At 41.6% G+C, this 285,153-nt stretch overlaps 6 protein-coding genes across 16 annotated transcripts; 4 read left to right on the top strand and 2 right to left on the bottom strand.

The window, feature by feature from the left end:
* The first annotated feature begins 7,515 nt into the window (after positions 1-7,515).
* Positions 7,516-16,666, top strand: C16H10orf99 (chromosome 16 C10orf99 homolog). The gene is made up of 3 exons (XM_036829637.1): positions 7,516-7,585; positions 9,301-9,390; positions 16,309-16,666. Exons 1-3 carry the CDS (start codon positions 7,516-7,518, stop codon positions 16,392-16,394), a joined length of 246 nt encoding a protein of 81 aa, XP_036685532.1. The 3' UTR covers positions 16,395-16,666.
* A 9,055-nt stretch (positions 16,667-25,721) lies between these two features.
* On the top strand, positions 25,722-46,666 carry CDHR1 (cadherin related family member 1). The gene is made up of 17 exons (XM_036829195.1): positions 25,722-25,886; positions 26,412-26,507; positions 27,271-27,416; positions 28,241-28,291; positions 29,467-29,556; positions 30,821-30,907; positions 32,632-32,748; positions 33,856-33,999; positions 35,801-35,879; positions 37,175-37,275; positions 39,856-40,059; positions 40,564-40,716; positions 42,331-42,495; positions 42,908-42,975; positions 43,522-43,750; positions 44,737-44,994; positions 45,720-46,666. Exons 1-17 carry the CDS (start codon positions 25,832-25,834, stop codon positions 46,275-46,277), a joined length of 2,601 nt encoding a protein of 866 aa, XP_036685090.1. The 5' UTR covers positions 25,722-25,831; the 3' UTR covers positions 46,278-46,666.
* A 6,944-nt stretch (positions 46,667-53,610) lies between these two features.
* Positions 53,611-57,658, bottom strand: LRIT2 (leucine rich repeat, Ig-like and transmembrane domains 2). The gene is made up of 3 exons (XM_036828079.1): positions 57,549-57,658; positions 56,469-57,250; positions 53,611-54,404 (listed from the first exon to the last, which is right to left on the bottom strand). Exons 1-3 carry the CDS (start codon positions 57,656-57,658, stop codon positions 53,611-53,613), a joined length of 1,686 nt encoding a protein of 561 aa, XP_036683974.1.
* A 6,684-nt stretch (positions 57,659-64,342) lies between these two features.
* Positions 64,343-73,499, bottom strand: LRIT1 (leucine rich repeat, Ig-like and transmembrane domains 1). The gene is made up of 4 exons (XM_036829524.1): positions 73,378-73,499; positions 69,394-69,860; positions 66,548-66,853; positions 64,343-65,316 (listed from the first exon to the last, which is right to left on the bottom strand). The coding sequence occupies exons 1-4, from the start codon at positions 73,497-73,499 to the stop codon at positions 64,343-64,345; spliced, it is 1,869 nt and encodes a 622-aa protein (XP_036685419.1).
* Positions 73,500-77,487: 3,988 nt separating this feature from the next.
* On the top strand, positions 77,488-87,103 carry RGR (retinal G protein coupled receptor). 3 transcript variants are annotated; one of them, XM_036829319.1, is made up of 7 exons: positions 77,488-77,597; positions 79,315-79,471; positions 80,578-80,699; positions 82,353-82,506; positions 83,923-84,040; positions 85,856-85,969; positions 86,435-87,103. In XM_036829319.1, exons 1-7 carry the CDS (start codon positions 77,519-77,521, stop codon positions 86,564-86,566), a joined length of 876 nt encoding a protein of 291 aa, XP_036685214.1. In that variant the 5' UTR covers positions 77,488-77,518; the 3' UTR covers positions 86,567-87,103. The 3 variants fall into 3 exon arrangements, with proteins under 3 accessions (XP_036685214.1, XP_036685213.1, XP_036685215.1); XM_036829318.1 differs by having other exon boundaries at positions 77,519-77,597; positions 79,315-79,468; positions 80,563-80,699; positions 86,435-86,566; XM_036829320.1 differs by lacking the exon at positions 85,856-85,969 and having other exon boundaries at positions 77,519-77,597; positions 86,435-86,566.
* Positions 87,104-122,935: 35,832 nt separating this feature from the next.
* CCSER2 (coiled-coil serine rich protein 2) lies at positions 122,936-277,186 on the top strand. 9 transcript variants are annotated; one of them, XM_036828100.1, is made up of 11 exons: positions 122,936-123,159; positions 158,779-160,234; positions 161,365-161,567; positions 191,726-191,816; positions 199,672-199,834; positions 212,754-212,949; positions 234,913-234,996; positions 241,081-241,167; positions 248,851-248,940; positions 260,263-260,347; positions 272,478-277,186. In XM_036828100.1, the coding sequence occupies exons 2-11, from the start codon at positions 158,818-158,820 to the stop codon at positions 272,570-272,572; spliced, it is 2,511 nt and encodes an 836-aa protein (XP_036683995.1). In that variant the 5' UTR covers positions 122,936-123,159; positions 158,779-158,817; the 3' UTR covers positions 272,573-277,186. The 9 variants fall into 9 exon arrangements, 8 of the variants coding, with proteins under 8 accessions (XP_036683995.1, XP_036683990.1, XP_036683992.1 ...); XM_036828097.1 differs by lacking the exon at positions 260,263-260,347 and adding an exon at positions 156,394-156,447 and having other exon boundaries at positions 122,945-123,159; XM_036828096.1 differs by lacking the exon at positions 260,263-260,347 and adding an exon at positions 146,054-146,094 and having other exon boundaries at positions 122,945-123,159.
* Positions 277,187-285,153: the final 7,967 nt, after the last annotated feature.

Here is a 285,153-nt window from a genome sequence, read left to right as displayed (position 1 = left end):
CTGATAATAGCTAATGTTGAACGGAAATGTTTGCATGTTGTGTGCTAAGCCCTTTGCATAATTATAACATTCCTTTGAGCTAAGCACTGCTGTCCCCATTTTGCAGAGGAGTAAACTGAAGCCCACAGGTTCAATCTTTGCACAAGGTCATATGGCTGGGAAGAGTAAAGTGGTAGAGTTGAACCTCCTAACCAGATATACTGGGAAGTTTGTGATGAATGCCATAGGGCTGAAATCCTGTTTGAGAATCAAAAGCACTATACAAATTAAATAGGCAGGTTGAGGTTTAGCTGAAAATACTTAGAACATTAGAATTTTAGTGTTTATCAAAAGGGATTGATCTTGTTGAAGGATAAATGGATGGTAATCATTTATATTTTACTTCCCCAGATCGTATAGAGTACCAGAAACTCCTTTTCTGTATTGGCCAGTCCACTTGAAGCTACAGATTAAACCATTTTTTAAGGTCGATGTAATCAGTAAGATGAAATTCTCCTTAAATGTACTCAACTTAGCTAGCACTCAAAATGGAAGCCATTTTTCAGGAGAAGATATGAAAGCTGTGATCTTGAGGACTTTGTCTTTTGTGAAACAGTTCAGGAAGGTGAAGAAAGTTCCCTCAGTATTAACACTTGAAAATAGCAAAAGGAGCATTTTGTGCCAGTAGCAAAGATGAAATCAGTGAAAAGCCTGATGGGGGAGAGAGGGTTATATGGACTGTTCTAGCGGTATCTCACAGGGCCACCACCAGTTAGCATGAGGGCAGGTCCAGCACAATCTGTTCCCTTCAGCCTCAGCATTCCATTCTACTTTGCTCATAGCTTGTATTGCTTCCTCACCTAAATGGAACATCAGCCCTCCTAACGGGCCTCCAACCTTCCACCTTCAGCTGAGAGGTTGCGTTGCAGCCTCATTGGATACAGTTAGAAGCCTTGGGGGGGTCCCTGTGGCTACACTCGGAAATACAGGATTGATATTTTATGGCAGGACCAACTTGACATTCATTCTCACAACTGGGCAAATTCAGAAAATTTTTAAATATTTAAAACAAATGCTTTCCACTAAGCACTTTTTAAAAGCTGCCTGATCACCTGTACGTGTGGTGTCAGGTGGCCATCATTCTTCCAGGCTAGCCTTCCATGTGCTTGGAACAGGTGGACTGCTCGCCTATGTGCCCCAGAGTAGTTTTACTTAGCATCGCAGAGCTTGGTGAAATGAGGTTCAAATGACGATCTCCTAGGAAGGGGGTCGTGTCTTTATTAGCTCATTAGTCATGCTACCTGTTCTAAGATGCAGTATTTTTCAGACTTCATTTCTGAAATGTGTGTTCCATTTCATGATTTTTTTCCACAAAACTAAACAGCGTATCTTTAAATCAGTGGCATCTTAGAATTGAAGAAATAATGGTATTTTTCAATGATTTGTTTTCCATTTCTAATAGTTCATTGTCCTGTAAGAACTGGTACCTGACGATTCAGAGAGAATCTTCTACAACCTAGCCCCACCCAGTTACGTACTTCATACAGGTTCAGTGGACTGATTTCCCAGCAATGCAGAATGACTCCCAAACAGGAATGCCAGTGGAGGTTGAGAGAGAAAGATTTCGTGGTTTGGCATGACCTGGCTGTTCATAAAAGGGATTAACGAGCTGGTTCAGTTCAGTACTCCTTGAAGGAATGAACTCTTAGCACCAACTGTGGGGAGAAACCAGGGTGAATGAGACCCTTTTTGCCCGGCTGTCACAGCCTGGCTGGGAGCTTGTCAGCTAGAAGACAGCATCAGATGGGCAGAGGCAGTGGGTGGTGGCCAGGAGAGATCTCACAGTGAGAGAGGGCCGTTGGCCCTGCTGACCTTTGAGCAGGGAATGCTGGAGACAGAAACCCTTACTGTTGGTGGGGAATTTTGCGCCTGAACACAACAGCATTTTTATTATTTTTTTTCTGTATAGTTGATTTATAATGTGTCACTTTGTACAGCAAAGTGACTCAGTTATACACCTATATACATTCTTTTTTTATATGCTTTTCCATTATGGTTTATCACAGGGTATTGAATATAATTCCCTGTGCTCTACATTAGGACCTTGTTGTTTATCCATTCTAAATGTAATAGTTTGCATCTACCAACCCCAAATTTCCAGTCCATCCTTTTCCTCCCCTCATAACAGCATTTATCTTTACAAGTCACTTTTTTTAAGAGATCAGGTCAAGAGATAGGCGCTCTATTTGGTACCATGTCGCTAAAATGTGAGAAACAGCAACAAATGACCCAAGGTAATTGTGAAGTGATTATTGAGAAACTACAAAAGCATTATCCAGACTACTCACTACAGGAGTTCAGAGAAAGGGGGCAGTTTCACTATGCTGAGTGCCCACAGGAACATAGGTGTCCTACACACACCAGCACAGAAAGGCTGGGGGCCGGAGGGGGCTCCCAGCTTTGGTGGGAAGGGGCATGTCTGGGGCAGCCTCCCCGCAAAGCATCATGGAAAGCATCCGGACCTACTTTGCAGAGAACCCAGCCTTCTCCGCCCGCAAACCAAATGTGTTTGTGACTCTACTTGTGTGCTCACAAATTATGTCACCCTTATACTGGGTGCCTCACAAAAGAAGCATGGTCACCTACCTCATTTAAGTAGAAGACACATTTAAAAAGAAGTTGGGGAGTTCCTTAGCGGTCCCGTGGTTAGGACTCCACATTTCCGCTGCAGGGGGCACGGGTTCGAACCCTGGTCAGGGTACTAAGATCCCTCATGCTGTTTGGCACGGCCAAAAAAAGAAAGAAAGAAAAAAAAGTTGGAGAAATTATGACAAGATTTTCACTCTTGTTATTTCTGAGTGACAGAAAAAATGGGCATTTGGAAGGGAAATGGGGAGTTCAGTATCTTTTTCAGTATATTATATCTGCCCCTAAGTAGTTTTTTAGAAAGGTAAGTCCATATGGAGAGAAAATACATTGAACACCTTAAAAGAAGCTTTTCAGATTTTAGGAACTTAGTGGGAAAGCAGAAACTCTCTCCACCCTGTGGCCTTTGGCACCATCTCACCTCGGAGTGGAATTGAACCCAGAGCCCTCAAGGCCTTTTAGCCATGATGTGCTGTGTCTGCAGTGACATCAGGGTTGAAGTTTAGCCCAGGATGGCAGGACTCTGTCGGCACCTTGCGCATCCACTTGGTGCTGGTGCTTCTAGGCGTGGGGCAAGAGTAAGGGAAGGGGACACCTCTCCTCTGGGAAGCCTGCTGCCAAACCTGCAAAGCACGCAACAGACACTGGCAAACAGGATCCATCCCAACCCCACCTGCCGTTCTCCAGCTCCGAACGCTGGCAAAAGCCGGAGACCTTGGCATCCTCCTTCCTCCCCATTGCCCAAGTCAGTGGCACTTGCTTTGCTGGTCCTCTCACCCTTCTCCATCAAAATCCACACGTGTGGGTGGGTCTGCTGTCAGTCCTTTAGACCTGAATTTCAGTGTTTATGTTTTCTTTGCCCCAAATCGTGGCAAGAAAAGACAATCATCGTTCCACGTTAAAGAAGCGTCATACATCCTTGAGCACAAGTGGGAAATTGGTATTTCTTGGAGACAGGTTATTGAAAAAGGGAGGGAAAGCTATGCACCCCACTGCTGGCAACTGACTGCCTAATATAACAAAAACTTCTTTTCATAGGGCACGATGCTTTAGCATTCACTTTCATCAAAGGGATCTCTTCCTCTCCAACTTCAGCTACTGTTTTACTGAGGAGCAGAGAAACTGAGGAACAGAGAAGTTGAGCAACTTGTCCAGGGTCACACAGCTAAATATTGCCACGTGTTCTACTGAGAACCTGCATCATGTGGCTATAGAGCTTGTGCTTTTCATGAGTGTAGGGAAGCAAGGGAGACAGAAATAGAAAGCAAGCATCCTGAGTCCCCTACTCCAGGCTAAAACCATGGGGTGGATGTGAAGGGGTGGAGGCAAAAGGCCAGGAACTCCAGAGAGAGAGCAGAAAGCCAAGGGACTATTCCCTTCAGGGACTCAGAGATGGTGGCTTCACAGGTGTTCCAGCACCAGCATGGAGTGGCCGCAGGATAGAACACAGTGCCTTCTAGTCTCCCCAGGTGGCTTTGTGGTGTGGAAGAGAAGGTCACATTGTGGCACATGCCCACGGAGGAGCCTGCAGGCCTGCTGGCAGCCACCATGGTGAGGCAGGGTAGCCCACACCAGTGGGGAGGCAGGCAAGAGTAACAGTGGGTGGATTCACAGCATCATTGAGAACCTAGGGGACCAGCAAGGGTGAAAGAGGAGGCAACAGACCCTGGATTTACCAGCCTTGACCCCAGCAGCGGGACACCCAGGGGCAGGTGAGATCCAGTGGGTTGGAGGCTTATGAGGAAGTTCAGATTAATTGTAAAAAATAGAAGCAGCTGTCAGGTTTTGGTACAATTTGAGGGTAGCGTGTAAGCTAAACTTCAGTGTTGTGGATTCTTTGCAACTACTCATGAGCTCTAATGGTACCACTGTCAGGAAAGAACCTCTGATTTGGAGGCAAACACACCTGATTCCAGGTGAGAAGTTGCCATAACATACTTAGGTGAAGGGAAACTTCCCTTTCCCTTGTTGTAAGATGGAAATGAAATGCCTGCATCCCTGGGGTGGGAGGAGAATTAAATGAGAAGACAACTGAAGGATCACACCAGATGCTGGCCCCTCCTCTATTATAAACTGATCTGCAATTTCCTGAGCAAATAAAGGATGGAGAGTCATTTCTGATCAATCACAGGGTCCATAAAACAGCCTTGAAGAAGAGCATGGTGGCCAAGAGTGAAGGAGGGACATGGGTCAAAATGCTCTAACCATAAAGGGCTCCAGGCATTTTCCTAATTGACCTTAGAAATCACAGATTTGACTTGAAAATTTTTTTCTTCCTTGTAAATTCCCCTGTGTGTTAGGTGTGTCTCTGGAGACTTTTTTCTCAGGAAGATTGCCAAGTGTTCTAAAATCATCTTTGGAGATGACTCAAAGCCTCAAACTTGATTATTTTTGTACCCAAACTGCATGTGCTTAAAACTAACAGGTGTTCCTGTTAAAATGCTTCTCATTTTCACCTCTCTCAGCTCAACATGAGATTTCAAATATTCTAAAGAGCCAGAGGTGTTTCTTCCTTTTTTAAAGTAAGAAGTTGACAGTTACCTTTGAAATGTTAAAAAAGCAGGTGAAAATCTGTGAACAGGGATTGTCTCTGGCGAGTGGAGTTTTGGATGGAACTTATACTTAATACCCTGTGTTATTCAAATTAATGCATCATAGATTGCTTCAGTAATTTTTTAGAAGCATTTAAAAAGCAGGTGGAATTCTGACATCTGAATCTGCTCTTCCCATTAAGCACATGGTCCTGGGAACACCTGCAAATCCGTGAGTTGCATGTGTGAGTGTGTAAGGAACAGACCCTTGAGATCACAAGTTCTTCCTGTTCTTAGCTGTTCAGTGCCCCCAAAAAAAGTTGTACTGAGAACCTAACATCTATTTCTGACTCTGTGGCTGAGTGGCTGAGGGTTCTGGGAAAATTACCCAAGTCCTGGCTTTGTTTGACTGTGGATCCAAACGAATTTCTCTCTTCACTAGCCTGGGAATCGCTCCTAATTTCTGCACCACTGCTAAGCAGGTAGAGTTCAGCTTGAATATCTGGCCCAATCCCTGCCCCCTCTGCCAAGTACCTCGTTCTTTTCCCCTCTGATGATGGCTTGCCAAAAGGAAAAAGGAACCATGTCAATACAAAGAGGACCTGTTACAGCAGGTAACGAGTAAGTGGCAGCCAAAGGTATGCTGTTGCCCAGAGAACTCAGTGGTGACACCCTAAATGACCCCAGAAAATAGTGGTAATAATCCTTGATGTGAGTCATGGTTGTGATCTCAGGAAGCATCTTTGGGAAAGTTTGCTGGGTTTAGGAACCTGTAACAAGCAATCTAAGAAAAAACAGCGTGAGGGCTGACAGATGGAGCTTCAAGACAAGCCCCATCCTCTTCCCGACCCTCCTTCCTACAATGGCCACCCCGCAAGCGTTTCCGGGGCCCCAGCTCTGGAGCTGTCCTTGGTAGACCCCTTGGGTCTTCCTGACCACACCCTCTGCCATGGCCACTGCCCGCTCACCACAGCGAACAGGATTCAGAATGCAGTCCGGAAACGGAATCAGGCCGGGGCTGGGCAGGTGACTAACATAGTATGACATTTGGTCCTTAAGCACAGTTGCCCCAACCAGTTTCTTTGTGTGGATTGGTTTTAAGGCTTTTGGGAACACATGAAAGCATACAGGCTGACTGTCAAAATATCCCCTGGCAAACAATTTGCTCACCAAGCTGTCTGAGCATGTGATCTATACTGAATCTCTAATCTCTAGCAAGAGAAGAGAGCCAATTCCGGGCAGTGGGGACTCTCTGAATTGACTGCCGGGAACCAGGTTGATCCTAAAGTGTTGAACCTGATACTATCCTCTTCCCACTTACCCTTCGAGGCTGGGAACCAGCTCTTTGGTTAGAAGGGCACACTTAGGAAGGGGAAGGACAAGATGGACATAATATCACAAGGGAAGATGCAAATTCTGTGTGTCTGCATGACTGCCTCCACCACGAGAAGCTCCCTGAGACCAGCCAGGCAGTGTCTTCTGTGTCCCTGGGGCCAGGCGCACAGCCTAGCCCATGGTGTGTGTCCAATGAATAAGGTGACTCCTGAGCCTCCTGCACCATCAGCCGACTTTCCCCCAGGCTTGCTGTTGTAGGATGTTCTCTTCCTCCACATCTTGGCTCGGGTTGATTCTGTACCTGACATGTCCTTTTGTTTCATCACCGTCTTAAATACCCATCAAGGTGCAGCCGCTGGTCTACCTCTTTTCCAGCCGTACAAGCATCTCCCATGTTGCTGGTGGCTCCTCCTGAACATGTCCTCGTTCAGGTTTGTGGGAAAGAGAGCGCTGTGCCCATTTCACAGACGGGAAGCAGATTCAAAGCTATTCAACGGCAAATTCAAGGACACACTGCGGTTATGTGGCCGAGCAAGGACTCAAACCCAGGTCCTCTGATTCCTAGCACTGTGTTCCCTATTTTTCATTCACTGCTCAAGACTCTTCCCTGAGGCTTTGCAAGGGGTTTTATGGGCCTCCCTGCCACATCTAAGGAATGAACAGGAAAATATGTATTTGATGGAATGAATACTGACACTAAAAGTTAATATTCAACCCTGGGAAGTGGCTCTTCCCTGCCAGGAGCTTTCTGAGGCCATTGTCGGGAGCTCCTTCCTGGGGCTGGGCATTTATAGCTTTCTGTTTTACAGTTCATGAAATGCTGTCAACTTCTCGAAAAGCTGAGTTTATTTTCCTCCTGGGAGGGGCTGACTCTACCCTTTATGAGAATTCCAAGGCTGCTGGTGCCCTGCCCACCAGGAAACACCTCTCTCTCTGCCACTCTATAAAGGTCCCCGGTGGCCCCAAGGGAGGACTTCTGCGGCACAGCGGCCTCCCCGGGACGTGCGGTTCCCACCCGGCCACCATGAGGTTTCTAGCCCTCGCCAGACTACTCTGCATCTTGCTTCTCTGCTTGTCCGTCTTCTCCGCAGAAGGTAGGACTCTCCCCGTCCCCCGCCCAGGGTGCTGGTCCCTGAACAGGGATTCCCATGTCTGGGAAGATTGGAATCAGGAAATGTTGGAGGGCAGGCCCTCACAGGCAGTCCTGGGCCCTGAAAGACGGGCTGTCACCCCTGAACCTGTACAGCACCTCTATCCACAGTGGCAGCACCGGGGGTGGCTCGGGAGTTTTAAACCCCTGCAATCTCCATCCACAGCCCCAGCTCCCCAGACACACACACACAAAAACTAAGTAAATGCAGTGTGCTTACCACTCGGACACACAACCTGCCAGCTAGATTGCTTCGTGCACCGAAGTCCTACCTTGCTGGAAGTTCTGGAGCCTCTCTATTACACGTGCATGAAGCTTGGACCACAGTCCATCTGTGTTGAGTGAATGAATAAATTAATTAGTAGACCATCTGAGTCTGAACACCCCCAAATCTCACGCACAAGAAACACCTGTGGCAGACAGATGGGATGAGAGTACGTGGTGGGGGCCATGTTCGTGTGCATTTGGAACTGGGGGAGAGAGCCCTTGCACCTCCATGGATATGAGTATTTAGCTCTTCTGTCTTTATCAATTCAGAGAGCTGAATATTTTGAGCTTTTGCTCTTGCCTAACCCTCTAAAAACTGCCTACTTTTTTTTGTTTGTTTGTTTTAGCAATTATGGTTATTTTAACATTTATTGGAGTTTGGGGATATAGAAATAAATATGGAGGGAAAAACACCCATAGTTTCATGACTCAAGAGTGGCCATGTTCAACATTTTGTTTATTTCTTTTCGGTATGCATACAAGCATCTTTGTAACTGAAAACTCTCTGCATGTTCAAACTTGTATCTCTTTTATTTATCACTATATTATTATAGTCACCAAAAATACTTATGATTGAAATCTGGAAGCATTTATACCAGAATGTCAACAGCAGCCATTATCTGTCTGCACGGTAGGATTATAGAAAGTATTTGTTTTCTAAAGTTTCTGCAGTGAACATTGCCACATATACAACATGGAAAACAGTGATTAGAGCTCCTCATAAACACGGTCCATAGCAATGCAATTTATCAGACCTCTTCTGTTGGAAAAGTTAGAGGTTGCCAGTGTTACCTTAATGACAATTCAATGAAGATGAATACCTTTCCTCATTCAGTTTCCTATCCATTTAGGAGTATCTCTAGCAGATTCCCCAAAGTGGTGTTATTTAACTAATATTTTTAGGTATAACCTGCCATCAAGTGAATGTGCTGTGATGAATTATTTTATGAATGTTTAGACATTCAAATGAGTCACAACTTTGCACTATTTTAAGTATATGGTAAAAAGCATGTGTATACCTAAAACATTTCCTAAGTTTAGGATTATTTTCTTAGATTACCAAAGGGAGAGAATTACTGTGTCAAAGGGCATAGACACTTCTCAGTGACAGTGCTGAACTGTTACTCGGACAGGGACATGAGGAAGACGTATTCTGGAGGCAGAGTACCTCCCCAAGCTGACTTTTTTATTTATGGAAAATAGATCACCTCAAGGCCCACTCTTCCCACGGGCCCTCCTGTAGCCTGGCCCATCCTGAGTTTCCTTGAATAAACATTCCTGAGCCCTCCGCCTTGGGAGTTGAAGTTCCCTCCTGTCACTCCTGCACAGACCCAGTCCCTGGCGTCCCCAAGCACGCTAAGAGAGGGTCTCTGTCCCTGTGTCCACCCTCAGGGAGAAGGCATCCGAGGCATCCTGCCAAGCCCGGGAAAGGCAAGCCCTGCTGTCCCCGAGTTCCTGGTCCTGACCTGATGACCCGGAAAGGTAAGCACCACGCACCTGCTCAGGTGTAAGGAGAAGCCCTGGGGAGGCCATGGGACAGGCCGTGTATGCACCCCCTGCCCCCCGTGCCTGGGGGACATCAGGCGCTTTTGTGGAAGGGCCACAAGCAGACGTGATCTCACCCTCACTGAGCTTCCCGTCTAGTGGGGGAAACTGACCCCCCCCAAAAGTCAACAATTAATCACCTTGAACTGAATACATTCCCGCAAGGGAAAGAACAGGATGCAATTAGAAAATGGGATGGGGAAGACCCTTACCCTGGGTGGGAGGCATCAAAGCAGGTGACATTTGTGCCACCTGAAGAAAGACAAGGAACTGGCACCAGGAGTGTGGAGGGGACAGGGCAGGCAGGGGAAGCAGCAGGCGAGCAGGCAGGAGATGGGCAAAAGGGAGGCCTGAAGACAGAGGCGGGGGGAGTCTGGAGGCAGTCATGGAAGCTACGAACTAAGGCAGGGCTGGCCTCGGGAGGGAGCTGGCACGTGAGGCGGGGTGACCAGAGGGGATGGGGCCCACAGGTCCAGGGAGTCCCAGAGCTGTGGGCAAGCAGCACCAGTCCAAGGCGCCAGGCTAGAGGCGCAGATCCAGGCTCCCTGCCAGGGCGAGGTCTCGAAGAACAAGGCTGCCCTCTCCTCCAAGGCCTGGAGGGGACTGGGGAGTGAGGGAGACGGGCCAGCTGAGGGCTGCAGGCACCCAGCTCCCCGGACTGGGGCACGAGGCCAGGGGCAGGCTGACACATGGGAGTTGCCTGACCCGGGGTGCAAGGTTAGGACGGCTGGACCTCGGCTGGCCTTTGGTAGGAGGGTCCTAGAGCCTGGGCCAGGCAGAGCCCCCATGGCAAAAGCCAGCCAGGCCTGACACAAACCCAGGGTTCCTGCCTGCCGCCCCTGCAGCCTAAGGCCCCCTCCCAGAAGTCTGAGAAGGCCCCAGCCCTGCTGGCTCCTCTGGGGCCGTGGCCCAGGGAGCCTGTGATCAGAGCCGAGCTCCCACACCCCTCCCAGCTACCGAGAGTCCTGTGCACCAAGCTGGGGGCGGGCGAGGGCCTGGGTGTGAAGCAGAGGGAGGGAGGCAGGCTGCCCGGCTCAGCCTCGGGCCACTTCTCTGGAGAAGCTGAGAGCCCCTCCTTTGAGGCTGGCCTCACATCCCGCTGGGGCCGGGTAAAAATAACCACTTCTCACACACTGAACCCGAGTGTGAGGCCCGGCCCGGGCTGGCTGACTGCAGCTCTGCTCTCCCCGGAGGCTCCAGCCTGGAGGAGGAGGTGTGTGAGTCCTTCCCCATGGGGAGGGGCAGGGTATGCTCAGACCCTGCAACCCCTCCCCAGGATGGGCTTGCTCAGAGGCCCTTGTCGATGAAGGTAATCAATAAACAATCAATAATAAGAATAGAAAGTAGTTTGATTTGAGCCAAACTGAGGACTGGCGCAGAAGCCCGCCTCCCAGATTACTCTGAGAAAATGTCGTGGAGAAGCAGGGTTTTCAGCACAGTTTTTTATCTTGTCAGAACAAAGAACATTAAACAAGTCAGGGTTGCATTTCTTCAAGGTTTCAAAAAAAAAAAAGAACAGACCAGCATGTACACAGCGACTCAGTATGACCTTGGCACCTGGGAAGGAATTCTAATCAAAGGAGTACCAGCGCTGGCATCCCAGGAAGAGGGGCGTTTAATCTATATTTTAAACATGGGCATTCTTTACTTCTGATCAATGTGCCCTTTTAATATTCAAAGCAGATGTACAATGTATGTTTGATAGGCCACACACAGGCTATTTTAGTTAGCATAAAATTCAAGTTAAGGGGCTTCCCTGGTGGCGCAGTGGTTAGGAATCCGCCTGCCAATGCAGAGGACACGGGTTCGTGCCCCGAGCCAGGAAGATCCCACATGCCGCGCAGCGGCTAGGCCCGTGAGCCACAACTACTGAGCCTGCGCGTCTGGAGCCTGTGCTCCTCAACAGGAGAGGCCGCGACAGTGAGAGGCCCGCGCACCGCGATGAAGAGTGGCCCCCGCTCGCCGCAACTGGAGAAAGCTCTCGCACAGAAATGAAGACCCAACACAGCCATAAATAAATAAATAAATATATTTAAAAAAAAATTCAAGTTAACTCATGTATAAGCCAGAATGACTTCGCTATTTCTCAATATGTGAAAAAAAATTTTTTTTTTGGCCACGCTGCACAGCTTGTGGGATCTCAGTCCCCCAGTCAGGGATTGAACCCAGACCACGACAGTGAAAGCCCAGAATCCTAACCACTAGGCCACCAGGGAACTCCCTGTGAAAATTTCTTTCATCACAATAAACATAAGAGAAGTTAAGGATGCATGGTGCGTGCGCACACACGCACAGACAAGCCCACACGGTTCATAGGAAACAGCTGGGTTAACTCCTTGTGCACAGCACAAGGGCAGCTCTTTTTTCAGTCACACAAGACTTTAGAATAATCTAAGTGCATGGCTCCCGTGCTGAGTCTGGATTTCTTTTAGTGTATATGTCTTCTAAATTCCATTGCAGGAATTTGCAAACAACTTAGAACAAGAAGAGCAAAAAACATTTTTACTAGGTCCCTATCCTGTGGTCTCATTTAAATCCTTGGAACTGCCCTGGGGAAGCATGGTCACCATTTTACAGATTGGGAAACTGAGGCTCAGAAAGACTCCGAGGCAGAGCCAGGAACTTGGATCTGTCTTCCTCCTTCCGCTGCAACAGTCTCCTCCAGAGAGAGAAGTTTCCAGCAACACGCTTATGAAGACATGCGCGTGCCCAAGGGAGACTGCATACTTTCTGGAAGGAAAGCTCCATCTGGGTTGGAATCTCAGCTCCACCACCGGCTAGCTGTGTGCCCTTGAGCAGGTACCCCAGCTCTGCTAAGCCTCAGTCTCCTCACCTGTGAAAGGGTATAATAATGGACTCTATATTTTCATAGAGTCTATTACCTCATTGTCCGTGGGGTCGTGACTATAAAGCCAGGCATTGGCCTGGCACCAGCTACTCCGTAAACTTGCCCTCCCGTGGCTGTGGAGGAAGTCTGAGCTCGCCCAGGCTTGGAGGTTCCAACCGCCGTCTTCCAGGGCTGACCCTGGGGCTCACTCAACGCTGTGGAATCAACAGCAGGGACACTGGGTGTGCCAGGCTCTGGGAATTCAGCCTCTCTATCCCAGTTCACTGACATAGGAGTGTCTGTGCATGTCTGTCGAAAGAAAAGGTAACCTGGGGCAGCCTGGAGGATGTCCCCGAGCTGACATCACCAGCTGTGACACACGAAGGACAATATCACCTACCCTCCAATCTAAGGCATCTTTCCTGAGCATGGCTTTTACCTATGTGCTCTTCTAGGACTGTGGCGGTGACAGGAAGCGGCAGGCACAGGACTCTGGGTCAATTTGACAAAACCATTGTCAAAAATCAATGTGCTGAGTGGCCAATTTGCTGAATTTACCACATTTACCAATTTACTAAAAAAGGGCTTTCTATAAAGCATTTGAAAAGTTTGTAGCAATCTATGTGGCAGCACTTTTAAAAGGAATGTTCAATTTGTTGATTCTGTTAGCACTTGAGGAGCCTCAGGTTTAGGCTGGGCTCAGACTGACAGCTGTCTAGACCCCACCAGCTGGGAAGTTCTGTGACCCTGGGGACTCTGTCAAGCTGCCCTCCATCCATGTGTTCTGAGGCTGTGAGTGAGAGGGAGCTCCTCGGGAAGGCTGGGGCAGCCTTGTGGGAGGGTCCCTCGAGTCTGAGAGTGTGCCTGCCTATCCCACAGACTTCCCGAGGCCTGAGAGCTCTGTGCCACCCTCCCTGCTTTGAAGCCCAGCAAAATGACTTGACCCATAGTGGGAGAGAGGGGCTGAAAGGGACACAGAGAGATTTCTTCCCCACCATGGGGTTGCCACTGTCTTCAGAAAGGAGCCCAGACTGCAGAGACAAAGGTTACCCACTGAGGACCAGGAGTGTGATGACTTGAGGATTTTGGCAACTTTGGGTGGTAGCAGGGTGGACACGAGGGCCTGAGTAAAATGGATGCAGGAAAGGAGGAGGTGGAGAGGGTGCCCGGCCCATACTGCCCAGTGGACCAATCAGAGGGGCTCAGATCAGCAGTCTTGCTCCTTGTGATTATACCTGTCAGCCACGGCTGCATAACAAAACACCTCCAACTTCAGTGGCCCAAAACAATAAGTAGTTATCATTTTCCATGTGTCTACAGGTCAGTTGAATGGTTCTTCTCGTCTTGGCTGGGCTCATTCATTCTTCCAAGGGTTGGATAGGCACTTCTGCTGAGCTTGGCTGGGCTCTCTCACATGTTTGGGGGTTGGTGGTCTGAAGCTAGGATGGTCTCAGTTGGGCAACTGGACTCTCTTCCACATGGTGTCTCATCCTCCAACAGGCAAACTCAGACTTGTCTACCTGGGGCTGCAGGGCTCCACCTATGTGAGTAGAAGTACCTAAGGCCTCTTCAGGCCTCAGAACTAGTCCACCTTCATCTCCACTGCATTCTCTTGGTCAAAGCAAGTCACCAGGCCAGATTCAAGGAGCAGGGAAATAGACCCCTTGTCATGATGAGAGAAGCTGCAAAGTCACGTTGCAAAGGGAGGGTGGAGAATTGCACCCATATTTGCAATCAGTTAACTGCAGTATTTATTGTAGGAGCCACAGGAGAGAATCTTGGGGCCTGAGGGTGGGGACAGGGGGTGGAGGGGAAACAGTAATCAGGAAATCATGGTTCTCCGTCAAAAATGCTGGTGGAAAACTCTCACAATATGATATTAATAGAAAGGAGTCGTTTACAGTGTATATTACTATGGTTATCACTATGGAAAGGCAAAAGCACTTTCAAATAGGAAGAAAAAGAGAAAATTACACCAATATTAGCACTTATTTATGATTAAGAGATGAAGCTATGGATGAATTATGATAATTAAATTTATTTTTCATATAGTTAGTGATTATATAGCAATTACTGTGCAGCACTTACATGTGCTAACTCATTTAACCCTCACAATAATCCTAAGAGTTAGATACTTTTGCTATCCTCATTTTTACAGATGATGTGCCAAAGCACAGAGAGGTTTAGTAACTTGTTGAAGGTCACCCAGCTAGGGTGGGTAAGTAGGTGGCAGAGCTGGGCTTTGAATCCAAATAATCTGGCTCCAGATTCTATGTTCTTAACTATCATACCACCTTGCATATAGTAATAATCCAGAAACGAGAACAGGAAAAAGAAGAATTTCATTACCATAATTTAATAACCCTCCTCATTCATTTGTGTTTCCTTTTTTTTACTACAAACATGCTTACTTATTTTTATTTTTATTGTACCTCATTTTTTAATTTTTAAAATTAACATTGCATTGTAAGCATTTTTCTTCGTGATGCTATATAGTCTTCATAATCACAGGGTTTTATCATTGTTAAACATTTCCATCATCACGAGGTACCATTTACTAATTAACAATTTCTCTACAATAGGATATTCAGATTGTTTCCAGAATTTTTTTGTGCTATTAAAAACAAAACTATGGGGACTTCCCTGGTGGCTCAGTGGTTAAGAATCCGCTTGCCAATGCAGGGGACACGGGTTCGAGCCCTTGTCTGGGAAGATCCCACATGCTGTGGAGCAGCTAAGTCCGTGCGCCACAACTACTGAGCCTGCGCTCTAGAGCCCACGAGCCACAACTACTGAGCCCTCGTGCCACAACTACTGAAGCCTACACACCTAGAGCTCGTGCTCCACAACAAGAGAAGCCACCGCAGTGAGAAGCCCACGCACCGCAACGAAGAGTAGCCCCCACTCACTGCAACTAGAGAAAGCCTGTGCACAGCAAAGACCCAGCGCAGCCTAAATAAATAAATAAATAAATAAATAAATAACAAAACTACGGAGCTTCCCTGGTGGCGCAGTGGTTAAGAATCCGCCTGCCAATGCAGGGGACACGGGTTCAAGCCCTGGTCCGGGAAGATCCCACATGCCGCAGAGCAACTAAGCCCGTGTGCCACAACTACCGAGCCTGCGAGCCACAATTACTGAAGCCTGTGCGCCTAGAGCCCGTGCTCTGCAACAAGAGAAGCCACCGTAACAAGAAGCCCGTGCACCGCAACGAAGAGTAGCCCTTGCTCACAGCAACTAAAGAAAGCCTGCGCGCAGCAACGAAGACCCAAGGCAGCCAAAAATAAATAAATAAATTAATTAATTACTTTAATAAAAACTATGGGAACTTCCCTGGCAGTCCAGTGGTTAAGATTTGGCCTTCCAATGCAGGGGGTGCCGGTTGGATCCCCGGTCAGGGAGCTAAGAAGCCACATGCCTCGTGGCCAAAAACCAAAACATAAAACAGAAGCCATATTGTAACAAATTCAATAAAAGACTTTAAAAATGGTCCACATCAAAAAAATTTTAAAAAAAAAAGACCTAGGAAGACTAGCTTAATGCATGCAGGTTTTTTTTTCCTTATGGATTATGCCTCCCATAAATGGGACTGGCCTGTCAGAAGATGAGACACATATTGCCTGAGACAGGGAGGAGACAGCCTGAGGGTCCAAGGGCCTGCAAGTAGGTGTGGGTGAACCCTCGCACCATCACCATCAGAAACAGGCCTTCCGGACCCCTCAACTTTAGTGGACTCTGCTCTTGACAGAGACAGTTGAACAGATAAACTACCTTCTCTCCATCTTCTGCCTGTAAATCAGATTACTCCCTGCTGGGATAGAAATAGCCTGGGCTGGTCATGTTTGCAATGAAAATCCCCCTCTGGGCCTCCAGGAAGGAGGGTAAGATCTGACTCTTGCTTTAATTTTTTTAAAAAAATCTTTGTATCTAAAAATTAATCTTAACTGTATTTTCCCCTCTCCCCCGCCTTGACTCTGTCTGCCTCTCTGCCTCTTGTCTGGTCTCGTCTGCCCACTGCTCCTTCCCAGGACACCATGTGAGAAGCTGCAGACCATGCAAGTTCAAGCCAAAGCCCCGCTCTTGGGTGGTGCCTGGGGCACTCCCACAGGTGTAGTGCTCCCCAAAACAGGCTCCATATAGCCGAGACCCTCATGCTCAGTGCCTTAGGCACCCAGAAGACTTAGGTTCCCCCAGGATGCTCCCCTCAAAGTTGGGGCTGACGACAAAGCCTCTGCCCATGAACCTGAGCCTTCTCTCTTAAAGACACAACATTTCTTGCCTGCCATGTTGCACTGTGCTCATGCTGCCTTTTAGAAAAGCCAGAACCAGAATCTTCTGAAAACCACAACATGGATTCAAAGGTCAAAGTTCTGGAATGCCTGTCTTGTTGTGTGGCCCTGGACAAGTAACTTAAACCCTCTGGGCTCATGCTGGCTTCAGAGATATAAAATCCAGCGAGACAAAACATACAAGGAAGGCATCAACGGGCTTCACTAACCCCTTTCAACCTTCATGGCAGCGAGCTGGGACGTTGGAGGGCTTCATGTCAGGCAGCAAAGGCCCTGGGAAAGTTTCAGAACTCCAGATCCTGGTCTCAATCATGCCACCAACCTTCAGAGTTATGGTGTTCCAGGTTCAGCCCACCTGGCCTCAGTCTTCACCTGGCCCCTTGAACGCTGATAGTCAAGACTCCACCGTGACCTGTGGCAGCTACAAATCTGGAGACTTCCCAGCCTGCCAGAGTGCAGGGTAACAGGAGCCCAAGAGCAGCCAACCAGCCACGCAGAGGTTCATCTGTCCTGAGATACACCTAAGCCCCACGTCCCATGGCTCCTGAAGGAACCCCTTCCTGACTTCCCGATGTGAATCTGCTGGAAAGAACGTTCAAAGAAACAAATTGTAAATAAATAAACAAAATGCATGGCACAGGGTTGCTTGAGAAAATTGGTGGTAGGGCCTGAGCCACAGCTTTCTACTAGAGGAAGCCCACACCCTGAGGTCTCTCCTGCAGGCCACACCTTCCTCACAGCACGCCCTAACCAGGAAAAGGGGGGAGTGAGGAATAGTGACAAGAGCAAGGGTCTTGGTGCAACACACCAGGACTCAAATCCCAGTCCTCCCCAGGATTTTCGTGTGACCTGGGCAAGTCAGTTCCCTTGTCTGTAAGATGGAGAGTCCAGGACCTATTCAGAGGGCTAACGTGAGGCTCCGGCAAGTAGACAGCTGTAAAATGCCCACAAGGGGCCTGGCACACAGAGGAGCTTGGTTCCGGGAAGCCCCTGCCTTCCCTGTCCCCGACCCTAGGGGAGTGTTTATGCCCAAGTGAACACAGAACTGCGGAGAGGAGGCTCAGGGGGAACAGATGGCCCAGGTCTAAGAGGCTTATCCCTCAGTAAATTCCTTCTAATCTGATTCTCCCGGCAAGGTGAGAAGGCCCTCCCCACGTCACCCCACAGGCACGTCTGAGAAGTCCAGGCCCACCAGGTGCGAGGCTGATAGGCAGAGCTTCCCTGGCCCTGGGCAATGGGGACAACGGTCCTAGGGCAAGCTCAAAGTCCCTACCTTGTTCTAGGACAGACCTTTGCCTTCCTTCCAGAAACTTCATTTGCGAGCTCATTCACTCACTCAGTCACCCATTCCTGGGGTAGGTAATGGTCAGACTGTGCTAGTTCTGAGGCTCAGAGGTGAGCAAATACGGTCCTTGAGGGCTGAGAAATCATCACTTCTCCACACACTTGTGAGGCAAGAACAGAGGACCAGGCATAGGAGTGGATGTGAAAAGAGGAGAGCTGACGCTTGCACTGAGTTATGGGAGAGTTCCAGCGGGAGAATGGGGGTGTGCGTGTGTGTTAGGGGGAAGCAGGGGTGAAGACTTGAGCATTTGAGAAGAATCTAGCAACTGGACAGCAAAATCGCGGGACAAAAGGGAAGTGGAGTTTTCAGTCTGGGGCCATGAGAGCGCCCAAACGTTCTCAGATTTTAGAGCTTATCCTGAGGACAATGGATAGCCAGAGCTGTGTGTGAGCAGGAGAGAATGCAGGTAGGAAGGACCATCAGGAGGAGATGGAAGGAGCTGGAACAAAGGCAGAACAGCAGGGAAGGGACAGAGGGGAGGGATTCCAGGGGCTTCTGAACAGCAGGGGAGCAGCCTTGAGGCTCGGTAACTGTATGCACTGGGGGCCAAGTCCACGGTGAACATTCCTGCGCTGTGTGGGACTCTCAGCAGGAGCTCTCTTGCAAGGTGAACCCCTCGCCGCACAGCAGTGGGGGAGCTGGCCATTCCAGATCCTCATCCCTCACCCATCTCCTCTCCGCTCCACCCCCCCACCCCACCCTACCCAAGAGAAGGTAAAGAAAACACTCACACGAAACGAAACACGTGCGCTCAAGAGTCAACAGGAGGAGCAATTCGAAGGTCATGTGTCCGGCCACCGAACCTTCCTTGTCCTCAGGAAAGCACAACCGCAGAAGCCTCGGCATCTTTGAGGGCGCACTAGGGTAGTCATTAAAGGTACACAAATAAAAGGAAGACACAACCTGGCCCTTGGGAGGACGCTGTCTCTGAGGGGCCGGAATGCAGTCCCCGCAGCTCTGAGCCACTGGCCTGGGGGAGGTGAGGGCCAGAGAGATACCAGCCTTGGGCCAGAGGGACAGTGACCCAAAGGGGCTTCCAGGGACACCAGCCCTCAGAGCAGCCCAGGCCAAAGGTGGGAGGCACAGAAAGGAGCTGAGGACCCTGCACCTGCCCGCCCACCCTGCCCCATCTGTCCTTCCTCTGAGGAGCGAGGGAAAGACTGAGACCAATTCCCAAGCAAACAGAGGTGCCCATGCAGAGCCGGACGCTGTCCAAATGCCAAACACTCTCCTTCCCACGCTCACCTGTGGGATGCCCTCTCCAGAACTTGTGACACGGGCTTTTAAACTTGATGGAAGAACTTAACCCTCAAAGGGTATTGTGTTGACAGGGAAAGTTTTACAAATAAGGCTATTCAAGGCTCACAGGGACCCTAAGAGTATACAAAGAAAACCCAGACATCTGGAAGTGACTTTATGTTATAAAACTGGAATTCTTCTGTTGCCTTAATTGACTCCTTGAAGAATCTAAACACACTGGCAGGTTACAGTAGTGTCACTAGAGAAAGTGTGCAGTCTCCATGGTAACTGAAGGGGCCCACACTCCCTGACTTGGTGGGACCCCTAGTGCAGTTGACAGAGCACAGGCTTCCCAGACAGACTTGGGTTCAGGTGATGGCTGACTGTATGACATCAGGGAGGTCAGACAACCTCTCAGAGTCTCAGGTTCCCCATCTGGAAAATGAGGCCAAGACTGCCTGTCACAGAGGGCTGTTAGGGAGAGGAAATGAGAAATGTCTGGCTCTGAAATAGAAGCCGAACTGTCATCCCAGATCTGTTTCCACCAAACTAAACGGATCCAGAACTCTCCCCATCTCCACCCCCGTTCAAGACTAGGTCCTCAGGTACAGAGTGAAGTAAGTCAGAAAGAGAAAAACAAATATCGTACATTAATGCATATATGTGGAACCTAGAAAAATGGTACAGATGAACCGGTTTGCATGGCAGAAATAGAGACACAGATGTAGAGAACAAACGTACGGACACCAAGGGGGTAAAGTGGCAGGTGGGGATGGTGGTGGTGTGATGAATTGGGAGATTGGGATTGACATATATACACTAATATGTATAAAATAGATAACTAATAAGAACCTGCTGTATAAAAAATAAATAAAATAAAATTCAAAATTTCAAAAAAAAATTACATGAATGAGCTCTGTAACATTCAGTAATTCTACACTGTTCTTTTATAACTTATATTTATGTTCCACTTCCCCATAAAATGTTATCCAAATGTAATACTTTTTGTGTTTGAAAAACATTTTATTGATCACATCTTTGCAATAAAATTATGTGTGTATTAAAGTAAAATTAAAAAAAAAAAAAAAAAGACTGGGTCCTCCGGGACCAGTTCCATCCCCAGCTATCACAGAACCTCCTGTTGGAAACCACATGCATTTTACAGCCCTGTGTGCCCACTCACACTGCTGACTCATCACTGAGCTTATCTCTGGGCCAACTGTCCAGGGTAAACCACTGTCTAGAGTCCCAGCTGGTTAATGTTCACGCAGGACCCCACGTGTGACTCCCTCCAACTGACTCCACAGCCACTTGCCCTGCAGTGGAAGCATCATAAAACTTCTAGGATATGGGTGTGTCTAGGTATCTAGTCTGGTTTCCCAAGTGGTGGTTGGACCTTGCCTGTTCATAAGCAGTCTGGTAACATGTGGCCAGGTCCAGAGGCAGGTGGCAGGCTTGTTATCAACAGCTCCATCACTGGAAGAGGTCTTTGGTTCATCTGCTGTTTAATCTGTCAAACTGCCCTGCCCCTCAGAATTTGCAAAGTATGAACCAGAGGGTGGAATTTATCAAATTACAAGATGTCAGACCTGAAAACGTCCTTTTCCACATCAAAATGCCACCATTTCGCTTGTTCAACTCAATGTTTAAATATGCTATAGATATGGACGCTTATACGTGTGCAGTAGTTCCCACCACTCCCTATTGCCTTTCCCTCAGCCACTTCACACTTTTCCACATCCTGCCTGGCTCAGCAGGCATTTCAGTGTATACCCTTTGGCTACTTCAGCCTATCCATTTATGGATGCATGGAGGGGGAGGGAGCATGTCAAAGGCCTGAAGAGGGTCAGTTGTTGACTAGGACCAGGAACCAAGACTTATGACACTGTCAGGTGTCTCTTCATTCATTCATTTATTCAGTCATCATTCAGCCAGTCAACAGCTGCTCATCAAGGATCTATTGTGGGACAGGACCTATGTGGATACTGAAGCAACCTATGCATGAAATATGGTCTCTCCCCTAAATGATTCAAAGCACTCTGGGGGAGACACCAAAGCAGACAGATTACAGCACTAAATTCTTTTAAGGGCCCTGTCAAGGTCCCAAGTAAGGACCAGTTCTGTCTGGGGACAGAAGCATACTAGTTTCTGGAGGAGAAGACATTCTTGGGAATGTCCCCTACCCAGGCTCAGCCATCTGGCAGGCTGAGATAGCAAAGGAGACTGCTATAGGGTGAAAATAGGCAACGCCAGGTCTGGAGCTTCTGCCCACCTGTGTGAATGCCACAGTGACCAAGAGCCAGCATTAAGACACAGGAATCCCAGCAAGTGGGTACTAGTTCCAGCTAGATGGAGACTGGGGGAATAGGTGGCAGCCCCAGATTCCTGCAGAGTCTCTCAGTTAGGGGAACAAGTCAGGCCTTAGACAGATAAGAGGAGGAATGCCATCCCCATGTCAAAGGACACTGAGGCAGCCACCTTACACCTGGCCTGGACACAGCAAGGGGACAGAGGGTGGCCACATTTCAGAGTAGATAATGTCCAGGACTCCTCAGCCCCGCAGAGCCCACTGCTGTAGGGAGGGACTCCCAAATTCCAGCCAGGTGGGTATACCTGACCCAGACCTGTAGAGGACAGTCCTCAGGACCTCACCTGGGCTGGGATAGGTGGAACCTCACAGTCGTGTTCAGAGAAGGTACATCCCCTGACCCTATGCCTTCATGCTCCGTACCAAATCCCATCCTGGACCACGGCTTCCCTGTCATGAGCAGTCATTTTGTTGGAACTTGGCAACTGAACAGAACAGTTCAGGATGCCAAGTTCCAGGGCAGACATTCGTCTGCCAGACGGTCTCATCCCAGACAGCTGGGGCAGTAGCAGGGTGCTGGAGACCAACACTTTCCCCCTCCTAGATCAAGGTCATTAGGAACATGAGCCCGAAAGCAGGCATCGGCTGCTCAGCAACAGAAGGAGCTGAGAGAGCGCCTTGCCCAACCTCTCCTAGTGCAGGTGCACACACGTGACCTGGGCATGCGTGTTTAAATGAGGAGATGTGAGCGATCCGCTGGGTGTGCACAAATGGGTCTGCAAATGGGACTAGAACTCGTGTGTTTTCGGGCAGCTGTGTGAATGTGTGTGCATGTATGTGGGCAAGGCACTGTGGGTTAGCACACTCAAATCAGATATGATCAAAGAGGTCACAAGAGCCTGGGGTGACATGCTGGCAGATGGGGCTAGAACACACATGCATGTCCAGTCTGGCAGCTGGCCCTTGAATTCCCACTTACTAACAGCGGGACCAGCTGTTTTACATCGACCTGAGGAAGAGCTGTCGGAACCTGACCTAGAGATGACCTGATTTGGTATTTCACAGCAGGTGCCATGGTGAGGAGGCCCAGGGGAGAGGGAGCTTGTCACCATGCAGGGATGATGGGCATGTGGAGGATAAGGTGACAGGTGTGCCCGAGACTGCCCAGGGTCTTTGAATGAGGGCCAAGCCCCATGTCTCATGGCAGGTGGGACTTTCCTTCCCAGCTATGAGAAACTGAGCCCTCCAGGCAGTTTCCAGACCCTCAGCACCACAAGGTCAAGATCAGGGTCCATGGTGAGAACCTCCATAAAGAGCTGCTGTTTTCCTAGGTTCTCAGGTGCTTTGTTTGAGGACAGGGGCCGGTCTAGAGTGACTAACTCATTCCCGTTTAAGTCAAACTTTAACGGTTTTAGCATTGAAAGTCCTGTATCCCTGGAAGTCCCCTCAGTCCCAGGCAAACCAGGCCGCTAGTCACTATAGCAGATCTGAACCTGTACAATTGAAGGGGGACAGAAGAATATAAACTACAAATACAAAATTAGGGCTCTGGAAGGACGTGTGAGCAAGGGGCTCAGCAGCTGAAGCTTCAGGAGCTTCACGGTCATCTTCCTCTGCCATGGAAAGAGTTTTAACTATTTTTACAGCCAGGCCAAACTGGGTGTGAATCCAGACTCTTTCCCTCACTGGCTGTGTGAGCCTGGGCAAGTGACTTACCCTTTCTGTGCTTTAACTTCTTCCTTTCGAAAGCAGGGACAATCACACCACACACACACACACACACACACACACACACGGCATGTGGGGTACTCCTTCTCTATCCCTCTCCAGTACAAGTCTGTTGACTGAGTGAACTGAGGAGAAAGAAGTCAAAAGCACCACAACCACTGGTGAGGAGATGGGCAGATGGGACACAGGGAGAGCTGGCTTTTCTCAGCACATTGACACTTGCCCCAGGAAACCCTGTCTGTGCCTCCAGCTCACTGGGTGATCTACAGAGAGCTGCAGCCTCCTCATCTCTGTGTAGAACATAGGGAATGCTTGCCTTAGCTTTGTCCCAGCATTTTGTAACACGAAAGATCAAGGAATGTCTGTGCAAGTTAAAGTGCATCTTTCCAGCAGACTCACAGATACGGAGAAAAAACTAGTGGTTACCAGTGGGGAGAGGGGAGGGGAGAGGGGCAATGTAGGAGTAGGGAATTAAGAGGTACAAACCAGGGATTCCCTGGTGGCGCAGTGGTTGAGAATCTGCCTGCTAATGCCAGGGGACATGGGTTCGAGCCCTGGTCTGGGAAGATCCCGCATGCTGCGGAGCAACTAGGCCTGTGAGCCACAACTACTGAGCCTGCGCGTCTGGAGCCTGTGCTCCGCAACAAGAGAGGCTGCGATAGTGAGAGGCCCGCGCGCTGCGATGAAGAGTGGCCCCCACTTGCCACAACTGGAGAAAGCCCTCGCACAGAAATGAAGACCCAACACAGCCAAAAATAAATTAATTAATTAATTAATTTTTTTAAAAGAAACAGTAAAAAAAAAATAAAGGGCTAACTGGCAAAAAATAAAAACAAAATTTTTAAAAAGAGGTACGAACTATTAGGTATGAAATAAGCTACAAGGATATATTATACAAGACAGGGAAAGTAGCTAATATTTTATAATAACTATAAATGGAGTATAACCTCTAAACATTTTGAATCACTGTATTGTACACCTGTAACTTATGTAATATTGTACATCAACTATACTTCAATAAATAAAATAAAATAAAAATAACTGTTATACCTTTTCAAAAAATAAATAAAGTGCACCTTTTCAGTGAAAGGGCCAAGCCCAAGGGGATTCAACATGAAGGGTTTTGGTTAATTGGGCCTGAAAATAACACTCTGGGACTGCTCATTCATCTTCTCCTTGGCCTGAATCCCTAACTCTTGCTAACAGTAGATGGAGGGGGACTGGCCCAGGGGATTGGGGATGCTCTACTCCTGTGAACGCCATTGGGGAGGAAATGTTGGGACCCCAGCCTCTCTGGGGAGCACACAAAGGGGTCTTCTCTGTCTGTGGCCACACCCTCCCAAGGGTATCCTTGAGAGTGACCAAGCTCGGGCCTGAAGTGTCCGCCCTGTACACCCTGTGAATATAAGGAGAACAGGCTGCTTCTTCAACCAGATGCTGGTGTCTGAGCAAGAAAGTGAAGGTCCAGCCCAGGGAAACTTATCAGCAACCAGGAAGGCTCCTGAGCTTAAGTGTTTCTCCCAGCTGTCAGCACCCAGGGCCCCCATAGCAGCGCCTTGCTTGCCTAAACGTCTTCCAGGGATGGGAAGCTCACCCCTCCTGGGACAGTCCATACCTGTGTTGGCCAGCTCTGTTAGCAAGTCTGTCCCATGATGGGGCTTGAATCTGCTTTCAAACAGTTCGCCCTTCCTTGCAAGGCTTGCGTGGGTCTGCTGCTTCTCCATGGTCACAACTGGGCACTGCAGATGGGGAGGGAGACTAGCCTGCTGCCTGGCAATCTCTGCCTTCCACCTTACTAGAGACTTGAAGGCCCTCTCTGCTGCCCAGCACACACGTGGACCCCCACTAGTGACCAGACTAGTAATCGGACCCTCTGGGAAAGCTAGCCTGGCCTGGGGGGCAGGACAGGAATGGGTTGAGATCTCAGAGAGGTGGTCCTGATAATCCCTCACCATCTGCCCCTTTCCCAACCGCAAATCTCACCCCCAAAGCCTTCAGGGACACATCCCTGGAATCTATTTGGATTTTTAAGGCCATGCCCTTCCCAAAGCCCACCCACCCCCTTTCTGCCCCGCCCTCATTTCTCCTAGAGACTAGTGGGAGGAATCCTTCTGCGCTGAGGTTGGGCCCTTTCCCTGCCGCTGTTTTACAGTCAGGCTCAAAGAGAGTGGCAAACTCCCTGACAGTCACAGAGGAAGTTCATAAGAAGGAAAAACTCCAGTGGAGCCCAGCCCTACCAGGATTTGCAGACCTGGAAAAAGTCCCAGTTTTCCAGTGCCCTGCGGCCCTGGGGTCCCCTTGGCTCCTGCGCTCCTGACCTGGGGGCAGAGGTCGCGGTAGCACAGAGGAATGCCCTCCCGCCCCCCACCCCCGCCCGCTGCTGGGAGCGGGTCCCCTCAGCTCTGCACCCACTAATTGGTCTCGTTGCGCTGCGGGCGGGAGCGCTCCAGCGGCGCCGATCCGAGCCGTGTCATCCGCTTAGCGCCCTGCGCACCATTCAGCGCTCCCGCCCCACGCCCGCCTCCCGCCGCCGCCCCCCACCGCCCCCGCCCGGCTCTGCACTTGTCGCGGGCCCAGGGCATGCTCCGTGCTCCGGTGCCCGGCCTCGGCTGCGGGGAGCAACAAGACCCGCCCGCGGAGACATGGGGCGCGGCCTGCGGGCCGTCCTGGCCCTGGGGCTGCTGCTCCTCCGCCTGGGTGAGTGGCCGCAGGCCCCGCGGGCCCCGGTAGGGACGAGGGATGGGTGCCGGCGCCCCCGGGGCGGACCCAGGGACAGTTCTGGACCGTTCATTTCCAGAGTGGGGCTCGGGATGGGGGACGGGGACAGGGACTGGGGAGGGGGGGTTCTCGCTGCTCTCCGCTTCTTCAGAAGCACGGTCGGAGGTTTGGCAGCTGCCCCGAGGGCTGTGGGAGGGTGTTGCCCCTCCCCGTGTGACCTTGGCCAGGGCACTGCCCCTCTCTGGGCGAGGTTTCCTAGTCTGCCCATTGATGGGGCTGAGACTGGCCGCTGCCTGAGTTCCAAACGGCCAGATGGTGCGTGTCCCTGACAACCCGAGCCCAGCCGGAGCCCACGGGAGGTGGTGGCCGAGGGCCCCAGTGGGCGCGCTGGGCTCCGGGAGGGGAGCACCCGCCTGCCCGCGGGTGGGCCAGACGCGCGACCACCCGGTGCGGAGCAGTCCCTGCGCGTGTCCGGGTGTCCTCTGTTCCGTGTTCTCTTCCTAGCCCAGGCCAACTTCGCCCCCTACTTTTTCGCCAACGGGGTGGGCAGCACCAACGGAAACATGGCCCTCTTCAGCCTCCCGGAGGACACTCCTGTGGGTGAGTACCCCCTGGCATCCACCCCACATAGGTCTCCCGGAGGGGCGGCCCACGTTCCCCTGGACATAGAGACCGAACCCGTGACTCCCAGGACACCCTGTTTGCGCTCTGAATTCCCCGGGGCAGTTGCAGGAAAGGAGGGCACGGCGGCCGTGGAGACCTAAGCTGTGCCAGTCCTGGAGACCCAGCCGCTGAGCCCAGAGACAGGGCCGGCCCCAGGGGCAGGCGGCAGTCCTCAGCACTGGGGCCTTTACCCACTGCTTGACCTTGAGCAAAGTACTAACGTCCCAGAGCCCCAGGGCTCTAGGCTTTAAAATGGCCCTAGAACAATGAACTCAGTGGGATCTGCAGGGAGAGTTGGAGCAGGAGAAGGAGGGAGATTCACACTTCCTCTCCATCACCTGGTCTGGGAACCCTGGGCAAAAGGACCACTGCAGTGTAAAAGAAGCACCTGCTCAGAATTCCCTGAATAATCCAAGCATGGGGAACAGTGCTGCACGTGGGTCACCCCTCCACCTTAAGGCTCCTCCCTTTTCCCTCATCCCCCATCCCCAGTCTTGGTTCCTGGGACAGGAGTCATTTCCAGGCAGAGACCCTAGAGTTAGACCCAGCAGCCCTGAAGCCCTCTGTAACCTGTATTCTAGATTACAATCTGTAAAGTGGCAGATACTAACAGCTGATAGTCGTGAAGAATAAAGAAAAAGAGTAGGAAGCAGCCAGCTGGGACGGGTCCAGCTGTGAGTGCTCAACTGTCTCTTTCCAGGCTCTCATGTGTACACCCTGAATGGAACAGACCCTGAGGGAGACCCCATCTCCTACCACATCAGCTTTGACCCCAGCACTAGAAGCGTCTTTTCGGTTGACCCCAATTTTGGAAACATAACCCTGATTGAAGAGCTGGACAGAGAGGTATGGGGACCTGCGAGGAACATTGCCTGCCAGGCATGAAGACAGACCTCTGTGGGTGGGAAGGTGCCCTAGAGAGGATCCTTGGAGAGGTCCCATAAATCACAGAAAACTCAGCCAGCAGATCAGGGCTGGAAAGACTGCTTTAGAAAGCGGGTCTGAGTTTGGTAAATCTCCTCCCCTCTGTGCCCTCTGAACCTGCGGGTGACAGGGCATGGGCTATGTTTCCCTTGTGAGATCCCACACCAGGCTGGTGGACCAGGTACCTGGACCTCAGCTGTGGGGTGCTGCCAGCTCTGATCCAATGGCAGACTCCACCAGTGCAGAGAAAGGAAAGGGTGGGTCCCAGAAACAGCTGTGGGGACACAGCAGAGGAGGTGCAACTGTTCTCCCCTCCCTGTCACCCTACGGGACCTGGGGAACCTCGACACTCACCATGTCAAGGGGAGGGCTTGAGACACCACAGACCTGGACCTCTGAGGAACTGTAGAGTATGGAGAGTCGAGGGAGAGAGAAGGGGCAAAAAGAGGAAAATTTTTAAATGGATTAAAAACCTCTTTCTGGGTCCTCCAGCACACTAGTTAGCATCTCTCCTCATTCTAACAGGGGTGCACTTTCGGTTGGCACCTCAACCCTCTGGGTTTCTGAGAACCTCTGATGGGCCAAGCCCCAAAATAAGGTCTCAAGCATGGCCAGAGGCAGCTTTCAGCCACTCCGCCCTGCTCCAGGGCTCCCTTGAAATGCCCAGGCCTCCTCTGATGCACCCAGCCTCCAGGGGTCCCTATGGTGCCTCAGACTCCTGGACACTTTGTCCTTGTGCTTCACAGAGGGAGGATGAGATTGAAGCCGTTATCAGCATTTCCGACGGCCTGAATCTGGTGAGTACACACTCCAGCCAGCCCCTGGCAACACGCAGGGCAGGGCTCCCAGCAAACCCAAGCTGAGGTCCAGCAAGATCTGCCCCAATATGCTCATAGGAGAGAGGGGAAGGAAGGGAGAGAGAGGGAAGAAAGCAAGACCTGTCAGCTGCACTTCTGACGGAGCACACCCACATTCCTCAAGCAGTATCTCCTCAAACCTGCTTGCCCATCCATCTCCTCCCACCTGGCTCTTGGCTCTGCCCCATCACCCAAGCTGAACACCTGGGCACCCGACCCCTCCTCCCTCTCCTCCTTCCCCACAGCTGCTGCTTTCGCCCAGCCCTCCTCACTGCTTCCCGGATAATCCTGGGGGCTCCCCTCCCTCCAAGGCTCCCCGACCTCAGTCCACATCTGGAGCCATCACTGTGCAGCACAGACCTGGCCACAGATCCCAGCTCAGAAAGCACTAGCGGCTGGCCCCCACTGCCCTCAGGGTGGAATCCAAGCTTCAGACTGCCATTCAGAGCACCATCAGCCTCACCCGCCTTCTCTCCCACATTCACCCTACCAGCCGTGTAGCCCTAAATCTGCTTATGCGCTCTGAACCCACGTATGTGCTTCACTCTGCCTTTGCCCGTGTTGCTGCTTCTTCCTGACACACCTTCCTCCTCTTTCCCTCTCACCTGACAAAGTGCTGCAGACCTTACTTCTCACACCTCTGTGAGGCCTCCCTGCTCTCATCCACCGCAGGCTGGGTCAGATGCCTCTTCTCTGGGCCTCTGGATGTAGCCACCTAAACTGGTGCCTTTGCCTAGACTGGGGCGCACCGTGCCCCCAGAGTCATGTGGTGCAGGCCCCAGCCCTCAGCACCCAGCCTGCTGTGGTTGTCGCCCTGAATGACATCATGACTGTTCTTTTATATGTTGCTCTTTGCCCACCACTCCACCCTGCAAAATTCACACCATCAGACTGTGTCTTCTGTCTCCAGCATGGAACACAGTGCTTGGCACCAAGTAGTTCCTTAACAGTATGTGCTGCATGAATGAATAAAAGAGGGAAGGAAGGAGGGAGGAAGGGGAAGGGAGGGGGAAAGAGGGGGCAGAGACATACACCTAGGGTGTTAGAGGCCATTGTCCCTTTATCACCCAGAAGGTCTCAATGCTCCAACACCTGTCCCCTTTGCCCCTTCTCAGGTGGCGGAAAAAGTCACTATCCTGGTGACTGATGCCAATGACGAGGCACCCAGGTTCATCCAGGAGCCCTACGTTGTCCAGGTTCCCGAGGTGAGCAAGGGGCCACCAGGCAGGGTCGATGCACTCCTGCCCCAGGCCTCTGGGCGGCCCTGTGACCTGGCCAAGGGGACCAGGCATTGGAGTGAAGAGCCCTCTCCGTCACTCACTACCCTCTGGAGACCCCTCCCCTCTGTGTCCTCCTGCCACCTCTGTTGCCACCCCCTCACATTTTTATTCCAAAGGAATGTTCATTGACCATTTTCCATTAGAATTATAATGCACTTTTTTTTTTTTTGCACCCTCACCCCCTGCAGTGAAAATGCTTAGTCCTAACCACTGGACCATCAGGGAATTCCCTATAATGTACTCTTATTGTGAAAATGTGAACTATACAGAAAAGTAGGGAAAAAAAGAGTTTCAGAAACCACCCTTAATCCCTCCAGCTTGAGGCAACGATGTTAAATTTGGGGGTATTTCCTCCTCATCATTTTCATGATCGTAGGTTCTTGCTTCCTCTTTGTTTTACATAGTTGTGACTATACTAAACATATGTTTTCTGTATTCTATTTTTCACTGAATTTATAACATAAGAATTTTCCTCAGTAATTGTAAAGTTGCGGTAACTAAGATTTTAATAGCTTTCCTTGAGTGCATATTCCAGCATGTACTGAACTGTTCCTTTATGTTTGGATATTAAAGATACTTTAAATTTTTGCCGTCATAAGAAACATCAAACAACAAACTCTGAGCATAAGAGTTCCTTTCTCTAATTGGAATGATTTGAAATTGCTGGGTCAAAGCATGGATGCCTGTGAGGTGTTGCCGAATTGATTTTCCAGAATGGCACCTGTTTGCCTTTCCCCTAGGATATGAGAAAGGGTTTCTCTCCTGGTTCCTGGCCGACACTGGCGATTCTGGGAGCTTTAAATGTCTGCTAATTCAGTAGGAGAAAGATATTTGCGCTGGCTCTAAACTGCACGTGTGTGATCCCTGGTGATACTGAATATGTCTGTGTTTGTTAACTGTTTACAGTCATTTCATATTTAAAGCCTTTGTCTATTTGGAGCTGTTCTCGGGGGAGGATATCTGTTTGTTCCTCCTTTCCTCTGCCCTTTCCTGACCCCGCTCTGACTCCAGTGTGTCTCCTCCTTCAAGGCCCCTCCTCCTACTGGATGCTCCCTGGGTCAGTCACCACCTTTCACCTCTTTTTCACCCCTCACTCCCCTGACTCCACCTTCCCGTGCCCCCAGACCCCAGTTCCCTGAGCATCTGTCACTGCCCCTGGGACTGACCTTCTGTGGCTGTGACCCCTCAGGACACACCTGCCGGGAGCAGTATCGCCAAGGTCCATGCAGTGGACAGGGACACAGGTTCTGGAGGGAGTGTCACCTACTTCCTGAAGGTAAGGTGGGGCACACAGGAAATAACCAGAGGCCTGGGCTAGCAGGGACACCTGGACAGCCCCCATCTCCATCACTAAAGCCCTTAGGTCAGTGCCTCAACTATTCCCAAAGATTGTCACAGGTGGTGCATCCCACCCAAAGAGGTCTCAGTAAATGCAGGCGTGGGATGAATAGGTGGGGACCTAAGACTGGCCTGAGAGGAAGCCATCTTCCCCTGACTGGCCCATCCTGGCTCCCTCTGAGTTGACCTGCCTCCCTCTCCCCAGGTCTCAGGACCCTCAGCTATCCCCGCACCAACCCCTCCCCCAGAAGATGGCCTGGGCACTTTGCACCCACACAAAGTAGAAGAAACCTGCCTGGGCCTAGAATTGTCAATAGGAACAAAGGCAGAAGGGGCAACTCTCAGAATGAGCAGAGCTGTGACACCTCCACCCGACCCTTGTCCATCCACCCGACCCTTGTCCATCCATCCGACCCTTGTCCATCCACCCGAGCCTTGTCCATCCACCCGAGCCTTGTCCATCCACCCGACCCTTGTCCATCCACCCTACCCTTGTCCATCCATCCCACCCTTGTCCATCCACCCGAGCCTTGTCCATCCACCCGACCCTTGTCCATCCATCCCACCCTTGTCCATCCACCCGAGCCTTGTCCATCCATCCCACCCTTGTCCATCCACCCGAGCCTTGTCCATCCACCCGAGCCTTGTCCATCCACCCGACCCTTGTCCATCCATCCCACCCTTGTCCATCCACCCTACCCTTGTCCATCCACCCCACCCTTGTCCATCCATCCCACCCTTGTCCATCCACCCGAGCCTTGTCCATCCACCCGACCCTTGTCCATCCACCCGACCCTTGTCCATCCATCCCACCCTGTCGAAGGCGGAGACCCCTCCCGCACCTCCTGCCTCACCCTGGGCTCCTCCGGAACCCACTGCCCTCCTTCCCACGGCTGCTGTTTCCGCAGCATCTTCTCCACTCTCCATGGTTAATCACTTGCTCTCACCATTTTCAAGGCAGTATAGCTCAGTGGCTAGAGACACAGGTTCTGGAGAAAGCCCCTGGGCTCCACGGGTTCTGGAAAGATTCCACCACTTCCCACGCATGGGGCTTCAATCATTGTATGACTTTCCCAGCTCAGTTTCCTCATGCGTAAAATGGGCAAGTTGAAAGCGCATCCTCATGGGATAGTTGTGAGGATTAAATACGTGTCAAGCTCCAACAACAGCTCCTGACACACAGTGACCCCTCTTCAGATTGAGGACTGTCTCCTGTCCCCACTTGACCTCCCCAACCCCCTACCCAGATGCTGCTGACTGACCCACAGTCACTTAATGGAGGGGTTGGAAGATCCTGAAGGTTCTCTCTGTCACTATGGCTTTCAGCCCTCACCTCCTCTAGGTTAGAGCACTCTGCTGACATTTCTGCCTGCTGGAAACTCCAGGCCAGAGCTTAGCCCTGAGCTGGGCCCCGTTGTTTTCTAGCTGAGCCGAGAAAAGAGCTGAGGCCCTGCTGGAAGGGAACGTCTTTGTTGGACTGAGGGAGAGGGAGGGGAAGCCCAGAGCCCTAGGAAGCGGGGGCCCCTTTGCACCTCAGCCCTGAGACCAGAGTTCGTGTGATGAAGGAAGGACGGTGAAGACCCCCATTCAGGAAGCAGAGCAGGCGATCCTGGGGCCACCCGGCTCCCTCCCCAAGGCCCAGCCTGCCCCTTGCTCTTACAGACTCCACACTCCACCAAGTTTTCTGTGGACCGCCACAGTGGTGTCCTGCGCCTCCAGGCTGGGGCCACCCTGGACTACGAGAAGGCCCAGGCCCACTTCATTGCTGTGGTTGCCAAGGTAACAGAGAGGGAGGAGTGGCAGCATCTGGGCTCTCCTCAGCCTCCGTCAGGGGAAGCGGCCCTTGGATTGGAGCAGCTAGGTTCTACAGTTGGGGAGCAGCTCGGGGCAGAAGGTACGATGGGGGAGGGGATAGGGGGGTGCAGCTGCTCGGAATCTCTATTGCGTGGAGCCTGCCCAGACATGGACATATTCTCCAGGGAGGCTGGTGTTTGTGAGCCGGAGAGGGCATATTCCCTCCTGGGAGAGGGCGTATGCCCCCTCAGGACTGACAGGCCTGGCTCTCCTCTGTAGGCCCAGGTGGCCGTGCCTGGAGACTCCTGGCCCTCACATCCGCACAGCCTGGCCTCTGGGCACCTCTGTTTCTCTGCCCGGGCTTGCTCATCCTCCTCTTCCTCTCTGTGTGACCAGTTACCCTCTCTGAGCCTCAGTTTTCCCATCTGCCCCCCCCCCCGAGACTTAACTAAATTCCTCATACTTCTAAAGTGTGTGACATGGGATCTGCAGCTCAGCAGGTACTCAGCCAAAGCGGCTGCTCTTTCCCGAGGGCAGGAAACCCCAGCCGTCCCTCTCAGCCCCCCATTTTCTTTTCCAGAGAGGCCCCTGCTGGTCACATATTGGCCACAGGCCATCCCCCTCAGTCTGCACCAGGAGGCTCGTGCTGGCCCTGCCTGCCAGTCACTCCACGAGGGCTGGCTTGGTGGGCGCACAGCTCCGTTATAGACGCTCAGGCGCGGGTCCACATCATGCTCTTAGCAGGCCCTCAGGAGTGTTTGAGGCTTGGCTCCTGGCTGGGAGAGGGGATTTGGCTCTGAACCCCTCCTCCTCTGCTACTGATCAGATATGATTTCCCTGGAGAGAAACCTAACCCTCTTTCCAAAGGAATGCTTATGAGCGCCTACTGCATACCAGGCACTGATTGAAGACCTTCATGCATCATCTCATTTAATTTTCCTAACACCTGTATTGAGGGCAAAATTATCTCCAGGTGACACAGAAGCAAACAGGAATCAGGGAGGGCAGCCAGTAAGTGACAGGAGCCAGATGCCATGGGAGTCTGCTCAACTCCAGAGCCCAACCTCTCTTCCCTCTCCGACCCTTCCCCAGGATGGCGGAGGGAGGCTGCGAGGGGCCAATGTGGCGCTCTCGGCCACCACCACGGTCACGGTCAACGTGGAGGACGTGCAGGACATGGCCCCTGTCTTCGTGGGCACGCCCTACTACGGCTATGTGTACGAGGACACCCTTCCGGTGGGTGGCTGCGCCCCTCAGCCCAGTGTCACCTCCGGACACCTCCTGCCCTGTCCTTTGCCCTGCCTGAGGATCCCCCTGCTGGATGGCTGGGCTCGACCCGGGGTCACACTCCTCGGCTCACGTGGAGGCCGGCTCTGGACCCGCTCAGACTCAGGCCACGAACAGGTCGTTTTGCATGGGGAAGTAGGCCCAGGAAGAAGCAGCTGCTCATGTGTGGAGCACCTACCTGGTGCCCAGGCTCTTCCAGGCATTTCTTCACTCAGTCAAGCTTATGCCAGCCCAGCTGCACATGTCAGCCCTTCAAAAGGGCTGAGAAGAGAGGCTGGGAAGAGAGCTGATGATTTGGTTTAGGTGGCCCTTTCCTCCACCTCGTACAGGAGGTGAGGTGCCTTTCGCTTCCCTCCCTCCAAGCCTGTAGCCTGGGGCCCCTCAAACCGGTAGTTCTCCCACAGTCTGCTGCTGAATCACCACAACCCTTGTCGGACATCACACGCGGGCCCAGCTGGAAGGCTTGCCTCAGCTTCCTCCCCCTTCAGTGCCGTCTCCGTCCCTCATCCCCACCCCTACCCCAGCCCCGCCACCCCCGTGTTTTGTGTTTTGGCCTCTCAGGTTCCAGTCCTGGGCCTGGCATCCAGGGGCTGGCCTCCCCTCCACCCAGGAGACCGCACCATCCTCTACTTAGCCCAGCCCTCTCGCCACTGCACCCTTTTCCTTCTGCCGGACACGCGCCCATGGGCCTAATGCCTCCTGCCCTTCTCAGCTCAGCCCAGGCACTGCTTTCGCCGACATCTTTGGTTGATGTCTGCTCCTATGCCAGGCACGCCCCTCCACGAGCACGCCCCTCCTTGGGGTGAACCCATTGCCCCCCAGCTAGACCTCCCGTGGCCACGGCTCAAGAACTCTCCGTGGAATGGAATTGCATTATCGATTTTCAGTTCCCCGGATTCTGATTATTCCCAACTTCAAAAAACAATGAAAACACTTACTGAGCACCACTCATGTGCTGGGCCCAAGCTAAGACGTCACCTTTTCAGATGCTGGCAGCCGAGTGGTGCAGAAGGGCACAGAGTGGGGGAGAGAGAAAGGCCGGGCTGCTCCCACGGGGGCCGCAGGTCAGAGCAGGGCGAGGCCCAGACGGTCCTGCTGAGGAGCTAAGGGGGAAGGAGGTGCCGGGGCGGGGGGGAGAGGACAGTCAGGAAGCTGCCATGAGGATGGATAGGCCTCCAGGGAGACGGGCCTGAGTAGGGAGACCAGGAGGGGGTGGCAGGCCAGGATCGAGCAGTGCTTGTCAGGTCGGGCAACTTCCCAAAGCCTTCGAACGGCCCCGCAGCGCCACAGGATAAAATCCTAGTTCCTGGACTTTGCATTGGACACCCTCTGCCTGGGCCCTCTCCCACCTCTCCTTTCAGGCACCTCTGAAGGCCGAAGATGGATGAGGCAACAGGGGTGAGGCTGGAGGGTGGGCAGTAGAGGCAAGGCCTGAGAGTGGTGTACGGGGAAAGAGGCAGTGTAAGAGGTGTGAAGACGAGGCCCATGCAGGAGGCCTGTGTACCCAGGGGGGCAGCCCATGTGCCAAGCCACGTGGGGGGCAAGCAGCGGGGCTCAGGCGCTCCCTCCAGCCCTGGAAGGCCAGGGGGCCACGAGCTCCCGGTAGAGCGAGGATAGGGTCACGCAGAGACCTGGCTCTTGAGTGTGGGCGGCACCTCCCCTCACCTCCCCGCTGTGGGGCAGCATCTGGGGAAGGGAGAGCCCCAGCATCCCCCATCGGCCTCAGGCAGCTGCTCCTGTTCCCCCCAAGGGCTCAGAGGTCCTGACGGTCATCGCCATGGATGGAGATCGCGGCAAACCCAACCGTGTTCTCTACAGCCTCGTGAACGGTGAGTCTGGGGCTCACTGCTGGGCTGCAGCTACAACTCGCTGGGTAACCAGAGTGAGATCCCCAACCTCTCTGGGTCCCAGTTTCCTCATCTATAGGCCAGAAGCACAAGATGCATGGAGAAGAGTGGCTGGGTCCCTGCAGGAGGCAGCACGTCTCCTTGGGCATCTGCTCTGGTCCCTGCTTCTCATTATGTCCAGCAACAGGGAGAGACGCATTGGGCAGGGAGGGGCTGGGGCGGGGGAGGGTGGATACTGAGAGCGGCACAGGTGGTGCCAATTCATGTTCCCACACGCTCCTGGGCATACCTCGTTAATGGGAAGGGGTGGCAAGATTTCTTATACTCTTTAAATTGCCATGTGTTTTTCTCATTCTTTTAAATGTTTTGGCCTAGAGCATACAGTTGAATTCAGTGAATTAATGCAGTGATGATTTTGCATGTCCCTAGTACTAGCCCTGTACATGGGTGAGAAAACTGAGGCTCAAAGAAGCTAAATTATCCCAAGTTCCCATTGGGTTTGAACCTAAGTCTGCTGGCTCTTTCCACAACTGGGCAGCAACTGGGCAGGAGGAGCCAGCCCTGGGGAGGGCTCTTCAGCCCTCAGTAGCTGGTCCCCTCCAGGGGACCACCACACCTCGTACCTGGTCCCAGACATGCACACGTCTCTGTGCTCTCACTCAGACACCATCACCTGACCCTGTCCCTGGGACATGCCTGGTACACACTCCCCTTCCAGCAGCTCACACACGTGCAAAAGTGCCCACTGTCACACACAGGCGTCTCTCCCCAGGCATGCAGACCTCTGGCTGCCTTCCCTCCCCTCCACCACTGCAATCCTTCAAACACCTACCAAGGGCCCACACCACACCATCTCCTCTCCTGTCTTCTTGCATCTCCCTCTACTCCTCCTCCTCCAGTCTTTTTCTTTCTTCCCTCCATTATTTTCTCTCCTTCTCTCCACCGCCCATCTCCCTCCCTCTATACCTCTTTATTTCTCTTTTCTCTTTCCATCACACACACACACACACACACACACACACACACACACACACACAAGAAGCAAAATACCAGAGCACCTGGGAACCAGAAAGTAGTGAGTTTGAGTCCCAGTTCTGCACTCACTGTGTAACCTTAGATCAGTTACTTAGCCCCTCTGAGACTCAGTTTCCTCATTGGAAAGACACAGATGATAATAGGGGAGACTTGAATGAGATAACGTGTGAGGAACGTATGGCGCCCTGCGCCACCGTGTGGCCTTGTTCAGAACTGCAGGGCACATCTCTCCTCTGTGACAGGCACGGATGGAGCCTTTGAAATTAATGAGACGTCTGGAGCTATCTCCATCACCCAGAGCCCTGCCCGGCTCCGGAGAGAGGTGTATGAGCTGCATGTACAGGTACCCTCCCACGAGCGTGGCCTTCCCCACCCTTCGGCCCTGGAAGGTTCCAAAGGTGATGAGACCTAGGCTGCCCCCTTATCCCCCGGGCCCGCAGGATCTAGGGAGGAAGGATCTAGATGTTGCTTCAAGGAGCACCTACAAGAGGTAGTACCTGGCGAGGGGAGCTGCGATGAGGCAGGAGAAGGAAGGATGGAAGAAGCGATGCCATGAACATGGGTAGGACCCAGCAAGTGGAGACTGGTGTTGGGGAGCACTGGTTAGGGTGGGGCAGGCGGAGGCATTGCAAAGCCAGGAAAGCCTAATGAGCCGAGGCTGGAGGTGAGAACACATGACGCAGCAGGGGGACAATGAGGAGTCAAGTGGAACTGGAGCCAGGAGTCCACAGGCAGCACGTAAAGGAGAGACGGTTGGACCCCAGGTGGTGCCGGAGGAGCAAAGGCCTTGAATACGAGGCATGGATTTTCCCTGCAACAGGGCCAGCTTTGCGGCCATGCAACCTGTGAGATTACACAGGAACCGCAATTAGAAGGGTCCCATGCTGGGCTTAACGCTCTGCTCTTGCTGTCTTGAAATTCTTAACCATTTTTTAACAAGGGGCCCCCTATTTTCATTTTTCACTAGGCCTGCAAACTACGTAGCTAGTCCTGCCCAAGAGCAGGGAAGAGCCACGGAAAGGTTTAAGCAGAATTAGAGTCTTGTTAAAAGCTCACTCTGACTGCTCACTAGACCAGTGGGATTCCCAAAATCAGAGAGCTTGGGAAAAAAAGATTTCCAGGACACACTCCTGAGGATGGGTATTTAGTATGTCTGGGGGAAACCCAGGATTCTGCATGTTTTGAGCTCCCAGGCGATTCTGGCACCAGTCTCAGCCTGGCATTTGAGAGCACTGGTCCCAACTTGGGTTTGGAGGGAAGTGGATGAGAGGTAGGGAAGCAAAGCCATCAGCCCAGGTGACAGATGCCGAGGGGCCGTGGGGATGAGCGGAGGCGGAATGGTAAAAATGGACAAACGGCAAACTGTGAAGGAGACAGGCTCCACAGAACGGGGCCGTGAGGGGTGGGGGAAAGGAGAGGAAGGGATGAATCCAGGGTGGTACCATGCCATCAGGAACACAGGTGAGGAGGCAAGTTGAGTAGGATGGGCATGAGGCATTTTGGTGCCTCGGGGACATTCAAGTTGAAACATCAAAACTTGAGGGTACAGGTTTGTACTTCAGGGCAGACAGCATCCACATACAGGTAGCTGTGAAAGGAGGGGCGGGCATGAGGCCACCCAGAGGAGGGCTGGGGGGAGAGAGGAGCCACCGGCTAAGAACGCCACTGCGGGAGCACCCCAGGATAAGAGTGAGGAAGACGGAGGAGCCAGGGAAGGAGAGACCAGGGGTCAAGTCCAACCTGCAAAGTGGAGCCACTTTAGCCAAGGGGACAGCACACTCAGGAGGGGGAGGGGGAGCGGGCAGTGCCACCTGCAGAATGGAAGTCAGTGTGAAGCATCTGAGTTGGGGACGGGCTGAGCATTGAATGGGAGGAAAGGGGGCAGAGGGCATAAGCTTCTACCAAAGAAGAGTTAGGAAGCAGCTAGTGTGTGGTGGAGTAGGGGCCAGGGAGGGCAATTTTAGGATAGGTAAGACCAGACATGCTTATAGGAAAGCGGAAGGAAGCCCTTGCAGGGCCTCATATGGTATTTGCCACCCGTCCCTGAGGTGCTTGTGGACTCTTGGCCCCGGCTTTGCAGCCTGTATTAGTCATCCACTGCTGCATCGCCACACCTCCCCTCCCTGCAGCCTCCCCCTGGACAAGTGGACACAAGTGCAGAACATGGTAAAGCTAGGGTTTGAACCCACGTCTGGCTGCAAGGAGAGGGCAGTGCGGTGAGGTGGAGAGAGCACTGCCTAAGGAATCAGACACATCTACCTTCTTCCTATTCCAGCTGTGTGACCCCAGGTGACTGCCTCACTCCTCTTGCCTCATCTGTAAAACAGGACTAGTAATAGCACTATACTAGTTTCCTATGACTGTTGTAACATATCACCACAAACTCAGTGTCTTAAGACAACACACATTTATATCTTGCAGCTTTTGTGAGTCAGGAGTACAGGGTCAGCTTAGCTGGGTCCTCAGTTTCAAGGTCTCTCACGTAGCTGCCAACAAATTTTCAGCCAGGACTGGGTTCTCACCTGAAGGCCCAACTGGAGAAGGATTAGCTTCCAAGTTCACATGGTTATTGGCAGGATTTAGTACCTTGTGGGCTGTCAGACTAAGAACCTCTGTTCCTTGCCGGCTGTTGGCTAGACATCACCCTTAGTTCCTAGGAACACAGGCTTCTTCAGCACAGCTGTTTGCTTCATCCAAGCCAGCAAAAGAGTCTGCTAGAAGATAGAAGTCATGACCTAATCTAATCACTAAGTGAGATCTCATCACCTCTGCCATATTCTTTCAGTTTGAAGCAGGTCACTAGGCCAGGCCACACTGAAAAAGAGGAGATTACATAAAGGCATGAACACCAGGAGGCAGGGATCATTGGGGCCATCTTGGAATCAGCCTGCCACACAGCCATAGCCACCTGTCCCCACCCCAGGTGACTGAGGTCAGCTCTGCAGGGACCCCAGCTGCCCAGGCCATGGCCCCTGTCACCATCCGGATCGTGAACCTCAACAACCATCCACCGACATTCTATGGAGAGAGTGGACCCCAGAACAGATTTCAGCTGTCCATGTATGAGCACCCGCCCCAGGGGGAGATCCTGCGGGGCCTCAAGATCACTGTCAATGACTCAGACCAGGTATGCGGTCCTGCCCTCTACCCTGTCTTCCTGCAAACCACATGGGACCAAGTCCCAAAGCTGAGCCTGCATGAGCCTTTCCTGCTGATGTCACAGAGGCCTGGAGAGTCACAAAATGAATGAAGCAAGAGTGGGTAACCAAGAGAGAGAGGAGGGAGGGTAGATAATCAAAGACTAGCTGCTTGGCCTAAAGATATTCACAATCAATTAAAAAGAAAAAGCCAGTCAAATAAAAGCACCTCTGCGTCTGACCCTCCAGACATCGCAAATGTGGCCTTTTGCCTCCTGTGCCCGGCTCAGGGCTAGGCTTTCTGTGCTTGTTTCCTTGCTTAGTCTTCATAGTCTGCTCAACCTTTCTGATTCTTGATCACCTCCCCTATAGAAAGAAGTAATAATACTCACCTCCTGGGGTCAAGGGCACGTGAAGGTTCCTTGCATAGCGCGACTAATGAGTTTCTATTCTCATTCATCTTCCCTGTTTCCTTTCTCCAAACTGTTGCCCAGGGAGCCAATGCCAAATTCAACCTGCGGCTGGTGGGACCCGGGGGCATCTTCCGAGTGGTCCCCCAGACGGTCCTGAATGAAGCCCAAGTCACGATCATTGTAGAGAACTCAGCTGCCATTGACTTTGAAAAGTTCAAAGTGTTAACCTTCAAGGTAGGTGATGCTTTGCACTACCCTGAATGGGGGGGTCGCAGCAGCACCTAGATTCATTCCTAAGGGGTCCCTTGTCACACCCTGCCCCTCCTGGCCCTAGTCCTTTCCTCTCAGTTTCTCTGCCCCTCCTGCTGATTTGAGGAGCAGGTGGAAAGGGAGAAGAAGAATCACGATACAAGAACCTTCTCCTACTGCTCCCACAGCCTCACTGAGCTCCCGCTTCCAAATTGCGACTATCCCCAGGAATGCAAGGAGGGGGGTCCAAAGAAAAACTACCAATACAATGTGCCATGTGAATAGATTGAGAGAAGAAAACTATCTGATCCTCAGGATAGATGTTTTCTCATACACATTTGACATATGTCATCTATTCTGTTAAAAACTTTAGCAGAAGATGAAAAATATACTCCTTTGTACTTGTAATTATTTAAAATGATAAACATGTATAAATAATGCATATTATACATAAATATATAATTTATATTAATAAAAAGGAAAAATACTTTGTTGATATTATTTAAATTGTTTTAATTATTTATGATTACAAATGCATAGACACCGATAGCTAGCATCATGCTTAAAAGTGAAATTCTACACAACATTGTAAATCAACTATACTTCAATCAATCAGTCAATCGATAAAAGTGAAATTCTAAAAGCATTCTGTGAAGTCAGGAACAAAACGTGGATAACGGCTCTCACCACTATTCTTTAACACTATTCCTAGAATAACATTATTCCTGGATAAAGGAAACAAAAGGTACAAACATTAGAAAGGAAGAGATAAAAATTATCATTATTATTATCATCATTATTTTAGATGATGTGATTGTTTGCTTAGAAAAATCTAAAAGAAATGATCGAAAAACTGTTAGACACAGCAAAGTTGCTAACATGATTGATTATAAAGGTAATACACAAAATCTAATAGTTTTCCTATGTACAAAATCTAGCAATGAGAATAATGGAATAAGAGATCACTTTTACAATTACAACTAATAGATAAAATTTCTAGGAATTACCATAACAGGAAATATGCAGCATCTAAATGACAAAAAAATGCACAAATTTAACAAAAGGACGTAAAGAATGCAAGAAATATAAAGACACACCCTGTTTAAAAATGCAAATTCTCATCAGTTAATAAAGAATCACACCACCTCAATTAAGTCTTACCCAGAATTTCCTTAGGGGAGGAGGGAGGGGGCTTGACACAATTATACTGGTTTTTATCTGGAGAAATAAACCTGAATAGTCAGGATATTCAGGAAAAAAGAGTATGAGGCAGGAACTTGCTCTAACAGATATTAAAGTATATTATGAAGCAAAATAGTTTTTTAAATGGAAGTTTTAAAAAAAGGAATATGCAAATCAATGGAGCAAAAGAAATTGGTCCCAATGCAAATGGCAACCGTAAGGACACGGGCATTGCAGTCAGTGGGGAGGGAAATGATGTGTGCCTTAGGGGTGCCCCCTGCAGGTGGGGGCAGGCATAGCTGGCTGGCAACCGAGAAAACGGCAGAGAAGGCAGGGATGATACTGAGACGGGAAGTGGCAGGCTCTCTGCAGAGCAACTGCCACCCAGACAAGTCCTCCTTTTCCTTCCTTCCCCAGCTCCTGGCCATCGAAGTGAACACCCCAGAGAAGTTCAGCTCCACAGCGGACATCATGATCCAGCTCCTGGACACCAATGACAATGTCCCCAAGTTCACCTCCCACTACTACATTGCCAGGATCCCCGAGAATGCCCCAGGGGGCTCCAACGTGTTGGCTGTCACAGTGGGTTGGGGCTGACCCAGGGACTGGGGGTGAAGGGGGCCTTGTGAAGTCAGACAAACTGGGGCTCCAGTTTGAATCGCGAAGCCCACACTTACTGGCTGTGTTCTTAGTCAAGCTACCTGCCCTCTCTGAGCCTCAGTTTCTTCTATACAGTGGGAATAACAGCACCTCACAGGACTATAATGAGGACATATAATGAGAAATATAAGGCCTTCCAGATCTGGTTCCTCCAATACTTGAGATCTCCTGGGGCGAAATTAGGGCTCCAGAGCAGGGCTCCAGAGCATGCCTCCAGATCAGTTTCTCCCCAGCTGGGCAGACCCCCCAAATCCTTGTTTTGCCATTGAAAGCAAGAGCTGCCAACATGCCCTGACAAAGGGGCAGGGGCCACTGGGAGCTTTCTCTCTTCCAGGCCGTCGATCCAGACACAGGTCCCTGGGGTGAAGTCAAATACTCCATCTATGGATCCGGGGCAGACCTGTGAGTAGATCCAGAATCCCGGACAGGACCTCATGCAAGGGATTTGGGAGGCTGAGGGTGGAGGAGGATCTGTGCTAAAGGCGGGAAGAACAGGACCTGGGTCGGGGAGGCGAGCCTGGGGGCAAGGAATGGAGGGGAGCTGTAGAGAGCCTGAGGTAGAGATGTGGGGACCCACCAGGTGAGGTGAGTCTGCAAGAAGAAGGGACAGCATTACGGCCTGGAGCTGGGGCTCGTGGCCTTGGGGGCCAGGCAAGCAGTGCTGGGCTAGGAAGGGGCAGATCGTGGGAGGAGAGGGAAGGGCTATGACTCAGGTTAAGTTCTACATTGATAGACTGCTAAGTAGGTGGGTGGTCCTGCTTCCCTGCGTCAGACTGCGAGGATGCGGAGAGGAGCAGGCGGGATGCCTTGGGGAGGCTGCCTGATGCATTACCGCCCCTGCCTGTAGGCGGCTCCTTACTGCAGGCACGTGTGCACCTCTGTGAGTGTACACGCGTGTACGTGAGTGTGCTTGTGCACACCCTCGCCTGCGCTCTCTGTGCCCGACAGCTTCCTGATCCACCCATCCTCTGGGATCATCTACACCCAGCCCTGGGCCAACCTGGACGCCGAGGGCACTGCCAGGTACAACTTCTATGTGAAGGCGGAGGACATGGAGGGCAGGTACAGCCTAGCCGAGGTGTTCGTCACGCTGCTGGATGTCAATGACCACTACCCCCAGTTTGGAAAGAGCGTCCAGGAGAAGACAATGGTGCTGGGGACCCCAGTGAAAATTGAGGTGGGCTTCGAAGGTAGCTGAGCTCCCCTAAAAATCTTGTTCCTGCAACTGCAAGCGGCACTGTAGCATAAGAATTTCTTTTAAAATATATTGGATTCCTGACATAAGCAAGGGTTTTCTTGCTTTTTTTTTAAATGCACAATCTATTTGTTTATTTATTTATTTATTTATTTTTGGCTGTGTTGGGTCTTCGTTTCTGTGCGAGGGCTTTCTCTAGTTGCGGCAAGCGGGGGCCACTCTTCATCGCGGTGCGCGGGCCTCTCACTATCGCAGCCTCTCTTGTTGCGGAGCACAGGCTCCAGACGCACAGGCTCAGTAGTTGTGGCTCACGGGCCTAGTTGCTCCGCGGCATGTGGGATCTTCCCAGACCAGGGCCCGAACCCGTGTCCCCTGCATTGGCAGGCAGATTCTCAACCACTGCGCCACCAGGGAAGCCCTAAGCAAGGGTTTTTAAGGTACTTTATATACCCTCATCCCCACCTCAACCCAGAAGTAACCTCTGAGAAAGAAGATATTTTTGCCACTTTACACATAAAAAAAATTAAGGCTCAGGCAGGTTGCACGTTTGGCTTGCCTGAGTTCACACAGCTGGTCTGCCTGCTTTCACAGCACTGCTTTCCCCGCTGCACTGCCTTCCCGATACGGAAAAAGCATGAACCCTGGAACCCAACAGACTTGACTCTGGATCCCAGCTCCCCTCCTTCTACCTCTCCATCCTTAGACAAGTCACTCAGCCTCCAGGCTTTTGTTTTTTGACAATACGGACTGCCTAGACTTGTTCTGAGAATGAATTGCTACAACACACATAGAGAGCCAAGCACAGACCCACCCTGGCTCATTCAATTCCCCTCCCAGCTCCATTCACTCAAATAGGATTAGGACCACTTCCCTTCAGCCCAGCCAGCTCTATATGACGTGTTGGTTTAGCCAGGGTACGCAAGTATCGCCCTCGAAGCCCAGCTCTGTCTGTCCCTCTCTGTGCACAGGCCACAGACCAGGACGCAGAGGAGCCCAACAACCTGGTGGACTATTCCATCACCCACGCAGAGCCAGCCAATGTGTTCGACATCGATGCACACACGGGGGAGATCCGGCTCAAGAACTCCATCCACTCCCTGGATGCCCTGCACAACGTCACACCCAGCGGGGACCACACGTGGTCCCTAGAGGTGCAGGCCAAGGACCGCGGCTCCCCATCCTTCAGCACCACGGCCTTACTCAAGATTGACATCGTAGACACTGAGGTGGGTACGGAGCCCTGATCTGGGGGGTGGGGGGGAGGGTCAGAGGGCCAGCTCAGGCCTTGCTGCAACATGGCCAGAGGGAGAGAGACCACCTTCCTCCAAAGACGCCTGCCCAATGCTCTCGAAGACCACCTGTGCCATCAAACACACAGGCTTTGAAATCAGGTCGAAATCCTAGTCTCAACACTTTGTAATGGTGTGACTTTGGACTTTGCTAAGCCTCCACTCCCTTTCTGTAAAATGGGACTAATGATGCCTCCTTCACATGGGTGTTGAAAGGCAGAAGTAAAATCATTATGTGTAGTTCTCAGCTCAGGGTCTGGCAGGAAGTCATCACTTAAGAGGTTCCTAAGGCACTTGGGCAAACGTGACACACACTCCCCCCAATCAGAGGAAAGCAGTAGCAGCTAATGCAGGAGTTCTTCATCCAGAAGAGGTGCTTGCATCGTGCTCTCTCTGTGTGCTTGCATCGTGCTCTCTCTGTGTGCATTTTTCTGCAGAGGTGCATGCATCGAGCTCTCTCTGTGTGCATTTTTCTGCAGAGTGCATGCATTGTGTTTTCTCTGTGTGCATTTTTCTGCAATGAAGCCCATAGTGCTCATCAGATTCTCCAAGAGATGCCTGACCCCAGAAAGCTTAAAAACCATCAGGCCTAAGGGAGCTTACAGCCCCTGCTCTGTCCTCCGGGGACGAGGCAGGAGCAGCCGAATGCATCTTTCTTCCAGATGCTGTCCCGAAACCCCATGGCTGCCTTCCTGATGCAGACCAAAGACAACCCCATGAAGGCCGTGGGTGTGCTGGCCGGCATCATGGCCATTATTGTGGCCATAACCGTCCTCATCTCCACCGCCACCTTCTGGCGCAACAAGAAGTCCAACAAGGTCCTGCCGGTGCGGCGTGTGCTCCGCAAGCGGCCCAGCCCCGCACCCAGCACCAGCCGCATCGAGTGGCTCAAGTTCAGAAGGACCAAGGCCGTTGACAAGTTTGTGCTCAGAGAGGATCCTCCCAATGAGAACTGCAACAACAACAGCCTGGGGAGCGCACCGCCCCCCAAAGCCCCCGCTCCCCCTCCACCACCCAGCATGGCACCCAGCATGGGACCAGCCCACTGGATGGTGCCTACAGTCTCTGGCTCACTCGCCCCTCAGCAACCCCATCCATCACCCAAACCCAAGGCCTTGGCAAAACCCAAGGCTGTGGGAAGACCCGTCCAGTCAGCTCTGGTCTCTGAGCTCAGGCAAAAGTTTGAGAAGAAGAATGTGCATAACAAGGCTTACTTCTAGAACATGTCCTGTGGTCCCTGTCTCCCAACCCAATTGCCCAGCTGCTTGGGCCATACTGCCCAGCTCTGCTCCTTAGGGTCACCCCTGTTTTGTACAATGGTGTAACCCCCATATCCAGGGCTCTGGACAGTGCCTTGGGCAAGGAATTTATTTCTCTGGTTATGGATGCAACTGGCAAATACTTTCCCATCACCCAGGTCCTCGGCACAGCTTCAATGCTCCCTGTTCTGCAGAGGCTGGGAGTTGACGAGGAGCCAGATCTATGTCTTCTATTCACCAACCCCAGACCTCACAGTGTCTCTTGGGTCCCGCTGGGGCCCCAGCTTTCTCAGTCCAGGAGCAGGGCCCTGGCCACATGTGACAAGGTCGACTAGAACCTGGATCCTGAAGTCTTCAGCTAAATGCAGGAGCAGAAAAAGGAGGTTCAATGCTGACTAAGGTTGAGGGTCAGCAAACCTTGCAGGCTGTAGGAGACCAAATGCAGCAGGGGAGGGCAAAGGTGCACTGAACACTCGCGCTGACTGTGGGCCTGTGCCTAAAAGCCATTGCAAGGTGGAGGATGGTGTGGGCCCCTGGAGGACTGTGGGCCCCTGCTCTGCCCACATGGGCCTGCCCTGGTCCCAGAAATAGCTGGAGCCACGCTGGTAGCCCTAGAGATATCCGGAAGAGCATCAAGTCCCCTTAGGAGCTGTCCCACCAGAAGTCCTTGAAGAGACAGTGCAGGGCTGAGATCTGGGGAGACTTCCATTTTTATCCGGCTCTTCTGCTCACGTGCTATAACCTTGGGAAAGCTGCTTAAGCTTCCTGCTCATCCTCCTTCTCATCTGGAAAATGAAGAAAGTGAGTCTGCCTCCTTCATGCATCTGGGGCGAGGATCAAAACAAATAGTAGCGACAGGGGCTTTAGCCAAGTGCAAAGCAGCGCAAACGTAAAGTATTTTTCCGCAGCCCAGTTCTCTGGGGTGCAGCTCTTCCACAAAGTATTGGGAGCCCCTCAGCTATTCTTCCAAGCACCCCCAGGGGGCACTGTGCTGGGTGAGGGCGCTGCCACTGATCCACCGCAGCCCGAGCTGGGTGATGGCATAGCTTCCCTTCCATGTCTCCTCCCTCCCCACCCCGCACCCCCCAACTACATCCCCCGTGCAGCCCAGGCCAGCCATTGTCAGAGAGGACCAGAGCTGGGCAGCACATCCAGCCAAGGCTCCGTTTTGCCAAGATGACGAAAATGAGTTCCCTAGAGGAGTGATTGCCAGAGGCCACATAGCAGTTTGGCAGCAGGGACCTGGTTTGAGGGCTCCCGGCCCCCAGCAGAGATGACATGCAGGCCTCTATTAATGCAAAGAAGTTCCGTCTGACTTTAAGGAAATCTGCCAAGAGGAAATCTAAATGTGTGCCCAGAGAGAGAAATGGAACAATTCTTTGCGTTTCACTCCGCTCACTAATAACCTCTCTAGAATATGTCCGTGATTTTATTTAAACAGATTACATGCACATGTGGTTTTCTTGATTTTTGAGTTGGTGTTTGAAGGTGTTACTCAGATGTGCCGGTGTGCAGGCTCCTTGCCAGGGTTTCTGCAGTCCACAACCCAAGCTGTATTAAAGGGTTGGGCTCTAACAAGCCCGGAGCCCAGACTGAACGAACAGGTACAGGTTTCAGGACAGGGCTGTGCTGGATCATGTTTGCCCTCCATAGGCAATGCAGCATCCTTACAACTTGCATGCAGTCAACGTCTTTTGTAAATGGTAAATAAAATCTGTTAACCAAAAGCCAAGCTGACCTCTGGCTGCCTGCTTAACATCAGTGCTAGCTGACTTGTAGAGACCGATTGTCCTGAGAGCCAAGCTCAGCCTGCCGCCTGGCTCCTTTGGTGGATCAATCCCCCGACCCCCAGATCCGACTGTGGGAGGCTGCAAAATTTTGTCCAAATTGCCGCGCATACATCTGTAACAGCAGCACGTTTGTGGGGCTTGTCTACCCGAGTGTGGCTTATCAGAGCCTGGATGAGCAGGACAAGCCTCAGCAGGGCTGCTTGGGGAGGGATGGGATCTGGAGCTAAAATTAATCATCTCCCAGCCCAGCCCAGCGAGGGCAGGAATTGGGAGGCCTGGTATAGACATGAAAGCCCAGGAAGCAGTGCTGTCTCTGGGACATGAAGGCCCCTGGGTTGGAAGCTCAGGCCAGTATCAAGGCCCAGGGGTGGGGAATGGGGGCTCCAGGACAAGCCCAGGAACTTGAACCAAAGCAGAGGCAATCTTGGAAACTGGGCATGTGAGCAACTCTTGTGCTGGGAAGCATGGGGAAAGTGCCTAGTTGCCAGCACAAGCCATATTGAGAAAGAGGAGGAGGATATGGCTAACACCAAGGGACCAGCAAATGTGGTGGCACTGGAGGAGACCCTCTGGACAGTGGGAGTGAGGCCAGGCCAAGTGCCACTGCATTAGGGAACAGTGTGGGCCAAGGGACTGCCTGCCCAGTCACACTAGGACAGGCACAATGTTAGACCTCAAGGTAAGGAGCTGGGAGGCAGGGGTAACAGATTGGGTGGGCTCTACCGCTCCTGGGCCCTAAGGATAGATGGACAACCAACCGATGTGACTCCAAGAAGTCTGTAGAACAGTGTGTGCTTTTTTCCTGTGGTTGAGCTCAGACTTTCTAATTATATGAAATAACATCGTGCTCGGGAATTCCCTGGCAGTCCAGTAGTTAGGACTCCGTGCTCCCACTGCAGGGGGCATGGGTTCGATACCTGGCTGGGGAACTAAGATCCCACAAGCTGCGTGGTGTGGCCGAGAAAACAAAACAAAAAACAAACATTGCCCTTTACAGTCTGACAGCCCTGGGTCTGAATCCTGGTTCTGCCACCTAAGTGTGACTTGGGACAAGACACCAAGCATCCCTGGGGCTCACTTTCCTCACCAGTACAGGATGCAAAAAATCACTGCTATGAGGATGACAAGAGCTAATCTATGCAAAGCACCTGCCACCAGCTTTGTTTCTGCTGATACAAGCTCAGGAGACAGGCGCTACTCTTAGTTGTACACGAGGGCATTTGAGGACGGCTGATGGTCCCCATGCTAGAGCATCATACCCTGAGGAAAGGATTTCTTCTGCTCATCCTTACCTCCAGGATATTTCCACCCTCTGATAGGAGAAGAGAGGAGAGTGGAACAGGAGGCAAGTGGGGGAGGGCGGGGCAGACATCACAACATCTGTGACCTTTGCAGCCCTACAGATTGCGTTTGAGCATCTACGCTCCCAGGGAGTTAGGAACCAATGAGACTGCCCCTCAGAGGACCCATGGGACTCTGTACTGAACAGCTGTCCCCCAGAGTCCAGCTGGCGAAGTTTGGCAAGAGCTGGGCAGGAGCCAGAGTCTCCTGGTTCTCTGACGACCGGACTTTTTTTTTTTTAATTAATTTTTATTGAAGTATAGTTGATTTACAAAGTCATGTTAGTTTCTGCTGTACAGCAAAGTGAATCAGTTATATGTATACATATATCCACTCTTTTTTAGATTCTTTTCCCATAGGTCATTACACAGTATTGAGTAGAGTTCCCTGTGCTATACAGTAGGTTCTTATTAGTTATCTATTTTATATATAGTAGTGTGTACATGTCAATCCCAATCTCCCAGTTTATCCCTCCCCACCATGAGGACTGGAAGCTTTGAGAAAATCCTGGGTCAGCTCACCCAGCATGGATGTTGGCATCTGTTGGCAAGCAGGAATACTTCCCTGACAGTCTTCAAGGGCCCCGAGCATGGGAGGACGGGCAGAGAGAATGGGGAGGATGCCATGTGAGGACTAAGGCTGCTGACTGGCATGTGGACACAGGGAGGACCCCTTAGGAGAGTCACAGAAATAACTGGGTGACGGGGCAGTGCAGAAGGTCTTAGTTTCTGGGACTTCCCTGGTGGTCCCGTGGTTAAGAATCCGCCTTCCAATGCAGGGGATGTGGGTTCGATCCCTTGTCGGGGAACTAAGATGACACATGCCTCAGGGCAACTAAGCCCGTGAGCCACAACTACTGAGCCTGCTGCCACGACTAAAACCCAACTCAGCCAAAAATAAAATAAATAAAATTTTTTAAAAAACAGAAAGTCTTAGTTTCTAGATTGAAGTGGGTAAGGCTTAAGCAACCATAATTTGATCAATAAAGTAAGTGACCTTATTTTGTAGCAATGGGCTGGTGATATTGGTGACATTATAAAATTGTACAAATGGACCTCTTTGGCTGAGTGAGGGCCAGTCATTTATTTATTAATCAATAATTTACTCAATCATTCTTTCAATAACACAATTTCTGAGTATATCATCTGTGTCAGGCCCTCCTGTAGGTGTTAGGGACACAGGCTCTAACAAGCAAGAAGAAAAGAGAAAAGGACAAAACACCTCTCTCAAGTTGCTAATAACAGATGCCTAGGACTAGCAATGGCTTCATTCTAAAAGCAAGTAGCCCTGCTTACAAATGTCTCCTGTATCAAAGGCACTTATCTTAAAAAGTCATGGTCTAAGCTCTAAACAGATTCCCAAGAGCATGACAACTGAATCCAAAACTATAGCATATTTGAAACATTATTTATACAGAACAGAACATTAATTAAGCATTAATTAAACAGAATGTGAAGGACATTAGCATAGATACCCTGTCTTTATATGTATATATACATATATGTATGTATTTCTACATAGACACACATATGTAATCCTAATAAGATCTGCTGTTCCAAATGACCAGTCTGTCTGCTGAGTCACATTCAGAGAAAACACACATGGACATGGATGCCTTAAATGGTGATACTTATTGAGGGCCTACTATGTGCCAGGCATTGTTCTGAGATCTTCACATGTAAAAATTCGTACAAGCATCAGGACAACCTTATGCGGTAGGTACTATTATTATCCTCATTTTACAGATGATGAAATTAAGGCTCAGGGAAACAGAGTCACAAAGCCAGTAAGAAGCAAAGCCAAAAGTTAAGCCCAGGAAACTGGGCTCCAGAGTCTGTGCTATTACCCCTACCATCATATTGCCTAATCGATCTAATGTGCATCTTTAGCATTTTTTAAGGGGCAGTCTAAGGGTCTTAAAATATCAGATTCTCAGAAATCCTCTCTAGATTATGTTCCCTCTCCCTACATTTCCATGTCACAGACGCAGCTGAACACTGCCCCTGCTCGGGACGTGCTCCTGACTCTCCCTGCTACCCACACTCCTCTTCCACAGCCCCTTCCCTCCTCCTGTCCCTCTGCCCACACCCACCGCGAAGCTTGCTTTGCCCGAAGTGGAGGCCAAAGCATCCACTCCTGCCTTCAAGGTAGCCCCAGGCCACTTCACGATGGTTGCACCCCCTCAGGACCCATGGACAGCCTTTGATCCTATGAAAGGAGTACGCAGAGGCCAATGGAAGTACGTTCTTACCCTGCTCCGACCACGTTTTCTCAAAATTTATCATGGGAAATCTCTCATAAAAAAATTCTCTTCTACGTTACATATACATGTGTGTTATTTGTGCACATACGTATATATAACTATATATATGTACATTTAGTTCAAAAATGCATGTTCTTTGGTGTGACAGTGGAATCGTGGTCGTGTCTTTTTGAAACTTCTTTATCTGTTTGGAGATAGAACTAAAATATTCACAGGTAAGTTTTGTATTTACCATAAATACTCCAGTTTAAAAAACCTGTTGAGAGCAAGGACTAGATGAAGTCAGAGTGGAAAATGTTAAAAAAAAAAAAATTATGGAAGCTGACTGAAGAGAAAAACAAGATTTTCTCTACTTTTGGTGTGACTGAAATTTTCCATAAAAAAGCTTCTGGTGCTCAGAAAAAAATAAATGAGGAGAACTTGAAGAAGTGAGGTAACAATTGGTCTGAGTATGACAGCTGTCTTCAATTTTTTAAAATTCATCATAAGCAACACTGATTATCAACACAGTCCAGGTATTGGATGAGCCCAGCAGCTACAGCAAGAAAGATCAGTCTCTGCCCCAAAGGGCTTGCAAGCAACAAAAATATTGCATATCCTGTTCCACTCATTATTTCTTTTTCCTAGACATGTAAAGTCAAGGAAGGCTACTTGGAGGACGTGATACTTGAGATGGGTCTGGAAGGATGAGTAGGAATTGGTAAGGAAGGTGGGAAGGAGGGAGAAAATATTTCTGGGGATGTCACAAGGTCAGCTCACACTTGAGTCTTCAGAGCGTTTCCCTGTGGCCAGTGGGAGAAGCTGTGAGGACACAGATGTCGGTTTAAATCCTGGGAAAGACCTTCACTAGCAGGGCTGCGTGGAGGGAGAGTGAGCCGTCCCTGAGGTTCAGGGGGACCCCCCCCCCTACTCCACGTGAGCCCAGTAAGAGGAAACAACCACCTCTCAGGGGTTTAATAGGAGAGCCTGGAACATTAACTGGGGAAGGGAGTGTGGATTATATCCTTATTCATAGAAAAACATTTGTCACACTCAGCACTGCAATACTAGGGACACAGGGCTGAAAAAATAAGCCTTAATCTCACCATCGCATGAAACTAGGTGGGAATCAGGACTGTGTAGCCTCCTCTTTGTAATAAGTATAAGAGCAATTATAATAATTATAGTTGTATGATTTTATATAAATTCTTTTCTTTCCAAATAGGGCTCCTGTGACCCTGCTTTCCATCACTGGACCATGAGCCCTGGGCTGCCGCCAGTCCCCTGTTCCTCACTGCTGACGGCACCAGGCTCTCAGGAGCACCGAGGACTGCTCACAGGGACACAGACACCCACAAATGGAGACTCACATGACCCGCCAGGCTCTCATCACCCCAAAAGGCAGCTTTTTTAGAACATCAAACTTATGTGATCTCAGTTGGGAGTTTGCTGTTAAAAGGAAGAATAATACTTTTTGAACAACCGGAGACACAAGAGACTTCAAAGCGAACATTTAAAGGAAACAGTGGAACTAGCACCTCTTTTGGGTGGTGCCTCCTGCCTACTAGTTGGGAGACATTGGTCAAGTCAGTAACTTTCTGGGCTTCTGTTTCTTCACCTGTAACAAAGGCTAGAATCCTACCTTTCTGCTGGAGGAGAACACATGTGAAATGTGTTATATGTAAATGTTCCATGTAAACATGTAAATGTTATAGGGTTATATATTTAGAAAATAACATTTATTAATTTCGAGTCACCATGGATAACTGGACAAAGGTCCATTGGCACCAGTTCTGTGAAGATAAGAATTGTGTCTCCTGGATCATTGTGTCAAGTTCAGAGCCTGGAACTGAGTAGCTGCTCAATAAATACTAGTTGACTAAATGGATCGAGCCAAGTTGAGCTGCCACAGAGAATTAATTTAGGGGCTGGAGGCCCACACCATTCCTCCTGGGCCACTATCTCCCTCTCCATCTCTCTCCTCGTCCCCCTCCCCCTCAGCATCTCTGTGCCCCAGGCCGTCTTCACAGACAGCTGTGTGGTCTCCGTAGGAGACATCCCTGTGCTCTGGGACTGCCAGGGGGCACCTGGGGGCTTTCCTGCGATGAGGACAGCAGCGCAGGCCCCGCTCCCTGCAGCTGCAGGGAGCCTGGACTGCCCAGACATAGGCGCCCACAGGCACTGCGAGCAGCACGGCGCACAGGATCACCGTGGTGTGCAGGAGGCGCTCCCGTCCCTCCAGCCCGCCGTGGTCTCGGCCCGTCACAAAGACCACACACCGGCCCTGGCGTGGGGGCCGGCGCCCCAGGCTAAGGCAGACCTCATATTTTGTGCCAGGGAGAAGATCATCCACCAAGTATGTGCTGATTCCCGGGCCGACATGAACGACCTCCTTCCTGAGGGCTTCATCCGACCCAATGTAGAGGGTGAACCACTTCTCAGGGATGTCGGCTGCCACAAACCATTCCAGCACGATCCCACGCACTGTCTGCTTAACCACCCGCAGGTCAATGTAGGCATTGCCCTCCGACGTGGAGAAAAGAGGATGGAGTGTGGGCAGGGCCTGGGCGGGCTGGACGTGGAGGGAGATGACACAGGTGCTCCTGCCAATGGAGTTGGAGGCTACACAGATGTAACTGCCCCTGTCGACCAGGTGGGCAGCAGGTATGACCAGCTCCGACAGAGCAGCATCTTCTGCAGTAGATGAGGTCAACACTGGGTAGAGAGACAGCAAAACAGCTCAGGTAGACATTTCTCTGATAGACAGTCAGCTGGAGAGTGTCCAGCAATGCCAGTTTTTTGTTAAAAGGTGGTGGCGACCATTTATTAAGTATGTACTAGGTGCCAGGTGTTGCCTCTCAGCAATCCTGTAAAGTAAGCACCCAATTTTTACACGTGGGAAGTTGGGGACTAGAGTGATTAAGCAACTTGCCTATAGTGAGAATCGTTCAGGGGTGTCGATTGATCTGGAACCTAGTTCTTCTGTCTATGAAGACCACACTCTTTTAACTTCACTAGGCCCTCCCACCAAATGACCTTAGCCTTGCTGAGCTAACACGTGGTTTCCAGGAGATCTCTAACAACAGTGTGATTGTACAATACTGTGAGCTTCAGGAAGTGCCTTTTTACCTCCCGGATGGAGAGTGGCTCAGAGCCTGGAGCCAAATGCCTGGATTCTATCCATTACTAAATATATGGTCTTGGATGAGTTGCTTAGATTCTCTTGGCCTCAATTTCCTCATCAGTAAAATGGGATGATAACAGTATTTACTCCGTAAGTTTGATAGTAAGTGCTCAATAAGTGTTAGCTGTTATTATTACTGAGAGAATGGATCTAACATGGTACCAAAGAGAATGATAATAGAACATCACAAAAGATAACATCTGGATGCATCTCATCATTCTCAAAGAGGCTACGACAACAGACCCTATGTTTCTCCTTCATTGGTATTTAACCTCAAGCTAATAAGATGTAATCAAATGATAGGAAAAAGTCAAAATTTCAGCTAATTAAGTATTTTTTAATCATCCAGAGGTTTGTCACCATATATAACAAATATCTGGGTGACTGATTGTACTTCTCAAGTTTCACTTAGATATTTCTAGTTGTCTTCTAGATAGCGTCAAGATACTTCTCAAAAGGCTATCCCTGGCTTTGTGATGTACCCCAACGCTGAAGGGTGGCATTAAAGGTGATTTCAGCTGAGGTGTGATAGCAGAGCATGAGCTTCAGGAAATGAGAGGCAGGTTAGAATCCCAGCGGTGGGGCCCACGAAGGTCACTCCCTCTCCCTGCGTCCCAGTGTGGCAACTTCAAGCCAATAAGGTCTGATCAACACAGCGGTAGGAAGTGTAAAATTCAGTCAATATCTAGGACTTCCCAACCTTGCCTGGTAAGAGTTAGCTGGGGGGTAGGCAATGGCAGAGGGAGGAAACACTTGTTAAAATACATTCTCTCAGGCCCTCCCCTGGACTAACTGAATCAAATGTCCAGGGAGATGCCTGAAAATTTTATTTGAAACAAGCACCCCAGGTGAGTCTGCTCAGACAAGTTTAAGAAATAAGTAATAGGTAATCTCTAGAATCGGTTCTAGTCAGAAAGTCTATGATTTAAAAATACACAGTACGGTGTTTTGCATCTAGAAGGCTTTCAAAGAATATATGTGTTCATATACAATTCTATAATATTTATATCAATACAATATGTTAAGTCAATTCATATATATTAACATCTTACCTCCTATCAAGATCTGTAAGCAACAAATATACAAATATATATATGCAACAAATATGTATGTAATATATATATTTACATCTTACTTCCTATAGAGACCTGTATGCAAAAATATATAAATAAATATGTATTATACATATATGTGTGTAACAAATATATATTATATCGATAGATAGATCTGTATGCAACAAATATATAAATATATGTTATATGGAGTACATATATTTACATCTTATACCCTATAGAGATCTGTACGCAACCATGTAAAATAATGTCAATAGGGAGTTCCCTGGTGGCCTCGTGGTTAGGATTCTGGGCTTTCACTGAGTCACATGACCAAATAATAATAATAATAATAAAATAATGCCAATAGTGGAACACTGTCTCGGAATTTTTTCTGTCGTGGTGAGTATAATTCAGGTCTGTCCCAGTCTTACCTGCACCCCTCCTTCATGATTGAGCCAGTTTAGAACTTCTCTATTGAGGGCAGGGTTGCTGCAGACCTCCCCAACCCCCCAGATACGTGGAGAGGGTGCATGCACTTACCATCAAATTCCCTCCACGTGCTCAGGGGATAAGTCCAGGCAATAGTTGGTGAGGGGCTAGCCTGTACCAAGCATCGCAGGGTCACATTCTGTCCCACCCGGATGCTGACATTGGCACTGGGGGTTGAGATCTGCGGCTTCATGCAAGCGCTGAGCTCTGTTTCGTGAAAAAGCTGCCCTGCCTTGGAGAGAGGACCTCGACACATGAGGTAGGGATTCACCAGGACTACTGGAAGACTGATGGACTTTACAAACTGGACAAGTCCCCTTAGGCGACAGTCACATAACCAGGGGTTGTCGTGCAGCGCCAGCACCATGCTGGAGAGAATCTCAGCCCCACAGCCAGGCTGCCGGTGTTTCTGGTAGGCTGGCCAGTTCAAGAAGACACTCTTGGCTACAACTGTAAGCCTATTGGAGGATAGGTCAAGGTAGGTCAGGTTGACCAAGAACTGAAGAGCCAGTTCAGGGAGTGCATCAATCCTGTTGTGTTTGAGGTCCAAGACCCGCAGGAGCGGGGTGGCACGGAACGCTGTCCACGGTACTGAACGGAGTTTGTTCCCCTCCAGTCTCAGCTCTTTCAGTTCTGACAGGTGCTCCAGGGCTCCTAGGTGGATCACAGTGACATTGTTAAAATTGAGCCAAAGGTACTCCAAGGTGCTCATGTTGATGAAAGACCCGTGGGGCAGTTCAAATAAGGGTGAATTTTCAATTCTCACTTGCTTGAACTCTTCAGGAAGTTTCCTTGGGATCTTTCCCAAAGTGATAGACATGCACTGCAGAGTCCTGTACAAAAAACCAGAACAGCTTTGAGATGTACATCAGGAAATTGGGAAGTGGGATCAGGCTTATCCTGGCATTAGACATATGAATTAGAAGGAAAAAAATACAATTCTCTTGAAATACAAGAGTTAGACCCATTTTGGTAAAAGTGCACAGTTTATCAAAGTTCAGCACCAAGTAGAGGGAGTCTCACAGAGATTTTGCTGATTTCCTGCCAAATCTTGGCCTGCTCCCACTTCACATCATCCCCGAAGAAAGCCCATCCCCTACAAGCTTCTAGGATCTTGCTAGCCCAGCGCACCTGCCAAAACTCTCCTCTGAGCAGGTACATCCTGGCGGACAGGATGGCTGAGCTGCATGTGAATCCAGAAAGACCAGAGCTAGCAAGAAATAGTGAGAAACTGAAGCCATATTCTTCTGTAAGAAACTACCTTATGAGTTTTTGAATAAGTATAGTCCAAGCTTCCGAGTGGCAAATCCTATTATTGGTAATCCATAATGATGTAGGTCAGCACAGCAGCAGCAAAGCCCCTGGATGCTCTGAGGTCTGTTATGGCCCAGATCACAAGCTCAGTAAGAACCCAGAAGAGGGAGCTATGTCTCTTCACTAAAGTCAGAAGATTCACCCTTTTTCTGGTTCTTGAGTCCAGAGAGCAAACTATAAGCCAGATGTCCAATTCAGTCCTGATACTGCCTCCCCTCAGTCTCATAAAAAAGGATCTGAGAAACAAGCAGGTAATGCTATCCTGAGCACTATGGTTCAGGAGATTTGGCCAGAATCCATCTAATACTTCATCAATCACAATTGGCTTCTGAAACCTAGAATTTTCAACCAGTCTCTAAAAGTGAATGCAGATAATGGTTAACAAAGTAATTCTGCAACCACTCCTATCAGTGGTAATCTCCCCAGCACCTCGTGTGGTGGATTCATTTTTCTTCTGCGTTAAGACAGCTGCACCTGCTGCTTGGATGACCAGAGTCAGAGAAGCATCACGGTACAGAGGTTAAACCACAGGATTGTGTTTTCTGATTAAATCAAAGCATGTTTCTTATCCTGGATCACATAATTTATCCTGAATGCTGTGTATTTCACATGTTATAAATCTTCCCTGAACGCTGTGTAGTTCATATGTTAAATTTTTTTAAGTGAGATAATACCTGGTTTTGTATACTTGATCTGCCATTCTTCATTCATTCAACAAATATATATTGGTCATCTGCTCTAAGCCACACCTTTGCTAGGTGCAAGGAAGTCCATGGTGAGCAAGACTGTTATAGATCCGGTCCCATGGGGTCTTCTATCTAGCTTATACTTCCTAGTCTTGAGATCTTTGGAAAGTCAGTTTCTCCTGCGCAAAGTGAGAAAATTAATGAATTCTTTATAGTGTTTCTAGGAAATACTAATATTATGCAAAATAAAGGACCTAACATAGAGTAGGTGCCCAATAAAGTTTAATTCATCTCCCACACCAACAGACTCTGGAAGAGAGTCTGCTTTCCATTACTTGGGGTACTTTCTGATGACTATTGAAATTCCATGGGTTCCCCTAAGATTCATGATATACATTATATCCTATAAAAGACCTCAGGGAAGAAAATCCGCTTAGTAGCTAACCAGTGAGAGGGGAAATGGGTCACCAACTAAGCTGATTACACCCCAGGCTTTCCATCCAAGCCAGATATATTTGCTGGAGTTTCCAGACAGTCTAACTCTACAATCTGGCTAGATCTCTGGACTTCCTCTCAAAGTGAAAATTTAAAAAGCAAGGAGAGTACAATGAGCACAGAGCTGTGGCAGATGTGGAGAGGTGCTGTCTAGACATCCTTCAAGGAATGAGTCAATGCTCAACTCCAAGGAGTGCTTGCACAAGGTCATGCCCTTCCCCAGGCAGCCCCATGCAGAGACTGAGGGTGGTGAGGGCACAGGGCCCTAGCCAGTCTGGCCTGATGGGGGCAACTCTGATGGGTGATTCTCATTCCAGAGTTCCTTACCAAGTTGGCCAAAATTTTACCAGGCTTGCTTTGTGGGAAAATGTGATTCAATCCATGGGTATCACAAATGACTAGTGAGTTCTTTTCTCACCCCAAAATAGAAAGGCCTAAAGAGCCCTACATCCCCACAGTTTCTTCTCTGTTCACCCCATCTCGCCTCTTTAAATGAATCCAGCTCAACTCAACCTTCCAGTGGTCTGCCGGAAACTTGAGAAGGACACCCACTGGTATGTCATCTCTGGAATCACCCAGGTCACTTCTGCACTGCTCCTTCTTCTCTCCTGACTCCCTCATCCTCTGGTTTCCTTATTTTGTATATAGGCATAGGGAGTAGCTGTGCTGTCGGTTAAAACAGGAGACGAGAACAATTAAAGTTAGCTTGGCTCGTGTCATTTATCTTAAACAACTAATGGTTAAGTGGTGTCCCTAAACTCAAGAGACTTAACAACAAAGGGAAGGAAGGAAGGAATCTGAGAATATTATAGCCCCATCTCCCTTCTGTAAGGATGCTTTTAGGAGCTTGGCTCTTAGGATTTTTAGTAGAGACAGCGTCTTGGGGGAGGAGTTACTCTGCGTTTGTGAAATAATTAGATAAAAATGGCTTCTGAGAGGCTTGTCTTAGATTTCCTATCTATTCAACTGGAAAACGCCCCCTTCCCCCCATCCCCCAATATGATCGGAACTTTGGGAGAGCTCAGACAGAGAACTAGGCAACCTACCAGGAAGCAGATAGGCTGTCCTTCCTCTTTCTCAAGCTGGTGTTTTTCCTTCACTCCTCCACCTGCCCCAACCATGTCTCAGATGGTCCTCTTGGCTCCCCATGCTCTGTGGCATGCCTGTGATAGACACACGGAGGACTACATCCCCAAGCCCCCTTGAAACAGGTGGGCTATGTGACCAATATTCAGGCTAATGAAATGTTGGACGAAATAATGTTTTAAAAGCCCCTACGTGATTCTCCAGGTTCTCTTTTCCGTTGTTGCAGCAACTGTTGACATTCCAGGTGGTGAAGTCTCCATCAGCCTGGGTCCCTGAGTGAAGAAAACAGCAGAGCCCTCCCCCCATCCTCATTTCCCACTCACTCAAGTAGACTCTGTGAGAGCAGGAATAAATGTTTCTTTGTTAAGCCACTGAAATCTGAGAATTGTTAGCACAGCATAAGCCTAACCAATCCTGACTGCAATGCCCATACAGTAAAATATGCTCAAGTACTTGTAAATTGATTTTTGTCTCTCCTGGATTATATGATAGTTAAAACAAAAGTTTCTAGCTCTAGTCCTCTAAATGCACTGCTCACTGAGCCCCTTGACTAACAGCCTAGTTTTAATAGCCACATCCACTTTCCAGGATAAAATTTCTGTTGTCTGCCTTTTGGTTCTCTGTAAGTTTACACGTCTACATCAAGTGACGACAGACATACCCTCTGCCTAGGTCAGGAGGTCAGGAGGAATATAACCATGTTGCAGTCAAAAAAAAAAAAAAGGGCTTCCCTGGTGGCGCAGTGGTTGAGAATCTGCCTGCTAATGCAGGGAACACGGGTTCGAGCCCTGGTCTGGGAGGATCCCACATGCCGCGGAGCGGCTGGGCCCGTGAGCCACAATTGCTGAGCCTGCGTGTCTGGAGCCTGTGCTCCGCAGCAAGAGAGGCCGCGATGGTGAGAGGCCCGCGCACAGCAATGAAGAGTGGCCCCCACTTGCCACAACTGGTGAAAGCCCTCGCACAGAAACAAAGACCCAACACAGCCATAAATAAATAAATAAATAAATAAATTTTAAAAAAAAAAGGAAGTTTAAAAAAAAAAAAAAAAGACACGTTGGAGATGTCATGATTCCAACCAACCTCCAAACAAGGCTTCCAAGGGCCACGTGCTGTGGGATCACCCTAGTGCAGGCTGGTCTTCAGCACTTGAGAGACTAGAAATTCTTTTATTTATTTATTTATTTATGGCTGTGTTGGGTCTTCATTGCTGCCCGCTGGCTTTCTCTAGCTGCAGTGAGTGGGGGCTACTCTTCCTTGTGGTGTGCGTGCTTCTCATTGCAGTGGCTTCTCTTGTTGTGGAGCATGGGGTCTAGGTGTGCGGGCTTCAGTAGTTGTGGCATGAGGACTCAGTAGTTGTGGCTCCCGGGCTCTAGAGCGCAGGCTCAGTAGTTGTGGTACACGGGCTTAGTTGCTCCGTGGCATGTGGGATCTTCCTGGACCAGGGCTCGAACCCGTGTCCCCTGCACTGGCAGGTGGATTCTTAACCACTGTGCCACCAGGGAAGTCCTAGAAATTCTTTTCCCAGGATTTTAAGAAGACATTAGGTTTCCAGGGACTGACTCATACTAACCAGATTCATATACCAACAGACTAATATATAAATAGGACGTCATTTTATTTTTTACAATGTGAATTTGTTTTTTCCAGTGACTTGAATATTCATGAGCACAATCCAGGATGATTCTTCTCTACAAGAGCAAACCAGGGAAGACAGAATACACAAAGAAAGGCTGACATATGGGTATTTGGAGGCTGACCATTTTGGGGGCTATTCCCTTCAGACCACCAAGGTAGGTCTTCATGAATCATTGGAAAGTTGAAACTTTCTTTCTCTCTCTCTTTCACACACACACACACACACACACACGATACTGGATAAATACTAACACATTCTTGCTTTCAAGTTCCTGATTTTTCTTCAAACAGGGTTCAATAAAACTGACTGCATGTTAGTTGGGTCAATAATTGTTCAATCTCGATTGGCTTAGCCAATCATTTGGAGAAAACATCTTTATCATTTCAACAAATGGCTGCTTTCATCCACTGCACTTATATTTGTTCTGATTTGGGGAGTGTCTGTCAGTCTCATATACCAAACAATCAGAGTTGAGTCTTAAGTCTCACAAGGCATAGCAGAAATGCCTTTACAAATCTAGATCAGGGGTTGGCAAACTACAGCCTGGGAGCCAAATCCAGCCTGCCACCTGTTTTTGTAAATAACATTTTATTTGAACTCATCCATGCTCATTAACTTACATATTGTCTGGGATTGCTTTCACACTACATCAGCAGAGTTGAGTAGTAGTAATGGAGCCTAAAGTATCTCCTATCTGGCTTTCTTTATAGAAAAACAGAAGTTTGCTGACCTATGATGTAGACAGTGGCTTTGTCATTTTCCAACCAAATAATTTCTCTAACCAATAGCAACAGCCCCCAAGTTAAAGTCAGATGTACCCTACAGGTGATGGGCAGGAAATAGCCATGTATGGAAATCCCACATTCACATGCACTGGTGCTCTCATGGTTCTGATCCCAGGTTTCAGTAGCTCAAAAAAATCAATTTCCATAGTAAAACTGCTGTGGGTCACACTGCAGAGATCAATACTGAACAAAGACCCTCAGCCTGGCCGGAACATTATCAAAGACACGGATCCTCCAAGAAAATCCATCACTGTGCTCTATAAATTATTCAGCTCTCTGGGTTTCAGTTTTCTTGTCTGTAAAATCAAATAGCCCAGCCTTCAAAACAGGTCATTGTGAAGATCAAAATGAGAGAAAACAAGAAAAAAAGTTGTAAGGTCATCTGTTGTAAGGTCTTTCGTAAATGTGAGAGGAAGTACAGTAACTTTAGACATCACTGCATCACACTGGTTTTTATATTTAGCAAAGAGTCAAGACAACATGGGGTCTCTTAGGTGATACTAGCAAGATAGCTTTTTTGCATCAGTCACTGTCCTCACATTTCCTCAGTTGTTACCCAAAGGCCTTGGCACCAAACAGCCTGGATGCTGCCTTCATTAGAAGCCACTCCTTCCGACAAGACAGAACATTGGCCCTTCTGCTGGGAACGCTTGTCTTCTCCTATGTGCAGAGATGACATCTCAGAGGTTTCCCAGCTTTAAGCAAACTGAACAGGATTCCTCCTTTGAAGTGGCTTACTGAGTGACCCAGAAGGCTCTGAGACACCCTCAGGAACCCAGGTAAGTTTCAGTTAGAATCACAAATGCTGCTACACGGGGACAGAGGTGGGCTGTGTGCCAGACAGCGTTGAGTGTACTGTGCCACCTGCCACGGAGGGTCTCTCAGATCCCTCCAGCCTGACATTCTGAGAGTATATGAGCAGTAGTCTCCTGGGCATCATCTAAACCTCTAGAATTTACTGAAAATCAAATGATTATCTCTAGGCAGAATGGCACCCGGAGAAAAAAATGTTAGAACCCATGTGTCCACAGTGAGGGTCTCTGTGGAGACCCTCATGTGTATGTATGTGGCTGTACAAATGTGGCAAATGGATAAAGAGATTATGTGTGAGTGCCTACGAGTTAGCATAAATGGAATCAAGACGCAGTATAGGAAAGTAGCAAGGACTATCAACCCTGGAATCAAGTGCATGGTCCAAATTCTAGAGCTGCCACTTCCTAGCTGTGTACTTGTGGGCAACATAGATTAGATCACTGCTCAGCAAAATATGTCCTGCCCTACCATGGGAGAATTGTCCTTTCCTGCCCTGTTTAAAGTTTAGTTTTGGCCATGAGACTTGCTTTGGCAGGTAGAATATGGGCAGAAATGGCAGTGTTAAGGAGTTTAAGTGGCATCACATGTTTTTGCTCATTTCTCTGATATCATCTGACATCTCCATGAAAGAAGCCTGCCCCAGGTAGCCACTGGCTCTCCATCCTGAGCCCCAAGTAGGACACACAGAGCAGAGTCACCACAGTCAACCCACTGACCTATGTGGATTGTGTGAAAATAAGTGCTTGTTGCTGTATACCACTGCAATTTTGCCTTTATTTGTTACACAGCAAAAACTGACTGATACAGGCAAGTTACTTACTCACCCTGTTCCTTCTCCAGGTAAGCGGGGAGAAGAGTGGTGCCTGCTGCAAAGTGTTGTCATAAGAATTCAATGAGTTAATGTATATAAAGCACTTAGAACACTTTCTGGCACATAGTAAGTGCTTATATAAGTGTTAGCTGTTGTTGTTGTGTGTGAATGTATGAGTAAGCAGATACCCAAGTAGGTAAGAGTGGGTGAGCATGGACTCAGGTGTCAGAGTGAGCATGTGGGAGGCAAAGAGGAAGAGTGGTCAGGAGCAGGCGTGTAGGCATCTTTGTGCACGGCCCTCAGCAGAAGTACTCGTTGATCCGTCTGCCCACCCTGACGCCCAAGGCCTGAGAGTCCAGGCTGGAGTGGGCAGAGAGGAGCCTGTCGGCTTCACTGAGGCTGTGCTGGGACAGCTCCTCTGAGCCGTCCTCACTGTGGCCCAGTCGCTCCAGGTTGACGTAGGCACCTGTGGCCTCGGCGGAGCCCCTGGTGTGGCACTTGCGCCAGCGGCTCTGGAGAGCACCGCAGCAGACGAGCAGCGTGAGGGGCAGGGCGATGATGGCGGCCACACTGATCACCACCACGTTGATGAGCCACTGAGTGGCTTCAGCATCCACCACCTCGTCAGTGGAGAAGATGACACACTGCTCCTTCCGGGGCACCAGGCCCTGCACGCAGACACACGCCACGTACTTGATCTTGGGCACCAGCCCATGGATGGTGACGCTGGTCTTCCCAGGCTGCACAACCACCCGCCGCATGTCGCGCTGCCCAAAGACCGCGTAGAGGACGCTGAAGGAAGTTGTGTTCCCAGCCTGGGGGGCCTTCCACACCAATGTCACGCTCTGGTAAGTGTCCCCCACCACCTTGAGAGAGCTCACCCTTTGGGCCTCCTGGGGTCCTGCCTGCACATCCAAGTGCTCTCCTGGGGCCCGCATGTGGAAGGGGTGGAGGATCAGTTGCTCCTTCGTGTTGGGCACAGGGGGCCGAGTGGCTGGGACAGCAGGCTCGGGGATGTGGGGGACATGCCTGGCCACCATCTTGTTGTATGCAGCTGCTTTTGCCCCCTCACCTGTCCTTGCCCACAGTACCGCTGGGCCCCCACTGTGTTCCGTGGATGTCTGGGGCTCAGAGACGACCAGGGAGATAAGAGTCTCCGAGGCTCCCAGGAAGTTCTTGGCCTGGCAGATGTAGTCTCCAGAGTCAAGGTGGGACACAGCAGGCAGGCCCAGCAGAGTCCAGCTCGTGCCGTCACTGGAGACTTCCTGGTGCACTGCGGGGAAGAGGCATGTGTGGGAGAATGAACGGGCCCGTTTGCCCCAAGCTTCCTTCCAGGGCCGAGTTCACAGCCCCTGGACTGTGTACATTCTGCCAAACACCCTGCTATCCCGAGAACAGACTGGGCGTCACTGAACTTTTCTTAGATTAGCCATGGGGATAGATATCACCTGGGCTCAAATTTGGGGAGACACAGGCTGAGGCAGAGTCTAAGAATGACCAGCCTTCTAAATCTGAGATGCTCCAACTGTGTCTTTCAAGGGCCTGAGTTCTGCAGAGCTGACCCCTCAGGGGTGGCAGGCTGATGCTTTGGGAGTATGGTGGGTTGGGTGAACCTGAGGCGGAGGCCCAGCTGGAAGTGCTCTGCACACCCCTGCCTGGCCCCACTGCCACTTCAATCACAGCATCTCCAACTTTCTGTATTACATTAGTGGAGCTCCTTACACAATTTTGTTTGTACACTGATTTCAAGCCCACAGTCCTAGAGCAACGCTTGCCAATGTAGTTGGGGGAAACACAGAAACTGGGAGGGATGGGAGGTGTTCTGGTCAGGTGCCAAGAAATTATTCCTCCTTCACCCTCTTTCTGCGTGTAGGTAGGCTGTGACTCCTGCAAACTGCGCCCCCCTCCCCGCAAGTGCCAGGGATGGACCACCTCTGTCTACACAGCAAAAAGGGCACAGGCAGTTCCTCCTTGTACGAGCTGTGTGATGCAGACCAAACATTTAGCCTCAGTTTACTTATACCCCAAATAGAAGGATAATCAGTTTGTTCTTTAAAGTTCAGTGACACCTTGTACGTAATACATTTAACACATGAAGCGCTCAATAGATGGTAACTCCCAGCATTAATTACTCCTAGTGATGCTGGCTTCATATTTACAACTTGGAACCTTACTATCAATATTAAATACACTAAGAGAGCATCTTCTACCAAAAAGCCAGTGTTTTGCTCCTCTCAGGCTGGGCCCCAAGTCTCTGATAGAGTGGCTGGTGGAATATGACAGGACAGGTTGCGATCCATTGTTATTACTGAAGCCACTGTCCCCATGCCCAGCCTCTGGGAGGAGTCACCCAAATCCACTCAGATAGGATGGGAGTAAAGAGACTTGCTTAGCTTACCTCCCTCTCCTTGGCACACCTGAAGCCCCATTCCCCCCTCATGTGGGATGATGACCCACCCGCCCCAGTTTGGATCTCAGCACAGCCGTCCCCGGAGCTCACACACCTGTGCCGTTGAGTGGGTGCCCGTTGGCCCTACTCCAGCTCATTTCTGGCCCAGGGACCCCGGAGGCCCCACAGCGTAGCAATACTGCACTGCCCAAGGGGGAGCTGACGCTGGCCGCCCCCGGACGGATCTCCGGACTCTGGCACTTCCTCAGTTCCAGCTGGCTGAAGGCCACTCCGGCCAGGCTGCGGGGGCTGGCACACCTCAGCCTGGCCTCTATGAAGGCCAGGTTTGGGGCCCAGCCTTCCAGGAGACGGACCAGGTCATAGAGTCGGCAGTCACACACCCAGGGGTTGTCCTGCAGCCCTGCAGGGGTGAAAGGCAGGGCAGGAGGTGAGCCCTAGATATTCAGATCCCCAGGCCCAGCCCCCCTTCTCCCTCAGGGAGGACAAGGCACGTTGTGAGCTCAGGGTCAGCAGAACTGGCCTCCAGACCCAGCTCCTTGCTTCACTACAACCTTAAGCCTGGTTCCTCATCTAGAGTGACAGCATCACTCCCCTTTCTGGGTGGCTATAAGCATAAATAAAGATAAGTGATATTAAGTACTGGGTAAGCCATACAGCATGCCGACAAAATTCGCAGTTACTGCTGCCACTCTTGGACTGATCCTCTCAGGCTACCGGCCAGGCAGTGGGTATTTCTGCAATAACTGCAATATGCCAGAATCCATCCATTTCTAGAAATGCTTCATGACCCCGACCCACCCCCCTTTTTTTTTTTTTTTTGGCCTCGCCTTGCAGCTTGCAGGATCTTAGTTCCCTGACCAGGGATCGAACCCAGGCCCCCTGCAGTGGAAGCCTGGAGTCCTAACCACTGGACCTCCAGGGAATTCCTGACCCCTGCCCTCCCAGTATAAGTGGCACTTTCAGCATCACCCCAGCAAAGAGTGTGGCTGTTCTGAGCCATGGTCCCTTTGACACAGGCTCAAAAAGACAAGAGTGAAGATGACAGGAAATCAAATCTTATGTTATATTCCCAGCCCTCTTTACTTTAAAATTGAACACTTTTATAGAGCTGAAAGCAGGTCACTGCAGCTACCCTGTCAAAGAAACTTCAACATATAGAGAGATATTGTAGGCCCTCAATTCTAAGACACAGTTCCTTTTCATATGTTTGCATTTCTAAATACAAAATGAATGCATTTAATGTGATGTCCTTTCTATCCTCCACAGATTGTTATTAAATTTGATAGCATCTAATCAATAGCATATTTTATATTTACATACATGTATTTGATATATTTGGAAACGGAAATGTCAAGGGTTGGGGAAGGTGGATTCAGACCTGCTTGTATATCCATGACTCTCGGGTCTTTTAGAGCACTAGCTGGGAAGGCGCCAGCTCCTCTCCTACTCCCCACCTCCATCCCATCCAGGTGACTGCTACCTTGTGTCACTGGTTAAATGCATTTCATGATGCATCTGCACCCCAAGAGTCATCACTGCCCAGCTCTGGTGGTGAGCTATCTGACTTCACACAGAATCCCCAAAGAATTAACGCAAATGGCAAAGTTAAAGGACGATGAAACTTTCACCAGTCAGACTGGCAAAAGTTAAACATTCTGACCACTTTAATTGTTAGCTTCCTGAGGGACTAGATGTTCATCCATCTTGTTCACTGCTGTATCCGCAGCACCTAGAATGGAGCCCACACATTGGCTGGCATTCAGATAAGCTTGCAGAGTGGACACAAGCACGGATGGTCGTGCACACTACTGGTGGGGGGTAAGAACTGGCACTTTAGAGACTATGATTCATATGAAAACATCCAACGTGCACATTCCATGACCCAGCAGTTCCACTTCTCAGTTCCTACTCTAGAGAAACATTTGTCTCGGTGCACGAGGATGCATTGTCAAGAATGTTCTCTGTGGCATCACAGGTGTTAACAAAATAATGGAAACAATTTAAAGGCCCATAAAAGGAGGAATGGCTAAATAAACTGTAGTATAACTGTATGATGGAATATTATGCCAGAGTTTTAAAAAATGAAGTTGATCCTTTTGTAGTAACTTACAAAGATCGCCAAGACATATTGTGGGGCAAAAAAAGTGCTAGTTGATACATATGATATGATGAAATTTTGTGCAAAACACACAGCTAAAATTTCTATGTGCATGTATGTTTGTATATGCATGTGTATGTAAATGTAAACGATAGGGAACATGCAAATAAACATAACAGTGGCTACCTTTTAGGAGGGGGAGAAGGAATTATAATCAGAAGAGGGCATAAAATATAAATATATATATAGGACATTCAAAGTTGATTTTCAAATAAACAATGCCTTTCCATGTAAGTACTACCCTATACAATGTCCTTTATCAGGTGAGAAAGTCTGCAGGGTGGACGGAGCTGGAATGGGCTTTGCTGTTCCCTGCCCCACATCCAGGAAGTGAGGGATCTAAATATTCCCTCCTTGAGAGACTCTCCCAAGCCTCAGGGCAGGAACTGCCCCAAACTGCTCTAAGATTGCTCCAGCCCCCAGGGCTGGACCTCACATGAGCCAAGGCATGCTCCAGGGACACCTGCCAGGAGGCCTCTCTTCTGACACTGCCCACCCACTCCCCATCACCACTTTCTGCCAGGGCCTCACCATGATTCCCAACCCCTCATGGGACAGGGAAAAGGGGCAGAGCTGAGGTCTGAACTGCAGCAGTCTGGCTGGGCGCTTGAGCTCCTAAACCTACCCACCAATGTGTGCCTCTCATTCAATCTTTACTCAAATCCAGAAGGCAAGTGTGATTTTCCAGGTAAAGAACTGAGACTCAGAGAGGCTTTAATAAACTTGCCTAAGACCCCCAAGTCTCACTAAAGTGGTTCCAAGTGAAGGATGCCATCTCTTACCTAGGACCAGCTTGGCGTGGTGGCCGGGAAGGAAGGGTCCCGTCTGCAGGCGAGTCCAAGTGGCGAGCAACTCCTCGGGCAGCCTCAGCAGCTGGTTGCTGGAGAGGTCAAGGAAGGTGAGGTTCCCCAAGAAGCGCGCGGCCTCCGGGGGTACAGCCGAGAGGCGGTTGGCCTGCAGGTCCAGAAGCCGCAGCTTGGGGGCGTCCCTGAGCGCCGCCCAGGGGAAGGTGGCCAGGCGGTTCCCGGGCATGCGCAGCTCGCGCAGGCGGCGCAGGCCCCTCAGCATCAGAGCGTTGAGCTCGCAGAGCGCGTTGTAGGGCAGCCACAGCTGTTCCAGGCGGCCCAGCGGCTTGAAGGCCTCCCCGGGCACCCTGCGAATGGCCGTCCGCTCCAGGCGCAGGCTGGAGGTGTCCAGAGGGACAGATGCTGGGGGCAGGGTCATGTCAGGGTCGTTGCACACCACTGTCCTGCTTACAGAAATGGGAGTATTTGAGCAAAGGTCCTGTGGGGTCGGAGATTCCCCCTTAATTTACCTCCTTTCAAGAGACCCCCTGGTGCGCACGGCCTCATAGGACACCAAACCCAGACTGCGGTGTGCCCTGGAGGTGGGCTAGTAACAAGATTCCTTCTGTTTTCTCTTTGGGAGCTTCTTGCTTGCAGAGCCTCTCACAAGTGTCCCAGGAGGGCCGTTTGGTCTCGGTCACTGGCCTGAAGGACCTCAAGCTTGAACTACTATGTCCCCTTACAGCCTACACCACCTGCAGTGCACTAAGAATGAATAGTATTTATAAATCCTGAGATCATTTTGTGCACTGCAGCATTGCATCTATGAGTTAAAAGGGTTCCTTTGTTAAATTATAGCTCAGTTTTTGTGACTGCTTTGGCTATTCTTCATTTAAAATATATATATATATAGCAATGGCATCAGAACTGGAAGCCACACACGGGATGCCTCGAGCCTCTCCTGACACTGAGGGACCATGAGATGATCAAGGTGTTTAAAAGCTGGAATTTTGCAGCCCCACAGCTGGATTCACCTCTGGGCTCTTTGCTTGCTGGCTGTGTATCCTTGAGTCTATTATGTAACCTCTATTTTCTTCAGTTTCCCCAGAATAGTAGACTCCACCTCACAGGGTGGTTTGGGGGTTTAAATGAGTTCATGTGTGTACCAGCTCTGCATACCTGTCACCTGTAGGAGCCCAATTGCTCTTGACCACTGTTGTAAGTTTCTGCATCCCAGCACTGCAAGTACATCAGGTCAGTCCTACCAGCTCCTTCCAATGCTCCTTCTGCCCAAACAGTGACTTCTTAAACCTCATTCTATTAAGTTTGACACTAAAGCAGATAGAGAGATAACAGGAGGCAGTGCCCGCCCTCGAGGAACCGACAATGCAGGACTGTATTAAATGCTATCACTGAGAGTAGCACACACACATACGGTAAAAAGGGAAAGATTCTCAAGAGAACAAAACTTTGAGTCTGGGCGTGAGGGACCCAGCCCTTGTGCAGCCCCAGTTTCATCTGGAGGATGTTTCTCCTCGCACTGAAGGAGGTGGGGTGGGAGTGAGGTGGGGATATTGTTTAGCTTTGCTAAGAGAGGTTGTTCTCTTGTAAGGTCATAACGCATTGCTCATATCATTCTTCCTGGCACCATACACACACACACACACACACACACACACACACACACACACACACGCTCCACCAGCATCCCTCAGCTTAACTTGCATGCAGTACTCAAAGTCAGCTGGGCTTGGCTTGTTTTTGTCAATGGTGCCCACAAAAGGCCCAGTTACTTCCGCCCACTCGTATTCATTCTTTAGATATACATGGAACCCCTACTGAGTGACAGAAGAATATCAGACTCACAGCCCCTGTCCCCATACAGCTTATAATCCAGCAAAGGAAGAAAAAGCATTGGAGGCAACGATACCTTCAGTGATAATGGAAGCTTGGGTGTTGCAGGGAGGAAGGTCTGGATGTAGGTGGGAGGAAGGGAGTGAAAACATGTGCTGGAAGGGGGAGAAAAAGGTCAATGGAGGGATCAAAGAAACCGATAAGAGCCAGCACAGGCCAACCGCACAGCTCCTGGTGGGGCAAACCAGGCATGAAGGACAAGGGGACACATCTCTCCAGGTGCCCAGACTCACCCCCCCGCCCCAGGAAACCCCAGGACCCACAAGTACACACACTCTGTTCATGATAGGGGAGCGTGGAGCACAGGCAGGTCCATCAGGTGCTCAGATGTAAGGGCTGGGGCCTCCAAGAGACCCTGGTTAAAGATGGGGTGAGGAAGGTGTCTGAGACACAAAAGGAGACTCGGTCTGACTGCACAACCTGTGCCCTTGGCCACTGGGGATCTCAGGTTTCCCAACAGCCTTTCATGGCCTCATTCCCCTCATTCCTCACACTCCATGCAGGTGGGCCGGTGCCTATCAGCTGTGGGACTTCTGGGCAGGTAGAACTGATGGTGAGAGCTCTGGCTTCAGAGGAGGCGTAACCACTAGCTGATGTTAGGGGCCCTGGAAACTGCCCTTGGAATTTCATTTTCCATCCTAAAGTCAACCTGCTCTCAGAAGCCCTCCCTGGTCCCTGCCCACGGCAGCATCACCAGGTAAGAAGAGTTCGTGAAATGGAACTGAAGTTCTGGGTTCCAGGACCAGCTCTGCCACGGATGCTGTGTGACTTTGAGCCCTGTGCTCTCTGTAGGTTGTAAGGGAGGCTCTTTGTCACCCTGGTTCACACTGTCCTCGGCCATGGGCTATTCCTGGCCTATTCACGGCTTAGCCCTGGCTTCCCTTGGGGAGAAGATCCTTACCTCTGATGACCCATATGAGTTGGAGCATCACAGATTTGGGCCAAAAATGGAGCTCTTCCTGTTCTTCAGACCACATGGGGGATCCTTTCTTGGGGGTGCCTCACCTTTCTCTACCTCCCCTCACACCCAATCAGCCTGACACCCATCGCTAAGATCGTTGAAAGAGTCGCACTGATAACATTGCTGTCCTGATCAGAAGCCATCAGTGGCTCCCCAGCAGCCGTCTAAGACAGGGGAGAAAGGGAGGATGAAACTCCAGAAGGTTGGAAAGATGGTAGGAAAGACCCTAAACCAGGGACTGAAATCTTTGAGTAAGTTGGGAAATGCAGTGGTCATTAACGGATGCGCTGAAGAGGTCAGAGAAAAGAGAGTTTAAAGACTGCCAAAGAGAGATAGGGAATGAGCCATGGGGGAAGAGCAAGGGTCCACAAACCACGGGAGCCTTGGGAACGTCCCAGGGAGAGGAGGAGGAGAGGATGGAGGTGCTCTCAGGGCTCAGATGGGGGATAAGGAAAGTCAAAGAAGAGGCTGAGGATGGAGGGGCCCTTGCTTGCAATGGAGTGGGCACTCCTAGCCTTTCTGAGAGCCCATCGAAAGGGGTCAAGGCTGAGGCTCCTGAGGGCTGGACCAGAGGAGACCCAAAGTGGTAAGAGCATGAGGAATCGGGTGGTCCCATCATGGGTGGGGCGGTAAGAAATACCTGGGATATGATTGGGTACCCCCAGGAGGTGGGGCAAGAGAATGGAAGAGTCCTGGGAAAGAAGGGGCTGGGGAGATAGAGGATGGTAGGGGGCAGGAGGGAAGGAGAGGAAAAGAAAGAGGTAAGGGGGAGACTTCCTGTGCCCTTAAAGAGGGTTCCACTCACAGGATCCTGGAAGAAGACTCAGGAAGGATTTCTGGAGCTGGCACACCTGTGCCCCACCCCTGCCTCATGTATAAAGGTACCTGGTACTTCCACTCCACCCCCGAGGCAGAGCCACACCCTGCTGACTGGAAGAAAATGCAGCCCAGACAAGCCCCACGAGACCCTTGGGTCTTGAGGGCCAGGGAGATGGAGGTTTCACCCCGCCACGGTCCTAGGGCCATGCATCCAACCCCTCCCAGCCCAGCCTAGCTCGTGGAGCCTTGGAGGCTGGGCAACCCACCCCGCACACCTGGTGCCATACCTGGCTTTGCTGCCATCGCCCAGGATGTGGAGGCTGCAGCTGCACTGAGAAGGGCAGGCGCCCCAGGCCTGCGGGGGCCCTCCGAGGGCCAGGAGCCAGAGAATGCCCGCCACCACCCTCATGGCTCCTGGCTCCTCTGTAGCCCGGGCAGAGGCCTGTCCCTGACTGCCCTGTCCTGCCGGCCCAGCAAACCCAGCAGCTGCCCACCGGCTCATCGGCTGCCCACACCCCCAACTGAAGCCATCGGATAATCACGGACAGGCTGGGGATTAGGGAGGGGAGCCCTGGCCACAGCACTCAGCGGCTTATTGCTTCCTGGAATCACCCAGTCCTGCAGATGGGGGTGGGGATCCCCTTCCAGAGCCACAGCCTCAGGCCCAGAGCACGCAGGGCACGGCAGGAAGTGGGCAGCCACCCAGGGGCAAGCGGCTGCTGGACTGCCCTACGCCGGCCAGGCTGCGGCTGCACAGACCCCACAGGGTGCCTGGGCTCAAAAGAGATGAAGACAGAACGCTGGCCTCCAATAAGGGCCACTGGAAATTCTCTCCAGGGACGCTGTCTTATAGTGAAAAGGCGTTGGGATGAAGGCGGTGGAGGCATCAGAAGGAGCCCAAGCGCTGGGCCAGGCCAGCTGGGTTCAAATCCCAGCTCTTCCATTGGCAGGCTGTGACGTCGGATAAGTCACACGGTCTCTCGTGGCCTCTGTGTCCTCATCTGCCAAGGGGAAGTGATGTTACTCTACTCGGGGTGTTTATGAAAATTAAGCAACCCAAGTTTCTCAGACCTTGACAGCCTGTGGGAACAGAAGCTTTCTTGGGAGTAGTAAGTACCCAGTTCCACGGGCACTTCCAAGTACCTGCTCACAGAGGAGCTGGGAAGATTCAGCTATTTGGGGTCAACCGCAGAGGTGTCTCCCATGGACTCAGGAAGGCTCCCAGCCCGCCGGGCAAACAGCTGCCTCCTGGGGTACCCTGTGGCACCAAGTCTCAGATCACTGCCATCTGAGCCTTCAGAGCATTACCACCAATGCCAAAGGCATGAGGGGTCTTGGCCTGAGGGCAGAGCGTGCCCCTCCCCTCAAGTTATCTCACCCCAAGGAGGGTCTCAGAGCAGGATCTCCCAGAGCTTTTTTTTTTTTTTTTTTTAATTTATTTATTTATTTTTGGCTGTGTTAGGTCTTTGTTTCTGTGCGAGGGCTTTCTCTAGTTGCGGCGAGTGGGGGCCACTCTTCATCGTGGTGTGCGGGCCTCTCACTATCGCGGCCTCTCTTGTTGCGGAGCACAGGCTCTAGACGCGCAGGCTCAGTAGTTGTGGCTCACGGGCCTAGTTGCTCCGCAGCATGTGGGATCTTCCCAGACCAGGGCTCGAACCCGTGTCCCCTGCATTGGCAGGCAGATTCTCAACCACTGCGCCACCAGGGAAGCCCTCCCAGAGCTTTTAGAGGAGCTAAAAGCTTCTGTCGGTTTTTACTGATTGTCCCCTACCACCAACCTCATCCCACCATAGACACCACCTTTCACTCATTTATTCTTCATGTTTGACTCCAAGGCTTTGCTCTTTGGCCCGGCAAACCCTACCTGGCTCCTATGGCTTTTCCAGAAGGTTCCTCAGCCCATGCACCTAGACAAACCTACACCAGTGAGGTGTGACCAAGGCAGATACCTGGGGCCCCGGTATACACACAAAATACCTGTGCCAGGCCTGTTTGGACAATATTGGCTTTCAGGAAATATTGGTTCCCATTCCTTCCTCTCTTCCAATTCAGCCAATGTGATTTTCTCAGTGCTTCCCACCTGTACCTCCTCCTCCCCAAACCAGAAAGCCAGCCCTGCCCATTCCCACCTCTCTGACTTTTTCTCCTTCTTTTGGCCGTGCCGCATGGCATGTGGGATCTTAGCTCCCCGACCAGGGATCGAACCCGTGCCCGCCTGCAGTGGAAGCACGTAGTCCTAACCACTGGACCACCAGGGACTTCCTGCTGGCTTTTCCTCCTTCTGTTGGGGATGCAACAACCCTGCTCTCTTTTGCCAGCCTAAATTCTATCCTTGGTTCCTGGTCCTGTCCTGCTTTCTCTTCTCCCTTGAAGTCTTTTGCGATCTTGCAGGCATGAACAAAAAAACCTGACATATGTTGCTGGTTACAGTAATGCAAGATGGAAATCAGGAAAGGCAGGGAACACTCTGTGGTAACTGGGTTATCAAGGAAGGCTTCCAGGAACACGTGGACAGTCAGCTCAGCCCTGAGGGGTGGTTAGGCTTGGATAAAAGTGGGGGCCAGCAAGAGGAAGGGCACGGGAAATGAACATTTACAGAATAAAATGAGCTGCTTAACCAGGAGCCCAGGCAGTAGGAAACTGGGCTTCTGTTCCAGCTCCATCCGTGAATCACTGCATGACCTCAGGCCAATTCTTTACTGCTTTGAGCCTCAGTTTCTTTGTGTGAAAGGAAAAGGATGATGGTATCTAATTTATGCAGTTGTGGTAAGAGTCATCATAAGATCATTTAGCACAGTGCCTAGCCCTTAGCGAGCACTCAATAAACATTAGCTGTATTACTGGTAGTGTAATAAGGAAGAACAAACCTGACTCCATATTAGATCTGTTTCTTTAACTTTGTTATTCTATTGCTTTGGCTTAGAGTTAAGAATGTTGCCTATAGCCTGAAATATACAGAATAGCCCATTCTCAAAGCTCTGATCTTTAAGAGTATAACACTTTTCCATTCATAAAGAGAGAAAAAGTTGCAGAAAGAGAATAACATTTGTCTTGTTGAAGGTTTACAAGATGGAATGCTGCAAGAACAAAGGATCTGACACCAAGAAGTCTGCAACAGCCAACCATGCCCCTCCCTCACCTTGCCTTTAAAAATGCTTTGCTGAAACCCTTCGGGGAGTTTGGGTTTTTTCGGGCACAAGCCACTCCTTCTCCTTGCATGGCCTGCGATAAACCTTTCTCTGCTCCAAACTGACGTTTACTGTTTGTTTAGTCTCACTGTGCATGGGGCACATGAGCTTGTGTTCAGTAATGGTAGCACTCTGAGCCTTGGTTTCTTTACCTGAAAATGAATTAAGTTGTTCTGGATTAGTGTTTCTTTTTTTTTCCTTTTCTTTTTTTCTTTTTTCTTTCTTTTTGTTTTTAGTTGCGCTGTGCAGCTTGTCGGATCTTAGTTCCCCGACTAGGCCTTGGCAGTGAAAGCAAAGAATCCTAACCACTGGACCCCCAGAGAATTCCCAGGAATAGTGTTTCTTGATGTAACTGTCACTATAAGCCAGTGTGTAACTTGTAGCAGGCCCTCATTTATAGAAGGCACAGCTCTTAGTGGGTCATGGGCCACTTACAAGAAGACAGAAGCCCCTCTGTCTCAAGCCAGTGCCTTGGGAGATGCTTATGCTTGCATAGCTTAAGTGCTCTATGGGAGACAGGAAATGCAGCCCCAAAGGCTATATCCACCATGTATTCTTCTGACCAACACTCACACAGGCCACGGGCAAAGATGCTTACTTTGCAAAAGAGGCAACTGAGATGACCCCAGTGGTCCCGCCCCAGGGACATAGCTAGTTAATGGTTAATTCAGAACCAGAACCAGTCTCTAGTCCCAGTTGGAGCTCTTTCTATGACAGCAAATGACTTCCCAACCAGCATTCTTTCCCCATCGCTTGTGGGAACACACATGAGCAGGTGGACACACACACACATACGTGCACACACACGCACACAGGTGCTAGGCTTGTCAGCACCTGAAAACATGGAAGGGCCTGGCTCCTAACCCGTTCTCAGGCTCAGCTGCAGCTCACATCCCCCCTTCTGCTCCCCGTCCCTCCCTTCGTTATGCAACTCTCTTCTAATTTAGCTTTCAGCTATACACCATTTGGATTCCAGGTCCTTAATCCGATGGAGCTGAAATGAATGAGGCAGGACTCCGTGCTGGCTTCACAAAGGCGGCACTGTCTAGCTGGTGAATGGGTCCCTTCTGCCCGGGCCAAGAGGACGATTTGGAGAGGCCAGGGAAGGCAGCAAAAAGGAGCTCAATGTCTAGCATAATAACCTGCATGTGCCAGCACGTGGAATGGCCCTTTATAACAGAGGGGCCTGGGTTGGGGGAGCCAGAAAAGAGCTGGGTCAGCTGGGAGAAAGGCAGAGAGAATGGCAGAGTCCGGGACCCTGCCCACTGGCTTCGGGGAGCTGGAGGTCCTGGCAGTGGGAACGGTGCTGCTGGTGGAAGGTGAGCCAGGCAGGAGCCGGGGTGGAGCAGGAACTCAGCGGGGTCCCAGAACCCAGGCCGCAGCTGCAAAGCTGGCAAGGAGAGGTCCCCAAACCCTACTCCTCTGTGCCCGGACCCCTGGGCTCTTCTGATGGCTGCACCTGCGGGGTGCAGCACGCAGGCTGGGAAGCCAAGAGAGAGAAGCTGGTCAAGGGTCAGGGAGGGAGGAGCTTTGAGAAGGGGACGTCTGCCCAGGGCATGACCAAGAACCAGGGCTTTTCATGTCTCTGCAGCCAAGAGAAAGTTGAATCCACTCCCTGGAAGTCCTGCTAAGAATCTCATATAAGATCAGGCCCCTGGTAGGCTCTGGAGGCAGACAGCTCTGCCACTTGCTGTCTGTGTCACTGAAACCAAGACACTTGAGGTCTCTGACCCTCGGTGCCCTGACGTGCCAAGTGGGTGGTGGTAAAGGTTAGATGGGATCAGGGCATAAAGTGCTAGCCTAGATAGACACCCAGGGTTTTCAGTTCATTCATTCCCTTCCTCTCCAGCCCCACATTACTTGCACCATCTCCATTCCCTTGGCCCTAAGCTCTTCTGCTCTAGGGGTGACCTGGGTCCATGAGGTGCCAGCTTCAATCCAGAGTCCCTAAGATGCTCATTGAGGCCAGAGCTGGGCCGGTAGACCCTGGAGTTGGGCCAGCCCAAGACTAGGTTGGTGGGGGATGCAGCCCTTGTTGAAAGCAGATCCAGAGAAATAATCAACACATTTTCTCACCCAACAAGAACTGACAGTGGAGAGGGAGCCACAGCCACTAGGCTGGTCCCAGAGACCCTGGATGTCATCGTCTGGTGGCCGAAGCCCCTTTTCCTCTCCACTGGGAACCCAACAATCTAGCATCCCTCTAGGTCCTCAAACATGCCTTGAAAGTTTACAATTTTATGTTTTTGCACGTGCTGTTCCCTCTTTTTAGAATGCTCTTCCACACCCTGTCCTCCTAGTGAACGCTCACAGTTTGAATGCAGGATCCTTTCCCATTCCTCTTTAGATGGGAGAAGCCCAGGTTCAGGGAGCATAAGGGGCAGCAAATGAGTGATAAAGCCGAAATTCAAGGTCAGGTCTGTCTACCACTGGAGACCACTCCCTTCAAGCTCAGCTCACTGCCTGGTGTCCTGGGAAGCTCCCAGTTCTACGTTGCCACCCCTTATCCAACGCTCTCCCTGACGTTGTTCCAGAGCCCTTGGAGAAGGCATTTTGGAATTTGAAAAACCTGATTTCCAGTCCCAGCTCCGCCACTTACTAGCTGCACACTTAGGGCAAGCTGGCCAGCATCTCCGAGCCTCGGCCTCTCTGCTGTAAGTGGGGAGGACGGTGTCCAGGTGAAGACTCAATGGGAAGATCCACATAAAGTGCTCAACACCCTGCCGGGCACGTGATAAGTGCTCAGTGGCTGTCCATGGCTGTGATTGTTCTGGCACAAACCGTGCTGCACTTTATCGGATTTCTTCCTTGTCCGTCTTCCCATCAGACTGTGCGTTGGTAGAGGGCAGGGAGTACATCTCGTGGCTTTCGGTACCTGAGGGCCAGCCCACTGTGTAGGAGCTTGGTGAGCTGCACTGAGATGGATGCTGAGTGTTTCGGGGGGGTGCTGCTGAGGCCCCATCCACCCCACGGCCCCTCATTCTGAGCCCAGGAGGGCCTCTCCAGCCCCGGTGCCAGCTCTCCCCTTCCTTTCAGCTCTCTCCGGCCTCGGCCTCAATAGCCTGACCATCCTCTGTTTCTGCAAGAACCCAGAGCTGCGGACTCCCAGCCACCTGCTGGTGCTGAGCCTGGCGCTGTCGGACAGTGGGATTAGCCTGAATGCCCTCATTGCAGCCACGTCCAGCCTCCTCCGGTACCTGCCCCCTCCCCAGTCCCTGGGCTCTGGGGCCTGACCTCTGGGTACTGGGCAGCAACCCAGAGACATTCTGCCCACCTGTAGAAGACTATAGAGGAGACGGTGGGCAGACTGAACTAGGTTAAATCCGAATTCCAGACTATCCCTGTAGAGCCCCAGCCGATTTCTGGAACACAGGAATTGCTCGGACCTGACCATCAGAGCTGGCTGACTGCAGGGATTAAGAGCATGGGCTCTGCAACCAGGCTGCCTAGGTTGGATTCCTGACTTAATTATTTCTATCTCTCGGCTTCTTCTGTAAATTGCATATGATTACCTAACTCATATGGTTGTTGGAAGTATTGACTTATTATTTGTAAATAACATAAAACAATGCTTGGCACCTAGGAAGCCTTAAATAAGTGTTTGTGAAAGCAAACAGGATTTTGACAAGTGTCTAAGACCTTATGTGCAAACCAGGGTCTTCCAAAGTGGCCTCAGAAGGTGTTTACCGGATTGTTTTCTTAAGCAGATGGAACATTCCTGTGAAAGCTAGAGCCCCGCCCCCCCCGCCCCCACCCCCGCCCCCACCCCCGGCCCTCCTATGAACACTCAGGGCTGACCAGTCTGTAGGGTCTGAATCAGTGAGGATTCCTTGCCTTGTTCTCCTTCTACCCTTTCCCAGGGCTGGGGAGGGACAACTGAAGCTTCCACCTTGCTTGGCCCATGAGGCTGGGAGTTGGGAGGCCTGGGATCTACCCTCTGGCTTTGTCTTCATCTGCTGTGTGACATTGGCTCAGTACCTTTTCCCCTCTGAGCCTCAGGCACAAGCTCTCCTCCCAAACAGGTTGTTCCATTTCCTGTGATGCAGGCCTCTGATCACCAGGGAGACCCTTCGGTCCAGCAGAGGTGCGGTGAAGGACCCTGAGCCTGAAGAGTCGGCATCAGGCTCCACCCCTTCACCCAGTGGCTCGATCTCTAAGGCCCCAGTTTCCTCATAGGAAAAACAGATCCTAAAGCCCTTTTCTAAGGAGCTGAAAGTGCCTTCCAAGCTGCTGCTGAGCAGGTGAGGGAGGAAGACAGGGACGGGGGGAGGGGTCACTGGTGCCCCGTGTCTCCCACAGGCGCTGGCCCTATGGCTCAGAAGGCTGCCAGGCTCACGGCTTCCAGGGCTTTGCAACAGCGTTGGCCAGCATCTGCAGCAGCGCAGCCATCGCCTGGGGGCGCTATCACCACTACTGCACCCGTACGTCTGTCTTCGGGTTCCCACAGTGGAGGGACATCCACATACTGAGGGTGATCAGGGAGAAGGTCTGCTCAGTGTTTCCCAGTTCAGGGAAGTGTGGGTGGGTGTAGGTGCCCATGAGCGTGGGGTGTGGGCACTCAGGAAAGGAGGTGGGGGGGAGAGTGCAGGAGAGGTGTTGAGGCACATGCTGGGAAGGCTGCCTGTGCCCTCACTACAGCCTCAGGCAAGTCAGAGGTCCTCTCTGAACTTAGTCTCCTCCTCTGCAGGATGATTTTTATAACCTACCTCACAGTTTTATTTTGAAAATCAAATGAGATCCTGGATACAGAAAATGCCCTTGAAGACAGGCACAGTTGGGAGGCAGAGAGGTGGCATGTGTGCGTGTGTGTGTGTGTGTGTGTGTGTGTGTGTAAAACTGGGCATGTGCCTTCACACCCCACACTTCCATGGAGCCTCTGTCATGCGAAGGCTTCATGAAAATGAGTCTAGCTCTAGAATTTCCAAGCTGTATTGTCAAATTCCATCTTCATAATTATCCATATCAGTGTACCACCTGCTCTGTTATTCTTTTTTTCTTAAAAGTGACCCATTTTTAAAAGTTTAAACACCTGCTTTAGTCTCATTCTAAAAAAATCTGTGAAATCACAACTTTAATGTCCTCATAATTTTAATACACATTAAAGTAAAAAACATGTTCACCCCTAGACCATTTAGAATAACACTGACCACAGAGATACATAAACATGTATCTGGGGGGCCGTGGCTCAGTTACCACTCACAGCAAACCCCCAGCTTGCAGACTGGGAAGCAGAGGCTCAGAGAAGTTGAGTAGCTTGCCCCGAGTCACACAGCTATAGGGGCAGAGCTGGGATTGGGCATGGCCTGGATGCCTCCAGAGGGAGTCTCTCCCTTTGTCTCCTGGGCTCTGAGTCCTGGAGCTGTGGATTTGCCTGGCACAGAGGCTACCCTGGGGTCCATAGCTAGCATGACCTCAAGACCTGAGCATTTCCCCTTTGGAATCGCAGATCTGCCCTGGCCACAGACACACATGGCCCCCTGCCCTCCACAAAGTCACATGCCTCTGTCCAGGGCAAAACAAAAAAAGGCTTTGTTCTTATCCTAACTCCTATCTGAGCCCCTCCCACCCCATCTGACCTTGGAGCTCCTCTCTCAACACTTCTACCCCAGCCCTGTCCCCAGAGCTCCCTCAGACCATCACGCATGCGTGCACACACACACACACACGCACTCTCGCATGTGCACACATGAATGCACACCTTCTCATGGCAACAGGCTCTCGGCCTTAATATAGAGCAGTTAATCCCTATCCCACGGGTCTCTGGATCAAAGCCCTTCCCATGCTGGAGGGCACAGGGGAGCAGCATGAAAACAGGGAAGAGGGAAGGGGGGGGTGTTATCATAAAAATTATCTGTTTTATTCTTCATAACAACCGTCTGAAGCAGGGAGTATCATTCCCATTTTGTGGAGGAGACAACTGAGGCTCAGAGAAACTCTTAATTGCCTGAGGCACTACGCTATTAAGCATCAGAGCCAGCAGTTAGGGACATTCTGCATGACTGTAGAGTCCATTATTTTTCACTCTGCCAAGCTATCTCCACCTCTCAGCCATCCTCCTCCTGTGTCGCACGCAGGCAGCCGACTGGATTGGAACACGGCCGTCTCCTTGGTTTTCTTTGTGTGGCTGTCTTCTGCCTTCTGGGCGGCACTGCCCCTCCTGGGCTGGGGACACTATGACTATGAGCCGCTGGGGACATGCTGCACCCTGGACTATTCCAGGGGGGACAGGTGAGGTGAGGGGAGCGGCTTCGAGGCTCCTTTCCATGGGAGTCTTGGCTTTGAGTCTGTAGGACAGCAGTGTCAGCTGAAAATCCAAACGGGGACATGTCAGCATTTGCCAGACAATCTCAACTCCCTAGTCATGATACCCACTAAGGAAAGCCCATTCCAAAGACTGGACAAGTGATGGGAATGTTATGCAAATTGGGGTGCAGAGTTGGGCCCCAGAAGGGGTCCTATCCGGGGAGCTATTGGCCTGTGTCGGTTATAACATTCACTGAGCCCCATGACCCCTTTGCCACCTTCAGGACAGTCAGATGTCCCAGCTCTGACTTACCAACTTCTACAGGGAGCCACATCCTTGGTTTGATAGCGTCAAAGAATGTTAAGGTCTTTGCATTGGAAGGGACCTCCTTGGCATAGAGTTCAGTTCTCTGAATTCCCCGAGCATCTGCTGTGAGTCAAGTCCTGGGCCAAGCCCTGGAGAGACAAGAATAAATGCATGATGGAGTCTACCATTGTGGAGCACACGTCTAGTATACTGCCAGGTCGACCTGGCTCTGGGGAGTCCGGAGCTCCCTCTAGGGGCTGCCTTGGGGAGGGACCACATGGGCTTCAGCCCCCCTTTTGCTTCCACTAGAGCCACATTGCATTCATCTGCTTTACATGTTTATTCATGTTTACTCATAAAGCACCTGCATTGATGACCCGCTTCCCTGGTCAGACCCACTGGAGAACCCTGGGTCTTGTCTAATGCCCTTCAGGGCATTCCCTGCAGGTATTTCCCCAGCTGGTGTCCAGTCCTCCTGGCAGCCCTCTTCCCACCCCTCCTTAGTGGACAGCACCCAGGTGACATGGTCTCCCCTTCATGGAATGGCAGCCTACCTCCCTGTGACTCCCACCTGCTTCTGGGCAGCCCTCTTGCCTCCCCATGACCACTACCTGGGACCCCAGGCTCTTCTCTGGTCCCTTCAATGATTTCTTCAGTGATACAATGTCCAGTCTCATCCACAGGGTCCTTCCAAATCCCTGTGCCAGGAACACTCCTTGGATGATCCTTCCTCCTGGTCCACTGACATCTCCATTTGGTAAACACGTTTCCCAAACTAAAGTGTCCCGTTCTCTATGCTTGGGGCACAGACAGAGAGCAAGGCTGAGCACTTGAACCGCCCAAGAGCAAGTTAAAGGAGGACTATCACTCATTCCAGCTCCCTGGCTCCTAAAGGCAGGTTCCAGGAGGACCTAGTAGCTCTCTGGTCCCGAGGGGAGTTCAGCTGGGACCTGGGAGCACCCACACTCTGAATACGCATCTGATGGGAGCAGTTCCCTGCACCTGACTGTCTAGAGCAAAGTCTGGTGGGCTTTCTAGGGTAGCTGATCGTCTCTGAGAGGCAATCCTGACTCCTCCATCCCCTCTGTCTGCAGAAACTTCACCAGCTTCCTCTTCACCATGGCCTTCTTCAACTTCCTCCTGCCCCTCTTCATCACAGTCATATCCTATCGGCTCATGGAGCAGAAACTTGGGAAGACTGGCCGTCCTCCGGTAAGGATCAACACCTAGAGCAGGAGAAATCTCTCTGTCCCTCTCAGGGACACCAGGGAACATGAATGATGTGACAGCCATCAGGGGTTCTCTGTGTTTTCAACGATCAGGAAAGAAATCCAGCTTTCATACATTGAGCATGGGGTGTTAGGGCAGAAACGCACCTTCCCCATTGCTGGGGATCACCAAGACCTGGGAGGAAGGGTCAGAACTGTTCAGACTTACCCAGACCCCAGAACTCTGAGAGCCAGGGTGCCCTACTGGACACCATCCTCGCTGTTACACTTGCTTCTTTCCAAGAATGTGAGGGTTGGCACAAAATTACATGCATTTTAAATGCTACTTTTAAATTGCTTCAAGATGTTTCATTTAATCACAGGCACAGGCTATTACCCACAACATAAAACCACACCTGAAAGCACATTTGTCCAAGAAAAACAATGCTTCAAAATAAGCCCTCCTGGTCATTTCTCAATTTCTGTGTTAATATTCTCTTGCCACGATTTTCTTTTAACTTTATCAACTGACCAGTCTCTAGCAGATGAGTCATAAGAAGTACCAAAAATTCAAAAACAAAAACAAAACAAAACAAAAAACCCAGGTACTAATGTTACTTTATGTGCCTTATGTCATTTCATTTTTGCACCCACTCCCCAAGGAAGGAAGGTTTTACTGTCCCTATGTCACAGATTAGAAATTTGAGGCTGAAAGGGGTTATTAGCTAAACAACTCAAAAGCCATGCAATTAATAATAGCAGAGTTGGATCAAACCCAGGTCTGGGACTCCACCACTCAAGTGGGCAATCGTAGTGCATAAAAGAAACACTCTCTTTGTTGAGAAACTTCATCTGCCACTTTTTTTTTTTCTGTGAATTGGAAAAACACTGTACAAATCGATTTTAGCTGTGGACCCAGGTTCCCCTGGTCACAGAAGTCGGGCGAGGGCTGTGCCGGTGGTTTCCTGCTCATCACCGCCTCCACGGTTGTCCTCCGCGCTCTGCCCTCCCCTAGCCCTGCCTGGGTGCTCAAAGTCGCCCCATTTTATTGGAGGTTCAATCGGCCAGGAGACAAGGCTGTCACACGGATTTTTCCGGGTTGACTTTAAACCATCCGTTTCAGTAACATCAGCAGAGGTCGCCACGCGTTGTCCCAGGGACCACGGCTGCGAGCTTAAGTCACCTTCTTTGTTAAAAGGCGACATGGTCAATAAGAAAATAGGCACTGATTTTTAGCGTCAGAATTTTAACCTCTGAGTGTATGTGGGGAGCTGGAATTTATCAAGCTCCGTCCTGAAATTAGAGCGCAAGTCGTGCGCCCTCCTGTGGCCACAGGTGGTACCACATCGCCTGCTGCTTGATTCTATCTCACAGGGCGGAAAGCGGCCCCTTTGAACCCAGGACTGGTTGACCTGCAAGTTGGCTGCAGCTACTGATGGCCAGCTGGTTCTGGGGCTGAGTTGTGAGGGCAGCTCAGCCTGGGGACCCTTACGCACACATTCACACTCACAGAGCCCCTGGTTTCTCAGAGCACAGACCAGGAAGGAAGCTCATTATCCACCCCAGTCCCGGCCTCCAGGCAAGTCAGGCATTATCAGGCCACTTTACAGACAAGGCAGCTGAGGTCAAGTAAGCTTGAACGGGAGGCCTAGGGTCAGGCATCTTAAAGCGAAGAGAGATTCATCTGGTCCCAGGTTCCTCCACAGGCTCAGCATCTTCCCACAGCCCTGCCGAGTGCCGACCTGGTTCCTGGACCTCACGGGGCTGCCGACCACTTGGAGCAAGTCGATGCCTCCCTCCTTTACCCATGTCTCCCCAGGTGAACACCGTTCTGCCAGCCAGGACGCTGCTGCTCGGCTGGGGCCCCTACGCTCTCCTATATCTCTACGCAGCCGTTGCGGATGTGACCTCCATCTCCCCCAAGCTGCAAATGGTACAGACACCGCCAGTACCCAAAGCTCTCCCCATCTTTGTGCCTCTGTTTCACCCCATCTCTCTTTCTGGCTTTATGGCCTCCAAGATAAGCTCTCTCTTTCTCTTTTCCTTTGAACACTCATAACTCACTGGGTATTAGCTTGTCCCCTGGTCACGCAGGGCCGCTGCTTGACATGGCCTAGGCCTCATGTGAGATGACAGGGACAGCCAGCCAGATGGTGACACGTACACTCTGGGACCAGGGGCTGAGATTGGTGCCCAGAGGACTGTGATTCCATGCATCATCCACCAACGTATGTCATAGTCAGAGAAGGCTTAGAGGTTGCAGAATCACGCTAAGGACAGATGCTTGGCGGCTGGGGGGGATGTCGGGGTGAGCATGGGGGACTGCAGTCACCAGCTTGGACCAGAGAGAGGAACAGAGGCTCTGAAACTTCTCTCCTGGACTCTTCTGTCACAACAGGTGCCCGCTCTCATTGCCAAGGCTGTGCCCACGGTCAACGCCATCAACTATGCTCTGGGCAGTGAGATGGTGCACAGGGGAATCTGGCAGTGCCTCTCGCCGCAGAAAAGAGAGCGGGACCGAGAGCAGTGAGCCTCTTCAGGGCGCTGCTCAGACCCAGGCCCACCCTGGCCACCCTGGACTGCGCCCCTCGCAGGAGGCTGCCCGGGAGTCCAGTCCAGCAGCCTCAGGAGCCAAGCTCCAGACACCCACCCACCATCCCCGATGGCCCTGTTGAGCCTGGCCCGAGGCTGGGCACAGGGGACTCAGAGAGAAACCAGGCTGCGTGGAAGGAGCCGGGACTTTGGAGCCAGACAGACCTGAGTGTTGGTCATAGTGGTCCCCACGGAGGCTGAGAGATCTTGGGAAAGCCATGCTCTCTGAACTCAGCTTCCTGACCCCTAACATAAGGATGTTCATATGGACCTCCGGTCTGTCGTGAGACTTGAACATGATAGTGTGTACTCGCCACGCACATAGAAGCTGCTGCTCATTAGAACAGCTGTTAGGACTCAGAAACTTGCATAGAAAGGGGTGAAAGCCCCAGGTTTGTTTGTGGGAGCTCAACCCAGGCTGCCAGCGTTCAAATACCACTTATTAAATCGTGATCTTTGCAGGTGACTTACTCTTTCTGGGTATTTGTTTCCCAACTTGTGAGGTGTGACGACAGTAATGGTGACTTGACTCTGCAGAAAGGCCCAGAATGTTACCAGGCACATGCGAATTGCTCACTGAGAGTAGCCGCCAGCACCCGCCAGTCAAGACAGCTAGCTGTACGTTGCTTAGTTGCCGACATTTAAAAAATCAGGACACTTTATTTAGAACTCCAGACATCTGAAGTTGAGGCCCCACCAGCCCCAGACGAGGCTCCATGGTGACAGTTTGAGGCTAGGGGTGGCTCTGCCCTTTGCCCAGGGCACATGCTCTCCCATCTGCTACAGCTCGTGTGTTCCCTGCAGAGCCCGCGGGCATCTGAGTTTGAGACACTAATGCTGGGGTCCCCATCCCTGGATGTCCCTCTGCTCCTCCCACAGAGCCAGCGCTTCAGGGACAAGGCACAGCAGGTGCACAGGCCTGGGTGGGACCCGTGGCCCTAGAGGGAAATGGAGATGGGTGGAGGGTGACTGAGGGCTCTTCAGAAGGTCTGATGATGGAGGGACAGCTGCCCCAGGCACCGCGGAGGCAGGAAGTCTGAAAGCCAATCCCGTGGAGCTGAGGGGAGGAGGGGCCAAGACGGGGGTGGGCGTGGGGTGGCCAGGAGAACAGCATCTGGGGTCCCTGCAGACCAGGACCTGCCTCTTGGTTTTGCAGATGCAGAAAATCAGGCCACAGAAACATCTAACTCCCAAGAAGTCTGCCCAAAGCAGAGGCCATTTCAGTCATTTTGCAAAACCTTGTGGGGTGGGGAGGGGAACGCAGCCTTCACACAGCACTGTTTCCTAGACCGTGCCCTGTGCCAGGCACTGTGGAGGCCGAGATGCCACTCGGCCTCACTCCAGAGTCCACGCAGTGTCCTTGTCTTCGGCCCTGGAGTGGGGATGGGGTGGGGAAACCTGGGACCTGAGCCGGGCTCACACACAGACGGAGTGGGTCACCAGGAAAGCGATGGAGTCTGCGGCCCAGAGATGCTGACTCTGCCTCCACAGCCTGTGGACCTTTCAATGGTCTTTATTGGGGACCCGCCCTTTACGTCCCCATTAGAAACACTATATTCTTAAGGAGGGATGAGGAAACACATTGAGAAGAGGAGAGATGAGCCCCAGACTCCAAGAGAGAAGGGCTGGAAGGTTAGATGAGGCCGAAGACACCCAGCAAGAGTGGCCCATGTCCCCAAACAGATCAAGCCCCCGCTGGTGCTCAGAGAGGAAGGGAGGAAGGCAGGTTGGCCGGATGAGGCCAAGGACAGCGTTAGCTTGAGCCCTGTATCCCCAAGTCTGTCTGGAGAGGGGAAGGTGGGCTTGGAGCATCTCCACCCTGGGCTGGGTCGGCAGGAGATGGGAGGGGCTGACAGCACCCGGTGGGGAGCGACCAGAGCCCCACCTGAAGCTGTTTGTTCAGAAGCCCCAAGTCCACCCACCCATACCCCTGCATCTCACTCAGGGAATGGGTTTAGGGAGCCTCATCAAGGTGCCACTTCTGCAGAACCGCGGGATTGTGTAAAGCCCAATTTAAAAGGCACAAAATTTGTTTCCTAAGAGTGCCTACATTCTAAGGTCCATTGATTTCAGAGTTTATTTAAGCTCTTATTAAAAGAAGTATAAGTACAGTAGAATAATATCCCCCATTCCTCCCCCCCCCCCCCGCCATCTTCTTTCTGGGAAAGATGACTCTGCCTATTGACAAATGGACTTGAATTAAGGTTACAAGTAAAGTAGCAAGTTGTCTCTGAGGTAAAGGAATGTACAATCCCTGGTCTCCTCCCCAAGATCCCCACTGGGACAATTTTCCTGGGAAGAGGAGGGACTGTGTGCCTGATTGATTAGAAAAAAAGGAAACTAATTATGGCCTAAACTACGTCTATATTTTCTATTAAAAGTAACAGGATTTTACAAATTTTCTACATTCAATAGCAAGGTAGTAGACCTAATTTATTTATATCTTTCCCCTTGCCATGAAATTGAAAGGATTTCTGCTGTTTTCCCTGTTAGAGACACTCCTAATTCAATTTGTTCAAATACAAGCTCATTCTCCCTCCAACAAAACTGTCTCCTGGATTATTTTTCCCATCTCAGTAATATCATTACTATTTGTCCTGTCATATAAGCTAAATGAAGAGAGAAGAAAGGGGGGAAAAGCAACAGTGTGCTAGGCAGAAGTCCTTACCTGGAAGATAAGGATGACGCAGTGCCTAGTTTCTACCACAGGGTGGCAGTGCTAACTCAATGATAAATTAATTCAACCTGGGTCTCCAGTCCCAGAGGTGTATTTTGAAGAGCCTGGAGGTTCCTCACAAGGCTACTGGGGTGAATTATAGATTCCTGCAGGATCCCGGACAAGCTTTCTTTTCCGCTCTTGCTACAGAAACCTGATGTCTAGTTGTTTTCCACTCCAAATAATGATGTGTGTGATTCCACATCTCTCCTTGAAGGGCACAGAATTGTATGCCCACTGTCCAGAGGACTCCCAGAGGGCCCTATACAGCTCCCCTTTTCTCTGCCTACAGAACAGTCATTGAAAGTTCAGCCAGATGTAAACCTCCAAAGTCTTTCCATGCATAGGATGTGGTTAGGAGGTCTGGTCTGGCTTTTGCCTCTGTCTAATCATGAGAAGTTGGGGCAGTCCCTGAATTTTTCTGACTTGGATTATTCACCTGGAAAGTGGAGGTGAGAGCACCTTATGCTGATATTGCATGTGGGAACACACAGTAAACTATGGGATGTGGGACATAAGGGCATTGCAACGACAGTACCCAGAGAGGCAGCCCGAGCCTCAGCAGAAGTGCAGTAAATGGCTTTTGGTGATGGTAACGTTTCTAAGGTAACGAGCCCTGGAAAAGCCCTGGGTGAAGGCCAAAATCACAATCCCTAAATCTTCCTGTCCTCTTGGTTGAGGTAACTCGCTGCTCCCCTCCTAAGCTGCTCCCTGGCCCTGACTCCACACATCCCTGCAGCTGCTGCTACAATGGCCTCCACTGTCTCCCTGCAAGGCCTGCTCTGCCCAGCTGCCCTTCCTTTCGCAGCTGTCAAAACACATGCAAGTCCTTTGCCGTCTAGGTATGAGGCAGTGTGGCAGCTTGGAAAGCACTTAGGTGTGGGTATTGGAAAGACCTGGCATGAATCCAGGATTGGCCTTTTGTTTAATGTGTGACCAAGTTTGAGCAAGTTTCTTATCTCTGAGTTTGTTCTGCTCCCACCAAAATGGCATCATTAGGGTGGCATATTTTAAAGCACATAGTGCGTAGTGGGTGTTCAATAAATATTAGAGTCCCACCTTATCGACTATTCCTTGCTATCCCCTGATTTTTACTATTACTCACTCAAGAAAGGGGCGTACAGGAAAATTATGATGACTGAGTGACAATTATATGCAACATGTGTCACATCTACAACCTCGTTTAATTCCCCACAACATCCTCAAAAACATATTCTCAAACTTGTCTGCACCTTTGAATCATCTTGGGGCCTGGCCATTCAAAGTGGCCCCTGGACCAGAAGCATCTGAGTGCTTGTTAGATATGTAGATTCCCAGGCCCCAACCCCAGACCTCCCGAATCCAAATATGCTTTTTAAATGACCCCCAGGTCATTTGTGTGCATCTTAAAGCTTGAAAAGCACAGCGGAGCTTTACAGACTATAAAGTCTGGGTCCCTCCCACAGAAACTCTGATGTAATTGGTCTGAAGTGCTGGCTGGGCTTGAGGCTTTTAAAAGCTCCCAGATGATTCCATTGTGCAGCCAGGATTAAGAACCATTGATTAGGAGTCGGGGTTATGGACACTCATTCTGTGAAGAGTGATTTAGCTGAGATTTACTCTGAGTCATCTCTGAGGCTATTCTTTGCTGTTTTATATGAATATATTATATATCTATATCCACACACACATATTCATACACATTTCTCTCTAGAAGTCTATTTCTTTCTTTTTTTTTTATATTTTATTTATTTATTTATTTTTGGCTGCGTTGGGTCTTCGTTGCTACGCACAGGTCTTTCTCTAGTTGCGGCAAGTGGGGGCTACTCTTTGTTGCAGTGTGCATGGGCTTCTCACTGCAGTGGCTTCTCTTGTTGCGGAGCATGGGCTCTACGTGTGTGGGCTTCAGTAGTTGTGGCGTGCGGGGTCAGTAGTTGTGGCTCACAGGCTCTAGAGTGCAGGCTCAGTAGTTGTGGCACACGGGCTTAGTTGCTCCACGGCATGTGGGATCGTCCCGGACCAGGGCTCGAACCCGTGTCCCCTGCATTGGCAGGCGGATTCTTAACCACTGCGCCACCAGGGAAGCCCTAGAAGTCTATTTCTTTGTTACTCACCCCCATCTAGTCCTATGGCTTGCTCTCATCTTTCTCTTACTAATTCCCCATATCCCAAAGATCATGGACCCAGCAGTAGAGTTTCAGCCTAAGGCTTTTTGTTTTATCACCATGATATCATTTACAAGAGAACAGGGTCAGGTCTTGTAACTGATGGAGAGACAAAGGCATAAAGAGGTTAAACATACTCCTCAAGGCCATACAGTACGTGGGGAAACATGACTCCTGACTCCCAGCCCAGATTTTTGGGTATCAGTGCTGGCCATTCAGATGCAGGAGGTAGAGAGCCGGGCTTCTCAAGCCATCAGGTGCACACGAATCATTGTTAAGTGCACATTCTGATTCAGTAAGCCTCAAGTGGGGCTGAGATTCCGCATTTCTAACAAGCTCCCAAGTGAAGCCAATGAGGCTGAAGCTGTAGTGTGTTTGGCCAGGGCATCACACTATGATCCCTGGTCCCCGTTGCCTGGCTCTCCCTTCCCAGCAGCTGACCGGGGTGTTCTTTCAGTCTCCCTCACTTGCCAGATGTTTCAAACCAAAATTTCAAGGTGCGTCATCAGGCTGTGGAGATCGGCTGACCTCCATGCCATAACTCAGCCTACCACTGGGTGGCGCTCTGGGAACACCTCCCTACAGGATTTCATATTGCTCAGCTGCTCTTGGATGTTCGTGAAACAAATATTTATTTAGCCTAATTTTATCAGAACACCGTTTAAACAAGACAGTCAAGGTCCTCACTTGCAGTTTACAGTCTGAGACAATAAACAAGTGTATAAAATAGATCCTTATGAACTGTGCTGTGCAAGGAGATAAATAAGGGCTAAGATGGGAAGTGACTGGGAGAGGTGGTGAGGAAAGACAGCTCTGAGGTGGTGTCCAGTGAGCATTTGGAAACATGAGCAGGAGCTAAAGGGAGTTGCCCTGGGCAGGGCCACATCACATGGCATCCTCTAGGTGTGGGACAGAGTCACAAACTCCCAGCCTTAGCACAGTCTCTCTTGACAGCCCAGGAATTAGCATGAGGAAAGGAGTGCTCTAGGATTCTGATGAGAAGTTTAGGGCCTGTGATTCTCCAAAATAAATAAAGCCATGAGCATCAGTATTCTGCTACTAGGGGAATAAATGGAGGATCTTAGTGAACATGTGGATTGGGAAAAATTAGAATTAAAAACATTTTTCAAGTCTTTTATTTCTGTGATCCTTAGAACAAACGAAAGCGGAAAACAGGAAGGGGATTTGGAGTCCCATTTTTTGATGAAAAACTGAGATTCACACAGGTTAACTGATGACACCAGAGCCTGCATTTGAACCCCTTCCTCTTAATTCTAAATTAAGCCTCCAAACCCTGCAGATCCAAATACCTATGGCCAGATAAACTATTCTTGGAAAACATATACATGACTCAAGACAGCACGTGCTCGAATGTTTTTTTAGGTGCTTTGGGAGGTGACTTAACAGGGTGGCAGCAGGTAAGGTGGAAAGAAGCCCTGGGCTCCCAGTCAGAACAACACCCACCTTGGGGTTCCAGCTTTGCTGCTCCCTTCCTGTCTGACCTTGGGTGGGTCACTAAATTTTTCTGGTCTGTATTTTCATCTAATAAGGGGTTTGGATTATATCCATTGTTTTCAAAGTTTAAAAAAATGGAAGTTTTTGTTTTTGTTTGTTTGTTTGTTTGAGAAAAGCCATACCAGGATGTAAATAAATTAGAGGGATCCCCTGTCCTCTTCTCCAAGAACCATCATCCTGGAAGGTCTGATGACCTCTCTGCTTTGCTTTCTAGGAGTCTGTGGGTTGCTTCCCTTTCTAGGTAAGTCCTGAGGTTTCCTACCTGCCCCCAGCTTTAAAGCCTCCAGTGCCCCAGGAAAGCTGCCTCAGAGTCCCTGTCTTCACACCTGGCAGCCCCACAAGGCAGCAGGTGCCCTCTGTTCACAGCTCTGTCAGGGCATGAGCCCCATGGATGAAGCATCTTGGTTGTTCTGCCTGCCTGGGTTTCAAAGAAGGCCTTTGTGGACGCTCAGGCATCAGAGAGCTAAAGACACTATTATTCATCTGTTGCTGTTGGCAGGTGCATTTGCCAAACCTTTGCTTAATTTAAACAGGAAATGATTAAAGGGCTCCCTGGAGCTAGGAAAGGCAGGAAGAATGAACACTCGTAATTATGAGCAGCAATGCCTGACACCGTGCTTTGTGTCATCTCATCTAATCCTCTGAACCATACTAGGATCACAATATTATGATATTGTATTATTTTCCACATTGCATATATGTGAAAACTGAGGCTCTAAATGATTATAAAAACTGCCTTAGGACACTATTAACAAGTGACACAATTGGGATAGAAACCCTCACAATTATCTAGATACCAATGCAAGAATAGTTTTTCTAAGATTCTCTAGGATTAAGAAATAAAGCCATAGCATCGCAAGATAGCACAATAACTTGTCCTCAGTGGTTACTTCTTTGGAGTTCAATCACTCATTCCTTCAATAACAGCCTGCTATTTACCAAGCACCTGACTTGGTTCTGGAGGTGAAGATAAGAGGTGAATAAGACATAATCCTTTCACTCTAGGAGTTCACAGCCTAGCAGGAAAATAAAGTCATACATTATTATTTGTTACAAGTGCTATAATAGAAGTTGATTCAAAATACCATGGGGTGTCAGCAGGAATGATGGAACAATATATATCTCAACCATATAGCTCAGTTTTAGGGTGTGTAAATTGAAAGTGCTACAGGAGCTCAGAGGAAAGTTAAAAGCTACAGGGGCGGGCTTCCCTGGTGGCGCAGTGGTTGAGAATCTGCCTGCCAATGCAGAGAATACGGGTTCGAGCCCTGGTCTGGGAAGATCCCACATGCCGCGGAGCAACTGGGCCCGTGAGCCACAATTACTGAGCCTGCACGTCTGGAGCCTGTGCTCCGCAACAAGAGAGGCCGCCATAGTGAGAGGCCCGTGCACCGCGATGAAGAATGGCCCCCACTTGCCACAACTAGAGAAAGCCCTCACACAGAAACAAAGACCCAACACAGCCATAAAAATAAATAAATAAATAAACCCAAAGTTTAAAAAAAAAAAAAAAAAAAAAGCTACAGGGGCATCCAAGAAGGCTTCCCTGAGGAGGTGATATAAGTTCTTCTCTTCCTAGCTCTCAAGTCTCTGAAATACAGTTGGCTCACAATCACTTTCCAAAGCAATGTCTCACCAGAGCACTAAGGTCCCACTTCACAAGCTGATGTTTCTTCCTAGTGCCTTCCTTTCCTCTATACAGGCTTTACATTACATTGACAAAATCCTCCTAGCTCTATTTGTCCATCCTTTCTTCAGTGGAAGTTTCTTCTACATCTGAATATATTTTTTCATAGTCATTTTAAAATCAATGTCTAATAGACATCTTGCATGAGAATTTTCACATCTTCCACATGTTTAAGGCTGGAGCACGGTGGGAGAGAGACAGCCCATGGGAATGAAAGGGAAGGGGCATGCTAGGGGCTGAATGTCCGGGTGTAAGGGGCATTATCTAGTGACTTCTAGCATGGTTTTGCCATGCACTATGCTTGCACCACGGTTGCATGCCATAAAAGCAATGCTGATAAGGAAACCACAGCCCAATGCCAGGATCCATTAGGTTGTGTATTGATCAGAAAGGGAACAGAGTACAGAACAACAAACAGTGGTGGAAGCATCCAAGGGGCACCGTTGATGGAGGATAGATTTGGCGATGGGCTGGGAGGAGCGGAGTCCTAACTCTAGGTCCTAGAGGAAGGAGCGTTCATCTTTAGCACAGGAATTGCCTGTTCTCCACTCCCCCACCCCACCACTCTATGGACCTTAACATCACTGAGGTTTGAGAAAGTCATACCCTTTTAGTTGGGGTGTTTTTGAGATGAGAAAGGACATGTTGCTCTAAGGCCATTGGAGTTGAAATAATAAATGTAAGGAAAGGAATGATACAAGCTGAGGCAGGAGGCACTGGCCAGACCACACAGGTCAGTTTAAAGATTTTAGACTTTACACTAAGTGTAATTGGAAGGCATAGAAGGAGATTAAGCATAGGTCAATATAATCCAATTTATATTTTGACATGCTGGCACAAAGAACGGTCTTTGTTAGGAAGAGTGGAGGCAGGGGACCAGTTAAAGTCTATTTATGGACATCCAGGGAAAATATGGTGGTAACTTGGACTGTGATGATGGCAGTGGAAGTGGAGGAAAGGACTGGAAAGTGGCTGAGTTTACGGGGAAGATTATGAGTTCAGCCTGGGATTGTTGTTGTTGGAATAACCGTGTGATGCCAAGTGGAGATGAAGAGAGGGTGATTGAATATAAGAGAAGTCTGGATGGGGATGTAGATGTGCAAGTCTTTGCTACAGAGTTGATAACTAAAGCTGTAGTCCGAGATGAGATTGCCCAGGGAAAGATTATACATGGAGAGGAAAAAAGAGCCTCCACCGAGCCTTGAGGAACCCCAAGATATTTAATGGCCTGATGCAGGAGGAAAAGTCTTGAAAGGAGATGGAGAATGAATATCCAGAGTAATGGGGGAAAAAACCCTGGAGTGGGGGGTGTCCAGAAGTAGAGGGAAGTGAGTGTGTCGAGAAGGAAAGCAAGGTCAAGTCAAGTAAGAATGGGAAAATGTACATTGGATTTGGTGACTTGGTGGCCATTATTGACCTGAGCAAGAACTGTCTCAGTGAAGGGAAGAGAATGGAAGCCAGAGTGGAAATACAGGAGATTATTCCAAGAATTTTAACTGTGAGGTGAAAAAGAGAAATAAGGTAATATGGGGGAGAAAGGGAAGTCTGTGAACTCTAATTTAAGAAGGACGAGATATGAGTAAGCTTAAATGTTAATGGGAAAGCTCTATTGAGAAGGAACAATTGTACATATGGGAGAGAGAAGCAATAATTCATAGTGTAAGGTTCTTTTTTTTAAAATTTTTTTTAAAAAGAGGCTATCACTTTAATTATTTATGTTTGTTCTGGTATGCACAGAATCAAAGTTTCTCCTTTTTCTATGGCACAAAGACAATGATTTAGTTGAGCTGATTACAGTGTAAGCCAAAGGAAAAAGTTATCAAAATCCTTTTAAATACTTGATTTAACTGCAGGACAGAACCTGCTTAAGAATAAATTTTACAAAAAAAAAAAAAAGAATAAATTTTACAAGCCTTTTGAAAGCTGAGGTTTTATTAAGTCCATGAGATTTTATTAAGTCCATTAAAATATCATTCCTTTTTATGGCAACATATGAGATGTGATTTTAAGTGTCTTCACTTCTAAACACGTTTTCCTCAACTTTTAGGTATACAATGTCTTCATGTTGAAAATGAAGCTATCACAACTTCCTAATTTGGAGGAGCATTTCACATTTTCTTTTCTGTATAAATGTTATCTTTCTATACATCCACATAGTGTAGGGTTCTGAGAAGAGGAAGAACATAGGACCTAACACAAGAGAAGAGAAGGAGAGGAGGGAGGGAGATTTGGATGTTTGTGGGTATACTGGCAGAATTTTAAGGAAATTCCCATTTGATGACTTCAATTTTCTTTGTGAAAGAGGAAGTCTGCTATTAGCAAGGGAAGAAGTGAGAAGGTCAGTAAGATTGGGAAGAATGATAAGAATGAAGAAGGTTTAAAATAAAAGTTGAATTTCACTGAAGAGGATTACAAATAAACACATGAAAAGATGCTCAACATCATTAGGCATTAGGGAAATGCAAATTAAAACCAGGAGAGAACTCCTGTTTTCAGGAAATTGGAATAGACGTGCGATTCCTTATTCTTCTTGCCAAGTATAACTAAAAACCCTAGACAGGATATATAAAGCAAACATAAGAAAATGGCTGAAAGATGGAGAGGAGGAAGCCTGCCTAGAGACCTCAGGACCGAGAAATGACACAGCGGTTTGCTCCCTGGGTTTTGTTTTTGCATCCAGTACCACAGATTTGAAGCTGAGGAAGCCAGCCTCCCAGTCATGACAATCAGTGAAGAAAAAATAGAGCCCCAATAAAAACCTGCTCTCTCTAGCCAAATCAACAGGAAAGGTGCAGCCTGGCAAGACAGAAAACATTTAGCCAATAACCACCCCAATTTAATTAAATACCACGGGAAAATGTTATTTCAACACGTAAATTTGACAACTTAAATTTTATCGATTCCTTAAAAGCGCAAACTACCACAACACATCCAATATGAAACAGATCTTTTGAATAGCCCTATAACTATGAGGGAAATTGAATTTATACTTTAAAAATTCCGAGAAATATCTCCAGATCCAGAGAATTCTACCAAATGTTTAAAGAAGAACTAACACAAATTCTATGCAATCTCTTCCATACGGTAGAAGAGGAGGAAAGGCTTCTCAATTTATTTTATGAAGCTATCATTACCCTGATACCAAAACCAGACAAAGACAGGAAAACTACAGATCAATATACCTCATGAATATAGATGCAAAAGCCCTTAACAGAATATCAGCAAATAGAAATCAAAAATACTTAAAAACAATTATAAGTAAAAACAAGATCAGAAGAATCTATTCCCAGGGATACAAGGCTGGTTCAATACGGGAAAATCTATCAATGTAATTGTGGACAAAGAATGTCACCTGCCATTTCAGTAAACAAAGAGTGTTGCCTGCTCTTCCAATAAACCACAGATGTTGCCTGCCATCAAGCCGTCAGCCACTGCAGCTGCCACCTGCCCACGGGGCACCCTGAGGGGAATTCAAGATAGAGAAAAACAGGATACTGGCCCTAAATAGTGAAGATGCATATCTAAGGAATAATTTCAAGATGCCCAGATTCTTGCATATTCCCATACGTAGAAAAGCACCAAAATCATTAACTTGGGATGTCTGGTTTTTGTGATTAGCAGTCTTTAGATGTTCAACTACAAGTTGTTGTTGTTTTGTTTTTCATCAAAAACTCCTCTATATCCTTGCTCCTCCCTTATCTCTTTGGAACAGTTCTTGAGAGCTATCTGAGAGGCTGTCTCTCAGGCTGTGGTCCACAGGAAGGTCCCTGAATAAAACATAACTCGGAATTTTTAGGTTTTGCATTTTTCTTCAGTCGATATAATCCACCATATTAACAGACTAAAAGAATAAAAATCACATGATTGTATCAATAGATGTAGAAAACACATTTGATAAAGTTCAACACCGTATTATTCATAATAAAAATTCTCAGAAAAATAGGATAAAGTTATTTAAGTCAGACAAAGAAAGACAAACACTCTTCCTTAACTTGATAAAGAGCATCTACAAAAACTTACAGCTAACATTATATTTAAAGGTGAAAAACTGAGTGTTTCTCCCTAAGATCAGGAGCAAAACAAGGACGACCGCTTTCATACGTCCTATTCAATATAGTCCTAGAAGTTCTAGCCAATATAATCAAGGCAAGAAAAGGAAATAAACAGCATAGAGTTTGGAAAGGAAGAAATAAAACTGCCTCTATTTGCAGATGACAAGATTGTCTATGTAGAAAATCCCAGCAAATATACAAATAAACTCCTAGAACTAATAAGTGAGTTCAGCAAGGTCACAGAATAAAAGAAAAACATACAAAAATCAACTGTAGTTCTATATGCTAACAACTAACATGTGGAAACTGAAATTAAAATACAATACCATTTACAATTGCTCAAAGACAATGAAATACTTAGGTGTAAATCTAAGAAGACATATATAGGACTTGTGCGCTGAAAACTATGCAATGCTGATGAAAGAAATCAAAGGCCTAAATAAATGGAGAGACACATCATGTTTGTGAATTGGAAGACTCAACACAGTAAAGATGGTAATTCTCTCCAAACTGATGTAAAAGTATAACGCAACTCCTATTAAAATCCTAGCAACAATTTTTGTAGATACAGATTTTTAAAAATGTTATATAGAAAGGCAAAGAAACTTAAATATCCTAAAATTTATTAAAAGGAAGAATAAACTGGGAGGAATCCATCTACTCGATTCCAATACTTATTATAAAACTACATAACCAAGACTATGTAGTATTGGCAGAAATATAGTCACATAGATCAGTGGAACAGAATGGATAACGCAGAAAAAGACCCACCCTAATATGCCCAACTAATTTTTGAGGAAGGTGCAGAAGCAACTCAATGGAGGAAGGGTAAGCTTTTCAACAAATTGTGCAATGCAAGTCCATAGGCATAAACAAACAAACAAATAAATGAACGAAAATTAACTTGACCTAAGTCTCACACTTTAGGCAAAAATTAACTCAACATGGATCATGGGCATTAATATAAAATGCAAAACTATAAAACATTTAGGAAAAAAATTTAGGGAAAAAATTCACAGGATATAGAGCCAGCCAAAGTGTTTTTAGACCTGACACCAAAAGGACGATTCATAACAGGTAAATCTGGTAAATTAGACTTTATCAAAATTTAAAACTTTTGAAAGCAACTGTACTCCAATAAAAATTAATTTAAAAAATTAAGGGCTTCCCTGGTGGCGCAGTGGTGGAGAATCTGCCTGCCAATGCAGGGGACACGGGTTCGAGCCCTGGTCTGGGAAGATCCCACATGCCACGGAGCAACTAGGCCCGTGAGCCACAACTACTGAGCCTGCGCGTCTGGAGCCTGTGCTCCGCAACGGGAGAGGCCGCGACAGTGAGAGGCCCGCGCACCGCGATGAAGAGCGGTCCCCGCTTGCCGCAACTGGAGAAAGCCCTCGCACAGAAACGAAGACCCAACACAGCCAAAAATAAATAAATAAATAAATAAATTTATTAAAAAAAAAAAAATTAAAAACTTTTGCTCTGCAAAAGACCCTCTTGTTAAAATGCCTCTAAGAGTTACTTTGACAAGAACACATTTAATAGTTTCTATGAGGAAAAAAGGAAACCTCACTTCAGTTCAATAGAGATTTTTATTTGGGACCCTTTCAAAACAACCAATTATTACTGTCTCTACGATATTGCCATCCAGCCCCCATCCCTCACTACTGTCTTCATGGTAATTAGAAGGTATTCATTCATCCTGTGCCTTGCTGAAGTCCAGATACTACTGTCTAAAGCAGTTCTTTAATCTGCCTATCTAGTGATCCCACCACAAATGGTTCTATTGAGTCTGGCACGCCTCGTGCGTGGTGTGATTTTCTACACAGTACACTCATTGTAGGTGAATGGGACAAATGATCTGATTAATAAAGAAAGCTACATTCAAAGCATTTTGCCCCAGACCCAGTAATCTCCATTAGAAGGAAAATACACTTTCTATTTGAGAATCCTCGGATTTAAGTCTTCCATTTGGAGGTTGGAGAGAATAAAGAAGGGAATCTGTGGCATCTACTTCATTCAAATCTTTTTACAAGGTGAAGATTTATTAACTATTTGTTGTTTGGAACTCTTCATTTTAAAGTTCTCAGTGAAAGCAGTCTGTGATGACAGAATCTTCTTACCTCAGAATTCATGTGTGCCCTTTATATTATCAAGGAATCAAATGTTAATAATCATAAATACTTTGTTATAGAAACTACTTTCACCCCTCTTGCCTTCATTGTACACTGCTCTGAAAATATTTCAAATTCTTCCAAAGATAACTGTCTTGGGAGTAGTCACGGAACATTCTTCTTCAACCTGCTTATTAAACCAGCAAGCAACAGCTTTGGGATTATGCACCTGTGATCAGGCCAAATGTGGTAGGAACATTATTTACCCCTGTCTCCTCAGGGATGAAAAAACTCTGCACTGCACATCAGCCTCATTTTTTTCCCCTTACTCTCTGCCCAGAAATCCAGCCCCACCCCATGAAAAGGCTGTCTATTCAATCAGAGAGACACAAAGTTGGCTTGTGCAAACTAGGCCTGAAAGACACAAGAGCAATTTATTCCGGTTAATAAGCTGGGAGAAAACATGTAGAGGCCAATTGTACGGTGGGCACAAGAAGGGTTTCTTGTCTGACCAGTGTATAATGTTGTGGCAGACACTGTTATTTGTTTGCTTACCCAATAGCCACCTCCCACCCGCCTTCTTTATTACTTAGAAAAAAACTATCTGCTACAGATATCAGGCAGGTGGCCATGGGATTTAGGAAGGAATGATTTGCTATCAGCCCTGACAGATGAACAAATTACAATTTCTCTATACAAATGTTGGGAGCCAGCTTTGAGATGGTCAAATGATGCTCACGTCCTGGCCTTCATGCCCTTGTGCAGTTGTCTCCTACAGTGAATAGGGCTGATGTGTGAGCAACAGGATATTGTGGAAATGGCAGGGAACACTGGCTAGCAGAGCTGAGGACCCCTAGGAATAAAAAGTCTCTTAAAAGAAAATGAAACAAAACCTGAATCAGCTGAGGCCTTCTGGCCTCATGTGAGCTGCCTTTGGACCCACATAACCTTTTTAAATGGGAGGAAGAAAAGAGTGGATACTGGTAGAATGTGTACTCTGTGTTTATCACTGGACTAGGTACTTTATAAAAATTGTTTTATTTGGTTCTCACACACTATATGTCAGCAAATGTGTCGGCGTTTCCCTAACGATGAAGGACCCAAGACACTGAGAATTTAAGCAACTGGCGGAAGGTCACCTAGCTAATCAGCAGTGGGGAAAGAATTTCATTCCAGGTCTCTCTCAGTCCAAAGCTCCAGCTCCTTACACTCTGGATGCTGCTATTTCCAAAAAGTCAACAACACAGTGGACTCTTGACCTATCTAAGAAGAACTAAAGAGCATTTGGATTAGGTAATAAATAATGTGGATTATTTATTATCGTAGTGCTCTGCTTGAAGTCAGGGGATACTGCTCCCTCTACATCCCTTCTTCAGCTTTCAGGGGAGCTCCTCTCGGTGCTGGAAAGAGCCTGCAAATAGCTTCACTCCTACTCAGTGGGAGAAAGTGAGGTCATTCCTGAAAACATGGGCTGGCAATGCCCTGGGACAGTGACTTAAGTCAAAGAGGGCCAATGCTTGACAGCAACCAAGGGATTTCCTGGTGTGTGGTTAGGTCCCAGGGAACAGAAAAGGCTTCACACACTAAGACCAGGACCCCATCTTGAAGGCATGCCTGAGATGTGGTCAGTTCAACAAACACCACACTATGGGATAAACATTTTATGGTAAGGTAATAACATGGTGGTTAAGTGCCACCTCAGGTTGTCTGCATTCACATTGTTTCCACTAGCTGTGTAATTTGGGGTGCATTTATTTAACCCCATAAGCCTCAGTTTTCCCATCTGTTAAATGGGGATAATAAGGTTGATTTTATGCAATTATGTATGTCATATGCTTGACCTACGGAAAGTATTCAATCAACTTTACCTATTTTTATTAACACCATTACTCTGCAGTGATGCATGTCACTGAAGGAAAAGGCAGAGTTTCAATAATAAAAGGGAGAAGGTCCTTAGCATGTCTCCATATTCCTTGAAGCAGAGCTGGAAAGACAAGATGGGCTTGGCCTCACTTCCCTCCCAGGCCCTCCCTGTTGGACTGTCATTCCTCTGCACACATTCCTCTACAGAAGCAGCCCCACCCATCTCCTGAACCATTCCCAACCAGGACAGGAGGACGTCATGGCCTCAACCCACTAGCTGCACCACAGTTGAGCCTCTTGTCAGGTGCCCACTGAATCCCAGGCCACCCCTTCTCCTGTCCTTGTCCATCTGACCTGACTTCTGACTGGTTTTCTCTGCTGGACACTTGTCTGGGGCTGTATCTCCACATGGATCTTGTGGTCCCCTGCCCAGAGGTTGGGGGGAAGAGGCTCCCACGCCCTAAGACGACAGCTGAGCTCAGTCCTCTGTGAGTGCCGCCTGTCAGAAGAATAATGGCACTGTGTTTAATGTGCCAGCTGTCACTGTGACCCCATCACCCAGATGAGCACGTGCCATGCACCTGTGGATCACCAGCTGCTTTGTCGAGAGGTTCTCCCATCCTATGATGACCTAATCAGCTTCCCAATCTTCCCCAAAATATGATATCGCTGAGGTCCCTGTGGATCTTGCAGATAAACTCACAAAGGACATCCTATACACAAGACAAGCTGCTTATAATTAAACAGTCTTGCTCTTCGGTTCCTGGGCCCTACTTCACAACAGATGGCAGCCAGCTGTCTGGTTTACCCACTTAGGCAAAGGGATTCAGAAGTTTTCCCATCCATTAAAGCTACCACCTTCCATTCTGAACCACACCCCTTAGTGGATGCACTGAAACACAGTCTCTCCCCTCCACCTGCTTGCTGTAACCCAGGGAAGCCCATGGGTTGTTCTTGATTTCAGTATTTCTGATTGCTATAGGAACAGGGGAAATAGCAGCCACATGAGAAACTGAGTTTGACTCTGTAATATTATAAAATTCTTATAATAACTGGTTTTAGGCTTAGGGTCTGTATTGTTAGAAAGAGATGATTCAGTGGATGCTTGTTAAAAATGGCAAGACAGAGTTTATTCAAGACTATTGCAACAGAAGAGAGACCAAACTCAACTCTGAATACAAACAGAAGGAGAGCGTAGGAGGAACTTGGTTAGGTATCAAGAGTTGGGAGGAAGAAGAACTGGATTAGCCCTTGATAAAAGGTGGAGGAAGAAGAGTTTGATTGGAAATCAAAAGGTGGTTGGGAGAGATTCTTCATAAACTGGCTTAGCAGGATTATTTGGTAAAATTAGGCTCAGCAGGTCAAGGATGAGACCTAGTCAAGAAGATCAAGGGGGGAGTCTTTGTCAGTATCAGTCAGAATCCTTTGTCAGTATCGGAACCATCAGGATATATGTATATGGAGAAGGGGTGGGGAGGGGTGGGAGGGAGGGAGAGAGGAAAGGAAGGAAGAAAGGAGAGAGACAGAGATTTATTTTAAGGAGTTGACTCATGTAATTATGGAGGCTGGCCAGTTTGAAATCCATAAAGTAGGCCAGCCGGCAGGAAACCCAGGCTGAATTTCTATGATACAGTCTTGAGGCAGAATGTCTTCTCTGGGAAACCTCAGTTTTTTGTTTTTTGTTTTTTGTTTTGTTTGGCTCTTAAGCCTTTTAATGGATAGAATGAGAACCACCCACATTATGGAGGGTACTCTGCTTTTTAAAAAGTCAACTGATTGTAAATGTTAATCACATCTGTAAAATACCATCCGTCACAGCAACATCTAGACTAGCATTTGATCAGAAGACTGCCACCATAGTTGAACCACGCTGACATAAAATTAACCATCACAAGGTTCAAAGAAAATATGTGGAAGTCCAGCTGGGCATGTCCAGTGCCCCTTTGACTTCTGAGGGGCACTCACCAGCCTCCTGATCCTATTTTCAGAGAAGATGATACAGAAGACCCCTCCCCTGTACAATGCTCCTCTTTATAGCCTAGAGATTAAAATGAGGTAGAAAATATTTGTGCCTTTACCTCAAGTGGACATTCTTTATCCAGAAACCCACTGTTCCAGGAACATCTGCCTCCCTCAGACTCTGACTGTTGAGCAAGGGTGTTCTGAGGCGTTTCATACAAGATGCATTGCCAAGGAGAGGGAAAAATTAGTCACCTGAACCTGAAAGTAGGGTCTCAGTCCCGGAGATGCTGAGGCTTGGCAAAAATGCTAAGAACACTGATATACGCACCACAGTGTTATTTGGAGCTAAGAGCAAGGAAGGATTAAGCCACAAACCTAAAAATCAGAGATGATTGAAGTGGAAAATCTCACTTCCCATATATGTTGTTGTCTTCTGACTCTCAAAAATGAGCTTTTAGGGGCTTCCCTGGTGGCGCAGTGGTTGAGAGTCTGCCTGCCAATGCAGGGGACACGGGTTCGAGCCCTGGTCTGGGAAGATCCCACATGCCACGGAGCAACTGGGCCCGTGATCCACAACTACTGAGCCTGCGTGTCTGGAGCATGTGCTCCGCAACAAGAGAGGCCGCGATAGTGAGAGGCCCGCGCACTGCGATGAAGAGTGGCCCCCGCTTGCCACAACTAGAGAAAGCCCTAGCACAGAAACAAAGACCCAACACAGTCAAAAATAAATAAATAAATACATCATTAAATGTTAAAATGATAATATTAAAAAAAAATGAGCTTTTAGATTTGGCAAGGCAGGAAAAATCACACAGATAGAAATGGCCACCATCCTCTCCCCAAATAGGAACTTGTCACAGAGCATCTTACTGCTTTGCTGAATCTTCATAACCGTACTCCACGGAGTGAGAGCCAAGCTGCTCAGAACCGAGTTCCCACTGCCAGCTGATGCCGCTGCTTCACCAAGCACCTCAGCTTCACTGGGACTGGCTGGGCCTCCTTTCATAGGGAGTCCCTCTTGTCCAAGACCGTGGGTGGTCTTCAAACAAGCAAGGGAGTGAATAGAGTTTTCCTACTTTCTGTGATGGATTTTCTTGGTGTGATTATAAAGTAGGGTGCTTGCCTTTAAAAGGACAGCTCCCTTGATTTTACTTACTACATCCCGTTCTCCCAGAACTTAGACATTAACGGCTGGGCTGAGAGACAAAGCTGAGAGATGCCAGGTCTGGCTCCTTCCTGATAACCAAGCTCCTGATTGGATCAGGCTCAACCTGCGGGAATTCCTCCCCTCTCATTCACTCACGAGTGCATTTTAGAAATGTACTTTGAGTGCCTGCGCACCAGGCACTGCTCTGGGTGCTGGGAATTCAGCAGTGACCACACAGCCTCTGCCATCCTGAAGTGCCCCTTCTTGCAAAAAGACCTCTGCTCCCATCACCCCAGTGGTCAGATGTGTCCCAGTGGTCAGATGTGTCCAAATAGGCCTGCTTCCAGTTCAGACTCATGATGGGCTCTCTTACCCCTGCTATGTTACGTATATTTTTTAAAAATATTTTTAAACATTTGTTAAATAGCACTTGCTGGTAAATATTTCTTTAAAATAGGAAAACGCAGAAAAGTTTAAAAAAGAAAAGTAATCATTTTTACATCCATACCCATTGATAACAATTGTTAATATATTGGTATATTTCCTTCCAGTTTTTTTCCCCAATGTATATAAAATTGGAAACATACTACACATCCTGGTAATGGGAAGAATTGGCCATTATCTCCGTTTCCTCCAGAAGGACTTGGGAGATCAAAGGCCCTTGGCTGAGAATGAAGTGAAGGCATTGTTAGAAGCGTCATTTCACAGCCCCTCTCGGGGTAACCAAGGGAGCCTCCTCTGAGGCATAATGTGGCTCCTTTATTTTTCAGGCCAGCCTTAAGGAGAGGCAGGAAATAAACCAGACACGACATAGCTTAACAATGCAGCGCACTGACTCCCAGGAAATAGGGAGGTGCCCTCAAATTATGGGGCTGCTCAGGGAAGAACTCCCTTCTCATTGCGGGTTTGGACACTGACTCTGACGACTAGCATTGCTGTCTGTCCTTGGGACACATGGGTGTTGATGCTGGCTTTAGCAGGTGCATCATTTGAAGAAGCTGGATGTAACAGGTGCATTCCCTGGTAGAAATGTGGCAAAGGAAAGCCGATCTGATGCCAGCATCCACCTCGACCATTGATATCTGACAGCCAAAGCCCCTCCCGGGCCCAGGATGTGCAGGGGACTAGATTATGGGGTGGGAGTTCCCCCATCATTCTTCCAAAGCCCAGTGGATCACAGACTCAGGCTTGGGGAAAGGCACTGGCGCCTTATAAAGCGGTGGGTGTTGGGATGAGGGTTGTGTTGCTCAAAAGTTGGGTGGAGGTTTATTTATTTTTTTAAATTTTATTTATTTATTTATTTATTTATTTATTTATTTATGGCTCTGTTGGGTCTTCGTTTCTGTGCGAGGGCTTTCTCTAGTTGCGGCAAGTGGGGGCCACTCTTCATCGTGGTGCGCGGGCCTCTCACTGTCGCGGCCTCTCTTGTTGCGGAGCACATGCTCCAGACGCGCAGGCTCAGTAGTTGTGGCTCACGGGCCTAGTCGCTCCACGGCATGTGGGATCTTCCCAGACCAGGGCTCGAACCCGTGTGCCCTGCATTGGCAGGCAGATTCTCAACCACTGCGCCACCAGGGAAGCCCTGGGTGGAGGTTTAAAGAAAGAGGCATCACCACAGTGGGGCAGGTGTGAGCGGGGGCCTAGTGCCAAATTAGGACCTGGGTCATGCCCTGAGGGGCTCCCCCATGAGGAGCTCATCTCTTTCGTACTGTTTCTTTGGATTCTGGGGAGAAATGGTAATTACCACCCTCAATGTGACAAATCCTTTTCCTCCACTGACCTAATCAAAACCCCTGAATGACATCAGGGCAGCAGGTCCAGGTCAGAGTAGACAGACAGATGCCACTGAGAGGGGCTCTGTCTTCTGGAGAAAAAGGAGATAACTCCATACCTGAGACCGCGGAAGCCTTGTTTTTGTGGTTAGTGTTTAATGGAAGAGAAGAAAGAATGTGAGGACTTCAGGAAAGAAAGACACAAAGAAAGAAAATGTACTCGTAATACTCTCCCCAGATCCACAGAGAGCATTGTCAACGTGGACATAATAAGGTAGCCTTTGTTTATTGATTTAACCAAAATAGCAACGGAGCTATATTGGGAGAATGGAAGAAGGAGAAGGTGATGTAAGAAGGCTAAATCATGATCTAAAGGAAGTAAAGAGAGAATGTCTAAAATTAATAAATTATGATTGAAAGTGCTCATCCAGGGAGCTGGGGTGTGGTCAGAGGTGGTGCAAGATATTGCTTTATCATCCTCCTCTTCTCCTCCTCTTAGTTCTCTTAGCCATGTTTGTGTATAACTTTTACCAAAAAATTTAAATCTATGAAATTATTTGGGAAGTGGAAGTATGCCTGTTTACATGGCTGGTATACGGAGGGGGGGTCTTGGGGACTACAGGAGGGTAGTGGAGGAGAAGGGCCTCCTGCATGACCCCCGCCCCCCCCCCCATGTCTGTGCTGTGTTGGCGGACGAGCAGCAGCCAGCCATTCAACAGGTGGTGTCCGGGGAGCAGCTCTAATGCCGAGGACGCCCTGCAAGGACCCCTCCTGAGAGACACAGGTTAGACCTTCTCTCTACTTGTGTAAGTAAGAGGAAGCTGGCATTGAAAGGGGAAGTCGAGGTTGACACTGATGTTTCACATATCTCTGTGTCTTGCTTTTTACACTTACGGGCATTTTGTGTGTGTGTGTGCAATATATACATCCTTTGGAAATTTGGTCAAAATGATATCTAGTCTCATGTCGTGACAATCCCATGTTAGTGGGAAAGCCAAAAACAACACTGCTGGTTAAGAGTGCAGGTGTACCAGTCTCATCCTCTGGGCTGGAACCCTGACTCTGCCACCTGACACAGCTTCAGTTTCTACCTCTGTAAAATGACCTACTTCCCAGAGCAGTTGTGAGATTTAAATAAATGGATACATGCAAAGTGCTTAAAACAGCATCTGTTACATAGGAAGCACTCAATAAACTGTAGCTATTCCTTTTTTTAAAATTTAGCCATCCTCATTTTTAAATTTAAGGTTTCTTTTTCTTAAAGCTCACTTTGATAAACATCCTTGTACAATTTTTTTTGTGAAACAGTAATACAAATAATTTATATTTATTATAGAAAAAATAGACAATGCAGATGAGAAAAAAAAAAAGAAAGAAAAGAAAAGCTGCTTGCAGTATTACTCCTCAAAGACAACCACAATATATTTGATGTATATATTTCAAGTTTTTATTTCCTATATGTGTGTATGTACACATACACACACATACACACACACACTTTACAAAATGAATCTTGTGATACTGTTTTACAATTTTCTTTCTACCAGTTAAGAATAATCATGAACACTTGTCAGGAAAAAAAGGCAACAACATAATTTTTAGTGGCTGCCTAGTATTCCTTTGCATGTTTGTATCATTCTTTATTAGCACCCATTGCCAATTACAAACAGCATTTTATTATTCAAATTGTGCGTATGTGGTGGGGTAAAAAGTTATGCACAGTCTCCTCTGGTGCAAAAGCGTACAGCTTTAAATTTTCTCTGTAATTATCACAAGGTATTCTCTATCAGGTGGTGTAATGACAAAAATTTAGACTTGCCATTTAAAAGTGTGCTATCTCTTCTCTTATTAGAGATAAATTGCCTGTCAATATTTAGTCTCCTTCTTCTGAAATTGGTATCTGGATTGACAGGTGCACAGTGTGTGTAGGAATGAGGGGGCAGGTCCTGGGGCAGAGCTTGGAGCTGTGTACTCTGGTCATGGGGTGTAGCATGAAGTCTCTGGGGGCCCCTTTCTACCAACTGAGCCCTTGACCCCTGAATCCTGCAAACCCTCTTGAGTCTAGACACTTTCTCCATCAGTCCCCTGGCCAGTCTGTCTTCACCAGTGCTTTTCAATCTTTGGCACACAAAGCAATCACCTGGAGAGCCTGTCAAAAGAGATTCCTGGGCACCACACCCACAGATTCTGATTACAGGTCTGAGATAGGGCTGTGAGAGTTTGCATTTCTAATGAGCTCCCAGGAAAGGCAGGTCCAAAGACCATACTTTGTGCAGCCCTGGTCCACGTCTCCACTAGAGTCTCTGCTTTGGGGTCACTTTGCTCTCACCAAGGTGGTCCTATGCTGGCTCATTGGTTCTCAACTCAGCTGCCTACCCCACATGTTATTGGGAACTTAGGAGAATTTCTGGATTCTTGTATTTCACAAAAGAAACAGGGGTGGGTGCTGGGGAAGTGCTTCCTCTAGCTCTCCCTTGGATGAACATTCCATGCTGCCTCCTCTCCCCTAAAATGAGGTGGGAGTTCCCTGTGAGAAGCATCCTTCCAAAGTACCAAATGGGAAGAGAAACACAAGCTCCCTTTGCTTTAGGCTTCGATCTGAAGAGGCAGTTCTTCCATTTTAACACTAGGACCAAATGTGGGGAGGGGTAAACACAAGGACACTGGCACCTGACATCATTTGTATCTCTTTCTCTCCTCTCCTTTCCTCCCAGAGCCAAAAAGACTTTCTTTCATTGCCCACTTTGTCTGAAAATCACTTTTCCATTGTTAATGTCTCCTTCTTCCTGTCGTGGACATTTGGCCGCCTTCCCTGGCATTCCCATAATGGCAGAATGGCTTCTGGGGAACATGATTGAGAGAATATTAAAAAATACATGGCTTAATGTTTTCAAAAGATTGTCTCTGATACATTCAGTAATTGTGTTATCTTTTTTTCTTTGTTACATTTGCCAGACATTTGTCTATTTGTTTATGCTTTTTTATTTGGTTTGATTTATTAACTATATTTTTTTCCTATTTTCACATCCAATAATATTGTTACCTTTATGACATTCTTCAGTTTTAGATTTTTTTCTAACATCTTGAACAGAAAGCTTAGTTTATTAATTTTCATCATCTTGAACTTTAAAAGTATCAATATATTTCACAATCACATGCTGTAAGTAGGTAATTTTACATAAATGGGATCATGTCACACATGGACACCTTCTGTGCCACCCTCAGTTACATCATCCCTTTTGTATCAGCACCGCCCCTTGCCATTTTCTTCTTATATAATAGAACATTAGAGGCTAGAAATTTATTTCTTTAAATGCTTTGGCTGTATCCTATTAGTTCGACATGTAGGATTCTCACTGTCTTTAAATTTCTATAGACATTAAAATCCTGCTATAGGTTGCCTCATAGATAATGTGAATTTAGACATACTAGATCTAAATTTACTGAGATCAGTGCTTAGTTCCTCCCCTCCTCTGAGCCCTCTTCTTCCTTTCTTTTTTTTTTTTTTAATTTATTTATTTATTTTTGGCTGCGTTGGGTCTTTGTTGCTGCGCGTGGGCTTCCTCTAGTTGCAGAGAGCGGGGGCTACTGTTCGTTGCAGTGAGCGGGCTTCTCACTATGGTGGCTTCTCTTGTTGTGGAGCACAGGCTCTAGGCGAGCAGGCTCAGTAGTTGTGGCACGCGGGCTCAGTAGTTGTGGCACACGGGCTTAATTGCTCCGCAGCATGTGGGATCTTCCCGGGCCAGGGATCGAACCCGTGTCCCCTGCTTTGGCAGGCGGATTCTTAACCAATGCACCACCAGGGAAGTTCTCTTCTTCCTTTTCAAATGGGGTCAGCTAAAATTCTTATCCTCCTCACAGGAAGGGGTATCTTAGAAGATGTGAGATTGGGCAATGGAGTGAAGAGAATATGGCCTCCAATTTCCTGGGATTCTCCTGGCCCATTGGCCCCAGGTCAGTTGGAAAACACCAGGTAAGAGATCCTGGGACTGCTGTTCATGTCCTGGATGTAATCAGCCACAGAACTCAAATGCATTCCTCTGAATATTTAGGTTGGGGCGGCCATCGGCTAGCAGGTAGCACCAAATGCAGCCAGATTCTGGATGGATTTGGGGAAATCCCAGCTACAAAGACGTGACCCTCATCTTTTCATCTCATTAAACCTGCAGTAACATAAACCTGTGCATTTTACAAAATTGAATTTTTTGGACTCTTCTAAGTGGATTATGGTGGGGTTTTACTGTGGGATGTGTGAACAAAGAACAGAGAGCGTCACTCATCACCCAGTTATACAAGGGTTAAATCGAAACCCATGCGGTTGCCCACTAACAGGACACCCTGAGTGGGATTCAGGATGAAAAACAGGATGAGGCACTCTGTGCTTTGAATAAATGGGCCCCTATATTCCTAGAGAGTGAGAAGTCTATCTCAGGAAGAATTTCAATGACCCTAGATTCTTGCATCTTCCCACATACATTAAAAAAAACACTAAAATCATTAACTTGAGACATCTGTTCTTTGTGATTAGCAGTCATCTTTTACCATGATGTATACTTGAATATATGTATTTCCTAGCCAAAAAAAATCATATACAAGCTGGCTCCTCTCCTACCTCAGAGCTGAATGAGTGGCTGTCTCCAGGGCTATAGTCTTCAGTAAGACCCTGAATAAAACTTAAATTCACAACTCTTATGTTGTGTTTTTCTTTAAGTAAACAGATGAAATATACTTGAGTCTGTTCCTACCTCCCTAGACCATGAACACCCAGCGCCAGAGAATGGCTCCCTGCCCCTGATGTTCACTCACCCACTGCCCTCCTTCCAGCTCACATCACCCTGTGGTCCTGGCGCCAGGCTTTTCTGCATTTCTGCACCCTTGGCTCCTAATCCTGTCTGCCATTTCCTCCCTCAAGCCTTCTTACTCCAACCAATGATTCTGGTACTCTCCTTTTTGATTGCGTTTTAAAATGATTATTATTGTTATTATTTGAATTTATTTCCTATACTGCATAGGTATTTCCTTCATATGGTACAGCATTGAAAAGCTACACAGGAGTCTACAGTGGAAATAAAGTCTCCTTTCATTCCACATCTCTTAGTAACAGAATCCCCCTTTGTGAAAGCAACCACTGTTAGAAGTTTCTTGAGTATCTTCTGAGAGATGGCCTTTGAAACTACAAATATTTGTGTATATACACCTATTTCCTTTTCCCTAAACAAGTTGTGGCACATTATACATATACCTCACACCTGGCTTTTTCCCCTTGACATCGTGACTTAAAGGGAGTTCCATTCCAGCACATGGAGACCTGCGTGTTGTTGTTAATGCCATTACATTTCTTGGGCCTTGACTTTTGGAAAAATGTCTTGGGTCATTCTGAGAACCCCCAAAGCTGCCTTCTACTCCCCACACTGCAGCTTCCAGTAAGAGGTACCCCGTTCAGTCCACCCCACCCTCAGGGACTGGTACCATCCCTGCCTCTCTCCCAGGCTTTCCTGCCAATGATGGAGAGGAACGAGCCAGTTCTAGCCACAGCACTTTATTTCTCTCACAGAACAGCTGAGCTGAAAAGGGAAATGGCTCTTTCTGGAAGGGAGTCTGTGGACCTTCAACAATGACATGCTGATGCCTGGCAAGGAGCCCAGAGTCACAAAACCTCCCCAGCCATAGCGGGCAAATGGCATTCATACGGGAGGGCAAGGCTCAGCAATATCAAATCAGCAATCCTTTCTTCTTTATCTGCATGTTTATCTTGTAAGATAAACAAGGGGTCACTTTCCACGAGGAACAGTCAGCATCCTTCTCAGGGCCCAGGGCGGCAGGATATCTCAATTTCTTTATTCCTTGATCATGCAGGTTATTGTATTATCACTTTTAAAAAGTTAGCCTTTTTCTCCCCAATTCAACAAATATTTTTGAATACCAGCTACGTTACAGGTTGTATTCTAGGTACCAAGAATATAACCGGGGCTTCCCTGGTGGCGCAGTGGTTGAGAATCTGCCTGCTAATGCAGGGGACACGGGTTCGAGCCCTGGTCTGGGAAGATCCCACATGCCACGGAGCCGTACTGGAAGGTCCCTATTCTCAGTCCAGTTGTTTTTTGTTTGTTTGTTTTGTTTTTTTAATTCTCCAATCTTCCCTCTTACATGCTCTAAAACCTGTTGGCTGTTTCTTGTATAATATTGATATGTTCATTGTAGAGTAATTTCACGGGAAGGATAAAAAACTTTGCTCAATTTCCTGCTTGCTTTTGGTTCCTATTCCTTTCTCCAGACATGTCCACAGATCAGGTGTGTCAAGCAGAGTCTCCCGGCTTCCGTGGCTGAATGCCCTGGTGCTCAGGATAATGCAAAGGAGGGAATGGAAGGGAGAAGGAATCAGATACTGCACTGAAGTTGTCCGTGGTAGAAACTGCCTCTAATATACATTCTCCTTTTCTTCATAGGCATAGATTTTTATATCTGGGCACAGAACTGTAGAGAGGAAAGAACACATTTGCCAGCCTCCCTACAACTAGGTGAGGCCATGAACTAAAGTTTGGCTGAGGAAATATAAGAGGAAGCGTCCTGTGGCCACTTTCAGGAACCTACCTTAAAAGACTGCTGGAGCATGCCTTTTGCCCTTTCTTCATTCCTTTCTCCAGCCTACGGCTTAGAACACAGTTGTTGACTTAGACCTTGAAGACGAGAGCCACATCCTAGGGATGGTAGAGGAACTTCAAGAGAAACTGATGGCGCCAAGCCCCATAACGATACTGGACTACGTACACCTTGACTTTTCCTTGAAGGAGAGAAGAAATTCTGGTGTAGTTGTAACCTCTGTCAGGTTGAATTTTGCTGATTTTTTTCCCCATCCCTACCTACGTCATAAACTACCATCCACTCAGAATTCTGAAGAAATATATTTTCATGTTTATTTTAAAATCTCTGCTATTAGTAATGGCAAGGGTTAATTTATAAATGTTGATTTAAAAGCTATCAGTCATTCTCAGCCCCAGCCTTTCCAACCTACACAGTAAATTTTTCAGCTTGAAACCTCAGTCCTACTCAGTGGGTGAGCCTGAGAAGGGGGTATGGAGTGTGCATGTGGAGCAGGGCAGCGGGTATAGAGGAGTTTGGAATTGTTCTTTCAGGAGGTTGGATTCCAATATGCCCAGGCTACCCACATGGTACTCTACACACCTGTGTGTTCAGCCCAACATCCGCCTGACCCTTAGTGTCTTGCTTCTCCATCATGAGCAGGTCATTCACTCCTCAAGGGTGCACATCCTCTTTTATGTCTGTTAGAAGAACTGGCTACTCGTTGGTGGCCTAGGATGGGAATCCTCTCCATGATTAGTCCCAAGTACCAGGGAAATTGGCAGCAGAATTGGCATAGGAGCCAGTTGGGAAGAAGTGAAAAAGGCAGCCCATGGGTCATTAAGCAGATGGTTTCCTATCACTGGCACCACTATTGGCCGATGGTGCATGGGCACATGGAAGTCCTCTCTACAATGTCCTCAGTGACCTGAGCCTTGGGATCACCCATCATCCCTTTTCTTCCTGGCCCATTGTTGAGCCAATTGCCCAGGATCACAGACAGATTTCAGAGGCTCTGTGGTGTTTGCAGGAGCCAAGGTGAGGCCAAGTCATCCAGAGAGAGCTACTGAGCCCTGAACAAATCAAGAGGACTATATCTCCCTCTACCTTACTTGGAGTCTTCCACTTGGAAGGTTAAACAAGGGACATTGCTCCAGTGACTACAGAAGGCAGGAGACAGCATCTTTGAGGACCCCAACTCTTCCCCAGCACCATAAGGTCTTAAAAGCTATAGCCCTTCCCATCCCCCATAAATTCAGACACCTTCTTAGAGAGAGAAGCAGGGAACAGATGAAGCCATAGAGATATCGGGTCTTTTTACCAGGAAATAATCAAAGACTTCTTAAAAGGTATTGTTTAAAAGATCAGCTATGTCCAAGTTTTAAGCAGATTGATATATATTTTTCCAAAACCCAGCAGAGAAGGAGTCAGGAGAAAAGTCAGATTAGTTATAGTCAAATAAAGGAATTTAAATTTCTCTGCTGTTATGGGCTAAATTGTGTCCCCCCAAAATTCATATGCTGAAGTCCTAACCCCGTGTACTGAGTGTATTTGGAGGTAGAGTCTTTAAAGTGGTAATTAAGGTAAAATGAAGTCATTAGTGTGGGCCCTAATTCAACATGCTGGTTTCCTTGTAAGAAGAGATTAGGGCATAGACACAGAGGGACACAGGGATCAGACGGCCATCTACAGGCCAAGTTGAGAGGCCTCAGAAGAAACCAACACTGCCGACACCTTGATCTTGGACTTCCAGCCTCCAGAAGTTGAGAAAAAATTTTCTGTTGTTTAAGCCACTCAGTCTTTGGTACTTTGTTATGGCAGCCATAGCAAACTAATATATCTGCATATCTGAATAATAGTGTAAATAAATTTACATCCCCATTACGACTTTAATTTTTACATGAATTGAAGTGTGTTGTAATAATATCTAATTATTTAGCACCTCCTCTGTGCCAGGCATTACTCTAAGGGCTTACATATATTAATTCATCTTATTCTTATAAGAACCTCATTTATTCTCCATTTACAGATATGAACACTGAGGAACAGAGAAAGTAACTTCTAAAGCCTCACAAAGCATCAGTGGCACGTGGCAGAGCCAGGATTCAGAGCTAGACAGTTAGGCTCCAGAGTTACATGCTCCACCAGCACAGGGAAACTTGGTTTTTCACTTAAATATAATACTTCCTGGCAGTTGTCCATGTCAGTACATGTTTGTTTAAAGAGTCACATGGAATTATAGTTTTATTCCAGGGTATGAAAACTAAACCTGCATTGATGCCTTTGCTGCTTTAGCTAGTAGCCTTCTGACCATCCTCAGGAACAGTGACTCATCCAGAAAGAATTAAGGCATTTCCTCTCACCCCCAAGGAGGAGAGTGGCCATTGTGTTTCTAAGGATTGGTGGGCCCTCCTTCATTTAGTAGAGCTCCTTTTTGAGAAGCTTTGCCTGAAAGGAATTTAAGCCATATTATGACAGAAAAGAAGTAAAATGAGAGTTTGTAGGAGAGGTACTAGGTGGATTTGGAGCTGGCACCCTAAGAAATGCCTGGGAGCAGGGGACAGGAAGAAGTCTTTTGAAAGGTCTTGGGGTCCAGTAACTGGCCCATACTTGTGTGGTCCCATCTGTGGTATATAGTCTGGAAAGGGTCAAGTCTAACACCAGTGGGGGCAGAGGACTGTAGGGAGTTCTGTTGGAGTGGCCAGGGTGGATGTCAGACTAGAGGAGGACTGTCCTACACTAGAAGCAACCAGCCAGGGCAGGCTGCACAGTGGGGAGAGGAAACTGTGGGAGTGGGCACTTGCCCTAGATGCTGCCTGCCCAGCCTCCTGGGAAAGCCTATGAAATCCATGTCCCCTAGTGAATCATCTGCTAGTGAGGGGCTTCCTCTTTTTACCCCAGGAACTTGGCACACCTTCAGGAGATCTCACTAAATTATTTAATCTCCTGTTCTCAATCTCTTTTTCCGTTTTCATCAATTTCTGGGAGAGTTCCTCAACTTTATTTTCTATCCCTTCTATTGAGTTTTTTCGTTGTTGCTTCATCTTTTTCATTTCCAAAGGCTCTTGAACAGTGTTTTCAGAACATTTTTTATGACATCTATTCTTGTTTCATGGATGCAAGGATATTTCTTATTTCTTTCATATTTCCTTAAACACATTATTTATACTTTTTTTGTGAGGCAAGTGAATGGGGGGTAGTTTTCTTTTCCCTGCAGAGTTTCTGGTTCCTTTCAGGTCTATTTGTTTGGGTCTCTGTCTTCTGCATTAGAGGTTGTCTTCTAGTGTGCTGCAATTTTGGTTTCCTGTTCATTGTTAAGCAGGAAGGGGGAACTAAGGAATCCTATAAAACTATATTGGATTCTGTACCTATAGAAAAGAAAATATACCTTTTTTTGAAGTGCACGTGGAAAATTCATGAAAATTAACGAAATATTAGGTTGCCAAGAAAATCTCAAGAAATCCCAAAGAATAGAAATATACAAATAACATTCTCTGATCATAATGCAATAAAACTTTTAGAAATTAGTGACAGAATTTCTTAAAAATGTAAAATTTCCTTTTTCCTGGTAAGTTAAAAAAACTACTAAACACCTATTGGATTAAAGGGAAAATAAAAAAATAAGATTGCAGAATTTCTTGAAAATAATAATAATGAAAACATGACATAGAATCTCTGTGATACCACTAAGGCAGTTATCACAGGAAAACTTATAGCTTTAAACACCTGGTGCAATAGAAATAAAAACATCAATATAAATGAATTTAGCATCCAAAATGGAAAGCTAGGAAAAAAGTAACTAAAAGAAAGGAGAAGGAAACTAATAAAGATCAAATTATAAATAATGACTTGGAAAACAGAAAAGAGTAGAACTAATAAATCCAAAAGTTGGTTATTTGAAAAGCACAACAAAATACACAAACAATTAGCTAACTTAAGCCTTAAAAAGGGAGAAATCACAAATGTAAGAGGGAAATTGCATAAAAGGGGGTAAATCACTACCTAACTTATGCTTTAAAAAGAAAGAAATCACAAAAATAAAAGGGAAATAGCATAAAAACAGAGAAAACAATTTTTAAGAAGAAAGTATTTTGTGCAACTCTGCAAATAAATATGAAAACTTAGAAGAAATGGGTATGTTTTCAGGCAAACAGAAGTTGCCAAAATTGATCCTAATAGAGACAGAAAGTCTAAACAAACTAATTGTTATAAAAGAAATGAAAAGGCTAAAGAGTTATTGCACAAAATAATACACAAAGAATCACCAAGCCAAATGGTTTCACAACGAAATTCCACATAATCTTTAAAGGTCAGATAATTTCATTGTTACTTAAACTATATATAATATTAGGTCAGATAATTTCATTGTTACTTAAACTATATATAATATTAATCTCTAAACCTGATGAAGATTATCAGGTTTTTATTCCGATACATTTCAACTCATTTAGGATAAATTCCAAAGATTTTTATTCCATCTGTAAATCTTTTTTTTTCTTTGGCCGTGCCGTGCTGCATGTGGATCTTAGTTCCCTGACCAGGGATCGAACCCGCGCCCCCCCCCCCACCCCGTACTGGAAGCACAGTCTTAACCACTGGACTGCCAGGGAAGTCCCAAAGATTTTTATTCCAATAAAAGGAGACCACAGACTATTCTCAATTAAGAATTTCCTTATCTATTCATCCATGTCTTGGCTCTTGTGAATTATGCTGTGATTAACACTGAGGAAGAGATATAGCTTCAAGTTAGTGCTTTACTTTCCTTCAAATATATACCCAGAAGTGGGATTGCTGTGTCATATGGTAGTGCTATTTTTAATTTTTTGAGGAACCTCTGTAGTGTTTTCCATACTGGCTGTACCAATTTACACTCCCAACAATACTGCACAGGTGTTCTCTTTTCTCCACATCCTTGCCAGCATTTTTTATCTCTTGTTGTTTTTTGTTTTTTTTTTTTTTATAATAGCCATTCTAAGAGGTATGAGGTGATCTCTCTCTCTCTCTCCCTTTTTTTTTTTTAACATTTTTAAAAAAGAAATTTATTTAATCAAAAAACCAAAAACAATTCACCCGTTTCTCCCACCCTTCCACACCCCCGCCTCTGGCACCCACCAATCTGTCTGTTCTCTGTATCTAGGAGCTTGAGCTTGTTTTTTCTTTTTTTTTCCAGATTCCATGTATAAGAGAAATAATACAGTATTTGTCTTTCTCTGTCTTACTTATTTCACTTCATGTAATGCCTTCGAGGTCCATTCACATTGTCACAAATGGCAAGATTTCATTTTTTTTCATCTCTGAATAATATTCCATTGTATATATACCAAATCTTCTTTATCCATTCATCTGTCAATAACACAGCTGTTTCCATATCTTGGGTATTGTAAATAATGCTGCACTGAACACAGGAGTTCATGTATCTTTTTGAGTTAGTGTTTTGATTTTCTTCAGATGAAAATAGAAGTAGAATCAGAAGTAGAATTCAGAAGTAGAATCGTGGGATCATTTGGTAGTTCTATTTTTAATTTTTTGAGGAAACTTCATACTGTTTTCATAGTGGCTGCATCAATTTACATTCCCACCAACAGTGCACAAGGGTTCCCTTTTCACCACATCCTCACCAACATGTATTTCTAGTCTTTTCGATGATAACCATTCTAACAAGTGTGAAGTGATATCTCATTGTGGTTTTGATGTGCATTTCACTGATGATTAGTGATGTTGAGCATCTTTTTAAAGATAATAAATGTGTATTACAGTATTTAAGCAATAAATAAATAAATAAATACAGAAGTCCCTAGGAATATTAACTCCAAACTAGTAAAACATGTTAAGATGTCTATAAACTTAAGAAAATACACTGAAATATTACTATGATTGTATTAAGTGTGTTTGAGAATTGTGAGAAGTCTTTTCCTTGTTTTACCTATTATGATCCTATTGTAGATACTTTTTTAATCTAATAAACATGCATAGTAAAAATGTATAAATATGCTTGCTGACTCTTCTCTAGACTCATTCCCATACAGACATTTGTAAGGCAGACACCTCTTCCCCCAAACATTCTGTGCTATCATACCGTTTTTCTTAATAAGCAAGTCCAGACTGCGATCCAAAAGATCATCTGATTCCCTATTTCTGTGCCCTGACACCACTGGGCCCATCCCAAAAAACACAGGGAAGGTTTGTCAAACTACCAACGTTCCCACCACAGCATTTTGTACATCTGCCCCTGACTCTTCATCTTCTGTTCTACTTGCCTGCTCGTGGGGCTGGGGTTATACCCTGGCCTTCTCAGTTGTTCTCTGCTGCCTAGCCTGTGTTGAAGGCTGCCACAGTTGGGTTACTTATCCACATAACACATGACACTTAAACCTTTGTCTCCCATCAGTCATTCATGGGTTTCTGGGAGATGGTCATCTCCTACCTGATTAGGATGATTGTAGCATAGATTGTTGAAGAGGTAGTTTAGTGCAATGGTTCTTAAGGTGTGGTCCCTGGGCATTATTCCTCCCAGGAACTTATTAGAACTACAAATTTTGGGGTACCACCCAGGCCTTCTGAATCAGAAACTCTGGGGGTGGTGCCCAGCAAGCTACAGTTTGCTAAGCTCCCCAGGTAATTCTAACTAAAATTTGTGAACCACTGCTCATCTTGATCTGCCCTCTCACCTTTAACCTCAGTCATAAGCAGGCTTCAGACTCTCAGAGGTCAGACTTCTAAGGATATATATAATATGTATATACAATATATTTATATTTAATATTAAAAGCTTTTCTATATATAGCTTGATATGCCTGATAGAACTAATGTGACATGATAACAACCAACTAAATGAGGAAATTGGGATAAAGACTAAACAGCAATAAGAAAAATTAGATGAAGTTGGGAAATATTCATACACAGCAAGCCCCCAGTAACCTTTGCAGAGGAAGAAGGGAAAGGTGACAGTATTTAAGAGCTGCTAAAGAAAAGAGAAAACATAATCACCTCAAGTCTTTAGAGAATCACAAGATAGCAACCTAGCAGTTTGGAGAAGCATAGCTCTTTCTGGTTTTTGGAACAGAGATGTTCCTTTCCTAGATCCTCATATGCAGACTATCGAGTATGTAGCATCTTCCCCAATTCCCACATACAAGCTGTTAGGAGACATTTCTTTTCTTTTTTTTTTAAAATTAATTAAATAATTTATTTATTTTTGGCTGCGTTGGGTCTTTGCTGCTGCACGTGGGTTTTCTCTGGTTGCGTCAAGTGGGGGCTACTCTTTGTTGCGGTGCGCGGGCTTCTCATTGTGGTGGCTTCTCTTGTTGCAGAGCATGGGCTCTAGGCGCGCTGGCTTCAGTAGTTGCAGCAGGCGGGCTCAGTAGTTGTGGCTCGCGGGCTCTACAGCACAGGCTCAGTCGTTGTGGCGCACGGGCTTAGTTGCTCCGCAGCATGTGGGATCTTCCTGGACCAGGGCTTGAACCCGCGTCCTCTGCATTGGCAGGCAGATTCTTAACCACTGCGCCACCAGGGAAGCTCGAGGAGACATTTCTTGTACCACCTCTCAATTTAGCTGATGGCATAAACCCCAAAGAGCATGTTAGTAACTGCATTTCTTGAAGGATGTTCTTGAGGGGTGTGTTCAAGTGTTCAGTCTGGTGTTTGCCTAATGACCTGACTTAATCCAAAGATAAATCGTGGAGTATTTAGTTCTAGTCTTTCTCTACATTTTAAACATACATCTTATCATCCAAGAAATTCAATCTTTAACTTTATGGGTTGATTTTAAACATGACACTATTTTCCAAATATAAAAGTATATTATTAAGAGAAGTCTGGTTCTACAAATCAGGTATGCCCCCTCATATCAGTCTGGTAATTTCCACTCCCTTTCCTCTTGGAGTATCACTGATCTGGAGGCATGAAAGAAATGGGTATTTCTCAAGAAATCCTCAAAGTTATTTACTGCAGTGGAGGTGTTGATAAGCGTGGCCCACAAGGATTTCAGGTAAGTCTATTGCCAGACAGGGGAACCTCCAGGGCTTTTACATCCAGCTAGACCAGGGAGGCCTCCAGGGGCAAGGGCACTCAACAAGCCAAGCCATCAAGGAAGAAAGGAGAGGAAGAGAAGGCCTATGGCTGATGGAAGTCCCAGAGGGCAGGAGGACCTGGCTTCCGGCAAAAGAAACCCAGATTGATTATGTCATGAAGCTGTTTCCACTCTCAGCACTCCGGTGTGCCTATTTCTTCCCCTCAGTCTCAGTAAGATCCGGCAGAGTGTTGGTTCTGGCATTACCCAGAGCAAGCACCGGAGGGCAGAAAACCGGGATGGACCTGAAAACACAAAATGTTAGACCTGTCCACTTCACCGAAATGTGGGAGAGGAGCCCATGTCAGTCCCAAAACTCAGACTACTCCTAACTTTTCGGGGTCAGGAGGTTTAGTTGACAGGTTTGACCGCGGTCAAGAGGCAAATGTTGGTCCAGGAGGCCGGCTATAGGTGGGTCAGCCACCAGGCTGGCGTCACAAGTTGGGCGCAGGAAAGGCCTGAGTCAGGGGGCAGAGAGGCAAAGTCAGTGGAAGGGGGCGGGTCCTGAAGTGGGGGCGTAACCTGGGAATGGCTGGCGAGAGGGCGGGGGCGGTGCCAGAAATGGGCCGAAGCCGGAGTCAGGCGGCGGGGGCGGACCCAAAGGCGGTGCCTAACCTCGTGAGGCTCGCGCCTGCGCAGGGCGTCCCGGGGGGGCGGGTTTGCGCGCGCGCGGTTCGCGGGCCCCGGAGGGCGGAGTCCAGGCGGGCGCCGGCTGAGGGAGGGGGTGCGGTGGCTCTGGAGTCCAGCGCTCCCTGAGGCCGTGGACGTGATGCTGGCTGCTGTGGGTCGGGCGGCTGGGCCAGCGGGGATGTGACGGGCGGCCCCTCGCCTCACCTGCCGTCCTTTGGCCTGCAGGTCGCTGGGCGACCCGCAGCCGGGCCGCGGCTGAGGAGGCAGCGCGACCTCCGCACGGTGAGAGCCGGGGTCGGGGCGGGAGCAGGGGCCGGAGTCGGGGCGGGGCGAGCGCCCGCGGCAGCCCTGGGCAGGGGGCGCGGTCCGGGGCCCAGGTCCGGGCGCCCGGGATAGGGCCGTGGCGTCCTCCGGCCTCCTGCCCTCCGGAGCGACCCTCTGGAGTCTCCGCGAGCCGCCTGAGGCCAGGCAGGCGTGGAGCGGGGAGGTCGGACGCCCCTCGCCCCTGGGGCTGTGACAGGCATATCGGGGCCCGTGGGCCGCTGCGGCTGCGGCCCTCTCTCTCTCAAGGAGAAATCAGGGCGAGGCTGAGATATCCAGTGATTTCAGAGCCAGGATGCTAGTGAGGGATGATAGGGAAAGTACCAAGTACCGGGATGCCCCGAATGACTGTGGGTTTTTTTTTTTTTAATTTTAATTACTGGGCCCAAACAAAGACACACCCTAAACACATCCTGAGAGAAAACTTTGGTGGACCACACCGTTGCCATAGGTTCAGATGCTTCTTCTCTCTCCTTTTTAGGCATCTGCTGTTTTTATACATATATATATATATTTTTTTTTTAATGCACCTACTTTTTTTTGTCAGGCAAAAGGAGAATGACTCCTTTGAGGGATCATCTGACGGCTAAGCTTGAGTTTGAATTTCAATAATTGCAAATTCATCTTTGTGGGCTACCCAGCCAGTTAGGCTTGCTGTTCCTAGACTAGGCCTGAACAGCGTGGAAATTACTGATGCAGGGACCCTTCGTAGTCCCAAATTGGAATGTCTGTGTTTCACTCCCATTGGTGAGATAAATGGAGCTTAGGCTTACCAAAGTAACCTTTTGAAAGGCATTTCTTTTCTCCCTTTTTTTCCTGAGCATTAAAATATTAATGGAACCTATTAATTTTGCCAGTTTTTTTTTTTTTTTTCTTAAGCATCATCTTTTAGACTAGTTTTAAAGAGAGTTTGGTTGTGGCACCTCTTCTTCAACCAAAAGGCATTTAAGATACTCACCTTCTGCAAAAGATAGTCACAAAAAAACATGTCTTATCTGTAATCAATATATGTATTATAAGGATTTAAACATTCCTGAATGTTTTGCCTGAAGTCAGTCTTAGATGTTATTACTGTTTGCCTCTCTTAATTTATTACTTAGTATCTTTATTATTTTCTTATTTGCTTGTTTTCTTTAGTGTTCTCAACAACACTGATGTCAAATAATCTTTAGGTAAACACACACTTTCTTGAACCCTTTAGCTGTAATTCATACTGTTTTACTTCAGTGTTGTATTAATACGCCATAGTAAGAAACTGCTAGAAGCCATCCTGAACAGCAGGAACTCTCCATTTAAAAAAACACAACAAGGCAATTTATTGTACCTTTTCACATCCAGACCTGCATTCTCCGTTTGTTGTCTTCACTCAACTTTGATTGGGGAAGAAGGGGGGACTTTGATTTCATGTTTAAAAGTCCGGCAGTGACTCTTCATAATCTGTATTTGATAAAAAGTCAGAGTCCTTCACGATTTCTCGTACTTGTCTTTGTTTCTCATTTCATCTTCTACCATCTTGCCTGCCCTCTCTGAACAAAGACTACTTAGAGTTCTCTGAAGATGTCATCTTCCTTTGTGGTTTTACACTGTTGCCTCTATTGAGAATTCTCCATCTAGTAAACAACTTGCCCTTCAAGATCTGACCAAATTATCACCTCTGAATCTTGTCCAGACATCTCACTTATCTTCACTGATCCATTAGTACATTGTACATTCTGCAGTTAGTATTTGTCAGTTGGTAGTTAATGATTTGTTAATATGTCTGTGTCCACCAGACTTTTGGGCTTCTTAAGGGAAGGGACCTTTGCAACTCTAACACATGCTGTTTTATGGCACAGGTGCTTACAAACTGTTTACTGAATGAACTTTTGAGGAATGCTCCTAATCTTGAATATAGTTTATAGGTAAAGTATGTTAACTACCTCTTTCCATGTTAGAAAACTTAGAAGAGGTGACTGCACAAGGTACTTTAAAATTTCCAAGAATAAAGTCAAAATTGTTGTTGCTGGTTAGGAATGAAACCCCACTTATGACAGAAAAAAACCAATATGTTTTATGACAGAAGAATAAAAAGAATATGGCCAGTAAGTATTGCTGTTTCTTTAATTTAGGACTTTAAGACAAAGAAATTTGCCCAAGGTCATGCAGGTAGAAGGGGACAGAGCTGGGATACAATCCAGGTCTTTTGACCATCTGTGTCCTTGCCCCCAGTTTCCTACTTCTAAGTCTTGTTTTATAATCAGACTGGGAGGTTTTGAGAGAGTTGGACGTATATTGGTTAAGGGGGTCTATTAGTAGAAAACTGAACTTGAAAGAATTCATGGATTATTTGTTTCAACTTTAAAAATTTTACCCATTAAACGACTGAAACCCCGAAGGGCAAGAAACTTACTTGAAGTTTCTCAGAGTCGCTTGTATCCCACATCTCCTGATGTCACACTTGTGTATTTTTCATTATTGCATGGTGCTTTGGGGGAAAATGAGGAAGTTGTCAATTTTCAGAGGGAGAGCAAATCAGCTTCCACTTTCAATCTCTTTGGCTGCTTAGCTGCCTGCTGCTTCTAGGGTCTTAGAGCCCTTGAAGCTAAGAAACATGATGATTCATTTGAGGATATAGGAGAAACCTAACCTCCACTATTCATTCGTCTGGGGTTTTTGACCTCATTGCTGGGCAGAGTGCCCCATAATAAGTGGCTTCTGCTCACCATATGGAGACCCCCACATACAGTTACATTTTGATGGTAAAATGAGATTTAATAAAATAAGGTTACAGCTGGCTAATAGCATGGCTAAAATTACATGTATGGCTAGTCTGTATGTGAGAAGAGCCTATCTGATTACTTCTATGTGATAGGTTTCTTGGAAAAGAAAAATTGTGGTTTTATGCCTTTGAAAAGTTAGTTTTGAAATGTGTACTTCCTATGGGAGGCCCGATCAATTCCAACAGACAACTTAATGGTCAAAGAAATAAGGAAAAAAAAATAAACTTAAAATATTCTTTTATTCATTTCTCATCATATATACATGATTTTGTACTGTAATCATAGCATAAATATAGTTCAGTATTTGCCTTCATATTTAATGTTTTCTTACTGCTATAGTTTTTATATATTTAAATTATTATACAGTTTTACAGTGAGTTGATTTATTTACTTATTTATAAGGACATCTATGCTGCTTCCCGTTTTTCATGGGATGCAGTTAACATGGAGATGTCCTTTGTTTTGCTTCTTTCCTTTAGGCTAAAGCCCCAGCAGGGGGAATTATAAGGTCAAAAGGTATGAAGGTGTTTGTCACTTTTGAAAACTATTGCTAGGTTTGTTTCTGAAAGGTAGTATTTTTTTTTTTTACTGCTTCCAGCAGTTTGGTTGACCAGTTTTATCTTTTACTTTTACAGGCTTTTGTTTTTAACTTTTTTTTTTTTTTCAAATGGGTATAAGGGTACCTGCTGTCTAAGATCACTATTCACAACAGAAAAGGAAGTGCAGTATTTCTCTCATTTTATTTTCTCCTTTGTATGAATTGTTTGTCCTTTGCCCATAAATTTACTGGACTCTTCTTACCAATTTTCATTAGTACCTAGCATCATAAATATATTATTCTCTTGAAATATGTTTGTGATCTGTTTTATTTTTGTTATTTTTATTGTTGTAGACTTTGCAGTTTAAAAATTATTAAAATCATTGACAACAACAACAAAAAAAACCAAAAAAAAATCATTGACAAAATTTTTTGTGTGTGATTTCATCTTTTGATTGTGAGGTCTAAGAACAAATGTCACTCTACCATCTGATGCATATTTTTATTTTCTTAAGCTACTACAGTTCTTTTTGTTATATGTATATATCTTTAACAATATATGCAATTGAGATTGCATTTAATTTTTGTGGATTTTATACTATAGAGAATCACGTTCGTATAAATATCTAAGTGAGTTTCCATTGGTAAACTGCTTCCTGCCTTTTTTCTTCTTGAACTTGAATAGGAAACAAAACGAAACTAACCTAGTTTTTTTTTATAAATGGGTACTTGTTTTTTAATAAATTATAGTAAATTTAGGCAAAAGTTTCATGAAAGCAGTTTTTGGTTAATTGAAGTTTTTGTTGTTTCCGGATTAACTAGAAGATCATTTCTGATTTAACTTTTATTGTTAATCATTCTAAAATGTACGAAAATAAAACCTTGGTTATCTTCTTCCTTTGGGAGTAAGACATTCTAGATAGATGAGACAACCCTGGTGTAGTAATTAACATTGACTGAGTGCTGGGTACTTTGCTGGTACTTGGATAGAATTTCTTACTTAATCCTCATAACAACCCTAAGATGTAGGTTCTTTTCATATCCTCATTTTGCAAATGAGAAAGAGGTAAGGTGACCCGCCAAAGGTAACACAGCTAGGAAGCATCGGAACTAGAACTCAAACAGCCTGCTTTTAAAGGGCTCTATTTGAAAAGTATATTATATTACCTTATTTTCTCTGCTAAGGATTTGAATTTTATCTCTTAGGTACTGGAAAAATATTAGATGTTTCAAAGCAAGGGGATGATATAGTATGTTATATCTTTTAGGGAGATGGCTGTTGTGGCATAGTGGAAATATATTGAATTGTGTTTCTGATAGGAAGTGGTTGAAATAGGTCGAATGAGAAATGAAGCCTAAACTGCAAGTTGGAAGTGGAGATCAGGGGTATTATGGAAAGCTATGGGGCTTAGTAACTGATAAGAGAGTGGGAAGCTGGAGTGTTGATTTGGACGTTATTGAGTGGGGTAATGACAGATGAATATGCGCTCACAGCACTTTGTTATATTTCTTTCATAGCATTGACTGTGATTTATTGTACGTAACTTAGTGACACATCGACCTCCCCCACTGGGTTATGTACTTGTCAAGGACAGGGACTGAGTAGAAAGCACGAGCTGATACAGGATGAGCTAATTCAGGAAGATGACAAGAGACTGAACTGGGGGTAGGAGACACCAAATCACCAAAATCAAAAAGTGGCTGGAGGAAGAGAAGCTCTAGAGAGTGACAGTTGTCAGGGAGAAGGGGGAAGAGCCATCAGTGCAGGATTAGAAGAGGAGCCTTAAGGAGAGGGAAGTATTAGCACAGAAGTAAACACGGAATGCCACCTCACGCTACAAACAGTTTTGGTTCGTGTGCCCTACTGTGATTTGCTGATGGCCAGTGGCTGTATGGCGTTAAATCGTCTTTCCTTTGTTACTGACCTCCCCCCCCCACCCCCACCCCCCCCATCCCCCCATTTCTCATAGTATCCTGTGCCCTCTTTTAGCTTCTACCATCTTCTTGCTACAGGGGCTGTTGCTGGGGCGTGACTCAGCCTATAGAGAGCAACGAATCAGAACGCTCCTTTTTAAGTGAATTGACCAATCAAGAGTAGGATAGGTGTAATCTCTGAGTTTTTAGCTCTTCTCTGCTGAGTTGATCGCCTTTGAATGCCCCCCAAGTTACCTCTCTGACTTCTAATTGGTTATTTTGAGATTTGGAGCCATTGGGAAGCCAGAGAATTCTTAAAGCCTGCATCCATGAAAGTGAAAGATTTTCACCTTTCCCATGTTGATCAGTAAGTTAGTTTGAAAATATTTAGATCATCTTTGAGGATTGTTGATCTTAAAAATGCCCCAGGACCATCATTCCAAATAATTAAGAATCTCTCTTCTCTTTGTATAGTTCTGTCATTATCTAAGGTGTGGGAATTTGTTTTAAATTTTAAATTTCCTCGGTCAGTTCGTAACTTCATGTCTGTTTTTCCAAGAGTCACTTAGAAAAGGAATTTGGGCATGATTTCTTCTGCTACCTTTTGCTTCAGAGCATCGTTATCCTTCACTGTCTGTGTTGTCCTTCCTTGTATTCATCTGCCCAGTTTCTTCTGTACTTGCTAAGTAGAATAGGAAGGGGGAAAAGAGAAAAAACATGGGTAATTATTCCTCTCCCCCGCTTTTCCATGGTTGTTACCACTCTTCCCTCCCCCATTACTGCTCTCAGCTGTCCATTTTGGCATGGTCTCCTGCCCCATCTCTTCAATTCTATGTATGGTAATGGCAGATGCAAGACAGCTCTTTAGCTGAGGAATGCTGGATTTCTCAGGGTTTTGGTTCTTCTGTGATCTCTGTTTTGGTGTCATATTGAAGAGCCCAGGTGACATCTTGTATCTTAACAGATGCTTTCTATTCCCTGGCAATCTACCTCTCTGTAAAATGGGAAAAAATAAATCCAGGTCCTGTTTCTTTGAATTCTCTCTCTCTCTCTCTCTCTCTCTCCCTCCCTCTCCCCCTCTACCCCCCCACCCCCCTCCCCCCATATCAAGATACCACAATCTCTTGATGACAGATACCCTAGTGCATACACTAGAGAAAATGAAGATAGGCAGACACCAGAAGGTACTTTGAGTTGTTGTTGTCATTACATTAATGATATTTGGTTGCAGCCTGAGTGCTTTGGGGAAATTTGAGAGCTTTCTCTGACCATTATGTCTTGGCAGCCAGTGTTAGGGTTGGGAGTTACAATTTTCTCAGAAGACCATACCTTAGAAAAGCAGGGACTATTCATAACAGCTATTTAAGTGTGTAGAATGGGTCTGGTAATATTTTGGTCTAACTTGGTAGGCCAGCTTACAGGAAACATATCCAGGTGGTATTTCTTTACAGGGAATAGGGAGGCAGGGATGGCCATTTCTTCTTCTTTCTTTTATTTTTATTTAAACATTTTATCTCAAGCTTACTTTCTTTATTTTAAGATAGTCTGGACTTGTCAGCCCTTATTTATTATTGGCATCAGCTAGACTTGTAGACTTGGCCATTGTTGTGGCCACTTTTGCAGTTGACGTTTTTTTCACTACTTGAGGATTTCTACACTGTAAGTTTCCTCAACCCAGGCTTTGAGACCAGATCCTGAATCTGGATTTTCCTCATTCATGCCATCTTTCCATTCAACAAATACCAGCTGGGCACTTGCTAGTAATGGTGCAGTGAAGAAAACACATTTTCTGACCTTGTGGAACTTATATTCTAATAATAAGATACAGAAAATAAGTATGTATGCAATATGTCAGCTATTATACTGCTGTGGAAAAAAACAAAGCAGAGGGCTTCCCTGGTGGCGCATTAGTTAAGAATCTGCCTGCCAGTGCAGGGGACACGGGTTCGAGCCCTGGTCTGGGAAGATCCCACATACCGCGGAGCAGCTAAGCCCGTGAGCCACACCTACTGAGCCTGCGCGTCTGGAGCCTGTGCTCCGCAACGGGAGAGGCCGCGATAGTGAGAGGCCCGCGCACCGCGATGAAGAGTGGCCCCCGCTCGCCGCAGCTGGAGAAAGCCCTCCCACAGAAACGAAGACCCAACACAGCCAAAAATAAATAAATAAATTAATAAATTAAAAACCAACAAAACAGAATAAGGTGGAAAGAACACACAGGGGGAATGCTGCAGTGATCAGTGGTGAGCAGAGATGTGGAAGAAGTGAGGTTGTGATCTAATTTGTACAGATATTAGGGGAGAGCATTTGAGGAAGATGGAATAAGAGTGCAGGTGTCTACTGTCTGAAGCATGCTTGTCCTGTTTGAGGAGTGATAAGTAGATCATTGGAGGCCTTGTGAGGAATGATTGGTGGAAGATGAGGCCAGAGAGGTGGGTGAGGGGGCCGAAGGGATGGTAGTGGGAGTGCAAAATAGATCATATATGGCCTTACAGGCCAGTAGAACTTCTTGGCTTTTACCCTGAAAGTGGGAAGCCATTGATGGATTTTGACTTGTTTTAAATAGACCTTTCCACTGCTGTGTAGAGAATGTCATAGGCGGGGCATAATGAGATAATTCAGCAGGCTCCAGCAATAATGCCAGGTGGGAGATGATGGTGATTTTAGGCAGGGTTAGGAGAAGTGCTCACAGTACATTTTGAAGGCAGAGCCAACAGAATTTGATGGTGGATTGGATGTGGGTTGTAGGTTTTGACCTGAACAACTGAAAGAATGGAGTTGCCGTTTACCGGGATGGGGAAGACTGCAGGAGAAGCAGGTTTTAGGGGGAACTAATGCCTTCAATTTTGGATATGTTAGCAGTCCAAGGGGAGATACTGCCTAGACAGCTGGGTATACATGAGTCTGCATTTCACTTCAGAGGAGGGGCTAAGGATATAAATTTCCAGTCATTGGCATAGAGATAGTATTTAATACCATTAGAACTGATTAAGATAATCTAGGAAGTGAGTGTGACTGCAGAAGTCAGAAACTTTGCCTTGGGGTCCTCTAATGAGAGAGAGGGACCTGGAGAGAGAGTTAGTGCTAGAGCTAAAAAATGAGAGTAAGAAGCACCCTCCAAAGGAGGAAAATTAAGAATGAGTGGTTATCTCTGAAGCCAAGTGAAATGTTTTAAGAAGGGGGAAGTGAGTGATCAGTTGTGTTGGCTGCAGTTAGATCGAGGACTAAGATGTGACTTAGATTTAACAATATGAAAATCATTGGTGGGAATTCCTTGGAGGTCCAGTGGTTAGGACTCCGCGCTTCCACTCACTGCAGGGGGCATGGGTTCGATCCCTGGTCAGGGAACGAGGATCCCTCATTCCTCGTGGTGCAACCAAAAAATAGAAAAAAAGGAACATCATTGGTGACCTTAAGTTGTTCATGGTGGATTAATGGAGATGAAAACTTGATTGGAGAGGGTTTAAGAGGGACCTGTAGGAGAGAAATTGGAGACAGCCAGTTTTTTCAAGGAGTTTCAACTGAAACTGAGGAAAAACAGGGTGATAGCTGGAGGGGATGTGGAGTCAAGGAATTTTAATTTTTTTAAAAGATGGGTGCTTTTCTAGTATATTTGTAGCCGATGGAATGACCCAGTAGAGAGAAAAAAAATTACAGGAGCTATTTCTTTGAAAAATAAATGAAATTAATTTTATCCTTATCTGTGACCCTAAGGTCTGTCATTATCATATATGTGTCCTTATGTACTGACCTATTTTTTTTTCAAATGAAGACAGTGGCTAGTGGAGATAGGTATTAAAGAACATCCCTTCCCCCCAATTTGGTGAATTTTCATCAGTTCAAAACTGTAGTTTTTATATGTGGGTAACAAAATTTTTAATGAATTATTAGGAATCTGTTAAATAATCTTTGTTGTTGTTATTGACCAGTTTTTCTCTGGTAAGTTTTATCATAATGTTAACTGATTATCATTCTCAGTAGTTTTGCACAGTGCTAGTAGCCATGTGGTAGGTTCTAAATTTGGATTTGGTAATCTCTGCCTGCTATGGTAGTTTTATTATGAAGTACCTTTTTTAAAAAGAAAAAAAATGTTTTTAAATAAAAAAAACCTTTTAAATTAAAGTATAGATGAAGTACTTTTAAGGGGAAAATTTGGTGGCCACTCTTTTTCCCTTTTTTTTTTTTAATGTCCCTGATAGTACTTTTACTGTAATTGCTTCTGATTATTGAGTTGTTATCGGAGATGAGTTCGGAAACTCATGGTTCAAAGCCCATATTACAGTTACAGCACTTTATGTGCCTCTTTCTGTGGTTCATTTATGTTTGAGTAGGTAGTTGTCAATATTTAGTGCTGGAGCATTATTGCAATTGCTTCTTAATCTTCTTGTTCAGTTTTCCTCGAGATTTTCTTCCCTTAGCCACTGCTATTGACTTTTGGATTTCTGAAACAAGTTTTGTTATTGCTTAAAAATCTTCTGTGGCTCTGCCCTGTTTTTGCTTTTCCATCTCCTGCCTGCACTTGCACTCTGCTTTAGGGGATTTGCAGTGCTCCTTAGGGCATTCTAATGCACATCTGATGTTTCTTACCACAGGACTATAGGATAAGGGTCAAATTCCTTATCAGTGTACAGAAAGTCTTCCATGAGCTGTGCCATGACATCTCTGTCATGTTTCCATGAAGATGAGACACTCTTTTTGACATCTCCATGCTTTTGCACATACTATTCCTTTTGTTCCAGAATACCATTCAGCTTCTTAGCTATCTTGTTAAATCACTTCATCTTTTAAAAAGCCCAACATAGGTGTCTCCTCTTCCAGGACAGCTTCTAGGTCTATTTTCATCATGCCTCCTCTACCCATCCTCCATTATATTCTCTGTTCTGTGTTACCTGTGTTTCTTTACATTTTTCAGTGACTTTGTTGTAGTATTTGCTGTATGTTACTTTATTTGCTTTGTGTCTGGTCCCCCTTGTCCCAATGCAAACTGATAGTCACTCAATAAATATTTTTGAATGAATGAATAAATAAAGCAAGTAATTATTTAGTATTGACCCCGTTTTTTTTTAACAAATTTATTTTATTTATTTATTTTTAGCTGTGTTGGGTCTTCGTTGCTGCGGGCGGGCTTTCTCTATGCTGCGCGTGGGCTTTAGTTGTGGTGAGTGGGCGCTACTCTTTGCTGCGGTGCATGGGCTTCTTACTGCAGTTGCTTCTCTTGTTACGGAGCATGGGCTCTAGGTTTGTGGGCTCAGTAGTTGTGGCTGTCGGGCTCTAGAGCACAGGCTCAGTAGTTGTGGCGCACGGGCTTAGTTGCTCTGTGGCATGTGGGATCTTCCCAGACCAGGGCTCGAACCCGTGTCCCCTGCATTGGCAGGAGGATTTTTAACCACTCTACCGCCAGGGAAGCCCTATTGACCCAGTTTTGATTGACCTATTTGGTTGGGCTTTTACATCAATTTAATTTTTACAGAATATGCAAGTAAGCAATTCAGATAGCATTCTTAAAGATAGAGTCATACCCCCAAAGTGTCTTAGGAAATTGGTATTTTGTTAAATATTTGTTCTTATGAGCAAATAATAAGATTTGTTGATGATTTCATGATGTATCTCAAAATTCTCTTTTTTGTTTGAATATCTGAATGCAGTTTACCCTTGAACAACACAAGTTTGAACTGCATGGGTCCATTTATGTGTGGAATTTTTTCAAGAGTAGATACTATAGTACTACAGGATCTTAGCTGGTGAGATCTGTGATGCAGAGGGACCAAGTATAGGGAGAACTTACTGTAAGTTGTACTTAGATTTTTGGCTGCGTGGAGGATTGGCACCCCTAATCCATATGTTTTTTTTTTCTTCTGTGGTTTCATTTTTTGCCGTTTGATATTTCTATTTGAATGTTGTCCTTAGACACTTCTCATCCTAAACATATTTTAAACTCATTCCCTAAACTTGATCTTAACTTCTCCATTAGTGTTTTCTATATTACCGTCTTGTAGTCACTTAGGTTTCTCTGCAGTAACTTTAAGTCCCACTTCTATATTTTATCATTACTGAGTTCTATTGTAATTCAACAAAATTTTTTTTGCCTCTTCCTGTTTTCCTGTTTTGTTAGTTCTAGTAATGAGAGGCCGAATAAGAGAGGGTTCCAGTCCACAAATGATTATGATGCAATGTGATGAGTACAATAATATGATTATTTTAAAAAATTTATTTTATTTATTTTGTTTCTGGCTGCGTTGGGTCTTCGTTGCTGTGCGCGGGCCTTCTCTAGTTGCGGTGAGCGGGGGCTACTCTTCGTTGCAGTGCACGAGCTTCTTATTGTGGTGGCTTCTCTTGTTGCAGAGCACGGGCTCTAGGCATGCGGGCTTCAGTAGTTGCAATCAGCGGCCTCAGTAGTTGTGGCTCGCGGGCTCTAGAGTGCAGGTTCAGTAGTTGTGGCGCACGGGCTCAGCTGCTTCGCAGCATGTGGGATCTTCCCAGACCAGGGCTTGAACCCGTGTCCCCTGCATTGGTGGATGGACTCCCAACCACTGTGCCACCAGGGAAGCCCTATGATTATTATTATACTCCAGTCCACAGATGATTATGGTGCAATGTGATGAGTATAATAATATAGTAATAGTGGAATATCTAGGGCACCCTGGGATTAGAGAATATCTCTCCTTCATGTATCTCTTAATTCTTACTTTGTCTACTGCCAGCCTCTTTCAGGCCCTCATTACTATGTTTAGATAATTTTAAGACTGCTTAATAGCTTGTAACTCTCTTGTCATTCCAGTTCATCATGAATGTTGTCACCAGGGTAGTTGTTTCAAAAAGAAAAAAGAAAAACTACTTGTCTTTCTTCTTCCTCACAGAATAAGATCTAAAATAGAATAAAATCTTGAATGCAAAGTCTTTGGCCCAGACTTCCTTTCTTGTCTTCTGCTACATGAACTTTCCATTCCAGCAAAACTCTTCTACATTCTGTTCCAAATACACTTTGCCAAATACACTTCACACTCCTTTTTTGTTTCCTTCTCCCAACAGTTTTTTTATTACTCTTGCTTCCTCTACTTGTTGAAATTGTATTAACCTTGGACATAGTTCCTAATTGTTAAATCCTGAGTGAACCATTTAGCTGATCGTGCCCATGTTCTTGACACCCTCTTTTTCTTGGCTTCCATGATATCACTCTCTCCTGTTTCTCTTTCTTACCTATTCTTTCTCAGCTATCATTACTAACTCCTGTCCCTTAATGTTCATGTTTTCCAAGGTTTCAGCCTGACTTTTTTTTCTTCATTGTTATGCTTTCTTGAACACATTATTTTTTGTTATCTCATATCTGTGTTCTTTTATTCACCCTAGTTTCTCTCTTGAGCATTCCAATCCTTAAGTTTGCTATTTAGAATGCCTACCTGATAGTTCAGCAGAAAACCTGAAATATAAAACATCAAAAATTAGTACGTGGTCTTCTCCAGACTTATATATTCACTTCATTTCCTGCCATGGTTAGTGATGCTTCCCGTCACTCAGTTACCCAAATTATGAACCTGAGAATCATCTTGACTTCTGTTCATTTTCCTTTGCCTGTCAAGTTCTGCTGATGGAGCTTTTCCTTCTCCATTCCCCTTATTGTTTCCTTGGGCCAGGCTCTAATATCCTGAGTAGACCATTGTAAAAAAACCCTTTGGAAGTAATTCTTCTGCTTGGTCCTGGATATTCTACAGGAAATGCATATTGGTTGTATCCAGTAGGAATGTCAAAGGCAAAATAATTTTGGATCTGCCACCCTAGAATAGTGCTTGAACCATTAAAGGTCAATTTCCTAAATATCTCTGTTAGGTGATATTGTTAAGAATTAGTTTATGCTTTTTACAAGAAATTTGCTTAGGAGTTAAGAATATGATTTGTAAGGATTAGTGGGGAAAAGCAAGAAAAGATACATGGATAAGTCCCAGAAGTGCTCTTATAGGACACTCTCTTAATGAGCTAGAAAAGAGATTAAAACTTTGAAAGTAACACTCGGTGCTTTGTGTCCAAATGCCAGTTAAAGAGCAATTAAGTATAAACCCTGCTTTCCACTTACACCAAACCACCCAAGGATCTGTGACCATACTACTATCTTTCAGGACTCCTTACCAGTCTTGGTACCATACTACCCCCTTGGCTCAAAATGCCCACTCACCCACCTTGGTCCACCTTGGGAACTCTCTCTGAAGACTTTTTCCTTTCTTAGCTTAACCCTTAAGCAGGAAGATCTTGAGGCTGTGAATAGATGAAAATAGGAGCTTTAGTGTGGGGAATTGTAAGCTAATATATTTGAGTAGTACCTTGAAGAGATGCTGTTTAACTGCCAGTTAATACCCAGAAGAGACTCCTGATATCATTGTTGCATGTTCCTGGAAGATGCGGGCCTAATATGCTGATGCTGCAGATGTGGTAACATAATCCCTGTATCTCTACATCATCAAATATGATTCATAAGCACAAGTCGTTTAGTATTGAGTCGCCATTTTCTGAACCCAGATATAGTCATAGAAGAGCTCTTTAGTGTTTCTTGAATTTTGTCTTGGTTTGCTAACAGATTTTGTAAAATTTTGTAGAATTTGTCTTGCTTGTTACATTTAAAGAAGTCCAAATTTGCAGAAGAAAGTATTTTAAAATTTGATCCTTTATATTCTGGATGATTTACCACATATTTCAAAATAATTGGATTTTACATGTTGTGAATATTTTGCAAAAGTATTAAGTGTATTTTTATTAGCCTTTGCTGTTGCTGCATTGTTGATCTTTATTTACTTTTCTGATAAATGTAGAGTTTATGAGGCTGGCACTATATCTCACCTGGAAATTACCTTGGAAAATCTATTTGAGCATTCTGTATTGTAGCATTTTGAAGTTTAGAGTGGAGTGTGTGTATCATTTTGGCTTATATTGTTCTGCCTAGGGACCTCCCTTGTGGAGGAGGTAAGAAAGAAAGGAAAAAGTCTTCAGAGAGAGTTCCCAAGGAGGACGAAGGTGGGTGAGTGGGCATTTTGAGCCATGGGGGTAGTATGGTACCAAGACTGGTAAGGAGTCCTGAAAGATCATAGTATGGTCACAGATCTTTGGGTGGTTTAATGTAAGTGGAAGGCAGGGTTTATTGGGTAGTTGTGGGAGAGAGCTGCTGCAAAGGAGTAAAAGCCAGATTTTGAAGGCTTTTGTAATCTTAGCTGCATTTTCTTACTGTCTGTGTGGCTATGGACAGATCATGTGATTTTTCCAAGTTTCATTTTGCTTAAATCTGGAAAATAAGAATAATGAAAATATCTACAGTGTAGGATTGTTGTGAGATTTAAATGAGGTAATGCAGGTACCTGGCATACAACTTCTCAGCAGCTGTCACCTGCTGTTGTTAGTACTGTTTTAAGGTGTTTGTGATCAGATTTATGATTTTAAATACCAACTCTGGGAAAACTATAGGGATGAATTGAAGGGGAAGAAACTGAAGGTAGGGAATTAAGGAGATTTATGCTAGAATACTGTCTCTAGATGGTAGGATTCTAGATTAAGAAATGAGGTAGTGTTGGAGAACACAGGACAGAGTTGAGAATTATTACAAATTGACATGTGCATTGTATTCCATGAGTTGGAGAGATCTAAAGGAAACTAGGAGAATAGACAGCCATCATATAGACAGAGTACCTAGCTGAGTAGGAACCATTGTATTCTCCTACTCATAATAAGAGAGTGCAGAAGAGGATGGTTAGAAGCAAGTACTTGTCATTGCCAAGGAACTAATGACTGAGCTGGGTTGCCTACTGTTCCCCAGATGGGACTGGAGGGTTTGGGCAACTCTGGATGAGTCCAGAGCAGTAACTTTGGGCAGCACACGGCGATTATATGCCAAGTGTCGGGAAACTCTCATGAGTGGAGGAGAGAAATGACGTAGACCACAAGTAGACCTTAAGCAGTAACAGGCATGAAATAGAGAAAGAGGTAGTTCCTAAGGGGTTGGAAGGACAAACTGACAGTGTTGTGATATATTTGGATTTTCTAAGTACTAAAAGAGGATCAAGCCCCACTAAGGACTCACCTAAGTTTTGTGAATTTTACAAGCCCAGAAGTATCCTTCAAGCATTTCGTATTTTAACATTTGATAGTGAGACATTTTGCAGTATTACCATATAGTCATTTTGGGTAAAGATGTATTTCTGCTTTATAGTTTTGTTTTTGAAGTACTTTATGTGTATTCTCGTTTAATCATATTGTGTCTGGTAAGTTTAATTGTAGTATTTGAAAACTACCTTTCACAGTAAAATGATTAGTTTTTAATTTGTTTACTAAGTTGCTTATTCTTACCTGACATAATTTTACTTAAAGTTTCTTTCATAATAGAGAACAAAGTTCTGTCTAGAATATTATGATATGTATTTTCTTGTCACTGAAGCATTCCTTGCGTTGTACTGACCAGTTGCCAGCATAGGTTAAATATAACTGTACTTTGATTTTAAGGTGTGGTTTGTACTCAGGCCTCAGCCTTTAACTTTTTTCAGTCATAGTTTGTGAAATTATTAATTATTTGTTATTGAAGTAGTTAATGAAATTATTATTTGTGTTACTGAAGTAAACACGATTTGGGGATTGTGCATAGTGTTATTAATATTTTAAGTTCTTTATCAGCAACCCCTAGTTACTGTGTCTCGTTTGCTATGGAATTAGAGGAAGACTCTTTCTACATACTGCTATGTCCAAGGTAAAGAAAAAAACCAAAACACCTTTTTACTAGAATTGTAGTCATAACACATTTAGATTCTTCAGTAACTTTTATTTCTTCCCTCAGCTTTTACTGAGTGGTTTTTCCTACATCTTTAAGAATTAAAAAACCCCAAATATGTTGTGGTCCTTGTTTTTAAGGAGCTTCCAGTCTAGTAGAGAAAGCAGAACACATGTAGACATGATTTAAAAAATAAAATAGTGTGATAATTGCTGTACTTAGAGAGGTATGGGAATGTTTAGGAGGAACACTTAATCCAGGTGGAGAACACATGAACATGCTGATTCTACAGTGAGGTTTATTGCTGTATGTTACATGAAAAGAGAAGATACAGAAGCAAAGAGCTGTCATCTAGCAGCCTGATATAGATCAGGACATAGGACATAGAACATTCCAGAGAGCAGAAATATAGATATTGTACTTCATGTGAGATTGCAGATTGCAAAAAAGCCTGTTCTAGTCCTCACCTCTTGTCATGCCATATCTCTGTAGAGCTGTTGTGTATGTTTCTTGTCTCACTGATGGAGACACTACTCTGGATAATGGAAAAGACAAGGTGGCTTGTTGGGGGGAAATACAGATGAGATGGGTTGAAAAGAATTGGAAATATTTAGCATGAATAAGAAAAATCTAGGACTGAATGCTTAAAATTTTTTTTTTTAATTTGGAAATTATTTCATACTCAGAAAAGTTACAAGAATATGAGTAGTACAAAGACTGAGTAGTCTTTATTCAGATTCACCTGTTGTTAATATTTTATGCTATTTGCTTATCATTTGCTCTGTCACATATGTACATATATATGTATATGTATACATATGTCTGGATACAGGTATATGTTCTTGCATGTGCCCACATGTGCGAAGCATTTGAGAATAAGTTGCATACATCATGATACTTTACCCCTAAATACTGTGACATGTACTTCCTAAGAATAGGGGTTTTTTAAAAAATGTATATTACTCAACCATAAAAAGGAACGAAATTGGGTCATTTGTTGAGACGTGGATGGATCTAGAGTCTGTCATACAGAGTGAAGTAAGTCAGAAAGAGAAAAACAAATATCGTATATTAACGCATATATGTTGAACCTAGAAAAATGGTACAGATGAACCGGTTTGCAGGGCAGAAATTGAGACACAGATGTAGAGAACAAACGTATGGACACCAAGGGGGAAAAGCGGCGGGGGGGTGGTGGTGGTGGTGTGATGAATTGGGAGATTGGGATTGACATATATACTGATGTGTATAAAATGGATGACTAATAAGAACCTGCTGTATAAAAAAATAAATAAAATAAAATTCAAGAATTCAAAAAAAAATGTAACCATGGTACAAACTACTTCACTGAATTTAACATTGATAAAATAATTAAATCTACCATTTGTAATCCAATTTTAAAAAAATTGACCAAGTCTCTTTTATAGCATTAATCCACTTCCACAGACTGCCTTTTAAAGAGCAAAGAATGAATCATGAGAGATTTTTGGTAGCATCATGGAGACTTAAAAGTTAGATTCCCCTTTTATTCCATATCTGTCTTTCCCCCAGTCTTTGCATCTCAGAAAATGGCAGCACCATTAGTTGTTGCATTTAACCTATCATCAAGTGCTATAGCTCCTATCTCCCCCATTCACCTTGAACTCCTTTATTCCTTTCTGTCCATCTACTTCAACCTGCCTATCCGTCATTTCTCATCTGGATTCCTCCCTACCTAGCTTCTTAACTGATTTCCCTGCTTCCATGTTTTCTCCCTTCCAATTCATTCTCCACATAACAGCTGGAATAATGTTTTAGGAATGAAAATCAGATTGTGTCACTCTCTTGCTTATAACCTTCAGTGGCTTTTCATTGCACCAGAGTGCTAGCTCCTCTTAGGTACAACCTAGATATTATCCTTCTGAGATGGCTTCCTCGATGCCCAGTCTGCTGTTTTCTCCTATAGCATTTCATTGTTTTCCTTCATAGGATTTAGGATTCATAATTATTCGTTTACTTGTGTGTTTTTGTTTTTTTCTTTTTCTCTGTTTCCTACACTAGACTGTAATTGCAAAAAACATAGGGGTCATGTCTGTTCTGTCAACTTTTGTATACCTAGCACCTAGCATATTGCTAGGATCATAGCAGGCCATTAATAAATATTTGAATACACTAGTAAAAGGAAACCTGGGAGGTTATCTAGTTCTACTGCCCACCCAGTATGAGTCTGCACTATCTCTGGCAAGTGATTATCTAGCTTGTTTTTGAATGCTTTCAGAGATGGACAGCTTAGTGTTTTATGTAGTAGCCCATTACCTTGTTGAGTAAATTCTGACAGTTTGAAAAGTTTTCATTATTTTGGGCTGAAAATACATTTCTGTTATTTCCATCCATTGATCCTAGTTCTGCCTCTTCTTGACACCTTAAGCTACTTGACAGCAATAATAATATATTCTCATGGTCTTGCTAGGCTAAAACATTTGTAAATACTTTGCTTTTCATCATGTAAGATGGTTCTTCACCCGTACCCCAGGGTTACCCTAAAAGTGGTATATTGAAAGATAATGATGTTCATAATTGGTCCAGTAATTTGTGGTAAATTAATTTATAGCATACAAATTCAGTGTAATATATTGTAGCCATTAAAATAACAACTATAACTATAGAAATGTGGGAAATACTTATAAAATAATGATATTTAAAAAGTAGAGTATTGCATCTAGATATTTATCATAGCCAACTTTGGTGTGTAGATGTAATTGAGAAGGGAAATAAAGTAATGAGAACAGTTGTGTTAGGGTAGTGGATTATAGGAAGAAGTTTTTGAATAAAAACTAGCAATAGTTTATAGTAATAGTTTAATAAGAAAGGAGAAAATGTACTGCTCATAATGTCATTCCAACGAGCCTTAAGTGAGACTGCAGTAATCTGCATTAACTCCTGATTTACGTGGTGCATTTCTTTTAGTGTAGTCTAAGATTGCCTGTGTGTGGCCTTATCACACTGTTAACCCTTTTGAGCTCATCAACTAAAATTGCTAAAGTTAAACTAAGGCCCCAAATTTATTTCCTTGAGATTTAAAAACATTTTAATTTTTCTGCAGTAATGTATCAAATTGGCTTAGAGACCTGAAATAGACTGAATGACTTGAGGGATTGTTTAGGGTATTCTTTCCTGTCTAAATTATTTCTTGAAGGTACCAAAACCTTAGACTGCTGGTATATTATTTGAATGTTTTCTACCAATACTACAATTCCTACTATCCTGAAATAGGTTACTATTTTAATATTTTCAATTAAAACTAATAATTAAGTGGTAATTATAACTAAAGTTTAGAAAGTTTTTTTCTGAGAAAAAGCTTACTTATATACTATAGCATATTTAAAAGCAAACTTAAAAATAACTCCATACTTTGTTTTTACAGAGAAATGTCTTTAGAATTGAATTATAGTAATTTCTAAACTTAAAGGTGTTTATTTAATACTTGGAAAGCTATTCTCTCATAAAACCATTATTTTATGTTTGTCAACCCAAAATAATAGACAGTAACACAATTGGATATTAGTAATTAAATCCAGAATATAAAATTGATTGAAATTATGCTTTTTAATTGATATGTGAAGAAAATCAAGTTTTATGAGATGAACATTAAGGAGATAGGTGGACATTTAAAAAGAATGAGGGGCTTGAGAGTAGGATTTCTGTGTTACTGTTCTTTGTATCTAGTAATTTGCTGTAAATGGTTGAGTGAATTCTGAAGGAATTTCTAGGTAAGAATTTCTAGAAGTTTCTAGAATTTCTAGGTTTCTTTTCTGTGTTAGAAAAGCTGACTCTGTGGTCAGCAGACTCTGAATGGAAATTCTCTTAACTTCTCTGGACTCAATTTCCTATATGATCTGTAATTTCCCAATTCCAAAGTTCTGGTTTATTAAATTTAAAGTACACTGTATGACAGAGTGGCATTTTTAAGGATATAGAGATTGTTAATAGCACTTTTATTTATTATATCTAATTTTACTTTAAAATATTTTTCATGATAAGAAGCCATTTTTAACTGTTTATCTAATTTTCAAGGTTTATCTGTCTTCCTCAGGCATGTTTTGTGATTTATAAGTGGAGTGAAAATAAACAAGAGGACTTTTTTTTTTTTTTTTTTTGGTTGCACTGGGTCTTCGTTTCCGCACGCGGGCTTTCTCTAGTTGTGTCAAATGGGGGCTACTCTTCATTGCGGTGCGCAGGCTTCTCACTGCGGTGGCTTCTCTTGTTGTGGAGTATGGGCTCTAGGCGGCGCGGGCTTCAGTACTTGTGGCTCATGGGCTCTAGAGAGCAGGCTCAGTAGTTGTGACACACGGGCTTAGTTGCTCCGCGGCATGTGGGATCTTCCCGGACCAGGGCTCGAACCCGTGTCCCCCGCATTGGCAGGTGGATTCTTAACCACTGTGCCACCAGGGAAGTCCCAACAAGAGGATTTTTTGTTTTTTTTCTCTGAAGTAGTAACTGGGCAAGAATTTGAAAAGACAGAAGGAGAGATGGGTAAATACTTGGTTTTTAAGTTTGTGTATAAGACTGTGCTGTCCATTATGGTAGCCTCTAGCCATGTGTAGCTTTTAAATTTAAATGAGTTAAAAGTAAATAAAAATAAAAATTTATTTCCTTAGCCACCATAGTCATATTCTAAGGCTCAAGAGCCACTTGTGGTTAGTGGCTACTGTATTGGACAGGGCAGGTATAGAACATTTCAGTTATTGTAGAAAATTTTATGGATAGTGCTAGAATAAGAGATTGTATGGAATGGGATTACTCATGAGAGTGGAGACAGACAAAATGGTGACTTGTGTGCACACATTCCTTTTAAGGCTAAAGAGGCTAAATCTTGAAGGTGGGGTGAGGGAGAGGAGGTGTGTGAACAGGGCCCCAAAGACATACAATTCTTTACACTGGCCATCAGGTGACAGTGTCTACTCAGGTCTGGGGAAAGGGGAAGAATGAGGGGAGCAGTCCTATGGATGAGTGGCAGCCAGTGTGCAGGGTTTTTTTTATATATGCAAAAGTTTGTCGGTAGGGTCTTTACATTTTAAACGTTTCTTAGATGTTGCAATAAAATGTTTTATCCTTGTGTATTTTAAAACTTATAATCAGAACATTTTACACGCTGCACGCACATATATACACATAACTGAAACTAAAGTGTCATGAAGTACTTTCACTATGCATGATGCCTTCTGATATTTTCTGTTCTCTTCTATTCTTATTGCTGTATATGTAACAAAGGTATTGATTCATTATTAAGTAGGGAAAAACTGCTTTAGGATATTACTACAATAAATCTAGTTTCCAAAATATAATATAAAAATGACTCAGTGAAATGTTGCAAGATTAATTTTAAAAATCCAACTGAACATTATAAAAACTGCTGAAACTGTAACTGTCTTAGGTTCTACACTGGTTTTCCTTATACGAAACACAAAGGCAAAAATGTTTACATAAAAGAATTACATTTTATAGTACTGTTTCAGGTTTGAAAAAACATTGCAGGCAAGTTTATAACTCTAAGTCCACTGAATGTGACATGCCTCGTTTCTTTGGTCTGACAAGTAAGACCATTACTACACACAAATGGAATCACTTACTTCACATGAAAAGACTGAGTCTGTCACCATTTTACTGTCTTTAATCTACCTTAATCTTTCATCCGCGGCTTGATAATACAATTCGGATAAAGCCTTTTGAGGTTATCTGCATCTTCTGTCCTCCTTTGCTGGCATTTTCTCTCACAGTGGTCCTTTCCATTATTATTTAGTAATTCACCCCAAATAATATAATTATTTTTCACCTTCAGACAGTTTTGATTTTGATTTCTCAGTTACATCAATCAGAATTTCCCCTTGCTGTTTTTCTTCTTCAATCAATGCCTACATGTATTTGTGTACTCTTCCAACATCTCTTTGCCTTCTATTTGTTCTCTAATAAGTTTTAGATTTCCCTGAACTTCACCTGCTACGTCTTTGCAAAAATGTCTTCCTTCATCTGTCGTCTTGTCTCACTAAAAATTTCCCAGTTGTCATTTTATAGCTTCGTTTTTCCTTATTTGTTCCATAACTTCCTTTTAATGATGAAGCTGACAGTATCTCTCCTTTTACTTAGGATTTCTTTCCCAAACTGCTTTTAGAACTTCTGTCTGCATCATCTGAATCAGACAGTTCTACTTCCAGTGTTCTTATGTCATCTTCCTGTTTAGAGAATTGCTTTTCATTTTCCTTTTGTTGATTTCTTAGCCGCCTCTAATTCCTTTAGGTGATAAGAAGTATCTTTGACTCAATGTACAAGAGACTTCCGTTCTTTTTCTGGCTGCAGTAGTTGTCTGATTTGCATTCCTTGTTCCATTTTCTTGGCTTTAGCTATGTTTGCATAAAGAGTTATTTTAAGATACAGTTCCTACCCATGTTATAATTCATTGTTAAAAAGTGAATTTTTTTCTTACTGTGATATTCTTGAAAAAAACTGCAATTTGAATATTATTTATTTTCAGTTCTTCAGAAAGCTCTAGTAACTGTTGTCTCCCCCTGTGGCTACATTTTTTTCTCTTATTGGAGTTAAATTGAGCATCTTTTTCAGCTTTCTATTTTCAATCCCTGACCCTTTTCATCATATTCTTCTGTTTCCCTGAAGTGCTGATTTCTTCAAAAAAAATAGATTATTCTTTGGGTTTGTTTCATTGAAATTGACTTTACTGTTACTTTGAATAATTCTTAAACATTTTCTCTTATCTATTCTGTACAACTTTTACATTTAAAGAAGAAGAAACAGATTTTCTGATTTGTGCTCCATGAATAAGTTTTTGAATATATTTCCCTGTTAAATTTGATTGATTCCTTCCCCATCCATTACAAAACTAAACAAACACATCCGTTACATATGCTTTTCTTGCAGTTCGCCCAGGATGTTGGCCATGTCGTCCAGCACTAGAGAAGGTATTGGGAAAAGAGTGGAGTAGTCCATTCTATTCTAGTCTTTTCATTTACAACAAAACTTGCTTGTCATAAACCAATACATTGATGTCATGATCAGCAGTTTGAAAAACACAGTATATTGCATCTTAGCTTAGAGAAAATGAATTGGAGAGAGGCTATATAGAGTAATGGTTAAATTTGAATCCTGGCCCCACCACTTAGTAGCTGTGTGGTCTTGGGAAAACTACCTAACCCCTCTGTGTTTACTTTCTTCCTTTGTAAAATGATTACATTTACTTCATAAAGTAGTTGTGAAGGTTAATAAATATGAAACCCTTAGAACATTGCCTAACACATAGTAAGAGCTATAAGAGTGTTAGCTGCTGTTGTTCCTGCTGTTACTACTACTACCACTACTATCACTACCCATCATATTGAGTGCTACTGACTTGGGTTCAGTAGTCTTGGTTCTTTATTATCTATGTGAACTTGGACAAGTTACTTAACGTCTGAAGAAAACTGAGTTTCTTCACCTCTGAAATGGTAATAAATGTACCTGTCGTGTGTTGTAATGAGGTTAAGATATGGTAATTCTTATAAACTGATGAGCACAGTGCCATACATATACTGTTCTTGATAAAAATTAGCTGTTATCATTAAGGCCCCTCACAGTCATGTTGTCCTCTTTTGTTTTCAGTAGGGACAATTAGGTTTTTCCACCCTCCTGGTCCCATAGGAAGGAGACTTTCTAGCCAGGTCATTGGAAACACTGCAGAGCCTGCCTTCCACAGGTGTTCTGTCTCTTGGGATATTGCCCTGAGTCAGTCCCACAACATCATTCACTTGTATGCGCTGATGTCTGTTATGCGCCAGGCTCTGTGCTAGATGATGAGAATTTTAAAAATGAGTCTTTTAATTAAGCTATTGAGTAAATATTACAGACATTTTCATTACACTTATATTTCTGAAATTATTTGTATTGCCCACGTTCTCAATAATCTTGCTGGTTGAGTTTGCTCATAACATCTAATAAGACCTAGTCCCTGTCTTCTACAGCCCTGTTCAGCTGCAAGCACAATTCCCACATCATGCAGGTTTAGCCAGTCCCGACTAAGGTGGGTGAGTGGAGCCTGCAGTAGTGTCCAGTGTTCCCAGGGCTAGAGCCCTGAGCAATGTGCCTGTCAAGCTACCACCTTCTTCGTGACTCAGCTGTAAATCAGAATGTCTGCCTTGTTTTCCTGTCTAGCATTCCAGGTCTCATTATGGGACTGGAAGCCCATCTTCATCTTATATCCTGTGGTATCTTGCTCTAGCTATTGTTCCCACCATTTTCTTATTTTTAATCTTCTGTTTTAGCTCTTTCTCTGCATCTTAGAAAAGAGAGCACAAAATTAGAAAAAACCAAAACTACTGCCTTTATATCCTCTCAAGTTATTGCCTTTTTCTTTCTAGGCTTTGAAAGAATGGGTTACGTTTCCTGACTCGATTTCTTTACCTTTTTTTTACTCTTGAACTCTGTGTAGTTTTCTGTGCCTCATCTTGTCTCCTGAAACTCCTCTGGCACAGGTGACCAAATTTGCAAACTACCAAGGGTGATCATTCTTTTCAGTCTTTAGTTTTTCTTTGCTTATCTGTGGAATTTGACACTACTGTCTGTTATCATTTTCAAATTCTCTTCCAATTCTTTTCTTTCCTTTTGGATTGTGCATTCTCAGCCGCCTTTGTTGCTTTTTTTCCCTTCTGTCCATTCCTTAAATGTTTGTGATCCCCTGGATCTCCTTAGCCTTTCTTTCCTTTTTCTACATCTTCCCCAGATGACCTCACCTGTTTCTGGTGGAACATTTGACTGTTATCTTTGTACTGACAGTTCCCCAATCATCTCCCATTCAGATCTTTCCCTTGCATTTCAGACTCCTTTACATGGCTTGTAAACACCCCCACCTGCACCCTCTGTAGGTACCTCAAAGTTACCTCAAAGTCAGCTTGACATGCTAAGTTCACGATCTCTTTCCCCAGACATAATGTTTGCCCTCAATTAAAGGCACCACCCTCTGTCCAGTCAGGCCTGGAATCATGAACCCTTTCTCCTCTCTACATCTAATGAGTCAAATCAGTTATCCATTTCCATCTCCTACACCTAGTCAGTCAGTCAATTATTCATCCATTTATTCATTAAATATTGTGCTCTCATTTTGTGTCTACTGTTATGATGAAATTCTCAAGATTCAGTATTGCTGATATCTTTTGTATTTGTATCTTTTCTCTAACCTTTTTGCTATAATCCTTGCCATCATTTTCATGTTAAAACCTCTTAAGCTATCTACCTTTCTTCCTCTGGTCCATCCTTCATACTGAAATCAGAGTCAGTTTTCAAAATTCAGGTCAGGTCATTGTTTTCTGACTTAAAACCCTTTGGCTTCCTTACTGCCTGTAGTAAAGTTCAAATTTCTTAGTATGGTATTTAAGGCCTTTCTCAGGCTGTATTTTTTCCATTGAACTTCTCTTGTTTCCTGCAGCATTTCTTTGAACCCTGTTCACTACCCTTATTTAATTAATACCAGTTTCCTGAATGTGCCATGCTGGTTCTGTGCTTTTGTTTATACTCTTTACTTAGGCTGTATTGCTTCTCACATTGTCTTTATTATTATTTACTATTTATCATTTGGACCCAACTTAAGCATTGGCTTCCTCTATGAAGCCATTTATGAAATCCCCTTCTCCCATTAAGCACTTTCTTCTTTGTGCCCTCATGTACTACCCCATATACTCTCCTATAGCAATTATAGCACTTCATTGCCCTTTTCTTGTCTATATGTCTTTTTCTCCGTATTGGAGTGTCTGTTGTATCCACATCCTCTAGCACAGAGCCTGATTTGTAATAAATCTTTCAATAAATGTCTTCAAAAAGGCTTTCAATACATGTTTGATTACTGAATTAATGTATTCTAAGTCATGACCATGATGAAAACATTCCTTCCTTTGCCAGATCATAAGCTTCTCCTGGCAGGCATTGTATCTTACCTTGTTTATTTTTTAGGATCTTGTCTCATAGATGCTTAATAAAAAAATGTTCTAGTAATCTGAGGTGGAGGTATGCAGTGAATTAAGTGGGGCTTCCCTGCAGAGGAAGAAGTTGAATTGTGATAGACCTAAGCACAATAAGATTGCTCTTATAGTCAGTGGTCCTTATGCCTTACATCATGATCAACTTACAGATGCAAATATTGTACCTAACTTTAATCACTCTGATTTTTATAAAATCAATAAGATTCTCAGTGCCAATAACTCTGGGGACTGATTAAATGCTGTTAACTAGTTTAAGGATTTTTACTTTTTAAAAATGTTAAAATATGAGTATCCTAGTTCTATTAAAAGTTGCAGAGTAATTATCTAAAATACTTTGTATTTAAATCACACAAAGAACATATAAAGAACACAGTCAGACTGAGATTGTGTCATGTCCCATTTCTTTTGTAATTTATTTTTTTAAAATGTTTTATGCCAAAAGTTGTAGGTTTCTTGGAAAAAACTTGGAGTTAGGTGCCATGGGTATGAATAGGGAATGAGATTCCAAGTTAGAATAAATTCTTAAGCAAGAAAGCTACCAGGGAGGAGATTAGCTTTTTCATTGGATTTAATAACCCAGTGTGGTTTGTGGAGGGGTGGGAAAAAAATCAGTATCATGAATTTGGGTACCTGTTTTACCTAGGAAAATAGGAGTTTATAAACAGAAGCTTGTACTTGTGCCAGGCTGTGTTATGCTTTATACATATAAATGCTTATATTGCTTTTTAAAAAAATTTATTTAATTTATTTATTTTTGGCTGCATTGGGTCTTCGTTGCTGCACGCGGGTTTTCTCTAGATGTGGCAAGTGGGGGCTACTCTTCATTGTGGTGCATGGGCTTCTCATTGCGGTGGCTTCTCTTGTTGCAGAGCACGGGCTCTAGGCACGCGGGCTCAGTAGTTGTGGCACGCGGGCTCAGTAGTTGCGGCTCACGGGCTCTAGAGCGCAGGCTCAGTAGTTGTGGTGCATGGGCTTAGTTGCTCTGTGGCATGTGGGATCTTCCCGGACCAGGGCTCAAACCTGTGTCCCCTGCATTGGCAGGCGGATTCTCAACCACTGCGCCATCAGGGAAGCCCTAAATGCTTATATTGTTGATTTGAGGTAAAACTAACAAAATTTTCAGAAAATCACTGTTAAGGGATATGCTTTTCTTGCTTTCAACCTGCATTTATAAAATGCCAATTATGTGCGAGCCTATGTCCTAGGGCCACAGTGAGGAAACAGAAGAGTGAAAGGCATAGTTTGTATTCTCAAAGAACTTGGTTTCCAGTGAAGGGAACATAAACCTGGAGTGGTCTGAGGAACGCTTCTTGGCTTGTTGACAAGAAATAGGAGTCCACATTCATTTGAATGCCCTACGCAGTTATTGAGTTTTACCTGAACTAAATAATAAAATTTGGAGAGAGAGCTTTTGTGGTTGCCCAGGGGAGCTTCCAGTTCTTCTTTAGCTGCTAGTATTCTCTTTGTTCCTTAAATTAAAGTTTCAGGAAGTAATATACTTTGAATCTGCATTTAATAACATCATTTAATGTTCCTAAACCACAAATTCATTTTGAGACTAACTTTCACAAGTTGCTTTGATCCCCATCTGCCTGAGTAAAAAATTGTAGCTAGAGGACAAAAAGGTCAGCTTGATTAAAAAAAATAATAATAATGGGGTATTTGGGTTGAGCTCGGTGTGCACTCTTTAAAACCATGAAGAATCTGGAATGAAGTTGTATTGTTTTAAACTTTTACTTTTGAAGGTGTTATTTTTACTTATTTAATTGCTATAATCAAGGCTTTGAATCAACTTGACATAGGTGACAGCCAGAAAAAACATGGGAGAAGAGGATATGAGGGAAATGGTTGGGTAACACAAGATAAAAAAAAAAAATTTTTTTTTTTTAAATTGAATGTAGTTATCTGAATGAGAAAGCAAGTTTCAAGAAGTGACTGGTAGGGGCATGTAGTCATCAGCATTGTTGTTCAGTTAACTGCTCTTGGACTCAGTAGTGAATTTATGCCTATGTAAAATCCCTAAAATGTATGCATTTCATACCTTCTAAAAAGCTATTTGAAAAACTAAAAAAAAAGAATATGAGTGGGTGGTTCCTCAGATGATAAGGTAATTGATATGAAAGGAATTTGAAAAAGAGAAAGCTCTTACTTGTTCCTTTGCAAAAACTTCTTTAATCAATTCCTAGGTTCTTTGCAGTCTTCATGCTTCTCTAACCTTAGCTATCCAGTTCCTTCCTTCACTGTTGTCCCTAGCTATCAGTAAACTTCTCAGAATATTTCATTCCTTTGTCAGGAAGGCAGTCTGCATGGATCCTGGAATCAGGTAGAGTTGAACCTGAATTCTCTTAAGTAATTTATGAACTTGTGACTTTGGACAAGTGTTTTAGCCTTTCTGAATCTTGGTTTATCTGTTTAAAATAGAATGAAATCTACCACCTTATAATATTAGGAAGATTAAACAATTAACAGGGACAAAGTGGTAAGGATGTTACCTGTTACATAAGTGCTCAGTAATATTTGCTCCTTCTTTTCCCTTCTTATCCAATTGTGGATTCCTTTTAAAAGCAAAAAACTTTGATTTATAATTTTTTAAAAAAAATTATAAGTAGTTTTGAAAATTCTTTCAAATGTGAACTACCATACTTTAAATGTGCTATACTTAAAAAAATTATTCTTACAGAAAGTAACTCAAAATCTCAGATATTTCCAGGCCCTGTACCAGGTATTATTCTTAGTTCAGCATTAAACTAAAGCTCACAGACAATGTTAAAGTATTTCAGAGAAGATTATATCATTAGATGATGTAGTCAACATGTACTTTTTCAGACTTATGACTGCATTTTTTAGTTGCTTAACCGACTGCATATCAGGTAAAGTGTAGCAAAGACAGCACAGCTACTAAAATGAAGCAGATTCACAATGTCTGTTTTATTTCAGTTCAGAGTTATAAATAAGTATAGGAGAAAGTTTCATGATATTTAAAGACAGAAGGTAGCTCGTCAACAAATGAAGTGACAATATTCATAACATAAGCAAATATGGAAACTTTATAGAGTTGAGCTGTCAGATTAGCTTAGTTTTAAGACCACAGTCCAAGATGATTGATATCAATTATGTTGCAGTTATTTGTGCACTTAGGAATCAGTAAATAATTTTGATAGGAAATAGTACATTCAGGTTCTACTCTTTTTTCCCCCCCATGTGATAGCACCCTAAACATTTTGTAGTAACAGTATGTCTTTCTTGTGGGCTTATCTTGTGCCTCTAAGTTATTAATACTTAAGATGTTCTTGGGGGATAACATATATTACCCCCATTTCAGACAGTCAAGTAGAAGCATAGAGAAGTGAAAGAATAGAGTGTTCCATTCTCAGTCTACTTGTGACTGGCAGGGAAATGTTAAAGCCTTTCTGACTCACAGATGACTCACCAGAGGACAGAATCTTTAATGTGTGTTATTTAATGATTTGCAGAATGACCCTTATGTCTAATATCATTACCAGTTTTCTTATGGTCACCCTGAAAGTATTTGTAGGTGTGGAGTATGTTTTGTGGTAAAGGTCATTATCAGAAAATGAGGGTGGCAGTCATCTGGCATGGATATGCTGTCCCTTTTCCTGCTCGTGGCAGATAATTGCTGTTAGATCAAGATTCTTTACTGCAGAGTCTAGATTTAACCTGGAGTCCTCAACGTATTGCTCAAGGCCGCTACTACCAATCAGTCACAGGCCCACAAAATGAAATTACTTTTCAGTCTTGGCTTACTATTTATTAAATTAATTTGCACTAAGATTATGAGTTTACTTAAAAGTTGAGGATCTATCATATTTGTGATCCTATGGCAGGCACAGTTTATGCTCTCATACTTTCTTATGGGCCAAATAAACATGCACACAATTATAAGACAGGCTCAGCTCTATTATTGGTGTGAAGGGAATAGAGAAGGATGCAAAATTAATTTTAACTGGAAAGGTTTGTGAGTGTAATGATTTTGAACTTGGAGGGTAGGATCTTCAAGGTGGTCTTTACAACTTTAGCAAAGGCATAGAAGGTGCAAAATATAGGATGGATTTTGGGGAATGATAGACAATGTATCTTGCCTAGAATGTATAGTACTGCAGTGATAGGGTAGAAGCAAATAGAGAAGCTTGATCTCTGTACAGTGGGTTTTGGATTTTATTTTGTTGTTCCTGGGCCACACGTGGTTTTTAATCTATAGAATGACATGATCAGATCTGTGCTTTGAGAGAATAACAGTTTTGACAGTTTGAATAGAAGTGGAGTCGGAATCTTGATAACGTAGGAAGCCTTTTTAGTAATGCAGAAAGAGATGAGGGTAAGAACTAGAATTGTGGAATGGATATGGTGAATTTAGAATAAAATTTTAAAGATAAAATTGATAAGTGAAACATTAAATTGAGGTTGAAGTCTGGAGAAATTGAAATGGTAATTTATGAAAAAATAATGTCTTTTGACTAAAAAAATCCTTTTTTGTATTTTATCCAAACTTCTATTTTTATGTCTTTTATTTTGTGTAATATTAAACTTAATTTTAAATAATTTTTTGGTAAGATTAAACTGTTTAAGAGTCTTGTTTGATACTGAATAAATTTTTAAAATTTTTTAAATGCAGTTTTTTAGTTAACATGTTTTAAATGGCAAAAATATGGGCATATTTAAAGTATTTAAACAATAACGATTTAAAGGTGAAAAGAAGTCTTCTTTTCACCTAATTCTCACTTCCCTAATGGTAATCACTATTAACAGTTTGTGTGTTTAAATATATAGGTGCACGCACATCTCTATGTGATATCTTCTGTCTGTCTGTCTGTTTATCTATCTGGCATGTTACTTTTATAAAAATGGAATCTAGTGTACAATTTCTCAAAGTAGCAAAAACAAACATGTTCATTTACATGTCCCAAAGAGAGTCTTTCTGTAGCACACAATAACAAGAAGCAAAAGCATATAAACTTGAAATTATGCTTAGTAACCAAAGTTTTAATATTCTTACTTAGAAATGATCTAGCAAACCAGTGATTATCCACTAATTAATTCAGCTTAATATTAGTCTAAGCTTTTGTTACCTTAAAGTTCTTGGAAATTATTTGTAAGCTGACATACTATGAAACATAATTACTGTTGAAATGAAAAGTTTGTCAGAATAGTCATTCAATTTAAACACAGTTTTACATTTTCATAGTCTTAAACATTGTGTGTGAGTAATACTGGCTTATTTGATCAGTAAGCCTATATACGTTTTAGAAAGTTACTCTAATGGAATAAAGATGTATGCTTGTATTATACTTAACATTGATTAAAAAAAGCAGAAGATAAACCTATTTTATTAAACTATTTTTGTTTGCCATTTACCTTAATTATATGAACTTGGTTCTTAAAACCTTTCTGAGTTAATTTCTGTAAGAATAATTTTTAAAAATATAACACATTTAAAATATTAGAAGATCAATTTGCTTATTTTCTGGGAATTTTGGTAATATTCAATTTATAAAAATAGTGCATATTTATCTCTATAAGCCAGTCGGAACAGAGCTGCTTTAAGAGACTTTATAATCTAATTTATTAATACCCTCTGAGGGTAGGAAAGCATTATGTACTCAAAATGAGAGGTAAAGACTTTTTTGAATTAATAGACACATAGCCATACAGACACTGAGAGAGCTTATCTTTTTCCAATTCTCCAATTTTAGCCATGGCTACAGAGTTAACAAACACAAACCCTGACCTTTCCAGATACCGAAGAGCTATTCTCCTTCCTGGTTGGCATGAAATTCTTAATTGATTTGAGCTCAAGATAGGTAAACAAAAGAGATAAGTGAACAGGTGACTAATGAATCAGAGTCTTCTTTTTCTCTCACCCAACACAGATCTGTATAAACCATTAATTTGTTTACAGAGATCACTGAATGACAGTCCATAAAATCAAATTCTGAATCATTGTTATCACCAACAGAGAATAACTTATTGACCATAAATAAACTAAAAACAAAAACAAAATTAGAAGAGAGGAAAGTTAAAATAGAAAGCACAGTTAACAAAGTTCTATTGCTGTTCTTAGTTCACTTCTGGGAGACAAGAAATGTCTGGGCTTGAGCTGCCTGTGAGGTGTACTATTCTGGCAAAGAAGTAACCTAGCTCTGTCAGGTGAATCCACTGGGTATTTTGGTGGAATTTCCAAAACTACTAAGGATAAATTTTAGAAGAGAATTAAATCATGACTCCTATTCAGATATAAAATGAACGTGTTAAAGGTTTTATTTATCTCATCATTAATGAGGGAGTCAGAGATATGTTATAGCTGGTTCAAGGGAGAATGCAAAGGACACGTACATTTACAGATCAGGAATATTGAAGTGAATTTGCAAAGCTGGCTTCTTCCATCATGGTGGAGAGAAGTCAACTGAAATGGGCAGAATTTATTTGCATGTCTGTAGACAAGAATTGTGTGCTTTACCATTAGTTTTCTATATGTTAACCTCTATCTTTACAGAGTTGTAAAATAGTCCAATGACAATTCCTGTAGGATTAAATTATCCCTAGAAGCTGCAACATTTCATCAAAAGGATCTTTTTTGCTTATTTAAAAGTCTTAAAATTTTCTTTACAAAATGATTTTTTTCAATCGCATTCCCAGAGAATTATTTCTTTATCCTTGATGTTTTATTAATTTAATTTAGATATGTATTTGGATCTATGGTTTATTGTATTTTTCCTTTCCCTTTGTAGATTTTCTTCACCTTTATTTTAGGGCTATTTTCTATCATGTCTACCTGCTTTTTCTCTTCTATTTGTTTAGTTATTCTACTTCAGGGATACTAATTGTCTTTCTGTTTAGTCTCTGTCCTACTTATTCTATCTGATTGCCTTGGTATCTCTGTCTTTTTTTCTCCTCAGTACTTAGGTTATCTTATGATTTTTCTTCTTGTCATTAGTTTGATTTTCAGTGTTTGGTTCTTTTTCTTGCTTTTTTTTCAAATTCATTGTTCTTAATTGATTTTCTTAGCTCCATAGCTTTTCTTTTCAATTCACCTGTTTTGTCTTTTTATCTTTGAGCTTTTGATTTATTAAATGTATGTGCTTATTAGGTTGTTTTCTGTTACAAAGAACTCACTGGGGATTTCCTTATTTTCCTGTGTTATGTTTTCTTTCAGACTAGGTTCTTCGTTTGTTCTTTCCTCTTCCTTCCACCCTCTTGTTTATACAGTTGCATGGCCTTTTCTTTATATCTTGCTAGGTAAAGACTTGGATAGCGAAGTCAAGACTTTGTATCTGCCCTGATATAACATGGGTGAGTTCTCCTTGATGCCATCCTCATCTTAGCTGTGACTTTGTCTCCTCCTTTTACGGTACCCCCTCAATACATCTTTTGAGCATTGTGTTTTATTCTCTGTCTGCTTCTCTGTAGTTGAAGGATGTAAGGTGGTGGTGGGGGGAGAGTTCTTCTGGGGCTCCAGGCTCCTCCTGTCTCCTTAGATTTTGTTAAGTGTCCTGTACTGGCCTTAGTCCATCCTGCCGAGGATGTAGTACATTTCTAGGGGCTTCAGACCCTTTCCTTAACTCAGAAGAATGCCTTGGAAGTCAACAGGTTCTGGTGGCCACTCTGCCTGTCTCGGCTTAGGTTTTAAAGCTTCTGTGCTGAAGATGTTCTCCTGGACTTTTCTAGGGCATGCCAAATCAGGTCTTTCTATCCAAACCAGAGGATATTTATTAAAATAGTAAAATATTTATATATTAAAATTTTCAAGTTTTATTAACTCACCAATTTTTCTCATTATTGCTTCTAGGCAGTGTAATCAGGCTAGGAGCCAGATCACACTGTGCAGAATCTTTTTCTGGCCACTACTTTTTAAAGTTTAAAGATTTTTAGTTTAATCATTTTCTTGTTTGACTGTAGCTGGTGGATTTTTGGGTGAAAAATGACACACACACACACATATGTATAGTCTGTCTCTTTTTTTTTCATTTATTTTTGGCTGCTTTGGGTCTGCACGCGGCCTTTCACTAGTTGTGGTGAGCGAGGGCTACTCTTTGTTTCGGTGCACGGGCTTCTCATTGCGGTGGCTTCTCTTGTTGAGGAACACGGGCTCTAGGCACGGGGCTTCTGTAGTTGTGGCTCGCGGGCTCTAGAGCGCAGGCTCAGCAGTTGTGGCGCATGAGCTTCGCCGCTCCGTGGCACATGGGAACTTCCGGACCAAGGCTTGAACCCTTGTTCCCTGCATTGGCAGGCAGATTCCCAACCACTGCGCCACCAGGGAAGCCCTAGTCTGTCTCTTTTATTAGATATTGGGGATAGGAAGTTCTGTAATTCTGTTTCACCCCACTATCTTTACTTAAAAGTCTGTATGATTTTCTAAATATTTACTTTTGAGATGATTAATAACACATATGTACTCTAGAAGCTCTCTAATTCTTAATGTCAGGAATGATTTGGGATCAGTTTTTTTTAATTGAAAAAATAAAACCAACAAGTTGAAGACAATGTCTTAAGGTACATAATTAAAAAAAAAATCAGTGACCCTAAGGCATGTGTTTATCTTTTATTTGAATTTTGCTCTTGTATGTGGTGTTACAACATTTTTATATAACCACAATGAACATATAGTGACCATATGATATTTTTGTTAATGTTAGGGCATTTTAATATTTTTATCTCATTTTTGTAATCTCATCAGATGACATATTATAATTTAAGTTACTCAAATAGAGGACACTTTCTATTTTTATGCTCTTTTGTGTTCATTGAACCTTTTTGTTGTTTTTTATTACCTTTAAAATAATTTGAGGGACTTCCCTGGTGGTGCAATGGATAAGACTTCACGCTCCCTATGCAGGGGTCCCGGGTTCGATCCCTGGTCAGGGAAGTAGATCCCGCATGCATGCTGCAGCTAAGAGTTCGCATGCCACAACTAAGGAGCCCGCTTGCTGTGACTAAGACCCGGTGCAACCAAATAACTAAATATTAAAAAAAATAAATTTGAGAGGTTGAGATTAATGGACTAATCAATGTTATTAAGTCATTATACTTCTCACCCTGGCACTAACTGTAATGTATGTTTATATTACTGGATAGAAATTCTTTTGAGATATTTGCTTAAAATGACAGCTGATATTTCAGCCCTTGATGCCAGAAGAATTTTTTTGGTACTGTTGGATTCTTTATCCACATCCTTCCCGTAACTTTAATAATGAAAGTTTTAAAATGTATTCCAGTTTTTATAAGATCAAATGCACTTAAAAATAAAACCAAAGCCACGTTTTTATTTTTAAAGGAAATAATATTACCCAAAATGGAAGAAATAATTTGGATTGGAAATTGGAAGATGTGCTGTAGAAGTGTTATTTTTTAATACAAATTTGATATTCTAATTTTATTATTTCTGGATTTTGATATCATCATCCATAGCCCAAGTTAATAAAAGGGTTTACAAAAATGTTTATTTTCTTCTAACATAAAGTTATTAATTAGTGCAATCAGTATTTATTAAGAGTTCTGTAGGAATTATGGTAACTTTTGGTTTTTGCTGCATTTAATTATTTAAGAATATGCATTCATATTATGTAATAATCCATGTAATTATCCTTATTTAGAAATGTTTAATCTGCTTTTTTGTCTCCTCAGATTTTGTCAAATTTTAAGAACAAATGCACCGTATAGCTCATGGAAGAAAAAACACAAATCAAGACTTTTTTGGGTTCCAAGTTGCCAAAGTATGGAACAAAACCTGTAAGAAGTACACTGCAGCCAATTCCAAATGGAAAACCTGTTAATTTATTGGGAACGTCCAAGAGTAGCAATGCCAAAAGTTACATCAAAAATAATGGCTCTGATTGTTCATTGTCCCATTCATTTAATTGGAGAACGGCAAATAAATACCAATTTAGTGCACAAAGTCCTGAAGAGCCTAACGGTACTCAGAGTTCACATGATAAAGAAATTGATCCTGAAAAACATGCACCTGCTCAAGGAATGTTTGATAAAAATGGGATGAAGGGAGGTTTGAAAAGTATTTCTTTACTCACATCAAAGTTAGCAAAGCCATCTACTATGTTTGTGTCATCTGCAGAAGAGTTAAACCAAAAGTCTTTGTCTGGACCGTCTAATTTGGGTAAATTCACCAAAGGCACATTATTAGGAAGGACTTCATATGCTTCAGTCAGTGCTCCAAAATCGCAGTTGAATGGATTTTATGGAAACCGATCAGCTGGTAGCATACAAAGGCCTAGAGCAAACTCCTGTGCCACCAGAAGCAGTTCTGGAGAAAGCTTAGCACAATCCCTAGATAATATTAAATCTCTTGCTTGTGAAAAAATGGTTAGGTCACAGAGTTTTTCACATTCCATTCAGAATTCATTCCTTCCACCTTCATCTATAACCAGATCACATTCCTTCAATAGAGCTGCAGATCTTACAAAGCCTTATCAGAATCAACAGCTACCCATTAGAGTGCCTCTGAGGTCAAGTATGCTAACAAGAAATTCTCGGCAGTCAGAAGTACTCAATGGGAATGAACATTTAGGGTATGGATTTAATAGGCCTTATGCTGCTGGTGGAAAGAAGTTGGCTTTACCAAATGGCCCGGGTGTAACTTCCACATTGGGTTATAGGATGGTTCATCCCTCTCTACTGAAATCTGGCCGACCTCCATTTTCTGGGACTATCACAGTTGATGGTAATAAAAATTCACTGGCTGACACATGTATAGAGGAAGATGCTGTACTTGTGGCTAAGGACAGAGCTAAGGATAAGGACCAAGAACTAATTGAAAATGATAGTTATAGAACAGAAAATGACCAGACCATGAAGCATGATGCTAAAATTAGATACCTGAGTGATGATGTGGATGACATTTCATTGTCTTCTCTGTCATCTTCTGATAAGAATGATTTAAGTGAAGACTTCAGTGATGATTTTATAGATATAGAAGATTCCAACAGAACTAGAGTAACTCCAGAGGAAATTTCTCTCAAAGAAGAAAAGTGTGAAAATGTACCACCGAAGGATATATTTGATTCCCCCAAGGAAAATGAAAAATCCTTCAGTAAAACTGATGAGTGGATAGATATAAGTGTCTCTGGTAAATATTAATGTCCTTAATTTTTTTTGCTTTCTCCTAGATAATAGAACTGAATTTACACTTAAGATTATCTTCTGATTAATTCCAGGATACTAACAATTTCATGGAAGGATGGATCTAGACAAAATTGGAATGGGGCAACATTTACTTTCCTTGTGACTTTTGTCCCTTGTTCTATTTTTCATGCTAAAACAACATCCATAAAAACATTCATTCCCTTATGGTATTTTACCTTTGCTCTTCTTTGTCACACACAGGCTTATTCCTGCTTGCTTCAAAATTATTTTTTTTCCCTGCTTCCTCCAATCAGTGGCAGCCTGTTTTAAACCATCTCTTCCTTTAGGGTAGTAGATCACTACTATTTGTTAAGAGTAAAGCTGTACCAAAGGGTAAATGGACTAATATAGGTTATGTCCAATCTAATGAATTTTTTTATCCTAGGCAATTTTCATTTTTTTAAAGGAAGACTTAGATTTCTTGCTTAGTAGACTTAATAGTTAAACTTTCAGAGGAGCTTTATTTTTTTAATTGAGGAGAGTGAGATAGCACCTGTTAAACATTTCTTCTTATACTTGGTAATCCTGGTGCTAAATACTGGAGAAAATACATCTCTGTGCCCATCTGGCCTGAAAAAGGAACAAACTGAGGGTTTGGGTATAGGCATGTAGTCTGGTTGAGGGACTAGGCCATCCCTGGAGATGTGCATAAACCCTTGACTGTCTGAGGGTCTTCTAGTTAGGAGTGACTGCTGGAGCAAGTTATTTCCTTATAAGGAGTCAACTGCAAGGTTAAATGATATACACAGAGTAAAGAGTTTCCTGGGCAGTGCTTAAAAATAAATATCTTAGGAAATATTCAAAGACTATGAGGCTTTATGTACATGTCTAGAAATATTGCAGAAGTGAAAGATGGCTCAATGAATTTTCTTTATTGGGAAATATTTCAGTAGGTTATTTTTAAGATTTTGCATCTTGATTTTTTTATTGTTTAGATTTAGAAGATGCTAGTTATGAGTACTTTTTTGCCAACTTTTTTGCTATATCAAATTATTAAAGCTTATATTTTTTGAACCTGAGAATTATATTTTTGTGAATTAATAACTTTTTTTTCCCTCTCTTTTAAAAAATCAGTTGAAGACAGGAGTGAATGTTCAAAACATGCTTCTGGAAACAACTTGATTTCACCAGATACAGATTACAGAGCTGGTTCTTCATTTGAACTCTCTCCATCTGATAGCTCTGATGGAACGTACATGTGGGATGAAGAGGGCTTGGAGCCCATTGGAAATGTCCACCCAGTTGGGAGCTATGAGTCCTCTGAGATGAACAGCATAGTATGTATGGATTTATATACCATTTTGGAACATTTTGTTTACTTTGCTATAGAGAGACTTGGGATATTGATTGGATTTTTTAAGTTTATGAACTAACTCTCCTAGTTTGAGAAATGGGAATTCATATCTCTTAAGGGCCTACAAAACATCTGGTCTTAATACATAAGCATATATTTGTATCATATAGCACGAGTTAAATATGTTCTCATACACGCATATTCATAATATAGTTGACCCTTGAATAACATGGGTTCGAACTACGAGGGTCCACTTATACGTGAATCTTTTTCAATAGTAAAAATACTACAATACTACACAGTCTGTGGTTGGTTGAATTTGCGGATGCAGAAATGCGGGTATGGAGGAACAGCGTATATATAGAGTGCCGATTGTAAGTTAAACGTGGATTTTCGACTGTGCGGAGGGTCAGCACCTCTAACCCCATGTTGTTCAAAGGTCAGCTGTATGTAAATAAATACACACACATATATTCATATGGACACACTGTACTGTTCAGGTTAAGCTAGGCTAGTGGTTCTCAGTAGGGGAGGGGAAGGCAATGTCTGGAGACATTTTTGGTTGTTACATTGAGGGATGCTGCTGGCAACTAATGGGTAGACACTGGGATGCTGCTTAACATCCTGTAATGCACAGGATAGCACCCACAACAACGATGTATCCAGCCCAAGATGTAAATAGTGCTGCTGATGAGAAATCCTGGGCTAAGCTGTTCTGAGGTAACATTCTCAGTGCCAACTCTCAGTGACTTAACACAATAAAAGTTTATTTTTTACTCTTAAAATGTCTATTGTAGGTCTAGACAACTCTCTAGGGCAACTGTCTTCAGTGTTCTAAGCTGCTTTGATCTTGGGGCTTCACCATGGCCTTTTGAGACCCTTTGTCACTCTGGTAACAAGGATCTCACACATGCCGATACTGCCAGAGGGTCTCACACATGCAGTTACTGCTGTGGCCTGCAGATGGCATGTGGCACTTTTACTCACAACATACTGACCGGTACTAATCTTATGTACTGAGTGGGCAGGAAGTGTAATTTTCTTGTGTGCCTGGTAGGCAAGGGCACCAGATATGGATGAGCACTAGAGGACCTACCATATATTTATACATGCATATTTTAAGAAAAATTGCAAGTAATATGGATTATATGCCATGTGAGTAAAGTATAGTTGGTGTAATTAAAGTTATTCCCTGTAGTTACTGAGTATATAAAATCAGTTTTCCAGTAGTTGTATGGGAAAATTGGTAGTCTTTGTGGATATATTAAATTCCAGGTAGACTTCAGGTGATGTAATTTTCACAGGTTTATTCATATAAACCTGTGACTTGGAAAAAAGTAAACGTTGTTACCAGAGGCTTGTTAAATTGCACAGACATGGAGAGGACATGTACTTAATTTAGAGGCAGCATCTCTTATTTCGTTAGATAAAGGAAGTTCAGAAAAGATTACAGTTTAGGGCCTTATGTGCTTGCTCTCTTACTAGGACTTTTAAAGCGAATATGATTGAAGTTGAAATGACCATTGTGTCCAGTAGATGGCAGCAGTCAGCCACCTAGTACCTGACATTTTTCAGACAGTTCACTGTTCTTGTAACATAAATGATGAAATAGCCTCTGGAAGAGTTCAGTACACATCTGAATTGACCATTAGTCTCTAAGATCCATGAATTTCCTCCTTGATCATTTGGCTTGTGTATATGGGATGGGAGACTACAAAAGTGTTCATTCTGTGCTTTGGAACAGAATGGTGTCTGTGTGTTCTCTTCGGATCTAAGAGGAAGGTAGTCTGAGAAAGGATGGAGAATTGATGGTAAAATTTGAAAAGAGTGTTTAAGATCTACTGTGATAGTGGATTTACCATTTATGCTCTAAAATTCTATCAACTGTTTGCTTTTTCTATTTTAAATTAATTGTGTTACATGTGTACCTGTTTAGAATTGTTTCCTTGGTGAATTGGACTTCCAGTCATTGTTTAGTGATCCTCTCTAACCCTCATATGCTTTTTGTCTTAAGGCCTCTTTTTTTTCAGAATTAGTATATTTTACCAGTTTTATTTATATATTTTCTATCCTTTCACTATCAGCTCTTTTGATATATAACAAATAGGTTATTATTTTTTAAAAAATACAATCTGTCTTTTGCTTTTAACTGGTGAGTTTGGTCCTTTATGTTTGCATTTATTGATATACTTGGAATTAACTCTGTTATCTTATATTTTTATTTAAATTATCTCACTTTTTCTGTTTCTTCTTTCTCCTTTTTCTAAAATAGTATATCTAACTTACCCAAAAAGAACTTTAGTCTGTTCTCATTTTCCTTTGTCTCTCCATTGCCTCCTTTGTCTCACCAAAGACATTTCCTAATCTTGTGTCCTTCCCCACAAGCACCACTATGGTTGTTCTTTACAACAGTGCTCATTCCGGTCCAGGTTGAGGTTAGGAGCCTTCACTAGAATGTGAGTCAGCTGTGTCCACAACTAACAGTTTAGTTCAAATCCATTGTTTAGTTTAGCTGATTTTCTCTTTGAAGAAAGCAGTGTGTTGATGCAGTCTGGTGCAAGCTCCTTATCTTGTCCTAGGTCCTAACAGTTTGTAGACGGACTACTTTGCATAGCACTTGTCTAGAATCTAGGCTATTTTTTTTTTTTTTTTTTGCTTAAATATTGACAGTGGTTTGTTGAGGTATAATTTAAATACAATAAAATGTACAAGTCTTTTGCATATAGCATAGGGAATTTTGAAAATGTGCGTACTTGTTTAACAATCATCCGCATTTATGACATAGAATATTTCCTGCACACCAGAATATTTCTTGTGCTCTTCAGTCATTCTGTTACCCCACCCCAGGAGCAACCACTGTTCTGATTTCTATCGCTGTAGCTTAGTTTTACCTTTTCCTGAATTCAATATGAGTAAAATTATAGACATATGTTGTTTATATCTGGCTTCTTCCAATAAATGTTATATGCATATTTGTTAGTTGTTGTTTGCTCATTCTTCTTGTTACATAATAATCCATTGTGTGAATATAGTGTAATTTATTTTATTCTGCTGTTGATTGACATTTAGATTGTATCTGGTTTTGGGCTACTGCTTCTGCTGTGAAGATTTTGCAGCATGTTTTTTGGTGAACATTTATGCATTTCTGTTCACAAAATATGCAGGAGAGGAATCGCTGGATTATAGGGTATACTTATGTCTATAGCTTTAGATGCTTTCAGTTTTCCTAAGTGGTTGTATCAGTTTAAACTCTCACTAGTAGTAAATAAGCATTCCAGAAATTCCACTTTCTAGTTTATACTTTATGTTGTCTGTTTTTTTTGCATTTTTGCTATTCTGGTGGGGGTATAATAGTATTGCATTGAGATTTTTGTCCTGTGGTTTGTGGTAACTACTTGTTTGCCATTAGTATATACTCTTCTGTGAAGTGCCTTCTGTTGGGGTCTATGTATTTTTTCTTAATTGGTTTGTAAAAATCGTTTATATATTTTGGATATAAATTTTATATATATACACACACATATACACATATGTGTATACATTTTTATATATATGGATTGCTTTAAAAACCTTTTAATAGTGTCTTTTGATGAATAGAATTTAACAATTTAACATTTTTCCTTTATTATTAGCACTTTTTGCACTGTGAGAATTTTTTGTCTACTCTAAAGTTATGAAGGTATATTCCAATGTTTATTTTTAAAAGCTTTGTTTTTTAACCTTTCCTATTAAGGTCTACAAGCCATCTCGGAATTATTTTTGTGCATGATATGAGGTAGAGGTCAAGATTAATTTTTTTTCTTTTTTTGGAAAAGTCATATTTTTCCTACTCTACTGCAGGGTTTTCTTTGTCGTAAGTCAGTAACTGTATCTATGTATTTCTTGCCTCTCTTTTAGTTCATTGGTCTCTTTGTTTATCCTTGTGTCAGTGCTACACTGCTTTAATTGTTGTAGCTTTAAAATAAGTATTGACGTCTGGTAGTGTAAGTCTTCTAGTTTTGTTCTTTTCCAAGGTTTCCCTAGTTGGCTTTTTGTAATCTATTTAAATGTTAGAATGAGTTTGTCAGTTTCTGCAAAGAACCTATAGGGATTTTGAATGGGATTGCATTGAATTTATAGATCAGTCTGGGGAGAAATAACGTATTTACTATAGTGAGTCTTCTACTTTATGGGTGTGGTCTGTTCCTCCATTTATTTGGGACTTTAAGAAATATTTATTGCTAATATTTTGTACTTTTCTGTAAAATTTTATACATATTTGCATTATTTTTAGATATTTGATTTGGTTGCTATAAATGGTACCACTTTAAAAATTTTATTTCCTGAGTTTTTTATATATAAAAATACTTGATTTTTATATTTTGACCTGTTTTTTCAGTGACCTTGGTAAATCCACTTACTAGTTTTGATAATTTGCCTGTGAATGTTTTTGGAGTTTCTACATATACTATACAATGATACCATTTGCAAAGGCTCAACATCCCTCCTAAATCCCCCTCCCACCCCACCCTTTATTGCACTGGTTAGAACCTCCAACATAATGTTGAATTGAAATGCTGATAGAATTTTAGGAAAATTTTAATAGCTCACCATTAACATTTGTGTGTATGCATATGTGTGTGGGGGGGGGGATTGTAGATATTTTTCATCAGATTAAAGAAGTTCCCTTTTACTTTATTTGCTGGATTTTTGTTGTGAGTCAATGTTAATTTTTTTATCAAACACTTTCTCTACATCTATTGAAATGATTAAATTATTATTGTTATTTCTGTTAGTGTGGTAGATTGCATTTCTTTTTTTTTTGGGCCGTGCTGTGCTACTTGCAGGATCTTAGTTCCCCGACCGGGGACTGAACCCGTGCCCCCTGCAGTGGAAGTGTGGAGTCCTAACCACTGGACTGCCAGGGAATTCCCTAGATTGTATTTATTGATTTTCAAATATTAAACCACCTTTCCATCCCTGGAATAGATTTACTTGGCACTTGAGTGTGATGTACTATCCTCTTATAATAAATGTTGTTAACTTGATTTCCTAATATTGAATATGTATTTATGTTCATTTTTTTTTGCATTTATGTTCATGAGCAAGATCGCTTTGTAATTTTCCTCTTTTTTTGCGGGGGAGGGGGTATTCTTGTGGTGTTCTGGTATCAGGGTTATGTTGGCTTTATAAATGGGTTGAAAAGTGTTACTTTTTTTTTTTTTCCTTTGAAGAGTTTATGTACAATTCATGTGGCTTCTTCCTTAAATGTTTAAAAGAATTCACCAATGAAACCTTTTGGACCTGGAGTTTTCTTTGTGAAAAGAACTTTAAGAACAGATTTAATTTTTAAAATAGATGTTGGCCCATTAAGGTTTATATATATATTTCTTCTTGTGTTGGTTTTGAGAACTTGTCCATTTCATCTAAGATGTCATTTGTTGGTGAAGGTTGTTCAGGATTATCTTATTTTTTTTTAAACATCCTTATGGTCTTGTAGTGATGTTCACTTTTTCATTCCTGATTCCTGATTCCTGCTAATTCATTCATTAGCACCCTAGTAGCAAATATAAAAATGAGTTTCTTCTAATGTGTCTTACTTTAAAACAATGATTTCTAAACCATGTTGTATAGGCCATCTTTTTTTTTTAACCTTTAATGCATTTATGTATCTGTGGATAATACATGATATCGTTTTGTATGTCTGTTTTACAACTTATATAAGTGATACATGATGTTCTGTGATTTTTTTCTTTTTACTCAGTTTTATGTCTTTGCGGTACATGTGTATTTATATTATAGGTCTATTTCATTTATTTTTACTACTGTATAATATCATTTAACTATACCATTTTTTTTGCTCTCTGTTGCTCTGCTAATGGACAGTCAAGTTATTCCTCACTAGTAATATCAAGACAGTGCAGCAGTGAACATTCTTACTCATGTTTCTTTGATCATATACGTCAGGATTTCTCTAGGATATAAACCTAGGGATAGCATTACTGAATCAGAGGATCTATGGATATTCAGCTTTACCAGATGCTGCCAAATATCTTCCTAAAATGGTTCTACTAATTTATACTTTGCAGCAGTGAATGGAAATTTCTCTTGCTCCTTATCTTAGCCCACTTGCTATTATCTGACTTTAAAATTTTAGCCAGTCTGTTGAGTGTGAAATGATACTCATTTTAATTTGCATCTACATCACTATTAATTTTATAATTTTCTCATATATTTACTGGTTGTTTGGTTTCCTTTTCTGTGTATTACTTATTTACTGATTTTTCTACTGAGTTGTTTGTCTTTTTCTTCTTGATAAGAAAAAGTTTCTTGTGTGGTCTGAATTTAATTCTTGTTAAATGTGTCACAAATATCTTCTCTCAGCCATTGGCTTCTAACTTTTTTTTTAAATTAATTAATTTATTTATTATTTATTTTTGGCTGTGTTGGGTCTCGTTTCTGTGCGAGGGCTTTCTCTAGTTGCGGCACGCGGGGGCCACTCTTCATCGCGGTGCGCGGACCTCTCACTATCGCGGCCTCTCTTGTTGCGGAGCACAGGCTCCAGACGCACAGGCTCAGTAGTTGTGGCTCACGGGCCCAGTTGCTCTGCGGCATGTGGGATCTTCCCAGACCAGGGCTCGAACCCGTGTCCCCTGCATTGGCAGGCAGATTCTCAACCACTGCGCCACCAGGGAAGCCCCTTCTAACTTTTTTTGTTGCCTTTACCATGTATAGTTTTACATTTTCATGTAATTAAATTTAGTAATGTTTTTCTTTATGGTTTTTACTGTGTGTGTGTGTGTGTGTGTGTATGTGTGTGTGTGTGTGTGTGTGTGTATGATAAAGACAAAAGCCAGGGCTCTGAGACAAGCTAGATTAAAAATCCCATCCATCACTGTCATGTACTAGTTGTATATCTTTGGATTCTGTTCCTTTTTTTTTTTTTTTTTTTTTAATAAAATGGAGATAATAACAGTACATATCTCCAGGGCTGATATTAGGAAGTACATGCCTGAATGTTTTAACAGCCATGTGATAATGGTTGTTGAGTATTTTGAGTATCATCTCGGACTACCCCCTGGAATTGCAGTGAACCTTAAGTAAGGCCATACATATAAAATCCTTAATGCCAGGGAAATAGCAAGAGCTCAACAAATGTTAGCTATTTATTATTTTTCTGTTGTCTTCATTTGTTTACATTTAAGACTTTAATCCATCTGAAGTTGGTATGAGGCATAATAATTTACCCTCAGTAATATTCTTTCATAATATACTTGCTGTGCAAAAAAGACTTAACATAGCAGGCCTGAGATTGCCTATCCTTAGCTGGCCCTTTGCTGGTAAACAGTTCCCTTACTGTGATACGAAACTTTCCCTAAGTGATAAAGAGTGGTTCACTGTGCCTCAACTGTGCATGTGGTTTATTCTGTGTACCTGCTTTCCTTCTGGGGTTCTGGAGTTTTGGTATGTCCTAGGCAGAGGGTGCCCATGTCACCAGCCCTCAATAAAAACAACCGAATTTCTTAGGAACGTCTGTAATAGACAACACTTTTCACGTGTTGTTACAACTTGTTGCTGGAGGAATTAAGCATACGCTGCGATTCCACTGGGAGAGGACTCTTGGAAGCTTATACTTCGTTTCTTCAACTTCGTCCCATGTGCCTTCGTTTCTTCAACTTCGTCCCATGTGCCTTTTCCTTTTTTTATTTTGTTTCGTGTCTTTGTGCTGGAACAAATCTTAGCTGTGAATATCTATGACTGCTGAGTCCTATGAGTCCTTCTTGTGAACCATCTAACCTGGGAGTGGTCTTGAGGACTCTGACATAGGTACTGATTAGAAGTTATCTTTGTTCGCTGCAGTAAGTATATTTTTAATTTATCATCTTTTATATTTTTATAATAATCCTTTGAAGTAGCTATGGACCAGTTACTAACTCTTGCTTCAGATTTGGATGAGTTTAGATGCGTTGAGTGAACTGATATTGATAGGTTGGAAACTAGCTTGCTGACTGTTGTACTCTCAGTCCTGTATTCTTGTTTTTCAGCCTTATATCTACTCAGGATAACTGAGCATTTTAAAACTCAGGAAACTTTTAGTCGACATTTAACTTTTTTGAACATGAAATACAGCATTTTTTTTTGTTAGTAAATATTGTCCGAATCATATTGTATGTGAACAATTAGAGGCAAAAACATTTTCCACCGTTGTACACCGAATCACAACCCTCTTTGCTGTGGTGCTGTGACCAATATAAGAGCTCTCATTGCAGAGGAATTGAATTACAATGTCACAATGACTGATTTCCTAACACTGATATATTTAGGGATTGATAATTTTAAATCATCACATAGAGTGCTTTTATTTTTGGAAGGATTTTTATGGAAGGCTAAAGAAGTGGTTGAACCAGATTTTCCCTGAAAGTGTCTAGCTTTATTTTTCTATTTTATCAGCCTTGACTTATGTTCACGTAGTAGGCAGGTTTAACCTTATCATTTAAATAGAACGTGTTTTACTTTGAAATGTAGATTCAAATTCTTGCTTGAATGCTTTTGACACATCAGTAAGTAGTTATGCCTCATGATGCTAACACATTTTATTACAAATTTTTTTACCTGTGTTTTACTAAGGGAACAGCTGGCTAGATTTGGGTTTCTACCTTCGTGACTGATGTTGCTAGACTTTATTGAGACTTAAATGTATGCTGAATATCATAATATTCTTAGCAGTAATTTACGTGGGAATAGGACTCTCATAGGTTTTTTTGCACTGAATTTTGGAATTTCCTGTGGTCTAGAAATGTAGCAGAGGAATACTAGAATATCAAATTTGGTTTTTATTTTTCATATTTAGTTTTATTTGGCTTTAATTTGTTTCCTGTTTCTTTGGGGTATATTTACAGGGACCAGCAAGCTACAGCCTTGAGGCTGCCCACCCATTTTTGTAAGTAAATTTACGTATATGTAAAGTTTAATTTACACGTAGTCTGTGGCTGCTTTCTGCTACTGTGGCAGTATTGAGTAGTTAACAACAGAGACTATTGCACACAAACCTAAATATTTACTATCTGGGCTTTGAGAAGACGTTTGCTGACCCCTACATTAGAACACTGCAGATAATTTTAAAGATTCAGAAATTAACTTTTTAAACCAAATAAAAATCTATGGAAAATTTTTAGGCATTTAGTTTTCTCTTTGTTGTCATTGCTACGCCGTTCTTCCTCTGACCCCCAGTGGAAGGTATCCATCAATCCATTTAACATATTTGAGTGACCATCATGTGCAGAGCACTGAGGATACAGTGATCAAGACAGCTGTAGGATCTGTTTTTGTACTTATATTCTATTAAGGCAAATGTAGTTGAAATATTTAGCTAACTCATTAATTATCTTCAATCGATAAGTGGAGAAAGTGCTACAAAGGAGAATTACAAAGTGTGAAAGTGTATTATTGGAAAACCTGGTCTGGTGTGAGTGTAAGGTAAGGCTTTTTCAGGAAATGATGTTTAGGCTTAGTTGGCCCAGGGATACAGTAGGTAAAAAGGGTATGTGTAATTGGAAGAATGTCAGGTGTTTTAGTAAATGGGATATGGAAATGCCTTGAAGTAGGAAGGGATCATGGAGTGTTTGCGGAAATATGAGAAGGCCAGTATGGCCTGAGCACTGACACAGAGGGGAGGAGTGGCAGGAGAGAGGAGGCTATTAGTATCGAGCTTTTATGGAGCACAAAGGGTTTGAATCTTTATCCTAAAAACTGAAGGGGAGCTGCTGGAGGATTTTAAGCTGGAAAGGGACATAATTTGATTCACATTTTAAAAACGCTCTGTATAAAGATTGAATTAAGGGGCTTCCCTGGTGGCGCAGTGGTTAAGAATCCGTCTGCCAATGCAGGGGACACGGGTTCGAGCCCTGGTCCGGGAAGGTCCCACATGCCACGGAGCACCTGGGCCCATGCGCCGCAGCTGCTGGGCCTGTGCTCTGGAGCCCGCAGACCGCAACTGCTGAGCCCACATGCCGCAACTGCTGAGGCCTGTGTGCCTGGAGCCCGTGCTCCACAACAGGAGAGGCCACTGCAATGGGAGGCCCGCGCACCGCAACAAAGAGTAGCCACAACTAGAGAGAGCCCACACACAGCCAAAAATATAAATAAATAAATAAATAGAAAAAAAAATTGAGTTAGAAGAGAGAGAGAAAGTATGCTGGAAGCTGTCACTCAAGTGAGGGGTGGTAGTGGCTTGGGCTAAAGTGACGGCAGAGTGAAGATGTAGTGGGGTCAGCAATCTTGAAAACGGGTTTAGACGGTACAGCTGATGAAATTCAGTTACTCATTGATGGTAGGGGAGAAAAGTGTCACCTCCTCCTGTTTAGAAGTTATGATTAGTACTGTTGCTCTCATTCATTCTGCCAGAATCATCCTAAATTGTCAGTTTGACTTGTTATTTTCCTGATGATTTTCCCATTCCTTATAATGTCAAATGTAAACCCTTGACTGGCTCTCCATGGTCTGTTCTCACTTTATACAGGTCTGTCTAGTTGCTTTTAATCTCCAGTTCCTACTACATGTCTTGAATATAGTTGATATTTCTCTCTCTCCTCACTCTTTTAGGTTTCTGGCACTAAATAAAGACTCAATATATACTTGTTGAAATGGGTGCCATGATGACATGCCATTTAATTCAAAATAAATGGAAACCCTTAAACTAAATATAATGTTTAATATTATTCAGTATTTTTCCATACACATTGTGACATAACCTATTTACAAAGTAAGTTTCTAAGGTACCACGTGTCATAATAGCAAGTTGCAAGTAACTAAAAATGTGACATAAGCATAGGTGTGATAGTGGAGGGACAGCTTACAGAAAGTTGAGACTGTCCTAATATAGGTAAATGAAAATCTCAAACTGACATTAATATTTTCAGTATGCTCTGATATAGAATACAGAACTTGAATGCATAGAAGGGATCTAATCCAACTCATTTAACTATTTTACAGATAAGGGGAAGGAATGAGATGAGGAAACTAAATTTTTCTTAATTTCCTTTTTTTTAGCTAGACTAGTGAATCTCCCATGTCCATTTAATTACTAGCATAGCTTCTTTTTTGGCCTGTTAATGTAACTTTTAGGTTTAAAAACAAAGTTTAAATTTATCACACATGGTTGTTGTGACCCTTTAAACATAATACTTCATTCTGTATTGTTTCTTGTAGATTAAATCTGTTTAATATGAAGTTCAATTCAGTAATTATTGAGCTTCTGGTACATCTCAGGCACACTGTTAAGTGCTGAAGTTACTGAATATGCATAAGGCTGTCTTTGTCCTTTATGAATTCAAAATCTAGTATGATAGGCAAATATAAATAGATAATCATAGTATAATTTTTAAGTGATATCATGCATGCTGTGTTAGCATGTGCATGATATACTAAGAGGAAGTGACATCTGAGTTGAGTTTTGAAAAATGGATACAAAGTTGACCAACTGGTCAAGGAAAAGGGAGGGTGAGCATTTTAGGCATAAAGAATAGCATGTACAGTGACCTGGAGAGATCACAAAATCGAGATGTATGAGAGGAATATCTGCACACTAATAGTATAAAGTGTGAAGTAGAGAGTAATTAGAGATGAAGCTGTGGAATTAATAAAGTGGAAAGGAAGAAAAATCTTGTATCTCAAATCAGAAAGACAGGTGATGTTTACAAATCAGATTTTAGAATAAGACAGATATAATTTAAATATTATATCAATATCTATATTTCAGATCTTTATACACACTTCCTGTCTATGTACTGGAACCATGAGTAGAGTATTTTTTTCTGAGCATTTTTTCTTTTTTCATAAAAATGGAATTATTGGACTGTCTAAACTCCTTCTGGGTCAAAGCCTGTGTTTCAGAGAAAAAGTTAGTGAATTTAAAAGTAGTTTGTCTTATGGTTACCAAGGGAGAAAAGGCGGGGGAGGGGTAAATTGGGAGATTGGGATTGACATATGTACACTACTATATGTAAAATAACTAATAAAAACCTACTGTATAGCACAGGGAACTCTAGTCGATACTCTGTAATAACCTATATGGGAAACGAATCTAAAAAAGAGTGGATATATGTATATGTATAACTGATTCACTTTGCTGTACAGCAGAAACTAACACAACATTATAAATCAACTATACTCCAATAAAAATGAATTAAAAAAAAGTAGTTTGTTAAAAAAAAAAAGAGTAATTAGTTCACTACCAAGTCCCTTTTACCTAGCATAGGACCTGGCATAGAGTAGATGCATAGTTAGTAATATTTATGAAGAAAATACTGAATTCTGTGAGTTGGATCAGATAGTTATTAAAACTAGTTATGGTTAATGAGGACACTGAGACTGAGAAGTTAAATGCCTTTTATGAATTTTAGGAGTTGTTGAAGTTGCTGTTCTAACCTAAATGATTAGTCACTTCAGAACTGTTAATTTGTACCCCCATAGGAAACACCTTTATCAATGAAAGTAAGGTGTTTATATAGAATTCCTTTGCCTTTAGTCTTGCAGACTCCGTTCATTTCCACAGTTACTTTGGACAGTGCTTTATTCCCCTCACCTCCTTCAGTGAGGTTGTTTCATAAACTTAAAAAAAAAAAAGCATGATTAAGATTTACTCTTTGTGCTATAAAGATCATTGAATTTTGACAAATGCTTAATGTCTTGTATCATAAAGAATAGTTTCACCATCCAGAAAATGTCCCCTATATTTTATGTTTATCCCTCCCTGCAGTGAACCCCTTGCAAACACTAATGTATAGACCATCTCTATAATTTTGTCTTTTTAAGAATGTCATATAATTGAAATCATACAGCACATAGCTTTTTCATATTGGTTTCTTTCATTTAGCAATATGAATTTAAGATACATCTGGGCCTTTCTGTGGCTTGCTACCTCATTTCTTTTTATTGATGAATAATATTGCATTGTACCACAGTTTGTTTATCCATTCAGCTATCAAAGGACATGTTGGTTGCTTCATTTTTGGCCATTATGAATAAAGCTGCTATAAATATTCACATGCAGATATTTATGTGGACATGTGTTTTCAACTCATTTGGGAAAATACCAAAGAGTGCAAATGCTCAATCACGTGGTGAGACTGTTTAGCCTTATGAGAAACTGCCAAACTGTTTTGCAAAGTAGCTGTACCATTTTGCATTTCCACTGGCAGTGAGTGAGAGTTCTAGGTCCTCTGTCCTCACCAGCAATTGGTATTGTCAGTGCTTTGTGGTTTAGGCATTCTAATAGGTGTATAGTGGTATCCTGTTATTGTTTTATATTTATAATTCCCTAATGACAAATGATGTTGAGTATCTTTTCATATGCTTGTCATCTGTATATCTTTAAGTGTCAGTTTGGATCTTTTGCCCATTTTAAAATTCATTTCTTACTGTTGAGTTTTAAGAGTTCTTTGTATATTTTGGATATGTCTTTTATCAGATGAGTGTTTTGCATGTGTTTCCCAGCCTGTGCCTTGTCTTTTCATTCTCTTAAAAGTGTCCTTCACACATATCCACTACCAAATGTAAAATAGATAGCTAGTGGGAAGCAGCCACATAGCACAGGGAGATCAGCTTGGTGCTTTGTGTCCACCTAGAGGGGTGAGATAGGGAGAGTGGGAGGGAGATGCAAGAGGGAGGAGATATGGGGATATATGTATATGTATAGCTGATTCACTTTGTTATAAAGCAGAAACTAACACACCATTGTAAAGCAATTATACTCCAATAAAGATGTTAAAAAAAAAAGTGTCCTTTACAGACCAAACATTTTAATAAATTCCAACTTAATTTTTTCTTTCACAGATCAAGGTCATGGAGTTTTTCTACTTTGTTTACTTCAAGAAGTTTTATAGTATTGTATTTTACATTTTGGTCTGTGATCCATATTGAGTTAATTTTTGTGTAACACCTATGTTTGAGTTAATTTTTTTGCATAAACTTTGTCTAAGAATTCCAGCACTATTTGTTGAGAAGACTATCTGCATTAAGTTGCTGTTGCTCTTTTGTCAGAATGAGTTGAGTGTATTTGTGTGGGTCTCCTTTTGAGCTCTCTGTTCTTTTTTGTTGATCTACATGTCTGTTCTTTTGCCAGTCACATTCTGTCTTGATTACTGTCTTGTTATGTCTTATAGTAAGTCTTGTGTTGTATAACGAAGAATTCAGCTGGCTTTTGTTCCTAGTTCCTGCGTGGGAGCCTCTACATCTTTGGAATTTCCCAAATGATAGGAGTGTTTTTGTTCACTGTGGGCCCTAATAGTTTATGCTAACAGGGCGACTCAGGGTCAGGGTAGGCCATGCAAGAAAAACCAAACATGTGATTCGAAGGTTGGGGTGTTGAGCCCTCTGCTATTAGTCTGATCTCTGGGGAGCAAGGGAAGTGGGCTGGGCATTGAGTTCAGTCATGTGGCCAATGATTCAACCATGCATGCTTTCGTAATGAAACTACTATAAAAACTCTTGACACTGAATCTCAGGTGAACATCCCTAGTTAACCATACTCTCTGCATATGTTGCTTATCCGTGTGCCAAGGAGGTGACCTGTTCTGACTCCATGGGGAGAGAACACAGAGGCTTCGCGTTTGGGACCATCTTAAACTTTGCCTTGTGTGTCTCTTCTTTTGGTTTGTCATGATTTATACCATTTTGGCTATAATACAGCTTATCATAAACTATATTGCTTTCCTGAGTTCTGTGAGTTGTTCTAGTGAATAACCTGAGGGAGTCATGGGAACCTCTGCATTTGTAGGCAGTTAGTAGGACATACAGGGCCTGGGAACGCCTGAGCTTTTTTGGCCAGTGGTGTCTGAATTAATGTCAGTCTTGTGGAAGACTGTGCCCTTAACCTGTGAAGTTTGTCCTAACTCTGGATCATTAGTGTCAAAAGTCCTTGTAGTTGGTGTCAGAAAAAGTGGAATATGCTAGATAACCCTGCCTCACTGAAGCATGTGGGAAGAGAAAGGATGGAAGGCCTGGGGATGAAGAAATTTTGATTCTTGGATGGCTATCTAGTCACTCATGATATGAAACTGCAGCTGTGCTGTGATCCATTACTAAAGGCAGAAGTTGTGGAATAGAATTTAGAAATGGTGGGAGACACAATCCCCAATGAGGTGGCTCACAGGTTACAGAAGGAAATGCAGAATAATAAGAAACAAACTAAATATATAATGTGTTGGCTACTGTTACTTGTAATAGCTAAAGTGAAAGTAACATAGAGTGCTGGGGCTGATCCTGATGCAGGGCCTAGCTTAGATTTCAGTCAGTCTGATCTACAACCAATAGCTTTAAAGCCACCCCTAATGGGAGAGATTATTCTAGGACAAAAGGCAGTACTGTTATGAACTCTGGTTACCAGGAAGGTGGTCCAGTTAGGGAGAGGGAAAAACCAAGAAACTACTGAAACCAGGGGTTATAGTGCCAAGGAGTAGTCTTATTTTGTGGACCTGTGTCATCAACTTCCTGAAGAACTTTTAGTAAAATGGATTGTGAGAGTGACTAATTTAGGGGTAGTATCTTTGGTTTTGAGCGCTACAGAGTGGAAGAGAATGTTGGGTTGATATAGGACCCACAGCTCACTGTAGAACAATCACAGATGGCTGTCCATAGTAGGTTACCTGAGGGAGTGGGTAGCCTGGCGAACTGGATAAAACTTGCTGTAAAGTCGGTTTATCTGAGAAGAGAGACTGTATTTCTTCTATAAATGCCAAGTGGAACACCACAGATGAAGAGTCTGTGCACTTCATAGCAAGCCATGCTGGATTGACTTGATGATGACTGGGTTATTTATCTACTGAATATGCCCCGTAACCAGGTCATGGTAACTCTTGTGATTAAGAGGGCCCCTTTTACATGGGCACCTCATGAAACAATACTGTTGTAAAACCAAGCAGCTGAGAAACGTTATTAGATTTGTTGTCTCAGTTTCCCTTATCGATGTTAAAGATGAAAAAAAAAAAGTCATTAACAAGAAAAGGGAGGAAAACAGAAGGGGAGAGCCAAGGGATTCGTCCCATCAGGGGTCGATGTTTATGAGAAATGGAGTGAATATATTGGACATTGATGAGGTTAAGACAAAGGTGTTAATGCAGCAGTGTTGAAGATTGAGTGTACCAATGGGAGCTAATGCTTGTTCTACAACTTTAAAGGGGCCTCAACAATACCACTCCATTTATCCCAGTTTGGAGGAATTTTAAAAGCTTAAAGGCAAAGATAAAATTGGGAAACCTGACCTGGAATCACCTGGGACAATGGTCTGCTAGATTAGTCAAAATGAATATTGACAGAAGGGATAGGGTCCCTTGGCTCTTAACTCTTCCCCTCTGGGGACCTAAGGCCTTAATGTATGTGAGTGGGTAAAATGGTCACCAGGTGTAGAAGAGACATTTCTGGGACTCCTTGACACAGACCCCATGTACTTTGGTATCAAAACATGTTGATGAACATGTCTTAACTGTGGCCACTTTTAGACTGAGAGAAAATAGTAATGCATTGGTTGATGGGATTAAGATGAAAGTTCAAGTGAAAGTTTAAACAGGCTTTATGTGAAGTAGTTGGTCTTCTTAGCTGAATGTTTTATGGAAAAGGATATTATGCCCTATCTAGTATTGTGAAGCAAAACTGTTTGGTGAAATTTTAATAAAGGCTACTGTTAGGAATGCAAAGTTGATGGGATTACTGTCCTATGAAGGTCTGAGAATAATATTGTAATTTTCTGTAAGATGTTATGGAAAAACCCGAACGAACTTTTTGGCCAACCCAATAATTCCACCACCAACAATATAATTCTTGAAAACAGCTTGAGGATTTTTTTTCTTTCTTTCTTTCTTTTTTTTTCTATTTGAAGTAGTTTCTTTCTGAGTGGTTATTCCATGAACTTGATACACAGGTTTGTGTATATTATTTTACTTTTGATTTTTAGGGATTTGTTTAAGCATTATTTGCGATAGTAGAATATTGGAAATAACACAAACACCCAAATAACATTCATATTACATAAGAATAGCATATTATAGAGGCTAAGGCAGGGGAAGGAGTATGAAAATACAGATATTTGTTTAAAAGTTTTAAATTAATTTTTTATTATATTTTTTTTTAGAAAAAGTAAGCAAATATGAATATATTTACCACCCCTCAGCTTCTAAACATATATATTATGCTTTTGCTATTACAACTAGTTCTTTAATAAATAGCCTTGTCTTTTTGTATTTTGGGGATAGATATATAGAATGGTGATATTGGATCAAAGGTTAGATGTACAATTAATTTTCTTAGAAATTTGAGCAATATTTTTTAATTTTCAAAAGCTCTTTTTTATTCTTGAGTGAAATTTCATTCAACATAAAATTAACCATTTTAAAGCAGACATTTCAGTGGCATTTTGTATATTTGCAATATTGTGCAACCACTACCTCTGTCTAGTTCCAAAACATTTCATCACCCCTAAGTAAACTTTGTACTCATTTAAGTAGTTACTCTCCATTCACCCCTCCCCAGCCTCTGGAAACCATCAATCTGCTCTCTGTCTGTATGAATTTACCTATTTTGGATATTTCATATGTGGAATCATACAACATGTGACCTTTTGTGCCCAGATCTTTTACTTACCATAATGTTTTTGTGGTTCTTCCACATTTTTGTAGCATGTATCAGGAGTCCATTCCTTTTTAAAGCTGAATAATTGTCCATCATATGTACATTCCATTCATCCATTAATGGACATAGGACATATGGGCAGTTTCTACCTTTTTGCTGTTGTGAATAGTGCTGCTATGAACATGCATGTACACGTGTTTGTTTGAGTACCTGCTTTAAATTTTTGAGATGTATATACCTTGGAGTGAAATTGCTGGATTATGTAGTAATTCTGTGTTTAACTTTTTGAATAGCTGCTGAACTGTTTTTTTTTTTTCAATTGCAGCTGAATCATTTTACATTCCCACCAGCAATGTATAAGTCTTCCAGTTTTTCTACATACTTGATGACACTTGTTTACCATTGTTTTTTTTTTTTTATAGTCAACCTACTGGATATTAAGTGGTATTCCGTTGTGGTTTTGATTTACATTTCCCAAATGAATAATAATGTTGAGCATCTTTTCATGTGCTTGTTGGATATTTGTATATCTTCTTCAGATAAAGTCTATGTAAGTCCTTTGCCCATTTAAAAAATTGGATTATTTGTGGTTTTATGTATCCTGGATACTAGAGTCTTATTAGATATGATTTGCAAATATTTTCTTTCATTCTGTAGGTTGTCTTTTCACTTTATTGATAATGTCCTTTGATGTACAAAAGTTTTTAATTTTGATGAATCTAATTTAATTTTTTCTTTTATTACTTCTGCTTTTGATGTCATACCTAAGAATTTATTGCCAAATGCAAAGTCATGAAGATTCAGGGTCTTTTGTGTTTCCACACAAATTTTAGAATTATTTCTTCTAGTTCTATGAAAAGCGCCATTGCTATTTTGATAGGGGTTGCATTCAATCTGTAGATTGCCTTGGGTAGTATGATTATTTTAACAATATTAATTCTTCCAGTCTATGAGGACATATATCTTTCCATTCGTTTGTGTCATCTTCAATTTCTTTCATCATTGTCTTATAGTTTTCAGAGTAAAAGTCTTATTCCTATGTATTTTATTCTTTTTGATGCAGTTGTAAATGGGATTGTTTTCTTAATTTCTCTTTCTGATAGTTTGTTGTTAGTGTATAGAAATGCAGCAGATTTCTGTATATTATTTTTATTTCCTGACACTTCAATGAATTCATTTATTCTGTTTTTTGGTGGTGTCCTTAGAATTTTCTATATATAGTATCATGTCATCTGCAAACAGTGACAGTTTTAGTTCTTACTTTCTAATTTGATTTCCATTTATTATTTCTTTTTCTTGTCTGATTGCTGTGTCTAGGACTTCTAGTACTATGTTGAATAAAAGTGGCAAGAGTGGGCATCTTTGTCTTGTTCCTGATCATAGAGGAAATGCTTTCAACTTTTCACTACTGAGTATGATATAAGCTTTAGGCTTATCATATATGGCCTTTATTATATTCTCTCTATACCCACTTTCTGGAGAGTTTTTATCATAAATGGATGTTGAATTTTCTCAAAAGCTTTTTCTGTATCTATTGAGATGACCATATGGTTTTTATTCTTCAATTTGTTAATGTGTTGTATCACACTGATTGATTTGCAGATATTGAACCATCTTTGCATCCCTGGGATAAATCCTACTTGATCAAGGTGTATGATCCTTTTAATGTATTGTTGAATTTGGTTTGCTAGTGTTTTGTTGAGGATGTTTTCTTGTATTGCTATAAATTTCCTCCTAGAACTGCTTTTGCTGCATTCCATAGATTTTGGAGCATTGTGTTTCCATTTTCATTTGTCTCCAGGTTTTTTTTTTTTCTTTCTTCTTTGATTTCTTCTGTGATCCAGTGTTTGTTTAGTAGCATATTCTTTAGCTTCCACATGTTTGTGTCTTTTTCAGGTTTTTTTCTTGTAGTTGATTTCTAGTTGTCATAATGTTGTGGTGGGAAAAATGCTTGATGTGATTTCAGTTTTCTTAAATTTGAGACTAGTTTTGTGGCCTAGTATATGATCTATCCTGGAGAATGTGTTATGTGCACTTGAAAAAAATGTGTATTTTGCTGTTTTGGGTGGAATGTCCTGTAGATAGCTATTAAGTTCAATGAGTCTAACACGTTCTTTAAGGCCACTGTTTCCTTATTGATTTCCTGTCTGGATGATCTGTCTGTTGATGCAAGTGGGGTTTTAAAGTCCTCTACTATTATTGGGTTACTGTCAATTTCTCCTTTTGTGTTTGTTAATACTTACTTTATGTATTTAGGAGTTTTTCTCTTAAATTGTTATACTTTCACCTCCAGAATTTTTATTTTTCATTGCTTTATATTCTTTATCTTCACTGATATTCTGTACTTGGTTAGATATACTTTGCCTGAGGTTTGAGCATATTTAAGATAGTTGATTTAAAGCCTTTGTCTATTAAGTTCAGTGCTTGGGCTTCCTCAGGGATCATTTCTGTTAATTTTTGTTTTTTTTCTGTGACTGGATGATACTTTCTTTGCATGTCCCTAAGGTTTTGTTGAAAACTAGTCATTTTAAATATTTTAATATAGCAACACTGGAAATCATATCCCTCATCTTCCTTAGGGTTTGTTTTTGTTACTTTTTTAGGCTATAGCTGGGTTTTTTAAAAAATTATTTATTTATTTATTTTTAGCTGCGCTGGGTCTCAGTTGCAGCATGCAGGATCTTTTGTTGTGGCATGTGGACTCTTAGTTGCGGCATGTGGGCTTCTTAGTTGCGGAATGTGAACTCTTAGCTGCGGCATGCATGTGGGATTTAGTTCTCTAACCAAGGATTAAACCCGGGCCCCCTGCATTGGGAGCATGGTGTCTTACCCACTGGACCACCAGGGAAGTGCCCCTTTCTTTTTTTAGTGAATTTTCTAAACTATTTTTCCAAAGCCTCTCTTCTTGTCATGTATGGCCTATGAAGTGTGTGTTACTGTAGCTTGTGTTTATTTAGTGTTTTATGCAGAGATTTCCTTGAATGCCAGATGGCAAATAAAAAGAAAGAAAAGAAAAAAAGAGGGAGAGAGGAAGAGTGAGAGGAAGAGGAAGGGAATAAGGGAAAGAAGAAGAGAAGGAGGCAGAGAAAGAACAAAGAATTAAAAGGAAGGAGAATTAAAAGATCTTACAGTCAAAATTAAAAAAAAAAACCCATTCAGTGTCTCTCTGCATATTGGCTCTGTGTTGGGGCACTCCTTCAATCTTTAGCCTGACCATCATTTACAGTTCTACCTTAGCCTTCACTTGCTACTTTTTCTGGGCCTAGAGATCAGCCAGAGGTGAAAGCTTTGGGCTTTCTTAGGTCTTTACTGAGAATACATTCTGCCCTGGGCATTTTTGTGGCTTTCTAAATTCCCAACGTAGGTGGCACTTTTGAATTACCTAATTTCCCAAAGAAATTCTCTCCCCAGCCTTTTTTCTCAGTCTTTTAGTATTCTATTATATCAAGTATAATCTTTTGCCCCAGGGTGATTGTGGATTGTTTGTTTGACTTACTGTGGTTTTGAGCAGTGCCCACAGCTTTTCTGCCTGAGTGAATTCCAAGTTGGGCAAAACAAAGAAAAACACTTTGTGTTAGTCATTCAGGTAACCCCAGACAGGTTAGAGCAGACAAACACAGTATTTCGTGAATAAGTTTGTCACTGTGCCCTTTGGAACCAGGTAGCAGAGTCCCACACTGGGAACAAGGTCTACTTTAAGTCTGCAGTCAAGCTGGGGAGGGGCATATGGGAAAGGCTGGTCTCACTGATAATTGGAATGCAGATTGTTACAGCAATTCTGGGAAATGGTTTAGCAGTTTCTTATGAAGTTAAACATAAACTCACTATATCACCGAACAGTCCTACTCACTTGGGTATTTACTCTAGAGAAATGAAATCTTATATTCACACAAAAACCTGTACATGAATGTTCATAGCAGCTTTATTTATAATAACTAAACACTGGAAAAACCAGTTTACTTCAGTGAGTAAATGGATGCACAAACTGTTACATCCATGCAATGGAATGCTATTCACTAGTAAAAAGTAATGAGTTACTGATATATTCAATGATTTAGATTAATCATAAAGGCATTCTGCCGAGTGAAATAAGCCAGTCCCAAAAGGTTACATACTGTATGATTGCATTTATATGACATTCTTAAAAAACACAACTATAGTGATGGAGAACAGATCATTGTCTGCTAGGGGTGGTGGGTGGGAGAGGGTGTAATTAAAACTGGATAGGACAAGGAACTTTCTTTGGGTGAAGAAATTGTTATGTGTCCTGATTATATTGGTGATTACACAAACTTATATGTGTTTTAAAATTCATAAACTGTATGCCAAAAGAAAAAATTAATTTTACTGCATGGTGATGAATACAAACTGGTGATGAAGTCCTTTATTTGCCAGAAACATTTAGGCTTTCTTCAGTGTATTACTGAAGGAGAAACTTGTTAAGGAAGCACTGGCCCACCATCTCATAGTTCACTCTTTTTGAATGGAAAAGCATTCTCAGAGACCAAGGAAGTTCTGTGGCACTTCTGCTCATATGTGTTTAGTCAGGGTTTTAATTCCAGTGAGACTTGTGGGAAGCCTCTGGAAGCCAGACAGTATACAAACTTATGTTTTCATTGTCATACTCCCAGCTAATGGCTGCACTAGATCGTCTCCCAGGTGTATGTGGATGTTGGCTCCCAACAGATGCAGGCTTGCCAGTGAGAGGAAGAGCCTGCCATCACAAACATGGAAGAGAAACACTTTCCCATGTTAAGCAGTCTCCATGCTTACATGGCTTCCTTTCTTCCTATAATAATGCATTTCCTAGGCTGTGCAAATGACAGATTTCTACACTAGTGAAGAAAAATTATAATATTTTTTTTTCTTATCTGTTTGCCTGAATCCTTTCTGAAAGGTCTAATAATATCTCTGATACAACTCTTCTCAAAATCTGATATTGGAGAAACAGAGACCTTCTATGGGAATGTGGGAAGAACTGTCTAAGACAGATATTAGAATCCAGTCTTCTCAGTCAGCACTGTGTCTCTTGTCAAACTCATTATTCAACAACTTTCAGTTGTCATCTATGTGATAGTGACTCCCACACCTCAGCTCCACTCCCCTGTATATTTAGTTGTCTGGTGGACATGTCTTCTTGAAGATGCAGCAGGCATGTCAAAACTGTCAGGTTCTGATATTATTTATAAAATTATTTATAAAATTATAATATAATTTTTTATCTCCTATCAGATCTGGTCATCCTTTTTCAGTACTTTATTTCAGTGAATGGGAATCACCCACCTGTTTCTAAATCCAGGAACCAAGGAGTCATTCATGGCTCTTTCTTTACTTCTTAGTTAACTTTGGTTCTTTAGATCCTAACTCCTCAGTGTGTCTTGTAATTGCTATTCTTTCATTGTCACTGACACTAATTAATATCAGGCTGCTGTCATATGTCACATGGATTCTGCAGTAGCTACAAAACTGCTTTTTTTTCCCCCCATTTAAATCCATTGTCTACACTGTAACCAGAATAATGTTTCTTTAATGCAAATTTCAATTTGTCACTTCTTAAAACTCAACAGTCATATCCCTGTCATTGAGATACAGTCCAGACTCCTTAAGATGGCTGAAATAGTTGTTCATGATGTAGATATATTTCTGTCCCTTCCCCTTACACTCTGTTTGAGTGTTGTCTTAGTTCTAGCTACTGTAACAAAATACCGTAGGCTGAGTGGCTTGAACAGAGGCATTTATTTTTTACAGTTTTGGAGTCTGGAAGTCCTAGATCAAGGTGTTGGCAGATTCAGTTCCTAGTGAAGGCCCTCTTCACCCTTTAACAGAATCCTCACATGGTGGGGAGAGAGAGTGTGTGCTCTGGTCTCTTTTGCTTCCTCTAAGGACACTAATCCCATCACCGGGTCCCCACCATCATGACCTTGTCTAAACCTAATTATCTCCCAAAGGCCATATTTCCAAATAGCCTCATGTTGAGGGTTAGAGCTTCAACGTATGAATTTGGGGGGAGATGCACACACAAACATTCAGTCCATAACAAGCGTTAATGAGCTACTTGAAGTTATTTGAATAGAGCAGGTCAGCATACTATGTCCTGTAAGGGAAATTTGACCAACCACCAGTTTTTTTCACAGCCTGCAAACTAAGAATGCTTTTTACACTTCCAGAGGTTACACTTTAAATGGTTATATAAGTACCTACATAATATACTTGATTTTCTCTGTAGGCTTGCAAAATCTGAAATGCTTTTCACCTTTTAAAAAGTTTTTGCCAACGTTTGGAATAGATTATGCTTTTTGCTTCCTTGCCCTTACCATACTGTTTAAGCAGAATATAGTCTCCTCTTCCACGTTCTAGAGGCTGAATTTGTTGTTTCTTAGGTTGTCTTGACTTGAATTTGTTTTATTTAAAATTTATTTTATTTTATTTTATTTTTTAGATTTTTAAATTTTTTGAACATCTTTATTGGAGTGTAATTGCTTTACAATGGTCTGTTAGTTTCTGCTTTATAACAAAGTGAATCAGCTATACATATACATATATCCTTATATATCCATATCCTTATATATCCATATCCCCTCCCTCTTGCATCTCCCTCCCACCCTCCCTATCCCCCCCTGTAGGTGGACACAAAGCACCAAGCTGATCTCCCTGTGCTATGTGGCTGCTTCCCACTAGCTATCTATTTTACATTTGGTAGTATATATATGTCCATGCCACTCTCTCACTTCGTCCCAGCTTACCCTTTGCCCTCCCCGTGTCCTCAAGTCCATTCTCTGCGTCTGCGTCTTTATTCCTGTCCTGCCCCTAGGTTCTTCAGAACCTTTTTTTTTTTAAATTTCAATTCCATATATATGTGTTAGCATACGGTATATGTTTTTCTCTGACTTCCCTCTGTATGACAGACTCTAGGTCCATCCACCTCACTACAAATAACTCAATTTCATTTCTTTTTATGGCTGAGTAATATTCCATTGTATATATGTGGCACATCTTCTTTATCCATTCATTTGTCGATGGACACTTAGGTTGCTTCCACGTCCTGGCTTTGTAAATAGAGCTGCAATGAACATTGTGGTGCATGACTCTTTTTGAATTATGGTTTTCTCAGGGTATATGCACAGTAGTGGGATTGCTGGGTCATATGGTAGTTCTATTTTTAGTTTTTTAAGGAACCTCCATACTGTTCTCCATAGTGGCTGTATCAATTTACATTCCCACCAACAGTGCAAGAGGGTTCCCTTTTCTCCACACCCTCTCCAGCATTTATTGTTTGTAGATTTTTTGATGATGGCCATTCTGACTGGTGTGAGGTGATACCTCATTGTAGTTTTGATTTGCATTTCTCTAATGATTAGTGATGTTGAGCATCCTTTCATGTGTTTGTTGGAAATCTGTATATCTTCTTTATAGAAATGTTTATTTAGGTCTTCTGCCCATTTTTGGATTGGGTTGTTTGTTTTTTTGGTATTGAGCTGCATGAGCTGTTTGTAAATTTTGGAAATTAATCCTTTGTCAGTTGCTTCATTTGCAAATATTTTCTCCCATTCTGAGGGTTGTCTTTTCATCTTGTTTGTGTTTTCCTTTGCTATGCAAAAGCTTTTAAGTTTCATTAGGTCCCATTTGTTTATTTTTGTTTTTATTTCCATTTCTCTAGGAGGTGGGTTAAAAAGGATCTTGTTGTGATTTATGTCATAGAGTGTTCTGCTTATGTTTTCCGCTAAGAGTTTTATAGTGTCTGGCATTACATTTAGGTCTTTAATCCATTTTGAGTTTATTTCTGTGTATGGTGTTAGGGAGTGTTCTAATTTCATTCTTTTACATGTAGCTGTCCAGTTTTCCCAGCACCACTTATTGAAGAGGCTGTCTTTTCTCCATTGTATATTCTTGCCTCCTTTATCAAAAATAAGGTGACCATATGTGTGTGGGTTTATCTCTGGTCCTTCTGTCCTGTTCCATTGATCTGTGTTTCTGTTTTTGTGCCAGTACCATACTGTCTTGATTACTGTAGCTTTGTAGTATAGTCTGAAGTCTGGGATCCTGATTCCTCCAGCTCTGTTTTTCTTTCTCAAGATTGCTTTGGCTATTCAGGGTCTTTTGTGTTTCCATACAAATTGTGAAATTTTTTGTTCTAGTTCTGTGAAAAATGCCATTGGTAGTTTGATAGGGATTGCACTGAATCTGTAGATTGCTTTGGGTAGTAGAGTCATTTTCACAATGTTGATTCTTCCAATCCAAGAACATGGTATATCTCTCCATCTATTTGTATCATCTTTAATTTCTTTCATAGTATCTTACAGTTTTCTGCATACAGGTCTTTTGTCCCTTTAGGTAGGTTTTTTCTTAGGTATTTTATTCTTTTTGTTGCAGTTGAATTTGTTTTAGATTGACTCTGATTTGCCAAGATATATATCCATGTGATATACCCTCATGGCACTTGGGAATACCATACTGTGAAGGAATTGTCTGTTTGAGGGGAGACAAGTAAACTTGGAGGGTTGTTGTGACTTTGTTAAATTAACATTTGTTAAATAGAGCCCCAAGATGTTGGCTGGTAAACCCCAATTCAACAAAAGACCACAAGGGAAATTGAAATAGAGAAGTTTATTACTCTCAGGTCCTGGAGGAAGTACATGGCATGCCCGCAGGGGCCATATGGGAAAACGTGGCATGCCTCGAGGAGCCATACAAGGGCAAACAGAGTGGCAGGAACCTGGGGCACATACTTTTATTATTAGGGTCTGTGGCTGGAGTGCTTTTAGGTTCCTGGGCTAAGGCTCAACTGGGCAGTTCAAACCAAGAAGTGCAGGGTTTTGGTAAGCTCGGCGGTGGTCTTATCTAAGGTTTCACAAGGGGCAGTCCCTGGGAGGCAGGGGAGACTGTTGCTCACAAGGGCTGCTGGAGAAGTCCTGTTAGGAACTTACATTTGCTTGTGACTCTGGAACTGTTATCTAGGGCAGGCCCCTGCAGACTTCTTGGTCACACAAAATGGATGCCAAGGCAGCAATATCATGGAGTAGTTTAGCAAACTCTCAAGATAGGGACTGTCTTTTTACATGAATATATCGTGTACCCAGAATTGTGCCTTGCATATATTGGTTTTCATATGTGTTGAATTTTTGATGGTATGTCTTGTGGTTGCCACATGGAGGCAGGATCAACTCCCCTCCCCCCAGATTTGTTCAGTGTCGAGAAAGATGGTGCCACACATGTAGCAAGAGAATGTGAAAACATTTATTATTCACATAGTGAGACTTTCTGGGAACACCAGGACAGACACCCAAACTAGTCCAGAATGGCTCGAGTGAAGAGGGGAGAGGCAGGTGGCTCTGGTTATTATTGTGGTTAGGAGTTGGGCTGGGTTGAGGATTCCCACATGCAGGCTAGATTTGTGTGGTTTGAACTTCCCTGCTGTTGCCAAGGGAGGTTCACTTTTTTTAGTGTGAAGTTTTGCTTATTATAAAAGCAGTATGTCCTTACTACAAAGTCAAAAAAAGTGTAACAAGTCAAAATCAAAAAGAATACAAAGAACATAAGCACATGTTGTCTCACATAGTGGAAAATAATAACGGTTCTTTGGTTTATCACCATTCAGACATTTAAATGTATTTTTCAGCATTAAAGATGGAGTCATATTGTACATATATAATTGCTTCCCCCCCACCATTTTACAGAGTATCTTTCCATATGTCTAGATAAATTTCTGAAATATCATATATAATGATTTATTGATGAGTGTTAACTTGAAGCATAAATATGGATGGTTTTCCCTTTCTGTAATTATTGCTAACTGTGTCCCCCTTCCTTTTCCATTGAGCTTTCTTAGTAACTTCTCAAAGTGATACAATTTTTTCACCACTTCTGAATTCATTAGAACATGCTCATTCCCATTCCCTAAGACTATGTGTTTAAATCTTCGTTATAAAATGAAACCTACAGAAAACCCTACAAAACAAATGTAGACTTTAGTTAGTTATTAAAAGTAGAACACCTTTTTGGCAGTGGTGGCAGTGCTCCTTTTGCTGACTGGTGCATCTCAGCAAGCCCTACTTTGGACTTAGAAAATGAGGTTCTATTGCCTTTGATTCTTTGCTGTGTCTTTAGTTGTCAGATTTGGCCTGGGGTGCCCAACATCATCTTGTTTCACACATATTCATACAAATAGCCAAATGTTTTAAATTGAAGATATGATTTTAGGAGTAAAATTATATAAGTTATAATACTTATTGCAGAAAATGAGAAAATACAGGTACTCTAATCAAAAAAAAAAAAGAAGAAAAAGAAAAATCTCATAATCCTAAAATAGTTAACCTGTGTTTTGGTTTTCTTCTAAGTTTTTTCCAATGCATATTATACAATGTTTTTTTCATAAAATGGATAATTCTATATATGCTGTTTTAGAGACATGATTTTTTTTTCCATTTAACATGTAGGCCTTTTCAGTGGAAGAAATGTATCTTTTATTTTAAGATGAAAAACATCTTGTGTTCATATTGATACTTTCCACTTATACTCAGGAACATAACATAGAATTTTTACTTAATTTCATTGTTTTTTACGTCTTTATTTTCTTTTTCCTAAGATGAGAATCCATTTTTCAGCAAATACCAATATACACAAGTCTCAGAATAACAACACCATTATTACCACCTGTAATGTAGTTACTGAAAATAGTTTGAGGATTTTTTTCCCCCACTTGAAATAGTTTCTCTCTGAGTGTTATACCATCAACTTGATATACAGATTCATTTATTTCAATTTAATGTTGACATTTAGGGATTCGTTGAAACATTATTTGTAAGAGCAAAAGACTGGAAACAAACTAGTTCGTATTTTTCCCCAATTAACATCTTTCTATGTCTGTAAATATATTTTTATTATCTTTTTTTAAGAACAACATCATATTCTGTTATATGACTATATCATACTTCCTGTTTAACCATTTTTCTGTTGTTGGACATTTAGCTCATTTCTACTTTTTTTGCCATTCTGTCCAATGCTACAATAACCACACTTATACGTATATTTTTTGCATTTGTCTGTTTCTAAAGGATAAATTCTTAGGAAGGAATACTTTGCCTTTTTAAAAAAGGTTTTAGCTAAATTTTAACAAATTGGCCTCCAGAAGGTTTGTATGAATACTAGATTCCTCTAAATCATGATAAATCCACATTGGTGTGGTAGCATTCTTTCCTACATTGTATTTATTGGCCGTTTATTTTCTATTTATTTTGTGAATTGTCCATTATGGCCTTTGCCAGTTTTTTTTTTCCCATATTCATTTTCTTCCTTGATTTTTTTAGGAAGACTGTTTTAAGGACAGCAAATATTTCATAATGGAAAGAGGTTCTGCGAAATACCTTTTTCTTAAGCCAAGGTTAAATAATTATGCAGTTTTTTTGTTTGTTTTAAATAATAACAATTATTCCAATTACTCTTAGTTCTCAGTGGATCCTGGAAGGAAGGCCCAACACAAAATTGAAAAGATTTGTGTGGAATATCCAATATAGGGAACACTTCTAATTTTATTCATATTATCTGTAATAAAGTAGATATTCCCCTTCTGTGAGAGTTTTTCAAGGTCATAATCTCTCAGTCCCATTTAAAGATTTGTGAATTTGTGATCTTTTTACTTATATATACTAAGGCAAGATCTTGCAGTATTAGATCAGTTTTTGGATTGGAGGGATTCACTAGTGGGCTATAGGTCAAACTGAATTCATTACCTTAAACTTAGTTTTTGTTTATTTAGTTATTTAGACTTCAGAATAAGAGTCTTCTAAAGCAAAACAGTACTTTTCTAAGGATAGATAATAGCTAACAAGATTGCAAATAGAACCCAAGAGGGACTGCTTATAACCAATTTGAGTAGTCCAGTCCTACTGTAGAGAAAGAACAAATTAAGGTAAACCAAGGAAGTAATAGTGGTGCTGAAAGTAGTAGTAGCAGCAGTGTGTAATAATGACATCATTAAAGACTCACTTCATTAATTTACGAAAGTAGTCAGATCCCTAGAGATAATAAAATACCACCTCCCATACCAAATATGAATACATCTTGTGAGATTGTTTACCATTTTTGATTATTCATGTTATCAGGGAAGTTGTTAAAAGCATGGACTCAGGAGATTGACCGCCTGTTGTTCACATTCTGTTTTGGCCAGGGATTTAGATTTTCTGTGCATTAGTTTCATCGTGTATAATATGGAGATTATACTAGTCACTAAATCATAGTGAAGACTAAAGAAATCAATTAATATCTGTGAAGTGCTTAGAACAATATCTTGCAGATAGTGAGCACTGTGTAAATTTTTAAAAATACAAATAAAAATCTACTGGTGGGGAAGAAGACTAGGAAAAGGATGTTACAAATAGCTTAACCAAGTAAACCAGTTGAATCTTTTTTTTTTTTTAAGTTTATCTTTAAAATCTATTCTTAACCACACAAACATTGAGTAAAATAAGATTCTCATATAGTGATGTTCAAAAATAATGATTACACTGAGCTAGGTTATAGCATTTTTTCTGCTTTTGTTTACAGGATATTCTGAATAATCTTGAATCATGTGACCTTGAGGATGATGACCTTATGCTTGATGTGGATCTGCCTGAGGATGCACCTCTTGAGAATGGTAGGGGGGACAATATTGAACCTTCAGAAGTATATAGTTGAGCAACTTGACTATATCCAATTTGGTATTTTTTATTTACAGACTTCGTTATCTCTATGGTGGTACCCTTTTCAGGCTGAGAATTTATCTTAAGTGATGTTAAAGAGGTTCATTTGCAAAATTATTTAAATGTTTAAAACCTGACTTTGTAGGTCTTAGGTATAACTCTGTATGATCCAATAAGATTGTATACCTATATCCTAAAGTATCTGGTAGATAGGATTTGTCCTTTTTTCCCTTGGTCTTACCCAATTTTTTATTCCTTTGTCTCATTTTGATTTTAAGAAAACATAAATTTAGAGAAAAAGATATCATTTGACTTGTAAAACAGCAGCAAAAACCATTAAGTTAATAAGTACTTTAAAAAAATCAATTCTGGGAAAATGGTGACCTGAATGAATCATTCTATCCTTTTTACTCTCAAATCTGGTCTGTCTTCGTCTCTGGATACCAGTAACTGGTGGAGTGGGGCTTTAGATAATCCATGTGCAAGAGGGGCCTAGGTGCTCTTGCCCCCACTGCCATAGCATTTGAAGGATTTTCTGTCTTAAAGACTTGTCAGGAACCAGAGACCAGCCTAGGAATCCTCTGGGGCAAGGGTTGAAATGAGGATCCTCCTGGAAGAAGAATCTCAGAGAGCTATGGATTCCCTGTTAGTCAACATTTGCCAGGTTTCTTAGGCCTTCCAGGGTCCAGGGATGAACTAAAAAGGGTAGTGAAGTCCTTTTTATACATGATGCTAGAAAAATGCAGGGATATTTCAGAGAGGGTGGTTGGTTGTTCTAGTGCTTCATCGAGGTACAAGGAGCCTGCTTGCTGTCCACTTTTGTCATATTGGTCAGGGTTGTTTTGTTTGTTTTTTCTTTTCCCCTGCTGCCAGGATACTATATAATAATCACTCTTAGAATCTCAGTGGCTTTCAAAATAAACATTTATTTTTCTCATTCATGGATCTTTGTATTAGCTGGGACAGCTCAGGCTGTGGGACTGAGTTCAGGTCTACTCCTTGCTTCTTCATTTTGAAACCAGGACTCCTTGGAGCAGGTTGTGCTCATGGCAGATGGCAGAAGGACAACAGGGTGAGGAGAAGCATGCGTATAGTATCTCTTAAAGTCTTCCCTTAGAACCAGCACAGTGTTACTTCTGCCCACATTCTGTTGACCAAAGCAAGTTACATGGCCAAGCCTAAGACCCGTGCGACTGGGAAGTATACTATATTCACAGTGCGAATCTCTGCGGCAGAGGACATTGGATGTATAAGTCTACTGAAGGACAGAGTGTAGAGCTGAGAACAGTATCTACTCTACCACGGGGGTAGAGACTGTTACATCTTCTTGTGGTTCTGCTGTCACTTGGGATACTCTAGCAATCAGTGCTGAGTTCTAGTCAACTGAGAAAGAAAAATCACAGCCAGTACCCAGGAAGAGGAACAGGGAAAACAGCAGAACTCCTGGGATTAGAGTGGCCGAAAGAGATAATAATGAGAGCACTTAGAGAGATTCAATTGCAGCACAATGCTTTCTGGAGCTTATTATAAAAGAAGATTTCCCAACAAAACAGTTCAATCGATGACAGAAAGCATAGTTGAAATCTGAATTAGTGGCCTAGAAGATCAAGTGGAAAAGTATTTTAGAACACAGAAGAAAAACGTAAACCGTTAATGATTATAAGGGAAAAAATAATGAGACTTTATGATCCAGGAGATTTAATGTGAAGTTTTAAGGGCTGGTAGTAAGGAATGAAGGATTTACCTCTGTGGAATAAATTATCTAATGCATTTTACTTTGACAGAACTATAACAACTTCTCTTTGGAAACCTTAGCTAAACCAGGAAGTAGAGAGATGGCATTGGTCTTAGCGCCTGCCTCATCTTTAGAGCACAACAAAAAGTTATCCATATATTAGGTAAAAGTAGAATCACAAGGCAATTTAAAGTTTCTGAGGTCTTGGTTGGGGACTTATGAAAAGTAGGAGGGAACTCCGGAGATACAACATCTCACATATATTATAGATTTTCCTAGCAGAAGGCAAACAAGTATTGATTATTTTGAGCTAATTGAACACTGAAGAAAGCAGAACCTGGATCTAAAATATGTAGCCTTCAGAGGCACCAAAGGTAAAACAGTATTTAGATTTGGTACTACTGGGAAGGAGGGAATGACTATTCTCTTTATAGGTCTGAGGTCCTGAATGACTATACCCACTGCCGCTGAGTTTTTATTGACAGGATAGGAATGTTACAAGGACTAGTACAAGGTTTAAGGAGTCTTCTAATATACTTAGACTATTGGTTTTAGTTCCCTTTAGCTTCTGGTTTTTGAAGCTATTATGCAAATTTGGGTAGAGTTTTGGATGGATCACTCTGGATTTTATGGGTTCAGCCCCACTAATTCTGCCAATATCAGTGGAATTTTTGTCAACAAGAAGACTGGCACCTTGTTGAGATCTTTAGTTTGGGTTTGATTTGGACACAAGTTTGCTGTGACTTTATTATGAATAGGGAAGTCATCTGGGATTTCAAGGAAGAGGCCATGAAGAGAATATTTAGCTGGCAATTGCATTTGTGTACCTATTAAGGTAGCATATGTGGTAGCACAGACAAGGAAAGAATGTTTGTTGGTCAAATGTTTCTTGGACAGTTATGGGCTAGGACTTGGGAACTGTCTGAGTTATTGGAGATAGCTACACTGGGTGGTTTAGTGACACTGAGGGGGAGGTTATATAATAGTCACAGGGTTTAAAGTTGATATTATAGTGCCTATATCAATAATATATTTGCAGGGTTGTCCTTTACTGTTTAGAAAATTTTATCTTTGAGTTTAGGTATAAAACCTGAAATTGGGTGCTTGATTTTTCCCTCAGAACACTTTGACTAATCACCCACTTATTTTTTCTCTTTTATTTCTTAGGCAATGCAAGACAGTTTTTCAGTGCCCTGCTATTTATCTATAAGTGTATCAAGAGACTCCTTTCTCCAGTGTTTAATTTACTGGGGTGGAGGCATCTCGTTATATGTGAAGGACATCATTTTATTCTGAGTCTTATTCTGCTTTTTTCTAAGTCTCTTTCCAAGCACTGGAAGTCTGGCAAGTGAGGAGGGAGACGAGGTCACATCTCTTTCAGAATCTATTCCTGAATGCTATCTGATGGTGTTAGTCTATCTGTGAAATCTCTAGTGGATTTATTCTTCCTTTGCTTACAGAACTGAATCAGAGCCCAGTCTACGTTCACAGAAAAGACTTTGTTGACAGCCTCTGAAAGTCCTTTTCTAACTTCTGATTTCCTCTGCAATTGATGGAGTTCAGGACACACGACCCCAAAATATGGCACCTTGGCATATTGAATATTTTAAGCTGAAGGAGTTTGAGAAAATGGCAGAAGCAGAAAAGTCACTCTGATTTCCTCCCCCTCTTGCCCATCTTCCCTGAAACAGGTCATAAAACTGTCATGTGAGAGGTGCCTTCCCCATACGTAGAGGAAAGGAGCATCCTTATCTCTGAAGACAAACTTAGACCAAGAAGATCCTAACAAACAGGGCTTGCTAAAGTTTCCCCCAGTTTACCACACTTAGACTCCTTAACCTGTCACATTCCTCCTTGACTGTCTACTCTTCATCAAGCCTAGCATAAAAATATACAGGTCTGTTTCTTTGGGTCTTCATTTCCTCATGAAGGCTCCCATTGTCACATATTAAATAAATTTGTATGCTTTTCTCCCATTAATCTATCTTGTCAGTTTTATTTTCAGGCCCTAAGAGAGTTGAGAAAAACTTTCCTCCTCTACACAATCGTGGGTTCTTAAGTCAACTTTAGGTTTTTCACACTGTGCTTTTTCTATTCTGTTTTTATGTACCTAGATTTCCTTCTAATGTATGAACTAATTGGTATAGATCTGGAGGCCCTGGATTATCAGTTGCTAAAAGTATTCTAAATTCTTCTGGAAATTTCTCCCAATCTTGTTTAGACCTTAGAAAGTCTGTAGCTATGACTCTCAGCTCAGGATGAGACCACATCCAAGTCAACCTTAAGAGAATCTTCCATCTTCTGAAGGAAGGTTCACTTTAAGAGGCATAGAGCTTTTTAGGTTTCTGGTCAGCTTGAGGGGTAGGGAAAGAGGTTAAAGGGAGAGATGGGGCAGAGGGAAACTGAACATAGAATGAAGGAAGAGGAATAAAAAGAAAAAGGACTTTAGATTTGAGTAGCAATTTGGGAGGATCTAAAAAGAGAGATCATTTTCTTTTATATTTTTCTTTTACCTTGGTCAAGGAATCTCTTAAGGAAATTTTGGAATCTGAATTTCTTTTAGCAGACCAGTGGGTATTTGAGATTTGCTGGCTTTTTGTTCTACAGTGTCTCTCATATGAACAATTTGGTTATACCAAAGGCATAGTTGTATTGTTTTATTCTCTTGCTCAGAAACTTGTAATGGTCACTCATTGCCTACAGATTAAAGCGTAGCATTTGGCACATGCATAGCATCATCCTTAGGTTTATGAAATTTCCATAGTATACATTTTCTTAGGTGTGAACTTTCTTCTACTCGTTCTGTTTTAAACTTTTCTCTGTTGAAAAAGATGTCTTTCTAATTACTTTCTGAATCCTACCCCATCAAATTATGGTGCCTATTAAATTGCACTTACTTCATGTTATTAATATATTTCCTAAGGCCACTTTTTTGCTAAACATTTTATTGAGATATAGTCAAATGAGGTCAGTAGTATTGTCCTTTACCACTTTCCAATTACTGTATTTTCTTCTGGAAATTTATCTTTCTTTTTCAGTACTAATGGCTTTTAGTAATAACAACTTCATGATTTTTTTTTAACATGAGCTTTTCTTCTTTCAACCAAATTTCATTTTAAAAGCTTTCTTGTTCAGATTGTAAAACCTCCTGCATGACACATTCTTTCCAGACTTTCTGATGTATAATTTCTTCCTGCTATCTTCATAGCCAGTTGTTAGTCATAGATAGAAATACTACCTTTGTCAGCCATTATCTTCTTAGGACTTTAAGTTATTAGAAAGAACCTAGGTTACTTTTGGCGTCATATTTCGTTCTTTATCAAATCAGAAGAAATGGGTATGATGAGTGTTAGACATAGGCATCTCCATATCCCATACCTCTCAGTTAGCTATGTTAGATTCTATTTCCCTCATCACAGGGTAGAAGTCCTGAAAATTCTGTCTCCTACTCATAGTAAAAAACCTACTAAAATCTGCCGTTTACTTTGGGAGCTAGAAAGCCCCTTCAGAAGGCGTTTATTTATTCTCTATTCCTAAACTCATAATTAGGGTCAAATCTGGTGTGTAGATAGTTTTGATCAGCATATTGGTTAAAATTTTTTTTGGAAAGCCTTTAGGTTTGCCTCATCCTTCCCAATGATATTACACATTCAGAAGGATTTATTTCCTTTCTTAGTCTTGTTTGTCCTGTTCCTTCATTGGCTCTGGAAACTGGCTTTAAATTAACTCCATCTTGTAATTTTATTGGCTTTCCATTTTATTTTCTATGTTATTTCTTTTTCTCTGCCCTTAGTCTTTTCTAAGAAATGACCACTAATGTTATTTTGCATTATCTTCTTAGTAACATTTTAAAGTATCAAAACATGATTGATGGGTACTGCAGGTAGTAGTATAAGCAGGACCCTTCCTTCCTTCAGAGTCTTGGAGGAGACATTTTTCTGAGAGTTTAAGCCCCCCTCTGTCCCAGTTCTAACAAGAGTGTTTTGTAGTCATGGAAAATATTTGTTTCCGGTGCCTATTTGTCAGTTATGCTGATGGTTGAGTTCATGTTTCAATGAAAGTGCTTTATTTGGAGCCTGTGTGTATTACCAACAATCTTTAGTAAATACAAAAGCAGCACATCATTTTCTGCATTATAATTTCCCACAGCATTTAACCCCATCTCCTGACCTGTTTTCCTGGTTAGTTTGCTTCTTATTACTCTGAGTGCACTGTGTGGATGATATACTAATTATATATCAGATTCTTATTACAGAATTTCTTTTTTGGGGAGTGAATGGAATTTTACCTGCGTGAATTAAGAATAGATATGAATTCAGATTTAAAAGTAGATATAGATTATCCCTCAGCTATATAGAATTGCTTAACCTAAAGTAACATTTTAATGCCATGTAGAAATACTTAAGGAACTTAACTGAGTCTGTGAGTATAATGTGAATGTCAACTAAAAGCATTTTTAAGCCTTCTTAGGATTATTTTTCAATTTATTTTTCTTTTGCTGTCTTATTTTCTCCTCCTTACTTTTGTGGCATAATGGTCACCATGCCTTTATTTACCTAACAGTCCGGTTTTCTTTATTGAACTTTAAAAAAATATGTATATCTTAATTTATCCCAATAAGATGATGAGAAATTGTTAGAAATAATTTCAAATGTAAGTCTTCTTTAAAATATTTTTCTTTAAAAAAATATTTTTTAAACTATAAAACCTATTTTTTTTTCCCCAAATTGATTTCTCTAATGGAAATTTTCTAATAAACAAAATTTCAATGTCTTTTAGAACCTTATTTAAATTGTTACTCATATACAAGTAATGTGTTCACAGTGAGTTCAGTGTATATGAGAATTGAACATATACACTTTATATCAACCTTTTTTTGGAGTGGGGAAGTTTGTTTTTACCTGGTATACTGTAATTAAACACTTTCCATGTATCAAATTCAGGTTTAGGTTAAGTTAAAACAATCATTTAAATAGTGAGGTTTTTTTTTTTTTTTAAATTGGGGAGGATTAGGTTGATTTCTAAAGCTTTCTTATCACAAGGGATTCTGAACATGCAGGATTTGAACTTTCTCATGTAATAATTCTCAGACTAGAGAAACCTTTCCTGTTGCTGCCTTGGGTTAGTGTTTAGTTGTATTTTTAGTAACAGTCTTAACTCAGAGGCTATGTAAGCACTGAATGAAGATGGAGTCACAGGGTAAACTGGGCTTGCTTCCCACAGGGAGGGCTGGGAGTTGAGCAGGAAGGAAGGCCTGTTTGTCAGTGCCTTGTATGCAGCTATGTCTGAGTAGGCAGCAAGTGACACAATGTCTCCCTTGTACAAAGTAACTCTCTTAGTGAGTGCTCAGATATGTGAGGAAAAAGTGTTTGGGTAAGTGAAGGAGAAGCTTGGGGTGTTTCAAAGAAATTCTTTTCATGTTTTTGTGGCATTTGGATTTCAGGGAGTGTACTGTTTGTTGCTGCAAAGTACTGGCTTTGTTTTCAGTGGCATTTTAGAATTTTTGAACAAGCTCTACTATCGGCAGATTGGAGCGTTTTACTTTCTAAAACTGTGAGCTTAATTTAAAAAATATGATTTGTTTATGATGAAGAGTTAATTTGTGCTTCTTGAAATCAGAAATTAATTGTGGCATTCATTTTTAGGAATGAGTTCTCTACCAGACTTAAAATCTTCTACTTTTTCTTGTCATTTTCATTCTGAAGTCAGAACCAACTACTGATAATGATGAAAACCACTTAAAACTGACTACTGGTGTTTAAAATGTATAATGTTGATTTCAAGGATAATTTGCTTGTTTTAAAACAGTAGGACTGTTGTTACTTAAGTGACTGTGATAATGAAAGTTCTATAATTTACTTCAGTTTGAATAATATAAAGTTCGGTTTTCACTGAAAGAACTAGTCATTTTTCTTCTGGAAATCTTGATTTTGTGGTTAGCTAACATAAATGGCTGGTATTTTTAGAATATTACTTTTATATTTTCAGCAGCATTTAATTATTGAGCTATAAGTAGTTAGCTTTTATAGAGTGTGTGTACATGTTTCTAGTGTTTCACTTTTGAATTTGTCTAGTGGAGTGTGACAATATGAACCGCTTTGACCGATCAGACAGAAATGTTCGGCAGTCTCAAGAAGGATTTTGGAAAAGGCCACCCCAGAGGTGGAGTGGACAGGAACATTACCACCTTAGCCATCCTGACCACTATCATCACTATGGAAAAAGTGACTTGAGCAGGTGAGTCTAATGTCAATTATATTTTCTATCTTACTAGTTTTGAATCATATTTCCCCCCACCCCTCAAAACTGTTTTTCGTCTTTGTTTTTAGAGGCATCAAAAAACATTTCAAGTTATATGTGGTACTAATTGGAATAATATGTCTAATTCTTTTCTTTTGGCTCAGATCTTTTTTCATTAGCTTTGTCGTGAATATAAACATTTATGTCTGCTGTTTGAACTTTAAATTTTTGTGTGATTTTCTAGTTCTTATTTGGGAATGATCGGAGATGTTGACTTTGTTGAAGTTTATTATGTTTAAGATATTAATGTGTAAAATTAGTGCCAAGTGATTTGTCTTCTTTTGCTTATACAATAAATTGAAATTTTAAAATTCCTCAAGTACTATACTAGAATACTTTTTCTTTTTGAAGTGTAGCATAGTCTTTAATTTGGTCAGACCTTATGTATAGTGTGGCTGTGTAGTCATTCAAACCTGGGGTCAAACCCTGGCCTGGTACAACTTAGGTTTGTGAGCTTAGGTAATTTTTTAACCCCTCTCTACTTCAGTTTACCATCTGTAAAACATACTTAATAATACCTTTCTCTCAGTGTTCAAGGATCAGGGATAAAAGTGCCTGGAACAGTGTCTGACTTACTATAGACACCCGATGGCAGTTATTAATTTTTTTCATTTTTACTCTGTCATCTCATTCTCCTAGGGACTTGAGGTCCTTTTGGAGCACATTTACAATACAAATAATAAAATTGGGATAAAGACATAATGGAAGGGGGGAAACTTAAGGCACTGTATAGTTCTTGAAGTAAGAAAAAAAATTAAGATTCCTTGCAGCAAAAGCAAAGAACAAAACTTGAACAAAACTTGAAGATTTATAATATACATAAGATAAAGGGTATGTTTCTCAATTAATTTGCTTTTATGAGATAGAAACCTGAAAGCAGTTGCTTTGCATGAGTTCTTATAAGGAGAATACCTTGTGATATAGTGGACAGGTCTCAGACAGCTTCCCAAAGTAGAAATAATGATAAATTCCTTAAGTCTGTTTTTTCTTTATGTTCTTCAATCCATGCTACAAAAAACTCTAAGTGAGAAAAGGCAGTTGTACAGTGGATCATGAAACAGTGAGGTCCAACTAAAGATCCTTCTGTTGGTAAAATTTGATGCCAGGATAAAATTTAGAAGATCTAGAAGAATGTATGGAGTACATACCCTTCCAGGCATTATTTTGGCTGTTCTGTTTCTCGTATCTGGGCTTTTGATAAGGAATGGACATCAGAGAGTTGATATTATCAGGCAGGAATCTGATGTAAAGATAGTCTTCATTGCTAATAATGAAGGTGATGCTTCCTTCATCTTTGATGGTTGGTTTATAAGAAGGTAAATTTAAGGCCAACTTATGAAAATTTAAAAGCCTACCTAAAATATGAACCTTTGCTTATAAGATTTATTCAACCATTTGACAAGTATTTTTTGAGAACCTGTATGTTGAGCTCTGTGCTAAATTCTCAAGCTGGAATGCATTTGGAGATGGTGTGAGAGGTGAAAGCTGTAGATTGGTACTGGCTTCTTGGAGCATTGTTTTGAGGAGGTTAAAAAGAATTATGCAGTGTGTGAGGTCAGTTGGAATCATTGCAATTATCAGGTAGATAGAAGACTCTTGTGCCTTTTCCATCCCATACAAATATGAGTAGTAAATACTTCCTGCTGCCAGGGTGTTTAGTGTATGGGAGAGACAGGTATGTAGATAGTTATAATGCAGTATTAGTACAGTGTAATGATGAGAGGTGCCTCAAAGTGTTGTATACAGGACTCCAGGAGCATACAGGTTTTTGTCTAGGATAGTGATGCATAAAGAAAGTTACTGTTGAACTGATAGCTATGACTGTAGCAATTGCAGAGGATCAGTTTCTGTAGAAGGATGAGTATTCAGATGGAAAAAATAGCATGTGCAAAACCATGTATGAAACAGTGTGACATTTTCAGAGAACTGCTCTTAGGTTCATAGCTGAATTGGTAGGTCACTTGGAGGAATGAATAAATGTGATCTCTAACTGTAGATAGCAAAACTTTCTATGCATTTTAAGATAAAGGGTGGCAAATTTCAGCTTTGTGAGACTATTAATCAGAATATGCAAAATGGAATGAATTATCTGGAGATAGCAGTCTCTGTCCCTGGCAATGATCAAGCTGAGACTGATTATTTATCTGTCAGAAAAGTTAAGCAACATTTTTCAAAAACTGTATTCCTGGATGTCAATAGGTGTAGAAAAGGGAGACTCTGATCAGATGAGTATAGGAAGAACAAGTTAAACGAAGTTAATTTTTTTTTTAAATAGTAGACTCTGCAGTGCCTTTAATATATAATTATAGTACTGTGATGATGCAAAAGGTGGTAAAGGAAAATATGTAGCCATTTTCCAAAACATGAGGACAAGTCCCTTCTACACAGTGTATTTTGAGGGACTAGTGGTTTGTGGATCATCCACACTTGTGAGTCTCGATGAGGAGAGAGAAATGCACAGAACTCTTGGTGGTTGCTAATCTGACTCAGCGCGGAACTTCCCAACAAGTGAACTGACACATACTGGTTTGTTATGACTAGTTATAGGTTAACCAGTTTATGGATCCCCTCAGGCTTTTGGGTAGCTGTGCGAGGTTTGGGACTTCTATATTTCTCAGAGCCAGTTATGGGGATGGGTGGTACAGAGAGAAATCTCATCCAAGATAAGCCTTACTCCAGCAAACCTTAAAACTATTATTTTCTTTCTATACCTTGATTTTAAAAGATTTGGATGTACTAACCCCAGGGCCTTTTAATATTACATGTGTAAAAGTTCCTCTTCCCATTCTATGACTTCTTGAATGTTGCTGGTTCCCTTTCCTGTCTGTCCTTCAGTTCCCATCGTTGTCATAATTAATTACAGGATTATGTCTTAATCTGTAACTCAGGGGACTGGTGGTTCAGAACCACTAATCTACTTTCTCTGTATTTTTGTCAGTACTGTTTCTCTTTTCACCTGGCCTATCCTTTTATTCCTCTTTTCTCCCCAGACCTCCCTTTTTCCCTACACCCTCCATTAACCATGTGGAATTCTCTCACATCTTAACAAACCCATATCCTTGACTTCTTCACCTACATTCTCCTGATTGTAACTTTTTCCGAAATGTACTAATTCCTCAGTAGCATTCTTATGTGAAGGATTCTTATTTTCCAGGCACTCTAGTACTGTACTGTTTAGGGGTGAGGTCTTTGTCTTCCCTCCTCATTGTTACTTCTAAATGAAGTGTTCTTAAGCCTCTTTCATTTGACACTTAGGGAATTTGGCTTTATCAACTCCTCCTTAATGGTCCCAATACCTAGCTCACAAAAATCTTGGCCCTTGGCTCACTTTCCCTCTTCATTGTAAGCTTTGCTGCAACTCTGAGTGTAGCCTCCAATGTTCATGTGCATGATTCATTTAACCTTCTGACTCCCTAGTTCCTTAGGAGTCTCTTATATATAAGATCTGTCATCTGAGAATAGAGATAGTTTTACCTTTTTCTTTTCAATCTGGATACTTTCCCTTTTTTTTTCCCGCCTGCATAATTGGCTAGAATCTCCAGTACAAGTTAAGGAGTGATGAGAGCAGACATCTTTGTCTTCTTTCTGATAGTAGGAGCAAAGCATTTGGTCTTTCACTGTTAAGTATGACGTTAACTGTGGGTTTTCATAGATACTCTTTATCAGGTTGAGGAAGTTCCCTTCTATTCCTGTATTGTTGAGTGTTTTTTTTAACCACGAACGGGTATTAGATTTTGTCAAATGCTATTGCTGTGTCTGTTGAGATAATAATTTTTCCTTTCATTCTGTTACTGTGATGTATGACTTTGATTTTCAGATGTTGAATCAACCCTGCATTTCTCGAATAAATCCCTCTTGGTCATGGTATCCTTTTAGATGTTGCTAGATTCAAATTGCTAGTATTTTGTTGAAGATTTTTCTGTATACATTCATAACAAATACTGGTCTGTAGTTTTCTTGAGATGTCTTTGTGGTTTTGATATTATCACATAAATTGAACTTGGAAGTGTTTCATTTCTATTTTTGAGAGAGTTTGTGAAGGAGTTTTGTTAATTCTTCATTGAATGTCTTATAGAATTCACCATTGAGGTTATTTGGGTCTGGGCTTTTCTTTGCAGTGAGTTTTTTGATTACTAATTTAATCTCATATATTCTGTGGATGTCTGTTTGGTTTTCTTAGTTTGTAGTGTTGCTCAAGTCTTCTGTTTCCTTGCTGACCTTCTTCCTAGTTGTTTTATCCATTAATGAGAAGGAGGTATTAAAGTCTCCAACTTAAGTATATCTTGTAGGGAAGGTTTGATAGCAACAGATTCACTCAGTTTGTGTTTATCTGGGAATGTTTTAGTTTCTCTTTAATTTTAAAGGATAGTTTTGCTGGATATAGGATTCTTGGTTGATAGGCTTTCTTTTTTTTTTTTTTTTATAAATTTATTTATTTATTTTTGGCTGTGTTGGGTCTTCGTTTCTGTGCGAGGGCTTTCTCTAGTTGCAGCGAGCTGGGGCCACTCTTCATCGCGGTGCCCGGGCCTCTCACTATCGCGGCCTCTCTTGTTGCGGAGCACAGGCTCCAGACGCGCAGGCTCAGTAGTTGTGGCTCACGGGCCCAGTTGCTCCGCGGCATGTGGGATCTTCCCAGACCAGGGCTCGAACCCGTGTCCCCTGCATTGGCAGGCAGATTCTCAACCACTGCGCCACCAGAGAAGCCCCGATAGGCTTTCTTTTAACGTTTTTGATCCCTGTGCTTTCTGATGAAAAATCAGCTTTTAATCTTATTGAGCATGTCTTTTACATAATAAATCACTTTTTTCTTGCTGTGTCAGGATTCACTTTTTCTTTGGTTTTTGACAGTTTAACTATGATGTGTCTCTCTTTTGGTTTATCATCTTTTGGAGTTTGTTGAGCTAATGATTAGAAAGCGATTTCCTTAAATGCCTTGCACCAATAAGTTTCCCAGCCTTTTGCCAAGGGGCTCCCTGTGTGTGTGTGTTCAGGGGTGCCTTCAGCAACCTGATAAGCAGATTGCAGCGCTTTCTTAGCCTTCATTTCCTGCTTGCTCAGAGGCTCAAGGTCAGCAAAAGGTGAGGGATTAAGACCTTCTCAGGTATTTCCTTGGCTTTCACACGTGTGTGGCCTTCTCTATGCCCAGGAATATGTTGGAGCTTTCCAAAGCCTCCTGTGTACATCTCATTCCTCAGGTTTTCCTTTTAAGTTTTTTGGTCACCTTCTTGTTTGTCCCAAGTGGTATTGCCATCTTAGGCAGCTGAGATTTTAAACAATTGCCACTGATTTTTTTTTTTTTTTTTTAAACAAATGTACTAGAGATAAGGCTGTTCCCACTGAGGGAGCTCTGAATGAGGCCAAATAAAACAACTGCTGAGAATGGGCCTTTTCTAGGGAGGTGCCATTTAGGTCAAATAGTAACAATTCTCTAGAAATGGTGCCTTTTGGGGAGTTCCAATCCCATTTTACCTCCCATCCCACCCGCTAGAGATTGCTGAATTTCACAGCTATTGTACTTGTAAAGCTTTTGTTTTTCAAGCCACCACAGAGCTAGGAAGAGAGGCAGGGAAATAGAATAAATTAAAATGTCACAGAGTTTGGTCTTCTCATGAGATTCAGCTGGTTTTTTTCAGTAAGTGCTCTTCAGTTGTTGCAAGCGATTCCAGAGCTCTGAAAAAGTTGATTTTGACAAATTTGCCAGTGTTCTCAGAGCTTTTATGGAGGAGAGGATTTTTGAGATCTTTTATTTTGCCATTCTGTAAGTACTTCCTTCTTTTCCTTTTGTCATGGATTTTTTTTTAATTGCCTTTATTATTTAGAGCAGTTTTAGGTTTACAGAAATTTTGAGCAGAAAGTACAGGGAGTTTTCATATATTCCCTCACCTCTTATGCACAGTTTCTCTATTATTAACATCTTACATTAGTGTGGAATATTTGTTAGAATTAATGAGTCAATGTTGATACATTATTATTAACTAAAATTCATAGTTTATATTAGGTTTCATTTTAAATGCCTTGAAGCAATAAGTTACATGTACATTCTATGGACTTTGACAAATGCATAATGATGTATATCTACCATTACTGTATCATACAGAATAATTCTACTGCCCTTGAAATCCCACATCCTCCATCTGTTCATCCCTTTCTTCTCCTCCCTATCCCTACCCCCTGGCAACATTCCTGACAAACACTGATCTTTTTACTGTCTCCATAGCTTTGCCTTTTAAACAGAATGCCATATAGTTGGAAACAGAATGTAGCCTTTTCAGATTGGCTGTTTTTAGCAATACGTGTTTAAGGTTCCTCTGTGTCTTTCCATGGCTTTATATCACTAAAGAACAGTGAGTTCTTTTTACTCCTAAATAAAAGTCCATTGTATGGATGAACTACAGTTTGTTTATCCATTCACCTACTGAAGGACTTCTTGATTACTTCCAGATTTGGCAATTATGAATAAAGTTGCTCTAAACATTTATGTGGGTAAGTTTTCAACTCATTTTGGTAAATACCAAGAAACACGATTGCAGGGTCATATAGTAAGGGTATGTTTAGTTTGGTAAGAAACTGCCATGGCTGTACATTTTGCATTTCCTCCAGCAATGAGTGAGAGCTCCTGTTGATACACATCCTTGTCAGCATTTGGTGTTGTGTTGTGGATTTTAACTGTTCTAATAGGTGTGTAGTGACATCTCATTGTTGTTTTAATTTGCAATTTTCTAATGATATGATGTTGAGCATTTTTTCATATACTTATTTGCCATCTGTGTATCTTAGTGACATGTCTGTTGAGATCTTTTGCTCATTTTTAAATTGGGTTATCTGTTTTCTTGTTGATTTTAAGAGTTCTTTATATATTTTAGATACCAGTCCTTTATCAGATACATATTTTACAAATATTTTCTCCAGCCTGTGGTTTGCCTTTTCATTCTCCTAATGATATTTTTCACAGAGCAGACATTTTTAATTTTATGCAGTACAGCTAGTCAGTCTTTTCTTTCATGTATTGTACTTTTTGTGTCATATCTAAAAACTTATTGCCAAGGTCACCTGGATTTTCTTCGTTGTTATTTTGTAGTTTTACGTTTTACATTTAGGTCTTTGATCCATGTTTAGTTAATTTTTGTGAAAGGTGTGAATGTCTAATTGTTCCAGTACTATTTATTTTATTTTATTTTTTTTTTAAATTTATTTATTGATTGATTGATTTCTTTTTGGCTCTGTTGGGTCTTCGTCTCTGTGCGAGGGCTTTCTCTAGTTGCGGCAAGCGGGGGGCCACTCTTCATCACGGTGCGCGGGCCTCTCACTGTCGCGGCCTCTTGTTGCAGAGCACAGGCTCCAGACGCGCAGGCTCAGTAGTTGTGGCTCACAGGCTTAGTTGCTCCGCGGCATGTGGGATCCTCCCAGACCAGGGCTCGAACCCGTGTCCCCTGCATCGGCAGGCAGACTCTCAACCACTGCGCCACCAGGGAAGCCCTCCAGTACTATTTATTGAAAAGACTGTCCTCTCTCCTTTGAATTGCCATTGCTCCTTTACCATACATATATATGGGTGTATTTTGGACCCTCTATTCTGTTCCACTGATCTGTTTTTTTGTACCACAGTCTTGATTACTGTCACTTGATAGAGTAAATCTGTAAGTCAGATAGTGTCAGTATTCTGACTTTCTTCTTCTTCAGTATTGTATTGGTTATTCTGGGTCTTTTGCCTTTTCATATAAACTTTAGAATCACTTTGTTGCTACGCACAAAATAACTTGCTGGGATTTTAATTGAGATTATGTTGAATCTAGCGTTAAAAAAATGTGACCAAGAAGTTAAAAATACATATGTTTAACTTTTAATATACAGTTTTTATTAATGGTGAGAAAAGAAACAAAGGTTTTGTGAAGTCAACCTGTGACTCAGATTAGGAAATAAATAAGGAAGAAAAATCTCAATCTCTCTCTGTCTCTGTCTCTGTCTCTCTCTCTCACACACACACACACACACACACACACAAAATCTCCATTCACCAGTCTAACCTATGAATCACAAATCTTAAGATTTGCACAAAAATCACACATCTTAGTAATCAAGAAGCTCTGATAGTAGTGGTGAAGAATATAAATATATGGATAGAGCCATATAATTTGGGGAGATTACTTTAAAACTGCAATAAGTGATTATGTAGCAATGTGATTATTAGGTGTGTGGGTTGCATATCAGGTGCTGCTACTGTATATGGATTAAGTTTGAATTGGTTTTAAAAAAGCTTATTTCTTAAAAATTCCTTTTTGTAGTTATTCTGATTGTGTTGTTTTTCTTGTTGATTTTATTGGCTGTACTTATAGAACAATGTTAAATAATATTGATGATAGTGAGCATTTCATTCTTATGCTTCTGTAACCACTGAAATAATTTTTGCCTTCATCCATACATGTATTGGTTCAATTCTTCATATCCACTAGCCGTCTTGGCCTATGTTTGGCCACATAGGTTCTTCCTTTGCAAACACATTGCCAACCTTCCAGTGTTTTGCCCAAAGCAGCTTGGAGTCTTTTGTTGCTTTCATGGTCTAATTTCCCTACTAGAAGTCCATGATTGTTAAAATTTGTACAAAAGTACAAATTTATGACTGTTAACCTAACATGAGGTATTTTTCCAGTAATTCCTCTTTTTTTTTTAACATCTTTATTGGAGTATAAGTGCTTTACAGTGGTGTGTTTGTTTCTGCTTTATAACAGAGTGAATCAGCTATACATATACATATATCCCCATATCCCCTCCCTCTTGTGTCTCCCTCCCACCCTCCCTATCCCACCCCTCTAGGTGGTCACAAAGCACTGAGCTGATCTCCCTGTGCTATGCGGCTGCTTCCCACTAGCTATCTGTTTTATATTTTGTAGAATATATAAGTCCATGCCACTCTCTCACTTCATCCCAGCTTACCCTTCCCCCTCCCCATGTCCTCAAGTCCATTCTCTATGGCTGCATCTTTATTCCTGTCTTGCCCCCAGGTTCTTCAGAACCTTTTTTTTTTTTTTTTAAAGATTCCATATATATGAGTTAGCATACGGTATTTGTTTTTCTCTTTCTGACTTGCTTCACTCTGTATGACAGACTCTAGGTCCATCCACTTCACTACGAATAACTCAAATTTCGTTTCTTTTTATGGCTGAGTAATATTCCATTGTATATATGTGCCACATCTTCTTTATCCATTCATCTGTCGATGGACACTTAGGTTACTTCCCTGTCCTGGCTATTGTAAATAGTGCTGCAATGAACATTGTGATACATGACTCTTTTTGAATTACGGTTTTCTCAGGGTATATGCCCAGTAGTGGGATTGCTGGGTCATATGGTAGTTCTATTTTTAGTCTTTTAAGGAACCTCCATCCAGTAATTCCTCTTTTGTCTCACGTTTTTACCTCTCATTCTGTTTCAAAGGTTCAGGTTTTCCTATGTGAACTGCATCATCTTCTCAGAATGTGAAATTTCAAGATCTTCATTATCTTTCATTATCTTATTTTTTTTCTTCTCCTGTTTTAACAGTGTCCTTTTATTTTCTGAAAATAACCTCCATTATGTATTTGCTTTCTGTTTCATTTTTGTCTTCTTCTGCCTCTGAGCCTTCTCAATTATATTCATTTTTTCCAGCAACCTTCAAATGGCCCTCATTGAGGTGTTATGTTATTTCCAGCTTATTGTCATATGGTTTAGCAACAAATATACACATAGATATAAAGCATTTTGTCAACATTTATCAATTGGGGAATCTAGGCGAAGGGTATATGGCATTATGGTATTCTTTTGACATTTATGTTAGAAAAAATTTTCAATATAGAGAAGTTAGAAATTATTGATAATAATAATACGTAGTAATTGTTTTTTGTTTAACAATTATTATAAGTCAAGCACCATTCCAAGCATTCTAACATATATTATTACCTCATTTAATCCTTATACCAACCTAATGAGATAAATACTGTTGTCCCCATTTTACAGCTCAGGAAAATGAAGCATAGATAAAGTGACTTGCCTGGTGTGTTATATAGCTAGTGAGTGACAGAGCTGAGATTTGAACTCAGATAATCTGTGCATTAATTGAATAATATAAAAATGAATAAGTCCCTGTTTTCAAGTTATCATCAAGTTAGAGGTGATATTTATGCAGATTTCTTTCACTTATGCTGTGAAAGAAGTTAAGCGTCATAAAACAATTTTATCTAGTTAAGGGGCATCAGGACTAGGAGAAGATGTAAGTTTAGTTTTGGGTCTCACGGTGGAAGTATTTGAAATGCAGCCTAAGGCATGTGAACTTTATTTGGTAGGCACTGGACAACACTGAGAACTAAAGAAACTACGGCCCAAAGATATTAAGTATTTTTAAGAGCTAGTTACTGTCAGCCAAGATATAAACTTCAGTCCTAGGCCAGAGCTGTCTCTTTTATACTATTATGGCTTTTCTAGATGCCAGTTCTTTGTCCCCATATTCAGTTAGTGATCAAGACCTGTTGACACTTCCTTTGAAATGTTTTTAATTCGTTAGTCCCTTGCATGTGGTTCATATTTATGTCTAAACCTAATATAAGCCATTATTCTATTCCTGATTCTCATGCTGTAGACTCCAGACCAGTTTTCTTCAGTCTCTTCCCTCTCTGCTTTTTCTCTTACTCATCTGGTAAAATAAAAAGTAATTTTAATTTTATTATTATCTGGAACTTTTTTAACATGACTGCTTCCAGATTATAATTTTAAAGTAGTGCTTTGTCATGTCACAGCTAAAGAATTTTAGAATTTCAGAGACGGAAGCTTAAAAAGAAAAACCAACCTAGTGGTTAAAATTCATACTTGTTACTCATTCAATAAAAACAACAACAAAAATAAACAAACAAAAGTCGTTTCTGACAGAAAAAAGAAGACACAGTCTGTGTCTTCATGGAGTTTATCATTTGGCATGGATTGCAAGTGAATGCAATGTATTGTGGCAAGTACTGTGATGGGGTCCAGCAGAAGGCTCTATAAGGACACCTGTGGAAGTACCAAGTGCTGTTTTAGGGGATTAAGGAAGCTTTCCCTGAGGAAGAGCTAACTAATTTAAATTGAAGAGGAGTTTTCATTCTCCAGATCAAGTGTGCAGTGGAGGACAGAATGGGTAGATTGGCCAAGAGTACAGAGAGGTTGAGGACATGGGTTTGGAGATGAGGGCGATTGTCGTGTGCTTTGGCAGTCTCAGGTAACTGGCTATGGATTAAGAAGTCAGTCTGAGGGAGGCAGGTATATTGAGGGATGAAGTTGAAGAATAAATTGTATTCAGGCTGTCTGTAGTCTCATACGCCATGTATAAGAATCTCCTTGTCCCTGAAAAACATGCACTTTTGTGCCATTTATTTTCATTTTCTTTTTCTAGAAAACTTTACCTTTCATTTCAGTCCAACTCAAACCTCGCACTTTATAGTTCATCCCAGCTTCTTTCCTACCCAAGAAAATTTCCCAAAGTATGTCAGCTTTTTCTCCAAAAACATAACTCTTGTCTCTACTATTCATTTGCCAGGTGATTCTATCTTTTTGTCTTACTATTTAAAAAATTTTTCGTCAATGTGTGTATAGCTTCTCTATTCAGTTATGGATGGTAAATTCCTACTAATAATCGATCAGTATTTGAAATTTAATAATTCAACTGTATTTTGAATCTGTAAAAGTAAAACAATTAACTGTGAACAAATTCTTATCTATGGATCAGCAATTTAAAGGTTCTTAAAAATCTCTCCTTTGGTTAAAAGAAAAATCAGGCCTGAAATCAAGTATGAGAAGTAGCTTCAGAGAAAAATAATCTTATGAAAACCAATCTCATATTGAATATTTGAGAATTTAGAGATTTGGGAATATTTGTTAAAAGCTAGAAAATTTAATAGAAACTGTATTTCTACTTTTGAAATTTAATGCATCCATGAATTTAACTTTAATCCTAATATGTTAATGTAGCCGTTATATTGGGGAGAATACTTTTTCAATGTATTACTTTAAATATGAGATTTCACACATATAACAAGTTACTGTCTTAAAAACCACCTGGAATTATGTGTAATGTGAATGCAGTAATTTTTAAATTGCTATAGCTATGACTTCCGGTTAAAACATTGTGTTTTTCACGTCCGTGAAACACATTATCTGTAGTTGTGTTGGGTTTTTTTTCCCTCTTATTCAGCATGTATGTTATTGCATGAAACTAAAGGGGAGCTTAAATTTTTTGAGTAGTTTTTTTTAAGGTAGTTTAAGATTAGGAAATATGTGGTATGTATAAGACTTTTGTAAAACCTTGTTTAATCTTTATTGGAAAAGATGGTTTATCAACAATGTAAAAACAGAAGAATAACAGTGTATCTGTCTTAACTGTCTGCTGGCACTTTGAAGACATAGGAGTCCAGGGGTGTGTACAAACTGGGAATTAATGAGGGTAGCATAGTTATGCAGCTAAAAAAGATGTGAAGTTTAAGAGGGTAATTAAAATTAGAAGCTAAAGATCAGACTATCAGTGCAGAAAAGTAAAATAAGTATAATTTTTTCCAGGCAAGGCCTTTCCTCAGAGGTTTTTGCTTCTACTCTAGTTCCTAAGGAATAAGATTTACTTAACCAATGTATAAAATACACAAAAGGAGGGAGTGCAGATGATAATTGTGTTAATGACAACTAGGATTGATTGAACTTTTCAGTGGAAACAAATTCAGTATCTGAAGTGAGTAAAAGTCAAAGGCTTTGTGATAATGATAAATGATTTATAATAATCACTGTAATAATTTTATAACCTTTATTTCTTTCTGAAATTATATTGTATATCTTTTCCCTCCAACTTCTTCCCCTGCCCTTCCAGAGGCTCTCCCTATAGAGAATCTCCTTTGGGCCATTTTGAAAGCTATGGAGGGATCCCCTTTTTCCAGGCTCAGAAGATGTTTGTAGATGTACCAGAAAATACAGTGATACTGGATGAGATGACCCTCCGGCACATGGTTCAGGATTGCACCGCTGTAAAAACTCAGTTACTCAAACTGAAACGGCTGCTGCATCAGGTTAGTATGTAGTGAACATTTTCAGCTCTGATATTTTGAATTGCAAAATGGATTTACTTTACTTATTTTTAAAGTAAAGTTGAATTTCTAATGTCTACTTAGATTTGTGGAGAAATAATGGTTTAAATAGTACATAATAGGAACTTCTCTGAGAGGAAAAAAAAATGTGTGATTTTGCATGGTGGTCTCAATACAGTCCCCAGCATTTATGAGCTATGTGATAAACTCTCTGCTTGTTTCCTTGTTTTTATAGTACCTGCACTCTAAGGTTGTTGAGAGAGTTAGAGTTAGTAGTTGTAAATTGAGTGATTTAATACCTGAAACATAGTAGGTGTTCAGTCCTCAGTGGCTGCTACTATAATTTCAGCTAAGTGAGAAATAAGGAATAGCCATTTACATAATCATGTAATTTCACTTTTATTTGAAACCTTCAACTTTAGTCATCCCCAGTCTTCTCATTTTTTTTTGGAGAAAATCTAGATGATGTGGTTGTCCAAAGACACGTGGTGAGCTGATGGTAGAACCTGACTTCTGATTCAATAGCACTTTCTTTGTTTGACCAGAGCACATACAGGCAAAGTCCAATGCAAAGCAGAAAGCTAAGGAATAAAATACTAATTTTAAGTTGGGAATATATTTTGTTTAGTTTTAAATCTATATTTATTTTGTAGACTGGGCAAGTTTAACTTAAAATTATGGTTGAGAAAGAACAGTCTGGATTTTCTGCTCAGTTTACATTCTGAGTTAACCTTCCTCAGGATTGTATATCCTAACTTCTTATGATCAGGGACCAAGTCTTAGAATTTCCGGTGGCCATCAAAGCCATCTGGCGTCCATCAAGATAGATACTCAGTAAAGGCTATTTGAAGTGAACTGTGGCTCCTCTGTTAGTAACTACAATTAGTGTGAGTATCCTGTTAGTCATGTAAATTGTTTTATATTACTTGATTATGGATTCTCTGGACTATTCTCCATTCTTTTTTAAAAAAAATACTTATTTATTTATATTTTTGGCTGTGTTGGGTGTTTGTTGCTGCATGCAGGCTTTCTTTAGTTGCAGTGAGCAGGGGTTACTCTTCGTTGCGGTGCGCGGGCCTCTCATTGCGGTGGCTTCTCTTGTTGCGGAGCATGGATGATAGGCGTGCGGGCTTCAGTAGTTGTGGCACACAGGCTCTAGAGCTCAGGCTCAGTAGGTGTGATGCATGGGCTTAGTTGCTCCGCAGTATGTGGGATCCTCCTGGATCAGGGATCAAACCGTGTCCCCTGCACCAACAGGCGGATTTTTAACCACTGTGCCACCAGGGAAGTCCCTGTTCTTCTCCATTCAAAAAGGTAGATATTTGACTACCTTTTGAAAAGACACTTTTCTGTGCTAAGGCCGGGAGCAAGAAAGTGGAGGATCCTTTTCGGATCTGAGGTTCTTGGACTCCTCTCGAGGCAGAAAGAGATTCAGTGGTTGAAACACCCAGACATAAAGCTTACAACTTAGTTTAACTGTAACTAGGATATAGATTCTCTTCATAGTATTTCTCTTCTTGCTGGTCCTGGGAGAAGACTTTCTGTCAGGAGCTTCAGAGACAAAGGAAAGAGAAGGTAGAAAAGGTGGTAAATAGCTAAAATATGTTAAATATCTACTTGGAGTTAGTCATTGTACTAGCTTTACCACATAGCCTCTTTTGCGTCTGGGTGTATTGCCCTGAAACATGAAGCATGATTGAATATCATCTAATTAAGACTAGGCCACCTCTAATAATGAGTGAAGTAGCATAATTCAGGAGAGAACAGGTGAATTGGTAACCAACCATAGGTACCATAAAAACAGAAAACTGTTTTTTGAGACACTTTATGAAAAACTGTGAATATCTTAATGGCTCTTTCCTGTCATTATGGCCTCTGAAATTTTAGATAGTACGCATTGATCACATTGACTTTATCCATTGTTTATGCAGTGAAAACAAAATTATGAGAAGAAAATTGTCTTTTTAGGACAACTTTAAAGTTCCCCAAAATGCTAATAGAAGTTAAAAGCTGAATTAGTCCAATATTTTGTATAATTGCCTCTTTTTTTTTTTGGCTGCGTTGGGTCTTTGTTGCTGTGCACGGGCTTCCTCTAGTTGCGGCGAGCAGGGGCTGCTCCTTGTGGCGGTGTGCGGGCTTCTCATTGCGGTGGCTTCTCTTTGTTGCGGGGCACAGGCTCTAGGCGCGGGGGCTCAGTAGTTGTGGCTCGCGGGCTCCATAGCGCAGGCTCAGCAGCTGTGGCATATGGGCTTAGTTGCTCCGCGGCATGTGGGATCTTCCTGGGCCAGGACTTGAGCCCACGTCCCCTGCATTGGCAGGCGGATTCCCAACCACTGCGCCACCAGGAAAGTCCAGTTGCCTCTTAATGTTACTAAATTTTAAAAACTTCACTGTAATACATATACATGGCTTAAAAAAATCACGTAGTATCGAGAGGCTTAATGAAAAAACAGTATTTCTGTCCCTCTCCCCACTTCAGTCAGCCTTTTCTAATCTGAACAGGTTCCTATCTGAAGCTTCTTTAGAACTATCATACAGGGACTTCTTTTGTCATATTTTGGGATTTTGACCGTTATTTCCTGGATAACATATCTTCTTTTTTCTTAGTTTACTCCCTTATTTAGCTGGAGTATAGCCTTAATTTACTTCCTAAGAGAGGGCAAATGGGTGGTAAATTTTTTTAAATTAATGTGTCACTGAAAATCTCTTTTTATCTACTCTCACATTTAATTGATACAAATAGTTTGGCAGGGATGGAGTAGTTTGGCTGGGATAGAAGTGAGTTTTTCCTTAGAAATTTGAAGGCATTGCTTTTCTAAGATCCAGTTTAGCCACTGAGAAAAATCTACTACATTCTAATCCATTTTACATTTTGTTTTGTCTGTTTTTAATCTCTCTGGGAGATTTTTAGTCTTTTATTTATGGCATTCTGCAGTTTCACAGTGATATCCTGGGATTTTTTTGTTTGTTTGTTTTCCACTTAATGTATGGGTAATTAGTGAGCTTTTTGAAGATTCATGTAGTGTGAAATTTTCTTAAGTCATTTCTATGATTATTTTCTTTACCCTGTTTTCTCTGTTTCTTTCTGGAATTCTTAGTAGTCAAAACTAGAACTTATGAATTTTCAGTCTTTTTTCTTTCATATTTTCCTTTTCTTTGAGTTTGATTATGTTTCTGGTATATTTCCTCAACTTCATATTCCAGCTCCCTGTTTCTGTTGAATTATTTATCTTGGCAATTGTATTTCCAGTTTCCAAGAACTCTTTATTGTATACCTTTCCTTATTCATATCATTCAGTTCTTATTTTGTCAGTAAACTATATTAAGTAGCTTGTTTCTGTTCTTTTTTGTTAAGATTTCTCAGGTTCCCTACATTATTATCTCTTTCTAAATGGTCATTTTGTTCTTTGTGTTTATTTTAGTTTCTCTTTCTTTTGGAATATTTCTTCAGATATCTAATGATTCTTTGTTGTTTATTAATATTTAAGAGTGAGGGGGGAAAAGTTGGTTCAGGACTCTTTATACATGGGCTGGGCTTGTCAACTGGCTGGCTTCATTTTATAGTGACGGATGGATGTCAGTGGACCCTCAGTACTTCCTAAGTGGAGGATTTTTCTTTCTGAGGTTTTGTTACAGTTTCTCCAGAGAAGAAACCTCTGATTTTTTTTTTTTGCTTGGAGTAGAGGTAGAAGACTGGGAATCTGTTTTTGCCTTATGCAGACTTCCAGTTAATTCCCATATTTTTAACCCTAATGAGTCATATACTTATCTTTTCCTGTATCTAGTATTTTGACCCTCTTTGGAGTTTTGCAGGGCAAATTGGTTCTCTTTTTGTTCGTATTCCTTGTCTTCACACACTGTAGTTGTGTCTTCCTCCAGTCCTGCTAAATCACTAGTTAGAGTTTCTGTCTGCTATGTCCCCTCTTCAGTTGTCTTTATCATTATGGTTTATATGTTATTTAAATTTCTTTACTCTCATTTTAGTATCGGTTTAAAAGAAAGATAAAAATATCTCTAATCAAAAGCCCTCTACTTCTTGTCAATTAAAATACAGAGAAAAATACTTAAGTAGTACTTTAGTTGTGTGAATGCTTACTTATGAAACTTTAATGTGTCACAGCTCAAATTTTATTTAATCCTTGCATGTTGTTGTTGTTTGCTGGATTTGCCAGTAGAGAGGTGACGTTTTGTATTCATTTGCAAACACAAGAATTGTAAATAAACACTGGCGGCCAGTATTTGCTTGGGGCTTCTCATATGAGATTGCTATTATAGGGAGGAGTCACCCTTATTTCAATGAAACATGAAACTTTTCAAGATTTGACTGAATACTAGCTCAGAAAGAAGAATGTCCACTTAGAAAGAGGTAGTTGCATAATCTCTTTTGTTCTCTTACTTTGATGTTCTCTAAGTGGCTTACCCTAAGGCAGTGTTCCTTAAACTCCAACAGAATTCTTTTCCTTGATTATTTTTAGCAAAGTTTAGTTAGGCTATTCCCTTATAAGGTTGAATTAAATTTATATAAGAATACTAAAGAAAAATGAATGAAAATAAAAATAGCATAAAAATGATTTCTGCAACCCGATTCTTATTGGAAACAACAGAATTTTATAGAGCTTCTGAGAACTTTACGTATAAATACATAAAATTTCTATTACCTAGTACTCATTAAATGTATGTTAGATTGATTTTAATCAAACAATTTTGCATGTACCTTACCTGCCTTAGTTGCTTGTTATCCATCAATACAGTGGACTCTCATTACTGTCTTTGTCTTCTTGACATCCAGGACCTGATCAAGAGACCCTATTTGACAGGACGAATGAGAAGCCACCTTTGCATTTTGTAGACTTCCCTTTAGTATCTATTACCAGTTTGAAGGAATTGCTTTTGTGTTAGTCTGGGTTCTCAAGAGAAAAAAGAACCAATAGTGTGTGTATGTGTGTGTATTTATCTATCTACATGCACACACACATGTAATATATGAAGAGGTTTATTATAAGGATTTGGCCCACATAATTATAGAGGCTGAGAAATCCCAAGATCTGTAGTCGTTAGGCTGGAAACCCAGGAGACTGATGATAAAGTTCTAGTCTGATTCTGAAAGCCTAAGAACCAGGAGAGTCAATGGTGTAAGTTCAGAGTCCAAAAGCCAGTGTCCCAGCTCAAAGACAGTCAGATGGAGAGAATGTGAATTCTCCCTTACTCCACCTTTCCTTCTATTCAGTCCCTCAGCAGATTGGATAAGGCCCACCCACATTCGGGAGGCATTCTGTAAGTCCACATTGATGGTAGTTTTGGCAGAAGCATTGCAAGTGTGGGAAGCGAATCATATCCAGAGTAAGGACAATAAGGACAAAACACTGCTTCTTCCCTAATGGAAGTGATCCAGTGTAATCAGCCTGCTACCAGATAGCTGGCCGATCATCCAGGGGATGGTGCTGTATCAGGGGCTCAATGTTGATCTCTGCTGCTGGCAGGTAAGGCGCTAAGCAGTGACTGTAGCCAGGTGGGCCATGTTGCTGAGTCCATGCATAGTCTCCATCCCTGCCACCGTGGCTGTTTTGTTCATGAGCCTATTGGATGATAATAGGGGTGGCTGGGAAAGAGGCTGACTGGTATCCACAGAATGGGTCATCCTGTCCACTTGGTTATTAAAATCCTCCTCTGCTGAGGTCACCCTTTGGTGAGCATTTACATGAGACACAAATATCTTCATATTTTTTGCCTATTCAGAGATGTCTATCCACATATATATCTTCCCTAAATTTCCTTGTCACCAATTTTTCACTCATATTCCTTCCAACTCCTGACTATCCTGTCAAACCATTGGTTGCAGCCCATGAATTGGTATATAATTGTACAATTTTTCCTTCTAAGCAAAGTGAACAACTAGATTTACTGCTTGAAGTTGCCCACTGGGAGGATTTTCCTTTACCACTGTCTTTCTGGGATGTCCCAGAAAGGGACTGTAGTGTTGTAGCTGTCCACTTTCAGGTGTTGTCTGCATGTTGTACAGAACTATCTGTAAACCAGACCTGAGTCTTCTCTTCCCCTATCAGCTGATTATAGGGAATTCCCCATGAGGCCATAGTACAGGCTGAGAGAGAAAGGCTGTATAGCAGGAGTAGGGACCATGGGCATTTGGGCCACTTTTTCATGTAACTTACTTGTATCGTCCGGGTCTGCTTGGGCCTGATCACATATATACCACTTCCATTTGATGATGGAATATTGCTGTACACACCCAACTTCATGGCTTTGTGTGCCAGATAATACCAGTTCATGATGGGCAGCTCAGGTAGCATGGTAACTTGGTGGCTCAAGGTTAAACATTTAGTCACTATTGAGATCCAGTAGCAGAACAAGAGCTGTTTCTCAAAAGGAGAGTAGTTATTTGCAGAGGATGGATGGATTTTGCTCCACAATCCTAAGGGCCTACAGTGAGAGTCACCAGTGGAGGCCTGCTAAAGTCTCCAAACAGCATCCATATCTGCCACTGTCACTTCAATACCAGGGGATCTGCTGGATCATGTGACCCAAGTGGCAGAGCAGCCTGCACAGCAGCCTGGACCTGTTGCAGAGTCTTCTGGGCCCTACTCAAAACTAACAGCTATTCCAGTCACTTGGTAAATGAGCTGAAATAACACATCCAAATGAAGAATATATTGTATTCAAAATCCAAAGAGGTCCACTAGGCATTGTACATCTTTTTTTTGGTTGTAAGAAGATCCAGGTTCAAAAACTTATCCTTTACCTTAGAAGGGATATCTTGACATGCCCATGGTCCCCACTCCTGCTACACTGCCGCCTTTCTCTACCAGCAGTTGTTTATATTCCTTTTGTGTTTCTGGTAGTAACGGTAAATTGATGATTAGCAGTGCTATTCAAAGTAACGTTTACATGAAGTTTCTGTTCCTGGTCCACTAGAGTTAAAGTAGCTCTTGCCAGAATAGACGTCAACACATTTCATCCTTCTTCCACAAATTCTTGCTACCAGGGAAAAAAAATTGAGCCAAATTAAGCAGTATGTTTACTGACTACTTGATTTATATTCTGGTCCAAGCTTTTTACTGTGTCATAGACAGGAAACAGTTTGTGGACCAGAACTGTTCTGCAAATCAAACTGTGAATAACACTGGTGTAAGATACTGTCTTACCTGTAAAAGAAACATCAAGGGAATGAAAAAGATATGCAACCAAATGTTATATCAGAGGTATATTTATGTAGTATGCAAGAGAGAAAATGCCCTGGGAATGGAGATGAAGAGATTCACCGTATGCCATTTTAGAGACATTGATATTTTGCTTCCTGAGAATTGAGTTTATCAGGTGAAGAATTTTGGGGAGATCAGTGGAGTTGGCACGTGCAAAGGCACAAGTTCTTAAGAGCTGTGTTGACTGAGGGAAAACCCACAAGTACTAAGATACTCAACAAGGAGAAAACCAGAAAAACCAGGGCTCACTTGGTACACTTTGAGGTGACTATTAATACAACTTCTTACTCTAAAAAAGTTTATTAATGGGAAATAATTAAGCACTTATGCTGCATTTATAGTAGGATATATATTTCAGTAACTAAAGAGATCCTTCATGAAAGACAGTTCATCTCTGCTGAAGAATGCCGGCAAATGAATGTACAAAGTGTGATACAATTAGAGAAACATCATTTTACAAACCCTAATAAAATTCCGTAAATGAAATTTATGCCAAGATTATTATTGTTACAACCATTAGGTGAAAGAGTGATGCTTTCCCAGCCAATTCATATAGTGCCAAAGTAACATTGTATAACTTACTTTATGGTTGCAAGAGAAAAACACATAATTGTTCATTGGAGAGATCAAATTGCCATCACCCCTATCCAGTGATTAGTTTTCCCATCACTACTGAGTTCGGTTAACCAGATAGTGTGTATCTTCTCATGTGATACACAGAATTATGTATAATATATTCTAGGCAAAAATATTTAATTTTAATTCCTCAAGTCATTATTTACAGCTTCCTTTTTATAGGAGAAGCAAATGATAGGAGATTAAGAAAGGAAGGAACCAAAGAAATTCAAATGGTTGGAAATTCTGTAGGAAAGATAGTGACGTCGCTTCAGCTTCTTAGTGTCCTAAAAATTTAGTACAGGGAGGTGATAGTGCTACCTTAAAAGGAATTTAAGAGACAGCTAGATGCAATGTGAGATCATGAATTGGATACTGGTTGGACAGATAACTATAGAGGACATTTTGGGTCAGTTGGAGAAATTTGACTATGGCCTATGTATTAGATGAGGTGGAATTTTACTGAAATGGAAAGATTGTTGACTGAAGAAAAGCAGGTTATAAAACAGTATGTGCCTTATGATCATATATCTTTATCTCTATATATCTATATACCTATATCTCCAGAAGGATATGCACTAAGGTGGTAAGTGATGATACCTGGGTGGTGAGAATGTGATCCTTTTTAAAAATTTACATTTTCTAATTCCTGATTTTCTACAATATATATTTACTGTTTTGGAAAAAATAAAAGGCTATGGAAAAAGTATGTGTCCCATTTAAAGATTAGTTAAAAATTGGATATGATTAAAATGTAGAGTATTAGGGAAGAGGCAGGAATGATAAATAGGCTTAGGGCAGATTGTAAAGGGTCTGTGTACCACAGAAGGAGCTTGGGCATTATTCTGTAGGCAGTAATAAGCTGGGATTAGTGACATGGCCAAATTGGCCAAATTGGTATTTTAAAAATATTACTTGAAGGGATCTATGGAAAATGAATAGCAGAGAGAGTGACTTAAGTCATAATATTTAGGCGGCTGTTGAGGACATCCAGGTTTTAGCTTAAAGTTTTTAAAAAGTCTTCTGTTTCCTGTATGTCTTACATAGTTGTATGTAAAAATTTTATATAGTGGTCATACATTTCATACTGGGCATTCTTCTAGGTTCTGTAATGTATATTATCTCTAGTTCTTGAAAAGTGGGTGATATTGGCTTCATCTCACAGTTGAAGAAGTTGAGACTCAGAGAGCTAATTAGTGATAAAACCGGAGTTTTTACCCCAGTCTATATGGACTCCAAGGCTTGCTGCACACAGCGACATTCTAGGAGATACTCTGGGGTACAACAGGAAGAGGAGAGTGTGAAGGCAGCCTCCAGCACTCTCCTCACCATCGCCTTGCATCCCTTCAGCCAAACCCAGAACAATGGTTTATTAAATAGGTCTCTGTATTTAAGAGTTCACTTGAACAAAGTTCTCAGTGCACACAAATAAAATTTAAAAATTGTAAACAATTGTGTTTAGTATTGATCTATTTTTTGTTTTTGTTAATGCAGCTCAAGGGTACTTCACAATTTAAACAGCGCCTTTGTGAACTCTATTGTCTTTCTCAGTAACACTGTGGGATAGGGAGGATGGCAGTGATCCTATTTTAATGGTCAAAAAACTGAGACTCCCAGATTTATTGTGTTTCTCAAGGTCACCTGGTTGCATACTAATGCAGAATGTATTTTAAACCCAAGGCTTTTGAAATATTTTAGCATAATACTTCTCATATTGTATTACCTAATTTAGAGAATTTTAAATAAGAATTTTTGATCCTGATCTGAAGACATGGGCACATACAGAATAAAAAAATTTTTGATGGTGTCTTATTTCCTTACTTTAATTCTCTACTTCCTGTTTCAACCACTTGAAGCATAATATGCATATAGAGAAGGGTACAATTCATAAATGTCTATCTCAGTCAGTTTTCACAAACTGAAAATACCCATGGACTCAGCACTCAGCAAGAAAAAGAACATTACCAGGACCCCAGAACAGAAGCCTCTTTCAGTCATTAACCTGCATTTCTAATGGTGACTGTCTGATTTCTGAAAATTTGGATGAGTTTGCCTGTGTTTGAACTTTACATAAATGAAGGGAATGTATTATATTTCCTTTTTGTGTGTGGCTCTTTTTGCTCAACATTATATTTGTGAATTATTTCATTTTTTTCATTTGTTCTTATTGCTATAGAGTATTACATGATGTGAATATACCGCAATTTATTTCATTTGTTCCACAGTTGATAGGCACTTAGGCAGTTTTTGGTTATTATGAATAGAGCTGCTACCTTATTCTGGTATATGTCTTTTGGTGAACACACGTGTGCATTTTTGTTTGGTATATACCTATGAGTGGAATCAGCTTTAGTAGATGCTGTAAAACGGTTTTCCAGAGTGGTTATGCTCATCCATTTTCTTCACTCTCATTTCATTATCTTCCCTGTATGCTTTTATCGTATTATCACATTGAGCACCTCTTTTGACCTTGGAGTGAGAAATGAAATATCTAATGTGGAGTAATGAGAAGAAACATGATGGTATCTTTTTCTGACACTTTTCTTTGGGATTGCAAAATATTTGATCCTGATCACTCATACCCTGTCTACCTGTTTTGGGGGATAAAAATAAAGAGGTATATAGTAGTGGTTTATGAACTGTCAAGTATGATATACAGATGTTTTGTTTTATTATTTCCTCTCAGCTCCAGTGTTGAGAATAAAACCAGTAACTTGTCCCTCACATAATTCTCTTGTCTGTCTGTCTCTGCCTCTGACTCTTTCTCTCTGTTCCTGTGTCTCTATCTCTCTGTCTGTGTATGAGGGGGAGTGGATGCATGGGTGCAGTGGCAGGTGGCTGAAATATTTACAGCAGCAGCATCCTGGGAGAGTGCACTAAGAGTTGAGGAGCTGCTGAGTGATTGCCACTTGGTGGCAGAGAACCATAGAAAAGTCAGGGAACTTATGCTTCTCTATCCCCAGACATTTCTCTTCATTCCAGGAAAAATAAGTTTATGAAATATACATAAAAAGAGAATATACAACATGAGGGTACACCTTAATGAATAATGTGAAACAGGTTTGTACTCACCACCCAGGTTAAGGAACGAGACATTAGGAAGCTCCCTATGAAATCCTTCCTGATTGTAGTGCCTTCCCTTTCCAGAATCTAGTATTTCCCTTGCTTTTTCTGTTAATTTTTAACCGTCTCTGTTTGTGTCCTCATGAATATTAGTTTTGCCTCTTTTAGAACTTTATATAAATGAAATTATACTGTAAGTATTTCTCTGTGAATTGCTTCTTCCATTCAGCATTTTCTTTAAGGTTCTTTCGTATTTATGTTTAGTTCTGCTTCGTTAATTTTCATTTTTGCACTGTCCAATTCTGTGAACAATTTCTTTCTCCATTTTATTCCTCATGTCCATTTTGTTTCTTTCCAGTGTTTTTTGTTGTTGTTGTTATGACAAATAATGTTGATATGAAGTTTTCCTGGTATACATGTGTGAAAATTCTTCTGGAGTAACTAAGTAGGAGTGGAATTTCTGAATCATGGGGCATAGAAATATTCCACCCTACAAATACCAAGCTATTTTCCAAAATTGTTCAATCTGTTTCACTCCCTTCAAGTAGTAGGTGCTTTTTTTCCATTGTTCTACATCTGAGCAACCCTTCGTATTATCAAACTTCTTAATTTTTGTCCTGTGATGGGAATCTAGTGATATTTAGTTGTGGCTTTATTCTGCATTTCAAAATCAGGAAATCAACACTGACACATTACTACCATTAAATCCTTAGAGCCTGTTCACCGTTTGTCCCGGTAGTGTCCTTTATAGCAGAAGCAGAAAGATCCAGTTTAGAATCACACATTGCTTTTAGCTCTCATGTTTCTGTAGATGTCTTCGAACTGTGGTACTTCCTCAGTTTTCTCTTGACTTTGATGACCTTAATATACTTACTGTTTTGACCAATTCTCCTGATTATAACCAGCTTCTCACCACCTGTCCTGTGCAGTTGCCCTCCTCATCCCTCTAAGATTCTGAATCCCCATGCCTGGCTGCTCCCCTGTGTACACCTTCCTCACCCTACTTGGGCTCTGACTCCTTGTCAGCCCCATGGGTTCTGACACCCCACACCAGTCTCCTCCTCCTGTGGATGCCTCTTCACTCTGCTTGGGCTTGATACCACGTGTCAGTTGATGCCTGCACGTGGATGCCCTCTTAGCCCTACTTGGGTCTGACACCTGGCACTGGGGCTTTTCCTGCAGAGATGCCCTCTTCATGCTGCTTGAGTTCTGGTAGCCCTCTCCAGGCCCTCCTGTGGGAGTACACCCACCCCACTCAGCTTAGACTCTGACAGCCCAGACCAGGCTGCCCCTGTGTGCATGCGCCCTCCTCATTCTATTCAGGTTTGACACTGGCATCTTTCTTCCCCCATCCTTTCTGTGGATGCCCTTTTTACTCCTTTGGGCTCTGACATGCCGTGGTAAGCTGACCCCCTGCAGGGACATGTTTCTCAAACCACTTAGACTCTGAAACCCTATGCTGGGCTGTCGTTTTGGGTGGAGACTTATCTTTTTTGTCTCACCTGATGGCTTATTCAGGAAGATAAAGCAAAGTGAGGAGGAAGAGTAAGCTAATTTTTAAAAATTTATTGACTTTATCAGGTAGAATTTGCATTCAAGTAAAGTGTACCCATTTTAAGTATGCAGCTGGAGTTTTGATGAAAAGACACAGTTGTGAAACCCCCAGCCCCACCATCAAGGTATAGAACACTGCTGTTGCTGCTGACATTCTCTCATGTCCCTTTGGAGTCAGTCTTCTCTCAAACCTGGCCCAGGCAGCCATTGCTCTGCTTTCTGTTACTAAAGCTTTGTCCTTTCTAGAATTTCATCTAAAAGCTTTGTCTTCTTCTAGACCATCCAATGTGTGCTTTTTTTTGTTGCTGGATCTTTTCACTCACCATAATGGCTTTGATACTCATCTGTGTTTTGTGAGTTTCAGTACATTCCTTTTTATTGTTGAATAGCATTCCATTATACATGTATGCACCACAATTTTATTTTTATCCATTTACCCGTTGATAGACATTTGAGTTGTTTTTAGTTGTGGGTTAATTGGGGTAATGTTGAATCTCTAGAATATTGATGAAAGTTAATAATAATAGATGCATTCAAAAAATTAGAATTTGAATTTAGGCCATTTTTCCCACTTGTTTGTTGTGGATAAATTATCTTGGATAAATTAAATTACATAAATTTCCTATGCCTAGACTTCTTCATAAAAGAAATAGAGATTATAATAACTCCTATCTCAGGACTGTTATAAAGAAAGCATTAGGAAATTCAGATAAAGTGCTAAGCATAGTGTCTGATGCATAGAAGGCAGTTAATAAGTAAGTGTTAGCTGTTATTTTACTGACAATAGCAACATCAACAGAGGTAAAAATGTGGAAGTCAAGGGTTTTTAATTGCTTGCATTGCTTACAGTTTTATGTAGCTGCCCAAAAAGCTAATTCCATTTACTTTAGTATCCATGTATTGTTATTTCATCATTCAGTATACTTTATTAAGCACTTGTTGAGTATCAAGGATTGTGGTAGTAATGAAGATAAAAAGAAAGAAGACATAATCCTGTCCTATATCTAGTGCATTGTTCTTAAAACTACAAATTACAAATGGTTAGTGGGTTTTGAAATAAATTTTGTCCACCATAACTAGACTTTTTTCCTAATAAAGTAGAATGGTATAGAAACTATTAGGGGGCATCACGTACGCATGACAAGGACAGGTATTGTTTTGTGAAACTTGTTTTTAGTGTGATATTTGTATCTTTCTGTCTATCTACCATCCATCTATCCATTCACCATCTTTTTTAGACACATGCATGCAAACATACACACACATGCCTGCACACATATTCAAGTATATATGTACATGGTTATGATGTAAAATGTATTCCTTATTGTGGGACATGGTCCAAAAAAAACCCCTGCTCCAACAGGTAAACAGTACTATACTCAAGACTCCACGGATAATAAATCAAAGATTTAAATTGGAAATAATGAAATAACCACTGCATCAATAAAACATTAAATCATCAATAAATCTGAGAGATGTTTGTGATGTTTTATAAAGAACGCTGGAAAGCTTTAAAAGATTTAGAGAAAATACTGATACTTATATTCTATAGGAAGGCTAAATATTATAAAAATTATCTTAATCCATGGATATTAATGTAGTAACCAAGACTACCTTATAGTCTAGGAGAACCAAGCTACCTTATAGTCTAGGAGAACACACGAGTATTAAATAATTGTAAGAATGGTGTGTTGGCGTGTCACACTGACTTGACATCCAGGCTCTCTGGGATCAGTCTCCAGGTCCAATCCATGTAGGGATAGGCTGGGCCATATGCAAGAACTTCTAGGGGACACACTGTACTGTTAGGGTCCATCCAGATCCTAAACAGAGTTGCTAATTCCCCTGAAGCCAGATTTCATGGGAACTCCTTAGCCTTTCTCTCCAAGGCATTGCCAGGGAGTCTAGTCCATGAGAGGCACATGGGAGACCTCTATCTCCCATGGTGGGGGTGTGGGGAGTGGGTGTTGGGTGGATGGGAAGAACGATGTGTTTGAAAGAGCAAAGATAAGATACAATCTGAGTGTGTGATTGGAGCCTGTAGTTCTTCCTAGTACTATTGGTAGATGTAATAACAATTTCAGCCAAAATCACAACAGTTTTATTCTGGGGATTAATCAAAATGACTCCAAAATTGTTAACACCAAAGTATAAGAGTTGTATACATTAAGAAAGACAAAAAGAGGAGGGAAAAACCCTTTAGAGCAGGTTATAATATTGACACAAATAGAAACATAGAGCAGTGGAAGAGAATAGAAAACCCAGAAGTATGTGCTGAAGTGTGTACTAAAATCAGTTGGACACAGAAGGGTTTTGAAATAAATGTTGAGAAAAACTCAGTAGTATAGAAGGAATTATTTACTTTTTTGTTTTATATTATAGTAAACTCAGATGGTTTGAAGAGTTAAATATTTTTTTTAAATGTAGAAAAATTAGAAGAAATCTGCAACTAATATTTATTTGTAAGTGACAAAAGAAACCTATAGAAAAGGATATCCTGAGTCAGATATGTACAAATTAAACACTTAGGTTTAATAAAAAAAAAGTTTAAACAGAAGGTATTTGTAGGTAAGGTTTGCTTAGAATATTACAGACTTTACCCATATATAACAATGTTCTAGTCAATTTGAATGCCGGGGAGATTTTTCTGTTTTGAAAATGTCTTTGCCCCAAACCATCTGTGAGGATCAACTCATCTTTGAAACACTTACTGAAAATCAGGCTTTGTGACTCTATATCTTTAAAATCTTTCCAAATGTAGCTTGAATCATTAGATTTTCAGTCCCATAGGTGAATTACAGTATTACTCAAAAAACTGTTCTCAGCACACACATTCTGTGATGTGATGTTCATCCATATATACTTTTGTTTTTTTAAAAAGTGACTTTTGAAAAGAAAATGAAACAAATCTCTCCTCTTCCTCTACTCCCTTTCCTAGGATGCCTCTTGTGATTGTGTTGTAGAATATCTGAAACACAAGACAGTTTTGTTGACATCACTGATGCTGCTTGTCAGCAGAGATTGGTCAGTGCTGCAAACTTTTTGGTTAGTCATTTCAAGTGTCCATGTCCATTGCAGCTGCTCTGGAACTCATAGGAAGATCCGAGTTTTTGCAAACTCATGGAAGAACCACTTGGGTAAGATGGAGTTTGTTATAGGGTTTTCCAACAAGTCAGTATGTGAAGAGTTTAATATTAGAACAAAAGTTTACCTTTCTGCTTTGTCAAAAAGAAAAGTGGAAGATGGTGGACATCTTCCTCTTAGGACAGAGGAAGGTTTACCTATCTTTTTGAATCTTTAGTAAAATGCTAATGACATAAGAGTTAATCAACTTAAGGTTAATTGCATTCAGAGTTCAAAAATCCTAACTAGACCCCACTAAGACACTTCACTTAGTAAAGCAGCCAGAATACTTCGATAATCAGTTAACTATGAATTGCTTACTTTTGTGCAGTGGTGTTTTATAGTTTTTATGTATTATTTTTGTATCTATGTATTTATTAAATATGTTTATGCAAAATGCTTAGAACAGTTCCCAGCACTGGTCAATAACTGTTAGCTCCTTAGTATGTGTAGTATGAAGCATGAAAATTGCATGCATGGTTGTTATCCAGTGTTTTTAAAAAGAGAATGTTTTCTGTACATTTTATGCTTTTCCCCCCTCTAATGCTTAAAAAAACTTGTCTCAAAATGTTTCCTAATGTCTCAAAATGTTTGATCTGAACACTTTTCATCTTAGTCAAGGTTTTATAGCGAGTACTACCATTATTTAGGGTCAAAGTTATTTGGAGGGTAGGTGGTTTTATTATTGATTGAATTGGAGATTATATTCATGTTCTTTAAGCTCTTGTGCTTTGATGGAAATAATAGCTTTTTCCTTCTTTGATCTCTTGAATCTAGACTACTAGTCTGTTAAAAAAAATTGGAAGGCTTTTTTTTTTTCCTTTGAGACATAGCAATAACTTAAAGATCAATGACTCCCAATTGTCTTGGGCTGTACTATAAATTTATTTTATTTAGAAGAATTTTTTCAGTTTTCAAAAATATTGGTTTGGAATATGAGACTCGCTTTTTAATTAATTTCTAATTTTAGTATATTAATAGTAAAGAATAATATCTATATGATATAAATTCTTTGGAATGTGTTGATATTTCCTTTGTGTTGGAAAACTTTTTCTTGGCCAAATAGTAAATATTTTAGCCTTTTCAGCTGAGAGGCAAAATTGATGTTGTTATGTAGATATTAATAAGATCATTTAAAATGTAACCATTTAAAAATGTAGAGGGCTTCCCTGGTGGCACAGTGGTTGAGAGTCTGCCTGCCGGTGCAGGGGACGCCGGTTCGGGCCCTGGTCTGGGAGGATCCCACATGCCGCGGAGCAACTGGACCCGTGAGCCACAATTACTGAGCCTGCGCGTCTGGAGCCTGTGCTCCGCAACAAGAGAGGCCGCGGTAGTGAGAGGCCCGTGCACCGCGATGAAGAGTGGCCCCCGCTTGCCGCAACTGGGGAGAGCCCTCGCACAGAAGCGAAGACCCAACACAGCCATAAAAAAATAAAATAAAATAAAAATAAAAAAAATAAAAATAAAAATGTAGAAACCATTTTTAGCTCATGGACTGTAATAAAAATAGGCAGTTGACTGGAGTTGTCCTGTGGACAATAGTTTGTTAACTAACCCCTGGCTTGGAGCCTGGTCAGTTTTTGTGACTGTTCTCTGTTTGTTTGAATAGGATATATATTCTCTATGTTTTATGTAGTGGTATATCTATTATATTAATCTTTTAGTATCTTTAGGATATTTTATTAGGTATATAAATCTTTATGATTGGCATATCTTCTTGGTGGATTGTTCCTGTGGTCATTAATTAAGAGCCTTTCTTTATCCTCATTAATACTTTTCATCTTTAATTATACCTTAATTATAACCCGTGTGTTATAATAGTATTGCTGTGTCAGCTTTATTTTCCTTGGGATTGTTGAGATTTATCTGGTGTTTCTGTCTTTCTGTTTGCTTTTGTTTTATTAGTCAGGCCTTACATTAGTTTTCTAGGGCTGCCATAACAAAGTACCACAAGCTGGGCAGCATAAACAACAGAAATTTATTCTCTCAAAGTTCTAGAGGCTAGAAATCTGAAATCAAGATGTCATCAGGGCCATGTGTTCTTTGAGGCTCTAGGAGAGCAACCTTCCTTGCCTTTCTAGCTTCTGGAGGTTGCTGGCAATCCTGCCATTCCTTGGCAGCATCTCCAGTCTGCTTCCATCTTCACATGACCCATGCTTCCAAATTTCTGTCTTACAGGGACACCAGTCATATTAGATTTAGGCCCCACCCTAACCCATTATGACCTCAACTTGAATATATCTGCAAAGATCCTATTTCCAGATGAAGTCATAGTCACAAGTTCTGGGTTAGATGAATTTCTAGGGGACACTATTCAACCTGTTACAGTTCTATTGAGGTATAATATACATGCAGTAAAATTCAGTCTTTTTTGTTGTACAGTTCTGTGAGCTTTGACAAGTGCATGCGGTTGTGCAGCTATTATAATCACACTCTAAAATTTCTTTTCTTTTTTCCTTAAAATCAATCCCTGTATCCACTGCTAGCTCCTGGCAACCACTGATCTGTTTTATGTCTCTGCAGTTTTGCCTTTTCAAGACTGTCACATACATGGACTTGTATATTTTTTAGTCTTTGGAGTCTGGCTTTTTTCACTTACTGTAATGCATTTCAAATTCAGTCATGCTGTAACATGTACCAGTAGTTTCTTCCTATTTATTACTGAGTAGTATTACACTGTATGCATATATCATAGTCTGTTTATCTGTTTACCAGTTGAAGGATATTTGTATCTCTTTCCAGTTTTTGGCAATTATGAATAAAGCCACTGTAAACATTCATGCACAAATTTTCATGTGAGGATGTTTTCATTTCTCGCCGGGGGGTGGGGATCGCTAGGTTTTATGGTAAGTATATATTTAACTTTTTGAGAAATTGCCGAACTGTTTTCCAAAATGGTTATATGATTTTGTATTCCCACCAGCAATTAATGAAAGTTCCAATTGTTTTGCATCCTTGTCCACACTTGGTATTGTCAATATTTTTCAAAAGCCGTTCCCATAGGTATACGTTGGTATATCACTGTTTAATTTGCATTTGCATAATAACTAATGATATTGAGCATCTTTTGTATGTTTATTTTCCAACTGTATATCTTCTTTGGTGAAGTGTCTATTCTTTTGACTATTAACAAAAATTTTGTCTGTTTTGTTATTGATTTTTGATAGTTCTTTATATATAAGTCCTTTATCAGGTATATAAATGATGAGACAAATGAATATTGAAAAAATGGAATGCGCTTTTTGGGAAAGTATTTACAATTGTGAGTTAATGAAGTCAGTTAAAAACCCTAGACTTTCACATTATCATTATTTTTGTTGTTGCTATTGTTAAAAAATAGCCACTTTATAAATGCCTTTTGCCTTTTTTGCAGTTTTGCTAATGATTTTGCAATTGTCAAAAAACCTGCTTTTGGTTTTATTGATTTGTTTCTTGATTTTCAGTTTCATTAATTTCTGTTCTCTATTATTTTTGTCTGTTTGTTCTGGCTTTAACTTGCTCCAGTTATGGATTTGACACCTTTGCTTTAATATAAGTATCTCATACAATAATTTTTCCTTCGAAGCACTGCTTTAGTTGCATTCTACAAATTTTGATATGTGGTGACTTCATTTTCCTTCGATTCAAAATATTTTCTCATTTACTTTGGGACTTCTTTTGACCCACGTATCAAAGAAATTTGTTATTTACTTTCTAAGTGTTTGAAGATAATTTTTCTGTTATTGATTTCCAGTTAAATTCCCTTATGTTCAGAGAGCACATTCTATTTTCTCTTCTTTTAAATTGAGCTTCTCAAATATGTAGGTTCATGTCTCTCACCAGATATGAGGTGTATTTATCCATTATTTCTTCAAATATTTTTCTACCTCACACCCTTCCTTCTGTGACTTCAATGATATGAATATTAGATCTTTTGTTATTGCCCCACAGCTCCTGCAGCAGGCTCTGTTTTTTTTCTCTTCGTTGTTCAGACTGGATGATTTATGTTGATCTGTCTTCAAGTTCACTCTGTTACCTCAAATGCTGGAATTTAGTCCATCTAGTGCATTTAAAATTTTTGGTTATTGAATCTTTGCAGTTCTAAAATTTTCATTTGTTTCCACTTTTATGTTCTGTCTTTGCTGAGACTTTCTCTTTCCATTCCCTTTAAGATTTCAGCCTTACTTTTGGAGAATTTTTATAATAGCTCTATTAAAATCTCTTCTAATTAATTTCAACTTCTCTTTTATTTTGTCATTGGTGTTTGTTGATTATCTTTTTCTGTGTGAGTTGAGATTTTCTTTGTTGTTTTTACATTGAGTAATTTTGGATTACATTTTAGATGTTCGAATGTTGTGAGACTCTGGATCTTGTTTAAATCTTATGGAGAATATTGTTTTTTGGTTTTTTTTTTAAAGCAGACAAATGATCTGGTTGGGGTCAGACTGCAAGTTCTAATTAGCCACCTTTGGATTGTGGTTGTAATATCAGTTGTTTCCAAAGCCTCTGCCATGCTTGCCATGTCTGTTTTGAGTGTACACCTTCCAAAGGCTAGCTTGGGACCTGGGCATAGTCTTAGTTTATTTCTCAAAGTCTTTGAAATGCTATTTAGGATCAGATCCGAGCAACTCTGGTGCTCAGGAGTCGTGAACCTAGTAATTTACATACAACTTCCTGGAGTCATTTTCTTTATGACTTCCTGGTATTTTCTATTTCCCTGGGCTCACCTTATTATTCCTGTACAGTGAAAACTGATGTATTATTTTTCCTGTTCTGCTTCTTCCCACAACTACCTCCATGTCCAAAGCAGTTGAGCTTATGTTGTCTCCTCTTCTTTGAGGTTCCTGCTCTGCACTGGGCAGGAAGTTATTGTGGATGTTGGGAAATAAGTCAAATTTTACAGTCCCTTTTTTCTCAAATATATACTTGTTTGTAGGACTGGCCCTGTTTTTATATGTCAAGGCAGAGATAAACTTTTTACAGAGATGAGTCTTGTAAAACTTCTTTTTCTTTTTTTTAAACATTTTTTAATGTTTTCTGAGAACATTTGTTCTTCATTAGGATGTTACATTCTCTCGCAGGTCAAATTCTTAATGTCTGTATGGCATCACCAATAAAAATGTAATTTATCTCTGCTGGAAATTTGACAACTGCTAATACTTCACTGTCAATCACTATTACCCGTTGAATTTTTCTAAATACTCATTCCTAGGCCTCATCGCTAGAGATTCTGATTCAATAGGTATACAGTACAATAAGTAAAGAAGAAAATGATCTACATACTTATGTCTCCTATTTTAGCACTCCTGTTTCAATACAGGACATTTCCATGGTCTGGGAGATTTCCTTCAGGACAGATAGTCTGAGGAAGGTTGCTATGGCAGTACTCCTTGAAGGTTGTTGACTCAGTGGGTGTCCCAAGGCAGCTAAGTACCATCTGAACAAATAAGGTATCAAGCCGCAGTTGTACTGCCTTGGTCAGGGACTCAGTCCCTCACCATCATCCCAGGCATATTCTTTTCTGGTTCATCTTTCTTAAGGTTGTCCGTGAATCGTTGAACATGCCATTTTTCAGCTGGTTATTCCTAAACCACTTCAGCAAGGGGTAGGACATAATACTATTCTGTCATTTTTTAAAAATTGGGTTTAAGGGCAAAAAATTTAATTTTTTCAATTTTTTAAATTGAGGTATAGCATACATTCAGTAAAGTGCTTAAGGTGTACCAGTCTTAAGTGTAAAGCTTGTACTTTTCATTTGTATGTACGCATGTAACTGCCATACAGACAAGACATAGAACATTTCCAGCATCCTTATGGATTGTAATGCACTTTACTGTCAATAACCCCTTTCCCCTGAGTCAGCCACCGTTCTTCTGATTTTTAGCACCATAAATAGTTTTGCCTTTTCTCAAACTTCATATAAATAGAGTCATGCAATATGTATCTAGTATTTTTAATCAAATGATTTTTGTGGTCAAACCTTTTTGAGCCATTTAATATTATTGTTTCTGACTCCTTTATACTCAGAACACCACAGCTAATTCAAATCAGATTTAATTTGACTTTTATTTTACATTTTTCGTAGGTGAGGTAGTCTTAAAATTTTTAAGGAAATTTCCCATATTCCTTTTCCCACTTTAAAACTTTTAGTGGCTTTCTGCATCATCAAATTGTATAGTGTATGTTATTTATTCCCACAAAATATTCTTTCCTGAGCTCTGTTGTTTCCTGTTCCACATTTCTTTCTACCAGTGCATAGAGATGTAAAGGAGATTTCTAAAATCTTATTTCCTGTTTGCCATGCTTGCATTTGGCCTGGGGTGAATTCAGGTTGAACTCAGTGTCTGCAGTTAATTGTATTAATCTTACGTTTTCTTTTTCTTCTTTCTGACAGCATGATGGAAGTGGTTCATTGCATGATGTTCAACTCTCCTTGCCATCTAGTCCAGAACCAGAAGACGGTGATCAGATATACAAGGTATGATGACTAGGTAGTCATGCTGAATTTTTCAAAAAAAATTTTTTATTACTAAAATTATAAAGCAATAATAATTAAAACATTTAGTAATAAATATATTAAAACCTGCAGCTTTGCTGTCTTGGGTTTTAATCAGATTTCTTTTAACTTTTACTATCTTATTAAGTTAAAATGATATCACTGTGGTGCTTTAATTTGAGTTTGTTTTATCAGTTGGATAATCATCTGTCCCTGTATTAATATTGGTACAGGATTCTTTTTTAAAAAATAAAAATCATTAAATTCTTTTTTTATAATTATGAATAACAGTTTTAAAAATATGACTACCAACAAAAATTAAAACAGTTAATAGGTACTTCTCATATATAATCACAACATTGAAGAAATATTAATGAAAATGACATTAATTTTTTTCATGTTTAAAGATATAATTATAGAATGCAGATGCAGGTTAGTGTTTGAATGTGTATTTTTTTATAGTTCTCATCTTGAGGTCTGATTTTAGTTGAAGAAAGCTCTTTTTGTTTTTTGCATTTACCTGAATCACATATTTACTTCTTAAGCAATACAGGTATTCTTGATGTCTTTCATGTTTCCAAGTAAAATTATTGTTTCCTTTCACATTCTGTTTTCAAGGTATGATAGTCAGTGTGTGCTACTTATCTGTAGTAACAACCTCAAAATATTGGTGGCTTACAATAACAAAAGTTTATTTCTTGTTATTTCTCAGTATGTTGCATTTTGGTTGTAGATCAATGGGACTTCATGTGTTCTCTTCATTCTGAGATCCAAGCTGAAGGATCAGCCCTTATCCTGGGACATATTTTTTGTACCTGAGGGAAAGTAGCATTGGCATAATAACATGTGGATTCTGCTTGGATGTAACATATGTCGTTTCCAAAACAGGTCAAGTGGCCACGCTTGGTGTTAGGGGTCAGAGAAGCGTAATTTTCTCATAGGATGTGGAGTGACCTATTGGGAACAAATTTATGTATAAAACACAAAATCAAAAGAATATAGGATAGTAGTCACATCTGGTTATCTAATCTTGGCTTTTCAACATGTTACCTACCTGTTCTTATATAAATTTCTTCCCGCCTCTGGGCTTCCATCCTATTGTGAGTATAATAATAGGTTTGCAGTAGGACATCTCTTTTTAAAAAACTTTTACTTGCATACTCAATTGAGAACCATTGATTTAGATGATTTCTGATTATCTCCGTTTTTTTAAGTTTTGTGACTGATATTTTAAAAGTAAAGTTGACTTTTTTCCTGAATTCTTTTTTGTGAAAAGTTTTTTACATGTAAAGAAATTCTTTTTAAAGAAAAAAAGTTTAATTCCAATTTTTTTATAGAATTAGTGTCTTCATTTTGCCCATCTTCCTTTACAGTTTGTCTATTAATTTAATATTACATGATAGACATATCATGTATTTATTTCTTGTCCCCAATGCTTTCCTTTCAGGCAGATCATTCCTAGTCTTTCTTCCTTCTTTCCAAGTGAGATGCAATAGCTCACACTGTCTCAGCCCAGTACACTAGACTGTCCTTCACTTTCATCAGCAAATCCCCAAGTATGTCATCTTCTTATCCAAGATGGTTTCACAGTTCAGTTTCAAATGATACAAATACGGTGACTTATACCATTACAATTTTAGGGTCTAAAATCTCCACTGGACCTGCCATGTCTCCAGTCTTTCCTTTATCTCAGGGCGGCTGTCTCTCCCATTCCCTTGATGAGCTGTTCCAGACACTGACCACTCTCCTCAGCCTCTTTCTCAGCTGCTCTTCTCAACTTCTGCAGGTAGCCTTGTGTTTTTCAAGCAAGATCTTCTGCTGCCTGCCTTCCGACTTAGTCTGTGTCTATGTCACTCTCAATCACTTTGTTCCAGTTGTAGGGAAAAGTGACCGCTGTGCTGTGGAAGGCCACCCTTTCTTCTCGTGTTCTGGACTCTTGTCTTCTGCTGCAATTAAAGACCTCCTCTCTCATCTCTCTTCAGTGTGCTTTCTCAACTTCCCCTTCATCCTCACCTTGTAAATTTCTGTATCTTACCTATCCTAAATTCAGTAAATCGAATAAACCTTTTCTTGACTCTCCTTAAACTACCTTTCCAGTTAATGTGGAAACCTGGGAAAATAGACATTTGGCATGGCCTTTGTCCTACAAGCGTTATCCCTTGGTTTTTGTGTCACTTCTGTCTGAATTCCCTATATACCCCTTAACATCGCCCCCCCTCCATTTTCTTTGTAGGTTCCTTTTCTTCTTTAGAATGTAGATTTATATCTTTTTTTTTTTAATTTATTTATTTTTATTTATTTATTTTTGGCTGCGTTGGGTCTTCATTGATGTGTGCGCGGGCTTTCTCTAGTTGCGGTGAGTGGGGGCTACTCTTTGTTGTGGTGCACGGGCTTCTCATTGTGGTGGCTTCTCTTGTTGCGGAGCACGGGCTCTAGGCGCGTGGGCTTCAGTAGTTGTGGCGTGTAGGTTCAGTAGTTGTGGCTCGCGGGCTCTAGAGTGCAGGCTCAGTAGTTGTGGCACACGGGCTTAGTTGCTCCGCGGCATGTGGGATCTTCCCGGAACAGGGCTCAAACCCATGTTCCCTGCATTGGCAGGCAGATTCTTAACCACTGTGCCACCAGGGAAGCCCTAGATTTATATCTTTAGTCCAGTCCTCATCAAACTTTCTACTGTAATGATTTCACATATAACATATATATTGATAACACATAAAATCAGTCTCTCTCATACTTGGTAATCCAGTTGTCCACTGGACATTTCCACTGTGTGTCCCACTCACAGGTGGAACACCTCTAACACCTCTCAAGAGGTGTGTGTACCTCTAGCAATGTATTTAAAACTCAAAAATATTCCTCGGGCTTCCCTGGTGGCGCAGTGGTTGAGAATCTGCCTGCTAATGCAGGGGACACGGGTTCGAGCCCTGGCCTGGGAAGATCCCACATGCCGTGGAGCAGCTAGGCCCCTGAGCCACAATTACTGAGCCTGCGCGTCTGAAGCTTGTTCTCCGCAACAAGAGAGGCCGCGACAGTGAGAGGCCCGCGCACCGCGATGAAGAGTGGCCCCCGCTTGCCGCAACTAGAGAAAGCCCTCGCACAGAAACAAAGACCCAACACAGCCAAAAATAAAATGTAAATAAATAAGTAAATAAAATTAAAAAAAAAAAAATTCCTTATTGGGGAATTCCCTGGCGGTCCAGTGGTTAGGACTCAGCGCTCTCACTGCCAGGAGCCCAGGTTCGATCCCTAGTCAGAGATCCCATGAGCTGCACGACGCTGCCAATATACATATATATATTTCTCTTTGGACATATTTCTCCTCCTTCATTCTCTGTTTCTATTTGCTATATCATCTAAGCTAGAAATGGAGATGTCACTCTTGACTACTTCTCTGTGCTCTTCTCTCACATGCAGTGAATTGCCAACATCTCCTTTTCTCCTGTTTCTTCTCCTCCCTATTATCACTCTCTTGGGTCAGGCCCCTGCTCTTACCTGGCATATTACAACATCTTGATAACCAGTTTCCTAGCCTAGTTTTGTTGTTGTCCTTGTCAAGTATATCCTCCAAACAGCTGTCAAAGCCATCTCAAATGCAGATCTATCTGTTACTCCCTGGCTAAAGCCATGCTTGATGTTCAGGCCCTCTATGATCTGGCCCTTGCCTAGTTTACTAACCACATTGCTCCCCACTGTGTACCACAGCCTTCATGTGACAGCATCACTGCTTGTAATTCTCCAAATATGCTATGCTTGTCCCCGTCTCTGTATTGTCTTATAGAATCCCTTACCCTAAAATACAAAGCCTGCCACACTTTGTGTCCTTAGAACTTTTTACTTATCCTTTAAGACTCCACTGGAATTACCCATTTCCTGATGTGTTCTCCTTTGCCTGTCTTTATATGTAAAATCCTTAGAGCAGTGCCTATTCTAAAGTAAGTGCTGTATGCATGTCGGTTATAAATGTTATTACCATATTGTGTTTTGATTTCAGCTTTGAGTCCATTTCCTCCAGCACCAGCATAACCTAGCCATGACTGAATGATGGCTGTGTAGTATTCCATCAAGTCGCTCACTGCATTGTATTTCAATTGTCCTCTTATAGGACAATTCTAAATTTGTAACTTTAAGAGAATATCTTATTATAGGTTTTCTTGTACTTAGGATCATTTCTTTGGCATAGGAGTTGGATAACTGAATCGGAGAGTGCAAGTAATTTTTATGACTTTTGTATATACAGGCATACGTTTGTCCAGAAATGTCAGTTGTTATGTCTGATAATGTACCATTTTTTCTGCAGTCTTGTTAATCACATTGAGTATTTCTCCCCCAATTTAATACCTGTAAAACAATACCTTTAATACTTTAATTTGTATTTCTTCAATAAGTCAAATAGAACATTTTTCCAGTTATATGTATATTTGTGAGAACTGACTATTTGTCTATTGGGGCCTAGAAATGATCTTATATGTTTGAACAGTCTCCTAATATACTTGAGTTATAAGTTCTTTGTCATGTTAGCATAGGTTTTCACCAGCTTTTAACTTTAATGTTAATTGTATAGATGCTTTAAATTTTTATATAATCAAATATATTTATCATTTCTTAATAGCTTAATTTGCCACTTAGTTTAAAAATGTGTCCTTCATGATTTGCAGTCCATCTTTTTTTTTGGTCTTGATTTATTATTTTTTAAAGTCCCTAAACTCTTTAAATTCAACTGGAAGTCATTTTTTATATATAATAATTAGTCTTTCCCAATTGTGGTATACATAACAGCATTTTAAAAAATATATTCTTCCCTATTGTTTCTTCCCCATTGCGATGCTTATTTGATATGTGAAAGCCTTCATAAAATGTCTGTTTCCAATCTCTTGTTAATGAAACTGCAGTATTTTTTTTTTGTTCCCAGTATATCTGAAGAAGAGTGTATACTTTGCTCATGACCAACACATTATAATTATTTGCTTACTTACTTTTCTCTCTGGAAAGATGTATCATTCACATATATATTCTACAGTTTATCCCTGAACAACACAGTTTTGAACTGCGTGAGTCCGCTTACATGCGGATTTTTTTCAATAATATACTGTGGTACTACACCGATCTGCAGTTGGTTGAATCCAAGGATGTGAGCCTTGTGGATATGGAGGAACTGTGGATGTCAAGGGCCGACTAAAAGTTATACCCAGATTTTTGACTTTGCAGAGGTTCGGTGCCCCTAACCCCTGCTTTGGTGCCCCTAACCCCCACGTTGTTCAAGGGTCAACTGTAATTTCCTTGCTTGCATTACTTCATCAGTATATGTTTCTGGATAGTTGAATAGCAGTAAACAAAATGGGCTAACTATAGGGTAATGATACCTTATACTTGGAAATGTAACTGGATTCCTGCTAACCTTGACAATAGGTTTCTCTTAATACTATTAGGAATTTCTTATAGACTAAGTTGACAGGGTATTTACTCTTTGATTTAGGCAGTTCTCATGAAAGTAGCTCATGGAAAAAGAATCTTCCTTGTTATCCTTCAGGCACATTTATCTTTCTGCTGATTTCTGAACCAGGCATGAAATGACTCTGTGCCTTTAATTACACAGTTTTCTCTACTTGTGGCCTTCATTTCCTCTGACAGGCAACTCTTATACATTCCTTGAAATCTAGCTGAAGTTACTGTTTTGTGTGTAATTTATTTTACTACGTGGCCTAGTTCCCAATTTTCTTGTCTGTAAAGTGGGGATAATAGTACCTACCTCAGGGTTGCAGTCGGAATCAACTACTTAGATACCTAAAAGGTACTTAGTTCTTGGCACCTGATTAATACTCAATGAATGTTAGCTGTTGCTGCTATTATTGTTCATTGTTTACGTGTCAGACTCCTTAGACTATGAATTCTTAGAAGACCAAAATGGGTTTTTTTTTTTAAATGGATTAATAGCTGGCATATTTAAGAAGAATTTCCCCCTTAAATAAACAACCAATTCATTACTCAGTCTTCATCATTGATTTAATGCTTCTCATTAGTGTTTTTAAATACAATTAAATACTTCATGTTAAATTTTTTAAAATATTTCAGAATGAAGATTTATTAAATGAAATAAAACAACTTAAAGATGAAATAAAGAAAAAAGATGAAAAAATCCAACTATTAGAACATCAGCTTGTAAGTATTATAGTGTAGTATGTAAAGTGCAGGCTTTTCAAACTGGGCAATATGTATATTTTTTTATAAAACTAGCCAGAATTGAAACTGGATTTTATTTTTACCTTTTAAGATTGCACTATTGTATTATTTTTAGGTTACATGCACTCTTAAAGTATGTGGTTTAACTTTCAGTCTAAATAATAAATTTTCAAGGTGAAAAACTCAATCCATTTTCAGTTGCCTCTGTTTTGGGTATTTGAAATTCACCAATTTACATTCATGTTGTTGAGGAATGAACCTGGGTGTTTAGTCTTAGGAATCTGAATGGCTGTCTGTTAGAATGGCTGTTCTAAAAAAAAATGTTTCTTGCCCATGGATGATACTGAGTGATCTCTCAGAGATATGTCTGAATCTTTATAATTTTATAATTGTTATGATATCAAATGTTAGTTCCATATGAAAACTGTATGTGCTGTATCTTGAATTTAATTATAATTTGGTTTGTAATAATAAAAGGCCAGGATAACAAGAATATAATGGCATAACAATCACAACAAGCCAAAGTAAATCTTTGTTGGAAGTCAAAACTTGTTTTGACATAGCAAAGCAATGCAGCAATATGAAGGAGTAATCTCACTCAGAATATAATATACTGAGCTCTGAGCCATTGGGGTCAGATCAGAGATCCACCTTATGAATAAATAGTAAGAACAGATGGATCAGATGTTATGATTAAGGGTATCAGAAAACTTATGAATCTGAAAAAAGAATAACCGAATATTGCAAATTGAGGGCCTACCAAATATAAGATTAAAAAGGAGAAGAGTAAGACCAGTGTTTGTATTTAAAAACTAAAGACAAAATCCAACCCAACCAATTTTTAGGGAGAAGAAAAGGTACTTTTAGGAAATTAAGCTTCAAATTTTGCAAAAATCTATTACAGAGCACAAGAAGTTGTATCTAGTGCACTTTAAAAAAAAAGGTTGGGCTTCCCTGGTGGCACAGTGGTTGAGAATCTGCCTGCCAATGCAGGGGACATGGGTTCGAGCCCTGGTCTGGGAAGATCCCACATGCCGTGGAGCAACTGGGCCCGTGAGCCACAATTACTGAGCCTGCGTGTCTGGAGCCTGTGCTCCGCAACAAGAGGCCGCAATAGTGAGAGGCCCGTGCACCGCGATGAAGAGTGGCCCCCGCTTGCCACAACTAGAGAAAGCCCTCGCAGAGAAACAAAGACCCAAGACAGCCATAAAATAAAAAAATAAAAAAATAAATTAAAAAAAAAAAAAAAAAGGTTATGACCCTCACATTTTATAGCTAAATGCATTTTTATTTATATACAAAGATACATTCTCAGACCTTTAGTGTATTGAAAAATACGCCACCCAGTTATCTTTGTAAAATTATTTAATAGTGCATCCCAAATGCTTGAGAGAGAAATTTAAAAATAACTCAAGAATAAGGAAGTAAAGATTTAAATGAATGAGTGGTGAAATGAAAACCATCTTTAGAGAGATTAGGTGGGATAAACTTCCCAACTACTAACGGGAGAAAACTTAATGCTCATTATTTAATCTTATGTAATTATATATCATTTAATGTTAAAAAATTTTAATTTATTAATTAAAAACATGTTTTGAAATAAAAAATTATTTTTAATTAAAATTTTAAATTGCTATTAATTTTTGTAAATATTTAGATTAAATAAAATAGGTTTGAGAAAAGAGATAAGGGATATGCTGAAGAAGTCAGTAGTACTGAATTGTTTATCTACAAATGGGTATCTAAAATTATTCTTTTTATATACTTAGATAAATTAAAATGTTTGTGAAATGCTTTAAGATAACTAATAGTAGATTAGAATAATGTATCTTGCAAAAGATGAAAGTAAAAAGACATCTAAAGCAGAGAAATACCAAGGATGTCTAAAAACAGCAGAAGTAAAGTGACAGAAATAAGACCAAATGTAATAAATATAATAATAAATGCAATGGCCTTATCTCATGGAGAGAGCTTTGTTGAGGATTTAAAGCAAAATCCATTAATTTCTTTGTATAAAGGAAATTTAGATAAAGTAAAACAGCACAGTAATGCTGAATATAAAAGGTTGGGTGAGACAGAATAAAGTTATTCTCATCTAAAAAACTGAAGTTGCAGTATTAAAATTAGAAGAAGAAATCTGAGACTGAAAGAATTATGAAAAGAGATCACTTTATATTGATATATGATTAATAAATAATGAAAGATATAGCTTTTTACGCTGAGAAGTTTTAATAGTGTTCTTTTTAATTTCAGTGTGCCTCTTTAAAAAATAAGAAATGTTCTCTTCCTAGCTGAAATATTATTACCTTTAACCAGTTAATAGTAATTTTTTAATATTTTCTAATATCCAGTCCATATTCAGATTTCTGCAGTTCTAAAAATATCCTGTACATTTGTACATTACATCTAGTTATTCCTTAAGTCTCTTTTACTTTAGGATTATTCTTTTTTTCATTGTACTGACTTACTGAAAAGACTGGGCCAGTTATCCTTAACAATATCTCACCTTACAAATAACTTTTAGAAAGGTTTTAGAAATATCTAAGAGAATCCTAAAGAAAGGAAGAAAAGCAAAGAAAAGTGAAAACATTACTCTTTAGTGATATGTGCTTCGAAATTCTCTGTATTTGATACATTAAACTTAGAAATCGTATTTATCTTGGAAGATCCCATCACCTACCTTTAGTTTAGTTGTGGAACTGGAAAGTCACTTGTTCAAATCAAGAGAATTTAAAGAGTTATAAACCACTGAAAGTAGAGATAGGTAAGAGCATTTTTCAGATTACCAAAATTAAAACTGCCTTTCTCTTTACAGTTTTTTTCTTTCCTTGTATCCCTAATTTGCTCTTCCTAAAAATAGCAAAATGACATCAGAGGAGCCATGGAATAGGAATTAGATAACTTTTCTTCAGTACTAATTAGCTGAATCTCTTGTCTTCAATATTAATTAGCTGAATGACATTGGCAGTTTCCATCAGTCTCTAGTGCTTTAAAGTCTTTTTCCATTTCTAGCTTTCTATATATTTTATCTTTTTTCAAAAATAGGCACTCAGCTCTAACCTATGTTTACATGCAAACTTTAAGAAAAATATAGCAACAATATGATGTGTTAAATTCATATTTTGTGTGAAATATACAGGTATAAAATCAGATTGCAGTGCTCCAGAAATGAAGCTGAAAGGTATAGAGGTGTGACTATTTGAACCTTATTCCAAAATGCTGAGATAGCCCATTTATTTTCATCTTAGTTTACTAGTTAAATGATAGTTAATTTAGATGCATTTGTTCATTGAATCCTCAGAATAATCTTATGAAATTATTATGTAGAATTTTCTTTGTGGAGACATTAGAAAGTGGAATTCAGCTTAAGTAGGTTAGCAATGTAATATATTTGAGAAGCCATGACCAGCCTGAAGCTGCATAGACCTGGGTTCAAATCCTGGCTCTGAAACTTAGTAGCCGTCTTCTCTTAGGGAAGTTACTTAATTTCTCTTAAGCCTCTTCTATATGTGAGGATAATAAAAATCATACTGACCATATAGGGTTGTGATAGCTAAATGAACTACATATGTAAACTCTCTAATGCTACAGTTGGCCCATGGGTGCATGATAAATAATAACTCTTATTTGATGATTTGCCCCAAATCATCCAGCTAGTAAATCAGTGCATATCTAATGATGTTTTAAGTTTTAAGTAAAAATCTAACTAAAAGTGACTTGAAAATAAGAACATTTATAAACTTAAATAACAAGAAAGTATATTGGTCCCATCTGCTTCCATGGTTTCCTAATTGGTCATTTGGGTAATGGCAAAGTTCTAGGGTAGCTTTTTTGGAATCCTCTTGGCTGCCCCTTCATGGTCACAGGATGTCTGCCATAGCTCTATGTGTCATATACTCAGTAGTTCCCAAAGATAGGAAAAGCACCTATTTTCTGTAGCGTACCAATTTAAAAAATTAAGAGCACTTTCTTAGAAATAACCTAGGCTTGCCTCATGTTTTATTGGCTAGATTTGAGTTCTTTGTCCCTTAAGCACTGAGGAATGGGATTAATCAGATTGGTTCAGACTAATCAAAATCTATCACTGGGTCAAGAGAGGATACATACTTCCCTGAATATGGGACTGCATAGAAGGTGAGCATCTGAACAGAATCTGTCAGCAATAAAGAATGCAGATGGAGAGGGAGTGATTTGAGTAGCTGTTTTCTATCTATTGAAATGTCACTAAAAACTAGATTTTCCAAATTGTGGAAAATTCAAATATTTGCCGGTTATTGTTCTTCATATGTTAACACATAGGCAACAGACAGGACATTATTTCTGGAATTGCAGCAGTCAGGATAGAATAAGTAATGTGCTTGCATTAAGATAAATGTCTTACAAAAGACATTAATGTCTATCTTATGAAAGAAATTAAAGATGATACAAACAGATGGAGAGATATACCATGTTCTTGGATTCGAAGAATTGACATTGTGAAAATGACTATATTACCCAAGCAATCTACAAATTCAATGCAATCCCTATCAAACTACCAATGGCATTTTTCACAGAACTAGAACAAAAAATTTCACAATTTGAATGGAAACACAAAAGACCCTGAATAGCCAAAGCAATCTTGAGAAAGAAAAATGGAGCTGGAGGAATCAGGCTCCCAGACTTCAGACTATACTACAAGGCTACAGTAATCAAGACAGTATGGTACTGGCACAGAAACAGAAATATAGATCAGTGGAACAGGATAGAAAGCCCAGAGATAAACCCATGCACATATGGTCACCTTATCTTTGATAAAGGAGGCAAGAGAATACAGTGGAGAAAAGACAGCCTTTTCAATAAGTGGTGATGGGAAAACTGGACAGCTACATGTAAAAGAATGAAATTAGAACACTCCCTAACACCATACACAAAAATAAACTCAAAATGGATTAAAGACCTAAATGTAAGGCCAGACAGTATAAAACTCTTAGAGGAAGATATAGAGGAACTCATAGAGGCAGAACAGTCTATGACATAAATCACAGCAGGATCCTTTTGACCCATCTCCTAGAGAAATGGAAATAAAAGCAAAAAAAAAAAAACAAATGGGACCTAATGAAACTTAAAAGCTTTTGCACAGCAAAGGAAACTACAAACAAGATGAAAAGACAACCCTCAGAATGGGAGAAAATATTTGCAAACGAAGCAACTGACAAAGGATTACTCTCCAAAATATACAAGTAGCTCATGCAGCCCAATATCAAAAAAACAAACAACCCATCCAAAAATGGGCCGAAGAAATAAACAGACATTTCTCCAAAGAAGATACACAGATTTCCAACAAACACATGAAAGGATGTTCAACATCACTGATCATTAGAGAAACGCAAATCAAAACTACAATGAGGTATCATCTCACACCAGTCAGAATGGCCATCATCAAAAAATCTACAGACAATAAATGCTGGAGAGGGTGTGGAGAAAAAGGAACACTCTTGCACTGTTGGTGGGAATGTAGATTGATACAGCCACTATGGAGAACAGTATGGAGGTTCCTTAAAAAACTAAATATGGAACTACCATATGACCCAGCAATCCCACTACTGGGCATATACTCTGAGAAAACCATAATTCCAAAAGAGTCATGTGGGCTTCCCTGGTGGCGCAGTGGTTGAGAATCTGTCTGCCAATGCAGGGGACGTGGGTTCGAGCCCTGGTCTGGGAAGATCCCACATGCCGCGGAGCAGCTGGGCCCGTGAGCCACAATTACTGAGGCTGTGCCTCTGGAGCCTGTGCTCCACAACAAGAGAGACCGCGATAGTGAGAGGCCCGCACACCGCGATGAAGAGTGGCTCCCGCTTGCTGCAACTAGAGAAAGTCCTTGCACAGAAACGAAGACCCAACACAGCCATAAATAAATAAATAAATAAATAAAAGAAAACACATTAAAAAAAAAAAAAAGAGTCATGTACCACAATGTTCATTGCAGCACTATTTATAATAGCCAGGACATGGAAGCAACCTAAGTGTCCATCGGCAGAGGAATGGATAAAGAAGATGTGGCACATATATACAATAGAATATTACTCAGCCATAAAAAGGAACGAAATTGTGTTATTCGTAGTGAGGTGGATGGACCTAGAGTCTGTCATACAGAGTGAAGTAAGTCAGAAGGAGAAGAACAAATACCGTGTGCTAACACGTATATATGGAATGTGAAAAAAAAAAAGTTCTGAAGAACCTAGGGGCACACAGGAATAAAGACGCAGACATAGAGAATGGACTTGAGGACACAGGGAGGGGGAAGGGTAAGCTGGGACGAAGTGAGAGAGTGGCATGGACATATATACACTACCAAATGTAAAATAGATAGCTAGTGGGAAGCAGCCACATAGCACAGGGAGATCAGCTGGGTGCTTTGTGACCACCTAGAGGGGTGGGATAGGGCAGGTTGGAGGGAGTTGCAAGAGGGAGGGGATATGGGGATATATGTATACATAGAGCTGATTCACTTTGTTATATAGCAGAAAGTAACACAATGTAAAGCAATTATATCCAATAAAGATGTTTAAAAAAAAAAGATAAATGTCTTATATTTTCTGTTTTCTTCTTTACAAAGTCCTATTATACTGAATTCCAGGAGATCTAGATTGACCTGCGTATATATTGAATTTTGTTTCAATGACTGTCCCGTGTTTGAGAATGGGAAATATGTCTGTACTAAGAATGGGAAACAAGTCTGTATTACAGAGATTTTTGTTTTGATTAGATTTTATTTTGATTATGGAAATTGGGATGATCCGATTGCAATTAAGAAAAAATTTGAATATTGGTAAATATTTTAAAAGTAAAAACTTACCACTTTAGCTTGATGCAATAATCAAGAATTTGTTATGTAGGTTTTCCTACAAGAAAGCATATTTACCTCCAGTGGGGTTGTTTAATAAATAATATGGCTATATTTCAACTTCACACCAAGGAGAAATTATCATTATCAGTCTTTTCCTTTTTTAAAAATTTGATATTTATTTGAGAGACCATAGTTTACACAATAGGCACGTTATTTTGTGTTGTATAAATTATTGAATGAGTATGCTCTGAGTGAAGTCATGTGAAGAGAATTTATTTATGAACTGAGATGGTCAGATGGATCTTGTCAAAGGGCAGAGATCCTTTAAAATATTCCAGTCCAGTAAAGTCAACACATCATTAAAGGGGCTTTTAAATGCATTGCACGGGTGAAGAGACAACCTTACTTGTGGACTGGTGGTATTTAATAGCCGAGTCCCATCAAAAATGAATTTAGGAAACTGTGCTGCAGTGATTGTAGTACCATAATAGTTTAGGGAAGTATTTAAAGTTTTGCTATTATATTCTTTATATACTGTATATTGCTGTATATGTTCTACATCTATATACACATATATTTATATACATAAAATCATAGGTAGTGTGTTGTATGGGCAGTATAAGAGATTGCCAATGGTAATTTTGACTATTCAAAATTTTGCCTTGCTGGGTGAATCTAAAATCCAGTCTGTGAAAAAGATGGGAGACTACTGAATAGATTTTGATGTTTGCCTTTATATTTTAACCCCCTAAGAGAGACCCTAATTACTTTGTTTGTATGTATATGTGTATATATAGAATTATACCAATGTAAAAATTTGTGTTTTTGTTCAGGCAACTCGGTGTAACTGCCATCAAAAATCTAAAGAGGAAAAATGCACATATGCTGATAAATATACCCAAACACCCTGGAGAAGAATTCCTGTAAGTAACAGATACTCTTATCCTCTTTTCTTGTCATTTACTATTTTGATGTTTTGTTCTACTCTTTTTACTCTAATAATTTTGAATCTGCCATGGCTGTCAGTTTTTTTTTAAGGTAAGTGGATTTTTCTTGTTCTTAGGTGTTTCTGTGCTTTCTAAAGCTTCTCTTCTGTGTCTTATATGAATGAATGTGCATTTAATAGCTTTTCCATTCTGCATACTGTAGGTCTTTTTATTTGAGTGTCTAGTCTCTCTCTTATTGCATGTATTTATGAGAGTAGTAATTTCCCATGCCCTACAAGAAAAAGAAGTCCAAAATGCAGTTTTCCCTCTTTAGCAGCATATGACTCTGAAAATATATTATATAGCCTGTTCTTTTTATTTGTTGAGACTTTTCAAATATATTCTGTTATTATAATTACTCAAATAAATATTGAGGCTATTAGGAAGTATAAATGCATTAAGATACAGACAGTAAAGGTTATGTTTTGGGCATAGTTAGGGTAGGGAATGGCTTCTTCTAAACAGTAGAAAATAACCATACATTCTGTGCTTCTTCATTGTTTTTCAAAAATACTACATCTCAAAACATGTTTAGTATTAAAAATACACTTTCTGAACTCAGCTCAGGATATGCCTGAGCCAGAGAGTCATCATGGCTATCAGTCATCGTTATCCTATTGTATGGTGCCAAGTAATAGGTATTTCGTGGTAAGAGAATGCCTGATAAGCCAGCCTTGACTCTTCTTTTGCCTTATTTTAAGCAGTGGAATCCTAGTAACACAAATGAACAGGGAATTATAATGGTGAGTGTAATCAACAATCTGCTTTTTTTAAACTTAGCTATAGGCCTTTAAAGTTTATAAGATACTTATTTCTTTTCATCTAATAAGTAGTTATTTTTTGTATGCTCTGTATAAAGTACAAAGCTAATAGTTAATTTGTTCAACAAAAGTTTGATGAGCCCCTCCCATCTCAGTTATTAGCCTCTTGAAGTAGAAGTGGGGAATTGGGAAAGAAAATATACAGACAAATAAGGATTCTTCCATTAACAAGTGCTTACTGAAGGAACTGACGATGTGATATAGTTAAAGTGTAGAAAGTGCTGTAAGGTTCAAAGGATTGGGAAAGTCTAGGTGGAAGAATCAAGCTTGGTGAAAAGGGTGAAAGTAGTGGTTGAATCATAGAAAGCAAAAGATGTCAGTAGACAGAGACGAGTTCCAGAATTGAGAATGAGAGACTATTCTACATCAGCACTCTTCCATGGAATTTCCTTGAGGTCCAGTGCAGTAGCCACTAGCTACATGTGACTGTTGAATACTTGAAAATGTGGCTAGTGTGACTGCAGAAGATAACTGTAAATAATATTTAATTGTAATTAAATGTAAATAGCCACATATGGCTAGTGGATACCATATTGGACAAAGCATCTTTAGAGTTAATGATGAAGTAGACTTAGATGGATTATAGGAAAGCCACCTGGAACAATAAGGGGAAGTCAGTGAAGGCAATTTTTGGAAGAAATGAAGGAAAATAAAAAAGATAGAGTTCATATTTAGGTAATGGGAAAAAAAGAGAGAAAGAAGGTAAAAATGAGTTGTAGAAGATGGTACCTTCAGAAGAAGAATGGATAAGTCAAATTCTGACCAAATGTTCTCATCTGAGGGACAGAATACCCAGATAAAATGGTGAAATGGATAACATGGAAAGAAGAATAAAAACATGGAAGGTGCCTAATCATTCATACAAGAATACTTGAAGAGACTAGGCATATGCAGGAAAATGGTGATTATGTGAGAAATAAGGATTCACTTTAAACATATAAACTTATAAAACTTTATTTTAAACATAGTATGACATTGTTGATCCATGTACAAGCATGTTCTTATAAATAATATTATCTTGGACTGAATTTTAAGTTTTTAAAATGTATTTCCAATATCGTTTTTAAAGCATTTAACATCAGTATTTGAAGATTTGAATAGTTATTTTGTACATTAAGTAAATTCTAAATTACTTTTATAGAATATTTGTTTGAACATCTTAAATTAACTAGAGAAGACAAAATACCAGAATACATTTCTAGACTCACACCATCAAAGCTTATTATTTATGCCCTTGAATCTCAAAGAAGGGATTGCAAGATGGACCGAAAGGATTCACATAATGACCCAACCTGGATTACTCTGAAAATTGAGTGTAGGAATAAACACTGTTTTATTGGTATCAATGGGAAAGTTGTTGATCAGTTAAAACTCAGATTGTGCACAATTTGACCTGATACTAGTTTCCTCTCATATTTTAAGAACTAACTCTTATTATATATAGCAAAGGAGTTAAGAAAGATGCTTTTATATAAAATTTAAATGCTCTATTGGAATTAGTTTCTAGTACTGAATCACAGATTAATCCACTTTATAGCATATTTAATAGATATGAATAACATTTATATAAATTCAAGAATTGGAATATGATCAGCATTATTTGCAATCCTTTGTGCTTAGAATTAGGTTTGCATGACTCAGATTTATTGGATCATACATATATTTCAAAATGTCATAGTCAACTATGTTCCTATTGTAACTATTTATAAAATAGAAAATATTGAATCAGGAAAATATATCACAGACATATCACATACAAAAAAATCGTTTATAATTCCCAAAGGAGAAGGAATTTACTTAGTCCTACCAGTCACGATATATGTGCTAGCAAAGAACTCTGCTCCTTTTTTTTCCCTTGCCTGGGAGATAAGACGAAATGTTAAAATAAGGAACAATATAACCCAAAGATTTGTCTCAAGTACTCTTTCCTAAGTCCTTTTTCTTTTAGACCACATGCCTTTCTGATTTGGAAGTGGGCAGTATTATTGGTTAATTTTTATGTAAGATTAATGTCCTGATTTTAAACTTAGATGTGCCATTTTCTCCCAATTAGAGAGTCATTACATTACTATTTATATATATTTCCAAAGGGAATTAAGGGATTTATTTCTTTGCTAAGCTCTTTATTTATATTCACTATTACTTATATTTAAAATATGCCACTAGAAGTATTTTAAGTGAAATATATATATACTTTGGTATATAAACATGTAATATTTATGATGTGGTCATGCAATAATGTTTAATCAATATTAGACATTGAACATTGAATATGACCTATGTTTCAGTGAGCTAAATGCTGATAGGAACCATCTTTGTACTGAGACATCACATTTTAGCATGCATGTGAGTATGACAACACACCAAGAATTCTATTATGTGTGTCTTTTACACTGTAGTTTATGAACAATAGCACCTGAAACCAATAACTGAAAAATGGAATTGTTTTTCAAGGCTAGGGACAAATGAAATATAGATATTAGAGCAGCTGAATAATTTATCTGGACATAAATTTAAGGGTATGTAAATTTGTATCCTCTAATACCAATTACCAGAACTGAAGTAGGCATTTTTGGAACTTTGTTTAAAATATCCACTGAAAGGGACTTCCCTGGTGGCACAGTGGTTAAGAATCTGCCTGCCAATGCAGGGGACATGGGTTCGAGCCCTGGTCTGGGAAGATCCCACATGCCGTGGAGCAACTAAGTCCATGTTCCACGACTACTGAGCCTGCACTCTAGAGCCCGTGAGCCACAACTACTGAGCCTGCATGCCACAACTACTGAAGCCTACACGCCTAGAGCCCGAGCTCTGCAACAAGAGAAGCCACCGCAATGAGAAACCCGCGCACTGCAATGAAGAGTAGCCCCTGCTCGCCGCAACTAGAGAAAGCCCTCATGCAGCAACAAAGACCCAACGCAGCCAAAAATAAATAAATAAATAAATTTTTAAAAATGAATAAAATAAATAAAATATCCACTGAAAGAAACAAAGTTTGTTTGCACAGTAGTTAGAAAACAAAGGACAGCACCAAAGTTTTCCACTGCTGGTATCCATTTCATGTGTGTAATGTAGGGTTTAACTTACTGACTTAACACAATGAGGGTGTAGGCAGGACATAGAGAGATTTTACTCTTAGAATTTAATGTTAGATAGCAATCAGTGAGAAATGGATGATCCTGTTAGGTTTCCAAGAAGCAGCATGATCAAATTAATCTTTTAGAAGAAATTAATCAGCTTCCTTAAGAGGTAATAAAAGTTGCTCCTCTTTTCGTTTATGCTAGCAGAGTGCTAATTTATTAGGCCTTTATTTGTTGGAACATTCTAACTTTTCTTGTTCTTAGGTAATTACGAAAACATTTTTACAGATGTTTTAGAAAATTACTATTTTTTAAATGTCAGATGTAACTAAATTTTTTTCCTAGAGAATGTCTCTTTAGTATTATGCTCAGAGGGTTCTTTCAAAAAGTTACATTGATATTCCTGATATAGCAGAAAATAATACCATTTCTCTTACCTAGTCCTAAAGTTTCTAAGCAAATATAGCTATCCTGATCATTCAGAGCAGTGAAGTGTCAATGTACCTTCAGCCAAAGCCCACCAGGAATATATCTGTAAAACAAGTTGGGTGGATTACTTGTTGCAGCCAGGGAGAACACACATCGTGAAAAATGATCTCAAGATTGTATCAGAAAGAACCTTTTATAGGATCTGAGCTTTTCTTGGATGATTTAAGGAAGGGTCTAAGGAATCAGGGGTTTGCTCAGGTTGGATACTATCAGAAGGTAGAAAAGTCTAGAGTATTTTCTGGATGGCACAGTGTGACCTTGCCTTTATCTGTACTTAGGCAAAATTATGAAGTGACCTTATTTTCTTTCATGTTACCATGGTCTCAGAGTAACCATGGTATTCTGTGAGATTGTTTATGAGATCACTGGGCACTAGGGGCTGCTTGTTATCTTTCTCAGAAGGAGTACCTGGGCATGGATTAAATAAAAATTTACCAGCCAGATGAAATTTCTTTTACGATTGTAACTCTGTAACATTTGGATTGTTACCTCTCTGTTTTTTTAAATCATTTACTATACTTTGCCATGTTTTAGTGTAGTTATTGGTGGTGGTAGTAGTAATGATTACATAAGAATTATTATGAGGAAAGAGAGAAGTTTGGAGAGTTACAGTCGGATCACATTATGGAGAGACTTAGATGTTAGACTGAGAACTTTCAACTTAATTCTGTAGCAGAAGGTTGTAGCAGGGGCCAGACTTAACTATATTTTGTTACAGGGAGAGTAATGTGAGAGGAGAAACTGTGATTGTCTTGAGGCAGGGGCTGTGTCTCATTCCTTCGTCTGTGCTTAGTGGCTTAGCACAGGGCCCAGTAGGATTGAATCAATTCCCGTGAGAACATAGTGAAGGCAGGGAAAACTACTTAGAAGATTATTATAATAGCCCAGGAGATGAGGCTAACCTATGATTTTTGATCTCTCATGGAGATGGAGAGAAAATCACTGAGGCAGAATCTGTTGTCTTGGAAAGTGATTAGATGAAAAGGTGTGATGATTGGGAAGAAGATGAATGTAAGTTATCAAATGTGGATGACTGGGAAGATGACATGTCAGTTAAGAAAATAGGAGAACCAAGAGAAGGGATTTTATTAGGTAAGAAAACTGCTAAAGGTTTTAGATATATATTTTAATCACTTGAGATTGAGATTCTGGCAGGACAGAAGGGTAGAGGAGTTTGAATATGTAGGATTGGAACTTGAAAGGTGCCAGAGAAGTTAGAGACAGATGTAGATTCAGAGTGGGGCAGTGGGAGGTGGGCATGAGTTTATGAAAGACAGAAATCTCTAGTAAAGAGTTTCATCCACTAAGGAAGCTCAGTGTTACAGTGCCAACTGCCACAGCCCCCTTTCAGAGCAAATAAGACCATTCCAGGAGGCTTCCTAAGCTCTCCCAGAAGAGGCAGGCACAAGCAAACTAATCTTCTTGAATCAGGAAAAGTTTTATCTTTTCAGTGCTAAGATTAAAAATTCTCCATCCTCTAAGCTCAGGTGGTAACTCTCATCTGTTCTCATCTCTTGCTTTAAGAAAAAGCAGCTGCTGAGGGAAGAGCTGCAAGTGTTCTGAAGAACTTGGCTCCCAGTTCTTCATCTTATTCCACAAGGTTCGAGTTCACAGAAAGATGTTTTTACTTGGTCTCCCTAGGCTTTATCTTGAGAGAAATGAAATTTCCTCTAAAACCCTGAATCCAGATACTCCTGTTTTTTTTGTTTTTTTTAAAAAATTTTTATTTATTTATTTATTGGCTGTGTTGGGTCTTTGTTTCTGTGCGAGGGCTTTCTCTAGTTGTGGCGAGCGGGAGCCACTCTTCATCGCAGTGCGCGGGCCTCTCACTGTCGCGGCCTCTCTTGTTGTGGAGCACAAGCTCCAGACACGCAGGCTCAGTAGTTGTGGCTCACGGGCCCAGTTGCTCCGCGGCATGTGGGATCTTCCCAGACCAGGGCTTGAACCCGTGTCCCCTGCACTGGCAGGCAGATTCTCAACCACTGCGCCACCAGGGAAGCCTGATACTCTTGTTTTTTAATGTTTTCGTATTCTTTTATTTTGTTCTTGTTTGTGTGCGTATGTATGTGTTTGTCCCACCGATTTAAAGTGTAACTAGAATGTTATGCATATGGTTAAACTATACGTCAGATATCCTATGTTTTCCTACAAGTAGATTTTTTTTCCCCTTGGATGTGATATATTCATATGCATTCCTACTGCTTTTTGTTTTTATATACAACCATTGTGATTTCTCTAGCAGAAAGCATCTCATATCTTCATCTTAAAAGTCAGCAGAAGATTTAAAGTAGACTCAGATGAGCAAAAGGCCCGTTCCTGGGCAGAGCTTAGGGATCTTCACAGCATCAACTAGGAAAGAATTATGCACTTTCCTGCCCTCTAATTAGTGCTCCAATATAAATGTAATGTGAGCTACATATATAATATAAATGCTTTAGTATCCAAATTAAAGCAAGAAGAAACATGCAAAATTAATTTTAATAAAATACTCTATTTAACCCAGTAGTACATTTGAACATGTAATCAATATAAAGAAGATATTGAGATATGTTACATTCTAGTTTTTGTTTTCGTATGAAGTCTTTGACATCTTGTGTGTATTTTACATTTATACCACATTTCGATTGAGACTATCTGCTTAACCCTATGTAGCTGCTATCAACCATATTGGACAGTGCAGCTCTGTATGGAGGTCACTGGGTTTGGCTTTAAACCTGAACTATGTAGCAGGAATTGACCAAAAAAACACAAAATAGAAAATTCCTTCAGGTTTTAAACCATAGGTCCATTTATTCATTCATTCATTGAACTTTGACTAGTTTTTTCTATTTTTCAATCCCAGTGCTAAGGGCTTTGGATACTAAATAAAAGACATTGCTTGATTCTTAGTTTATGATACTCATGGACAGACAGCAAAGTGTAAATCAGATGATAGGACAGTGAGGCCTTGTTTCTGGACCAGAGGATGGTGGACATGTCTTCCAGTTACGGGGACTAGACCTTCTGGCTCTCAAATCTATCTTCACATGGCCGTGACTTCCAGCAGTCTTCAGTTCAGGAGTGTAGTGTATTCCAGGACTCATTGCTGGAAGAGATCTATCCGTCTGGGAACTTTTTCTTTCTTTGTTAATACTGTCTTTTTGCTCAAAATCATGTTTCCCATCCTTTTCTTACATCTTATAAATCATACGTCTTCTTAGTTTCTAAGTTACGGTCTTCCGTACAAGTTCCCTTCTTTGTAGAAACACTTCCAGTAGACATGGAATCGTGGGGAGCCAGCACATGCTGTTTCTTAGCGCTGTTGCTTGGTGTTGCTCACATGTCTGCTGTCTCTGAACTTGCCTGGTCTCAAGGTTTAGTTAGTCATGTTTTATAGCTGTTTCAGTTGGTTTTTTTTACTATTGAAAGGAATATATAATCATCTTTTTATTATCAGGGAAATTACCTTTAGTTTATAGAGATGAGAAGGTCCTTAAACGTGTTTTCCTTCTCTCCCCAAGAAAATATGATCCTACCAATACAATTAGCGTTTCAAATAATTTTCCTCAGTATCACTCTAATGTGCATTGTTTTTACTCCTCTATTTATGTTTTTACTTTTTATTTTAAATTCTTGTAGATTCATAGGAAGTTGCAAAAATAGATTCCTTATTTCGCCCAATATCCCACAACAGTTACATTTTATATAGCTGTAGTACAGTGTCAAAACCAAAATTGACTTTAGAGTATGCATAGTTCTGTGCCATTTTATCAGTTGTGTAGATTTCCTGCAACAACTACCATATTTAAAACACAGAATTATTGCACCACTACAAAGTTCTCTCTTCTGCGCTGCCTTTTAATAGTCACAACCACTTCTTCCCCTACCATGCCTAACCCCTGACAACCACTAATGTTTTCCACATCTAAATTTTGTCATTTCAAGAATTTTATATAAATGGTGTTATACAGTGTGTGAGCTTTTGAGATTGGCTTTTTTTCACCCAGCATAATACCCTGGAGATCCATCCAAATAGTTGTGTCTATCAGTAATTTGTTCCTTTTTACTGCCGAGTAGTAGTCCATAATATGGATGTTCCACAGTTTTTTTAACCACTTGTGTCTATAATAGATAGACATGTTGGTAGTTTCCAGTTTTTGGCTATTACAGATAAAGCTGTTATGAATATTTGTGTAGATGTAAATTTTCATTTCTCTAGGATAAATGCCCAGTAGTGCGATTTCTGGGTAATGTTGTAACTGTACGTTTAGTTTTCAGAGAAACTGGCAAACTGTCAGAGCGGCTGTGCTATTTTAGATTCTCATCAGCATTGTATGAGTGATCCAGTTTCTCTGCATCCTCACTAGCACTTAGTGTTGTCATTATTATTTTTTTAATTTTAGCCATTCTGGTAGGTGTGTAGTTGATATTTCATTGATTTGTTGGTCTTGGGGGAGTAAAGAATGGGTATCATTGTGTTTGTTTTTTAAGATTTTTAGGTGCTTGCCGTGTGTGTCCAGGCCTGGCAGATGTTATATATTCATCTCTAGGTAAACACAATAACTTAATTTAATTCAGTTTGAATCAGTAAACAGAGTCTCCTGTTTGCTGGGGACGGTTAGGCAGAGAATGTGGGACATTTAACATCTTTTAAACTCCTGCCAGGTTCTAGGTATTCTTACAGATACTTCCACTTAAATTATTTTAAAGAACTAATGATTTATCATGAGAGACAATTTAATGCAGTTGTTTTAAGTGCTGTATAAATAGAGTTATAAAATTAAAGGATAACAATGACTCTGGAGTGGAGGTGTGTGAGCCAACTGAATTACAACTAAAAGTGAGACGTTTCTTAGAGATGAACCGTTCTATCTTAGTTCGTTCAGGCACCTATAACAGAATACCACAGACTGACTGGCTTATAAACAAGAAATTTATTTCTTACAGTTCTGGAGGCTGGAAATTCCAAGATCAAGGCACCAGCCTGCTTCCTGGTTTATAGACAGCCGTCTTTTCCCTGTGTCCTCAACATGGTGGAAGGGGTGAGGGGGCTTTCTGGGATTTCTTTCACAGGGCAGTAATCCTATTCATGATGGCTCCACCCTCATGAGCTAATCACTACCCAAAGGCCCACCTCCAAACCATCACACTGGGGCAGTAGGTTTCAACATATGAAACTTGGGGGCGGGGACACAAATGACTTAGTCTGTAGCACATTCCAATTCTTCATCTTACAAATGAAGAGACTGAGACTCAGAGAAGATCAGTGGCATTCTCAAGGTTATAGGCTCTTAGAAGATCCAAGGAAAAACACAGTTCCCTGATTCCCAGTGGGTACTATTTCCATAAACCCCCAGGGAGACCTTATTTCTTTGAGAAGGAATCTCTGACTGCTGGTTTAGTTTATATACAAAATCCCTATCTGAAAGTTTCTTTACCCAGTGCAGTGAGTAGAAGCTGGTCCTGCCTGGTGAAACCCATAGGGAGAAAAGTACATGCCCCTTCTTGGCTGAGGACTTGCTTTGTGTAAAGGTTTTGGACCAAAACATCTCTGAAACAGCAAAATGGAGTTGTATCAGGTAATATCTATGGAGAGCACCTGGGGTCATCACCCTATTAAATATTTCCTAATCTGTTTTCACAAACATCCATGGCTAAATTAGTGGAGAAGTTACAATAATTTCAAAAGACAGGATCTTTATTTACTAGGATACTCTAAAGATCATTAATTTTATTTAGTTTCTTGTAGCTATTTGTTCCCTTAATCAACATAGAAAATGGATCTTTTTTTGGTTTTTGCTTTATAGTGAACAATGTAGGATTATTCTTAAATTTAAATAAATGTCTGATTATACTCAACCTGAGGCAAGGAATGTTGATACAGGAGTGGACATAAGTTTTTTATTTGGATCAGTGTTCCTGAAATATCTAAACATCAGTAAAATACATTAGTAATCTTCTAGTACATCATTTCTATATCAGATTAATTGGTGTGAAAAATTATGCATACTTTATTTTGCAAATTGAGCTGGGTGTGATGATGATTTACAAGCTTATTTTTCTTGATGCTATCATGAGTGTTTCTATAGTTTTATGTGTGGGTATGTCTCATCAGTGAGGAGGCTAGGAACAGAGAGACATGAGACCCAATCTGGTTCTATTTGTGTGAACAAATTCTCTCTTGAAGACCCAGTTTTACCTGGAATGTGAGGAAACTGAAGTAAATGACATTTCTGTTGTTTTCCAGTTCTGATAATCTGATCAAAATAAGTAAAGCTAAGAAGCCACAAGTTAATAAAATTAAAAAGTTTGCATGTGTAACCTGTGGCCTGTATGTCACATTCTTGATATAGTACTCACTCTTACAACATCCTAAGTCTTTTGAATGCTCTGTTGGTTCTGCTATCTTCAGCTAATGTTCTTTATTTTAGCTGCTAATCCTTTGAAAACCTATGAGTTAAAAAAGAAAAAAATTTTGTATGATAATTTTTTAATGCCTAATTTATTATTGATGCAGTTTCTGTGTGTTTAACACCTAAAGTCCATCTCCCCTTTTAAATGCTTTCATCTTTTGCAAAAAAAACTGGAATCTGCTACTTTAAAAAGAGATACATGATGATAAATGTAATTGTATGCCAGAAAAAATATATTATTTCATATGCATTAACTACAAATATTAGAGGAAAATAATTTTTTTCTTAACATATGAAAAATAACTAGTTTTGGATTATGATGTATTTTTAGTAATTTGGGCTGCCTATATTTTAAAGAATGAAATCTGTCTTCTCATTAACACTGTTGTTATTTTTTTTTTAAAGTATGACTGTGGTTTCTCTATTTTTGGTTCCCTTTTTTATTATACCTCCCTACCCCCATCTCTCTCTGCACAGGGTGGGTATTCTGCCCCCTCCTTCTCTCCTTGGCAGGGCTCCTTCCAAGGCATCCCACGGACTGTTCCACCGCACCGCAGACAGAGTGAGTCTGTGTCTCTCACTCCTATCCTGCTCTGGCTTCCCGTTCATGGTATTCCCCTTCTGCATGACTGTCCCTCCCCAGCACCTCCTCTCCCTCCAGAGTGACCTGCAGGCACATGCTAAACCAGCACTCCCTGGGCTCTCCTCTCTTAATTAATACTTCCTTTGACTGCATGTAAATAGACTTTTCTCCTTAGAGCCTTAGGAAAGCTGTCTGAAGTTAATGTCGTTCTAATGCCGTCTAAACCTATTGCCAGTGACCCTATACCTACTGACATGCATCTGTCTTTAATATATTTTCTATTTTCATGACCTTGAGATAAATGAATAAAAATTGTCTTTTAAATCTAGTCATGTTAAAAATGTATACACTATCTGCAGTAGTATAATGGACAGATGCATATTGTTTAGGGAGCAGGCTTACTAGACCATTGCACATTTCTTTAAATATTTTCTAATCAAAAGGTGTTGATTGCGTTTCACTGTCATCTAATACAAAAATCTTTTAAATCATTTTTAAGAGTGTTTTTTAATAACTAATATGTCTTTGTAATTTATCAGCTGCTTTACAGTACAGAAGAAATGGCTTTTGAATATGCATGGTTTACTAACATTTCTAATGATTTAGTAATTGTTTGACTTCAAAAAAAATCTTTGTTTACGTTAAATCTGCTTTCCAAAACAGTGTTTATTATTTTGTGTTATGTACTTAAGTATATAACTGGTAAGTTGGTTATATTTTATCTTTTTTGAAAAGTCACCCCAAAAAAGCTAATGTTAATGAAAAAGATATAAATGTTGTTAGAGTCACTTTTATGCCTTCTCCATGGATTTGCCCTGATTTGTGATTCATATCAATTTTTTCATAAATTATTCTTATCAAAATCATGTGACGTATCAAAGGTCCAAAAGGGGGAAATTTTAAGCAGTTAAAACTTTAAAATGTGATTTATTCAAATAAAAATTTATTTCTTGAATTAGTCAGTTATGAAGTATCAACATGAATTTGAGACAAGGTTTGAAGTTTATTTTTTGGCCATTATGCCTTTCCTTCCCTTTTGCACTTTTTAAAGAACAATGGAATAGAGAGTTTGCATAGGCTTTTATATCAAGTTTATTTACTAGCAAGTTAATTTGTTGAGTGAAAGCGTTCCTCCCTTTTCCTCCTTTCCCATCTCCTACCACCTTTGTAAATCCTCCTTTTTACTTCCCTTGCTTCAATTAGGTTGCTTTCTCCTCTATTTAAAGATGGCTAGCACATAAAGAATTATACTAAATTGCTAGTGAACTAATCTAAATTTCAAAGGGCAATTATAACAAATGATAATGTATTCTTAAGCTGTAGCCAGTATACTGCATGGTTGACAGATTTACCTCAGATTGAGGTAAATTACGCACCTACCTTAACTTTTCTGAAGCCCCCTTATAGCCCCTGTTCTTTTTCCCCACTGTTCTTCTCCCCTATTCTCCTTCTTCTCAGCTACATGTAATAGGGAATTGGAGTTTAAGGTTAATTATTCAGTATCACAAATAGTTCAGATTTATTTTTAAAACATGTTTCCCAGAAGCACCCATTTCACTAGTTTCTCATTAGTATAGCTTTAGAAATAACTTATCCCTCACCTGAATTGTTGGCTCTCCATTTCCAAATGCTTCTTTCTCCTTTGGTTTCAGAGGTATTTTTTTCATTTCCAACTATGAAGCAGCACTGTCTGTCCTTCAGCACTACTATCAAGAACTGTCTTTTTAGCTTTTCTAGATCAAACCTGCTTTCTCTGCATCTCCAAGTTAGCAAAAAGAAAGTTTGGTTTGCCAGAGTTTGGATGTGTTGGCCACCTAGGAGAAGGTATATACATTGGAGTCTTTTCCTGGGTAAGTTCTCATGGCTTATGCACCTAAGAGAACTGGCCCTGAGACTTGATCATTGAGACTTGTAGGACTCAGTTTGTGGAAAGTGATAACTAGAGGACTTGTTCACAGCTTTTTGACAGCTCTTATTGAGCTTTGAAGGTTCCTTTAAAGGAAATATGTTTAAATTACTACACTGTTTTGAATTTACCCTGAGAAAGCCTGAAGGAGTATAAAAAATAATAATATAAAGGAGTATAAAATAATAATAATTATTATTTTATAATGATAAAATATAGAGGAGAAGGGTATGAAATTATGGGAGTAAATCCAGTAGTTTTCCAGAGAGTTTTGCAATAGGTGTCCCCTTTTCCTGCACTAAACTGCTATGTATTCAGTGAAACAATATTTGTCTCCACATTTAGTCAGTATGTGATTTCTAGTGCTGATTTTAATTTTGGAGAGGTTAATTCTGTAAGTGATGGTATGTAGTTGAGAGAGTTCTCCTACATTATCGTGTTTCAATAATAAGTTCTTTCTGATGCCCTCTTGAACATCAACTTAAGCGAACTGCCTTTTTTTGTAAATGCAGAAGCCAGGTAAGCTTGGCTACTAATCTTCAATAAGGTAGTCTGTTTTTGGTTTTGTTTTTTAAAATGTGTAAGAGTAGTGGACCTAATAAAACGGGCATAAAGAGATAGCCTGTTGTAGATATTGCAGAGAGTGAAATAACTAATGTTTACAGGGACTATTTAGCTCTGGTAACTCCAGAAAGCTGCAGTGGCCAAGGATGTTCTTGGTGAATTTAAGAATAACTCAAAAAAATGGAGATAAAAGGAAAATCCTGGTCTTTTAAGTTTTTTTTTTTTTTTTTACTTTCTCAGGAAATTTTGACTTACATTCCTTTTCTCAGGTGTATTACTAGTCTCAGCTTGATGATGCTTATCTTCCAGTTTCAAATTAAATTTTCTCTAGGTTAGCAGAAAATATCTACATTTAAACATTCAAAGGTCTTCCTGCTGTCAGTAGGCACTTCAGCTTTTGTCCAACTGACTTAACTGTCATTTGTTTAGTCTTTCTAATTTCCAACTGTGTAAAGTTAAGAATGATATATATATATATATATATATATATATATATAAAACCTACCTCACAGTGTGAAAATTTAATAAAAATAATTACTTTTGGCAAGTAAAAGCCTTAATGGTAATCTCAAATAACATTTCTTGCCGGAGCATATGCTTTCAGGAATACCTGACTTTTCAAAAAGTATATCTTGAAATAATACCTATTTCTTATCATGCCTAAAGAGACTTAAAATTTGCTGTTTAACACCTTTCTTGAAAGAATTTAGAAATCTTACTTCCTTTAGCTTCCATTTACAGTAACTTAAATTGGAAGAAAAAAGGTGTTTTTAAGCAACAAAAATAACATAAATACATGTTTATATCTTAATAGCCATATTAAGCCCAGCAGTTTCTTCTTAAAAAAATTTTATTGAAGTATAGTTGATTTACAATGTTGTATTTAGTTTCTGCTGTACAGCAAAGTGACTCAGTTATACATACATATATTCTTTTTCATATTCTCTTTTATTATGTTTTATCACAGGATATTGAATATAGTTCCCTGTGCTATACAGTAGGACCTTGTTGTTTATCCATCCTATATATAATAGTTTGCATTGGTAATCCCAAACTCCCAATCCAGCCCAGCAGTTTCTTGATGCAGTGCTGCCTGATTTCTAAATTTATATTACAATAATCACTAATTGTATTCACCAGAATTATATTAAGAATGGCAATTATATTGTCTTATATTTTCCTCCTCCTCTTATAAACTTCAGGGGTTGTTTCACAAACCTTTTTTGACACAAATTCATTTTACATCATAACCCAGTATATATTTACTGAATGAAACTATATATTTACAACCCAAGGCACACGTGTGTGTATATTTAAAATTCAGATTAAAGATTCATGAAACAGTACTTTCTCTTAGGACATATGATACTCTCATATTTTTTTTCCAATTTTTTGTTTTGCTTTTTTTCACATAGTATTATGTGAGCATTTTTTATATAATAAATATTTCTTGAAAACATTTTAATGGCTACATGATAATACATTATCATGTGACTATGATATCATTTATTTAATGGTTTCCTGTTGTTTGACATTGATGTTGTTTCCATTTTCCCCTATTAAACAGAGATACTATTGTAGTGCAATTTATTCTTGTGTTTAGATCAGTGTCAGCACTAGAAGGATGGTTCTTAAAGGGTGTGTGCTTTTTAGAGATGCTTGATGTGTATTGTTGAACTGTCAAACATGTTCATACGGTAAACATTAATGTGGCTCAATCCGATTGGCTTCACCATGTGACTGTAAGCAATTGTACATGTAAAGATAGCATCAGTCAGTGCCTTAATGAGAAATTAGCTCTGAGAGTGACTTTTCATAAAAATAAAATATTTTTGATGAAGTGGAAAATAGTAACTCAGTAAAAACTGAACAATTCGATTTTACAGTAAGCTATTTTTTTAAAAGTGTGGTTGATACAGAATATGACACTGTGTCCATATTTGCAGTTAATTCAAGTGCAGATTAGTCATTGGTTAATTGACTAGAAATGTGCATCAAACTCATGGTCCAGGAGGCCGTCCCATAAACGTAGGCAGGGGTTAGTTTCTTCTCAACACCTTGCATTTATGAGAAACAAAGCAATTGCTGTTATCTGTATAAGCCTTTTATAACAACCTGCTCTGCAGATTGTGGGATTGTTTTGTTAGCTGTATTTGTTGCCATATCATAGTGCCTGCAGTATCCTACTCTGGATAAATATACCACGCATATTGGTCACACCAGTGGAATTGTACTATTATGATGTTATTTAGTTTAGTTTTTTTTTTCCCCCTGAACTATTCTCCATCCCAGAGGTAGATGCTGATGGGTTCTTTGTCTTAGAGATATAGACTCATGAAAATTAAGCAACTCACACTAATTATGCCTGTGCAGTAAATGCTTACTTAAGTCACTATTATTCACGTTGATAGTTTTTATGTTTTTAATTAATTTGTATTGGAGTATAGTTGCTTTACAGTGTTGTGTTGATAGTTTTTAAAAGCAGTTAACTGATCAACTTAGAAAAGTCATTGAACTCCTTATTTCAGAAATTGCTTATTTATAATTTATATTTATCAGTCAGATATCTTCCCTAAGTTCTCTGAGATCTAGAGGCACTATTCTGAGATCTAGGGATTCCTTGGAATCAGATTCCTGGTCCTCAGGAATCCTTGGAAGCTTTGATTGGGTTCATGTGAATTACAGACCAGAATTCTTTGAATCTAGTTATACTAGGGATCCAGTCCTGTCTTCTATCTCTATAGTGATGTGTGGAGCCTTGCTTTTAATGTAGAACATTATATTTAAGACATACATGAAGATCAGATTATTATTTTATTGGTCTTTAATGCAGCAGCAGTTAAAAGTAAACTAACATTCAGTTGTATTTATAATATGCAAGACTGAAATTATTAAAAATAATTTCTACTTCCTTTATAAGGGATTACATGCAGCTAAACCTTTTTAGATCTTTGGAGTATGAATATTAATTGCGTCAAAAAGTCTTTTCAGTATTTTATTTGGTAAGATTCTTCAAGTGATTCCTTTTAAGGGTAAGAAGATTATATACACTGTTCTGTGGATATGAATATTTGTATTAACTTGCAAACCACTTCATCAAGAAAGTATAAATCTATTAAGAATATGTTTTCATTTTATAGAAATATATTAAAATAATAATGCCTAGAAAAATACAACAAAAGAAAAGCAAATACCGTTGGCTGCTACCCAGTCATGGCAATTCCTTGGTGTTGTATGTGGTCTCTGACACCACTGTCCTGTCTTTTTCTTGTCTCTGCTTTCCCATTATGCCATTGGCAAGGAGTTGAGAAGTTAGTCCATTACTTCTCTGACAAAGCGTGGTACAGTACAATTTCAGATTTTTTCCTACCACCTTCTTCACTGTAACTTTTTTCCCCCCAGTTTGCATGATGCATGTCAGAGCCTGCATGAAATTACAGGCATGTTACAAATGGCTCCATTACCATCTTCCTTTTAACCTTTGAAATGTATTTAATAATGATAATAAACTTGTATGTATCAAGAAAATAATATTAGGTCATTCCTGTATCTGTTATGCAATAGCATTTTTATGCTTTAGAACATTTTCTGCTTTCTACCTTACACACTTTGACTTATTTTTACTCCATCAGGACTTGATATTTCTAGCTGCTGTCTTACTATTGGTGACTTTAGAACAAGAATGTTTACAGAAACTTCCTTTGTATGTTTACAGATATGACTATTTTTTCTTATGTTAATGCTAGAAATCTTTGAAGTGCTATGAAATGGTGAAGGTGAAGAGTTTTTGTGATGAGTGCTAATTTGCATTTCCTTGTGTTCAGTGTATTTCCTCCAGTGGGTCTCTTGGAACCACTTTTCCCTGGAAATACTGCTTCACCATGTGGCTTGAATTTGGTGTCTGAGAGTTATCCTCTGTAGGACAGATCAGCTAAGAAGGAAATAGGACATTATCTAGGAAAGTTAATACCTGAATGTTGGTATTGAATCTGTCTTTTGAGTTTTTAAAACAATCATCTGGCTATATTGCATATTCTGAAAGTCTGTGAACTCATTGGACTTAACCCAAATATCACAGAATGATAAAACTTTAGTGCTGCATTTTAAATTCTCTGTCAGTTCAAATTCTGGCTTTGCCATTTACTAAAGTCTGTGAATTTGGAGATTCTACTTAATTTCATTTAACCTCAGTTTACTCATTTACAAAAAGAAGATAGTACCTTCCACCTAGGGTCTTGTGATAATTAGAGATTATGCATGTGAGCGTAGAGTTTGGTTATCTACCATTGGAAAGAAGGGAAACCCTTCTTTTACAGTCTAGAGTATAATATTTCTCAAGTATTTGTAATGTGTCAGGCATAATACTAAGCACTTTATATGCATGTTATCATTTGTGATTTACAACAATTCAATGAGGTGTAGGTACTATTATCCTCATTTTACAAGTTACAAAATTCCATCTCAGAGTAGTAAGATAATTTACCCAATATCTCACTGATAGAGATAGAGCCAGAACTCAAACCCAGATCAGTCTGACTTCAAAAGCTCAGTGATTCAATACTGTGTTGTACTAGCTCCTTCATGTAACCACATGTAAATTTTCTCTAAATGTTAAAGTGCCTTGCATGTCCTAGCTCTGGTTTATCTCCAGGAGGGCACTTGAGGAATCTTGACTTCTGTGTCATCTCAGATATGCCTCCTGTGGATTTAAAACGTATAGATATGACTGACATTATTGAGATATGTATTTGGAGCCTAGAAACCTTGCAATCTGTAGCAACTAGTTTATTATAATACTATTATAGAACTTGCTTTCCCCCCCCCCCACCAAGATGTAGTTACAAAAGGGCAATGGCTTGAATTAATCATTTTCACACCTTTTAATAATCGTAAGTGACATTTACTGAGCAATTTTGATGTGCTCTGGGAGGTTCTATCCTAAGTGTTTTACATGTTATAATCATTTTTAATTATTAGAATTAGAAATGGAAAATAGTTGAATGCTTGTTAAGACAGTTTCCCTAACATATTTCATCCAGAAATGTCGAGTCTCCAACTAAAAAACAACTCTGGCGTAGCTGGTGGGTCATTATGGGAGGTGCAGGTCATAATGGGAGGTGCTGCGTTCAAGCTAACATGTAATGAATCCTTCATGCTATGCTTCTAAGCATGAATCATTTAGTTGACTCCAAACTTATTTAGAGAAAACATTTTTTTAATTATAAGATTTCTTTTCCATCAGTTATTAAGACTCGTTTAAATTAGTGCTGCATCATTGACCTAATAGGGGAGTATCATTTTGCTAGTCTATTACCAAAGAAGCCGTGCTGGAATATACCACTTACCAATATTCATTTATTTATTTATTATCTAGTAAATATATATTTAATCCCTGCTATGTGCCAAATACTGAGGATACCAACTACGACAACAAAAAATGAATAAAGCACGGTACGTGCCTTAAGAAGCGCATAGTCTCTGGTTATCTTTGTAAGCAGCACAGAATAGACATTTAAGGTTATCACTGAAGATGCCTATCAATCCCTTGCATAATTACCCAGTAGTGCCTATTGCTGGCACTCTTGACCTTAACATCTGTAGTCATTGCATCTGAGAATTCTCAGAATAGTGTGCTGAAGTATATGTATTTAACTACTAAAGTAAGACTTGAAGTTGCTGAGTTCAGTTAGAAGCCCTGAGTTCTTTCAGTCTAGGAATGGATCCACATTTTTAAGCTTTAGTAACCAACCTTTCTACAAGTTGCAAGGATGGAGTACTAAAGCTCTACGAATTTGTGACTACAGTTTCCAGAGGTCCCTGCAGTAGTGGGGGAATTCCTTTTGCCCTCTGAGTCTTGTGGGCGGCTGAGGCTATGTAATGAATGGGCTGGTGGGCAACTTCCCCAGAGGTCTTTTTTTGATACAGGGCAATACCTTGTCTTTCATCTTCGAAGCCGGAAACCTGAACTCATCTTAAATTCCTCTATCTCCTTCAAAACTCTTTCAATCATTTCCAGTTTTTTCCCTGATATTCTAATTTTAAACCCTTATAGTTTATCACCTGGGCTGTTAGCAATGGCGTACTACCTGGGTGTTATGCTTAACAGTCTCGTCCCCTACTGTTACATTCCTCACTGATTCCACCAGAGTGACATTCTAAAATACACATTTGGTCTTACAATTCCTCTGCTTAAAATTCATCAATGTCTCCCATCATCTACTGTACAGAGTCAGAACTATTCGGCCTGATGTGAGTTCCTTTATGAGTTGGTCCTTGCCTACACTTTCCTACCAACATTGTGCTTGCCACTTCAGTCTAACAATCTGAAGTTACTAGAACATAATTATGTTCTTTTTTTTTTTTGCCTTTGTGTTTTGCATGTACTGGCCCTTTACCCTGAATGTTCTTCCTTTCTTGTCTTCTTGGCAAACTCCTACTTATCTTAAAACTCAGTTCAGATGTTTGCAATTCTTGGATGCCTTCTGTGACCTCTCTAATCAGGCATATATTTTCTTCTTGCTTCTACATTTTCTTATGCTTGAGACATGGTCTCATCATTTGTCTACCTGACTCTTTCTTATGAGGCCTCTCAACCACAGGAACAGCATTGTGTTCAGGTTCATATTTTCCTACACCTACTACAGTGCATGATATATCAGACATTTTTAAAATGAATGAATGGTTTTGATATACCTTCCTATTGATCTTATTATCCCTGATTACATGGGATTTTTCTTTTTATATTTAAAATTCATTCTGAAAACACCTGTGGTAGTGCAGTAGTAAACGTGGGCAAGATGAATTGTTAATATACAGCTGAGCGTTTAGAATTTGGGGAATTGTACTGCAAGCAGCAAGCTGTCTGAACACATCTTTGCTTTTGCTTGCTAGATGTTAAGAGGCAACTTGTTCTTCTACTTGTCAACAGGTAATTAATGACAACCCAGTCTTTAGTGGGTAACCAGTTTTACACAATCTTCCATAAATCAGGAGTAAGCCTTTCCTTGGTCCTCACTATAGTCATTTCTTGATCTTCTTCTAGAGACAGAAGATCAAGTAGCAGAATTGATTTACAAACTAGTTTTCAAATAAATAATAAAACAAGACATTTATTTTGGGATAGGGAAATTAAATTTTTATTTAAAATAAACTTTTAATAAAAATATAAAATCTATATTATTCAGCATTTAGAAACCACTGATTTATTTAATGTAATTAAATGATAGTATGGACACTTTTTGTATAGTTGGTCAGTCTAACTCCTCTCAGTTAAAAGACTCAAAATTTTATTATTTTTTAAAAACCTGATTATTTTCTAGTTCTTTAGTATTTGTTATTGAGCTTTATTGCCTTTAATACAAGCAGAACATCTTTCTGACATGACACTCTGCTGTATTTCCATTTAGTTCTCTGGTAAGCAGTGGTCATTTGGGTAATATAAGTAATCAGAACAATGCACATGGATAATTTATCTACAGTTCATAGTACCCCTTTTATGGAGGTTTGATTATCTTAATAATCAGTTTAATCTTACTTAGAAAATTATACCTGTTTATGCTTTGAGCTGGTAGCGCATGTTTATACCGTTTTTTTCCTTATGGGCAATAGACATATTACAATAAAATCATTTTTTTAGATTGTCACTGATATTTTCAAAGGTCTTAAATTGTTTTAAGATTTTTAACTCAAGACTAGACTATCTTACTGTTTTTAAAGGTGAAAAGAGGTAAAAGGAAAATAGATCCCCATTCAATTAACCGTTTGATGTTGCACTTTTCTCCTCCTTGGTTGCTTTTTTTTTTCCCCTTAGGTAGATTTTGGTTTGCTTAATAGGGCCCTGCTTTATATTTTTACTGATCTTTCTAAAGAATATATCACTTTGGCATGGCCAGTTTTTTCTAGGGAATCCCAAGGAGAGTCTTGAATAAATTCCTTGATGATTTTAGTACCTCTAAATCATCTCTATGGTGATAAATTGTGAAAATGCCCAGTGACTTTAACTAGAACATTTATCTTGAAGCAAAAACTGAGATGACTTATTTATTTTAAATATTCTAAGATAAAAGTTTAATGTAACATATTCTGCATGGATTAACTTTGAGTAGTCATTTTCTTGATTTTTATTATTCTTATAAATAGCAAGTCAACCCCATGCCATCATGACCAACCATCCCTCCATGAGGTGGTGACCTTTGTTCTCAGTCACTTGTAACCCCTCCATAATCTAATCCCTGATTGCTGACTCTGGTAGCCATCGTCCAGTGCTGGTGAAGCAGGTGAAAAAAGGAGCAAAACACAAATGATGCAACATAAATAGATTCACCCTTTCTTTTGGGGAAATTAGAGATACTGTGTAGATTTGTTTGTGGATTAGCATAGTAAAAAAATTATTAGTAAAATATGATCTTTTAAAAACATTCATGTTTCAAAGCCCTTTGCCAAATTTTTTGACATTTTCAGCCCACATCATTTAATAGAACGTATATATGAGTGTGTGAGTGTGTGTGTGTGTGTGTGTGTGTGTGTGTTTAAACATTTAGAGCAACTATTCCTGTATCATGATATGACCAATAGGCTCTGCCCCATAAAATTTTAACTGTTTGGGCCATTGAAAGATAACTTTAAGATTCATATTTCTTTACTGAATGTCCCAAAGTAATGGAAGTTGTATGTTTCCTCTGATTTGTATAGAATATAATCACACAATAAGCTCCAGAGAAGTGTGTGCAAGGCATGTGAGCCTTAAGAACTTTACTTTTTATAGGCTTCTGAGCTTTAGTTCAAGTTACAGGCAACTTGAAATCTGTTTTAATCTCAGACATCATTCAGAAGGCTGGTTATTTTTAGTTTTATTAATGGACATTTGCTCTTGGGGAAGGTAAATCTGTTTTTCACATATCAGCCATAAGAGAACCTTGGTTGATCCCTCAAATGGCAGTGAGACAGAACAAATAAGCTGTGAAAACATTTTATTCTGAAATTTTTCAATAAGAATATTAAAGGTAGGTTAACATTAGCTAAAGATGTTGACCTATTTTTTTTTAAGTTATTAGAATTTCACATTAACTGAGAATATAATCTTCATTCTAAATTGTTTGCCTGCTGGTAATTTTAATTCTCAATAGAGGTACAGCACCTGACACTTTGAAGTTAATGCTTCCTCTGGTGAAGTGTATTGAAGTGGTATAGAGCTTTCCTTAAAAAATAAGCCTTTAAAATGGGTAATATTCTGAAGGTCATAGTTGCTATCTGAATGTTATATGGAGATTAAACCAAAGGGCTCTAGAAATCATTCTGTCAAGCTCTCTTATATATGAAGTTTTAAATAATTAATGAATCAATTAAGGTAGGAATCTTTTTTTATAGTAAATCAGTACTTTAATATTTTTCTTTTCTCCTGTTTGATTTTGGATCTTGTTTAGTGTTTACTGCCCATACCATTTTTTGTTTGCATCATCACTCTTGTATGTGTCTCATGAATTACTTGAATATTGCAATTTATTTTTTAATTAAAAAACCCCCACATGCTTCTCATATTAAAACATAATAAGTACCAACACAGCCTAATTGGAACTTATATTAATTCTGGGTGTTATTTCTAAAACGAATTGTTGCTAATGTTGTTTTTAATTCTAATAGCCTCAAGTACTACAGCCTTCCAGCAGCCTTCCCAGACCCACAGACCACGCCCAGGGAAAACTAGTAAAGCCACAACATATCGAGGCCCACAGTGAGTGCATAATCCAGGGCATACATCAGGCTGTTGCACCTCTGGATGAAAGCTTTACACATGGCTTGCAACAAGAAAGCAGCAGTGGTCTGGAAGACCGGCCTTTTTCATCAAGCCCACAATTCACTAAGGATGTGGTGGAGAGTACACCTTCTGAAGCAGACTTGAACATGACCATGAATGCTCAAGAGCCTTATCATTTGGCAAATAATCAAATTAGTGACATGCAGTTTGTAACCACTTCTCTTCAGACACCTCCCCAGTCAAGTATAGTAGACCAGGCTAAGAGAGTTGGAAGAAATCAGTCTTCACCAGAGGGCTACACATCTCAGCCCAAGTCCTTGAAGCTTTTTAAGCCATCCATCTTGAATTCTGTGGTACCTCCTCCAGTTCCTGAAACGTGTCCAAGTGGGAATCCCACTTGTAAGAAGTCACCAATAACCACACCATGTAATTCTGCAAAACTCCAGCCAACATCTAGTCAAACAAATCTTGCAAATAATCCAAATCCAAAAGCGTCTAAGCTCCGCCCCCCTGCTGGCTCTTTCAAACAAAAACAAATAAGCAACCCCCGACTAGAGCCTCAAAACTTCCAGGCCAAGACAAGCATCCCAAGGCCACTAACAAGAAGAAAAGAAATCATGCAGAATCCTAATGACAATTTGAATTCTGGGGATTGTTTGGCCTCTAATCAATATTCTCGTCTTCCTAAACCAAAGATACATTAAGCATAGCCATCACCTGCCAATTTGTTTTTTTTAAAAAACAGTCTGTAATAGCTTTATGTGCAGTTTGCTACTGTGATGGAGGTTCCATTAAAAGCTTGCAAATCTAAAAATTAAAATGTGGAAGCTTCTACTAGTTTGGCTCTTCCATTTTATATCCTGGTTGAAGTACATAGTATTTGAGCATATTTGTCTCAGGTAAACACAAAAGTTTGCTTACCCATTCAGAGGTCTACAGAAGGCTCTAATCATGTTATCCATCCCTCTGCACGTCAGAAAATTCATAATATTCCACTTAGCAGGCAACAAATGTGCTTTGCTGATTTAGTCCTTTTAAGGTCTGTATTAATTGTGGTTGTCAGAGCCTCACCCTTTTTCACTCATCCCTCCTGTGAATATGGTTACTATTTTAACTAAAGATTTGGTGATAACGGAAGATGGTAGTCTGTAAGTAGAGTTCTGGCCAGTGATTTGTATATTTAAAAGGTCTATGCAAAAGCTCTGTGATGAATACAGGAGATCAGGCTTTTATTGGGAAGTTTATGTAAGTTTTATTTTTCTTTGCTATAGTCTCAATATTTATTTACCAGACAAATTCCCCTGGCTAAAAATGTTTCATATTATATATATAAACCAATTATATGTTGCTTTAACATCTTGTTTTACACACACACACACACACACACACACACACACACACCCCATTTGTGTTTGTTTTTGTTACTGAATAAATTTTGGAAAGCTCGAGTGAGGATACATCTTGAAACCTGACATAAAGATGTATTCATTTGTAACATATGTTGGTGCTGGAGTTTTGCTGGTAATTCCATTTTGAACCCTATCGGCTTATGGATCCATGATAGCTGTTTTGAGGTTCCACAGTATATATCTTAAATTAAGTCTTTATTGTAATGTTTATATTTATTGACTTTCTGCTAATATCTGAAGACTGGAATAATGGACTTGAAATGTTTGCACAGAACTTTGATGGGATATAAATATCCCATATATAGGGATTTAAAACTATTTTCTATAGCAAAGCGAGTTAAAGTATTTTGAGTATAATTATAAATTTAAGTAAGACTATCTTGAGAAAACCGGAATTCATAATAGCTGTGTTTTTTTGAGTTTTCCAGGTTTCCCTTTTATGTTGGTGTATGTTTGAATGACAATTTCTTGAAAGTAGATTTGGGAAGAAAAAGAAAATTGGAAAGGGGAAATTATGTTTTATTAAAAGGTATTAAAAGATATTTCAATGGCAATATGTTTATTTATTTTAATGTGCTAGGAAGGTAGCTGTGGAACTGCCAAGGGACCATATGCATTAACCTAATTATGCTGCAGGCCGCTTGTCGGGTGGTTCAGTAAATTTGCCCTCCTGTTTTCCCAAATCATGACATCTCTAGGCTGTTCAACTGTTGCTGCTTTTGTTAGAATTAATGTCTTTCACACAGATAGTATTTACAGTGTCAATTTTTGTTGTGATCAGCTGACCAAAAATTTATCGAAAGGGTTTATGGCCAAAAAATCAGTCACTCAAATTCCTAGGGATCCCTTTAAAACAATGTACATCGCCCCATTTTAGAGGAACAACACAGCAAGTACCCTAGCGGAAATTTGAAAAGAGGTGTTTACTACCATTTGATGCAATCTTCCCTTACCTATAAGGAACCATTTGAGTGAATTTGCCATTCACCGGATATCAGCCATTCTTGGATTTGGTAAGAGGTGAGCAACACAAATCTAGTATCATACTCTCATCTGACAGCACTTCTGCCAGAGAAGCACTAAAGTTTAGAAAGTTTTTCACATAGTCCAGATACCGTTACTATGCTAAGCGATCAGACATATCAGGAAGGCTCTTTTTTCTTCATAGGGACAAGCAGTAATAGCTGAAGCTGTAAGTGGGTACATGTGGTTTTTATTTTGAAGGAGAAAGAAAACTGATCTCAGGTATTGCAAATGGGGTGTTTCCCTAAAGTAAAGCATACTGATTAGGAGGTCTTGGTTTATTTAGAAATTGATATAAACTCTTGTGAAACAATATTAACAAGTAGGCCTTTATCTTTAGGGGAAAATCTTTAAATTTTTACTTTATTTTTAACCCCCTAGTTTGAGGGAAATGTCTTTATTAAAAATGTTGACCCCTGCAATATGTTTATTCTAACCCTTTTCCTGCTCTGTTTTTTATCCCTGATGAATTTGCAGAAATATTAATCCATCAGTTCAATTTCTCTGTACCTTTGTTGAGCCTTAATCTTGGCAGAAGGCTCATTAATATAATTATGAAGCATACTATTACATTTAAGAGAAAAAAATCTAGGATGCTTGCACGAAACAACAAAGTATTTGCCTGCTGTTTTCTTTAAAAACTGCAAGAATATTATGCTAGTCTGCTCCTTAGTAAATGTTAAGTCAGAAATGAGGTGAGGCTGTAGCTCACCTGAATAATCAGAGCTCACTCAGATTTGGCTTGATCTCTCTTTAGTGCTTCTGTAAGTCAACTCTGTGCCAAATCCTCCTGCACAGGAACTCAGATCACTCTTTTCCTTGGTTCTTGTGATTTCGGTGAAGATGGTGGCAGTGTATGAATTCTAAATCCCAAGGAAGAAGTCTTATGGGCATTGGTTAAGTTTCACATTGGTGAAAGAGAAAATAGAGTATGTAGAATTATACATTTGGCTGTTAATGGGATGCATATAAAATTCCTTAAAGACAGCTTGGCTAAGGAGTTAATCAGTACAGGTGCAGATGATTTTAAGGCATTAAAGGATTGTATAGTAATATCATTTAGAATGTTTCTAATAACTGAGACCCTCTAGCATTTTTCTTTTGGAGTCTCATTTTAATTTGTGCAATATTTTCAGGCATATAGACTACTGTTCATTGTATTTATATAGATGTTAGGGAACTTTACTAAGTATTTTAACAAGTAAAAATCTGAATATGAAAGAAAATATCAGATTTGCACTTTAAATGAGCTTAATTGCTTGGAGTTGTGCCTGAAATATCGAAATGCCTCCTATCGGGTGTGGCTTTCTTTGTTGAAATGAATTTCTCTATAATTGTTGCTGTTCGAAGTACAGCCTTTCACAGTTGTATTCTAAGCATGTCACTTTTTCCATTAAAGCACTGAGTTCTTTGAATGTTTCATTGTCCCCTTAAGTATTTTACTCAGATGCATCAGAGAGAACATGGTCCCCCTAGAGCTGTCACTTCTAAATCTTCCTGTAGCATGGATGGTGTAACAGACACAGAGATGCACTCTTCATTTCTGAGCGGAGTTGTCATGATGGTTTCCTGGTCTCTAGGGCACTGAAGATGTAATTTGGAATCACCAAATAGGCTTGCAGTGAAGAGCAGTAAGACTGCAGCATAGTTTCAGTTTACTCTCAATCTTACATAATAGTTTTTGTGTTTATGAATTAGTTGGGGTGGTTATGTTTGCATGCTTATGCACACATTTGAACATTAATTATAGCTGTAATACAGATACCTGATGTTTTTCCTTGGGGATGATGGCCTTGCTATTTTTCTTAATTCTGATGCCTGAATTATATTTTAAAATTTTCTTTCCACACCTCCCTTCAATTTTTCTGCTGCAGCAATTCGAAAGAGTATGTTTGGGTAAATGATTATGATGGTGAGCACCAATCTACAACTATGCTGTTAAAGATACATCAGATGTTTAAACTTTGTTGGGGGAAAGCTACCCACTTTCTCCTTGGTAAACCATCGCCATAACAAAATAATACTGACCCTAAGAATTTAAAATCTCTTAAGTCACTGCTGACTAAAAACAGAAACACCACGATCTTTAATGTCTGCAGTATTGTTTTTCCCATTGATTTAAAAAACCAGTTCAGAGTAAATACTGTATATTAGAATTTGCTTGTAAAATGAATTATAAAAACTGGATGTAAAGTCTCTTTCCTGAAAATGTTGGCATAGTAAATAAAAATAAAGTTCATAATTATAAAAATTTCCTTGTCCTTCTCAACATTGACATCCACAGTGTACTTTTTCTCATATCTTTTTTCCCACAAAGATCTAAAATATTCATTTCGTTGACTTTTTTTCAAACTGTATCATTTCACACACTCCCTTCAGCATACACACCACACTCCCAGCCCTGACTGAGTAAAAGGAATAGGGAATTTATAATTTATTTTATTTTCCAGTTTAGCTGTATGTGATAGACATTGTATAATAGGATATTTGAAGTTGCTGCAGTGATATATCACATTATTACAGAAAATGGTTCCATAAATGCCAGAAAAAGAGTGAATGAAATTTTATTAGTAATAAATGTGATAATGGCATTTACCATGTCGTAAGACACCTATATCAGTTTTAAGGCCCTCTGAGTTGTTAGCAAGTATTCTCTTAGATTAACTCAAAATTTTTCCTTTTTAGTCTTTCATCAAGTGCAGTCATTTGTTTCCCATTATGTTTTTTCCCCACATTTTCCATTCTGAAAATCTTTTTCTTCCCCCACAGAGAAAACAAGTAGAAGTTCTAACTTGTGTTGATCGGGTTTAAGTAATTTTGCTGGGTATCTTACCTATTCCATCACTGTGAGGGCTGCTGGGTGGGCAGAGATGAAGGCCACGTGGTCTCTGCCTCCTGGAGCTGAAGAACCCACTGGTGGTTTTTAATACCGTCTCATCCAGTTCATCATCGTGTTCGGAGCATAACAGTAAAACTCCTCTCCACTCCTTTCATTTCATTCTGGGCTTTAATTCCCTTGTGCTATTCTCATCTTTGCTTCTGTGTTACCTTTCTTGGTTACAGTTCTTTGTTTCCCTTTGAAAACCTGGCCTTTTATAATAACCTGATTTTATTCAAGAACTCCTTTCTCAGCTGTACTGGATAGTCTTAAGTATTCTGCATTCTCTTCCATAGGTGATTTGGTCAAGATTTAATTTTGAGGTTTCTCAGCTATCTGAAGCCGCCTTCCCTTTCTGACTTCAGCCCATAGATGTCTTGCTTACAGGGGCCCAGCCACTGAGGTAGCAGTCTTAATTCACAGTGTCCTGTTACAGGATTATAAAGGGCCAGGAGTCAGTCCCACAGCCTCACACACAGAAGAGCCAGTGGGCCAAATGGAGGTCCCATTTCAAACATCTTAGATACTAACAGGCATAGTAACACAAACCTTAGTTTATAAAAAAGCGCTGTGACAAGTACTCTGATACGTGCTGTCTGTGTGTCCATTACAGTCATGATAGCTAATAACCCTTGTCCTATGCGTGCCAGTCATCACTCTAAGCACTCTATGTGTTACTCTTTAGCAACAATCCTATGAAGCAGGCACTAGTATCTCCGTTTTACAGAGAGGAAGGTAAGGCTCAGAGAAGTTAAATAAGCTGCCTAAAATGTCACAGCTATTAAGTGGCACAATAGAACTGGAAACCAGGCCATGTGGTTCAGGGTCCATGCAATTAATCACAAGGCCATTACCACTTCCCAAGGTATATTTCATCTCAGTTCATTTTCACAACAGCCCTTCCTTTCTCACGTGATAAAACTGAGACTCAGGGTGTTAAAAGTCACTTGCCCAAAGTCACACACTTATTTAGCAGAATTGGTTCGGGGTGGGGCTGAAGCCAATATATTTTTATTGAATTATGCTGCCACCTAGTGGTGAAATTTGGAAACATCCTTACACAAACATTGCCTTGCCCGTTTCCAAAAGATTTCAAAGCTGCTTAATATTTCAGAAGACAGAAGCCCTGCAAAATCCCCAAAGCATTATAAAATAAGAGTGAAGGGACAACAACTACATGATAATGGTGGAGGCAATATCTTTTAACTGAGAGCAGACTTGGTTCTGAGTTTCCTGGCAGCCAAGGCAAAGAGGGGAACTTACATGTGTTCCATTTTTCTCACTGCCAGAAAAAAAGTAGATCAGTACATCACAAGAGTTATCCTGGTCTTGGACTTCATTAGTAATTCAACAACAACAGCACTAAAAATGCTGGAGGTTCCCTCAGTGTGGACATTCATTTACCTGGAAAAGCCAGCATAGAGTCTCAATAGAACTGGTGTGCCTGTTTATACGGGAGCCCTGGCTCAGCCTCCTACTCTCCGCAGGCAGTCACTCCTGGGATGGGAATGCCCTGTGAAGGCTTTAGCAGACTATCCACTAGATCTTTTTTTTTTTTAATTTAATTTTATTTTTTTATACAGCATGTTCTTTTTAGTCATCAGTTTTATACACATCAGTGTATGCGTGTCAATCCCAATCTCCCAATTCATCAAAACACCCCCCCACCCCGCCACCGCTTTCCTGCCTTGGTGTCCATACATTTGTTCTCTACATCTGTGTCTCAATTTCTGCCCTGCAAACCGGTTCACCTGTACCATTTTTCTAGGTTACATGTATATGCGTTAATATATGATATTTGTTTTTCTCTTTCTGACTTCACTCTGTATGACAGTGTCTAGATTCATCCACGTCTCTACAAATGACCCAATTTCGTTCCTTTTTATGGCTGAATAATATTCCATTGTATGTATGTAGCACATCATCTTATCCATTTGTCTGTCTATGGGCATTTAGGTTGCTTCCATGACCTGGCTATTGTAAATAGTGCTGCAATGAACACTGGGGTGCATGTGTCTTTTTGAATTATGGTTTTCTCTGGGTATATGCCCAGTAGTGGGATTGCTGGGTCATATGGTAATTATATCTTTAGTTTTTTAAGGGACCTCCATATTGTTCTCCATAGTGGTTGTATCAATTTACATTCCCACCAACAGTGCAAGAGGGTTCCCTTTTCTCCACACCCTCTCCAGCATTTGTGGTTTGTAGATTTTCTGATGATGCCCATTCTAACTGGTGTGAGGTGATACCTCATTGTAGTTTTGATTTTCATTTCTCTAATAATTAGTGATATTGAGCAGCTTTTCATGTGCTTCTTGGCCATCTGTATGTCTTCTTTGGAGAAATGTCTATTTAGGTCTTCTGCCCATTTTTGGATTGGGTTGTTTGTTTGTTTAATATTGAGCTGCATGAGCTGTTTATATATTTTGGAGATTAATCCTTTGTCCATTGATTCATTTGCAAATATTTTCTCCCATTCTGAGGGTTGTCTTTTCGTCTTGTTTGTAGTTTCCTTTGCTTTGCAAAAGCTTTTAAGTTTCATTAGGTCCCATTTGTTTGTTTTTATTTCCATTACTCTAGGAGGTGGACCAAAAAAGATCTTGCTGTGATTTATATCAAAGAGTGTTCTTCCTATGTTTTCCTCTAAGAGTTTTATAATGTCCAGTCTTACATTTAGGTCTCTAATCCATTTTGAGTTTATTTTTGTATATGGTGTTAGGGAGTGTTCTAATTTCATTCTTTTACATGCAGCTGTCCAGTTTTCCCAGCACCACTTATTGAAGAGACTGTCTTTTCTCCATTGTATATCCTTGCCTCCTTTGTCATAGATTAGTTGACCATAGGTGTGTGGGCTTATCTCTGGGCTTTCTATCCTGTTCCCTTGATCTATATTTCTGTTTTTGTGCCAGTAAAATATTGTCTTGATTACTGTAGCTTTGTAGTATAGTCTGAAGTCAGGGAGTCTGATTCCTCCAGCTCCATTTTTCGTTCTCAAGATTGCTTTGGCTATTCGGGGTCTTTTGTGTCTCCATACAAAGTTTAAGATGATTTGTTCTAGTTCTGGAAAAAATGCCATTGGTAATTTGACAGGGATTGCATTGAATCTGTAGATTGCTTTGGGTAGTATAGTCATTTTCACAATATGGATTCTTCCAATCCAAGAACATGGTATATCTCTCCATCTATTTGTGTCATCTTTAATTTTTTCATCAGTGTCTTACAGTTTTCTGCATACAAGTCTTTTGTCTCCCTAGGTAGGTTTAATCATAGGTATTTTATTCTTTTTGTTACAGTGGTAAATGGGAGTGTTTCCTTAATTTCTCTTTCAGATTATTCATCATTAGTGTATAGGAATGCAAGAGATTTCTGTGCATTAATTTTGTGTCCTGCTACTTTACTGAATTCATTGATTAGCTCTAGTAGTTTTCCAGTGGCATCTTTAGGATTCTCTATGTATAGTATCATGTCATCTCCAAACAGTGACAGTTTTACTTCTTCTTTTCCAATTTGTATTCCTTTTATTTCTTTTTCTTCTCTGATTGCCGTGGCTAGGACTTCCAAAACTATGTTGAATAATAATGGTGAGAGTGGACATCCTTGTCTTGTTCCTGATCTTAGAGGAAATGCTTTCAGTTTTTCACCATTGAGAATGATGTTTGCTGTGGGTTTGTCATATATGGCCTTTATTATGTTGAGGTAGGTTCCCTCTGTGCCCACTTTCTGGAGAGTTTTTATCATAAATGGGTGTTGAATTTTGTCAAAAGCTTTTTCTGCATCTATTGAGATGATCATATAGTTTTTATTCTTCAATTTGTTAATATGGTGTATCACATTGATTGATTTGCATATATTGAAGAATCCTTGCATCCCTGGGACAAATCCCACTTGATCATGGTGTGTGATCCTTTCAATGTGTTGTTGGATTCTGTTTGCTAGTATTTTGTTGAGGATTTTTGCATCTATATTCATCAGTGATAATTGGTCTGTAATTTTCTGTTTTGGTAGTATCTTTGTCTGGTTTTGGTGTCAGGGTGATGGTGGCCCCATAGAATGAGTTTGGGAGTGTTCCTTCCTCCACAAGTTTTTGGAAGAGTTTGAGAAGGATGGGTGTTAGCTCTTCTCTAAATGTTTGATAGAATTCACCTGTGAGGCCATCTGGTCCTGGACTTTTATTTGTTGGAAGATTTTTAATCACAGTTTCAATTTCATTACTTGTGATTGGTCTGTTCATATTTTCTATTTCTTCCTGGTTCAGTCTTGGAAGATTATACCTTTCTAAGAATTTGTCCATTTCTTCCAGGTTGTCTATTTTATTGGCATAGAGTTGCTTGTAGTAGTCTCTTAGGATGCTTTGTATTTCTGCGGTGTCTGTTGTAACTTCTCCTTTTTCATTTCTAATTTTATTGATTTGAGTCCTCTCCCTCTTTTTCTTGATGAGTTTGGCTAATGGTTTATCAATTTTGTTTATCTTCTCAAAGAACCAGCTTTTAGTTTTGTTGATGTTTGGTATCGTTTTCTTTGTTTCTATTTCATTTATTTCTGCTCTGATCTTTATGATTTCTTTCCTTTTGCTAACTTTGGGTTTTGTTTGTTCTTCTTTCTCTAGTTCTTTTAGGTGTAAGGTTAGGCTGTTTATTTGAGATTTTTCTTGTTTCTTGAGATAGGCTTGTATTGCTATAAACTTCCCTCTTAGAACTGCTTTTGCTGCATCCCATAGGTTTTGGATCATCGTGTTTTCATTGTCATTTGTCCCTAGGTATTTTTTGATTTCCTCTTTGATTTCTTCAGTGATCTCTTGGTTATTTAGTAACGTATTGTTTAGCCTCCATGTATTTGTGTTTTTTATGTTTTTTTCCCTGTAATTGATGTCTAATCTCATAGCATTGTGGTCAGAAAATATGCTTGATATGATTTTAATTTTCTTAAATTTACTGAGGCTTGATTTGTGACCCAAGATGTGATCTATCCTGGAGAATGTTCCATGGGCACTTGAGAAGTGTAATCTGCTGTTTTTGGATGGAATGTCCTATAAATATCAATTAAATGTATCTGGTCTATTGTGTCATTTAAAGCTTGTGTTTCCTTATTAATTTTCTGTTTGGATGATCTGTCCATTGGTGTAAGTGAGGTGTTAAAGTCCCCCACTATTATTGTGTTACTGTCAATTTCCTCTTTTATAGCTGTTAGCAGTTGCCTTATGTATTGAGGTGCTCCTATGTTTGGTGCATATATATTTATAATTGTTATATCTTTTTCTTGGAATGATCCGTTGATCATTATGTAGTGTTCTTCCTTGTCTCTTGTAACATTCTTTATTTTAAAGTCTATTTTATCTGATATGAGTATTGCTACTCCAGCTTTCTTTTGATTTCCATTTGCATGGAATATCTTTCTCCATCCCCTCACTTTCAGTCTGTATGTGTCCCTAGGTCTGAAGTGGGTCTCTTGTAGACAGCATATATATGGGTCTTGTTTTTGTATCCATTCAGCGAGCCTGTGTCTTTTGGTTGGAGCATTTAATCCATTCACGTTTAAGGTAATTATCAATATGTATGTTCCTATGACCATTTTCTTAATTGTTTTGGGTTTGTTTTTGTAGGTCATTTTCTTCTCTTGTGTTTCCCACTTAGATAAGTTCCTTTAGCATTTGTTGTAGAGCTGGTTTGGTGGTGCTGAATTCTCTTAGCTTTTGTTTGTCTGTAAAGCTTTTGATTTCTCCATCGAATCTGAATGAGATCCTTGCTGGGTAGAGTAATCTTGGTTGGAGGTTCTTCCCTTTCATCACTTTAAATATGTCATGCCACTCCCTTCTGGCTTGTAGAGTTTCTGCTGAGAAATCAGCTGTTAACCTTATGGTTGTTTCCTTGTATGTTATTTGTCGTTTTTCCCTTGCTGCTTTCAATATTTTTTCTTTGTCTTTAATTTTTGCCAATTTGATTAGTATGTGTCTCGGCATGTTTCACGTTGGGTTTATCCTTCCTGGGACTCTCTGCGCTTCCTGGACTTGGGTGGCTATTTCCTTTCCCATGTTAGGGAAGTTTTCGACTATAATGTCTTCAAATATTTTCACGGGTCCTTTCTCTCTCTCTTCTCCTTCTGGGACCCCTATAATGCGAGTGTTGTTGCGTTTAATGTTGTCCCAGAGGTCTCTTAGGCTGTCTTCATTTCTTTTCATTCTTTTTTCTTTATTCTTTTCCACAGCAGTGAATTCCACCATTGTGTCTTCCAGGTCACTTACCCGTACTTCTGCCTCAGTTATTCTGCTATTGATTCCTTCTAGTATTTTTCATTTCAGTTATTGTATTGTTCATCTCTGTTTGTTTGTTCTTTAATTTTTCTAGGTCTTTGTTAAATGTTTCTTGCATCTTCTCGATCTTTGCCTCCATTCTTTTTCCAAGGTCCTGGATCATCTTCACTATCATTATTCTGAATTCATTTTCTGGAAGGTTGCCTATCTCCACTTCATTTAGTTGTTTTTCTGGGGTTTTACCTTATTCCTTCATCTGGTACAAAGTCCTCTGCCTGTTCATGTTGTCTGTCTTTCTTTGAATGTGGTTTTTGTTCCACAGGCTGCAGGATTGTAGTTCTTGCTTCTGCTGTCTGCCCTCTGGTGGATGAGGCTATCTAAGAGGCTTGAGCAATTTTCCTGATAGGAGGGACTGGTGGTGGGTAGAGCTGGGTGTTGCTCTGGTGGGCAGAGCTCAGTAAAACTTTAATCCGCTTGTCTGCTGATGGGTGGGGCTGGGTTCCCTCGTTGGTTGTTTGGCCTGAGGCGACCCAACACTGGAGCCTACCCGGGCTCTTTGGTGGGGCTATTGGCGGACTCTGGGAGGGCTCATGCAAAGGAGTACTTCCCAGAACTTCTGCTGCCAGTGTCCTTGTCCTCACGGTGAGACAGAGCCACCCCCTGCCTCTGCAGGAGACCCCCCCAACACTAGCAGGTGGGTCTGGTTCAGTCTTTATGGGGTCACTGCTCCTTCCCCTGGGTCCCGATGCACGCACTACTTTGTGTGTCCCCTCCAAGAGTGGAGTCTCTGTTTCCCCTAGTCCTGTCGAAGTTCTGTAATCAAATCCCACTAGCCTTCAAAGTCTGATTCTCTAGGATTTCCTCCTCCCGTTGCCGGATCCCCAGGTTCGGAAGCCTGACGTGGGGCTCATAACCTTCACTCCAGTGGGTGGACTTCTGTGGTATAAGTGTTCTCCAGTTTGTGGGTCACCCACCCAGCAGTTATGGGATTTCATTTTATTGTG

This window comes from Balaenoptera musculus, chromosome 16 (genome assembly GCF_009873245.2).
Source record: "Balaenoptera musculus isolate JJ_BM4_2016_0621 chromosome 16, mBalMus1.pri.v3, whole genome shotgun sequence".
Taxonomy (NCBI): domain Eukaryota; kingdom Metazoa; phylum Chordata; class Mammalia; order Artiodactyla; family Balaenopteridae; genus Balaenoptera; species Balaenoptera musculus.
The sequence above is the reverse complement of the archived record's forward strand: the minus strand, read 5'-3'. Positions and strand labels throughout refer to the sequence as shown.

What these genes read in the sequence shown, in the direction of transcription:
- C16H10orf99 (XM_036829637.1), top strand. Translation starts at nt 7,516, where the DNA reads ATGAGGTTTCTAGCCCTCGCCAGACTACTCTGCATCTTGCTTCTCTGC. An exon ending in GTCCGTCTTCTCCGCAGAAG is followed by an intron (nt 7,586 to 9,300) that starts GTAGGACTCTCC and finishes GTCCACCCTCAG; the next exon opens with GGAGAAGGCATCCGAGGCAT. An exon ending in TGACCTGATGACCCGGAAAG is followed by an intron (nt 9,391 to 16,308) that starts GTAAGCACCACG and finishes GCTCCTTCCCAG; the next exon opens with GACACCATGTGAGAAGCTGC.
- CDHR1 (XM_036829195.1), top strand. Translation starts at nt 25,832, where the DNA reads ATGGGGCGCGGCCTGCGGGCCGTCCTGGCCCTGGGGCTGCTGCTCCTC. An exon ending in TTTCCGACGGCCTGAATCTG is followed by an intron (nt 28,292 to 29,466) that starts GTGAGTACACAC and finishes GCCCCTTCTCAG; the next exon opens with GTGGCGGAAAAAGTCACTAT. An exon ending in TCAAAGTGTTAACCTTCAAG is followed by an intron (nt 40,717 to 42,330) that starts GTAGGTGATGCT and finishes TTCCTTCCCCAG; the next exon opens with CTCCTGGCCATCGAAGTGAA.
- LRIT2 (XM_036828079.1), bottom strand. Translation starts at nt 57,658, where the DNA reads ATGGCTTCAGTTTCTCACTATTTCTTGCTAGCTCTGGTCTTTCTGGAT. An exon ending in TCAGAGGAGAGTTTTGGCAG is followed by an intron (nt 57,251 to 57,548) that starts GTGCGCTGGGCT and finishes TTTTTTGTACAG; the next exon opens with GACTCTGCAGTGCATGTCTA. An exon ending in CACGTGGAGGGAATTTGATG is followed by an intron (nt 54,405 to 56,468) that starts GTAAGTGCATGC and finishes CTCTCTACCCAG; the next exon opens with TGTTGACCTCATCTACTGCA.
- LRIT1 (XM_036829524.1), bottom strand. Translation starts at nt 73,499, where the DNA reads ATGAGGGTGGTGGCGGGCATTCTCTGGCTCCTGGCCCTCGGAGGGCCC. An exon ending in CCACGCCAAGCTGGTCCTAG is followed by an intron (nt 66,854 to 69,393) that starts GTAAGAGATGGC and finishes TCACCCCTGCAG; the next exon opens with GGCTGCAGGACAACCCCTGG. An exon ending in GCACCCACTCAACGGCACAG is followed by an intron (nt 65,317 to 66,547) that starts GTGTGTGAGCTC and finishes TCTTCCCCGCAG; the next exon opens with TGCACCAGGAAGTCTCCAGT.
- RGR (XM_036829318.1), top strand. Translation starts at nt 77,519, where the DNA reads ATGGCAGAGTCCGGGACCCTGCCCACTGGCTTCGGGGAGCTGGAGGTC. An exon ending in AACGGTGCTGCTGGTGGAAG is followed by an intron (nt 77,598 to 79,314) that starts GTGAGCCAGGCA and finishes CCTTCCTTTCAG; the next exon opens with CTCTCTCCGGCCTCGGCCTC. An exon ending in GGAAGACTGGCCGTCCTCCG is followed by an intron (nt 84,041 to 85,855) that starts GTAAGGATCAAC and finishes ATGTCTCCCCAG; the next exon opens with GTGAACACCGTTCTGCCAGC.
- CCSER2 (XM_036828095.1), top strand. Translation starts at nt 158,818, where the DNA reads ATGGAAGAAAAAACACAAATCAAGACTTTTTTGGGTTCCAAGTTGCCA. An exon ending in CCTCTGAGATGAACAGCATA is followed by an intron (nt 161,568 to 191,725) that starts GTATGTATGGAT and finishes TTTTGTTTACAG; the next exon opens with GATATTCTGAATAATCTTGA. An exon ending in AACTATTAGAACATCAGCTT is followed by an intron (nt 241,168 to 248,850) that starts GTAAGTATTATA and finishes GTTTTTGTTCAG; the next exon opens with GCAACTCGGTGTAACTGCCA.